This window comes from Hippoglossus hippoglossus, chromosome 14, assembly GCF_009819705.1.
Source record: "Hippoglossus hippoglossus isolate fHipHip1 chromosome 14, fHipHip1.pri, whole genome shotgun sequence".
In the NCBI taxonomy this organism is placed as follows: domain Eukaryota; kingdom Metazoa; phylum Chordata; class Actinopteri; order Pleuronectiformes; family Pleuronectidae; genus Hippoglossus; species Hippoglossus hippoglossus.
In genome coordinates, this window is record NC_047164.1 from 21,015,138 (window position 1) to 21,277,234 (window position 262,097).

General features: G+C 41.4%; 11 protein-coding genes across 28 annotated transcripts; 3 read left to right on the forward strand and 8 right to left on the reverse strand.

Moving 5' to 3' along the window:
• The first annotated feature begins 19,857 nt into the window (after positions 1 to 19,857).
• slc37a4b (solute carrier family 37 member 4b) lies at positions 19,858 to 42,374 on the forward strand. 3 transcript variants are annotated; one of them, XM_034606432.1, is made up of 10 exons: positions 19,858 to 19,932; positions 20,815 to 21,272; positions 21,836 to 22,068; positions 23,737 to 23,983; positions 25,433 to 25,585; positions 25,671 to 25,756; positions 25,846 to 25,959; positions 26,037 to 26,102; positions 26,177 to 26,315; positions 26,757 to 27,807. In XM_034606432.1, exons 2-10 carry the CDS (start codon positions 21,125 to 21,127, stop codon positions 26,921 to 26,923), a joined length of 1,353 nt encoding a protein of 450 aa, XP_034462323.1. In that variant the 5' UTR covers positions 19,858 to 19,932; positions 20,815 to 21,124; the 3' UTR covers positions 26,924 to 27,807. The 3 variants fall into 3 exon arrangements, 2 of the variants coding, with proteins under 2 accessions (XP_034462323.1, XP_034462325.1); XM_034606434.1 differs by lacking the exon at positions 19,858 to 19,932 and adding an exon at positions 20,044 to 20,111 and having other exon boundaries at positions 26,757 to 27,811; XR_004616032.1 differs by lacking the exon at positions 19,858 to 19,932 and adding an exon at positions 42,364 to 42,374 and having other exon boundaries at positions 21,125 to 21,272; positions 26,757 to 27,619.
• On the reverse strand, positions 31,187 to 34,457 carry si:ch73-1a9.3 (non-histone chromosomal protein HMG-14B). Of its 2 annotated transcripts, none has more exons than XM_034606435.1 (6): positions 34,077 to 34,457; positions 32,818 to 32,838; positions 32,613 to 32,642; positions 32,484 to 32,528; positions 32,284 to 32,391; positions 31,187 to 32,193 (listed from the first exon to the last, which is right to left on the reverse strand). In XM_034606435.1, exons 1-6 carry the CDS (start codon positions 34,092 to 34,094, stop codon positions 32,149 to 32,151), a joined length of 267 nt encoding a protein of 88 aa, XP_034462326.1. In that variant the 5' UTR covers positions 34,095 to 34,457; the 3' UTR covers positions 31,187 to 32,148. The 2 variants fall into 2 exon arrangements, with proteins under 2 accessions (XP_034462326.1, XP_034462327.1); XM_034606436.1 differs by having other exon boundaries at positions 32,484 to 32,525; positions 34,077 to 34,370.
• igsf5a (immunoglobulin superfamily, member 5a) lies at positions 42,246 to 56,172 on the forward strand. Its single transcript, XM_034606437.1, has 9 exons — positions 42,246 to 42,358; positions 43,452 to 43,530; positions 44,891 to 45,205; positions 50,958 to 51,248; positions 52,528 to 52,647; positions 53,002 to 53,026; positions 53,127 to 53,212; positions 53,365 to 53,429; positions 55,390 to 56,172. The coding sequence occupies exons 2-9, from the start codon at positions 43,464 to 43,466 to the stop codon at positions 55,495 to 55,497; spliced, it is 1,077 nt and encodes a 358-aa protein (XP_034462328.1). The 5' UTR covers positions 42,246 to 42,358; positions 43,452 to 43,463; the 3' UTR covers positions 55,498 to 56,172.
• A 10,337-nt stretch (positions 56,173 to 66,509) lies between these two features.
• Positions 66,510 to 94,293, forward strand: pcp4a (Purkinje cell protein 4a). Of its 2 annotated transcripts, XM_034607118.1 has the most exons (4): positions 66,510 to 66,683; positions 87,579 to 87,630; positions 91,222 to 91,254; positions 93,561 to 94,293. In XM_034607118.1, the coding sequence occupies exons 1-4, from the start codon at positions 66,675 to 66,677 to the stop codon at positions 93,689 to 93,691; spliced, it is 225 nt and encodes a 74-aa protein (XP_034463009.1). In that variant the 5' UTR covers positions 66,510 to 66,674; the 3' UTR covers positions 93,692 to 94,293. The 2 variants fall into 2 exon arrangements, with proteins under 2 accessions (XP_034463009.1, XP_034463010.1); XM_034607119.1 differs by lacking the exon at positions 91,222 to 91,254 and having other exon boundaries at positions 66,535 to 66,683.
• Positions 84,430 to 85,419, reverse strand: LOC117774586 (rab5 GDP/GTP exchange factor-like). Its single transcript, XM_034607117.1, has one exon. It carries the CDS (start codon positions 85,378 to 85,380, stop codon positions 84,430 to 84,432), a length of 951 nt encoding a protein of 316 aa, XP_034463008.1. The 5' UTR covers positions 85,381 to 85,419.
• A 3,309-nt stretch (positions 94,294 to 97,602) lies between the features above and the next one.
• Positions 97,603 to 184,242, reverse strand: dscama (Down syndrome cell adhesion molecule a). 7 transcript variants are annotated; one of them, XM_034606705.1, is made up of 34 exons: positions 183,202 to 184,242; positions 163,096 to 163,413; positions 162,827 to 162,976; positions 137,278 to 137,322; positions 131,786 to 131,932; positions 130,754 to 131,032; positions 130,275 to 130,550; positions 129,463 to 129,759; positions 127,501 to 127,776; positions 125,861 to 126,139; positions 125,463 to 125,582; positions 124,106 to 124,285; positions 113,740 to 113,936; positions 113,329 to 113,425; positions 113,074 to 113,202; positions 112,657 to 112,824; positions 112,112 to 112,182; positions 110,924 to 111,167; positions 110,433 to 110,579; positions 108,402 to 108,557; positions 107,843 to 107,976; positions 107,121 to 107,274; positions 106,446 to 106,563; positions 106,151 to 106,314; positions 105,401 to 105,499; positions 105,126 to 105,314; positions 104,543 to 104,833; positions 103,003 to 103,179; positions 102,858 to 102,888; positions 102,656 to 102,771; positions 102,382 to 102,540; positions 101,016 to 101,213; positions 100,546 to 100,848; positions 97,603 to 99,614 (listed from the first exon to the last, which is right to left on the reverse strand). In XM_034606705.1, exons 1-34 carry the CDS (start codon positions 183,242 to 183,244, stop codon positions 99,235 to 99,237), a joined length of 6,132 nt encoding a protein of 2,043 aa, XP_034462596.1. In that variant the 5' UTR covers positions 183,245 to 184,242; the 3' UTR covers positions 97,603 to 99,234. The 7 variants fall into 7 exon arrangements, with proteins under 7 accessions (XP_034462596.1, XP_034462600.1, XP_034462597.1 ...); XM_034606706.1 differs by having other exon boundaries at positions 99,175 to 99,614; positions 102,391 to 102,540; XM_034606709.1 differs by lacking the exon at positions 100,546 to 100,848.
• Positions 184,243 to 206,649: 22,407 nt separating this feature from the next.
• Positions 206,650 to 214,084, reverse strand: tmprss2 (transmembrane serine protease 2). 8 transcript variants are annotated; one of them, XM_034606747.1, is made up of 15 exons: positions 213,986 to 214,084; positions 213,201 to 213,354; positions 212,588 to 212,662; positions 212,246 to 212,441; positions 211,044 to 211,136; positions 210,819 to 210,935; positions 210,612 to 210,741; positions 209,612 to 209,728; positions 209,419 to 209,459; positions 208,684 to 208,852; positions 208,400 to 208,575; positions 208,216 to 208,311; positions 207,913 to 208,055; positions 207,654 to 207,806; positions 206,650 to 207,248 (listed from the first exon to the last, which is right to left on the reverse strand). In XM_034606747.1, exons 3-15 carry the CDS (start codon positions 212,618 to 212,620, stop codon positions 207,237 to 207,239), a joined length of 1,476 nt encoding a protein of 491 aa, XP_034462638.1. In that variant the 5' UTR covers positions 212,621 to 212,662; positions 213,201 to 213,354; positions 213,986 to 214,084; the 3' UTR covers positions 206,650 to 207,236. The 8 variants fall into 8 exon arrangements, with proteins under 8 accessions (XP_034462638.1, XP_034462639.1, XP_034462640.1 ...); XM_034606748.1 differs by having other exon boundaries at positions 213,201 to 213,324; positions 213,986 to 214,076; XM_034606749.1 differs by having other exon boundaries at positions 213,201 to 213,306; positions 213,986 to 214,063.
• A 2,351-nt stretch (positions 214,085 to 216,435) lies between these two features.
• acat1 (acetyl-CoA acetyltransferase 1) lies at positions 216,436 to 224,839 on the reverse strand. Its single transcript, XM_034606755.1, has 12 exons — positions 224,681 to 224,839; positions 224,074 to 224,121; positions 223,532 to 223,649; positions 223,164 to 223,259; positions 222,583 to 222,683; positions 220,835 to 220,978; positions 220,327 to 220,477; positions 220,142 to 220,237; positions 219,813 to 219,926; positions 218,808 to 218,872; positions 218,357 to 218,514; positions 216,436 to 216,817 (listed from the first exon to the last, which is right to left on the reverse strand). Exons 1-12 carry the CDS (start codon positions 224,729 to 224,731, stop codon positions 216,697 to 216,699), a joined length of 1,263 nt encoding a protein of 420 aa, XP_034462646.1. The 5' UTR covers positions 224,732 to 224,839; the 3' UTR covers positions 216,436 to 216,696.
• Positions 224,840 to 238,326: 13,487 nt separating this feature from the next.
• Positions 238,327 to 242,517, reverse strand: mmp30 (matrix metallopeptidase 30). The gene is made up of 10 exons (XM_034606625.1): positions 242,256 to 242,517; positions 240,606 to 240,853; positions 240,333 to 240,481; positions 240,136 to 240,261; positions 239,900 to 240,061; positions 239,652 to 239,823; positions 238,990 to 239,114; positions 238,714 to 238,873; positions 238,521 to 238,624; positions 238,327 to 238,432 (listed from the first exon to the last, which is right to left on the reverse strand). The coding sequence occupies exons 1-10, from the start codon at positions 242,361 to 242,363 to the stop codon at positions 238,329 to 238,331; spliced, it is 1,458 nt and encodes a 485-aa protein (XP_034462516.1). The 5' UTR covers positions 242,364 to 242,517; the 3' UTR covers positions 238,327 to 238,328.
• Positions 242,518 to 247,304: 4,787 nt separating this feature from the next.
• On the reverse strand, positions 247,305 to 250,933 carry LOC117774303 (collagenase 3-like). The gene is made up of 10 exons (XM_034606626.1): positions 250,820 to 250,933; positions 250,485 to 250,732; positions 250,257 to 250,405; positions 249,348 to 249,476; positions 249,080 to 249,241; positions 248,805 to 248,928; positions 248,587 to 248,720; positions 248,341 to 248,500; positions 248,143 to 248,243; positions 247,305 to 247,671 (listed from the first exon to the last, which is right to left on the reverse strand). The coding sequence occupies exons 1-10, from the start codon at positions 250,916 to 250,918 to the stop codon at positions 247,562 to 247,564; spliced, it is 1,416 nt and encodes a 471-aa protein (XP_034462517.1). The 5' UTR covers positions 250,919 to 250,933; the 3' UTR covers positions 247,305 to 247,561.
• Positions 250,934 to 260,431: 9,498 nt separating this feature from the next.
• LOC117774307 (matrix metalloproteinase-18-like) lies at positions 260,432 to 261,175 on the reverse strand. Its single transcript, XM_034606631.1, has 3 exons — positions 261,031 to 261,175; positions 260,751 to 260,910; positions 260,432 to 260,654 (listed from the first exon to the last, which is right to left on the reverse strand). The coding sequence occupies exons 1-3, from the start codon at positions 261,158 to 261,160 to the stop codon at positions 260,486 to 260,488; spliced, it is 459 nt and encodes a 152-aa protein (XP_034462522.1). The 5' UTR covers positions 261,161 to 261,175; the 3' UTR covers positions 260,432 to 260,485.
• Between the last annotated feature and the right edge of the window lie 922 nt (positions 261,176 to 262,097).

Consider the following 262,097-nt stretch of genomic DNA (forward strand, 5'->3'; position numbering starts at 1 on the left):
CATATCTCTCCTCATGTCTCTTCTCACGTGTCTCCTCATATCTCTCCTCATGTGTCTCTCTCCTCATATTGCTCCTCATGTGTCTCCTCATGTCTCCTCATGTCTCTCCTCAAGTGTCTCCTCATTTCTCTCCTCATGTCTCTCCTCATGTGTCTCCTTCTCTCTCTCTCCTCTGTGTCAGCTCTGTTGCTGCCTTTTGAATCCAGGGAGAGTTGATTGCCCTCTACTAGTCCCAGTTGTGCCAGTCAACACTCCCTGGTTCACCTGGAGGTTCTCTGAGTTTCCTCCACAAACCACATCACTCAGGTGATGTGGTTTGCCACAGGCCACTCTGGCACAGGACGTTGTCACCAGCTTCTCCCCACAACAGCCGAAGATGAACCAGCAGCTTTTCAGCATCTTTTTATTCTCAAACACAAGCGAAAAAACGTAAATTCAAACAACTCAGCTTACATTCTCCAGCAGTTTCTGCATCTTACTCTGATGGAGCTCTGGAGCATCAACACAGACTGAGTAACAGAACATTGTGAACAGGCACAGCACTAGTTTACTAAATGTCTAAATGTTGGAAAAATAATAATGAACAAATTCTGGTCTGAGCAACATCAATCCTCCTTTGTGGGTGGCTTCATATAGAATCCTGCCCTCATTTATATTTATGATACAATTGTTTGTTTTAAATATTCTGTACAATATATTAGGTATTTTTGTGACAGGTTACATAAAAGATTCTCGAGGTCATGTTGTGAGCTGCTCAACCAAAGCTCATATATTCAGGTTTCTGGGGCAATAGATTATTCGCAGGCCTCACACATGGGATCCATTCCTCTTCATCTGACAGTCGGCCGTGCCCACATGACAAATGACATTACAGCCCTGGGCTCCATGGAAACATGAAAAGCCATCTTACAAGACAAAGTAGTTAGGCACCAGGTCTGAGGGACTCCTTCTTACCTGACAGTGATACTGCCTCACTGTTAAAAAGAGTCATCCGTGTCCTGGCCGTGGTATAAATCACACCCAGGGTTTCACATGTTCCACAGGAAGTGGTTTCCGGCTGGTTAAGAAGATGCTGCATGAGGTGGAGATTCAGCAGCAGCAGCATATTATCCTGTTACTACCAGTGGCAATATGAAATGTGCACTCTATACAGTATGTGCACATCTGCACACAAGCATGTAAACCAGACACTTGCAGGATACAGATGACACTCCAGGCTCTGCCAGACAGTTTCTCTTGTCGTTTGTCATAACACGATTACTAGTCAGCGTCGAGTGTCAGTTACATAGTGTACTTTGACATGGCGCATAAAGAAACCTTGTAATGTGATGTAGGTAAGATTTAAGGTCAGGTCCTTTTTTTATTTTTCTGTCTGGATGACAATGAAAGATAGAAAAACAAACGTGGAAAATTGTATTTTTTTTTTATCTTATGAGTGTGGGCTGCGTACTTGTCGCACAGATGAAAAAAAAAAATGATGACTACTAAGTAAGTGGTCTGTGTACCAGGTGGATGCACTGTGTCTGATGTCCCCTCCACTTGCATCTTTCTGACATTTGGACATGGGGGAGCCACATGCAGCAATTTTTGATAGGGCACATTTAGATTGAGTTGGGTCCTGCATGTAAACCTCCAGCCCACTCATTCTCCAGTTATCAAAACAACAGCGACGTTAAGGCACTAAAAAAACGAAAGGGCATCAAGCAAAAAAGAACCAAGCCCAAACCTTGATCCTGTAAAACACAACTAAGTGCATATAGTAATACTAAAAGCCACATTTCTGCTGTTTATCACTGACATTGTTAAGCACAATTACATATTTTGTCACTTTACACAGTTGTATAAACTGATGCCAGACTTTGATTTATTCATGTATTCTTTTTTTTTATTAATGTTCTGCAGAACACAGGCTCAGAGACAGATGCAGCTTTAGGATGTTTATTGTAAAACAGTTCTACAGACTGGTTTTACAGAGGCTCTGGACTGGAGACTGGGAGAGGAGGAGAGGAGCTGGGCAGGCAGACAAAGTCTGAACTGAGGTTCAGAAACCAGGCAGATGGTGAGACCGACAGAGACTCCAAATGGGACTGGCGGGAAAAGATTGTGCTGGATTTGGCTGGTAACTGGTGGATAATGAACATGAGGTACAGGCGCCTGTTTGCGCAACCCAGTTCACATCAAAATGTCAAACCAAAGGTAGATGTGACTGAATGATCTGGCAAAGACGGAAGGAACAACCCGAACATCCCATTTCAGTACTGCAGCTGTTGAGAGGATGATTGAATCCACACTCAGGCAAATATAGGAGCAAGTTATGACAAGATGCCCTTTATCCTCATGAGATACAGATTGTGGATGTTCACCTTATCACAACACCAGGATGGCAACTCGGAATACAAAACATAAGATAACTAATCCAGGGTGTTCCAGCAGAGGCCTTCAGGCTGCTCAGGTAAACCCTCTGTGAAACATCATTTAGGTCAGGCATCATACACAATTTTAAAGGTATTAGAGTGTGTTTTACTAACATACTCCCTGAGAGCAACAATCAAAGTGGTGTGTGAGAAATCCCTGGGAGTGTAGAATGGACTGAGCCCCACAGCAAATGTCTGGAAACCATCTGAAAGCTATTATTTTTTTATTATATTATTTTTATTCTCAAAAGCACAAGAAATGCAATAATACAATGCACATGTAATTTTTCAATTCCAGGAGGCCAATGCACAGGACCGAAACAGAAGTCACATCAATACTATACAAAATCTCCTTATGTGTGGTTTCCTTTTTTACATTTCTTAAAGGAAACTGCTCAGTATGATTTGATACTGTACTGTGCCACCTGCTTTAAAGTGGTGCTTTAATGGAGGTAAGAGTTGAGGTTGTCATATGCAGTCTGTGGGTGGGAGCCCGTGTTCCAGTCTGAATCCGTCCAGCATTTGTATCACAGCAAGTTATTTCACCCGAGACCATAAAGAGACACAAAAGTTGTGATATTTTAATTTGAAAATGCACTTGACAACAAAACAGGTCCCTCCATGCTTCTATCACTGACAGGTGTCCAGGAAATAATCTAGTCCCGAGATTGTCTGGTGTTATTTCTCTCCCCCTGCTGTCATTCATGCAGGAGCAGGTTGTTTTCTGTACTTTTCCACTGGAACACTCTGTCCTTAATGGTGAATGAGGAAACACAGACATTAAACTCGGATTAAACTTTTCACTCATTGGTAATAACCAAAGGCCTTGCAGGGACACATTAGAGCTTTTGTTAGAGGAAGATTGTAAAAAAGAACGAGGAGACTCAGAGTGGGAGCAGAAAGGCCTCACACAATTAGAACACGTTATGGGCACAGTGTAATATTGGGTATGGTTTACGTGTTGTGTTGAATGTAATGGCTGCAGGGTTAATGGCAGGTCCTGGACTCGCAGACTACAGCCTGTGTGCGGCGGTGAGGTGGAATACAGATGGTTCAGAGATAAATAAATATTCTGCCAATCCCACCACTGGTCTCCCAGCTCTGATACAGCTGAGTGAATCACAGTGAAGCATGACAGCTCAACAACTGAATCAGACCCTCCACAAAATAATATCGCTGTCTGGATGTCGCAGACCGGAAATTATGTGAACACCAAAACATTTTTTCATCAACAAAGCTTTTTCAGTATTGATTGAGCTGATGCAATAAATTGTGACATCATACCATGAAAATGTGATAACCTGGAAAAAAACCCTCAAAGGTTCTTAGTTATTCTGGTATTTTTCAACCTGGATATTACATTATGAATGTGGTTGTGTAAATGTTCTTTACACTCCACAAAAGTAGGAAGCTCTTCGTTTCTATAATCCAGCTCAAACAAGTAGGAAGTGAAATGCTTCATCGACATTGTCCACATCAGACAAAGATTCCGCTGTAATTGTTTCTCTCAGTAAAATCCAAACTCCTCTCTGCGACTCTCTCTATCACTCATGTTTCCACCTCTGTCTTCCTGCAACAACCCAAGGGTCCCGAGACTTGACAATGAGTTTCACTCCAGGTCTCGTGAGACTTGGGTTTGATGAGGACAGAGGCGGCAATATGAGTGAGAGTTGGAGGCAACAAGCAGTGGCAGGCTTAGCATTGTTCAGCAGCTCGATGAAGGCCCGATTGGACTCGCAGTGCAGTGGAAAGGACATTTACACTTTATGCTGTCCTGAGACCACTGTTTCATTCACTTGAATGTGAATACCTCACTGCACGTGAATGGTTACAAGTGTTTATGAGAATTTACATTTCAGTGCTTTGTTTATAATCAAAGCCTAATGATGAAATGTGGTTCACGTCATTAGCTGCTGTGAACACCTGCACATCGCTACACCAACACTGTTAAAAGCACGCTCACATTTAAAAAAATCTACATACAGAATGTGAGGAGTGTCACTTTGGCTTCATCTTTTCACTGGTGGTATTTGAAGGAAAAGATTATATTTTTATTCAAATATGTAATATATGTAATATGTTTTTAATGTGAATTCCTGTTTGATTCTATTTTGTGAATTTCCATTAAAGGGGACATAGCATGCAAATTCCACTTTGTTAGTGCTTCTACAGGTTAATGTGGGTATCTGGCATGTCTACCAACCCAAAAACTCTGGGGAAAAAACACTCGCGCGTTTTGTTATAGTTCCTCTAAGTCAGAAACGTCATGCTTGAGCGACTCGATTGCGCTTCCTGGGTTTTGTGTCGTAACAAGGAACTGGAAGTCTCCCTACATGGTCTTGGCCCACCCCCCGTCCCCCCACACTCGCTACGCCGGGTTTACACCGGAGGCAGCGAGGCTGCGCGGCAGCGCAGCGCCGTTCCCAAGCACGCAGCCGGGCTGTTCACACGGGACGAGCATTTCTCCGCTGGTCAGCCCGCGATTCACTCACATGTGGCATTTGTCTGGATCGTTGGGACTGGGAGGCTGCAGCAGCTGCTCGGGAGCGACCGCTCGCTCTCCCAATGCGTGAGCTGGAATTTGTGTCAGCGCCACACAGCCAGCAGTGTGGAAGACTTCCGCAGTGTTCAGCGCTACTGTAACCCCCGAACCCCGACATTCAACGGGTACAACAACAAGCGGAGAAAGCAGAATCGCGGGCTGACCTTATATATACAGTCTATGGGGCTGACCAGCGGAGAAATGCTCGTCCCGTGTGAACAGCCAGGCGGCTGCGCGCTTGAGAACGGCGCTGCGCTGCCTCGCAGCGGTCTTCCACACTGCCAGCTGTGTGGAAGACTTCCGCAGTGTTCAGCTCTACTGTACGCCGGGTTACAGTAGTTACGCCGGGTTACAGTAGTTACGCCGGGGTACAGTAGTTACGCCGGGTTACAGTAGTTACGCCGGGGTACAGTAGTTACGCCGGGGTACAGTAGTTACGCCGGGTTACAGTAGTTACGCCGGGGTACACCGGACACGGAAGACCGCTGCGAGGCAGCGCAGCGCCGTTCTTCAGCGCGCAGCCGCCTGGCTGTTCACACGGGACGAGCATTTCTCCGCTGGTCAGCCCCATAGACTGTATATATAAGGTCAGCCCGCGATTCTGCTTTCTCCGCTTGTTGTTGTACCTGTTGAATGTCGGGGTTTGGGGGTAAATGATGGTCTTCATAGCCCCCCCCCCCCCCCCTCTCTTTCTCTCTCTGTCTGTCTGCTTGTGTGCTTGTAGTGGATGGGCAGAGGGGGACATTTAATTATGTGATTGGGAAAATTAAAACTCCAGGACAAAAGAAGGGGAATACAAAGTATGGGATGCATATTTGATAATTTATATCATATAAAATATGTAATTTATATCGTTTAAAATCATGGGGGGAGAGGGGGGAGGGGGGAGCTGGCTCATTAGCATTTAAAGGAACAGGCACTCAAAACAGGTCACTCTGTGGAGGGCTGTTTTATACAGGGTAAAAAGGGTGCTGTTTTATATGATCCTTGTGGTATTTTGACCAAAGTATGTTACAGACATTTCATTAAGACCCCAAGGAACCATATCAACTTGTGGTAAAATGGGCATGCTATGTCCCCTTTAAAACTTGCAGTTTGCTTTTTTAATGCATACTTTATAAACTGTACCCAATGTATCAAAAATAGAGGACGATATGTTGTTTCTTCCTTCATGGAGGACAAGATTAACTCTTTTCTGTCTGAACTTGAATGAACAAGCTGCTGACAACAAGCAGTTTCTGTTAAAGCTTAATGTTAAAGTTTTGATAGGACCTCTCTCAAGTACATTATTGGCATCCGCAAGCATTTAGCTTGTATTTACATTCAAACCTGTATGTATTCAGCTGATGCAGTTATTAATGTCCGTGTTTTCGCGACCACTAATATGTGTTGAGCTCATATGTTGAGCTGACACCTGTCACTAATGCTGTAAATGTCAATGGTAATTAATGTGTACTGCCCCTTCTAAATATACTTGTAAATGATACTGGTGAAGGTCTGGCAGTCCTTATCCAGGACTGGATAGAATGAAATGATCATAAGTTCCAGACAGTTGAGCTGAAGATTTCCAACGGTAATTGATCTTTTTTTTATAGTGAAAATTGTTACTCAGAAACTGAAAAATGTGAAGTATGTAAATTGTCAGTGTGATTAAAATGACCGTCTTTCGTGAACATTAAAAGATATATATATATTTGCATGGGCTTCCTACATATACACATATTAGAGAATATATACAGCGGGTAAAATAAGTATTGAACGCGTCACCATTTTTCTCAGTAAATATATTTCTAAAGGTGCTATTGACATGAAATGTTCACCAGATGTCGGTAACAACCCAAATAATCCATACATACAAAGAAAACCAAACAAATAAGTTCAGAAATTAAGTTATGTGTAATAAAATGGAATGACACAGGGAAAAAGTATTGAACACGCTTACTGAAATTTATTTAATACTTCGTACAAAAGCCTTTGTTGGTGATGACAGCTTCAAGACGCCTCCTGTATGGAGAAACTAGTCGCATGCATTGCTCAGGTGTGATTTTGGCCCATTCTTCCACACAAACAGTCTTCAAATCTTGAAGGTTCCGTGGGCCTCTTCTATGAACTCTGATCTTTAGTTCTTTCCATAGGTTTCCATCAGGAGCCATTCTAGCAGCTTTATTTTCTTTCTCTGAAACCAATTGAGAGTTTCCTTGGCTGTGTGTTTGGGGTCATTGTCTTGCTGAAATGTCCACCCTCGTTTCATCTTCATCATCCTGGTAGATGGCAGCAGATTTTTATCAAGAATGTCTCGGTACATTTTTCCATTCATCCTTCCTTCAATTAAATGAAGTTTGCCAGTGCCCTATGCTGAAACCCAGCCCCACACCATGATGTTCCCACCTCCACACTTCACTGTTGGTCTGGTGTTTTCCGGGTGATGTGCAGTGCCATTCAACCTCCAAACATGGTGTGTATTATGGCATCCAAAGAGTTCAATTTTGGTCTCATCTGACCAGACTATATTCTCCCAGTATTTCACAGGCTCGTCTAAATGTTGTGCAGCAAACTTTAAACGAGCTTCAACATGCTTTTTCTTCAGCAATGGAGTCTTGCGTGGTGAGCGTGCATACAGGTCACGGTGAAAAAACATCTCTTACTATAATTGTGTATTTGTCTTGGAAAATATGCTTCATTGGGAACCAGCCTCTTTAATTATGTGTTATTATATATTTTGTACATAATGGCACTGGAGAGCATAGACTGTGTAGGAGCAGAGCAGAAAATGCAAAAGAAGCTCTCACAATACACACACAGGGCCACAGTTACTGAATATGGTTCACTTTTGTTTGTGCCCATAGAAGAGAAGCATCTTATCACCTGAACAGTGAAGCAGAGCGAAGAGTGAGAGAGCAGAGTGAAGCAAACACACCACAGGGCAGTGATGTGTGTGTGGAAAACAACTGACCATCAGTCTGCTGGCCTGATATTACTCCTGATTCCTGCTGCCTGCGGACTGACTGCAGCAGTTTGGTTAAATTACACAACATTTGAAGAGATGACTGGGATTATGTGTGAATAGTTCAGCCAACAACAACAACAACATGGCTGTAAGTGAGAACTATAATCTGGTTTACTCACGATCAGAGGTAACACCTCCACCAGCTGGAGAGTGAATTCCAGGAAAAGGGAAAGTTGATCAATATCTGTTGGTCATCCCAGTCTGAGCATTTCATTTATATACAGGCATCCTTCACTATCTGCTAGTGCAAAATTACAGATCGCCTTAGCTTGTAAATAATTAAATAAGATGGAGATGTCTTTTACAGGATGTTCACCTCTTGTGATGTGAGTAAATACCGCAGCCTGAGTTCTTACAAAAACTCAAAAGTATGAACACATCACCACCATTCTCGCCTCATTGCACTGGCTACCTGTCACGCTCAGAATTGATTTTAAAATTGTATTGCTAGTTTTTAAATCTCTTATAACACTGACCTTCTAATCCTGTACACACCTGCTCGTAATCTCAGACCTGCAGATCAACTGTTGCTTTTGGCTCCCATGTAAGGCGAGAAACTGAGGGCAGTAGCTTTTCCACGACTATGGAATAACCTTCCACTGGAAATCAGACCAGCTACCTCATTGTCCTCTTTTAGATCTCCTTTAAAGATACATTTTTATAATATGGCTTTTACCTAGATTTCTTAAGTCTTTTTGTATGTCATTTTTCTGATTCTATGTTTGTGAAACACTTTTTAAACTTGTTTTTGAAAATACTATATAAAAAAGTTATATTAATTATTTTTAGTAGTTATTTTTTGCTGCCTGGATGAAATCTCACTCCAACCTGAGCACAAGAGTTGACAGTATGCTTTCTATTTTTAAGGCTGAGCCCAGACATCTGTCGAAGAAAACTGTAGTCTCATAAATCAGTCATACACACAGTAATATCCAACTTCCTTCTCGGCACATGTCTCTACAGTGTTCATACATGCTAAATAAGTCACGTGTCATTCAAAAAGTATTGCTGGCAAAAAGAAGTACGACAAAAGTGTTCCTGGAGGCGTCCATCTTGGTTTTCCAACTTGCTGAACTGGAATGCGATCGATTCGGGTGTGATGTCATGTGACTTCTAAGGTAAATGGAACTCATAGCTTCATCGAGCTGCTACATAATGGTACCCGTCTTGTTCAAAAAAGGCACGATGTTAGGTTTAAATACAGATTTCTAACCTGACCTACTTTTCAAAGTGTGACAGTGTTGGAGGGGAAAACTTTGCCTTTTGTATAAATATCAGCTCACAGCTGCTGGACAGAGAGCGGCAGGTTTAATATTTCAGTTTGACTAAAAAATGAGTTCATGTGACAGTCAGCCACTCACACTGGAGTCGGAACCTACTCCTGGCACGACCTGCCACGCTCTCCACTGACTTTATTGCTTGATCAGTGTAATGGGGATAAACTCTGACTTCACATGGTAATTATATGTCAATATAATTTCTCTCAGCACACAGTGATTCACTGCTGTATGATTATTAAACTGGGAACAAGCTCCTCTTGTATAGATTTGACTGAGACTGATTGTTTCATAAATGCTAAAGCACAGCATACAATAAAAAGAGCAGCCCAGAATTGAGAGATTGTGAGATAGTAGCTTAAGGGTCACCAAAGAAGGTAGGCAGGCAGATCAGCAGACTTCTTGTTGTTTCAAAGGTGAATAGTTTTATTTACAGTATTCTCCTAAACTCCAAATAACAATTAAACTATTCTCAACAAAAAATGCACACGCTGGCAACACAGCTTCTCCTGTCCTCTTCCTGGAACAACACTATTCAGCTTCTTAAACAGGGTTTTCGATTCAAAGCTTCAGCCTGACCAATAACCAGCAGATCACTAGACACAGTATTCTTCCTGTAAACACAAACGTTTAACCTTATTTTTCCACTATAGAAGCCCATTCACATCACTAAATGGCTCTTTAAAAGTAAATAGATAAATAGAGGTGCCCTCTTTAAGGCTGTCCTGTATTGTGGGCTCGAACCGTTTGAACAAAGGAACAAACACTGAAATAATATTTTAACCTGACACATAATAAAAGGTAACTAAAACTAACTTAGGGTTGTGTGTTTGCTTTAGTGAACTCACAGTTCAATGTGAACTGTAACGTGTTGCCCACACAAACAAACCTGAGTAAGTGATGCAATGTTGCAAAATGGTAAATGATAGTGTAATGAACTTATGGAGAAACCAATGAGTTCACTGTGTAAGGTGGTTAAAAGATGCCAGGGACAAATAGTGAGTAAAAAGGAGATCTCACCCACTTTGTCACAGAATATGTTATGAATTATGCTGTGTGAGTGTTTGGAAAAAGTCTTGAGTAAAATCTACTTTGAGAAATCTAGAAAGCTACAGCTCCACACCTCTTTCCATATTATTGTTCACAGTTCTCCAGTCCACCTGCAGTCATTTTCTCAATAATTGATTCTGTTGAAATGCATGATTAAACAATGGTAGCCTCATTTATGATGGTGCAAGTATGCAGTGATTAAGGTCTAATCATAATTGTTCTGCCTTCTGTTTATCATTGCACTCTTGCATATAGACAAGTAATTAATCGACTGTTCAGCACATGTCTAATCAGTCTTTGATTATAAGTGACAGGCCAACTCAGTGTGTTTCACACAATGTACATATAAGAGTATTACAAGCGAGTGCTGCACTGCTGTGACCCTCCGTCCCCATGTAATCAGTGCTTCTGCTGGTGTGTTCACAACCAACACACCAGGGTTTTAATAGCTCAGGAAGCTAATACTGAGACACTGTGCCTCAATAAACAATCACCTCAGCCTATCAGCGTGTTTATACCGTCCAATTATCCAAATGTTGCACTGCAGATTCTCATATTGCTTCTTAGAACTCTTGAGAGAAATTTACATTTTTATTAAATTTCCATCTCTTTTTTTTTTCACTACAGCACCTGTGATCTGCCTCCCTCACCTCTCATTGGTCTGTGCCCCGCAGCTTCAGGTGGTACAGAGTGCCGGAGAAACCTCACGCAGAGTCACTCAGTGGGTACATCTGCCTTTGATGTAGACGAGAGAGGCTGCACTTTAAATATTTGATAAAATACAGACAATCCGTGTTGTATTTGTTGCTATGAACCTTCAATGAGACACACATAAACCTACACAACAAACACTTTTCATGTAAGAGAGCATAATGCATATTTTTCACCTACTTCCTCTGTAGGCTACATATATTCTAATTTCAACTCGTAGGGGTTTCATTAACGTGCCTTACTCCCAAACACGATTCAGTTGAATTACCGCCTCTCAGCACGATTTCAGAAATACTGAACATGGATTTTCACTTTGCAGTGTACCAGCTCTTCCTCTTGCATCTCGATCCCCTTTTCTTTTTCTCTTACTCCCAGTCACCTCATCTGTTAACTCTCTCTTCGCAAATCCTTAGATTTTTGCTTGTGTTGGGCTACATCCGCACTAATACGTTCTAGTTTGAAAAGCGAATCACTTTTGCTACATTAACATCTCTGTGCCCCTAAAAATGGAGAACTATTGAAACGTTGTTGGCCCCGTTTTTACTTTTGAAACTCCGTAGCTGCTTTTAGTTTGGTTGTGTGCTTTGTTTGTTTTGTTTTTTTGCGTTGCTTCAGCTCATCCAGTCTAAAACTGTCCATCTATAAATCTTTCTACTGTATTAGTTTGTAAATTTGTTGAGAGAAACTACTGAACGAGGAGTTAAATTCCTTGTATGTGTTCACACTGAATGCAAAGTTTTAGCCATGGCAGTAGACGATGCTTCAAATATGGATGTTGCTGTGAAGAACCTAAAAATTGGTGAGCAGCCAACATTTGTTTCCGCCATTATCTATCTAAGAGTCCGGTCACACAGAATATTTCAGAGGTGAACTTTCTCCTTCCAACCTGTGAGAGCGAGGAGGCAAATCATACATTTGCCTCCTGTGACAAGGCAAATCGTGCTTCGTGGAGTTCAACTTAGGTGAACTTTAACCCACGATATTCGTTTTGTATTGGCGTGTCTGTGACTGGGCCCTAAATATGAACTATGGTCACAATCTCACCTCCGGTTCCTGAGCTATTGTGTTGAGTAATAGACATAAATGTGTTTTTGCAGAACATTATGATGTCTAAGGGAACATGACCTTTGACCTTTTGGATATGAAATGTCATCACTTCATAACTTTATCCTATTAGACATGAGTGGGAATTTCTGTCATAATTAGCATGTAATTTCTAGAGTTATGGCTAAAATGTGATTTGTGAGATCAGAGTGACCTTAACCTTTGACCTTCGTCCACTAAAATCAGCGGATTTCTGAGTGGACGTTTGTGCCAAGTTTGAAGAAATTCACTTGAATTCGAGACGTTCCTGAGATATTGTGTTCACGACAATGGGATGAATGGGCCAGAGGGATAAAAAAAAAAAAAAGAAGAGGTAAGCGCAAATGACATTTCCTTGACAGCATGACTGACACAGCTGCACGCAGGTGAAATTGGATGTGCAGGAAATAAATGTAACTGTGGGGAGCAGTTCGTCATCTTAAACAGGCAGACAGGAGGAGGGGGGGGGGGGTTGGGAGCTTTAATGGCTCTGCCAAGTCTCCAGCATCAGGGGATGAGTTCGATGCATTAATTGTGATGTGAAGCTGGTTCCTGCTCCGTGTCGCTCCTGCTGTGAAACTGAAATCACTGCTGGTAACAGTCAAATCAACAAAACTTTGTCTTTTCGTTGCTCATCTGGACAGATGTGACAATCCCAGTCCTATTATGTCTCTGCTTTTCTCCTGATGTGCTATTTGAAGTGTCAGTGCTGCGAAAGAGAGTGTATACACAGAACAGTCAGTCAACCAGTTAGTTGTTTAGTTGTGTATTTTTTTAATCAGGGAACCTCGATGTTATTAACGTGTGTTTAACAAGAGGAACAGATGAGAGCAAATGCTACATGTACATCACATACACATACAGGATTTCATTTGTGTGTGTGTTTTTGTGACTTAATTGTCATTGTGATGTGCTGTAGATTATGTATAAAGATGGACAACATCTAAACTATGCTGGATAGAGGTGCCATCCTCTTTGACTGTATTTGGAGCAGTCTGTCTTTTCAGTAGTGATCAGGGAGTTGAGCCGTGGTATCTAGGTCCCCCCGATAAACGCACTCGACCAATCGCATTCAGTCTTAGATGTCAATCATAACGTTTCACCCTGTTTGTATATCATCAAATAACTAATTAAAACCAAACTTGTCAGAAACTTGAACAGTTGGACGTACATCAGTGTGAGTAGAACTACCTGAAATGACAGAAAAATGAAAATGTACACAACACGTACTTTGACACTTTAGTTTGCTCCTTGTCCCAACTGCTAAGATGGAGGAGGTGGGATTTGTAGCCATCAGGGGCCGATCAAGATGATTGGGCTCTACTTTTGGGGAGCTGTCATGTCTTCCATCTTTACATTGTCTATGGTACAACACAACGAGAGTTCAATGACACATAATTTATAAATATTACAATATTAGTGAGTAGAGTCTCTCAGATGAATGAGTGTCTCTCATTTCAGTTTATCTTTTAAGGTGCAAACTGTAACCTAGTCCCAGTGTCCAGTGTATTGAGGGTTGTGTCAGCAGTGAGGCTTTACAGAATATACATAATTCTGTGTAGATAGATACAGTAGATAAATGGATAGATTTTATTTCAGAATGATGGCTCCTACGCCTACAGTAAAACACACAAACACATATAACATGCTTTGTTTGCCATTTGGGAATAAATTAATCTTTAATTCATCCACGCCAGTTATATAGAGACATTCTCTTCAATAATTTAAAAGCAGGTTGAGGTATGTGTTGCGTCCTTGCATTTGTGTTTGAACATGGTCTCCTCCCCAATGAGCAGCATATAAATAGTCAAAGAACCTTATTGTTATTTGATGCAGTGCAGTAAAGTCCCCCTCTCTCTCTCTCTCTCTCTCTCTCTCTCTGGGTCGCCTACTGCAGACTGTCTCTTATAATCAATAAGGCCGGTGTGCAGGTTACAGAGTAGAGAGGAAAGTGTAAAAGTGGTTTGCAAGCTAGTGTATAGCAGTGAATGAATACTGATAAAGACAATGTAGGTCAAAACATCTGTCATTAGGGGTGGCTGTGGCTCAGGAGGTGGAGCGGGTTGTCCACCAACCAGAGGGTCAGAGGTTCAGGCTCCCCCGTTGCGCGTGCCTGTGTTGGGCAGCATACTGAACTCCAAAGTGCCCCTGACAGCTGTGTGAGAGTATTAGAGAAACATAGTTCACATCACTGCACTGTATGGATGTGTGTGTGTGAATGAGTAAATGGCAAAACTGTACTGTAAAGTACTTTGAATGGTCATCAAGACAAGAAAAGCTCTATATAAATACAGCACATTTACCACTAACATTATGCTTCTTACCACAAAATGTCAAAGGATTTGTATTACCTCCACAGATTATGATTTCAATTAAGATTATGGTCCAAATGAAAACATTGTGCTTTGATAGACAAGCAAGACATTTATTAGTGAGTCCTTATTATTATTATTTTATTTATTGGGTACAAGAGCTACTGATGGACAATAGTTATTAACATTCTTTGTTTTTATTGTGAAAACTTAATCTACTCTATCAAAGAATGTGGGGATGTTTTAAAAATGAAGCACAAAGAGAAACGGCTTATATTCACTGACACCTCACAACAAACATGAGTGAATTACATGATGAGCTACTATATGTACAGTACATACACAGAGGTCATGTTCAGGTACAAAACAGCCCTGGTCGAATCCTTAACAACTGTCTAGAGGTTTGCTGTGATAAGGCTCTTGTTGTTATATGAGCTGTCAGTCTGTCATGGTCAGTAGATGCAAAGGTTACAAAATCACACGGTAACATATGTGCGTTTATGAGGGATTACAAACTATGCAACATTAATTAGAAGTTACTTAAAATTATCACTCAAAATTCTTTCAAGAAATATGAAATGCCCACAACTTGATCGTTTCGTTTGCATTTCTTTATTTTACCAGTCAGTTCTTTTGTGCCTCTCAGTTTCTCTCTCAGTGTGGTCATTAGGGTAAATGGAGAAACTCTCTGTGCTGCTCTTCTATTGGTTCAATAAACTGTCAGCCATCCTGCAACAAACTCTGGAAGGTGATCACAGACAAGCCCTTGGAACAGCTGTCCAATTACTGTGGTGATTGAACTCACACACACACACACACACACACACAATCTGTGCCTAGAAAAACCAACAAAATCCAAAACCCAGGCAGTAGTGAAAGCTTTAAAAATAATTTCTAATTCAATCAGACATCACATTGTATCTCTATTTTCATGATGAGGCAGATTCACAATCAAGCGTTTAGTTTAACGACACATAAAAAAGGATTTCAATGTATCTACACGTCACTGTGACTGTTGGGTCATCAGCTCCAGGTTACACAATAGCTCCATCTGTTGGCAGGAAGTGACACAAACAAGTGTAAAAGAAATGGTTAAGAGAGGAGAGGAAAATAATCATTAGCAGCACTCTAACCAGAGCTTATAGGGACATGATAAGACAACTGTGCCCACTCTATATTTATAATGTGGCTGTAATTCGTAGTAGCAGTAGCTCTAAGTGCTTTTGTGTTGCACTAATGATTGTGCTGGCCAAACTGTAGCATTTTACTCCTACGTGGATAATAACACATTTTACACAATGTTTCAAAAACATGCAGAGGCATCATTCACTAACCAGCAGGTCGGTGGTTCAATCCCTGGCTCCTCCAGTACGCATTCTGAATTGTCCTTGGGCAAGATACTGAACGTCAAATTGCCCCTGACAGCTTGACAGCTGTGTGATAGAAAAAGCACTACATATAGGAAAGCTGTATGAATGGGTGATTGTGACTTGTACTCTCAAGTACTTTGAGTGGTTGATAGGACTGGAAAAGTGCAAAAATAAATAAAGTCTATTGACCACCATTATCAAAAAAAGACAGAAAAAAGGAAAGAATATTCAGTGCAGATATCAGATATTTTGACATGTCACAGTGGGTGTGACTGATGACATTAAGTATGGCTCTGTGCTGTTCAAGTGTTCCAGTGAGACATGGACATGTGACAGAGGCTGCATGAACAACACCAGGCCCTGAAACTGAGCAGAATTCCACCACCTTGCATTTCAAACTTATTTTATTCAATTACTGCTGATTTTCTTCACACAAGCTTCATATTTAACTCACACAAGACTGTGAAATATAAAGCTCATATAAGTTGGGGTATGAGAGCAAAGGAGTGTGTTTCACAAAATGTCAAACTGTTTAATTATAGAGACATAAGCTGTTTTCCGACATGACCTCTGGAGGATTTCCGAAGAATTAGGTGATGGACTTTCTCTGTTTTTTGTCTTTTTTTACATAAGAACCACGCAGCAGGACAATCTCCGCTCAGACACGTTCACAACAACACAGAAATCTCCGGAGCGTTCAGGTGAGGGCTGGAGCAGCAGGCAGAGGGCTCCCGTTTGCTGTGGAAGTGTTTTTGTTCATAGCACATTGACATCAGCATCAGCTCTTATCACCAAAAGCTCTCTTGACTTGTTCGTTCATGTCTTCTACAGGTGTGGCCCCGCTGAGATATTTGTTTTCAACCCGACCACTCACTCGTGATGACTCCTGCAGAGGATCTCCTGCTGTGTTCTCACATCAGCTCCGCAGGACTCTCTGCAGACCTTATACTAGGGGGGGCTGCCCTGAGAAAGTCTGCAAAAAGTCTCACTTGGACATTTGCGTTCACACATATAGCCCCTTCGGAGAATGTCCGGAGTTCTGTGCATGTCTGAAAGCAGTGAGTAGATCTTCCAAGACAAAAGGACATTTTACAATATTAGCTTCCGTTTCCTCTGGATTAGCTTTTGCTGCCACCACTGTTTCACATTGGGTCAAATCTCCTGAGAATTTTTTTTTAAGCTCTATCGATTCAGCTGGATATTACTGCATTTAGAAATCCCTCAGCATTTGTATTTATTCAGTTCACAGTCATTTTGTTTTGAGCTTTGGGTTTGCCCTCAGCACCATGACCAATCTAAATTCATTAATCCTGCTTTGTGAGTCAAGCCCCAGATGTTATGTATGAGGACATCTCACTTTGAGACCTTACACACATACAGGAGACTTGGTTGGCTCCGAGTGACTTCAGCTTTGAATGTGACATTATGAGGCATCATTCCAGCTGGCAGTAATATGAGTAAAGTGACCCTTCATTCTGAAAGGTCCTTGGACAAGCAGCTGAACACCAAACTGTGTCTGGAAGCTGTATCGGCGGTTTATGAATGGTGTGTGATAGAAAAAGTTCTGTGTATAGTAGGGCTGTATGAATGTGTGTGAATGGGTGAAAGTGACTTGAGATGTAAAGCTCTGAGTGGTCGATAAGACTGGAAAGGTGCAAAATAAATATAGCCCATTGACCATTAAGCAAGATAAAATAATGAAATAGAATTCACCATATTAATATGGTGGCCATTTTCCTCTGACATCATCTTCAGGGTGTGAAGCACATATGCTGTCATCAACATCCTGTGATCCAGGTTACAAGTCATATAAACATAAGGACCCTGACAAAGTGTTTTCAGTTCACTGTCTGTTCTATTTACATTGTAGCAAATCACGATGCCACAGGGCTCTCCCACACACAGCCAGAGACGGCACGGTTTCTTTTCAGCATACTTTAATTAATACAAAACAAAACTCACCAGCACTTTCTGCTGGTGTCTGGCTTTGCAGCTCAGTGTCTCTCATTTATCTGTGATCCTCCAAGTGTCTCTGTTTTTGTCCCTGTTCCTCTGCGTCTCTGTCCAGAGTGTGTCTCTCTGTGCTGCCTTTTGTACCAGAGGATCAACCTGCTGACAGCTCTCACCTACGCTGATGGATCCTCTGTGAAGGTGCTCTCCCAGCCACCTCCACATACATCAGTTCAGATTCAACAACTTTCTCACAGGGAGAAGTCAGGTGAGTCTTTTTAGAGGAGCATCTTCTTCAGGACTGGATCGCTGACAGAAACATATGGTTTCCTTCCTGGGTGAAGTGAACTTTGTCAGGTAGATCAAGTTTTTTGTTAAAAAAGCTCAGGAGTGGATGTTGAATCACTCCACCTCCAAACTGGTGAACAGCCTTGGTCACCAGCACGTTTACAGTCTTCCTGTAACCATTAATGATCTTTGGGTGACCGTAGCGCCACGCTTGCGGCTCATTGATGCAGAAGAATATGATTTTCATTGAGGGGAACTCTTCGTGGAGCTGCATCAAGCCCCTCCTCATTGTAGCGGCAAGTTGGTTGGCGGGCGAATGTCCCAGATCGTTGCCACTGGTGGGGACAACCAAAATGTCTGGGGAACTCTGTGTAGACAGCTCTCTCTAAAAACAAGGAAGGACACCACTCCACCGGAGGCCTCCTTTGCCAAACTATTGCACTTTGGCATTGAGTCCAAAGTTCTCACCAAAACACCTCTCTCGCCACGGTGGATGTAGCTGGATCTGATGATCCAGATCTTTTTGAGGGAGACTTTTTCTGTCTCTGTGACCTCCTCCTCAATGATAGGGGATACTGGGAATTCAAAAGAAAGAAGACCTTTTGTTAGGCTAAATAAGTAGTAATCAATTCTTTCTGTAACAAGAAAATAAATTGCTGCAGTTAATTTACAACAAAAACATGTTTCATGGTGTTGACTGTTAATTCTTCAAAATTAACCTTTTTCTGACTTAAGAGGAGAAAATAACTAAATAAAAAGTTACCTTTAAATAGAACGGTTTCCATCTCCTCATCTTGACCCTGACTAAAGGTGGAGGATCCACTGCAGAAGTGTGAGGAGTCTCAAGGTTTTTCATCTTTTCATCAGTGGGTATCCTCATTCCCTTGGAGGGCCTTTTTATGCCTCTCCAGTGCAGCCTCGGTATGGGCTCACCACATGGCCTCTTCTCGAGTCGGATCCTCTTCCTCTCTCTTCCAAAGCTTTCTGACCTTTTCTTGTGATTGCCCAACTGCAAGACTTCAGAAAAGCTCCAAAGAGATTAAATGAAGATATTAAAGAGATTGATAAAAGGTTTAAAACAGTAAGTCAATTTCTGGAAGTATGGGAAGAATCAAGAGAAAGGTGGTTCCTTGGTGGACAGCTGAGTGTGGCCAAGACGTGAAAGAGAGGAGTAAAGCTCTTAGAAATTAAGTATAAACAAGCGAAAACAAGGGTTATGAAACTAGTAGAAAGGCAAACTTGGCAATCTTTTTATAATGAAATAGGAAGATTAACAACTGTTGGAGATGTTTGGGGACTGATTAGGAGCTTAGGGGGAATCAGAAGGGAATGGCAGTATCTAGTCCTGAAGATGCAGCGGTGTCTGAAGAAGAGAAGGCAGAGATGATAGATCATGCAACAGAAACATGACCAGGAACTGTTACACCTGAATGTCATGCAGCTGTTTCTAATGTTATCTTTCCCTGTTGCTACAACCCAAACTGCCTGCTGTGAAAAACGTGGGCTCAGTTACACTAAACATTCACACTTCTCAGTCAGTGCATTACATGTGTTGATACAATGGACACAGGGGGGCAACAGTGAGCTGAGTGAGATAATGTTAAGATTTCATTGCGCCGGGTTTGGCCGAATTAAACTCTGAACGGCACGTGGGTTAGATCCGGTAGTGAGAAGTTACACATGTAAAATAGCGGAAGTGTAAATGGAGTTTGGCGAGTTTGTGAGAGACGAGCGCTAATATTAGACGCACTCGTGCATGGGTGCAGGAAACTACTCCGCGGCAGCGTGCGTGTGCGTGTGATTGCCACGGCGTCTCAGTGTTGTGTCACGGTCACGCGCTCAAAGGGCTGCAGACTCGTGAACGCGCCTCGTCCTCTCTCATTGATAGGAGCAGCAGCAGCAGCAGCAGCGGGGACGCGAACGTAAAGGTAACAGCAGCTTTCCTCCTCTGTCCTCCACACCGGGGACACCGCGGCATCAGGCGGCGACGAGCCCCGGGCAGCGTCGCCCTTTGTCGGCGTGTTGTCTGAATGTAGGCCCGTGGGGACGTTCACGTCCACGGAGCTCGCTCCTCAAACCGGCTCGCTAACAAGTAACCGGGGGAGTAGTGAGTTTGTAGCGGCGTGTTTCAGTGAATCACTCAGTCTGCTGGGGTTCGGTGATGGAGACGCTTTGTCCAACCACAGGCCTCTGGTCAGTGTCTGAGCTGCAGTGCTTATGTCGCCTGTAATATTTCAGTGTCCAAGCTAAACAGCCCTCTGCAGAATCTCTCCTAGGACCAGTTTACTCTCCAGTTGTGCTTCCTTAAAGAAATGGCCACACTTGGAAAGTGGGTCTGCTGAGCTAAACTATTTTGAGGGCTGCTGAATGGACACCTCCAGACCTCAGGTCAGCTCCTGCAGCAGCTTCGGTATTTATACGACAAGTGGAGTTATAGAAGAAGCTGGGGTCACAGTGCAGGATATGTGAACCTGCTGATGTGTGAGGACTGGGTCAGCTGATCATCACACAACATCACAGCCACCAACACTTACTATATCCCTCTATAAACTTGTTGTTGTACGAACATGCATACTGTTAGGATATATATATATATATATATATATATATATATACACACACTATAAGTACACACTATAAGTACACGCTATAAGCACTTTTTTTGCCACTTCAGGAGCCTATCAGATTTCAGCTGGGGCCCCCAGAAGTTATTTGCATCTGACCTTTTGACCTTGCAAAAGTGAAAGCATATCTTGAATGACAATTTGCTTCTGTCTTAAGTCTCATTTATTTTTGTTTTTTATTTCCAGGCTGGTGTAACTTCATTTGTCCTCGGCCCTGCACGCAGCAGCCTCACAGATAGACAGAGCAACCAGCCTGCAAGAAGAGTGCTGCCAGGACCTCATGGAATATATTTAATCAGTGCCACCCAGCCAATGCTACGCCTTGTTTCCTATCTCCATTGTCCCAGTGCAAACACCTATTTGATAACGTCGTCCTGAGAACAGTCTTGAGAACAGTCTTGAAAACAGCGCTGCTCCACTCAGATGCTGCTGAAGAGAAGTCTGAGGACCTAATTATTGTTTTTCTTTGTTAGTTTGTGTCGGATCAAGTGCAATCATGGGGGCCACGGGCTACGGCTACTATCGTGTGGTCATCTTCTCGTGCATGTTCATGGGCTACTCGCTGTACTTCTTCAACAGGAAGACCTTCTCCTTCGTCATGCCCTCTGTGATGGAGGAGATTGAACTGGACAAAGATGACTTGGGTAAGGAGGTATAGCATTAACTGTGCTTTCTGAGCTTTCTGGCTCTATTTAGGCCCATAATGAGGCTATTGTGTGATTTTCAGCAGCACCTAAATTTGGGTAACGGTGGCAGCCAGATACACACAGTGCAAAAGTATTACTATGAGTGGCAAACTGAAAACTACAGGACACAGAGGTGACACTGCTTCCAGTCATAAACTCTATTATTCATAGCTACATTTTTCAGCTAGACCCTCCACCTTGGGACTGCACATAAAATGTATTAATGTCTTATCCAGCACCTTGCTATTGCAAGTGTTCTCATTACTTCATTTGACTTCAATGAAGAGTTATAACACTTTAAGAGAAATAAAAAAAACGTCAGGGGTATTGGATGGAATCCACTCATGAGTAACCAGCCATGCACCACTGTGAGGCTGTGCACGTTTGTTGCCAATGTCATCATATCTAATAGTGGAGCATGCAACTGCTTCCAATACTTCTGACGATTATAGATAAGATAAGGTTTTATATAGTATAGACTCTCTTTCTGCACAAAAGTAACCCTCATGGTGTGTCTGCAGGTCTGATCACCAGCAGCCAGACAATGGCCTACGCCATCAGTAAGTTTATCAGCGGCGTGCTGTCTGATCAGATCAGCGCCCGCTGGCTGTTCTCCATCGGCCTCTTCCTGGTGGGGGGCATCAACATCGCCTTCTCCTGGTCCTCCACTGTTTCCATGTTCTCACTGCTCTGGTTCATCAACGGCCTGGGACAGGGCTGTGGCTGGCCCCCCTGTGGGAAAGTGCTGCGCAAGGTAATACCATCCCGTCTGTCACCTGATGTAAATCAGCTTTAACTGTAACTATTGCAGTGCCCGTTAAGAACCTGCCTGTTTGGTAATGCTGGTTGCAGCTTTCTTTCTGAAACTGTAAAAGTGACATGGGAGGGAGATTTTTCTCTCCACAGTCGTCAAAGTGTTTGCTTGTTGTCGTAACTGTTGGGTTTCTCTATAATTTATAAGGCGTCCACCTTACTATGTAAAGTGCCTTGAGGTAATATATGTTATGATTTGGCCCTATGCAAATAAAATAAAATAAAATTGAACTTGCATTGAGCCGCGGCAAGTAAAGACCTGCTGCTGGACTCATTCCACAGAACCCTGAAGCACAAAGTTTACCGGTTTATACAAAGTTTGGTAAAGCTTGACTAAAGCTTGTCGTGGAAGCGCTGCTGTCGTCATCAACAAACTCACTTACTTTGATGAGTCTCAGCCACTGCTGCTACAGACCCCAGGTCGCCTGTTTGTCCAATGTTTATTAATATTGAACATATCACACCAAATCTGACACTGCACTTCTTCGGGCCCTAAACAACACACATGCCAAGTGTGAAGCTGAAATAGGAGGACCGGGTCTCGAGGTCAGATTTCCACATTCAGACAGATTTATGCAAGTCCCAGTATTGACATGCAGGGTGTAAACCCAGAGCGGAGGCCTCCTGCTGCCAGATATAGTGTATTTTTTGCAGCCTGAAGTCCGAGAGAGAAAGTGGACCTGTCTGCTAGCAGGTGGAAATAGTTTGCCAGGTCAGGCAGCACAGTCTGCTTTGAGAAGATGTCAGCTGTGAGAGACACTGATAGTTTAAAGTAACTTCAGCAGAGTTAATGTTGTGAAAAATGTAAAGATTTTGGGATTGCTTTTAGTATGTTCAACTTGAAACATTTTGGCATTGATTTCACATTGCAGTGGAATTTATGCATTATAGGCAGGACTGTAAAAGTACATGTTCTTTAAGCAAAGCCTGTTGTATTCTACCATCCAGCGCCTTGTGTCTCACAAGAAGCTGCCTTCACAGCAGCAGTGTTCAAAAGGTGGGTAATAAATAGGCTTTGGCATGTGCTCAGTGTGCAGTGGGGGATCAGATTACAGGATAATCTATTTTTAGTAGATCCTCAGTAGATCTTTCCAAAAGAAAAAAAAAAAAAAACTTTAACCAAAGGTGTTTTCCCTCTTCAGGGAGAGGAAACACCTTTTAATCTATGAGCTTTAAGCATGTTGCTGCAGCTCCTGTTCCCCAGCTGAGTTAACAGCTACACACTGTGGATCTAACTGGGCTCTCTGCCTGACTGGCTGCTTTAAGTGTTTGCCCAGTGGATTGTCAAGTTGTTGCTCTGTAGCTCTGTTGCGTGTGCTGACTGGGTGAGGAGTGTTTATGGTCGTCCGCAGCTGTGTGACATCATGACAGGCTGGGACAGTGATTCTAAATGTTTGTAATGTTTCAATTTTTTTCCCCTAAAATCTTATTTGTAAATAAATCAGGAAAGTGGAGCTGGAAATTAACCAATAATATGCACAACACATGATAGTGGTAAATATGCATATGAGGGAAACATAATTCTGCTTTCTTTGACTCAGCCTGTAGTCTATGTTTTTGGAAATGTTGACTATTCTGTGCTCTCTCCTTTGCGTCTCCCTTCCATCAGTGGTTTGACCCCTCCCAGTTTGGAACATGGTGGTCGGTGCTGTCCTGCAGTATGAACCTGGCCGGGAGTCTGGGTCCAATCCTGGTTACGGTGCTCCTGCAGTACTATGACTGGAGGATGATCCTGACCATGTCGGGCATTTTCTGTGCCTCCTTCTCCTTTGTTTGTCTGGTGTTTGTAAAGAATGAGCCAAAGGACGTGGGCCTTCCCAGCATCCAGCCCGCAGCCAAGAAGGGGGCGAAGGGAGGTAAGCAATGAAAAGTGGTGCTGGCTAAAAATTACTGCGAGGAGCTTCTTCCAGTGTAGCTGAAGATTGTTACCTCAATCCGACAGGAATTATTGATAATATGTGAATATGGGCTATACAAATACAATGTGATTGATTGATCAATTGATTGATGTAGCTCGACTCACACATAAGGAACACATACAGTACATATTATCAAGCCTGCAGCATCACAGCTACAGTCAGATAGTGGAGAAAAAAAACATATAGGAGCTGAGAGGTGTAGTTCACTCAATGATGCAGCTTCAAACATCATGGTTATATTGAATGGTTTCTGTCTGGTGAGTTTTAAGGGAAATAAAGCAGTTTAATTACACCTTAAATCATTAGTTGAGTACCCAATTTGTTGAGTAACAGAACATCTTGGGAGTATTCGCTGCTTTTCTTGATGGGAATACACATCTGACTTTCTTTTGGTTTTTGACTTTCTAAGTTTTTGGTTGCGGAAATTAGATTGCAAGTGTGAGCAGTGGGTCAGATGCAGCAGCATGTAGGATTATCCCTTTATCCCACTAGTGTGAGATACTTCTCATCTTATTGGAGAACCTGCTGGAGCTCTTTGTGCTATGAAGAAGATTTTATGCATCAGCTGCAAAAGCCAATATTCTAATCCGTCAGTCTGAAAGAATATAGAAGAACTGCAGACTAGAAGTCATATATACATATTATTTGCAGTATTATTTACACTTTGTTATTCCTCAAACAACCACAATGATCACTGCTTTAACCACCTCAGTGAGGAAAAGACACAGTCACAGAGGCAGCCCCAAACCAGTTGTCACCATGGATGTTATAATGATTACCCACATCAGACAGAGCTGCTCATCAGTAATGATCCTGAACCCACCATCCAACATGTCCTCGCACCTCCCACACACAGGCAGAGCAGTGCGTCACAGTCTCATCAATAACAATTGATCAGTAATGTTCTTTTTGTTCTGTCTGGATTCTTATTTAGAAACATCATCGCTAAAGAAAAGCATGGAGTGGTGACATAGATTCATATATCATGACCACAAACCATACTGCAAATGTATATTGCTGCATATCAAACATGTGCTTACAGTTGTTTTTGTTTTGTTGTTGCAAGTCTATGAGCGTTATATCCACTTCAGTGTTTCCCATCAATTATCTAGACTGTGGCAGCCCACCATATAGGACCTCTTAGGTCTTAAAATGTATATCTTTTCTGATGTAGCCTTTAATGACTGAGCTGATGTGCTATAACCAGTCGGATTCCTATATCACCAAATGACTACAGGACACACTTCATAGATATAGTACATATACTGCCTTGGGTGGGACTTGCCTACTCCATGTGACGGCAGTACAGTCTGCTGAATGTATATCGAACATTGGTCTCTTTTCAACATGTGGATGTACCACTTGTGTCTGTACTTTCTTCAACAGGCAACAGCGAGAGCACCCTGAGGGAATTCCTCCTCTCCCCCTTCCTGTGGGTGCTGTCTCTGGGCTACTTGGTGGTGTTTGGGGTGAAGACAGCTGCCACCGACTGGGGACAGCTATTCCTCATGCAGGAGAAAGGCCAGACCGCTCTTATGGGTACATGTCCAATTGGTTTGCTCACATTGGTTTTCATTTATTCTGACCGGTTAAGGGTATTGACCTTGTCCGTGCTGCTTTACAGGCAGCACCTACATGAGTGCCTTGGAGGTGGGAGGATTTATTGGCAGTCTCGCATCAGGCTTGATCTCAGACAGAGCCGTGGCTCGGGTGAGTAACGGACACAGATCGAATCAAAGATTTAATCGATCAATTCGTTATCATCGCTATAAATGTCCCTGCATTTGATTTTTCTCCAGAAAGGCTTGGGCACCCATGGAAACCCCCGACATGGCCTGCTCATTGTCATGATGGCTGGTATGTATGTGTCCATGTTCCTCTTCAGAGTCACCGTTACAACTGAAATCCCAAAGGTAATTCACCCTCCTATTCTCTATAATCATTGTGTACAATATTTCCATGATTACAAGAGTTTATTTTCCTTGCTCAGGAGGCTCCTCTTTGGGTTCAAGTCATTCATCCCCTGTCCGTCCTCATCGGGGTGACAGAAAAAGAGGTATGATAAATAATTCTTAAATTCAGGGAGTGAATGCAGAAAACAGCACAGTTTATTTATTTCTTCATTCACAGATCTGGATCCTCTTCCTTGGTGCTATTTTTGGATTTTCTTCCTACGGACCAATTGCCTTGTTTGGGGTGATAGCCAGTGAAAGTGCTCCTTCAAACTTCTGTGGAACCTCTCATGCTGTCGTGGCCCTGATGGCGAATGGTAAGCTGCCGGTTCACGTTACCTGCAGTATTATTTAACGGTGCCCTGTGTAGATTGTGCTGAACAAATGTAAAAACATATTTCTAGCTGTGTCCTTTATGACTAACAAACAACAGGGGGGCCACTTTTAAAACACTAGTGCAGTACCCGTTCTAGACACGCCTGTTTGGAATGGCCTGTGGTGATGCTGGTTGCAGCTTTCTTTCTGAAACACATGTTTAAATTATACCAAAGTCGACACTTGGGCCCTTAACAATCCACATACCAAGTGTGAAGCTGGTGTGAAGAATGTTTTTTGAGAAATGCGTTCCACATACAGACAGACAGAGATTTCTGGTAGCAGGAGATTGCCCCATAGCTCCATTGGTGGGCCAAAGTCCTCATAGTATCTTAAATTTGATGTTCCATCATTGCACATAATCCATTTTCCTTGTGTTGCAGTGGGCGCTTTTATGGCGGGGCTTCCCTTCAGCACTATTGCCAAACAGCACAGCTGGGACATGGCCTTCTGGGTAGCCGAGGTGACAATAGGAATCGCAACCATCGCTTTCTTCCTTGTACGTAACATGCGCACCAAAATGGGAAGGGTCGCGGAGAAAATGGACTAAAGTACCTGCCTGAAATGAGCCACATGTGCTTTGGTGTGAATATAGACGGACTGAGATTATGCACTGTTGAGTGCTCTGTATACAGAATACTGCACATTAATACATCTCCTATCTGACCAATAAATGTACATACTCAGGGTGGGTGGAGGTTGTCAAATCCCTTCTAATTCACAGCACTTTTCTTCACACACAACTACAGTAGATCCTAATTGTGAATCACATGCTTACATTTTAGTGCTTCCACATGATCTAGAAGCCATTTTCATGAACTGTACAGATATTTCAAAGTTGCTTTATGACATCTGTGTGCTAAAGAGAACAAGAACAAGTCTTTAAATGTTTGGGTGGATTCAGTGGAGATACAGTGAATGTGTGCCTCTCACTGCATACCCTGCCTTCAGTGGAGGTATTTAACTTATTGAATGTTTACTGATGGTTCTGTATATTATAGACTTGTATTTGCACAAATGTAGCATGTATCATGGTCATCGATCATTTTACTAATACCTCAAGTATTTGTAAAATGTAATAGGTTCATTATGTCACTGAAATTAGGTAACTGGAGAACATGGGATTTTTATATTTATTCTACAGAAAAAAACTGCAATATTCTGAGGCCATGTCAGATTTTTGATGCGATGTGTTTTTAAGGATCTCTATATATAAGACTACAGGTGTTTAGTCACTGCCATTGTAGTTGTGTACTGCAGTTACAACTTATAAACTGACAACTTTCTCTTGTCTTCAATCTGAGTCAACTGTCATCTCTAATGATAAATGTGGTCAAAAAACAGCCACTCGAACAAATCTATATCTTACAGAATTTGTACAATGGACTTGAAATGCCAAAAGAATTCTAATAATAAATTTGAAATTGAATTAAACTATATATTGTCAGTTGTTCATCTTTCCACTACTGTGAGGTTACTTCATTCCTTGTTGTACTACACTTTTTGTGTCACTTTCCCTCCACCTTTTGCAAGGAAATGCCGTTGAACACACTAAGATGGAGTCTATATAGTTGTATTAAAAAGAATGTAACTAGTAGACAATTTCTGAAAAAAATAGTAGGATGTGTTTAAGTGTGGGTGTCATTTGTAGAACATGGAAAACTTAATAAGGCTTTGTGTTTTTTCTTAGTTTGCTTCCTTGGTTGCTAAAACACTTGTCCACTTTGACATTCATTTTATTTCACACATAAACATTAAAAAAAAGAAGATCCAAAATGACACTTTTTTTGCAAAATAATCATTCGATCAATGAGCACAAAATACAGATATGAACCCCGTTAAGCATTATTGTGATTTGTGCTATGTGTCTGTACCATTTGTTACATCATTATATTATGTGGCAAACAAGCACATCACAACATGAATCCTATTATTTTGTCTGGATATGATTTCGATGTAAACTCTCTGCACCTGCACTTTTTACACTTCTTTGAGATGCTCTGTTGAAACACAGTTAAAAAAGATGTTTTGGACATTAAATATGGTACAGCAATCTGCATTATTCATATTTTTGTACTGGCCTTTGGCTTCATTTCACCATGCTGTCAAGAGAAGACTTCTGCTGTGCTAAGAATGATGTCGTCATTTACAGATTTTCTGGTTTGCTTAGGAATGCTTAATGAAACTGATCTTCGACTGGTGAGGAAGGTCAATTAGGAACTGTAGGCTCATGACAAATCCTATCAAAAATCCTTGTGGTTACAATCATGGGCTCCTCTCCTCACGTCCTCACTGTGGATAAGTAAATTCAAGTGATGCCTATGAAAACATTTAGAAACGTTATTAACAGACGTTAGTCAAGGGCTACTGTAAAAGTCCACACAAGATTTGACTCCAAGTAAACTTTTAGGTAAAACAATCAATCAAATTTGATTATAGGTCATATTCAGAAATCACAATTGTCCTCATAAGGCTTAACAAGGTGTGACATCCCCTAACGTTAACCCTCGACTAGAGTGAGGAGAAACTTCCCCAAAAAATTTTAACAGGGAAAAAAATGACGTTGAAATTTCAGGAGGCCTGCAGTGGGGTCGTGTCCTTCCTCGCTTTTACAGAGAGCTGTCCATGATGCTCCATGAAGAGTTCCCCTCAATGAACGGTCACCTAAAGATCATCAACGGTGATGGGAGGAGTGTCAACGTGCTGATGACCAAGGCTGTTAACTAGTTAAGAGGTGAAGTCATTCAACATTTTTTAACAAAAACCTCTGTCTACCTGACAAAGTTCACTTTCACCCAGGAAGGAAACCGTCTGTTTCTGTCAGCGATCCACAGATTCCTGAAGAAGATGCTCCTCTAAAAAGACTCACTTGACTTCTCCCTGTGAGAAAGTTGTCTAATGTAAATTGATGTAAATAGAACAAACTTCCTGATCAGTCAGGAAGCAGTGAACTGAAAACACTTTGTCAGGGTCCTTATGTTTATATGGCTTGTAACCTGGTTCACAGGATGTTAATGACAGCACATGTGCTTCACACCCTGAGGATGATGCCAGAGGAAAATGGCCACCATGTCAAAACGGTGAATTGTATTTAATTATTTAATCATGTTAAATGGTAATGGTAAATGCTAAATGGACTGTATTTATGGACTGCATCCATTAAGCACTTTTCCAGTCTTAAAAAAATGTACAGTACAAGTCACACTCACACATTCACACACACTCAAACATCTGTGCAGTGCTTTTTCAATCACACACCACTCTCGACACAGCCGTCAGGGGCAATTTGGGGTTCAGTATGCCCAAGGATACTTCAGAATGTAGGTTCACTTTACATAGACTAACAAAAACAAAAATAATGATGAGAAAAGACAGTGTCTTCCATAAAATGAGAGGTTTATCAATGTTTAAAGTATTTTCACCAAAGAAATGCAATGACAAGTGTTATGATAGCGGTTTTGCTTATAATGGAAGTATATGTGAGAAGACTCCGTATATCGGAACAATGTCTAAGATAGTACAGATCAGCTGGGTAGAGAGGTGGAGCAGAACCTGCATTTGATTCTATATCAGTAAATTGTATAGAACAAGGTTATGTCTTATTATAATTAATATTATGTGAATAATCAAAGCCCTAGCTGTAAATAAATGCAGTGGTGTAAAGATTGAGCTGGAATAAAGTAAGATAAAGCATAAATGGAAATGAAAAGCATCTTTAAATTACTCTAGAGTACAGTGGGCTGCTTGAATTGACTATTCGCATCACAGCACCGTACCTTCATTAGAGAACATGTGTATTTTACTTGGAATTGTCATTTGTCACATGAAACCAGCTCAGAGACAGAAGTGTACATGCCTCCATTATGGGCAAAGTCAATGCTCATAAACGGTTTAAAGTTCCCTGTAAAACACTGTATGTTTTAATATGTAACCATGGGGATTTAGGTTAGATTAGATTAGATTAGATTCAACTTTATTGTCACAGTTTATTGACACAGTGCGTAATGCGACAGAACTAGACAGGGATGTGTTTGTGCTGTGTACTCGGGAAAAGATTTGACCAAAGCTGCTCAGGTGAATCTCCCGTGTACCTTTCTCCTCGTTTGTCCTCTCGTCCAATCACAGCTCGTGTAGGTAGGACGTGGAGCGGCGAGTGCGGAAGAGAACGTGCTGCCGACCGGAAGTGCATCAAGGACGTACGACGTCATCAGTTTGTTTACTAACAAGAAGCAACATGCAATTTAGTGAGAAGGGATGAGAACGTGTCACGACGGGAAAAGACAACACAACACAAAAATAACAGCTTCTAAACCTGCGGATCTTTGTGAAGCTGTCCATGGTGCTGAAGAGAGCCTCGTCTGTTTTAATGGGACGTACAGACATTGGGATCACATCCTTTGAGAGTTGACTTCACAGATCTCTGACAACACTGTAATTACAACAGTAGGCTATATAACAGAGGTTTTACAATTTGCTTTTCTATTTTTATTATTTACAACATGCTCAATCACAGACTAGATTTAATCTAACCCGTCTTTAATTAGTGTGTAAAAATGAATTAAGGTTAGGGTTATATGTATGTTTTTGTTATATATATGGTTGTAGCACTGCATATTTGATGCATACGTCCTTAGTCTCATTGCACTACTTTACTGTGAGCTTTCATTGTGTACTAGTGTATCTGACTTGCTTTCAAAGCCTCATCAGCTAAATTTATTGTTATCCTTTTGAATTTAAAATGGAGCCTTCATTTTCTATTTAACTTTTAAGTTTCCAGTCTTGTATTAGAAACCCAATTCAGAGTGAAACAGCGTAACAACTACCAACCGAGTTTTATTGGTTTGTTGATAACAATCATTACACAGGTACATCTATAAACAGATAAAAAGAAACTGCACACTTGTACTTGATACAGATACCTAAAACCCACATGAATATTGCTACTGCTGGTATGCATTTGACATCTCAAATAAATGTACAGTTTGACTGTTGGCCTAAAAATCCAGTCTCAACAGTGTTTTTTTTTTATGGTTACACATCTCATTAGCTTGGCTAAGAAAACAAATTCCATTTTTACCATCCTTACAATGTACCATTACACACTGCATATAGAAAGATCGAAAACCCTTTTCACAGCAGCTATACAAATTTATTGCGATGCTATCACAGGACAGAGACACAACCAATACACGCGATGCACAGTTCTGATGAGGAGAGCTCCAGTACTAGGAATTTTAGGTTTATTGATCAGGTTCGTTAAGAAAAACTGCATGATTACAAGAGTTAACATATAGGAACAAAGCTTACAAACATTCTAAAACACTGTTCTTCATTATAAACAATAAAACAAGTTGCCCTGTGACTTTGTCCGTCCCCACCCCAGCACAGATTACATACGCTGTCCCTTATAAAGCATATGGAATGTAATCCACGCAGGCAAGCTCTTCTGGTTGTTGCCCCTGCTCCTGGTGAACGCCGTGCTTGCGTGTTGACATGGTAACCTGTCCCGCACCCTCCCTTCCTTCACATTTAAAACTGAAATGAAATCCACTGACAGCAACAACAATGACCGCAATATTCATGGCGATGCAAAATTGTGGGATGTGATGAAATTCCCGTCTCCAAATTGACTTTTTTTTCATTAAAAAAAAGTGTTCTCTACAATCAAACTACTAAAAAACCTGTATTTAGAAAATAGTTGATAAAAATATTCCCCTGAATTGTACAAGAAAAGAGGTACAGGGAGCACTGGTAAAAGACGTGATTTGAGAAATGTTATTCTGCCTCTTTTTTTTCTTCAGCTGCGTCTGTAGCTGGTGCCTGTAAGACAAAAGTTAACAGTGTCAAATTTACATCACAATAGATATTAACTTTATGATGCACAGTTATATTGGACAATATAGCTCTTGCCTCTTCCTCAGCTTTGGCTTCGCCATTCTCAGCAGGGGCTTCGGGTGCTTTCTCCTCAGGCTTGGCCTTCTCCACATCCTTGGCTTTCTTAGGCTTAACAGGTGCCTTCTGCAAACACATTTTTTTAAACGTTTATTAGAATGAGCAATCCAGAGTGAAAGAAATGAGTCCATTCAGAAGTAATCACAGCGAGGTCCCACCTTTGGCTTCGCTTTGGGCTCTGCCTTTGCAGATGAAGGTCTCTGCTGCAAAAGAATAACACGTAAGCACTTACAACACTCTGAAAACATGCATATTTTTTGAGAAAGTGTACTTTTATATGTACTTACATCACTCAACCTGAGCGATCTCCTTTTGGGCTGCAGAATGGGACAACAGATAACAGAGAGATTACTTCTAACATTCAGCATCAGCCAACAGCTGACTAATGAGGCGTTGCTGACCCCTGGTGGGCGCACAGACATTATATTGAGTGCGGGAAAAAAATACATCAATAATATAAAATAAATGTGTGTTATTGTGTGTATTACTTACCAATGAATCACCTGCAGCTGTCTGTTTGGAGAAAAAAATGAGAAAATTTAGGTTGGGGATTTAATTGGTTGGGGGTGGGTGGGGCATTGGCTTCAAGTGATCGTTATGTAATTCAAAAGTGGGCGTTCCCTTCCGAAAATAAGCCTATAAGCACATTCAGACATGTATGTTGTTAAATCTCATGCAAAGGAGCTTATCTGCATAAAAACTAGTGGATGTGTATGGAAGAGTCCATGATCCCTGTGCATCAACGTGTACAGCACGTGGACATTTTAGTACAACTCCAGTCTGACATACCAGTTTACTGTAGTTTGAACGGCAGCGTGTGGCTTGTGCTCCCCCTGCTCCTGTAAATCCCTACAGTTACACTCCGCTGGAGGAGGAGGAGGAGGGGGCGGACTCCGCCTCCTCACGACACATCCATTCATTGGTAATAAATGGGGAGAAAACCGAGCTGTGCAGCGAGCGTTCCCGCCATTAGTTTGAACCACAGTGTCGGTGTGGCGGCAGCAGAATCTACCAGAGCCCCCAGCAACAGGAGCTGCGCTGACGGAGGCCATTGCATAACCCGACAATACACACTGAGAGACAGGGGGCAGCTGACACGACGAAGACGGCACAGGCGACGGAAGCCGCGTAGTAACAAACAAAGCACATATGCACGATAGGTCAGCGAAACACAGTCGTTAATAGCGTCGTGTTAAATGTGGCTTAGCTGCACACGAAAGACATAAACAGGACTTGGCGCGCACACGAAACAACAACCGTTACACCGCCGCTCCAACTTTCGCCGAATAAACCCCCCCATTACTTCGTTTCCCTCCATTTTCGCGGCGAGAAACTTCAGCGCCCAGCGTGACGAGTCCCCCGGTGGAGACGATCGATACGCCGCCAACTTTCTCAGCGGAGAGGCGACCCCGCCGCCGCGAGAAGCGACCCGCGCTTTGTCCCGCACGCTGCGAGCAGACGTGTACACAAACACGCATGCAGCCGTGCACCTCGCCGAGGGAAAATCCCGACACGGGAAAATGTCAATCACTGCACACGAGATAAGACCGAGAATGAGTTTGCAGAGGAAATCAAACCAGATTCGCGCTAAACTGAGCCCGCGCCGCGCTCCACTGTTGATAAACACCAGCTACACAAAACCGACATATGTCTCCACATCTCAACAACTGTGGTCGCAACAAGAGCACTGCTGCACTTGTGTGCTATAAACGGTGTATCGCTGAATGCATGAAAGATATCGGTGTACTCACTCTGCTCCTTTTAGGCATGGTTGGTTAGTGTGAGGTGTGTTTAAAAGCTTACAGACTGGAACACACAGCGCTATATTCTGGATAAAGCTGTGCCAGTACAATCTAACACGGCGCTGAGACTTAATGTTCCATTGGAAGAGAAACTAGCTCAAACCGGATTGGATTCTCCCTCCCCATTCAAACCGTTATCCTTCCTCGGTGACTGACGGCGCTCTGCCCCGCCCCCGCCGCGCGCTGATTGGAGGGGGCGCTGGTCAGCGAGACGATTTCAAATCCAGCCCCCTGTCCGTGTGGCCGCGTCACACGTCACTCAACGGACGTGGCGAGCCATTTGTCTGTGCAGCCATCTGCTGCAACGAGGCGAGCTTGTCATGGAGTCATCCCGCTCACCTCGCTTGTTAATGCTTTTATTTCCCTTTTTATAACGTGTCGCGCCGTGACTGTAACAAGCGCTGCTTCGACTGTGCGTTAGAAACAAAGCCGCTGCGCGTCCTCAGCGCCGCAGAGAAAGGAAAATATGGCGTGTGTGTGTGTCCGGGGAGGATTGAGAGAGAGAGAGGGGTGTGTTCTTCAGCCCCGCTCTATTGTAGTTCAGCTTGGGAAAATGGCGACAGGATACTTGCGGTTGCAGCGCTTAGCTTGTGCCTGTGTCTTTCTTGTGCAACCTCGGCTCCGGTGTTGTGACCGACCGCTTTTGCGCCATTTGTGAGTGTGCAGCGCTGAACACGACTGCAATGGAGGGAGCTGCTGCAGCTTCGTGCTGACAGACATTTCGGCTCGGAGACATTTCAATCATTTCCCCTGACACAGCCAGTGGTCGACTTATCCCTCCTCTGTCGTTAGGCATGAGTTAAACTGAGCATTTTGTGTTGGTTTCAGAATCGATTTTCAACGGACTTTTCAACAACGTGCTGCACGACAACAAAACGACACCACAGTATATCCTGCACGTGGATGAAAACATGGCATATGCTGCATAATTTAAACATACGTGTAACTGACACACACCTATAGAGGAAACTGAGTTGATGACTGCAACACACTCTTGCGGCAACATACTGTTAATTTTGCAAGAAGACGCGAATGAAAGTTGTGAGCGTGTTTGTTATTTGGATGAAACCAGAGCAGTGAGCCAAGTCAACTCTGTTTGACTGTGTATGAAATGTAATCAACAAAAACAAGCTGAAGAAAACCCCTTTAAATCAGTATGCTTTGAACCATGTGTCATTATTTTACATTTGAATTTTTTGTTAAGTTGGGATGTTATAATAGAAATGATTAGTGGTGTTTTTAGGCATTAGACATTTTAGTAATGGAGATGATTTTTTTTCTCATTTTAGAAAATATTCCTGTAAAGAAACTGAACCGTAACAGGTCATATGACTTTGATTCACCACAGACTGGTCGATATTGTCATATCGTGTATTTTATGTTTATATATTTATATATATATTTTTTATTTTTTAAATAATTTATAATATTTGATAAATGAATGCAGCGTTTCCCTCTATATTGAGGCTTTAGGTCTGTTTCTTTGATGGCATCTGTGAGCCGCTCTGCTGCTGCTAGAACTTGCACCTCCTTTATCTGGTGTGAACAGCATTACACAAACAGACCTGACTTCACAGTGCAGTGGTATTTCCTGCAGGGTTGCATTCAACAGCCGTCTGCGAACACACCAAATTTGATCATGTTTGGAGAACTCTCCAAACCCATGTCGGACCCGTCTGTGACACATTGCTCCTAACAAATGTTGGAACACATGGCGATCTGATCTTTTGACTTCTGAGGCTGTTCTTCTTGACCGAGGAAGTAATCCAGGTACAAAGGTGTAAAAAGTACTGGGGTAGTTTTTTAGAAGATTGAGGTGGACATTGTATATTCTGCTGATTCATGTTTTCAAAGTAAATTGCAGCATATTTGTTGTTGTTGGAAACACACCATTACTATCATTTGATCCAAGTCCAAATTACAGTGACAGATCATAGAAGTGCTCATACATTGGTGATGTAATATTCATGCTCATGCCCATCTGAGTTTCTAATTTCCTTTTCTGTGTGGCCACAGCAGCAACATTTCACACTATTTCATGAGTATACCAAAAATCTCAGATGAAAATGAAGGTAAAACTATATGACCCAGACCGCACGTTACATTAGCCAATAAATACAGTATATAGATACTTATATTTCCTAAAAGTGGGCTGCAAGTTTATAGCAGAGACAATCAGTCTCTCCCCCCGTGTGACACCCTGTAGATTCACCCACTTTGTCCAAATAAAAGCTTTCTGCCTGATGCCTGTGGGCAGAGAGGTGTTAACAATTAGACCAAGTCTATGCTGATGCTTGCTCGTATTATTATGGTAATGACAACAGAACTTTACTTCACCCCACTGCCCCATTCATCAACAAAGGGACAGGGGGGTGCGATGCATAAATTAGGTACCTGTATCTCTTGTGGCCACTTAAAACAACCAGCTCTATAGAAGCGTCAACAGTTTGCAACTGAATCACACTCTTTAGTAAATGTAACCAGTTCGACAAGATTGTTGTATTTACTCCTCAGCTCAGAAGAGCATTTACATACATAGGTTCTAGTTAAGAGCTGCAGGGGAAATACAGTGCTGGAGTCCCGTCCTTCTCATTTTTACATGATCTAGACACATGTCCGAACTTCTATGAAATAACAGGACCTTTCTTTCACAGCACAAATGTGGTCGGTGATGCAGATTTAGATGCAGGCCCTGGTGTATTGTATATTGTATGACATGAGGGGCTGCTTTCTGATACATATTTGTTATAATCAAGACGGGCCTTCATATTCAATTCACAAGGCAGTATTACTGTATCTTATACTGTATATAAGTATTTTGTGAGTATCTTTTATGGTTTTTGCATGTGTTTTGTCAGTGCTGTGTCCAGCACAACAGATTTAAACATATGGTTAAAATAATAATCCAACAATAATATGTGTGGCACTAAAAATTAACTAAGAAGAATTAGTGAATACAAGTTAAATGGAAGTAGGACAACAGCTTTAATAAAACGAATATGCTCTCATCGGAGTTATTATAGTTAATAAACTCTTACAACGTCATTTTACTATTATTACTTACAAGGACATTACAATGTGTTGTAAACCATTGGCCCTTTTTCTATACTACTTATGAAAAAGTGTTTCCTTTTTATGTAGAAGAGCTTAAAACTGATACAATCTTATATATATTAAACTATTCAAAAGCATGTAAAGTACTTTTACTTATAAGTAAAGTAAGTCTGATTACTTCCTCCACCGCTGGTTATATAGTACTGTACAATGACCCATAGATTTTCTTTTATTAATAGAAGTTAATCTGGATTGTAACACAGTAGCAACATAGTGATCTGCTTTGTGCTCAGAACAACTCTGGAGATTGTTTATGGCATACTGTGTTTTTCCTATATGGATAGAATATTCCTAAATGAAAGCACACTGTGCAGGGAGGTTGCTTAGATAAACACATGATGTACTGCAGCAAGAACATCAAAAACCTGCTGTATTACATGATCATGATATAGACGCAACATGCTAAACTGTGGCGTGACTCTACATCTCGACGTATAGATGTATGTATATGACAGAGGAGGGCTAAAAACGAGGGAAGGGCAGGAGGAGGGTAACAGCCAATAAGTAGGTGTCAGATAACAATGCTGTTGTTGTGTTAAGCATGGAGGAGCCCTTCCATCCCAGCTGCTGCCTGTTGCTGCTGTTCCCTCCATTTTTCACTCGTCCTCCCGCATGAGTCGTCACAGTGCAGAGAGAGGACTGTTGCTCCACCTACTAATTCTGTGAGAAAAGACTGTTTCATCCCACATGAAGAGGTAGTAATGCAAAGTGGCCTCCTGTTTATTGTCGAATTATTTATTGTGGCAGAATTAATTGATTACTTAAAAGAAAGAATAAAAAGAGCACTGAGCTGTCTCAGAGGTAACTGGACATGGACACTGGCATAATCCCAAAGGGGAGGGTGACAGGATGAGGGTAAAGGTGACCTCATCTAAAGCCTCTTTGATGGACGGTTCATCTACAGTGTCTCCACACACACACACGCACACGCACACGCACACACGCACGCACACACACGCAATTGCCACTTGTCAGTAGCTGCTGGTTTTACGTCTTGTGGACCAGGAACAGGTGAGGCCGAGCAACTGTGGCGTGCAGAGTCACACTTGTATTTCACCACAGTGTCGCGCCTCCAGACAATCAGTTGTCGGAGAGGTCACAGAGATGACTGTGAATGGATCAGCTGCACGTAAGGATCTCTCTCTCTCTCTCTCTCTCTCTCTCTCTCTCTCACTAAGTGGATTTCTCCCGCGCAGCTTCCCATATGGAGCTGTATGGGTAAAACCAGATTACGCCAGTTTGTGTGAGAGGGGCTGCAGCACCACCAGATCGCACAGCATGAATCCACACAGACATTAAGGCCTGATACTATAGTTCTTCTGTTTTTCAGTGAAAGGAATGTGTTGCCTTCTCAGGAGGGGAGTGCCCGTTACCTGCCTTTACATGGGAGAGAGGGCGGAGACTTGCCTCAATGGCAACATGGCCTAATAAGCTCAGTAACAATAAACCTTAGTCGGCTTTAACCATTGATTGGCCAACTGCTGACCCCACGAAAACAAATCCCACAATGGTGATTAATGCATGCTCTGAAGGCGTGCCCTTTCCTCAGGGAGGTATGGTGGATTCATATCTTATTCATTCAAATAAAGGGGGCAATTGGATGGAACTAATCGGTCGTTGCAAACAATCACACATCCATAAAACAATGGGAGGGTTAAGTCAAGCGGCCAACAGGAGGACGAGCACGATGAGTTATGACGGATGATCCCTGACACAGTGTCTGTCCTGGCGGAGGAGGAGGCCTCTGAACCACTTCCATCGCAGGGCCACATGCAGGGCATCAGAGCGCTGACCCTCCCCCCACTATCTACTTCCTGTTTTTCATGGTTGTCTGCTTGCTTCTGCCTATACAATACCAGCTGTGTCTGGAGACATTCCAGCTCCTGCTATACTGCTGCCCTCCCCTTATGAGCAGAACAGTGGAGGGACGGATCACATTGGCAGCTTCTCTGCTGCATCATATGAGACCTGCTAATCAGGAGGCTGTTCCACTGAAGGCCGTCTTTGACACGCTTTGGCGGCCAATTAGCTCTCCCGCCTCAGCTCCAGCACATTGTTGTGGTTTTTGCCAGGTTTTTAAAACTGGAAAATTCTGTCTGCAAATGAATCAAGCAGTAACACAACAACGTAAAACCATGTGATGTAAAATCGTATTAGTATAGCTACACTGTAATTTATATAATAGAACATATTGGTCATTGTGTCTGATTATCCACATTTTAAATGTACAACATGTGCTCTTAGGATATGCATGTCAATGAATCTAGTAGTTTGGAAAAGTCTGTGTAACAAGTAACCAGTATTTGGACTCAGAATTAAATTATTTGTTTTTTACTTTAACCTTGCTAGATTTATTTTGCTTTATTCAAATATAACAGTGTTATGAACAAAATATATAATGTAGTTACAATTCGCTCTACTTTTGATACTCTAAGCATAATACTTATGTACGTTTACTCAAGTAAAATTTTGAATTCAATTTTCATCACTTAGTCTCCATACTATGTTTTCATAAATATGAGCAATTGTTAACAATGTATTATCCCGCTCCTGATGTAAATATAAAGTATTTAAATATAAAGGGCCCATTCTAGGGTCAAGAAAAAAACAATTCATACAATTTAGATGATAACACACTCGTGAAAACATCATTAGGATTATTTTAAATTAAATTTTTGCCAATAGATCCCTTTCACTTAAATCTTACACCCTGGACCTTTGAATCTTTGGCACCATATATACCAGATTTAATAAATAAACTTCAGCTTTAAATGATACAAACTATCACATGGTAAAGTTGCACAAACAGATTATGTGTTAATAGGCAAACAATTGAAATAAAATGTAAGAGCATTTCATATGAACTATAAAAAATGTGCATTTCTGTATGAACAGAACACTGCATTATGTATTAACTCAACATAGTCCTACAGTGACCTCTACTGGTCAAAAAGTAAAACATCACTCAGTTGTTATGGGTATTGGAGTTCAATGCAGGAGCAGAACAACTGCTCTGTACACACAGCAGCCTGTGTGAAACTCAACAGTGGAGACGACCTTGATGGTGAAGGTGTGGTTCCCTCTTTGTTCATCAACCAGCTGCAGGACAACTGGAGATGTGTGTTTCCAATGTGTGGGATACTGAAGATACAGGATGTTTCTGATCAGTGCTCAGAGAAGCAATGTAAATGAGAGGCTGAGTAAACTATGACTATTGGTGATCATGCACTTTAAATGTAATCGCATTGAAGCTGGAGGCACTTTCTTATTTTCTACTTCCAGTGGGATCAGAGGTCAGAACTCACTTTGACAAAGATGCTGTTATCATGACAATATCTTTAAAAAATAGACCGTTTAAACCAGGGGTGTCAAACATACGGCCCGCCAGGGGGTCCAGCTCGGCCCGCCGGATGACTTTGCTAAGTGTGAAAATTACAGAAAGACATAAATTGCATTTCTATAAAAGTAGCTGCTATTCCTAATCAGTCCACTGGGGGTCGCACTGTATCAGTAAGAGCATGCCACAGACTGTAAAACAAGTAGAGTAAGAGTAGCGATTTACACTGAGAACCAGAACTAAACAGCAGTGAACCAGAAGGTCTCTTAAGAATATGGAGGTTTATGAGTACAAACGTTTTGTAATTTTTTTAATCGATCCAGTAATTGCTTCAAAAACAGCGTAAATGCGATGTCTGCTCCGGAGGCAGAAGCGCTCGCTGCTCGCTTTGTGACGCGTTTGACGTCAAACGCGTCACAAAGTGAGGGAATCTGCAGAGGAGAGCCCAGGCAGATAAACAGTGGGCTGATGTCTGAGTTTTTGGTCTTTATGTTTCTAGTTTATTGTAGAAAGACCTTAAAATAGGGTTTATCATCCAAAAACCTTCACCAATGATTTAAACATAGAGAAATGTTGTCGTTATGTATGCGTTATTATGCTATGATTTTACTGGTCTGGCCCACTTGAGATCAAAGTGGGCAGTATGTGGCCCCTTAACTAAAATGAGTTTGACACCCCTGGTTTAAACTGTTTACACTGAAACTATAATTGAGAGCTTCCCAAAAGGGTTCGGAGAGAACAGTGAAATTGAACGAGTTCATCACAATGACTTTAATGGGTTGGAAGAAGCTTTCTGATGTGTTACTCTGAAAAGGTAAAGGTAACAATGCAGTTGTAAAAAAATACCCAGTTACAAGCTCCTTTTTTAAAACCAGGGTGGACACATGCAAGGTCTGTAATGGCTCAATTTATGAAAAAAAAATGCTATTTAGGTTTTTATCAATTACATATATTAATTTATTAACTATGTTGCCATGGTGTTTTCCCAAGGTATAAGTGACCTGAAGTAAATCTGGAGTTTCCTTGATAACCACAAATCCTGCTTTGTAGTACAGACCCCTGGTTTGAGTGCACAAACCAAACAAAAAAACAAAGAAACAGATGGAGGGAGACTTATAAAAACATTGCTCCATACTAATCCTGTGTGTAAAAAAACAGGGTTCCTTTAAGTCCTTTAATCTACATAATGAAATAAGCATCACATTAAGTACAAAACAGAGCAAGCCAAAGACATCTTAAGGTTTCATTTATTCATTCGTCACACTCATCTAAACTAAAACATCTTTATCATGTAAACATTTGTGAAGAAGGACTAATCACAACTGAGGTTGATGGGACTGTCACTGAAACACATTAATATCTAATGTTGAGTAGTAAATATCTACTCTTTCTTTCAGTATGATACAATCATTGAGAAAATATGTTTTCGTCAGCTTAAAGAAGAAATGTCTGCTTCATGCCAAATTTGGTGGTTGAAGAATAAATATGTGGAAAACAGTGTGGACTGTCAATCAAATTAAGCAATAATATGCATTCAGTTTTCAAGCAATAAAAACATACTGACTCACAAAGAATATACGTCATCCTCCCCCACACACTGGGACTCAGTATCACCATAACTCTCTGACAGGTAAGCTGTGCCTACAATGGGTTGGCTCTGGCGGCCAGACCTGAACCTTGCTCCCTGTCACAGCCACAGGTGGAGTCACGTCGCTCACCTGCTGTTCCAGGAAATGAGGCTTTGATCCAGTCCACACAGCTCAGCTGCCGCTACCACACAGTGAGTTTGTTTAACTTAAGATGCTGAAGAATTATTTTTCATATGAATACAGAGGTTTCATCATCCAATTAGAGTTATATGTTTTGATATCAGCACTATTAAAGGATGGAAAGACTGGATAAGCGTTGTATGTACAGACGCTATGCACCACCCTGACAGTGGTGAGGAAGTAACAGTAAATTCAGTATGGTAATAGAAGGGATAAAAGTGAATAACGTAGCTTTTCTATTTTTTTGATTGATTTTGTATGAATGAGGGACTGAATGATAATTATAAAAAACATTAGATGTGTTAAACTCTTTTTGCTGGCATACAGAGGTATGAGATAAACTTGAAGATTTCAATGAACCCTTTCAATGTTACGAATATTTCTTAGATCTTAGTAATTAATTGTCATTGTTTATTGACTGGAAATGTACCACATCCCCTGACTTTACCTTATTCAAGTTGTATTATCATTGTATCAGGAGGTCATGCTTAAATTTCTGTCACACATGTAGTGTTTTTCGTTTATAACTGAGATTTTATTTGTTTTTATGTATTCATTTTTACCTGCATTGTTTTTACTTGTGAATTACTTAGTAACTATGTTTAGAAACATGCTATGTATATATTACGATATTAGTACAAATAAATAAAGACATAGATTTGACATAATTTCACCATATAGTTCAGTGCATTTGCATCAATCTTTGCAGTGAGATCTCTGCAACTACAGCAGATTAAAACCATATGCTTACCATTGAAAACTTCACAATTTACCTGCCACTTGCCAATAATAACCCCCCCGTTGCTCATGTCCTGGAATGAACGAAACCACCCTGAAAAGCCTGGGATGTATTTGGGCCCAACACACTTCGGCCGAGTGCTAAAGGCGACACAGTCATATTTAGCTAAGAGTCGACTCATTTGACAACAAAACATTATATTTTAAAATGTGCTCGGCCAAAACTATTGACAAAAACCTCAAACTAAAAGTTTTCATTTAGTCTCCCACTTTTCATTTAAATTCGATTTTTCTTTTTTTCACGACATTTTGGACGAAAGTAGATTTGTTGCATATTCTATCAGCCGTCTCTCTTGTCATCAACAGGACAACACAAGCATGACCTTCTCCTGGGAATCACAGCCCATGCTCCTCCACATCTGCTTATTCCTGTGCACCACTGGAGGTCAGAATTTATTCTTCAAATAACAGTCTGCCTGATAAGGTCAACAGCGAAGGAGAGTAATGTTTGTCCAGCAATGTATTCATTAGTTGTCCAAACATTTACTGAGCAGTTTCCTTTTTGCTGTTCATGTCAATTAAATCTTTGTATTTAATACTACATTTTTAAACGGATTAATTTAATGATCACAATTTTAAAAGCCCTGGGAGATGAATGGTGTGAGGATTAAATTAGGTTCCCTGTAGGGAAATGACGTGAAAGGAAAGGTAATTCAAGTACAAGAGGTTCTTGTTCCCACTTTTTTATCAGCTGATCTTTATCTGACACGTGAAATGATTTTGAAATGCAATATTTGTATTAAATCAAGTCTGACCTGTGAGGTTACGCTCTTCATCATCAGGACGAAAACTTGAATTCAAACTTTCTTTCCACCGCACTAGGTCAGACAGATTTCTTTTCTTTCATGATCATTACTAATCATTAGTCCTAGATGCTGTTTTGAAGAAAAAAAGAGCTGAACAAACCAAACTGTACAATCAGTTGTTCTAATCTAAATGTAAGCACTCCTTTCATTCCAGACTGTTTTCATTCTGCTCGCTCTCACTCAGAAACAACAATAGTGAGAAAATCACACACAATCTCTACCTCAGGTTTAAACAGTCGACATGTGAGGGATGGATGTTGTGTTTGAGTTTCAGTCTTGTCAAAAACCAACAAACCAAAACCAATGCCCTTTGTGATATTGACGTACCTTGAGCAAATGTCTCAAGTTATGTGTTTCCACAACGTGTTGGTCATACCCAGTGCCCTGACTCAAGAGCTTTACTCTCCAATTGCATTCCAGTGCATGATTTACTGATGTTATTGCTTCACATCAGCAGTGACACCAACACCTCAAATGGGCTGCCTATCACTCACTGACGAGAGGACAGAGCATAAAAATAGATTATGTTATAAAACTAACAAAAATAGAAAAATAACAGATTACAGCAGACATTTTGTTTGTTGTTAGCCTACATGTAATACTCACCAGCAAACCTTTATAATATTCATTATATAACGTTGGCATTTTTGCAAATAAAATGAATAGAAATTAATGAATAGAAAATCTAGGCCAGCTCAAAAAACAATAATTAAACAGAATCAGACATAACAACACAGCTGAAAACAGCTCAATGTTCAGTCAAGCAAAATGTGCATCAAGTCTCAACTGTTGCACATCTCAAGAGGAAAACAAAGATGCACTAAACAGGAAGTATGGAGGTGTGTGCTGTCATGACAAGAACCAAGGAATGAATCAGTCTGTTTCTTCTGTCAATACATCATGGCTGTCATGCTTTACATTTCATCTCTGTATGTTCAGTGGTGTCCCGACAGTTCCAGCTGCAGCCTCTGAACCCAGCAGTGCTGCAGGGCTCGAATGTGCAGTTCCGCGCCACCGTGGAGGGAAACTGGCAGATCATGACCTGGGACGTCGGAGGGTTGTTGGTCCTCACTGTCCCTGTAGACAGCAACGTGACCTCATCCTCACGACAGTTCTCTGCCGGATTCTGCTCTGTAGGTAACTCCAGCTGTGTGGAGTTCACCATCCACAATGTCAGCCGCAGGGACGCTGGGCCGGTCATCTGCACCGTGCAGGGGGACTATGGAGACAAGACTGCACAGCTTAACGTTCAAGGTGAGGGTCACAAACATATATCAGGCTGCACATATATGTTAGTGCCTGCAGGGGCGGATACACAGGCGGGGTCAGAGGGGCACTGGCCCCTGCTGAAATGTGATAGGCCTCTCAATTGTCCCTGTCCTGTCAGTGGTCTTCTTTAAAAAAAAAGGCTAGTCACTTACTAACAATAAATATGACTGTAGGAGCCGCATTTAAGTTTATTACTATATACTATGTATGTAATATACAATTTTTTTCTCGATTTGTGTTTGCAATTAGTAGCAAGTACACAGCCCCACAGTTGAGGAGGGCGCCCCTATAAGTTGGTGGGCATGGTGCATGGTGGGAGAGAGAAAGCGGGTGACAGCACATACCGTCTTTGACCTCAGCCTTTGAAAGTGTCAGCTGGCGAATCGATTTTGAGTTGTCAGCAGTCTGCTCTCACTTAGACATTGAATTATAAAAATATCTGACAGTTTGAGGAAGGTGTAGTTACTAGGATGCACTGTGGGGGGCAGCAGTGTGCTCTTTTCAACTGTGCAACCTGCAACCTCTTGGAAGAACATAATCACATTTGAAGCGATGTAACATCCAACATTCAGCCTGAGCTTTCTGGTGCTTTGGACATTGTTGTTGTAGAAGAATCAAAGTGCTCATGCTGTATTTGGCTCAGCGGGGAGGGAATAGTGATTAAAAAACACCAAAGAAGCTTCAACAATGAAATAAAATTCCAGAAGGAAAAAATTACAATGAATATGCACATAATACTCACACACATACACACATGTTTGCCTGTGCTAGATGGCCTGTGTGGGGCTCATTATCTCCCCATCACATTTATTGGAAAGCGGTGTCAGAGAAACTGGGGGCTTCCTTGGGTCGGAGGGGGGGGGATCTATAACATAATAGCTTTTTGTTCAGGGAGACAGAGAGCAACTATAATTGCTTTTGTAATGGGGGATGTCGATTTAGTTAGAAGTTAACGGCCAGTATCAGAGAACTGGAATTCAAAGACATATACAAGTAAACAAATCAAATAACATAAGGAAAAAATCTTTGATGCATCTTTTTCAATATTATAAAGGCAGCAAAGGGAATTATTAGTGGAAATAAAACCAAAGAAAGCAGAAGCTGGTCCACTACTTCTAGTTCCCAGTGTGTCCATGTTTTACATCCTGGACCAAAATCTTTCATCAGGAAAAAAAACAAAGAATCTTTAAACAAGAAAATGGAGGCATTAATATCTTGAGGCATCAGACCATAGATATAAATGTAAACGCGCTGTAGATAGTGTCATTAATATATGACTGCAGTGATGAATATTCCTTTGCAAACATTGGTTTATGAATTACACAAAAAATAAAAACTTTATTTAATTAAATCACTCTCAAGTTATTTGATTTATTCACACTAACCCAATATGATAGATAATAATAAAATGTGACCCTTTAAATGTAACATATGTAATAAAGTTAGATAGACATATAAAATGTAATTGAAATACATAATAAATAATTATTTTTTCGATTTGATGTCAGATATTCAGAAATGGACATATGTGGCTTGAGAGAAAACCTCTGACTCCAATGTTTTGATCAGTTACTTTTGATCAGTTTTGATCAGTTACTAAACAAAACATTTTATTTCTCCAGAGGGAATGTTTCCACACATCTGCTCTTCTCAGCCTTTCCATTCATCAGTAGATCAGCCTCAACCTCTGGATTAGCCAGAGGGGTGATAGTGAGCACACCCCCAATAAATAATTGTCTCTCTAAGGCAGTTTTATCAACCAGCCTCAAACCAGTGCACTTTCACAGCAGTATAAAGCAAATCCAGCAAAACACCACACATTCCCGCTTCCCAGCGTGATAGTAATCTGAAGGTGATCTCACTGTGAAACATCTGGGCCCTGCTCCCCGGCTGTGAATGGATATTGATCGTGTAGGCGCTGGGGCTCTATCTCATGCTGCTGATTAGGACCTCCATGATTACAGACATATTCTCCTTGCATGGAGCTAATGCTAATAAATCCAGCTAATAGACCTGCCAGCTGAGCACATTGATTGCTTTTCTGCAAGACTAGTGTTAATGAGGGACACTGACAGTTCAATAGCAAAGAGAGTTTAACAGCAAACTACAGACAGGCTCATGTCATATTAAAGTCTCGTGTTAACTGTAAGATTGTTCCACTGGTTCCCCTGATGCCAAGGTGATCCCTTCATAGCCACACTAACAATACAATGAACGGCATTATCCAACGTGAGAAGACATCAGTGATCTTATTGTTCAACCTATAGAAAATCATTAGCCATGCAGCAGCAGCAGCCATGTGTTAATCTGCTGCACAGTTAGGTGGAGTTTTTATATGTTTTCCCATGTGATTGGGTATTGTGTTATTTCAGGCAGGGCACAGAGGTCACACTTATATAAACTGACTGTCATCAGCTGCTTTATTCATGCTTCACCATTACTGCCCCATTCATCAGCCGTGTGCCTTTATCCAGCCACAGTCATGCAGGTGCACACAGTGACCTGTATAACCTCATTTCTCACTGGATATACTGAGCTCAAACCTTCATGCCAACACATATCATTTGCCACCGCAGCTCCTTCCATACAATCTTTAACTTATGCACTGTTTATGCGAGTTTAAAAGGGGATTCGTTGTTTTAGAAGAATCCACTGCTCTAATATTTCTCACCAGTAATTCATGAATGTACTATGTTTATTTGAATATCAACAAACGGCATGTTCAAATCAGTTTGAACAATGTCTCTACAAAAGGTGCATGGCTAGCTAGAATGGAACTATGCAGACTGGATGTTCACAACTTGTACTCCACATGTAGCATGACAATATAGGCTACATAGTTTGATTATCCCCTGTTGTCCATCTTATCACACAAACAGAGACCAGACCCTGTCAAACACATCATACCCAGCAGTGACAGTAGCTACTGTTACGGCCACAAACAGAAAATGAAAACCTGGCTCAACTTTGTGGCCACAACATTAAATAAGAATGCCTACTGAGTACTTTGTTTTAACAAAAAGACGACGTTTATTTACAAAAATTGGAAACAATAATCTACCAAAACTATGGGAGTCTGGAGGTCTGGCCAAAAATAACAAAAGATGAGGAGGTCTGGGCCAGTCACAGGGACCGTAGGACCCAGAGCTTCTTCCCCTAAACTAATACACCCAGAGGTCAGCCTAAACTAGAAATAGAGCCCGAAAACTGGACTACCAGACCTCCAGCCTCAAACAGAAAGAAACCCAAAGAACCATCATCATAATCGTCATCAAGCTGCTGCTGCTGCTGCTGCTGCTGCTGCTGCTGGGAGAGAGAGCGAGCCTCTTCTGTCCTCCCTTAAATACCACACAATCAGCTGATCTGTCATACCTGAGGAGAGGAGAGCAGAGCAAAGAGTAAAGGGGGAGGGAAGGTTGGAGCGCGTAACACTACATTACCAGTAACCATAAAACCTAAAACTAGTCTGAACACAACGGGCCCGAGCACACGCATTTTGAAGCCTGTTGCGGTTAGTGGAGAGAGCGATCAATGACCAAGCGCACGTCTCCGCGTTGCATGCGTTTTGTGCACTGTGGCAAGGACAAACGCTTCACTTCCTGCGTCCGTCATGCGATGTCGATCCTTGCCTGCTAGTTGCTCATTACGGTCCACGCTATCAATTGCACATCACCCTGTGAAAATTTTATGTAAATCGAATGATAGTTGTAAAAAAAAGCTTACTTCCTGTTGCCAGACTAATAGATCTGTTCAAGTAGGGGCTCTGATGTAGCATGAGCAATTTTGTGTCAATTGGACAATGTTACAACAACATAATTATCACACTGATCAGTAGTATCAGTGTAACTAAAAGTAACTAAAAAGTAACTAAAAGTACGAAAGTAACTAAAAAGTAACTAAAAGTACAAAAGTAACTAAAAGTACAAAAGTAACTAAAAAGTAACTAAAAGTACAAAAGTAACTAAAAGTACAAAAGTAACTAAAAAGTACAAAAGTAACTAAAAAGTAACTAAAAGTACGAAAGTAACTAAAAAGTAACTAAAAGTACAAAAGTAACTAAAAGTACAAAAGTAACTAAAAAGTAACTAAAAGTACAAAAGTAACTAAAAAGTAACTAAAAGTACGAAAGTAACGAAAAGTAACGAAAAGTAACAAAGTAACCAAAAGTAACGAAAAGTAACAAAGTAATGAAAAGTAACGAAAAGTAACAAAGTAACTAAAAGTAACGAAAAGTTACAAAGTAACGACAAGTAAGAAAAGTAACTAACAGTAACGAAAAGTTACAAAGTAACGAAAAGTAACGAAAAGTAACAAAGTAACCAAAAGTAACGAAAAGTTACGTAAAGTAACGTAACGTAGGTGGTGCTATGACCCTGAACTAATATTAATATATGGATGTGTTCAGGTCAGGATTGTGATCATAGGTCAGTAGTTCGGAGCCGGTTGGATAATGCAGAGTGGATTTACAAAGTACTTCCTGTTTCATGGCGAATCAGTAGGTTGGCGCTATGACACTGAGGAAATATTGACACATAGAGCTGTTCAGGCTTGGTCTCTGATCATGAGACATCAGTTTGGCGGTGATAGGACAATGCACACTGGACTTATGACAACATCGTCTCCTTTGGCGAAGGATGAACCTTCGCCGCACCTCAATGTTTACACGGTTTGAGGAAATGTCACAATTCTGACCATGGTCCAATGACTTGACTGAGCTCTTTTGAGCTGTATATTGGAAAGCAGCCAGGAGCAGTTCATCAAAGTAAAAACATGTAACTTCCTGTAGCCACCAGGGGGCGCTGTGTTTTTAAGTCATGATTTCTGTGTAGATGTCATCAGGCCGGGACTTTTGTCTTACATGTCTAGTTTGGACTCGATTCGACCAAATATGTCCGAGATACAGAACCTCGTGTTTTGATGGCGTGTAATCAAACTTTGACGCCATGCCACGGTCACATCGTGTGATGAAAAATCAATCTTTGAGTTAGTTTTTATCTCCATCTTGTTTAAATGACACTCATCTCAATATGAAGTTGATCTGATGAAAGCCCTGGGACAAGTACATCAAAGTAAAAATGTGGAAAATGGCCAATATGGCCACTAAAGTCAAAATGGCGGGCTTCCTGTTGCTTTTTTCCCATTGCACCTCTGACCTTTTTTGTTTGTCTTGTCATGATACACCTGGGCTACGATTTTTGTGAAGATCGGTGAAAGCTAACTGAGGGGCTTTTCCTTAGATGGCGCTGTTGAGCCATTTTTCCACGCCCATTTCAAATTACTCCAGAATACAATTACTTTTTGGGGTTTTGAATTCCCTGCAAACTTTGGTAACAATTTGAGCATGTCTAGGCCCTGAAAAAGCCCCAAAAGGGAAATACAAAAAATACAATAGGGCCTCCCACCGGAGGTGCTCGGGCCCTAATAACATCTTAAACTAAGTCATAACATTAATGCATCAACACAATAATACTAAAACAGCTATATTTTAACTAGAACATTTAATAGTACCATGTGCCTTTGCGTGTGGGTGGCTGTGGCTCAGGAGGTAGAGCAGGTCGTCCACTAGTGTCAACGGTTTGATCTCAGTCTTCCCAATTCTGCTTGCTGAAGTGTCCTTGGGCAAGATACTGAGCAGGAACCCAATGGGGGCACTCCCTCAGACCACTGGGTCAGATGCTTAAAAAAAGCACTGATTCTCTGAACTAACCTCTTCATTGTCCCGGTCTCTGTCTCTCAGAGAGTGGCACAGTCAACATCCTGGGAGGGAACGTGACCGTGGACCAGGACCAGCAGGTGGAGTTCCAGTGTGTTACTACAGCTTGGTTCCCCATACCCACAGTAAGCTGGACCCAAGACAGTCACGCTATAAACAGCACCCTGTACAACACCAGCAGCATGGCGGATGGGGACTACTTTAACTCCACCAGTGTCCTCAAGTTCCAGGCAGTCAAAAACACCACGGTGGAGTGTTGGGCAACTGTGTCAGCACTAACAAACCCACAGTCCAGCTCCGTCTCCTTGGTGGTTGGTAAGAAAGTCAACTTGTCAGCCTCCTCCTACACTTTCTGCCTCTGTGCTACATTCAATGTTTGGAAAAAGTGAGCTAAATGTATTGTGATTTCATTCTTTGGTTCCCTGTGTTGGTAATATCAAAAACAGCACAAATTCATATAATACCTCCCACTACAATGGAAATCCAGCTTACCACTACACTACACATTCTCAAATCTACATCAAAATCCACAGTTGTGATTATAATGACTTCCTTGGGGAATGCTGCTAAATCAACATCATGGACAGGCTCCATGCTGCAAAACACCGAAAATATTGAAATAAAGTCACATCAATAACAGTTATAAGTGTGTATGACACTGGAGACCATTATGTAGTCCAAGGCCTAACTTGTAACCATCGTGCCAGAGAACACTTTTTACTACACCCATGAGATACTTTTTAGTTTTTTAGTAAGTTGATTAAGTTGATTACTAAATTGATTGATTAATAAGACGATTAATTTTGTCCAGTTGTGACATGGTGTTGTTGTGTTGTGGTTGTAGTCTCACAGCAAAAAGGTTCCCAGTTCAAGTCCTAGTTTGGCTGGGGTCTTACTTCAAGTTTTCTTGTTCACTCCGTGTCTTTGTGGGTTTACTCCCGTCACTCCGGCTGCCTCACACAGTCCAAAGACACATCATAGGTGTAAATGGTTGTGTGTCTCTGTATGTTGGTGATATGGTGGCGGCCTCGCCAGGGTGTATCCCACCTCTAGCTATGGCTGGGATCCTCAATGGATAAGCACTATAGATAATGGATGGATGGATTGTCTCGAAGTGGCCACAACAAACACCCATCAGAGATCCAGGTCATGGTATCTTAGACTTGAACAACTTCTGAAGCTTGAGTTGATATTCCAGATAGGAAGTAAGTGCTGCAGCAACAATGTTTAAGAGACATGTTTAGTTTATTGTAATGGGAGGTGTTATGGTGGGTCGGAGACACTCCTGTATTAACCCCATCATTCAGTTGTGTGACTGAAACCTCAGACTGGTTCAGTATGTGAGAGTGTGTGACATTAAACTGTCAGTAACATTTTCTGTTCAGGCAGTGATGGTGCAATGATCCACTTCCAGAAAACATACAAGAAAATAGAGAAAATGGAAATCGACATGCATCACAGGCATTAATGTGGACATTTAAATTGGTTCTTTGTGTCTTGTATTTTAATGTGACAGTTTGTTTTGACAATAATGAATACGTTTTTATCTCTTTGAGTGTTCGATTCTGAATTCCGGCCTTTCCTCTTGCTACAGTTCCCAAACCTACTGACTGGACTGTGCTGATAGCTGTGGTCGTGTCTTTTGGAGGTGCCGCTTTGCTGGTTTTACTCATCCTCGGAATCATCTTCTGCTACAAATGCAGAAAAGAAAAACGTGAGGCCGTCAATTCTAACACAAATCACACCACACACTATTTTTAAAATCAGATATGTCGTGGTACTAATTTGTTTGCGGGTAGCAAGTGCTGGAAAATATGAATGAGAATGGGGTCGCTAACAAACATATATTCTTACATACGTGGCAAAAATGCAAAAGAGTTGATGTTACTGATTCTTGATCAAACACGATACTGTAAATCAAAGTGAAACAGTGGGAAGACAGATTAAGAGCAGACTGAGTCACACTTGTTCTATAATCATTACAGTGTTTTTTGAGATGAACAGTTGTGTACGTCTTGTTTACATGTAAATATTTGTACATTCATTTGGTATCTCACGATCCCTCCAGAATCCAACTACCAAGATGAAATAAGGTGAGAACAAGAGAACATTTTGTAAATACTCCACCTCAACAGCTTTGGTGTGTTTCTACAACCAGTCGAATACTGTGTTGTGATTTATGTGTGTTTGTAGCAGGAGGGTGAGGACACAGAGCCAGATCAGTACTGTCAGTGCAGCTGGTCAAGCGAATGCAGGATTTGAGCCAGATGGTCAAACAAGTAAGAGCGACGGGTGAAATTACACTAACACATACACAAGTTCTAGATGAAAATCTGTACATTTCAATTCAAATTTAAAAGTTGAAAGGTGCACTCTATCACATGTTGCTGCTGTTACCAAGCCAGGTCCAAACTCTCGTCTCTGTCCACAGGTGTCGCTCCCAGTGAACTCACTGACAGTGGCTTTTACCAGGCAAATGGCCCCATTGCTCACGAGGTAGGTTGTGGGGTGCTTTTGTAATACACAATGACAATACACAATACAAAGTAGAAAATGATTGCATGCAGCAGTGTACAAAGAATAAATAAGTTCCTGTGGTAGAGACACAGCATCATTTGGAGGAAACAAAGCAAAGATCTGTCACAACTGTCTTCTTCTGTTCCCCTTTGGCTCAGGGCCTGTAGACAATTACTTACCAACGGTAACAAACGGTTACTAACGGTAACAAACGGTTACTAGCGGTTACTAACGGTTACTAACGGTAGAACAATTTTTACAGATTAAAAGGTAAAGTCAAAGGAATGTGGCATACTGTGGGGGGGGGATTTGGATTTTATAAAGATAACTTTTATTTGTATTCCCTTCACACAGTTACGGAATTGAATAATTTTGATATTCTCACTTTAGTTAAATGACGATATAACAGTAGTGACTAAGTGTTTACAGCCAGGTCAGCAGCTCTGTGAGGCTGTAATTAAGACAAAGCAGTGCTTTGAGCTAAATGCTAAATTCAACATGCTAACATGCAGACAATGATAGTGCTAACATGCTTAGATATAGTAGTGGTAAAGTGTTTTTTATGTTCACCAGCTTAGTTCTATGTATATTATATAAGCATTCTAATTCTACTGCAAATTTCATGTTATCCAATAAATAACTGTAATCAAATGGCACCAACTTCATGGTGCCAATTTGAGAAATAACCCTATGATCATCACAGTCACTAAAGTTCTACCTCTGATGACCATAAATGTCCGTACAAAATGTTTATGGCATTCCATCAAATTGTTGTCACGACAGTGGTCTCGGGTAGTAAGCCAACGAAAGACTGTATATAAATATGTACGACATAATGGCTCCCCAAAAGTGAAGCCAAATTGTCTTGATCGTCCCCTGGTGGCTGGCTACAGTATAGGTTGTAAAACACCTCCCCAAGCCAGAGGACATTAAGGGCCAAACTAAAAAGTACATGTCAAATAAATTGTAAATTTGGTTTTAGTTACCTATTTAATGCTGTAAAAACAGGGTGAAACATGATTGACAGCTGAGACTGACTCGCTATTAGTTGGGCGCGTGCATCGGCAGGACCTCGATTCCCTGTGGCTCCATCCCACAATCGTTACTGCACTTACTCTGGGTCCAAATGACGCCATCGGTGCAAGATGGCAGCATTGGATATTTCATTTCTAGATAGTGGGAGGAAGCGGAGACACGTCGTCCATCTTTATATTCAGTCTACTGCCCAACATGACAGACACTGCCATCCATAGTCCCCTAATTCACATGGCTATACAATCTCTACATAGTTATTTTAAACTGGCCCTTTTTTAAAAGACAAAAAGGTTGGGCAGCACGCCTCCAAATCATGTAACTGTATGCCAGTTCTTTACCATGCACTATGAAGGAGAACACTCCCTCACTTTGCACCCACACTGCCATCCACCACACACAAAGACGCCTCTCAGTTGGTGTAGTGTTCACCTTTGGAAAACGTTATCACAGCTCAGAGGTCATGCTGGATTGTGCCAGTAGAAAGCCTGAGAGATTATTTATATCGACCCCTTTTCATTGCTCCTGAAAATGAAATAAACTAAGTATCAGCCACGTGAATTGATCATGTTTAACTACGAAGCTGCTAATCATTTAATGTGTCATTTACACAGCATGAATAATTCAATGCTGATCATTGTTGATCATTCAACTCATTTAAGTACTGTGATGAACGAGGTAGCTCTGTACAAACATGTATTTAATTATGTACAGTAGTAACATATTTCATGTGTTATAAACACTGTTTGTGTGTGTGTGTGTGTGTGTGTGTGTGTGTGTGTGTGTGTGTGTGTGTGTGTGTGGGGGGGGGGGGTAATGTAAGTGTGCACTGTTTTAGCAGCACCCATATTGAGAGGCAAATCGGATGCATTATTGATGTGACATTTGTTTTGCCTTTGATTTGTAGATGCCTGACATCGTCAACAGTGACCAGACAGGAAATGGCTACAACAGTGCCCAGCACACTTTGGACGGAACAGGCTTTAGGAAACACAGACATGTCACCATTGTGTAAGGACAGACAGAAAACCACAAAGAACTTGAACAGCAGCCTGAAGCCAAACTGGGCTGTAAAGGTTGAAAAAAGGTGGACGAAGGCCCAGAGCAAAGACTGATGGAATAACATGGAGTAGATGGAGTCACAAGTTGAGGCTGATATTGCAAAACTACTGGGTATTATTTCTGTACTCAAGTTAAGTTGCAGTAGCAGCATCATGACAGATTAGCACTGACAAACATGACAAACAACTACAGCAGCCTTCTGATGCTCCAGCATAAAATGGTTAGTTTGTTCTCACAGCGGACGAACAGGACTGGGGCCATACTTCTTTTAGCCCTGTTAATCTAGTTCACGCTAAACCATATCTTTACATGGAGTTAAATTATTCAAAAGAGACCATGTTAGACTTCCTTTGTCCTCCTACATCTCTAAATGTCTTATAATGTAATACACTTAATTGCCTATTCTGTGACCGGCAGCTTATTTTTCCAATGTGATAAAATAATTATATATAAAACGTTGTTAACTTGTAATGTTTGAAACAGTCCCTATGAGGAATTACACATTTATGAACTGTATAATTTGGTATAAAAAAGCATTTTAATTTATATTTTATAATTGAGCCATATGTCTGCATACACTTGTATGAATATGTAAATAGAGGCCATTAAAGTTTAACTTTAATTTGTATTCCTCTTTTAGCAGATTCGTGTCATTGGTATATCATGTATGGTATTTTCTTGTCATCATGCTGCATTGGACACAGTAGTGAAGTCTACAAGAAAAACAGAGTAAGGTAGGGCCTAAATATCATGATAAAGATCATGCATGTTCTCTCTAATGTTATAGTTTCCCCATTCTCTGTGGAAACAGGAATGGATGGATGAATGGGTGACATATTTTACTGTGAAGAGCATAAAACTGAGATAGATTTTTTTTTTTTTTTTCGTCCTGTTCGGACCTCTGCTCCCCTTACGACCTTTTACGGCCCCTTTGAGATGAACTAGATATTGAATGTTTCCATCAAATCCAGTGAGATGAGTTGTTCACAGATTGATTCACAACTCAAACTTTATTTTTCAGACCTCTCTAATCTCTGTCCAAGTCTCTGGAGACAGAGAGTTTGAACTTTCTGAGACCAAGATATTGAAACAAACACACGTTCGACCTGATGGTGGCACTATTGAGCTAGTTCAATCATTGTATTTTTAATGGAAGTTCAGACTCAGATGTTTAACTTTTCAGATTTTCCTTCCATGATGTTTTTTTTTTCTGAATTACTGAAGTGTTTTAGTGTGGAAGAAGCTCAGAGAACCTCCATGTGAACCAGGGAGAGGGGATTGGCCCAGCTGAGAGCAGTTGGCCAATGAACTCTCCTTGAATTCAAAAGGCAGCAGGGGAGCTGCTAGAGAGAGAGAGATACAGAGACACACAAGAGGTGGAACACAGAAAGAGACACATGAGTGAAGCTCGTGAAGCAGAGACTGAACTGATTTAATAAAGTATGGCGCTGTGGGCCCAGGAACCGATGGACCCCACTGTGGCAATAGACGATGCCACCGGGGTCTCAACAAAACAGCCAGAGACAAACCAGTTGCTTTTCAGCATACTTTATTAAATCACGTGAACAAACATAAACTCAAAAAAACTTAACAAACTTGCCAGCTATTTCAGCTCAGCTTGGTTCAGTTCAGTCTCTGCCTCATGCGTTCACTCATGTGCGTCTCTTTCTGTGTGCCATCCCCTCTCCCTGGTTCACCTGGAGTTTCTCTGAGCTTCCTCCACATTTAGTCGATCAATATATTTACTATGGAAATACATGCAGTTCTCGAATGTACCTAACTGAGGTTCAGCGTGAGGGTTGGCTTGGTTTTCAATTCTGCTCAGTCAGCTGAATTCAGAAGACCTTTTCCTGGCTCGTAAACAAACTAAGCTGAACATTCGGGCTAAGATGCACCAGCAGGGCACCAGCTCACCCGGGCTGAGCTTTAGGATCAGATACAAACCAGTGATGGCATCACTCAGCATGGATCAATTAGCTGATAACATAATGTTTACTGTGCTGGGGCAGAGTTCATCATTATCTTTCTTTGCACATTAGTGGTTTAATTTAGTTTGTGATTGGATTGAATGTGATTTTTTTCCAATAGGCTCTGCACATCTGAGATGAGGTTCCGAGGGTCGGCCTCTCGGTTATAAGTTTGTGAATGATTCCTTCAGCCTTGAGGCTCATGTTTGACCAATCAGCAGATTCACAAGTTCCCTGGGTTCCTGGAAAGACCCATCCCACTAACTGCTGTTGAGTTCAACACACTGTTACTTGATAGGGGACAGTAACATGTCTTATATGGGCTTAATAGTGTTGATGTGTGTACTTTTACAGTAAATAAACAAATCTCCTACTCAACAATTAACATTAACAACAACCAACATGAAGGAGGCGGGATTTATGACCTGGACCCAATCACCTGGTGGCGATCAAGACACTGGCTTAATTTGTGGGAGCTGTCCTTTCATCCATTATTTAAAGACATCTATGATCTGAGCAGTGAGATCATACATCTGCGGAAAGCAGCGACAGACAGACCTGATTCATTTAGAGACTACCTGCACTACTCAAAGCAATGAGTTTGTAATACAATTCTAATGTTGTTACTATTTGCATTGCTGGCACTTTGGTACACAACACATTAAAAAGCCGAGAAAACAGGAGAAGGTGAAGGTTTTAGGCAGATGTGGAAAAAGATAATATGACCATGTACACCTGGTTGTGTTGGCAGAGACAAACAATAACCAACAACCAATTGCTATTTGCTTAACCCTTGCCTTTCCCGAATCTTTAAATGAAATTTAAAAACAGCAGGGAAACATAGTGTTGTTGGAAATGGTCTGTTTTAGTTTTAATGTAACAGGGAGCTGGGTGTAAATAGCCCCCACTAAGCTACTGTGTGACTATTCTCTCCCGGGTGCAGACCTTCACAGTCAGACTCAGAGTGTAAAGGCTAATCTCTTGCATGGAGGATGTACGTGCCGGTGTAAACTTGATTTGTATCAAACTCACTAAAACAGAAAGTATTTTTTGCCAGTCCTACAAATGGGACAGTGGATACAAACTCCAGTCTCTGGTGGGACAGTGGTGAGCATTCATCACCCACCATTTACCCAACGATGACCACAGCTTACACCACTGAGGGTAAAGCCCTGTAGCTACAGTGTGTAACCTTAAAATAGCCCCAACGGACATTACACCCTTGGGCTTTTAAATTGCAGCCTCAGCTTTTCTGCTGCACCTGGAAGCAGCACTGATGAGAGTGCTGGTTACTGAATCAAACAGTAAAGCTGTGGGATGCAAAACCGAAACAGTGACCGGAAAAACCCCATGAAGCTTTGAAGAGCTGAGGACAACAGCAGATTAGAGAGGTAATGTGACCCATTTCAACTACTAGTTACTTACTGGGCCCTGTTGTTGACATATCAGATTAAAGAGTACAGCATGATCTATCTTTGCTAAGTACAACAATGGACTTCAATACGTACCATGAAACATACACTAGTGTGTTGAGAACTATACCTAAAAAGGCAGAAACAATATTTAAGAATTTTTTATTTGACATTTTAGTTTGGTCCATGATTCCAGCCGCTAACATGGAGGAGGCAGGGTGTGTGACCTACTCTGTTCTGCAGCCCGCCAGTTGGTGGCAATTTGACTTCACTTTCATGTCGTCATGTCATCCATACAGTCTATGGTTTTTAACAGAAAAAGTGCATATTAAGAACAATCCTGAACATATATTAGTGATAACATACATGATTAATGTGTATGCAGTTCATCTTTTCAAGATTATTTAGGGCATGATTTGTTTTATACAAGGGATATTCTCCATCTTGTCCTTTGTTCTAAAATAAAATAACTTCTGTAAAAAAACTTCATATTAACAATTAAATTAAGTCATGCGTATCTAGAGGAAAAACGATCTACACATGATATCAGTGCATAGGTCACAGTATAAAAGTTAATTTAAGGAGCTAATTTAAGGAGAGTGAGACACAAAGTGGAGTGGAAGAGGAGAAAGTTTCAGAAGATGAGGATAATGTCTCCTCTCCTTGCTTGGCGGCTCCTTGTAGTGCATCCTCTGAGTCAAGCTCATTGTCAGATTCCCTTTGATGCAGTCGACAGCTGTGTCAGCCTGACATGCTGAGGATGTTTGTCCTGTGTCTTAACAGGGAGTGAGGTTCCTGCTGTAAGAACCCTTCAGGTCTGGGAAACCAAACACTAAATCTGATTACCTGCTCTGTTTATGTATCCACATAGGAAATCACATCAGTGTCAGTAACGTTGTCCTGCATTTAGCTTCTCTTATATGGGATAAACGGCATAAATATTTTCAAGAAGATCCTCTCTGTCCTACATTTTATTTTCTCTATATGACATGATACTGTTACATGTTACGCCTGTTTATGTAACGGCTGCATTTTGTAGCATTGTAATTAGATCATGTTTGTGGCAGAGGAACAGTGCTCTCCTGGCTCTCATAAATACTGTACAGATAATTACTTAAGCAGCAGGCTGGCAGCAGGCTGGCAGTGGCTGAATGAGTTAATGAATAGAACCAGTAAAATGAATAAATAGAGCTGTGGTAATTGCTATCGATAAGCCATATATATAATGTGGCTTGTCTAGCCATGCAGGCTTTCAGGGCCCTTCCCTAAGCTGATTTACCATTACATAAGGAATGCCTTGCAAATGAATTTCCCAAAGCAGACCTTGGTCATCAAATGGGCCCTGCAGGGAGCTGGGATGGCACAGCTGCCTCCTGCTGGCAAGACACAGGCCTGCAAAACATAATGGAAAGTAAATGGCTCCAAGTTGAAAAGACAGGCTTCAATAGTGTAATACCGGCTACAGCTGATGCTTTTTCTGTAAACAAAGGCAACAATGTCACCTTCAAAATCAGGTTTGTTTTCTGAGTGAATTCTTTCTATTCTTCCTCCTTCATGCAGGTTAGATTTTGAATCTAGATTTTAAAATTGTTAAAGCTATATTTCAGTGTGTCAATTTCTATTTTGAACTATTATAGATTTTATTTTATGCTCTTCTCTCATAAATGGCAGTGTGATGCACTGATTTGCAGGGAACGTTATTGTGCAACACATAAAGGTTGGTTAGATTAAAGTTGCCATGGAGATGATTCAAGTGTCTTAAGCTGCACGAGGATTTATCAAAGGGAGCAAATTTGCAGTGCTGCATTTACAATAGTCATGTATCACTGCATAATGTACTGTAAAACGTTATCCTTATTATTATTACTATCATTAATATTATTATCATTATCATTATTATTAGTGTATATGTGTCAGCAGTTCTGTTTTTTATTTTTATTATTTTTAGATAGAATTTACAACATCATGGTGCAAGTTTATGCTGACTCATCTCATTAGAGAGGCAAACACAACTGATTTAGATGTTACCTCGTGTATTACGGTGCACTGAGCAAGTCAATATTTGTCCTCTTTTTTTTAAAAAGACAATGCTTCAGAAGACTAACACTAAAAATAGCAGGTCTAGAGGTAGCAGATATTATGCTATAAATGCCTCAGTAATATTATAAGTCAGACTGAAGCAGCATGACTGTTGGACTGAGGGAGAGAGGGTGCACTTGGCATGTATCTAGTAATGGATAACCCTCCAACTAATCTTGCAGAGAGCGAACACAGCGGTGCTCCTCACTCTGTCAGATTGTCAATATGTCTTCAGGACACGGGGGCAGAGCAAGTTTGGAAAAGATTTGCAGGTTTGATCCCTGCAAAAGCCAATATGTTCCCCAAGTGCTGAGCAGTGGTTGTAATCTCACTCACTTATATGCACACTCTGTAAATACCTGTGTATGAAAATACAATCCAATGTGGTAGACACATGAATTCCCATAATGCCTGCTACCAGATTCCAGAGAAGAGCCAGTACTAAAAACTATGTGTTGACATTTACTATAGAAGATGACGGAGCCCTTGGATTTACAGTTGTTACTTTGATGATGAATGGGTTAAATATAGACTTTAAAAAGAAGATGTTATGGCATGCTAGAGCAGGACATACACAGATGTGAAATAAAAATAGTATTCCAGTCTGAGCTAGGTGGAGGGTCTGGTATTGTGCATGCTGTCACACTGACATTGCTTCATGGGGAAACTCACAACTGAGCCATTGTTTATAAAACGGACCTGTGCTAGGACAAGTCCAAATGTCACCTCTTTTGAAGTCGAGCATGATCTTTGTTTTAAATACTAAAGATTTTGGTTATTCAAGAAGACTTAAAGTCTACCTCAGGTCCTCTAGCACCCCCTGGCTCGCATTATTACATATTTCACCTATGATTCTTTTCCTAAAGTAAATATACAGTGTAGATTGTATTCTAAAGGGAACATGTCAACAGAAAAAAATTAATTGAATTATTTGAATCTGTCCCAAAACCTTAAAAACCTATAGTCAGTGATTTTGTGTCCACATGGTGGCAGTGTACATGAGCAGTGAGCAAAATATGGACACATTGACTGCAGTGGAGTTGGGGCAGCTGAGCAGCAGAGATGAGATGAGGCAGATACAGAGTGGTGGTGATGACAGTGCCTGCCATCAAACACCATCTCAGGTGAACCCATGAGAGAGAAGTGTCTGTGGTGGGTTCAGACGTTTGTAATAACAGCAGGAAAGAGAGGATTGAACTACAGAACAGTGGCGGTTAAGACTAGTCAACTGACAAAAAGTACTTTGGATGAAACTGGGTTAAAATGCTGCAAGCTACATCATTGTTATGCGCTCACACTGATCCCTATTTGACCATTTATCCCTATTTAATTTAACAAATTACAGAGGTTTTCTTGGTGTAGTGGATGGTGATTTGTCTTAGACTAAACTACAGGAAGATGCTACATGGTTTCAGAGACTGACTAAAGAAATGCCTGATAACAGATTGTTTGCACATAGCACATAATTAATGGAGCACATGGTTAGTGGAGCACATGGTTAGTGGTGAACATGGTTAGTTGAGCACATGTTCCTGGACATGCATGATGTCATGACTTTGGCTTACTGTTTGGTGTCGAAGGTAAATATTGCTTGGTGGGTTTTTACAGCTTTGAAACAAATGTTCTGCAGGGAAGCTGGAGACTCGGGGGATAGTTTTCTCTCTGTCTGTCGCTGTGGGGGATATCTTTGACATATTAGCCACATATAGTCTTTTAATCCATTGTTCATATAAAAACATGGATTATAGCTGCTTTAAATATCAAGGTAACACATTTCTAAGTGATAAACTGTGAGTCACAAAAAGTCATTTGCTTCCATTATCCCTCTGCAACACAACACGCTGGGATTTAAGAATACAGTACAATCCTGTACGACAGCCAAACATTTTCAGTATATGCATATTGTATATTTATAGGGCAACAAAAAACGAGGAACTTATTAAAGGTATAGAAACATTACAAAAGGTCTGTTTATGATAATGTGTCCTGTCATTTCTGAAGCCTTTCCCTTCTTTGAAACATTCATCAAAAAGACTTTGAGCAGCTTTAAATAGAAAACATCAGCCGGTTTATGTACTTTTGACAAGCGCCGCGTTCAAAGACTTACAACCACAATGAACCAAAATAATCTTACGCTTACTTTTTTAGCAGTGACTGATGCTTTGAATCCATTCCCTACTTTTCTTTCTCTTGGCACCGTGCTGCAGCCTCCACTGCAAACGGAGACATTGATTAAGTTTACACTGGTGAAAGAGTTAAGAGCTTTTAAAAGAAAATCACTGCTCTTGTTACACATGTGAATTGAATACTAATTAGAGAATAATCGAGTGGCTTTGCAGCGAAAACATAAAGCTATGACAAATGGGAACAACTTTGATGATGATAATGATGTGAGCTCCCGAGTACACTGCCACTGCACACCGTGCAAGAGAGATAAGCTTTAGTTCAATTCGTTGGTGAGATGCTGTGTCTATAGGCAGTCCAGATAAATCAATGCTCAGACTGGCTGGTGATCAATTAGTCCCAAAACGAGGATCCCGAGGGACCCTGGCTCCACGGGATCTCTGAGCAGCTGAGTGCTCTGATTAAAAAGTGACTGATTTATGACAGTCAGCCTGATTAATGACACACACACACACACACACACACACACACACACACACACACACACACACACACACACACACACACACACACACACACACACACACACACACACACACACACACAGAAGGATATGGGTGTCCTCAGCTAAATCAATACAAGCAATTTTCCCACAGGATTTTTCTGTTGCTGCTTTGGGATGCGGAACATGTGAAAACAGGAGGAGTTTTATACATTTTGCGTGAACAAATTATTGTGTCATAGCTTTGAATTAATAAACACTACTTAGTTAAACCCCTTCCGTTGAATAACTGATGTGGGCTCTCACCATGAAGTCATTATAGCAGCATTAACTGAAATGACAGATTGTTGTGTCTAGTCATACGGAGGAGCATCCAGAGTTTCAGCGACAGTTAAAGTGCGGAGATGCAAACCAATCACTGATTGTACTGAACATCTTTCTCATCCAGTTTCCACAGATGTTTGCAATGAAAAATAAAGTAAAATAGTGTAAATTGAGAAGTTGATCCCAAGCAGGCCATTCTGTTATAGTTTGTTTTCATTGTGTTTAGTTAAAAAGATGTACTTTAGGCTTTAGGTGTTCAGCACAACATTAATTTTTTTTATCCCTCTTCTACAAAGCTGTTGACTTAAAACTAAAAGCATATAAAAGAGCCACACTGCTGCCCTGGGTGACAAATTCTTTCATTACAATCCATATGGTTTGTGTTGTTTCCTCCACCGAGGAGGTTATGTTTTCACCCGTGTGTTGGTTTAATTCATGGTTTGTCAGCAGGATTACGCAAAACTCCATATCAGATTTTTTTATGAAACTTGGTGGAAGGTCTGGACATAAACCAAGAAACAAGGCGTTACATTTTGGCTCAGATCCAGACAAGGGAGTGGATGCAGGATTTTTTTACTCCCACTTTCTTTAACATTGCAAGACACAGGATTTTTTTTTTACATTTTCACCTTTTTCCAGGTAATAATTCATGTATGTTCATGAAAAAAATCTGACATATTTAAGGAACTAATATCTATAAGTGTGTGTAATGTGGTGCGGCTTGATTTAATTTAAGGGGGCTGATGGGCCTTGGGCACAGCTCAGCACTTTCTCAGAGCAGAGTGGCCTGGAGCGGATAATAAAAAACAATGTAGCACCAGGTTTATGTTTTAATGTTAAAGTGAAAAACCGTCTCTTCAAATCCAACCAAATGAGCCCAGATTTAAAGTGTGAAATAGCAGGAGATGGGAGGGGCTGTGCATAACAACGAGTGGCATGAATGCTGTTTCTCTTACACACTGGACCCCCTGCACTGTGAAGACTCAAGTTTTACTGTTCCAGTGCCTCAAACATGTTCAATTCTCATTAACTCAAATACTGTACAATTGATATAGTTACCTGTACTTTGCATGCATCGTTTCTCAACATTTCAGGGAAGAATATTGCACTTTTCACTCAACTTCAGTTTCTGAAGCCTATTTGTCAGTTGTGGTTATTACTTTGAAACTCATGCAGGTGCATGTTTTCAGCTGCTCTGGTTAGTTAGACCGGAGAAGAAATCTAATTGGACTCTAAGTTGACTTTAGGTGTGAATGTGTGTTTGACAAAGACACACATCTGGAGGTTTAGTTCCACACCTTCACCCACATCACCGAACTGCATGTTCAGTTACTTTCATTTGCAGTCACTAAAGATCACAGTTCAGGTTTGGAATATGTTCATTAGCACCTTCTTAAATTAATTGCTTTCTACATTAGTCAATATTATTTTTTAAAGCTGGTTTAAATTGTATTAACTTATTTATCTTTGCTTTGCAAAGGACCAAACCAAAAACTCTGATATTAAGGGGGGCCTTGAGATTTAGTTACTGTTTCTGTTGTTCTCCCCTGTGTTTGTTTATTGGTTTGGTCAGCTAGTATGTTTATGACAAATCTTGTTAGGTCTGTTGATTGAGTTGACATCTTGTTTTGTTAGCTTAACTTCCAGGAGAGTTATGTTTTGGCGACCTGTCCAGGTTGTGCCTCTTGCCCAATGTGGCTGAGCTCCAGCTACTCCCATGACCCTCAAAAGGATAAGAGGTATAGATAATGGATGGAAGAATCCTAATGGAGCAACATTAGTGAAAATGCATGTGTGCAGAATATGTTTGTGCTCTAAGATTTTACAATCAAAATATATGATCACTATAATCACTATATACATGACACGTTATCAATCAAACTACAGTGTGATAAATGTTTAAAACAACACTTCAAAATGCTGCTTAAATGCATCATCCTAAAATGTATAATATTTATCAAATACAAACTTTCCTTTAGGCCTACATATGACTATATGTTTTTCTCAAGTCATAATTTGAGAGCAGGTCTTTGACAATTTTAAACTATATTTTTATTTGACTGAATATAGGCTACCTCCATCCTACATGTCCAAATCTGAACAAATCTTTCAAATATTTGGAATGTCCAGAATCCACAGGAAATGATTCACGTTGAATTCACTTTAGTCACCACGCACCAACAGAGTGATTATTTGAATAGCCCATATTCACAAATCACATTTGCCTCATAGGGCTAAACGTGATGTGACATCCTCTGCCCTTAACCCTTAATTAAAATAAATTAAAATTGAAAGTACCCATTAGTCAAAAGAGGATTTCTCTCCAAATGATGAAGCCAATGGCTGTGGTGATACTCTAATAACCTATGTGTAGGGTGTACACCGTATAATTCACACTCATTTTTTTCAGATGAATTTATCTAACAGGGGGTGTATTTGATGATTTCGCTCACATCTTTATCATCCCGTTATATCTCACGCTGAACAGAAAGTGGCTGCAAACCAAACACGAGGCAGCTGAGTGGACAAAGGAGGCTGCTGTTCAGAGCAGAGCTGGAGGCGAGCAGAGCCTGAGCCCATTGGTTTCTACGGAGGCTGTGCGCGCTATAAAAGCAGCCTGCGCGTGTGCGAGCGCAGCGTCTTGGAGAGGACTGTGCCTTCAGCCGGAGAGGAAGCGCACCACACATCACCGGACCCACACGAAGACACACGCGGCGCAGCCATGAGTGAGGTAGGTGCCTGATGGGTGATTGAATAAAAAAAAAAGTTCACAGGACAGGAACAGAAGAAGACATGTGGCGACGCACAGGTATAATATCAGGTTGATCCGCTCTTAAGCGTTTGGGCACTTTGTCCAAACACGCGCAGAATTAAAGCTCGGGTGTGAAATGCAACAATGTTTGATCAAGAATGGGCTGTGGGTGGATGTTCAGAGGAGGAGATTACATATAAATCCTTCTCTGGATACCAGCATTTCCCGTATCCACCGTGTGTCAGGAGTTAGCCCAGAGAATAAGTCTAATACACACAGTTTATTTTCATCATTTTCCTGTATATGGCTACTGGACCATAACATCAAACCTGTCAGTCACCTGCTGTGTCCCAATCAGTGATTCCTTCTGTGATGTGCTGACACATTAAGGACTGTGGTATTTTTAAGAGAGGGTGTAACAGACCATAAGTGACAAATCTCCCAAACTTCCAATGGCAAATGACAATGACAATGTGAGTGAGTCCATGAGACTTTACTACATCTCTTGTTGGTAAGTATGTTTTAATTCCAGCATGAATTACTTTGGGATGAAGCAGAGGCAGTTTTGAGCTGTGCATCATTTCACGAGGCTGAGCCATTACAACTCCAATGTGGACGACAGAGGGGATGAGTCAATACCAGAGTGGAGATTAGAAAAGACCCTGCAAGAATCTTCCCTTAAAGACGATCCACTGGCAAAGAGCACATAGTCACTGAATTATTCAAGGCTTGCTGTTAAGCCAGAAAAATAACACGAGGGCGCGCGGGCTCCACTAGGACCTTATCATGAGTTTGTTCACCCAGAGGAAGTGAGCTGACTAATATACTGTATAATCCTGCTTTTATTTTGTGTCCTGTTATACATGTCGTGCTGCCTGTGGTGGATGGTGTCCAGCTCCACACAGCTGAGCGTGGGGTCAACTCCTGGAGCTTATAATATAGTTGCAGAAGATGTTCCAGATTAAAATGAATATTATTTATTTGAAGAACGAGATTTTGTTCCCTGATCAGAGCTGCCTCAACATCTAAACTGCTGTGAACCCCCTCTGCCTCGTCGGTCATTATGAATCTTTTATTGCAGACTGTCTTTTTGTTCAGTGTCACACGGCGCAGTCGTAGCTGATCTTCTTCTCTACCCTCTACAGCGGAGCTGGAGTCTTATAAATAAGACATTGCACAGAGAAAAACCCAGGAAATGAACTTGCATCTCATGTCAGCTATGGATTCATGAACCTATAAAGAGTTGTTGCTCTGAATGAATAATTTAATAATAATAATTTAAAAAAATCAACAACAGGCTCAATCTACTCCAGTGCTCTTCATTGACTGTTCATATCCACACGGTTGTTTTAATGGTACCCTGGTGCTCATCAGGATTATTGGCACTCCAGTGCAATCTTTCTACGCCAAAGAGAGAAATCCTGCTTAATTATATTTCATTTCCTGCTGTCAAACCCCATCTTAGGGTCTCCATCATATGAAAATACAGTCTTAATTCTCTAGAGACACTTAAATATTGATAATATCATCGCAGGTAAAGTACCGGCAGTATATAATTGTAACTGCACTAACAGCTGTCCACTAAATCCAAACTGCTTGACTGACATATATAGCCCTGCTATGATTTACTAACATATTTAAAATAAAATCCCACAAATTAGCCAACATTGTAGTTGCATGGATTGGGAGCATTTTGAAAATCGATATAATTAATTACACTGTGCTTTGATTAATGTGAAGAAGTGAGGCCATAACTGGTAAGACATGCCGCTGAGTCATCTCTGGTAGGATCCATAAACGTCAGGCAGTTTGAGGCTCCTGCTGTGAAAGTAGCTTAAATGGGTTGCCTGTCTCCATAGTAATGAACAATGCAGCGTTTCCAGGCTGCACTACCCGGCCAATCATGCACCTAGAAATAACAGTACCAGTATGTCACTATTTATTCTACATGTTTTGAATCACCTTAAATGATTTGTCAAATCTGCTCATTCCTATTTATTCCTATCTGATTTTCAGATACTGCATCTGTACAACCTTACAGTTCAGTGACACCTTCTTGTGCTACTTCTAATCAATCCAAATCGTGTAATCCAGTAGTCATCGATGTAATGAAGGCGTTTGAGTCATTGTGTTCTTTTGATATTTTTGGGGCTTTTATATGTTAAAAAAAAGCATATTTTTCTATCCAGCTGGTGTAAAGAGTTGTGTGTCGCCCCCTGTGATTAGTGGCTGCTATAATGATATGTTGTTTGTCTCACATGATGATCTGGAGACTTATTCCTCCTCGATTTTGAGCCTCAGGTTGTTCAACAAAACTTTAATTAGATGGCACTCAGTGGAGAGACTGCAGCCAACTGTGTGCAGCTGCCAAGATATGTCAGTTCCACTGCAGTGGTTTTCAGTAAAAGAGTGATTTTTTTTCTGTACCCAATTACCAGTTAGTTTCTCACCAGGAGATGCACCTACATAGCACCCTGGTGGATCTGGGGGGGTAAAGGTACTCATCATGGGACTGTTGTTTGTCATGCATCATCTCTTTACTGTCGGCCTGTGTTCTAGTAAAACTGTCCAATGGATTCAGTGTCACACGTAGAAGCTACAGTTTACAGAGTATGTTGAAAGGAGGCAAGTGGAGGAAAGGGGCTTGGTCAAGTTAAATAATGCTCATGGTCAAAACAAGAATCATATCTGCCTCAACGACCTCAGACGAAGTGTGCGATTTCTGAATTCAATTTAGAGTTTAAACTTTAATCAGCTTCTTTGCTCTGCCGGGCGGCGAAGATGTCACTGTCGGTCAGTTGTGCTCAGATCACTTTGGTCACATGGAGTGTGAGCAGCAGCAGCAGCAGTGCAGCCTGTGGGAGCCACTGGCAGGGCTTTTAGACTCACACTGTATTTAGACTGCATGTTTTTTAAAGTCTATCTGCTGACTAATTCAAGAGATCAGAGGCTAGTTTACATGAACGCAGAGCTTCAATAGCAAGTGTTAGGTCAGGTTAAATCGATCTTGTTCGGAAAGGCTGAGTTTAGAGAGTAACAGAGAATATGTTACAGTATAATTGTGAATTATCACTGCTTGGGTCTCATGTTCGTTGGTTTGACCATAAAGTTATTGTATCTCCCTCTGAGATTCGAGAACACGGCGACATCTTCAGGCCATCACACAGACTTTAAACAAGTCGACAGTTTAACCAGATTTATTCAACCAGTCTGTTTGGAGGGAGGGGGGTGAAAATGTCACAAATAATTACCTCCGCCAAAGGAGGTTGTGTTTTCGCTTTGTTTGTTAGTTTGCAGCAATAAAAACTACCGGACAGATTACAATAAAACGTAACTAAACTGTGTGTGACAGGTACGCAGACTGAAGAGTGAAAGACAAGTTCTCATGTGAGAGAGAGAACTGCATTGCATGCCCCTTCATGTACACACACGACTGCAGCTGTAACAGAGGTGAAAACTGCGGATGCTAGCGTCAGCGTGCGGGCGAGCACATGGCAAACAGCGCTGCACACAGCTATATAATGCAGCGACCAAACAAAACACACAGTTCTCTTATGATATTTTGAAAAGTGTAAAAAAGGTTAAGGACAAATTAGGATATGGGTGCCGCCACCGTCAAGGTATTTATGGGAAACACTGCTTTGACGTGGCGAGATAGGACATTATCCGTGGGGGAGGTATTGCTCTCAGAGTTACCTTCTAGTTCCTTATTGTACAGGGAACCGTGTGCACAACTACTGTATTACATGTAGAGAGTCAGTCGACTGTGATGGATGTTAAAGAAACACAGTGACAGCTCACGTTTCATACATTTCCACAAATCATCACTTGATTCAGTGTTGTGATGTAAAATCCTAAACAACAGGAAGATGTCCACAAATCCAAAAATAAGACCAAGTTGTCAAAAACTGACATCTCTTAATTTTCTCACATCTGACATAGATTTTGTCATTCCCTTTGTCGTTCCATTAGTGTAACTGAGGAGTATTGATGAAAGCTGCCAAAAGCTGATGCACACAACACTTAGGACATGAGTGGAAATATGAATTTCTTGTGCGATCGCTGTAGTTCTGCAGGCTAACTGTAGCACATTGTGCTTCAAGTGCTGATTTTACATTAGAGTTTGCAGAATTCCACTGGCCTTCAGGATGGTGGTTGTGGTGGGAATAAGCATTTAATCCCCTGGTGAGGAAATAAACAATTACACTGAATGATCGAATCAATGCTCAATGGAGTTTCAAGGCATATTGAACACAAACAAAGTTACAGTGTTTCTATTTGGCCAAATAGGGACAGAGCTCTTATAGCCACGGCAGGCTCAAGAGTCTGACAAATGTCTTTGATGACAAGCTGGCTTTTATACACAAAGTTTGGAACACACAGCTGTCCTCAGTCACGTTGCTATTGATTCGTGATCACGCGTCCTGCAACCTGCTGCATAGTGATATTGATCTCTCTTTCCTAAGTGCACAGACACTGCGTATTTGATCCAACAGTTCACCGGTTCATCCAGTTCATAGTACACAAACATTTCCTTGGTAGTACACTTACGCAAGCATTCCTAGTAGAGCATAATGCTGATTCAACTACTTCAACTGAAATCGGGAGCATATTCAGGTCGAACAGTTAGATCTAAACATTTTCATTGCAGTGGTTTTTATGGTGATGTATTGATTGCCTTTTTTTGGTGGGGGGGGGGGGGGGTATGAATAATTAAATGGCAATTCCTCACTCATCTGTATAAAATCTGTTTGAGAGTGTAATTATTGAAAGACTGCCATAAGCAGTATTAAAGGAGATGTCATAGACGACCTGCCCTTCAATCAATGCATCAACATGTAAGTGGTCTCTGGCTGTGTTCACCTACCTCGTATTTTAATTACAGTGAGAGTGGTGGCTACTTGGCAAAGCCATTTGTTTCATCATCCAAAGTGGACCAGAGCCCTTTTTATCAAATTAATGAGATAAGAGTGTTAAAAGTTGCTGATCGATGTAAAAAGGAGCTGACATGGGAGAAAAGTGGTTGGAGAAGGATTTTCTTTAAAACTCCATTTTGCTGACTTCCAACTGATAAAGTGATTGAGACTGAACTAAAGTGGTGATTTGAAACAAAAAGCTTGCAAATTTGGAGGAAAACCTTCCAGGACAATTTGAAATGTGTTGATATAATATGAAGTATGATTTTTTTCTCCTACCTTTTGACCTGAAATATAAACCCATTTTAATCTGCGACTCTCTGTGATTTGTCATGAGACATGTTGACTGACCTTAATCCCACTTTAAACAATGAGCAGAGATTACACTGAAATAATCTGTAATCCATCTAAACTGACAACAGGCTTTGGTGGAGCCTTCACTCGCCATAACCCGGCCTCCGGGGGTAATCCTGGTTTTTGCAGAGGGAAAATGACAAACATCAGTGAGAGAAGAGTGGGGATGCGAATGGTCGACGCAGGAGAAAAAAATAGAGCAGATTACGATAAAACTGCCCAGAACCTCACCCCAAGGCTCTTGTACATCATTTCTGAGGAATTGCATATACGTGTAATCCCACAGACAGAAAGCTGTTGACATTAAACACTTGAGACCACCACCTGTTTCCAGTCTGCAATGTTAATTTAGCCTAAAAGTGATAGAAACCCACAACATCATCCCTGTGTGCCTTGTTAACCATTCACCTTTGCTTTTCTCTCTGGTTTACATTGAGGATTAGAACAATAAATCCCAAACTTTTTTAAAATCGACTGTATTAAATAAAATCTTCCAGTCACAGCCTCGGATGTCCCGGGATTTACCCCACCACCTCCCCTGTCTCCAGCTGCTGTGGTCGCCTGGAACTGACACAAACAATGAAGTCACAGCGAGACAGATAATTAAAGCAGAGATCCAACAGTAGCAACACATGACGCTGAGGATGTGACTAAAAATATCTCCTCATCAATTATTCATATATTTATTTAGCTTGAGACACAATGAAGTTTTTGTTTTTGTCACTGACATTTTTCACCACACCACTCAGTCAGTCAGTGATAGCGCTCTCTTCAATCAGAACACTCTCTGTGGTTGGTGTCTTTTTGTACCTGAAGAACAGGATGGAACCTGAACTCAAATTCTGCAGACAGTTAACAAAGCCGTAAAAGTGTTGCTTATTCCCCTTTTTAATTATCCCTTCAGCGATGTGTTTACAGTTGCTTTTAGAAAGAGAGAGGACTTTACAGTTAATGTATTCTGCTGCTGTGGCCCATACTCTGCCTAATGCATGCTAATGTACTTTGCTAACTCCATGCTGCTATGCCATTAGTTTTAGTTGAACGACTCCAGCTGGACGACAAAATGTACCCACCTCATTCTGTAATGATGCTGTTCAACAGCCAAGAACTTGCCACCGGGTGTATATGGAATAGTCTGATGAGATTTAAAAGGGCGTATTGCTCAAATTGCCAAAAGAACAACAGTGCCAATGACAAAACAACATCAAATCTCACTTAGTGGTATCTATACATGCAGATGGTTGTGGTTTTATATATCTCATAGATTACTACCTCCAGTGTGAGGATGAATGGAACTAACAACCGAGCATCTCTTTTCTGAAACAGTGCTTCTGGATACCAGAGCTCACTGGTTCATTGTGATTCCAGAAGTTTTCTGGTCCAATGACCCTTTCCGCAGGGAGACATCCTTTGTCTGTAACCAGCTTTCGCACATGCACTGGGCCTGAAATTATCCAGAGGGGCTGTGTGTGTGAACGCAAAATGGTTTTCCTGCCAGCCCCTAAGTAAAAACATAGGTTCTCTGGAGGATTCAGGGGGAGTAAGTGTGCCTGGTGATGACAAATGCAAAAAACCCACAACAAAGAGAATACAAATATCTTCAGGAGCCATAAGAGTAGAAGACGATGACAATTTGGAAAGACAAAAAGAGATTCGGGAGTGTCTGGTGATAAGTTGTGCTGTAAACAAAGACACGTGATCTCTGGGGCAGAATAAATACTTTGGTCAACCTGACCCAGAGAATCTCCTGCTGTGTTTTTCATATGTGAAAGGCAAACTCTGGAGAAAGGATCACATAACCAACCATCCTCTAACTTTATTAATATTATTACTTCTAAAGTATGGTGAAAGTTCTCCAAATATTTTCCTGAAGAGCAAGTAATTAATCTGAGTTTGTTGTCATTGTTTCTTGTATTATTGACAGAAGTAGTATGTGACAGACGTGTTTTTCTCTTTGCTGTGGACAGCTAATGAGCTGGAAACTGAAGAGGGTCTTAGAAATGCAGAACAATGGAAAGAAGCTAAACTCAAAGTCTTCACTAATTAATCATCAGACACACTGCGGAGCTAGTTGCCAGTGAGGTGGTACAATGTGCTCACTGACAGCTGATACTGTGCTGGAGAAAGTAGAGATGCACTGACGACACTTTTTGCAAAACCCAAGTTGAATCGTCGTCTTTTCAACTAGTTTTACTTCAGAAAGTTACGACAGCAGCTTTATCTTTTGTCACATCAATTTCAGGATAAACAGGAACCAGAAATACCATGTTCATGGTAGACAGTAATCTACCAGAGGGATGACACTGCATGCATGTGATTGCACCACCGTCAGATGATATAATGTTTTGTTGTGGCAAAGGCTTGGCCTGGATCAATTTTGTGCAAAAAAGCGGCCAACAGTTTGCTCTGCTGTTCGGTCGTCTGACCTGCTCCAATTTACCTACTAATTCCACAAACGTCTGTCTGCCTGTTTGTCGAACACATATCTTGCAAACCATTCATCTTATTGACTTCATACTTGGCATGTGCATTCTTAGTGTTCCAGGGAGGTGCAATGTTGGATTTGGTGCGATCTGGACACATGATGCTCTGCGACATTCTTGCGTAAACAACAGCAGTGGTCTGCAACTGGTAGCCTGAGGCCAATGATATCTGTCCCACCAAATCATTTAAAAAAAATCTGATTATTAGATTTTTATTTTGGACTGACACAGACAGACATTCAGGGTTGCTGCGAGTGCTGATCTCCATCATGGCAGCAACATTCATTCCTCATTAGCAAGTTGTCTTCAAAGGAAAAGCATGACGTTCATTTTATTACATTTAAAGTGTCTTAAAACCCCAGCGCAGAGACAGAACACAGAGCATGGGTTGATGACCACATCCTCCTCCTGAGAAGGAAACAAAGGTGGTTGGAAACCATACATTATTGTGAACAGTGAACGGTGTGATACATGTGGCGGAGCTGGAGAGTTATGGGCACATTCCACCCAAGCCAAGTAGGAACTCCAGGATGAGGAATGTCGGGCAAAGACACAGCGTAAAGCTGCTTCCAGGTCTTGGTTGGGCCGAATGGTCTACCTGTTGGTCTGAGGGTGATAGCCGGAGGATAAGCTAACAGATGCTCCCAGTACTAGGTAGAAAGCCCTCCTACCTGGAAGGTGAACTGGGGCCCTCGGTCAGAGACAATATCCAGGGGAAAAACCATGCAGCCGAAAAACATACTGTGTAAGCAGTTCGGCAGTCTCCAGGGCTGAGGGGTGTTTGGGAAGAAGGATAAAGTGTACCCCCTTAGAGAACCTGTCAACAATGGTTAGTATGGTTGTGTTACCTGCCGATGGGGGGAGACCAGTGACGAAATCCACAGCGATATGGGACCATGGACCACTGGGGATTGTTGATGGTCGAAGGAGTCCAGAGGGAGGTCGGTGGGAGACCTTTCCGCGGGCGCAGACCGAGCAGGCGGGGACGGAGGACTGAGTGTCCTGGGCGATGCTAGGCCACCAGAAGTGTCGTCTGGTGAATTCCAGGATGCGTTAGCATGTTAGCTTGGAAGCATGCCCCCAAAGGAGCACTTAGGATCGGAGGGGGACAGGGACATAGAGGCGGTTAGGAGGACTGTTACCTGGGCCGGTATCTTTCTACTGTGCCTCCTTAACCTGGAACTCCACCTCCCAGAAGGCAGCTGTCACAATGCACAAAGGAGGGAGGATGGACTCTGGAGGTTTGCTGGAGTTCTCAGGGGCTGAGAGGGCATCAGGTTTCTGGTTGCGGGAACCGGGTCTGTAGGTTAGAGAAAAATTAAACCTCCACAAGAAAAGAGCCCACCTAGCTAGGGTTTAATCTTTTAGCTGACTGAAGATAAGCCAGGTTCTTGTGGTCAGTCCACACAATGAAAGGATGCTCTGCCCCCTCCAACCAGTTCCGCCACTCCTCCAGAGCCAGCACCACCGCAACTAGCTCCCAGTTACCCACATCATAATTGTTGTTCAGCTTGAGATAGGCGTTGAGAAAAAAAAGCACAGTGGTATAACATGCTATCCCCCGGAGAGCGTTGGGAGAGGATGGCCCCCACCCCAGTGTCCGAGGCATCAACCTCCACCATGGACTGTTGAGAAGGGTCTGGGTGAACAAGAACTGGAGCGGTGGAGAACAGAGTTTTAAGTCTCTTGAAAGCTTTGTCAGCATCAGGAGACCAGGTGAAAGGAACTGTAGATGAGATGAGTCTTGTAAGGGGTGTGGCTACCTTACTGTACTCCATGAAGTCTGCAATTCCCAGTAAGCATTGTAGATGTTTCCGGGTCTCGGGAATGGGCCACTCCATCACCACCTGCAAAACGGCAGGGGAATTGGTGAGGCCGAACGGCATCACCCGTTACTCAAAGTGTCCCGGGGGGGTGTTGAGAGCCGTTTTCCACTCATTGCCCTCTTTAATCCGGACCAGGTGATAAGCGTTGTGGAGGTCTAATTTGGTGAAGATGGAGGCTTCGTGAAGGGCTCCAAAACCTGAATCACTCAGGGGAAGTGGATAATTGTTTTTTTAACTTGTTTGATACTGTTTAGGGCTCGAAAGTCAATACAGGGTCGCAGAGAGCCATCCTTCTTTTTAACAAAAAATAATTCTGCTCCTACTTCCTTTTCAGGTTAAGTCATGGAGGAAAGTGGTGGATGATCTTAGCCAGGTGTCTGCCATCTAAGGCATTAACCTCTATGGGTTCAGGAAGTGGGGCGAGAGGGATGTTGCTCTGTGATACCAGATTTGAGTCCATGAAGTTTTCAATGGCACCTGAATCAACCAGGGCCTTGAGGGTAAGAGAGAGAATTAGTTATTAGCTTGGCGTCTAGCAGAGTTCGGGATGGGGCTCTGCTGGTGGAGGATTGTGTCTGGCTCAACAGGGTGCCTCCTCTGCCTGATGAGCCTAATCTTTGGGCCGATTAGAGCACTGGACGAGGGTGTGGCCAGGCTGGCCGTAGAAGAGCCAAAGCCTCTCTCTAAATCTCCGTTGATGTTCTGCTGCAGTGAGCCGAGTCTAAAGAATAAATCTATATAAGGATTCTGTATTATCTTGACCGCTAATTCATCCTTACGCTCTGTCAAGCAAGCACATCCCAGCTGCTCTCAGCGGCCAGAATGCGGAACTGGACTGCATAATTGGCGACTGAACTTGTACCCTGTCGGAGCGAAAGCAAGCAACTGCCTCCTTGCCTCTAACTGGGTGGTCAAAAACCTTCTTCATATCAGCTTGAAATTGATTGAAGGATAAATTGAAACACGAATCTCGGAGTTGTGTTAACAAGTCTCCGACTCAGTTCACAGAGTCCCCTAATCCTTTAAGGGTCGGTCATGTTGTCCCAACAGGTTTCCCTGCACCTTGATGGCATGGCGGAGTACGTCTGACTCTGCGGGGTCCATAGCTGGCCAGTTCATTCTGTTACGTTTAAAGTGTCTTTAAACCTCAGTGCAGAGACAGAACACAGAGCACGAGGCAGTATGGAAATTTAAGGGTGTCTATTAATCCAATAAAGCTGGATCGTGGATGCGGTTTAGATGATGGAGGGCGAAGGATATTTCTCCGTGATGTCGCCAGCGAGGAGGGAAAGCAGGAGGGCCGGAGGGTAGAGTTCTGGGGGAACAAGGAGAAGCACAGTAAGTACAAGATAAAGCTACACGAGAGAATTATGATTTGATTACACAAAACAGAGCGGCCGAGAACATGAGACTACCACTGTAGTGACTTGGACGAACTGGCGATGACTGAGAGAACAACCAGGGTAGATATCCTGCCGATGATCAGCGAATGAGCTGCAGGTGAGGTGGTGAGCTGTCCCTGGCCACGCCTCCGCAGAGTCATCAGAGGGAGACGGTACACACCTGCGGAGGGGAGACAAAACAAGGGAAGGGGAAAAACAATAGGGGGCACAGTGGATTAAAGAGGAGCTGTGACACTTTATATTGAGCTGAATTAGACATCTTTTATTTTGTCGATTGCTTAACAGACCTCATTCAGTAAATAATTATTAACTTAAATAAGCCACACATGTGAACAGTAATAAACAGCCCAAAAAAGCGAATTCTGCTTAATCTTATGAAAAACTTTGACTATAAAATCATTGCAGATAAACCAGGTAGGACAAGCACAAAGTTTTCTAACTGCACTTTGCACCATAGACTGTTTAGAAAAAGCTCCAGCACACTAATGACAAGGTATAATTCTGAAGTAACTCTGGAGCATTAACACAGGCCAAGAGAACAGCCCATTCCAAACAGGCACTGCACTAGTTCAAATAAACGAGAGGGTAAGAATTTGAACCAGTTCTTATTTTAACCAGTGTTTTATCACTTATTGAGAAAAACTTCTGTTTAAACTTGGTTGTACCTGCACTTCCTCCACAGAACATTACACCAGCCAAGAAACTCAAGCTGTAGTTTATATTGACAAGCTGTAAACCTTCTTTTAAATAAGCCAATTAGCTTTATAAGAAAGAGAGAGTCGTTTTAATTACAATGTACAGTGTGGACCGCGGTGACTGCCTGCAGCGCTGCAGAACGCTGCTCGTTCGGTCAATCATCCCTCAGCGGTGTCACTCTTCCACGCTGTCATCCCTGTTTCCAGTCTGGTGGTGGGGAAGCTGCTGAGGAATTGTAATGGTGCTGGGATGAGCTGTCTCTGACCTAGTTTTGCTGTCTCCTCGTTAAATTGTTAATAGATCCCGAGTGCAGCATGGAGCCTCTCTGTGGAGCCTGAGCTGCCATAAGTACCAAAAATAGCCCACCACACACTGGGAAGGTAATTTATTTATTTTACCAATTCCCTCCACGCCGACCACTATCATACCAGTGTTGTGTTTTACCAACTCATGTTGGAGCATCACACAGATTTTAAAGGTTCAGTGTGTAATATTTAGCTGATAGGGACCTATTGGCAGATATTGAACATAAAATAATAATCGTAGTGATATTTTCACTAGTGTGTAATCATCTAAATTGAATGAATTGTTGTTTTCTTTAAACTAGAATCAACCCTTTATATTCAAATACTTTATATTTAAATCAGGAGTGGGTCCTCTCTTCGGAGGCCACCATGTTTTTTACAGTAGACTGTTCATACTGGACAAACTGAACACCTTTGAGTTTTTATGACAACTGAAGTCTACCACAGGTTCTCTTTCATGTTTGGAACGGGAGGGTGAGGTGAGAGTTGTTCAGCTGCAACATGCAACTTCACCACTTGATGTTTCTAAATTCTACACACTGAACCTTTAAGAAACCAGTAGTACAACTCATTCTGCCTGTTAGAGCCTTTGTAAAAATCTATCTGCTACAGTGACAGCTGTATATCATTTATTTGTATGGATACACTCTGCACCAGTAGCACTCCAAGTAGCCCTGACTCTGCTCTGATTAAATCAGAAACAGGAAAGTTACAAATCTAATGAGACGGACACGAGTATTTAAATTAAATATTCACACCAAAAAGGTTTTGTCTATTTCAACTTACCTCAGTGCAAAACATCACTGAAGATCGCACTGTATGTTTTTTTTCCTTATCTTTATTCTAGAGGCTGGTCTTTCAGTTCACGAGCAAAACGTATTAACTTCACGTCCAGATTTTGTAATGCTCTCACTCAAAATGTTCATGCCGCGTGAAGCGTCGGCTCTCGGTGGGACAGTTGTACTTGTCAACACTACAACTGGCATTATGTTGGTAAGGGAATTTGTTGCACAAAGAAATCCAAGTGCACAGGAAATTCTGAGAGCAGAGGAGAAATCTGAGATTAGACGTTTTACGTGCAGAAAGAAGCAGCGTGAGCGTGAGGAGAAGAGCTGAAGCTGGAGTGCTGGAAAATAAAACACAACCAGTGTTTATTTGAGTGCGAGCGCAGGGTTTTGAGTGAAATCACTTTCAGCACTGAGGTTCAAATGCAGCAAAAACAATTAAACAGCATTTTAAGACTGAATCACCTTTTTTCTGTTAGAGTATAACCTTTGAATCTGGATAATGATAAAGGTTGTGTCATTAGTTATTGTGTTCTGAATCAGGGTCATGTCACATGGAATTTAAGGAGTGATAATGATATTTTGGACAAATGGCTGTTTATGACAGTTAATAAATATATATATATGAGTATGGTACACTGGTACACTGTGGCTGATACTGAAATCAGTGGATTCTGATCCAGAACAAAAAAACAAATTCTATGTTTTGTACATTGTCAGTCAACCAGAGCACACAGACCCATGTGGCACACACACTTGTACAGAAGGTCGTCATCATTAGCGACATAATTATCAACATTGCTATCCATTTGTTAAGCTCCCTCTGTCTTCAGCATATGGTAGTAGAAGCCGGCTCCTCCTCTGGGAGAGTGACAACGCGGCATCTCTGCCCAAGCTGCACACAACACGTTCAAACACCAGCCAGCGACACTGTGCTGGTTCACTTTAGCTCGCCATGTTGTTGGCACTGAAGGCGTGGGAGACTCGTGATCTCCTCTCAGCTTCCCAATGAGGAGCTGTCCTGTTTGGCAGGACTGAGGGAGTGTCTGTCCACGTTTGTGTGTGTTTGTCCATCAGCCTGGAGTAAATCAACGAGTATAGTCACTATTAGAGTGAGTGCAGATAGTAAAGTGATCTACTCAGTGAGCTCGGCTCAGGAGAAGGGAAAAATTCAAAGCATAATAAAGCAGGATTAAGGCTGTTGTCGCGACTGACATATACGTTTAAACATATAGAACCAGCAGCAACAATTTAAATATCTCAGCAAATATTTGATGCAGAGGATGAAGGAGAATGATTCTGATTATCTTTAATGTAGCACCAATTCAGGTCAAAGTCTTTTTCTACTTATATTTAAGGCCTTAAGATGCCCTGACCTTTTGTATCATGGCACCAATAGTTGTGGTTTTCTGTGAAATGTCTGAATAACTATTGAATGTAAAACCATGAAATGTGATACCGATTTTGACTCCTTGACTTTTCATTTACCGTCATGATCAATTCAGATTTTAATTTTTTCCAACTAGTGTTGTGCCTTTTCTCAACCTGCCTGTTTAGAATGGGCTGTTTGCTTCGCCTGTGATGATGATGGTGGCAGTTTTCTTTCTGAAACTGTAAAAGTGACCTGCAGTAATTAAGCTGCTGCAAATAAAGACTTGATTAGATAGATAGATAGATAGATAGATGGATAGATGATGAATGGATGGATAGATAGATAGATAGATAGATAGATAGATAGATAGATGGATGGATGGATGGATGGATAGATGATGGATGGATCGATCGATGGATCGATAGATGGATAGATATTTGCTAACATATGTAACTAAGATGAGCTGCTGCTGTATAGACTCTTAAGATGATTTCAGACAGCGAGTGGTTCCTGCCATGGCGGCTGCCTGGCAACTGGCAACATCACCACAGACACCGTTAAACACAGAGGATTGTTTCTTAATATCAGTAAAAAGGAAATAATCACTGATATGACATCATTAATAAATGGCAACTTCCGTTTGCTGTTTATGGTCCCATACCAAATAATCAGACTGATGTTTGGGCTGATGTTGCTGCAAAACCGTTTCTCTTCACTGATGTGTATTTTCTGTTTCGTCCTTCAGAGAACTCAGATAGACTAAAATCAGCTTCTTGTTTCCCTCACTGGTTTCTGTTGTTGCCATGGTCACATGGCGAGCTGCAGTGGCGAAGCTGAAAAAGTTGTATCATTATAAACCCCTAAGAGACGTTCAAATTCATAGGAGCGGAGACTGCCCTCCCTATAATTGCTGCTCCCACCGACCTTGGCTGTGTCTGAAAGAGGCTTTTTCTCTTTGAATGTCTTGTTTTATTCAGAATAGCTTCACCGAGCATGTTCAGCTCTTTAGTTGTGATATATACTGTGGCTTTGATGCTGGAGAGAATCTTATACTGGTAATACGAAGACGGTAATATCACAGAAGCAGGATTTTAATTTGAAACCTCACAGGAAAAGCTGGTATAGAGAGGAAAGGAATATTCACAAAACAAGTACACACTGTGGTGACCTCAGATGACAAGAGGTTAATCCTTTTGGGGAGGAGCTCCGCCATTGTTGGGACTGTTTGTCTGCAGTGGCACCCATTGGTCTAAGAGGGGGGAAATGTGAGATGGTCAATGTGTGTACGTACTAACTGACAACACTAAATCACCTCCTCATTAATACCCATTCAATTACTGAGAAAGTCATGGAGTTCAGCATTCACAATCTGATAACTGGATTGTAAACAATAGGCTTCTAATAACCATACCTGCATGTGTAGTTTTGCACTTATCCCTACAAACAGATTGTGCATCTGCAATTCTATTTTGACCAATCACGTTTGATCAGGGATTGTTTGTCCCCAGGTAAACAGAATAGGGTTTGTATTTATATTACATTTTTCTAATCTTGATGACCACTCAAAGTGCTTTACAGTACAGTTTTGCCATTCAGCCATTCACACACATATTCAAACTCACACACTGCTGCAGAGCTGTCAGGGGCAATTTGTACGGCAATGTATGCCGAACGGAAGGTGGAGTCTTGGCTCCGATATCCACTGCTGACACTGGAAGACCCAAAATATTGGCTGCTGCCCCCAGAGGCTAATTCGTCATGAGACTGAGAACAAAGTATGAACGCTGTTGTGTGACATCATGCTGTTGTTTGTACCTGAACTGCCTCTAAACAACATCAGTCTTTTAACTGACCTAAACAAAATGAGCCATATGAGCCATGACTCCACCACAATACAGGCCCATGTTTTAAGAGTTCACCTCAGGAAACACAGCTGATTGTCAGACACAGCTGGTTCGTTGAGTAACTCCTCCTCAACAACTGTGGCCCACTCAATAAGCTGATACAGTGTTGGTCATTTTAATAAAATGCAGCTTTAAGACGTGGATATTTCTGGAAAGTCATTACATCACACTTCTTTTTGCTGTGTGTGAGCCCAGCAGGTTTCTACCAGCTCTTCCAAAGCCTAGATTAACAGTATAAGATCCCAGTTGGCTGCTCCCAAATGTAGATTAGAAAGAGTCCTCTGTCACCAGAGTTACACAGCGACCTGCCTGAGACTTAGCCATGGCTTATATCATCTTTTATATCACATGTGTAAAGGCTTGGTTTGTGTTCAGATTGTATCTAGATAAGATTTTAACATGATTCCATTTACACCTTGACTCCAGTGTCCACATTAAAATCTGATAAAGATCTGATCATCGTCCAACTCTTATTACATCCCTCTCTTGTTTGTCCATCTCCAAAAAAGACAATAAAATAATAATCCAGGAAGAATAAGGACGATGGTAGCCATTAATGACACTTTGTTATTGTGTTTTTTTGCTTTGCGATTGGTCTCATCTTCACTCCTTCCAATGTGTCCTGAAAAACAGTCCTCTCCTCAGTCCTAAGCGGGGGTGGATCCAGGGCCGGGGCCACAGGGCCCTGGCCCCAGCTGAAATCCCCTACCCGCCACTGGTCCTGAGGACCGAGTAAAGGACGGCCTCCTGTGTTACCGGCTGCCTGGCTGCTGTTACCTTGCTGGTTTGGAGCAGTTGTGTGTGATTATTATTTCCCCCCATGTAGTTGTTGTATTCTGATTGACAACGTATTTGCATTTACACTGTTCATTGTGTCCCTGACCATATCTGGAGGTAGTGTGGCTGATCAGACTGTAATCTGTCCTCAGTCTTGGGTGCAATTACACCTGTACTTTCAAATTCCATCATATATACATATATATATATATAAAACTGCCAGTGATGTTATTATGCTTCTTGTGTAAAACATTCTGGGATTTCGAAAAAGTGCTATAAACTTTCTTCCTCTTCTCCTTCTTCTTTTCTTCTGCCTTTCTAATCATATCTCACCAAAGCGCCAGTGGCACCTGCCCATGTTAATCATCATGATAGCAGGCTCCACAGCATGTTGTCCCTCGCCAGCGTCTGTCTGTGTTTCCTCACAATGAGACGGAGATGGCTTGATGTCAAGGTCACAGCTGACAGGTGTGCAGGTTAATGAAAAGTGGACAGCCACACACTAGAGAAAGGAATTCAGTTCTTTAACCTGATCTCACTTAGGGAAAGACGCCTGTGCCAAATCATCCATACTGAGTCTGTGCAGGCAGCAGACCAGAGACAATATCCTCCAGTAATCTGCAAATTTAGATCGGTAACACAGAGTTCGTTTAGTATAGTTGACATCATTTTGTTTGGGTTTTCTTGTGTTTGCAGCTCACCCCTTGAAGGTTACAGTGAAACAGCAGTTAGGGCATTTTAAGCTCCAAGTATCTCCAAGAAGAAAGATTTGATCAAAGCCTTTAATTGGATTATTGACAATGGGAGCGTTACTATTTGGCTCAATGTATAATTGATGTTACATAGACAAATGTCTAGGAACAGGGCGAGGGTGGAGTAAAGCCTCTACACGTCAACCAAGCACCTACGGCTGCAGTGGCGGAGGCAGGAGCTCATTCTCAATGATATCAGAGTCAATTGCTGACTGTGCTGCAGACCCGATCGCTGTGGCTGAAGAGAGGTTTTGCATCTCCAGTTCATCTGTCCAGTCGATAAGGTCGCTCTTCAGTTGGCCAGCGTTCTCCGTCACACACCCCTGCCTTTCCTTAAGCCCCTTTAGCTGGACTAGCCGTGTGTGGACCTGACTGAGAGCTGCGCTGCCTGAGGAGGACGAGGAGGAGGAAGCTCCGTTGGTCTTTGGCCAGTGGGGGGGCGCCTGGCCTGACATGTAGAGCTCAAACTGCTCAGAGCTCAGGTTCAGAGACTGAGCATCCAGTTTCTCAATGAAGGCCACCACACAGCATAGTGTAGTGAAGTAGTAATCATCCTCTCCGGACATGAGCTTCCTGGAGTTGCCGAAGCGGATGATGTATTGGATGTTGGACATGAGTCGTGGAGGGTTTGTTTTTAGCACGATGTAGATGAGCGTCGGGAGGAAGTCGTCCGCAGACACAGTCTTATTCGTTTTGGCTTTGATGGCATTAAAGACGTGCTTGCTGCAGCTAGTCCTGCACCGCAGTTTGTCTTTGGGCACTTGCTTCAACTCCATTTCACTCAAATCTATGATGGCTTTGGATACGTAGTCAGAAACCTCAGGGATCTCCTCATCCAGTGGAGAGCACAGCATCTCAGTGGTGACCCAGTGCAAGTCTTTGATTCTCTTCTGAATGGCCAGATCCTTTTTCTCATCGTCTGTGGTTTCAGGACAGAACACATACCTGTAGAGACGAGTCATCACGTACTTCTCTACATCATCCATAACGTCCCGTGCATGATCTGACGAACAATTGACCTCGAGGTGCTCTGACAGGTGCTGGTAGAAGTCTTGCACACACTCTGACATCTCATCAGCACCCATGTTCCACTTACCGACCATGCTCTCAGTGAAAGCCTGGCAGTGTTTGAAGATCTTCCTGCCAGACCTCGGATATTATTAGATGACACAACCTCAACCTCAACGACAATTTGAGTACAATCATTGTAAAATGTAACAACTTATTAAACATCTTCAAACCAATGCAATCATAAGAATTACTATTGTTATTGATAGAAAAAGCTTCAAAGGAAGACAATTTATATCTTAGATAGGTGTATTCCTTTGACGTTTTGTCTATTTTGAAGTTGGAAGGTGTATACATTTTCTGGGATTATAACTCCAAAACCAGCTTCAAAATTCTGACCCAGAACAAGAAGTTTTACTGACTTTTCCACCTGTGAACACTGTAATAATTGTGTGGTTTGCAGGGCAGGGAATTCATACAGTGCATATTGTAATACAATCTTACACACAGACATTTCTTAATGCAGCACACACATGCAGCTTGTGATGGAAGTTTTTCTGGAAGCTGGTGAAAGGAGAACTCAGAAAGCAGCTGGTGTCTTATGCAGAGCTCTACGACCTCTACCAGTGCCTCACAGCAGACGTTTTAGCCTAAACAGAATTTTGTATGATTAATGTGCGCACATTTAGAATATTCATACTATTTTCTATACTTGATTGTGCATTAATTCTGGATAAAAACAGTTAAGTTAAAAGTTACAAAATGAAGTTCCTTCCTTGTGACTTTTTCTTTTTTTTTCTTGTCACAGTCAGAGACAAAAATACTCACACTTAGGATACCTTTATCACAACACAGCCACTCACACAGACACAAATAGCACCAAGAGGAGGTGTGATCGGGGAGATCTTTTTCTAGTCCCTTCTGAATTCCACGAATGTTTTATAGCTGGAGGAAGTGTACATCTTTGAACTTGGGATTAGTTTCTCATATCTGTTGTTGGGTCTAAAGCCATGATCCATCTTCTTAAGGTGCATGAGTGCCGGGCGAAGCTAAAGGCTTTAAGAGGAGAGACAAAGATGATAGGAGAGTAGAGAATGGAGTGAAGATGAAAAGAAAGAAAATGGAGTCAAACAGCAGAAGGAGACACCAGAAAGTTCTGCCCTGCAGCAGCTTTTTAATATCAACTTTGTGCATTTGTCTTGATTTCTCAAAATTGCATTGCGTCTTCCAGCTGCACCAGAGACAATCGCTCACACGTTATTGTCCGTGGACGCTGGCTGCCACTGAATGCTCGCACATGTTCTGGTGGGTGGAGGTGCGACGTCTGGCACTGTCGCTGTCGCACTGAAGCGGACGAGAGTCTGCTGGGAATCCCAGTGGTGTTCGCTCACTTCGATTTGTGCGTGTAAACAGAAAAGCAGATGGCGGCCACACTGTAAAGCCACTTTCACTTCCTCTGACTCTCTCTCTCATGACGGCACATGGGACCCGAGGAGGAGGATGTCGAGTGTCTTGAGTCGCTTTGCTCACACTTGACTCAAACACATCAACACTGCTTTGGCATTTGAAATTCATTGAACACACGGGATTAATAATTCAGGCTGAGGGCCAAGATGGAAGGACGGTCTCTGCTGTGAAATACAATGTGCTCTAAATCAAATCACACCCACATGGCTCAGCTGTATGAGTGATGCTCTCGTACTAGAAACACATTGATTTTTGCAGGAGCAGAATGTTAAGTTAAAAAATGTTTTTTAATGCACGAAAGCTCGACGTGATGCAAAATGATCTTTCTCGGGAAAACACGCTGAGGACATGAGTGATGCCACCGATGCAGACAGGTCTCCTCCTGTGCGCGCGGCGGTGTGGAGCAGCCGTCTTATTTTTGGGAGCTGAGTGCTTCTTGTAATGTTGCAGAGCAGCACCAGTCTGTCAGGGGAGAACAGTTGGGAGCTGTTAGAGCAGAGAGAGCGTGCCTCCGCTGCAGAAACATGGATTATAGATCACCACAGCTCATCCTGTCTGCCCTCACACAGAGCAGAGGCTGTCCTCCAACATGTTCACCGAGACGCACTGTAGTTCAGTGTGAGCATGACTTCCCATCATGCTTTTCCTGTTGGGAAAACAAGCCAGACTGTGTGTTAAAACTTGTTTCGTGATCTCCACTGTAAATGTGCATTTTGTGGAATAAATGAAAACACATTCCACATTTTTTTCATCACTTATCCACATGTGATGTTGCTTCATATTCAGAAACAAATGATGATGATGTTTTTCTCTGTTGTCTTTGCAGAGACAAGCATCTGGAGCAACAACTGGAAACAGCAAACCATCTGCTGGCCAAGGTATTTTTGACCACCAGTCTGAACTCACCCCCCAAATCATTTAAATACAATGCAAATACAATATATTATACAATATTCTTAATGTGCTGCTTTAACCAACATTTTATAAAGCTCCAGATATTGTTTTACCTCTTGTGCTCCAATGCAACAGCACAATGCCATTATCATGATTGTTTCACATTTATTACTGATATTATAATTTTTGTTCTTCTTCTTCTTCTTCTTCTTCTTCTTCTTCTTCTTCTTCTTCTTCTTCTTCTTCTTCTTCTTCTTCTTATTAATACTGAACTGGTTTTACTGATCCGTTGATTTCACATCTTATCAATACACTGATACTAAATCAAGAGAATGAAAACCGCCCAACCCCCAGAGTGAATGCAACAAAAACTTTAAATACATTATTTATATTGTACAACAATAACTAGTCCTATATTCCTTCTGATTATACGTTTAATACTATGGTTAATGGCATTGGTGGAAGACGTATTATCAATTTTTACTCAAATTAGCAATAGCACAATTTACAAGTAAAACTCCTGCATTCAAAAGCCCCCAAATCACAGCATTTTTGCTGCCAACCAGTCGCAGCAAAAGTTTAAAAGTTCCGATTATTTAATAAACATGCAGTAGCATACTAAAATGTGGGGAAAGCATCTGTGCTGGTGGCAATATTCTTATGCTTGGAGTTGGTAGAAGAGGAGGAAACAGTCACTGCAAAATTACAGAGTAAATGTAACTGGAGGTGACGCCGATCCTGTGACCCTGCGTCTCTGAGCTCAGTGGAAAAGTGGAAATGTGACCTGGTGTTTGATTCCCGATGTTATTGTCTTTAAGCTAAGGAGCAGAGATGTAAGAGCATTGGGTATCACAACGCTGTCTGTCTCTTATCTCTTAATCACACACTGAGTAAAATATCAGTGTATTAAAGATCACACAATCATTGAGAAAATCTGACAGAAGAATAGATTTGAACACGCCTCTCTCCTGTTCTCCTATGAGGACCAGCACACCTCAGTGGTTATGGTTTCCTCCACCATGGTAGCAATTTACAGGGAGACCTACTTTGAAAACTAGGCCATGGTATTTTTGGCATAATAATGTAATTCAAATCCCTTGAGTTAGAAACGGTAAAATTGGACTCACTGTACTTGGCAGGACCCTTTGAAATTCATAAATGGTGTTAAGTGCAGAACTGTCATCTTGGCAAAACTGAGAAGAAACAGGAACAAAGGGCTGTTTCTAATGAACCTCAGAGCAGTGAACTGCTTTGTTTTCACGGCCTCAGCTCGGGAGAGACGCTCGAGAATCACTCTGACATTCTCCTCCCCGCGTCACACAATGAACAGATGCTGACGAGGCTTGGAGAAAAGCTGATATATTTATCATAAATATACATTCATCATGATGTGTTTGTGGGTTTCTCTACTAGATGCTTTTAAATCCTTTGAGCACTTCCTGCAGTTTGCGCCTTTAAAAATTAGGTTTCATGGCAGCGTGCGATACAACACACAGAGGAGTCCGAGTAATCTCCTCCTCACACAGTGGCTGCAGCAGGTTAATAGGAGCCTGTTCACTGTTAAATGGCTCCACACACCCATTCAGCACATAAAGCAGCAGCTCCTGTGCACCTGGAGACCACGTGTCACCTCTCGTCTCTCTGGGGCCGCTGATAACACTGTTAGGAGCCAAACTGAAATGGATTCCTGTCCCGACTTCGGGGATGATGAAGTGTAGTGCGGCTCCGGCTCAGTCCGCAGGGAAACACCCCGGCAGAGATCGGGAGAGATTTTAGGCAGCTTCATTGAATTTGACCGAGGCGTGAATTGCATTCATTTGACATGTGCCCTCTGTTCTTTCTATCTCTTTTCATTTCTTTCCACTTTCTGTTGTTTTGAATTTTTACTCAACTTTAACTCAGTCTAATAAATGCACGGTATAGAAAATTTTCTTTTATAAAAAAATCATTTTATTGCATCATACGGTAACATTTTTCAATATAATCTAATATTATTAGATATAAGAGAGAGGGGGGAGTGGGTGGTACGACAAGTGACCACACACATCAAAGATATTAAAACAGACACATCTTACACACATCTACACACTATCCCTCAATTACTATTGGGTACTGCAGGCAAATCCAGTTGACATATGTATTATATAGAAAAGAAGAGACGTTTGTCGAGCAGTAAATCTTCATCAATTTCCCTTTGGCAGCTGCAGTAAAATCCAGCCCAGATCTATTGTGCGTTTATATTGTACAGTGGCACTTTGGATCACAGCCTGCAGATTATAGTGCAAATATTTAGAAAACGTACAATGGATTAACTGGAGGATAAGAGAAGGTCAGAGAACAAATTAAAGGTGGGACATAGAAATAAATCACACTGCAGAAACTTCTTCTTTTTGTTTGGAGCCCTATCACCAGGTGTAAGAAATCTGATGTTTATATTAGATTCTGGTCTTTGTGAGAACTATGTAAAGATGGTTGTTTGAGGAGTCACACAGGGTCATCCAGGTCTTTACCTTTTTCTGAGTAGATTTCCGTAAACCTCTCTATACATGTATTAGTCGGGCTTCCCTCCATTGCCTTTAATTGGTCCAAAATGCTGCTGCTTGGAGAAAAAAAAAAACTTTAATCTCTGTGTGAATTTTGATTTAGTCTTATTGTATTTTTATCCTTTCGTGAAGCACTGTTAAGAGAAGTGCTATAAATCATGATTATTATTATTATCATCTATATAGAATACATTTTAAGATTAGAATTAAAATGTTAAAATATACAAATTATAATTCCATTCATTTCATTGTTAAATCCACATGTTGCCTCATTTCCCTATTTTCCTTAACTTGATCCTTCTTATTTCTTAACATTCCCCATTGTTTTTTGTCTGGAGCTAAAATGATCCAAAATCAATGCACACAAGTTCAAGGTTTCAAATGAAAAATCTTCAGTCAAAAATGTTTAATGGAAAAGGAAAATTTGTGGACTGAAATTTTTGTATAAAATAATGACAGTCTGAAAGGCAGTTATCTGCCGTCTGCCTGCCAACTAGCTCACAGGCTAACTCTGTTAAGGGAGCTATAACAAGAGGAATCACCTGAAGAGCATCATGTCTGTATAAAAAAAACACCAACTTACACAACCACACACCATGAGGGATCAAAGTGTTCCCACTTAGAGTCACACTTGCGGTTCAGTGTTCATTGATTGGCTTCACAGGTCGTGTCTTTGTGGTTTGTTCCAGCCTTCATCAATCATTGTCCACATACTCTCAGGTTTCCTTAAATCTCACAGGAACCAATTTAAACATGACCTTTCACAAACCTCTTATGGAAATAATCCCATCATCCATTGTGGCAATGTGATTCATTCGCGCTGCAGCACAGCACATTACTGAGCGTGTGATGTTCCTGGCCCATGAAGTCGCTCTCTGTGGTGTAAAGGGTATCGACCCTGTGGGGCAGGTTAGAGTGTTGAAAAGTGTGTGTGTGTGTGTGTGTGTGTGTGTAGAGGAGAGACAGAGGTTTGTGTGGCTTCTGCAATCATGAAATATGAATTTGTTTTCACTGTCACGTGTTTCATCCAAGGACCTCAAGGTCAACCAAAGGTTCCATCTAAACGTAAGTAGGTCACTTGGAAAAATCGCTGTTTATGCTGGAGCGCACACCTTGCACGGCAGGTCAGCCCCACCATGCACGGAGCACTGTACTGCATGACAACTGCTGCTTGAATAAACGACTGACCTTTTGGCAGCAGTGAGTGAATAGCTGTGTCTCAAATCAGGGGCTGCATCTTTCGTTGGGTTTCATTTGAAGACCGATTGTCTCACAGTGGCGCGACCAGACTGTCCCATTTCGATGTGGCCGACGAATGCGTCCTTTCGTCCAAGAGAAACGAACGCTCCAACGGGTGGATCCCTCCCAGAATGGCGCTGTCAGGTCACGAGACGTCCGAGGCTTCAGGGAACATGTTAAAAAAACCAACTGCAGCTCTGTTGCTAGGAGACAGCAGTGAGGGCGGGGCGAGCCGAGCCGGTGACACAGATCGCAGAAATCCCCTGTAGACCAGACCTTCTCAGTTCAGGTGCATGGTCCACGCGGGCCCAAGAAGGCCGTCTCTTTCATGAGCTGCATAGACCACATCCTCTGAAGGACACAGCCCCTGAATTTGGACACAGCTAACGCGTTGCAATTTTGTCTTCCTGTAAATCCTTCTTCTACAGTAAGAATTTTCAGCCACATCTTTTAAAAATAAAACACAACCTTTCCACTTGTGTCAGCTCCACAGCGCACGTGTCCGAGCCGTTCCACACTGGCTTGACTTCAGGCTTGTACTCACCATTTTGCCACTTGAGCACTGACATTGTGGTTTTGCCGTAAATGATAATGTCCCACTCTGTTCATTAGTGGACAGTGTGAGGATTAATAAAAGTGGTCTGACAATATGAACTGATCTGCTGCGTGTATGAAGATGATGACAGTTTATTTATAAATGCAGGATTACAGGAGTTTGTCTTGTGTAATTAAACACTGACATCTCATCTGTGGAGAGCAGTTCTCTTGATTTCTCTACTGTCCTGAACAAATTCCCTCTTTAATTCTCCAACCGAATAAACTGTCTGTAAATCCTGCAAAGACGTTTTAGTTTCTTTGCACACAATGACTTCAATCATTTGTTGAGTTTTTGTTTGGTTAAATAATTGTTGGATTATAGGCCAGAGTTTATTTAGCCTCTGTTTGAACAGGTTATGCTTTTCCTCTCTGACAAGAATCAAAAACGTAGGAGAAATAGAATAAATTATTTTGGGTGAAAATAGAAGATCAGCATAATTGATTGTTATATGTAATTAAACCCAAATATAATGTGCACGGTGTCTTATTATCAGTGCAAACACGATTTCCCATTTCAACGTAGATTTGATTTTAAGATTCATTTAAAGCTCAGCGTGGTCTGGCCCCCAGTGATAGGACAGAGCTACTAACTCCATACGCTCCAAGCTGGAATCTATGATCCTCCAACCAACACTGTAGTTCCTCAGTTTAGTGACCAGCCATCAGGGCCCAGGGCTCTGGAATTCATTGCCTGAAAAGATTAGACTTGCTAGCCCTGTTTTTAAATCATTGCTTAAAACATATATATGCAATCACAGTGACAATGCTGACATTGATGCAGTTGTTTAGCAGGTGTTTTGTCATTGTGTTCTCCATCTTAAACCAAGTAGACGTTAATGTTTGGGTCTGAGATCAGGAGAAGAATGAAGGGAGGAGGGTTCACGAAATGAAGTAAATATGAACATGTTCACCTCTACAGCTTTTACATATATGACACAATAACAAACTGTACGAAACCAGGTGAAGTGCACTCTCTATCTCCTGATTGGCCTCTAGTCTTTGAGCTGGTCCAACTCTAAACCGTGAATGAGATGCTACAAGTCAGATGGATGAATGATGCAGTGCAGATGACGTCTTCTTTCAGAAAGACAAGAGCTTCTAATGTAATCGTCTCTAAATATGAATCCTCATGTTATCCCAAAGAAGGTAGAAAAATGCATGCACTACGCATTTCCTCAGTTGGAAACTGGTATGTTAATTAATCCGAGCATGACATATACTTTCCAGTATCTCCACTTTCAAACTTTTCAGCACTCATCTCTGAACAGCGAAAACAGCATGATCCGTCAATAGTTGAATCATTGAGCTGACACTTATAAACAAAGGTTCTTGTTAATAAATGAGGTCTAATTAATACAAATATATGGTTCTCTATGGCTGTGTAAACACACATACATCCATAATCTTGCCTGAGACATATAATCATCTATATTTGAACGTGAAACAGCCCTGGCCTGCAGTAATTATCGCTAAAGGTGCAATTGAGACATGTCAGTCGTGACCTTTTCTCACCACGGTCCCTGTCCTCTCTGTAGATGAGAAGAAGAACAACGTGCCGGAGGACTTCGACATCGACATGAAGGACCCCGAGACGGAGAAGGCTGCCGTCGCCATCCAGTCGCAGTTTAGGAAATTCCAGAAAAAGAAGCAGGATGTGAATTCGTAGAGCGAGCGCTGTCCCCTGCGTCCTCACATAATTCGGGCCTGGTCTTGCATGTCAACCAAAACTGCACTGTCATGAACTGAGATGGAAGGGTGGTGGGTGGGATTCCTGAAGGGGGGGTGGGGTGGGGGTGGGGGGGGTGTAAACAGTATCTTTGTGAAAGTCTGTGCATAATTTATAACTTAGAATGACTATTATATACAACACTGATACATGATCTAATTCTGGGTGTATGTATTTAAATCTTTCCTATAATTTCTGTATCATTTTCCAGTTTTTTACTTGGGTCACACTTAATATTGGGGTTTCCTATGGCACATTCAGTGTAATTTAACCATGGAACAGAACAAACTGAAATGTCATAAATAGTCAGTTATTCTCTTAAATTCAGGGGTAATTTAAAGCCACGTGCATTTCTGTGATTGACACTTCAACTCAGCTCCTGATTTCATCTTGGTAAAACATCATAATCAAAACATGTTGGGCTTCACTGGAGGTTTCCCTCTGGCTGGTTAAATCCTCTTGTTTCCACACTGTATGATTGATGCTTTTAAAATCTGTCTCTGGTCCGTCGACGTGGGTGAGCTCCTCTCCATCAGGTTCACCTGACGACATTAACGTCACCGACGTGTGTGACTCTAGATGTTTGTGCTCGTGGTTTCAATCCTATTGTGTTTCTGTCCTTGTTTGTGTTCCAGTGTGATTTAATCAATATCATTGTTCAACTGGCTCACACGTGTACTGTATACTGTACAAGCACACACACACACGTATGCATGCAAGCTTGCACACACACACACACACACACACACATACACATACAGAGAAACGAATAAAGAATTGTAAACGAGTGCAAGTTGATTTACTCTCTCATTTCACTTTGTTGAGTCTGCAGTGAGTCAGACATAAATTTCATTATGAAATTAAAGCGTAGAAAAAAATTGAAGCAACTGAACTTTAGTGATGAGAATCAATATCAATCTCATCGATGTGAAGCACCTTCATGAAATATAGAGACCCAAACTAAGCACCTGCTTAGGGCCCCTAAGCCAGACGGCCCTGCACGCTCACTACACAAGTTTGTAGGGCCCTGATAAATATGCAAGGTCCTCGCCTCCCCCCCTGGTCTAGGTAGGTGACAAAAATGTATACAACTTCAATTAGGTCATAAAGTGAAGCAAGATTCTTGTTACAAAGACGCTACTTGAGCTGTTCTGTGACTTTGTGCATAGTAAGAATCCACAGCAGCTCATCCCTTCTGCAAAAGTGAAACACAAGTAATGATTACATTGGATGAGCACAAACAGGCTTTTGTGTTTCTAAACTGTAGCTCAGGAAAGATTTTTGCTCTGTGGATAAAAATGAAACAGTACAACATATGGGCACAATGACACTCTTCACATAAACACACCATTTTAAAATAAAACCATGATTATCTAGTTTCTCCGTCAATGTTTAGTTACAACACTGCATTATTGTAAGATAGAAAGAAATGGACTGACATATGAATATTCTAAATATCTATTAGCTGGTCAAACTGAGCACCATGTTAACAATAACCATTATGTTTTCAGCCAATCCATAAAAGCATTTTATATTTGAAAATGCATTACATGGTTAATGGGTTGAGGGGCCCCATGAGGTCAGGACCGGCTCAGCAGCGGGTGGTTGATTAAAACCTTTCCACATGTGTCCCTGGACATCATACAGGTCAAAGTGGTGATGGGGAGGTCAGCTGTGCAATTGTCTGTTTGTCAGATAGACGGGCAGAATAGAAATGATATTTCAGGATGGAATTCAGACAGTGATTGGTTCAGGACAGACCATAAGTCAGATATGGTGACATCAGGACTGTCAATGAGTGCATGTGACAGTGTGGTAAAGACCAACGGTAACTCATAGAGAAAGATAACTCCCGTGTCACTTACTAGCTTACATACAATGTAATCATCGTATTTATTCATATGAGTACTCAGCAGTCACTGATCAGACCAAACCGATCTTCAAGCCTTCATTTTGGTCTCTGCTAACATCTGTGAAGTTTCATTACTGCATCTTGTTATTACTGGGACAAAATCTGTCCACAGACAAACACACATACAGAGCAAGGCAGGACATGAAGGACATTTTATAAATAATAATAATATTAATGATGATGATGATGATGATGATGATGATGATAATAATAATAATAATAATAATAATAATAATAATAATAATAAAAGGCTTCATAAGATTAGAGTAGTCTATGTGCAGCGGGTGCAGTTGATCATATTTGAAAGGATTCACTATTTGTACAAACATGTCTATTAATAAGTATCTCAAACAAGAGGCTGTATACTTAAATTAGATTATTGAACTGATATTTTAGATTTGGTGGACAATCTTTCATGACCCTATGATCCCTGTGATGCCCTAGAGACCATTATAATCAGTGCAGTTAGATCCTAATAGAAGACAATAATGTCTCCTCATGCAGTTTTTGCAGAGGACTACATGTGTATTGCACATTTGCAGATTTTGATTGATTTGAGGACATTCAAAGTGTTCAATGCCCACAGGAAATTTGTAACCCCATATACCCCCCAGCAGGGAATGTGTTTAGGTTATTACAGCTCTGACTGTGGTACATAGAGTCCATCTTGGCCTGTCCACATCCTGTGAGCTCATCCACTCTCTTACATTTAGCTGCATTATGAGTTTTCAGCCTCAAAGTCTCAGGTTTCAGAGAATGCCACACAGACCTGGGACCAGTTTACTCACTCCACACACTGTGATCAAGGAACAGATGATGAGCCATGTTTTCCTCTTTTTTCCTCATTTGGAGTCCCTGATTGTTACCATGGAAACATAGCTCTTAGAGGATGGGGGTAGGGTGGCTAAATCTGTAGGCTTAAAACAAATCCAAGATCAGATTTAGAAGTGGCCAGACACCAGCCACATGTTTTTAGAAGATTCACACACACATTCATACAGTGCATCTATGTGCAACACTCACTCTGCCATCACAGCCGTCAGGACCCATTTAAGGCTCAGTGTCTTGCCCGAGGACACTTCGGCACACGGAATGGAGGAGCAGGGATTGAACCGCCGGCCTTGTGCATAGTGGATGACCTGCTCCTTATTGATCCACAAAGAAGTGTCTCCACTATGTCAACTGTGGACAAACATGACACTACAACAGAGTAGTGCTTTCATAATCTAAATTAAACAGGTATCAGGAAACCCATACAGCATAGGTTGTGTATGTGACAGTGCATTGATGAGTGGACTGAATTTGTCTTTTGAATTGAAAAATGATGATGAATGGAAGCTTTTCTGTGCCAGATTTTAAAAATAATTTATAGGTAAATAAATATGCGAGGAAAAAACTAATACCCAAAATCCAGTAAATGAAAACAGAAACAATAGCAGCCGTCAAACTGCTCAGGAAGCCACGCTGCTCATTGAGACATGGATCCATGTTTAGTACTGTCGATTTTCAGAATGAATTCCCCCAGTAAAGAGTAAATCTCTGTCACCATGTTTAATTTGCTGTGGACTTCAGAGGGAGATGGCAGATACAGTCGTCATGCTGAGTAAAAGCAATTTAGCAGGACATGTGGTTTGAGATGAAAGTTAAAGGCAGACGATGGATTAGTGAGCAACACAACTCCGGACAACACTGCCACCTGCAGGCACGACAGCCACACGGTCACAGAGGATGAACAGCCTGTATCGGGCGACGCTGGAAAGACCATCATCTCTGAGGCCTTCAAGACGATGAGGCTGTCGGGGTAACACTGAAATACTCAGGGTCTCCCGTTGACACTCACGACCCAGCGAACAGCCGGAGAGCGAAGCCTGGACCCGCTCTCCGTGCGTCCGCCTCACCTCCACACATCAGTCACTCATGTCAAAGCCGTGGAGGACACTTTGGGGAACAGCCATTTTATTAATCAAATTTGAACTTTTGTGTTAGTTACTCTTTATTCCAGTGCCACCATGGTGAACACCCATGTTAAAAATAAAAAGTGACATTGTTTTTTTTTTCCTTGTTAAAATGTATAATCATAATGAAGACAGTTAATCATAGAAACTAATCATAGAAATTGACAGAATGACCTCACAGCATTTTGGATCAAACTCTTCTCCCTTCAGGCTAACTCAAAGAAACAGAAAGAACAGAAATGGGCCAGGGCAGACAGGAACAAAAAAACAGCTTCTTACGTATATCCACATTTTTTTTTTAGATATTTCCCATAGACATTATAGGTTTGGTTTGAAGGGGGGATTCTGCTGGATTGTCTCACGTTTTTTTTTTTTTTCCCTGTAGAGGAGCATCACTGCAATGCAGCAACAGTAAATCTACTGAGGACAGTGAGAGCCTTGGAGACTCTACCTAGTGCACTGAGAGCAGGGGGATCTATCTGGACACACTTGAGTCGGGGTGTTGTGAAGTGCAAACCATTAGTTCTCTAAACCCTCCCTGTTCTAGCTAACATCATTTACCACCCTGGCAAACAAGCAGTGGTAAACTACACCTGAATACATAGCTGGAGTGTGTCCGGCCCTGTAAGTATACTCACAACATAGTTATTTTTCATCATTACAGTACAGTATAGAGCAATTCTTTTCATATACTTTTCATATCTTTTTTCATATTGCACCATCAGAGAATGGGACACAGAGAAAGATCAACAGAGACTCCATTTCCTAATTAAAACAAGATATGTGCAAACATGACTAAGGACTTTATTAACCAAATCAATTCTTCCCTGTAATATCCACAAATAAAAGTGATTTCTCTTTTTATATATATATTTATAGTAATAAGAATAATAAATCTTCACATTGGATCATTTCATAGTGTGACAAAATGCTCGACTGGGCTGTCCAGCCACGATCGTAATCCTCATTGTCTTTTAATTGGTCAGTCCCCATGCATCCATAGGAAATAGATTTTTTTTTCTTCAAAAAAAGTAACAATTGGAGAGCAGCTGAAAAGTTTGGACTGGTGTTAATTGCTTTCATTCCAAGATTTCTCCCAAGTTTCATTCAGTGTTTGAGAAGGATATTCCATAGGAAAAAACATGACTCCAAATCGTCATCTTCCACTCCAGAAACAAAAGATGTCCGGCTTCTTATGAAAACATCGTAGCAATGATGAGAACAGATCATTTGGTAATCAATAATTAATGATCATTAATAGCTGACAACTAACAATTAATAATCACTGATTAATTATAAAGAATTAACAAGAATGAAGAATAAATAACGCTCCCTCGTTACTCAATTAGTTTGGCAAAGCTCCGTTTGGAGTCGTTTCCGATGAGTGAATTTTTTCTGTGAAAGTGAAACAAAAAAATCTTAACAAAAAAGAAAAAAGAATTACAAACGAGATAATAAAGTTCTAAAATAAATAAAAGGAGATTAGTAAAAGTGACCCCGCCCTTGGAGGGAGGGGACATATATACAGAACTGCGTGGTGAAAGTCAGTTTACTGCACTTGAGTGTTAAGTCCAGTGTAAGAGTGAGTTCCAGTCCCGCCCCAGGTGCCCCTGCTGTTATACCAGCGTGTAGGACTTTGCGTAGGGGTTGCTGGTCTGTTTGAGATGTCCTCGCGAGTCCAGCAGGGACTCCTGGGAGGTGCTGAGCTTGGCGGCCTGGGCCAGCTCCGAGCCCTCTCTGTGGGGGAGCGTGGCTGCGGAGCCAGGCTGCCACTGGGCCACTGGGTCCCTGCTGGCCTGAGGGGCCTCTGTGGGCGTTGGGGGCGCCATGCGAGAAGGCCGCTTCAGCGAACGACTCTTCTGGGGCTCCAGACACGCCTGACCCATGGCAGCTCTCTCCCCACTTGCTGTGCCCCTGGACGACCCCGAGCACGACATGCCTCGGTTCAACAGGAAGTCCATGCGCAGGTACGGAGGAAGGTGAACCAACTCGCCCCCTGTGGGTCGACACAGACCACAGAGTTAAACATAAGAGAAAACACATGGAGACATTCAAGTCCAACGTCACATCATCTCCAACATTTATGGCTAAAGAAAAGTAAAGTAAAGTTAAATAACATCTTGTTAAATAAAACTTCAGCAGCTTATATAAGTATTAAACCAACAGAGTCTATTCAGTATGATCTTCTTGTGTCCTCTCTGACCTCCATCCTCTGACACTTCCCCTCACAGTATTAAACTCTTTTCGTAAAAATGAGTAATTTCACTGCACAGCAGGAAGTTAATATTAATCCTGTCAAGCTCGACTTTCAACAGTTAAGCATGTTACATTCACACAAACCAGGACTGACATTTGTTAACTGCAGATTCTGCACATTTGTCACATTTTTAAAAGTCAAAGAACATGAATCCCTCCAGCATTCATTAGTTTCTGAATGAACATTATCTTTTCATTACCACAGTGTAAATGGTGTTTGCTTCACAATGGATGAAGTTTTTAATATGAACTATCTCCCACATCCACAGTGGAAACAGTTGGATGCTGTATTTAAGGTCATTCTCTGTCTCAGTCATACATGTAGCACAAAAAATACAACTTTAGCGTTTAGAGCAGCCATAGCTTCCTACATTAGACTTCTACTTACCGATACTTTTCCTCATCAATTTTGTATCTGTGGTTTGAAATAATAATTTCTAATGTTTAACTCAGATTGTGTTTTTTCATTTTATGGCTCCACATTTTCTCTGTAAAAGAACTTAACTGAGACAGTCATCATCTTGTTAATGGTTGGATGTAACTTAAACTAACAAAAAGATTGAGTTTAGTGATTAGTGTTGTCAGCATCATAATGAGGCCAGTTGTAGGTAAAGTTAGCCGCTGGGGTTTCAGGCAGACAGATCTACGGTCTTTGGACAGCGTGGCCTCACCCGGTCTGTGGGCCTTGGGCACGGCCATGTTCATGACCCGGCTGACGTCCTGAGGCTTGGGCGGGGAAGCAGTGAAACGGCAGATGCCTGATTCGGACGGCGTGCTGGAGGTCAGGCTGTCGGTGTAGTCGTTGGTTCCTGCCGTCATCTGCTCTGAGGAAGTGTCAGAGATGAAGCATTCGGTGATGGTGAATTTGGCGTGACGCAGCTGCTCCTCCATCTTGGCGTGCTCGTAAGCTCGGGCAAGCTCCTCGTAGGTGGAGGAGGCGCTTTCTGTCGACACCATGCTGCTCCTCGCTCGGTCTGGATGTGGGCCGGAGTTAGTGGAGGGATTAGTGACAAGTGTTAGCAACAGAATTATTGGAATGTGACTTTGTTAAAGTTGTACGACAGCTGATATTGGTTTGTTGTTAGAGGTGAAGAGAAGTGTTGCAGCGTTATAACAAACATTTAAAGATACTGCTGTTTACCTGTGTCCTGAGATGGGCTGACGCTGTAGCTGTCACTCTCCTTGTCGACTGAGCCTGCGACTCTGGGTGTGGGCAGCCTCCAGTCAGTGCTGAGGGTGTGGGAGGAGACAGGGGGGTGTGGTCGGTTCAGCGTCCACTGGCTGGCGTAGCGGTTGCGAGCAGCTGGGCCGGCTTTGGCTGTGCGGCGGGCCGTAGGGTCTGAAAATTAAACACAAAGAGGACGGAAAGTTCAGTAAAGATAATGAAGTGGGCATCAAAGCCCCTGCAGCCACTGTCATCACCAACTGATCCAAACCAGCAACTTCACTTCTGGACACAAATAGAAATTTAATAATAACCAACTCACAGCTGACAGACATTTCAGGAGTGATATAAACAGACATAATGTGGTTCTGTGGAACATCTCTAGAATATCCCACTATGCTTTCTTACCTATTTATTTAAAATTATAGATATTCTATCTATTAATTCCAAAAAGATCTGTCGATCTGTATGTGGAATGTTTATCTCGTGAACCGTTCATCATATCGGCTTCACAATTGGCATGTGTTCAATATTAATAACATTCGACTAAACAGGGGACCAGCGTTCTGTAGCTGCAGCGGCTGGGAACTAATCAACATATGACGATCGATCCTGAAACTATCATGTTCACAACAGCTGATTCTCCAGTTCAGGGCTCTGCAAACTTTGAGTTGAGCTTCACTCAACTTTGAATAGACAGGTGAACAGCTCTTTGTGCAGCTTCAGGGTTCTGTGGACTGAGTCCAGCAGCTTAGCTTCTCTTTATTTGCCACGGCTCAATTACTATGGGTCACTATTACAGTTTCAGAGAGAAAGTTGCAACCAGCATTAACACAGCCCAAACAAACGGGCAGGTTTAGAACAGGGACTGCACTAATCTACACTAAGGGAAGGAGGCTGAAGGCCATTCTAAAGTCAGTCAACTCATGTGGAAATAGTTCTTATTTGAAAGTAGAATCCTCTGATCTTGTTAGATAAGAAAACCCTAAGCTCAACACAGCAGGTGAAGATGAGGCTCCTCCTGAAGTGGAATGTGGACTGCAGCTACAGGCAGATGCAGTAGAGGCGGAGCTAATGAAATGCTACATGAAGAGCAGCAGCAGTAATCAACAGCAGAGGTTTCAGGGGAGCGATGAGGCAACATACGTGCAGCAGCTTAAGCCTGAACTAGCTCACTCATCAACACATGCAGCATGCACCAGCAATAAAAGAGGCACACCAGAGAAAAGTAACAAAATCAAAAGGTACTGGGAAAAGGTGCATGACTGGAAACCAATAGAAACAAAACAAAACCGTATGTACAACTTCTGTGTGATGAAGTTTTTAAAAAAGGTGTCCGTACTGGACTTACTGGTTCCTGGTCTGGCATCGGACACATCTACCAGCGGCCCGGTGGCCTGGGACAGCGACTGGTAGTGGACAGTGTGAGTGACTGTGGACGACTTCTGCTTCTGGGTCTCCCCGAAGTCGTTATCGGTCAGTAACACAGTGGACCTGTCGTCTGTGGGACAGCAACAAAAACAACCTCAGGATTTCCATAACCAAGTTCATTTCCTGTATGACAAAAAAAAGCTGCTTGTTGTTTGTCAGAGGCAGAAAACTCTCAGTGTGCGTACCAACAGTCTCCATGGTGTCTCTCTCCTCTATCAGGAGCTGGGCTCTGGGGATGTCGATGTGCATGCGGAGCGTCTGTTGCTGTTTGTTAATGGGCTCAGCTGGGCGTGTGTTTTTACTGTGGAGGACAAAACAAAAACGTGTGAAAAACGTGTTCATTCTGAGACACTAAAGCAAAACAGTCCAATTGGTCAACAGTTTTACCTCATGAGCATCTCCGCCAAACTTTTAGCATCTGGAAAACAAAGAGAAAACGTCATCTCACTTGTTAAACGTTCAACAACAGCAGCTAAAATATGTCATGTAAGCGACCAGAGGCAAACATCGTCACACGTCAGCCTCGTCTCACCTCGGAGCCTCTTGAGCCTCTGCTCCCTCCTCCTCCTCCTCAGCACCAGCAGCCCGATGAAGATTACAACGATGCCCACCAGCACGCAGGAAATGGTGACCATCATCTTCAAACCTTCACCCCCGCCTGAGTTTTCCTCACTCACATTGGGTGCCTTCACCAGAGGTGCGATGGTACCTGTGCAGGAGTCGTATGTTATTATGTTATAACAGATGCTGGCACTTCTGAATGACAGGAACTGTTCTTTTCAGGAGCTTTACACCTAAGTATTCAATAAATGAGCGTCCATCACTATCGGGGGACTGAACAACGCTCATGTTTTACAGTGCCATAAAATGAAAGATTTTATTTTATTTCACCTCATACAAAGTTTTACACGTAATATCCCTTGTAGCCCAAAACCTCTAGTAAACCATGGCACAACATCTGAACATTATCTGTGCCACATTTTATTGTAAAACAGAGAAGCAGAATTAAAGAGTTTAGGACTAAAACCACTGGAATCTGTGGAGTCTGGGCTTGTGAGTGTGGAGGGGGCTCAGTGAGAACCTCCAGGTGAACCAGGGAGAGGGGATTGGCCTAGTTGGCCAATCAACTCTCCCTGGATTCAAAAGACAGTAGCGGAGCTGCCAGAGAGAGAGAGACACACACACGAGAGACACGAAGGAGACACAGAGACACGGAGAGACGCACATGGGAGGAACACGAACAGAGACTGAAAGAGACTGCATAGAGCTGAGCTGAAAAGCCTGCTGGCGTGTTTAAGTTGACTCTCGAATTTATGTTTGCACCTGTGAAAGTAATAATGAAATGCTGAAAAGCCACATGTTTGTATTGACGTGCGAATTTAGTTGCTTGGTGTTTGGTTTGGGTGAACATGGTTGTTATGGGCTTTTAGACAAGGTATAGTATGTCTGAAATGACAAAACTTTGTTTCATATAAATGAACTTTTCAATGTCTGTAATATCAACAGACCTGGTGTGCTTCAAGAGGTTAAAAAAATGATGATTACCGTGAACTGATTTATTTTTGAAACTTCGAACTTAGTTCAAAATTCTAAATTGTGAACTTTGAATTTAAACTAGTTCACTTTAATGTTTACGAACTGAACTTCGAGCTTGTTCTTTTTAAGTGTGAACTTGCAAAACACTGGTCATGTGCACGGTTCCACCACAAGAAGCTGCAATCTGCTAATATCGCTCGACCTTTTGCTGAACTTGCAGAAATACCTGGCTCCTATTCTACCCAGCTGCACCCGAGACTGAACCCATCCTTCAAAGTGACGTGCTGAGCCGGATTTTTCTCTTCAGCAGCTGCAGCGCGTCAGTGAGGGTGGGAACAAAGTGGCAGGTCTTCAGTTCAGAAGTGGTGGTGGCAGAATACCACTGATCTCCCAGGGTTGCAATTATCCTTTATCTCAACAGAGATCATTAAAATGATCTGATGTGGTTGCATACAGTGGGATTGAGCGTGGTGTCATAGGCAGCGGCACACAATCTAAGCAACAGCCACTAAAGTCAGCATGAAATATGAACTTACTGCCATCGTAGCTGAGCGTTGCAAACTTGACTCTCTTCTCTGCGTAGCCGGCGCTGTTGTAGACCTTCATCTGCAGCTCGTACCAGGTGGCCTCCTGCAGGTCGTACAGGACGTAGCTCTTTGTGATGGAGGTGCGCTGTGCTGTGGTCCACGTGGGCGCTTCTACAGACCGATACTCCAGGGTGAACGAGGTGATGGGGCATCCACCGTTATTCCAGCCATTCAGGTTTATCTTGACCCGGGTGGCGTTGATGCTTGTGAAGAGCTCCTGTTCTTTAGAGTACTGAGGTTCTGTAGAGGGAAACAAAGCCTCAGAATGTGAATTTAAGAGGAGTGCGTCCTTGAGAAATTAAAAAACTGCAAAGCATGGACATTAGTTTCAGTAAATCCAAGGATTGACACTAATAATGTGTGTCAGGGTCTATATGTTGCTAAAAGTTATGCACAAAATACTACAACAGAAAAAAATCCTCTGAGAAGAGAGATGATTTTGCACATCATTGGGAAAAACCTCTTTCACACACTCAAATTTCAGATGCACAAGTTCTCTACTGTGCAATTTCTTAAAAAAATAAAATAATACCTTTCCCATGAGTCTTTGCTTCAATGATCTCACTGATGCGTCCTGGCCCCACTGCATTCTGGGCAGTGAGGGTAAACTTGTACCAGGTGCCACACTTGAGGTTCTCTAGCCGATAAGAGCGCTCACTGGGACTGATGGCAAAGTTACCCCACTGCTCACTGTTATCCTCCGAGTACTGCAGAATGTAGCCTGAAGAAGAGTACAGGATGGGGGATGACAAAAAGAACAAAAACTAGGAAAAAGGTGAAGAATATACATAGTGGTGAGAGTCTGACCTCGTATGGAGCTGCCTCCGTTGTCCCCTGGGATCCAGGAGAGCGTTATAGAGGTGGTGGTTGTCTTGGTCACAGTGAGACGAGGCTGGTCAGGTGGAACTAAAGGAAGAAAACATGCAAAGCTCTAAAATTACTTTGATTATGGTTACTAAGATTAGTCTTGGGACAAAAACAATCTGAACAGACACAAAGTTTTGTTTGCCTCCAAAAAAGGTTGACAAGATTCTTAAATCTCCAGCTATAGGTAAATACCACAGACTGGATACAAAGATGGACAACGGAACTCCACTTCCTCCCACTATCCAGAAATTAGGGGAAAATATCCCAGGTAAGAAGGCTGCCACCTTGAGGCAAGGACTTCGTAGCCAGAGACTGCACAGTAGCAATCGGGTTGGGCAAGCTCCCATCAATACATGCGGTTGACCAATCACCAGTCAGTTTCAGCTGTCGATCATGACAATTCACCCGAATTTTATAGCATAAAATAAGTAATCAAGACCACACTTATTGAAACACTTAACATTGGGCACACAGCATGACCAGAACTACCTAAAATGTATTTGACGTTAAATTTGACTTTTTAGTTAGGTCCATGTCCCATCTGCTAACATGGAGGAGGCAGAGTTTATGACCAATACTCCAGCCAGCCACCAGGTGGTGGTCGAGACACTTCAATTTCAGGGAGCTGTCATGTGGTCCATCTTTATACAGTCTTAGATGTGCCGCTTGTCCACACGTTGTGTTTCTTACCTTGAACCTGCAGGTTGAGGACGATCTTGTCAGACCCAAAGCTGTTACTGGCCACGCAAGTGTAGTTCCCAGAATCCTCTGCTTTCACTGTGCGAATAACGAGGCTGCCGTTACCGTGGACGCTGCGTCGGCTGTCAATCACAACAGGTGCTGGGGTACCATTGCTGAAAAATAGATGTGTTTAGAATAAGCTGCACGTTTTTGAAGAGAGACAAATTGAAATGACTCAGAAGATGTATGCATGTATTTATTAATCATCTGTTACTTCATAGCTTTAAGGCTGACAGAAACTCACATCTCCTTTAGCCACTTGATGGTTGGGGATGGATCACCTACTGCTTTACAAGGCAGCACGATGTCCCTCATCCAGGGGGTCGTCACTGTCCTGTTGAAGGTCAGAATCCGAGCCGGAGCTACAAAAGCACACACATGCTTCATCAGGCCACTCAGGAGATGCGTCAGCAAAAAAAGATGTTGTAGTTTTTCTAAATGATTACAGACTGAGTTTTTCAGCTTTTCACATTTGTTGTCCTCTCTAAGCCCCTAACGTCACAGACTCTGGGGACAGAGTGTGATGGTGTTTCCCTCTCTCTCTCAGAGCCGTGCAGCAGAGAGGAGGGAGCATCCATCACCCAGACCTCAGACAGGGTGTGCATGTCCCAGGAACTGTGGGTCCTCACTCCAGACACTATGGGACCTATCAGCATATGCAATCAGCTTATCCGCTCTCACCAAGCATGATAATGCTGACAGGGCCAAACAACGAGTTATTTACACTCAGCTCATGCTCCCCTGCCAGTCTACTTTTTCAGCAATGCAGAGTTGAGGAGAATGGGGTCACACAGGGTAATCACTATCAAGAGATGCTGTTAGCATTCAAACTTCTGCACTGTGCATTTGTGTCCTGGTAAAACCTTGAACAATGTAAACTCTCACACAAACTTGGTAGAGTCCATAAGACTTCACCTACCCTCAGCCATGGGTTTGACGGTGATGATTTCACTGGCGTTTCCACGGCCTGCAGCGGTGACGGCCACCACCCAGATGCTGTACTGTCGGTTCCTGCTCAGGTTGGGGATGCGGTAGAAGAAAACATCTGGGGCAGCCTCGAACTCACTGCTCACCTGGGTGAGGAAAAACATCCACGACTGTCTCACATGCGGCTGCAGATAAAACAATTATTTCCCATGTTCATTTACTTTTGAACAGTAAACAGACTGTGGCGGTCCGCCATTTTCTCATTTGTCCCACCACAGTTTAATAATGAACCAAATTTCTTTTTACACCTCTCAAGATAAGAGATCTCCAACTTGGTGTTTTGCTCCATTGCTGCATTGTATTGATGTGTGCAGCACTATTTGCCATGTGCTTGCTCACATTATGGTAAACAGTCTGTATTTATATAGAGCTTTTCTGAGAGTAATGACCACTCAAAGTGCTTTTCAAAGTGGTGTTAAACCTGTCATACTAATTTTAGGGGGCGGTGGAAAACACTGATAAGATGTGTCATGTCTCCTTAGCTTTCATTTGGAGTCATGCTTCAGGCTACTTGGTGAATCTGAAATCTCCAATATTCACTCTTCTTTTTACCTCTGTTTTTCTTAGCATGTATCCTTGTATATGTAATACAAAATATTTAATTCAATTCAAAATACTGAACATCTGGTTTCATATATTTTTTAAAGGTGTTACCGTGGGGTGTGGGTTGGAGCAGAAGACGGTGTATTTCCTGATGATGCCATTCACTTTGAGAGGAGGAAGCCAGGACACAAACACCACTGAGTTGGATGCAGCTGCTGCCTTCACACCTGCCGGAGGACCAGGAACTAAAAGGAAAAGATGATGACAACATAAAGACAGATGTAATATTCTACAGGACTTACTGCTTCATGGACAGTACAGGTTCGGTCGTTACAATAGTTTCAAATGAAATTTCCACATTTTAAAGACATACTGCACTTAAATGTTCTCTTTGATGAAACACATGTTGGTTTTATTGTCACATTTATTACCAAATCTATAATCTATAGTGTGTGTGCTGCTACTGGAGTCCTAGACTAAATAACTTAGCTTTAACAAAGGTATGTCATATGTGTGTTTGTTTACGACGTCTGTGTATGTGGAGGCTGAGGGGTAGGAGGTGGAGGTTCTCAAGACATTGTGACCCCAGAGCAGCGAGTCAAACTCCCACTGTAGTAAGTAAGTTGGAGGATTGCACCCTTTCTTTGTAGAGGGAACCTAAATGTCCTACCGTCCTCCTTGGTGCGGGTGTAAATCTGCTCGCTGCGAACACCATCTCCTGCTCTGGTGAAGGTCAACACCTGGATGCTGTAGTTGGTGTACTTCTCCAGTCCGTCCAGCTCCAGAGAGGGCTTGGAGGTTGTCACGTTCCTGATTTCTCCAAGCTCTGATGAGCAGAAAGCAGCAGAGGAGAGAATGGAGGGATACAATTAAATTCTGTGATGACACCTCCAGTCAAAGGCCTTATCCAATACAAGTCTCTTATCGTAAATAATCCAGTGATATGAGAAGATGACAGAGGCCCAAACACGTGACTCATATATCATAGGGCCGATCACATATATAAATAGATGTCAGGGCCCGGGCTGTCATAGAACAGCCTTGGATATAATTTCATATTCAATAACAAAGTTTAAACAACCCTACATCCAAGGTCTGCTGTGGTGTCAGGCCTTGACTGGCAACCTGCTACCTCAGCTGTGAGGGTTTGAATTATTGATGTGTCACTGCTCTCAGTCCATATCTCTTCTTCAAACCGTTTACTTCTCCCTCTCTTTTTTCTCCTCTCCAGAGACCTATGAGACCAGCTGCAGCTCTTCTTCTCTGGCTTTTAATGAGCAATTAAAACAACTGGAATACCATCTCACCTGCAGGACTGCAGACGTTTTAAAACACAATAAAAGCATTTTACACAAATGTGTGTGTGTGTGCGTGTGTGTGTTGCATATGTGTGTTGAACTATTGTCATGATATGAAGTAATGTTACCAAGACAATCAATTCAAGGAAAACAAGGTTCTTACATGTTGTTTGCAAAACAAAACAAGGAATATAAATATGAGACTTTTAAACTAACGTGATACACATGACACTGTTTTGTGGACGTGATACAGACAATGACAACAGCAGTAACAGTGTATGCAGCCAAGCTGATTCACATATCACTGGTATAGTGATGGAGCCTGCACCAGTGTGTTAGAAAGGGCTTATATCCCCCTCTGCTGGACAATGAGAATATATATTCTGTCAATATATAATTTCATAATGATGAATTGCTCTTATCTGTGATTGTGTAGTATACCCACCCCCACACATTCACACACATGTATAACAGCATGTAAGTTATGATTTGACCAATCGCTCACTGAGTTACAGACTGTTACCATGCAAACTAGTCCTAGCTGTCAGGCCCAGAGAGTCTGTATAGGCAGGCCAACATGATGTGACAGGGCAGGGGTCAAAGGTAATCACGCTGTCACAACCAATCCTACTGACACAAACCTGGCATGTGACAATGGCATGCCATGCTGCCTCACTTCCACAGGACCACACAGACGTTGGGCCGACAGTAGAGGTCACTCAAGTACCCACAATCCACTGTAAGTTAGTAGTTTATGCTTCCTTTGAAGTACTTACTTCACAGTAAGCACAATTTATTCTTATGTTAGGAAATGACGTATTAATGTTTCAGTTGGAGACAACTGATGCACCAAGGTCAGTCGCTCTCTCTAGTCTCTTCTGTTTGGGAACCTTTTTGTTTTCTACATTTACCAGTCAAAACGATTGGCATGCTGCTCAGAAAACCAATGCCATTTAAACCCTTTCGGGAAAGCAATATATTTGTTAATAATACTTCATTTAAATGTTTTCATAATAAGACTCATGTATACCCTTTTTATTGAGTTTATGTGATGAGTGAATGGTGTTTTTTCATTTGGATCAGACACATGGTGTGTATCAGACAGTCTGATTGGTCCTGTCTGAGAGCAGATGCAGACCAAGACTGTCAGAGTGATGAATGTGCTTGTGTCTGTATACTGTTTGTTCTGCTTGGTTTTTTCCTGAATACTTTGGTCACATTTGTGGATTCCTGGCAATGTAAGTATTCATATCTGCTAATGTAAAAAGCTGGTGTAATTGTTAATGAAAACGCAATGCAATTTATTTCTCTATGCCACAGAGAGCATGTATGACACAGACAAAGTGACGGTTATGCCTTTGATATGCCTTGTTATTTAGAAACATGCAGGTGTTACTGTGTACCTCCATCAGGCAGGTTGGCCCAGTAGATGACCCTAAATCCCAGCAGGTTGCCGTTCAGAGCGTCCTTGGGAGGGGTCAGCCAGGACAGGGAGATGATCTCTGGAGACGTGGCTGTGGCCTGGACGTTCTCTGGAGGACGACTGGGCACTGAAGAGTTAAACCAGAGAACAAGCAATGAAATCAGGGGATTTTGAGTAAGACACCACTGGACTGACAGCAACGTTTTAGGTGGCAGTACCCACTGATCTCCACTAGGTTGTAATATATCCTCACAAATCTCCCTGAGATTAAACCACACTGTGTCAGTCACACAGGGGTAAAGACAACATGAAATAAATACATCAAGTGTTTGGTGCAGTGAACATTTCAAGCATATTTCTTTTATTATCATTTAAGTTTTATTGTCAGACTTTCACTTCCATATTCTGCTGATTATTTTTTTGTACACAATATTCCACTTTAAAGTCTGTCTCCACATCCTCTTGTCTTACCGTCCTCTAGTGTGGTAGCGGCCACCTCTGTGGAAGAAGGCCCAGTCCCAGCGCTGTTGCTGGCCTGCACCACGACTCCATACTGGGTGAACTTCTTCAGGTTGTCCAGCACCAGGCTCTCTGAATTGTCCCCTGTGGTTTCCACGCTGATCACACTGAACTGGTAGTTTCCACCTGAGCTGTACTCTCTGTAGCCCACTTGGTAGCCTCGGATGGCCCCATTCTGGAGGTGCTTCTTCGGAGGCTGAGAGAGGAATGACAAAGAGTATTTGACACAGTGGGGATGAATCTCCCAGTTGTTTGGTACTTGGGTACAAAAGTACTACATTTTGTTCGACAACAAACTTACAGATTCTTTGCACTCACTGCCGACATTAGTTTTATCACTTTTTGACAGTTAAATATTACAATAACTCTATTCATGGTGGTTGTGCTCTCCCTTGAGTACTTTGTCTTGCCTATACCTTACAAGGTCCAGGGAGGTACACTCAGTTGTTTTCCCTGTTCTCCCCTGACACTGAAATGCATCCTGGGTTATCCAATTACATGTGGGGACCTCAACACACCTGAATACACCCAGAATGATGCATTCAAATCTGACTGTTCAATGTGAAAAGACAGAGATGGTCAGGGATGCTTGGAACCACATAATGTATTGTAGATACACTCTGGTGCCACATGTGAAATTAATATTCATTACATATTTTTATTAACTCAGCATGACACGATCTACGGTTTAAAAACTGCACACAATTGAAAATGAATCAAAACTTAGCATAAATGTGTTACCTCACCTAAACTACAAGAGAAGAAGACTGATAATTCCTCAAATACAGTAGCTACTCAACACACGCACACAACCACACAGTATTTATACAGGAACAACCAACTGTGCACACATGCTGTTTGCCTGATTTACATTCATACAGTAACATAGAGTCTGGGGGCTTCAGTCTTCTACAGTTTGCCGCTGAGCAGCTCCTCTGGAGCAGCACTAGGTTAAATTACTAAATGATGTCCAGGAGTTAAACAGCACTGATTTATTTTGCAGATTGAAAATAGTAATTCTTGGCCAATAAGGAAAGATCAGCGCTGTCCTCTCTAATTTTACTTATTTGGACTCAGCTACATTCTCACTTCATAGAAACACACACACGTTTTGAACCCACAGCGTTTGGATGAACTCACCCTCCAAGCGACGCGGATGCTCTGAGAGGAGAGGGCTTCGAGCTGCACGTCCTGAGGGGGTCCATCAGGAGCTGCGATCAGATCACCAACACATGAACGTCATAAATCTGTACACATCCAACAGCTGTCTCAAAGATTACAACGAGTGAGTGTGGCTCTGTGAGGAGGGGGCAGAGGGGGGAGATGAAGGCGTAGAGGGCTTCAGCCTCAGTCTATTGACTGTAGTGTGACATTTACTACTGAGGCCGCTAATTGAAAAGTTCTGCTTTTAGTGCGGGGTTAGCGTGTGTTCAATAATGCAAAAGGAGCCAATGGAGCTGATGTCACCGGGCTCTTAATGAATTGGCTCTGTTGGCCTTTTACCTCTTTTTGCCTCTTGTCTTTTACTCACCACCTGCTCTCCCATCTCACTGCTCTTTTCTCTTTGTTATGATTGTCATTACAAACAAAATGTTCTGCCATCCCTGTATCTGCAAATCATTTGTGCTCTTCAAAATCAGACTGTTAATATGGTTGAGGGTGAAATACTCTTGGTTCCATCTCACCTGCTTCATCAGTGGTGATGGTGAGCTCGTTGCTGGCCTCGCTCTTGCCGATCAGGTTCTTTGCAAACATGCGGATGTTGTAGGTGGAGGAGGGGTGCAGGTCGATGATGGTGGCCTGGTTGAGCTGAGGTGAGACATCTTTGGTCTTCTGAGCGGTATCCCAGGAGGCTGTGGAGGGGAGAGGGCGGGGTTTATTGGGGTTGCCGAAGTCAGGGGGAGAGGTCAGATCCCGCTAAGTGCATTGGGACAGGATAATTTAAGTGATGGTGCTGAGACAAAGGGAATGCAGAGATAATTTATCAACCAAAACCCAGGAAAACACCATAAGCTTAAGTATTTCAACTGGTTCTATGTGAAATAAATATGTGTGCATTATGGTAAACTATCAACTAATCACAGAATCATGTTTTCTTGTACCTGATTTGTTCTTGCTCTCAATATCAAAGCCTGTGATTGGGCTGTTGCCATCAAAACCCATAGTCCAACGCAAGGCGATGGTCCTGTCCTTCACCTCTCTGATCTCCACCTCTGGGGGGTCCGGGGGCTCTTCAAGTCACACAGATGACAAGCAGATTGTTATTTTACTCAGACTTCCACCATCTGTGATTTGTAAAAGGGTTGACATGCGCTGTTTCTCTTTTCTTCGGGCAGTATAGATAGGTGTATTCATACCTTGCACTGTGAGCTGGATGATTCCTCTGTCTTCACCGAAGGAGTTGATGGCGTGGCAGGAGAAGAAGCCAGAGTCCTCCCTCACTGTGGGCATGATCTGATGGATGCACAGATGTGAGAGGAGATTGGAAATGTGATATTGATGTAAAGAAAATTTGCCAATATTTGATATCTTCACATTTTGCGAGGTTATACTTGGCAGGGTTAGAAAACCCTCTGAAATGTAATTTAGACAAGTAAGCGCGGGCGTCCTGACCATCAGGGGACCACTGATTTAGACCCACATAGAACTCAAATGAAATTATTTTGCTCACGCTATGGCTTCATTTCCTGTATGTAATGGATAGTAGCAATCCAATAAATGTCCCCAACTCAAATGTCACACATGCACTGAGTTGCCCATTCTCCTACCTGCAGGGTCGAGATGACTTCATCGCCCACCTCCTTGACAGAAACCACGTAGCGGCTGGTCTCGGGGTTGATGATGCGTTCCTCCTTCTCCCATCGCACCATGATGGGTTTCTCACCGTGAGCTGTGCAGCTCATCTTCTTCTCCTCACCCTGCGTGGCCAGCGTGGTGTTGGGGTAGGATGTGATCATGGCCGGGACTGGTGTGAAAATAAGGTGGAGAGAAAGAGAAGGCGATTTAATGTTTGATTTGTTTCGCACGGAAAACATACAGACGTGATGATCAAAGAAACATAGTGTAAGTTAGTGTTCAATATTGTATAAAACATTAAGAGTCAATATATACAAATAGCTATAAACTGTGAAACAATTTTTAATTTATTAAAACTCAACCTTTTCTTATGAAAAATAATAATACTTTTTTCACAGTTATGTAAAACTCTTCACACAGTCATTGACATAAGCTGCAAGTACATGTGGACTAAACTGTAAATCATTTTTCATTTGTTCACAGAACAGCTGATTGCAATTTCAGCTGAGTGCCTCCAGGTTTGCTGTTCTCAGTGTCGTTAGCAAACAGACCGAAGGGGGCGGCTGCAGAATGATTGTGTTTAGAAACATGGATGAAGGAAGAAGGAAGAAGGAAGACTGGGGAACACTAAGCACTTCTCTCTCTCTGCAATCATTGCTGCGGACAAATCTAAAAATACAAACAAGTTTAGACTTATAGATACAAAAGAATGAAATAGATACAAAATAATAAAATAAAATACAAATATGTCACATTAGAAAAACCCCACTCAAGGATGGATAAGGTTAAAATGCAATTGCATCCATCAAGGTAAATGGACCATACCTTGCACTGTTACTGTTTATCAGTCTGCTGACTTCTTTTCATTATGATAGAGCATACAAACACCTCGCCTCCTCCTCCCTCTCCTCCTCTCTACATAACCAGTCGAGCCAAACATCCATTGATTGTTTTATGTTTTACAGTCGGATGCAAAGGTTTCTTCCCAAAGGAGTGAGAGATGCACAGGATATTGTCATTGTTGACATGGTGACGAGCAATAATACTACTTTTACTACCACAACACCACTTTAGGAATTGTGAATATGGTAAGCACAGAGGAAATTGCCTATAATTGAGTACTACAGAAAGATTAAATAATAAGGATGAAGCCTTTGTACTCTTCACATGGTGAACATGTGACAGAACTCAACTATTAAGCTGTTCTGCTAAGTAATGTAACAGGGAAGATACTCAGCTATGAATAAGAATGAGAATACGATACTATAAAACAGTGGATCATTGTATGTAATGGTGATGGCAGAAAAGCAAACTGCACATACATTCGTCTTTGTGAATGAAACTTTGTGGATCAACATGATAAAAGCACGCTGCAGAGGAAGAAATGTGATTGAATAGCATGTTCAAGGCCGGAGAGAAGTTAACATCACAATGTGTGCAGCTCGGTCCAATGATGGTTTGTTGTTACACAATAGACTCACTAGCTCCTACAACACAGAGTCTCATTTCTTTGGATGACCTGCATAATCGGCTTGTGTCAGCGGAGGAGAGAAGTCGAGGGGCAAGAAACTCCCTGACCCTTGCGGTTGTGTGGGTTAATGTTGCATCACCGCTCTGCTACAGTCACAGAGCAGGTCAGTACTATTCTTGCCTCCATACTCCTGAACCCCACAGTAAGAGTGTTTCTCTGCATGGAGGTGAAACGTCTTTGACCACCATGCAAATGATCAGATATCCTGACTGGATGTCACGAATGCAAGGTGAGGACACACTGTTACTGGTGACTGCCAGAATTGAATTAGACATTGTCCAAGGTGCAAAGACTAATCTCCTGACAGTGTTGTCAGCAGCAGCTGGTGTTAGCTGGTTAAGTCCTGGATAATAACATTGGTATGTTTAAGGTATTCATAATATTCCTCAGAGAAAAATTCACACCTCTGTGAAAACAAATTTGTGTTACTCTTTGGGTCGTTATCCAGTTAGTGGTTGAAGTAACTGAGGAAGGCAGGAAGGATATGAAGGTGAAGGGAAGTGATAGATGACTACTCCTCCAGCATGAAAAATGTCATTATGAAGTAAAAATAATCTCCGGAAATCAAATATTTCTAAATAACCAGAGTAAAACCCTTGTGGTTGTGAGGAGCTTTATGAGAATACAAGTTTAATGACTTTTGATTCATGAATTTATATATTTTATATTGAACCCTTTGAGGCCTTAGTATTCTTGTTTCAATGATTTTGTGGCATTTTAATGTAATACCCAGCAAAGGGGAAACTACTCATCAAACCACTATGCAAAATCCTAATAATTAGTTACTTGTTAAATTTAAATGTAAACACATCATGGAATAAAACCCAATTAGAGTAGACAACAAACATATTGTGAGCTTTGTTAATAAACTGTGACGAACGCAACATTGCCCTTCAATGCTGTGTATCTTGTATCTAAGGGTCCTAAATGGTACAGTGAGGATCTAACAACACTCTGAAGACACCACACTAAACACACACTAACTATATACATGCCTCATTACACCCCAGCCGAGTGTATAACAACCCTCTGCTCCCAGATGCTCACACACGCTCAGACACACAAACACAAACACGCAAGCTTGTGCATGCTCTCGTTTTCTGTCTTTTGTGAGCACACACACTCTCTCTCTCACACTCTCTCACACACACACACACACACACACACACACACACACACACACACACACACACACACACACACACACACACACACACAAAGAGTGACTCCAGTGATGTGATGGGAAGTGTCAGGCAAGAGGTTGCAAACATTTAAGCCTCATCTCTTATTCACTCTGCAGCCATTTGGGTCTCGGCTGTGGAAAAGAACGCTGATTTATTTTGCATGACAAGTATGAATTTTTTGTGAGACACATTTGGATAAGTGAGGGGAAAAAAAGAACTGCTGAGGCTTTATGTAAACGTTATCGTATTAGAGCACAGTTACTTTCATTTTGCCGTGTAAGTGGCTTGGAGGTAGCACAGGGCAGTGTTGTTGACACTCACACTGGCACATCGGGATACTGTGCTAGGTGACAAAAAGGAGGTCAGTGAAAAGAGGTGTGTCGAGGGTGTCTGTGCTGTAAACATTAAAAGCATTTCAACATCCAGGATCTGGAGGGGAAACACATGAAAGCTACAGATAACATTAATACTGTAGTTCCCATGACTTAGATAGCTCAACAGACAATGTTTATTGATGTGCCGGTACAATGGTTTGATCGCGCTGCACCAAGGGAATAATCACAAAATTATTACTGGAAATATTCTTGGTGATTCAATTTTAAGAAAAATATATACGTCATAAATGTTCACTATGTGTAATCCAATTTATACATTTTTATTTGGGGAAAGAAATCTCAAAGGAGCAAGTCTGAGCTTTGTTAGATTGAATTGTGGACTAACTGCAATCGATCAATCATCTCAGGTTTGGTGTATGTGTGTGTGGTGGGAGGTTCTTTTGATCTTTTGATCTCTCAGCCAATCAGAGCAGTGGCTTTTCAGTTGTAAGAACTGCAGAAAATAAATCAACATTAATTTATTGACTGAAACTTAACACGTCTATTGGATGTTTCTACACTCAACAGAAAATAAAACATGAACGCAACTTGTGTCTGGGTATATGCATATGTGAACAAGAATATTTATGTGCGCGAGTAGCCCAGCTGAGCCAGCCCTGAGGCACAATTTGTGGCGCTGTAATTGTTGTGTTGATGTATTTCTTTAATACTGAGTGGAATTATGGGAATAATGTGTGAATATAATAAAGTCAAGAAACAAGGGTAAGAGACAAAAGGAAACATATGAGACAACACACAAAGGGTTTAATCCTAAACATCGTTCTCAGTCACTAAAATATGTTTCCTTGTCCAGTTGGATCTCTGTAAAGATTTAAAGAGTAAACCAAGCGACAACGATGATGAGCTCAAATGAAGCGTAAATAGATGACTAAATAGAGATCACTACCCTTCACACATGCAGACACACAGAGGACAAGCATGCATGCACTGATTCTGTATGGAAACCAATTCAATGTGATGTGTTTATGAGAGGAGGATGGATGCCAGTCGTGTGTGTTACAGTCCCACACGTGTCTATTTTCACCCTAGGATTATTCCTAGAAATCTGCTGCTGTATCTGGAGCTCACTTTAGTATAAAAGGAAAAACAAAAAAGAAAACATCACCACTGCAGCTTTTGGGAAAACCAAAGAACAGCAGCGGAGTGCACAGTGTGTGTTTTCTGCACGGCACAATGTGTCTTTTATGTGGAGGTGAGGAGAGCCCTGTTCCTCCACAGCAACCCAGAGGGCAGTGATGATACATTTAAGCCTGCAGGGGATTGTGGGGGATAGGCTGGCTGCTGATAGGCTACTCCCGTGAGACAAAAGCAACCCCCCTCCCCGCCACCCCCCCTTCTCCCAGGCTCCCTTTCACCTGGCCAGGTTACCATGCCAACCAGCATCGGACAGTCTCTCCTCTTCTCTCCCCACCTCACCTCCCTCCCTCCTCCCTCTCCTCCTTCCTCTCTAGCTCTCTCTATCTCCAGGCTCCACTCTTCGAAAAAAGGGCCATTTCTAGTAGCCAGGAATAGAACATGGACCTGCCATTGATTTTCACAGGAGTATGATGATGATTACACAATCACGCCTTGAATGTCGCAATGCAGGGCCAAAAAAAAAGACACAAATAGAAAATGTTTCTAAGTCTTTGTGATGTGGGAAACAGAATTAGTCCAACAGAGGAGTCAGGAGAATGATGTTAACACATAATTGAATTATAACAGAATTGCTTCTTCAGTGTGGGACTATTCATCAGAGATCAAAGAATGAACCACAGCAGAGGTTCAGTGAGATGTGACAGGTGATGAAAAGCATTACGGTTACTTCAGCAAAATTGTTATTAGCAAGACAGAAGGCTGAAAGGTCAAGATTAATTTTGGAAGTTGCATTTTTTGCAAAAGGAAAATCATGTTATCATTCAGTCTATAAAAGTTGTAAGTTATTGCTTTTAGGGAAATCTGAGGTTTGATTGATTGAATTGCTTTGGATTTCTCAATAGGGGGATTATGTTCATTCTGTCCGTATGTGATTCTGACATTTTCTTTAAATTATGAAAATCAGTAAGTCAGCTTTTCTTTCCCTCTGTCTACATTAACTGGCCTCATCCTCAGTAATATAGCATATGTAGAGAACACGGGGATGCTCGTCTACATTTCACCCCACACTATGTCACTGGCTGCCTGGAAGGCTAGTCTATAAGCCACGGGGCACGCCCAGCTCAATGGGGCCACGAGGGCCAGACATCAGAAGAGGAGCCGGGTTGTGTATAGCTCCCTTGCCCTGGAGGCACAATGTAAGTGGGCGCTGGGGGAAGAGACGGGCTGGATGGGTGTGGGGGGAGGGTGGGCTGTGGTGAACGCACAAAGATGACTGGTTCACTGGCAGCCTGCAATGTACTGAAATAATTCTCTTAGCTGCACAATTGGCTTGGACGTGGAGCATGATACCAAATGGATGCCTGCAGACTGGGTGGACTTCTGTACAGAGGAGCGAGGGAGGGGGATGGATTGCAGATGAGTAAATAAGATAAAAGAAATAGAGACTAGTCTGCTGGAGACTGTACAGTGACCACAAGACCATTTACCACTTCTCTTCAGTGAGGCCTCATTATGTGCTCCGTCCTCATCACTGTCTGCTGACATTATGATGCCTAATAGGCCTGATTGGTCTTAATTGGCCCTGATAAACATTGAGTGGCTGTTGACTGACTCTGATAGCATCCACCATGGATTGCTAATGAATGGACTGAATTGCATGTGTTTTGGAGGTAGGGATGCTTGACTGGAAATTGCCAAAAAGTGATTTGTTTAAGCCGCACATAAAATCATAAACTAAACTTGACATCAAAGCTGCAAGCAGCCTTGAACGGGCAAACACTGTATGAATGAGTAAGATCATGGACTAACCATGCATTTTGTTGCTCTGTATAGCATGTAGACCAGCCCAAGAAACGTTCATGTGAGTGGAATGATGATTGTGACATGAGACATACTTTTTGTGGCTCTATGACTCAATATTGGCAAGTAGATAACTTCAGGGAGGGACTCTTATCAAACATATGATAGGGCAACACTGTTTCGTCAAAATTCACAATTTTCACAACATAGCATCATAATGATCTTGAGGCTTTTCCGACCGACTAAGAGCCGGATATTTAACTTATTGACATTTACATGTCAACAGTATGTGGATATGGTTGTGTAATGTAACACGAGGGCTGCACAATTATAAGCACATCCATGCACATGCACTTTCAGCCATGTACGACTTAGTCCCGGTGCACAGAATGCAAGCAATTTTTCCTGGCTGTTAGTGCAGTGGCCACGTTCACACAGGATGATACATGGTGTATTATGACGAGACATTAGCCTATGCACAGACACTCATAACAATGGAAGTGCAGAGCTACGACATCACAATAGCAACAATTCATTTCCTGCGGAGTCTACACAATAGCCCGGCAGAGTGGGATCTATCTAAACCACTGCATTAGCAGCCTGGCCCATCAGTCTTTTGTAATGGCTGCACTGTGCTGCACTATATCTGTGCCTTTACATGATGTCTTTGCATTGATGTGTGCAGCCCTTTGTGTGCTAATGTCTGTCCTTGTGTGTGCTTATGAGCATGTTTGCTCATCTGTGTCACCTATGTAACCTGATACCATTATCACCATGCATGTGTTTACACAGTACAGCTCAGTTTCAATTTGATCTAATGATTTCCTGTATATTGATACATGAGTCTCGCATAGCCAGACCTCTCTTCACAGTGCTCACTCCCTCTTCTTCTAAAAACAAAAAATAAAATGTTTCGGCATGTTTGTATTTCTATAATCCAATCACAATTGACTTGGGTGGACGATGCAGTAACATCGCGCGTGCCAAATAGTGTTTAGGTGGAATAATTTGCAGATGGGGAGTCGACTGCTGTCATTAAAATATAAAATTCCCCGATGCAAGACGGGGATGCATGCAGATAGTGGAAGGGGAGAAAAGTGTTGCGTGAGAAACACGGCCAATGGCAGGCTTATACCTGCAGTCTACATCCGGTGAGTCACATTGATACATCAAGCTTCACTTGGACAGCTAATAATACACAGTGGAGATCATGCTATCTATCACATGAGCACTTCAGCATGCGTCAGCTTGTGTGCTCCCTAATTGGCTCCTAAGCCTCTTAAGTAGCTGCCACTGCTCAAGTGGTGTAGGCTGGCCAGGATAAACAACATGAAAACACCACAGAGTGTACAGAACATCACAGTGTCCGACATTACCGAGCATTACAGCCTCAAACGCTGTACTTTTATGCACATGGAGAGGCTTTAAGGGTTAACAAGCTCCTTGCCTGCACATTAGGACACGCACACACACACTTTTCAATGACACAAGGATAATCATTGATATAATGCATTCCTCGTGTCTCTTACACTAACCTTAACCTCACCGTGAACCTTAAAACCAATTCCTAACCCTAAAACCGCCCTTTGAAATTGGTAGGATCTGCCAAAATATCATTGTTTTCCCAAAATGTCCTCAGTCCATATTTTTACAACTCAAACTGGTCCTTGCTAAGACAGAAGTACATGTGCACACATACACACAGCCTTAAAGATCATTAATAATATGTTACAGAAGAAATCCAAGTACTTAAATTCTTTGAGACGATTATCCCACAACTAAAATCCAGAAGCAGCTGCTTCCACTGAGTGACAACTTCACCTACAGCACCGGTGTTTGTCAGACTGTGAAAACTTTGTCTGTACCAAATAGTTTTGTAAAAGTCTTATAAACAACACAAAGCGCGTTGTTTCCATATTTCTAGTCTATTTTTAGTAATCAGCATCGGAAAAGACAGATGGCAAAATTACGTTAAAAAATTCAGGGTCACAGTACATAATTCTTTATGCTGTCTCTCAAAAATGTGCACAAAACAAGCTGACATGAAATATAAAATAATGCAGTAATGCTGCAACTAACAATTATTATTTTTAACAATAAATCTGCTGACCTTTTTTAGATTGATCGATTTACAAATTGGTCTATAAAACTCACCCCAGGTGACAACTTCAAATTGCTTTGTCTGATCAAAAGTCCAAAGTCCAAAGATATTCAATGTATTATGACATATAGCAAATCCTCACATAGGGAAAACCGCAAACCAAGAATGCTTCAAAAGGACAGAAATGCTTAAAAATGCACTATATGATGAAGTCATTATCAAATTGATTACAAACTTATTGTTTCAGATCCAATAAGCAATATGATAATCTAAACTGTAAATTAAGATAAGTTTACGTGAGAAATCAACGCATTTAATTGACTTGTGGCTCAATACATGCAATTTATTTATAAGCAGCATGTAAACATATTTGCCATAAAGACAAATCAACAGTAAAATGCTGTCTCAGTGTTCAGTTGCCAAATTGTCATATTGCCCATATGTGTCAGTAATCCTATCCTGCAATATGGTAATGTTACTCTGATTGGCCAGAAGACAGTGTGATATATAGTATATATCATATAGGATGTTGTCATTAAGTGTTGTAAAATAAAAAAGTGTGGAGGATTCAATCTACACTTCTATGTAAGGACTTTAAGAAGTGAAACCTCTTGATCTGGATATGTATACATTATTTTAGCAATTACCAGATAATTACAAATACACTTCAAATGTATGTTTTTCAAAGACATGTGAACTGTGACTAACATTTGAATGACATAAAGGGCTAAACAGAGTTGGTTTGAGAGTTGGTGCATGCATGTTTGTGAGGGAGCATGTTGGGCTGGAGTCAGACAAGAGGGGTCATGTTGACTATTTGGCTGCGGCTGGCAGACAGTGAGACACTCAGCAGGGAGTACTCTGCTCGGGCTTGATAAGAGCCACAAGGCCAAAAGCCTCATCTTGCAGTGACAGATCAAACTGAGCACCCAGCCACAGTAGACACACACACACACACACACACACACACACACACACACACACACACACACACACACACACACACACACACACACACACACACACACACACACACGTAAATCCACGATCATAAGCCCATACAGAACCATGAAGAACTGTATCTTCATGGAATTGAGAAATACATTATTTGTGACACTGTCTGTGCTATAGAGGAAGTCCTGGTGTATGTAGACTGTCAGATCCATGCTTTTAGCAGTTCTGTTTTTGAGAAGATATAGTGAATAATCATGTATTAGACACTCATTATTTATGAAGTGTTCTTTCAACCTGAAGAGGGCAGTCTTCCTGTTTAAAAAATGAAATATTACTAGATAAATAATTCTGATTGAAATTCATGAATTTAAATGCCTTGGTAAAATAAACTGCTTAATTTATGTTATCATATGTAATAATGGGTTTGTACAAGACATATCTCAACAATTACAACTAAAGTTACCGTAAAACTATTTTTGGTGATCTATGATTGGTTAGAAGCTGAAAAAGGTGGTTGCATAACTGTATTTCATGCATATGTGGTAATGTGAGCATGACGGGTGTTAGGTCCAATCCTTTGATTTTGTGATGTAGCAGCCCAAAATTTACATTTCACATCGGATAGACATGATGGGAGGGACATGAATGTACTTAGAGGAAGAGAGAGTTAATAATATAAAATAAAAATGGCTGTATCTCATGCACAGGAAAGGGAGGATGACAGAAAACAGAAAGAAAGGCACAGGGAGATGGGGAACATTTGTGGATAAGGCATTTCTCTTTCAACCCCCTTTTTCTCCATCCCTCAGCCCCTCTTTTCCACATGGCAGCTCCTGTCTGCATGCAGAATTCAAGGCTTAATGGAGGGGAGCTAAGTCCTTAGCCACACAGCGGATAAATGCTGTACTTTCTTCCAAGAGATGTGGTGGGGATGGCTGTGTGCGTTGCTTTCGTGGGATTCAGTCAGGCAGAAAGCACAGAGCAAGCACCATGATGGCATCTTGCTGGTGGCCTGACTGTCACAGACAAAGCCCACTCCAGATCAACTCACTTGACCTCTGTGCTTCAGTGACAATGTTTTACTTTAATGTTACCAGCACCTGAGCCCACAACAGAGGAGTGGACTAGATGCAGTCAGGTGTAATCATTTTGTGACAGCACATATGGGACATTACCATAAATACTAAGATAATCGAAGGCAGACATGACCATCTATAGCACGGACCAACACTGAATACATGTTTTTGAATTTACGCTCCTCAGTGTAGAAAGGTGCTGTTTTCCCACGAGACTTACTTTTGACATTGAGATACATGGACTTGCTGACATCAGCTCCGACATCGTTGCTGACTCTACACAGGTAGAAGCCACTGTCTTCTTCCAGCACATGCTTAATGAGCAGAGAGCCGTTGACCAGCACCTCGATCCGAAAGCCTGAGTTGAGGGCGATGGGTTTGAATTGAGGGACCCCGGCACCTGTCACAGAGCAGAGAGCGAGTGTTAACAGAGTTTTAGACGGACACTTACACTGGCTTACAATTTTGTTTTCTCCATTCTCATAGAAATGCTTAGAGCAAAGTCATTCACCACGAATATGATCGCTTTATAAAGGGTTATGTCCCTATTTATATCAGTGTGTGAAAGAGACACTGTAAGAGTGACTAATGAACAATAATGGAAGGAGGCTATATAATTTTGTCATTGCATTTCAATTGTAAATGTTTGTACTTCAGTGTATGCCAACATGTAATGGAACTAGCATTTAAAACAAACCCTGAGGATCTTGACATCATGAAAGTGGACTTTATTGAACAGTATTTGTCCTGGATTGCATTATCGTACCAGTGTACCTAATATTGTTGACATTCAGCGTAAAAACAGGACATTCTTAGTTTTACTTATGGTTAAACTTAGTGTCCAGATGAATTCATATAAATATTACCTCTGGCATGTTTTCATCTGCGTTTATTTGTATATTAGCAGGATTACACCAAAATTACTGTTTTTCATGAAATTTTATGGAGGGGTGGAGCATGACAAAAGAAACAACCACTTAAATTTTGCCCTCACACTTTAGAATTGAATTTAACATTAATCTTTGTTTCAAATTCATCAAAGGCAGCATGATTCCCAGATCCTCGTACACCACTGAATGGAATGAGACAAGTTGCTGGCAGGGTTAAATGTATTTTGCCTTCTGTGTGTTTGATAATACTTTTTTTTGAATGAACAACACATAAACCATGTCACCATATGAGCCTCAGTTACATATTATAAAGAGTAACCAAATCAAAACTGACAAAAGTAAAAGCAGTGGTCACTCATTACAGGGGAAATCCTTGTTTTCAGAATCACTGCTATTGGTAAAGGCTGAATTAAAACGTGTAGAATAAAACCCTTGCTGTCTCTCATTTCATAGTGCTTGTTTGAACTGAAAGTGAGTATTTGTATGCATACAACCTTAAGGCTGTGGACATTATATTGGTTGTGTTGGCATTCAGAAATAAGTCATCTACCTCAAAAAATAAGTTTTGCCGTAGGACAATAAATCGAAACATACACAAATTCAGCACGACTGTCAACACTTTCACCAAACCTGGGGCGGTGAGAGGTGTGTTTATACAGAATGTAAAGTGTATGTGCCATATGTTACCTTTAGAGTACTCCCACTGGATGGTAGGGACAGGATAACCTTCTGCCGAGCAGTTTAGTATCACCGCTTTTCCATAGATGCCATCCTGGTCCTTAGGTTGTACCACAAATTTGGGAGGGACTGAAAGACAAGTGACCATATGATTCATAGGTTGCTTTATTATAACCAGGGATAAAAATAAGGGGAAAATCTGATATAATTATTGGCTGTCATACTCAAATTAAAACTAAATTTGACACAAACAGACATCAAATGTCAACAACAATTCGACAGATAATCTGTGAAAGTTGTATATTTGGTGGCAAACGGCACAAGATGCAAGAAAAGACTAAAAGAGATTGTTTTCTTTTTCCTCTTCACCTCTGTCCCTCCTTCCTAATTCATGTCCCCTTCCTCACCTCGGACAATGAGCTGGCTCTGGTGTTCCACGGCGGCTGCCTGGTTGCGTGCGATGCAGGTGTAGTTGCCGTTGTGCATCAGTGTGAGATTGGAGACGCGCAGGGAGCTGGTAAAGTCGATGTTGTCTATGGTGACACCAAGGCTGACTGGGATCGGCCGGCCGTCCTTCTGCCAGGTGATGAAGACGGGCTGGTCGCCAGACATGACCACGCAGGGGATGAAGACTCGTTGGCCAATGGAAAACCGGGGGAACTCAAAGGGGTGGATGGTGGGCGGGACTGTGGGGGAGACATGCAGATTAATTTCCCCTATTGGAGTGTACCTTAAGCCTGTGGGTTACATGTCTAAAATTTAGGTTTAATTTGATCAACAGACAACAGGTTTAGGACTCCAGCCTCAGAAGTACCTCAGCTGAGATTCTGTCATGGCTGAGCTACTTTATAAAGCACTCCCATGGCAACTCAGTAGTTGATTAAATAATTCTCTCTTCATCACCCTCTTCTCCATATAACATTATGCTATGATTTTGCACGAATGAGAGAAATATTTTATTACCCTTCTCCATGTAGAGCAGCTGAATTCTCTCTCAAACAACATGCATGTAACATTCTCCCTCGCTCTCTTTTCGCTCTCTGGGGACACCGTAGCCATCGTGAGAACCAGATGCTTTGGAAAATTAATGATTTAAAATAACATTGGAATAAGCGGCACTTCAGCGCTTATTTAATTCACAACAAAATAGGGATAATAGGCTCCTGGGGATTCCCTCTCGGCAGCGGTGGAATGCTAAGCAGCTGAGAGGCAAATTAGCTGAGTCGGAATGGCGCCGTAGCTTTGTCTACGGTGTGTGATTTCCCCCTCGCACACTCGTTAGCACGTCAAGACCCGCCAGAGAGAGAGTGTGAGAGAGAGATCCAAGGGGGGGGGGGGGGGGGGGGGGGGGGGACATTTCAAATTATGCATCGTCACTGAAGAAAGAAGAGCCATCTGAGGTTATCATCATCTGGCTCAGCTCGGTCCCACTGCATATTCAGATGAGCTCCAGATAAACTGGCTGGATGATGGAGATGGGGCATTGCTATCAGTGATGTGTGTGTGTGTGTGTGTGTGTGTGTGTGTGTGTGTGTGTGTGTGTGTGTGTGTGTGTGTGTGTGTGTGTGTGTGTGTGTGTGTGTGTGTGTGTGTGTGTGTGTGTGTGTGTTTTTATGGGCTGTGATACACATGTATCCCATTGCATATCTGTGTTTTCTACAAGGAAAGGTAGATACCAAGGTGATGCTTTAATGTATCTCTTATTGTGACGTACAGCACGTGTGCCAGATGGAAAAACACACCAGGGTCAGGATGCAGACTGATGAAGTGATTCTGTTTTAGTAACCGCAGACTGAGAGATTAATGATGGACTACCCTGAATGTACTCAAGAAATACTCGGGTATATTATAGAGTGTCATTGCCCATCTCAAATAAATGCCCTCCGCTGCTTACTTGACACTTGAGATTGGTAATAATCATGATGGAGTAGCTGTGATTACACGCAGCTACAGCAACTAAATCTTATTTAATTTTTCTGAATGTTAGTCCCAGGTTTATTATGCAGAGTTCCAGGTGACTGAAGACAGATCAGACTGAGGTCCATACCTTTCACAGTAACGTAGACGCTCTGGTGAGTGGAGAGCTGAGGCTGCACCAGCACATTACACGTATATTCTCCTTCGTCCACATCCTTCTGCACGTCAAACAGCTTCAGGGTGCCGTTGTTCTCGAAGGCCCGCTGCCGGTGATTGTACGGCAGCAAGTTGGAGTCCTTGTACCACTTGATGGAGTAGTACGGGTAGCCAATGACACGGCAGTGGATGTACATATCCCGCCCAGCGATGGCAGTGAGGTTTTTCATTGGTCTGATGCTGGCAGGCCCTTGAAGGACACATTGGAGAGACAACTCTCTTAAAATGATTTTGAGGCAGGGGGGTGGGATAAAAGATAGCTGTGCTGTGGTGTGTGTGTTTTCAAGACAACACAAAGTTTACATGCCTTAATTCATTCAAATAGTAACAAATAGAAATATTACCAGATAGGAGTTTCAGACTGCCTGATTAAGTATCAACATGGAAAAGTGTTCAGTCAACTCTTAAATAAAATTGGACTCAGTTTACACTTTCTGCTCTGTTTTCTTTTCAGGTTGGTCAAAGAACTAGGAATCCACAGACAAGCCCTGCACCAGAAAATGAAAGAAACATCAGGGACTGCAGAACGCTGCAGCCAATGGCTGTGGATCAGGAGGAAAGATCCAAGATGGTAGGGACACACACCCAGGTCTCCTCAGCCTACGGTGGGACTGCCTTAGCAGAGGGTGTCTTGTGATTAAATGGCTGAAACACCAGATGACACTTAAGTATGCAACTGATGATATATATCCCTAATATCTGCTTGTGATCCCTGCTGGTGGTAAGCAACTAAACATCGAACTGGTGCGAAATACCTTCGAACATACAAGGGATATTCACCATCTTGTCCTGTGTTCTAAAATTCAAATTAGCTTTTTGCCTTCTCAGAACCAGGGTCTCATGTACCCTCCTGTCTGAGCTTATGGTGAATACTACTTTTTTCCCCACCTAGTCTGTTCTGGCTGTGATAGCCTCTGACAAGCATTAGAGTGGAATGTTCCCTTTCTCCACTCATGGAGCGTTTATCAAACCCATTACTTATGTTGCTGGCTTTCACGCACACTTAACACACGTGAAAAACCAGCAGAATAACCAACAGGCTTCCATAGCTCAATGCCTATCAGGGAAATGGACTATTAGGCTTCTCTTTAAAGCACTGCAGAAGACAGTTTAACTAGGCTCTGTAGTGTACTCTGAGCACAAGCATATACTGGGTTGCTACCCTCTTTAGCACGATTAAGGAGCCAACGATGTGAGAAACAGTCATTACACTTTCTCCGCAATGGCACCTGTGGAGATTTATCTTCATTGCTTGACTGCATTTGCCATCCATGGACCCTCGCTAAAGGGCTAGAGGATCACCCTATTTAGCCTCACAACATGCAAGAATGAACACAATCAAATTAAACCAATCAGTGTACAGACCGTACCCCTCCCTCTCTGCAACAGAGCAATGCTAATGGCAGTGCACTATGCACAGAAAGCTTGAGTGCCCCAGTATTACTGCTACATGACAACAGCAATCCAGCCAACCACGTCCCTGTACAGAGCAGACTGCACTGCACGAGCTGACAGTGAGTCACCTTAATGGTGTCCCAATATAAAGCTATCAGCAGGTGTAGGGAGCGGGGCATTAGAAGTTAATGCTGACACCAGTGACTAATGGCGGGAAGAGCTACTACAGGAGCCTGTGGACGTCCCTGTCCTAGTCCCATCAAGTGGACACAGACCAAGGCTGCACCATCAGGTTTTAAGCGTAACAGAGAAACAAGCAATCCCTCGGACTAAAAATCTAAATATCTTGACAGACTTAGTCAGGCATTCTTTAAACATCTGTACATCAAAACCAATTAAAAATGCGTCAAGTCCGAAACAAATCAAGACATGTTGATGTGTATATGTGATGGTGTGCTGGAAGAGTTGATCTGACAAGCACCTCTTACGTTTATTCGCGCCTGGTAGGAAACTGTCCCGGCCGAGTTGTTGCAGATGCAGCGATACACCCCTCCGTTGGGCACCTGGGTCTGGCTGATGTTGAGGTGGCTGACTACGTGACCTTCGGCGTTGGTGTAGTGTGAGATGCGGTGGCGGCTGTCCCGTACGACAGGTTCGTCATCCAGAGTCCATGTTATCCGTGGCTCCGGCGTGCCCTTCACAGTGCACGACAGCGACACAAACTCATTGATGTTGTAGACCTTCTCGCTGAATGAAGCCAGAATCTTGGGGGTGCCATCTGGTCAGTGGAAGGAGAGTCACATGACAATGGACATTTTATTATTATATAAATAAATTATACAAATGCATAACTGAAGCCTTAAAAAAAATCTAAATCCTTTCAAATATCCAGTTTGATTTGCCTTTTCACTGCAGTGCTTGTCTGTGGTATAAAAAGCAGAATCAGAGTATAAAGCAGATAAATACAGCTCCTTTCTCTGGCTCCACAACATCATTGATTATCAATATTCTCCTTATCATGGTGTGGTCATGGGAGGCAGACACTGCAGCACCCCCAGCCCCTTTAACAGTATGCAAGCTTCTTTCACAAAATCGAATCAAATAGGCTGGGCCTCTGCTGTACTGCAGCACTCAAAACAACATGTCTACCCTAGAGGAGTGCAGGGACATGCAGACACACAGTTTGCATTTACACAAATTAAGGAGAAAATACATGCTAATTTTGTTACTTATCCATATTAAAACACTTGCACCACCCACATATCTTCTCTCAGAGACACTGTGAATTCTGACCTTCAAGTATGACTTGGACAAAGTCCTGGGCTGACATCTTGCCATGTCTGGCGAAACACTGATAGGCTCCTCCATCACTCTTGGCCATACCAGCCATAACCAGGTTCTCCCTGTTCTCGCCTGTCATGCGGACGCTGTTACTGGGGTAGATGAGCTCTCCATTACGGTACCAGGAGAGCTGGTATTCCTCGGAGCCGGTTACACCGCAGGTCAGTGAAACTTGGCTTCCCACACTGCCCTTCACCTTCCGTGGACTCACCACCACCTTCAGGGGCTCTGTGGGATACAAAGTTCATGACTGATGATTTTGTCTCACTTGTTTTACTAGTATTATTACAAGTACATGGTATTATAATTAGTGAAATGTGCTAAATATGCTACCTTAAGAACCTTAAAGATCTCAAGCACTTGCTTTTCCCTGTTTGGCATAGAAATAGAAATCATCCCCAATACCTTACCAACAACCCAATGGTACTGACCTTTTACCAGCAGCCTGCCAACCACCTCAGCATTGCCGTAGCCATTCCACACCTCACACACATACGTCCCTGTGTCACTGGGATGGGCTCTCTCTATCAGCAGGCCTGTCACACTCTGTCTGAAGCGTGTGTCAGGCTCCAGAGGCCGGTTGTCCTTTAGCCAGCGGTACTTGGGTGCGGGGTGACCAGAGGCCTTGCAGGGCAACTCCACTCGATGAGATGCCATCACCTCACGACGCTCGAAGCTGTCCAGGATGTGGGGCGCTGAGTTGGTGGGGTCTGTAAGGTAGGGAATAAAGAATAGTTAAAAGAGGTTTGATTTTTTTTTTTTGCTGATTAATTCTGACCAATTTCGAAACTCAAATTTTGATGCATATCATAAAAACACAGGGAGTTTCAAATTGGATGATTGAAGATTAGCGTATCCACTTTGTGGCTAAAGACTAGTATCTATTTTGGGCCTCTAATTTTGCTGAACTGTCTTGACTTGTGGTGCTGTGCATGGCTAAAGCACAAGATCCTATATTTCCAGTAGCAAGCTATGCCTTGTAAATTCCTTTCAAACGCCACACTCTAAGTCCAGGGTGACAAATGACAGTGCACAGCTGTTTTCACAGTTTAAGAAATATTCTTTATGACAAGTAAACTGAGCTTCATGTGTAAATTTGGTGGCGTGTCCCTTTAAATGGTTTAAGGTAAGAGGGGGCATTCTCTGTGCTGGCACAATTCTGATGACCTTTATCACATGTCAGCCTCTCTTTAATTCATGTGTTTCTTCCTGTCACTCTCTATTCTACTCACATTATCTGGATCTTTTTTTACAAGCATGACTTTATTTCAATATGTTCCTCTGTTATGTTGCACAGACAGTTGGAAACCAACCAAAACCAACAGCTAAACAAAAAAAGCCAGAGATCAATGACTACATTTTCCATGTCTATATCAACTTGTTTACTTGTGTTGAGCCGTAGTATATTGTAAATAACCACCATAAACTACTATATAATGCAGATATTTTGGCGTCGCTCTTACCTGAGACAATGAGGCGGGCACTATTGCTCTGTCGGGTCTCTCCTGTGTATCGATGGCGTGTCATACACCTGTAGTTGTACAGCCCATCTTCCATTTGCACATCCAGGATATACAGGGCTCCCGTGGACGTGATGAGAAACCGAGACACTGAAATAAATAGTAACTGATTTAAAATGACAACTTTTGGCCAATGAGTACCTGAAGTGTCACCTTGCAGTGACCTGTAAGTACTGTATATTGTCTCTGGTTAATCAGTACATAATTGAATATTGTAGAGGAGGTATTTGTAGCTTGCAGACTGACAACAAAACACAAACCCAGCAGACCCCCTTCTTAACGGAGTGCTGAATCCATCACCTCCTCATCTTTCATTGATCCCCACTGACTCCCCACCCAGCTTTACTGTCTAGGCTTTTATACAAAATAAATAATAAAGAATAGTGTGAATATTCACAGCAGAATTGCAATGACAACAAACATCCTGAACACAAAAAAACAGATGAGAATATGTTTGTGAAACATTGTGTGTGACACGTGACAAGAACAAACAAAGACTATCGTCTGATTTCATCACGGGACTTCACACAAGCATTTTACAACAAATACTATTCAACAGTAACATGCTGCTGAGAATAAAACGTAGTGCGAGTGTGTGCATGTGTGTGTGTGCTCATTTTTATGCACTGGAATCACTACCTTACACATTCTAAAAGAAGAAAATACAGAAAATCCAATATTGAAGTCTCTTAGCAAATATTTGCAAGTCAAGTGAGGTACGCAGCGCTGTGTGATTGTAGTCACCAAACATCTGCTGCAGCCCATTTAGCTCAGCACAGCTCTGAGGCGCTGTGACAAGGCGGTGTGTTGTGTAGCAGTGTAACACAGCTCGTTATCATGTAGCTCATCGCTCTCTTCTCTCTCGCTCCCTCTCTCTCTCTCTCTCTCTAGGGGGAACTCTCGCTCTCTCTCTCCTCCCTCTCTCAGCTCCAGACTAAAGCACAGGCAGCCAGGGATCACAGAGCACTTTGATAAGGCATGGCTGCGCAGGTCGGCTGTGCTAATATCATGCTAATGTTATGCTAATTTGTGTGAACACATGGAAGCGGAGAGAGGTAGTCAGTGTTTATGAGGAGTGATGTGTGCTGTAGCTGGTGGCTGCCGGGGAATTTTCATGTCCCCTGATGATGGAGGAGCCAATCTGAGGTGGGGATCAAATGGGGCCACTGCAGGGTGGGGGATTCTGGCAATATTGGTAGATATCATAATGTGGACTTTATGGGCTGTTGAATTACTCTCATTTAGTCCTGTCACGACAGTTTAACACTGATTAAGACTGCTTGTACAGGCCTGTGCACATTGAACGTTGAAATAATGGGAAGAGGCCTAAAAGTGAAGCCTATAAATCTCCCATACATACAAAAAATATATATATTTTAGCAGAAAATGAGCTGAATCTTTAACATGTTTTGGAGGAAAAATAAACTTTGAGCTTCCTACAGACAGTCCACAGACAGTGGATGGAGAGAATTACAGATGACTTCCAATATATTTACAGATTACATTAATGGTGCAATGAGAAAGGGGTGACTGAGAGGACAGAGGGAAATAAGGAGGAGGAGGAGAGGGAGGAATACACAGAGGAACGTGTCGAGGATGCTATTGTGAGCAAGTGTTGACCTAGTTAGAAATGAGAGACCATGGATTTGATATCCTGAAGGGCTTTTTTCAGCTTGTGGTCGAGATGCTCTCATGTGTGACAGACAACCGGTGGTAAAGGAGGGGGACAGGGGAGGTAGTAGACACCCATACTGTACGTGTAAGACTGAATCAGAGAGAAAGGACACGAAATGTAATCAAATCTGAATCGTACTGGTTTTGATTTACTTTCATGGAAAGGAACAGTTCCACGAAAGCAGATATCAAAGGAAAGAGAAATGCAGGCTGTCTCTCCTGTCTTTCCTTTCTCCTCTGTCTGTCTTCTTCCCCTTCTTTCCCTCTGAAAGTTGCCTGGCAGGAAAGGTTGACAAGGCAGGCTTATGAATGAGCAGAGCTTTCATTAGAGCAGACTGGCTGTCACTGCAACAAAGGGCCGGGGCTGGGAGAGGGGAGTACGCCTGTGTTTTAAATGAGCGCTAAAACAGACACATACTCACACGTGTTTACATGTGGGAGTGTGTGGTTGTCTCATGTCTCCCAGTGAAATAAACTGGCTCAGGATCATTATTAATTTTCTTACTTAAGCATATGTTTGATACATGAAGATATAACAAATAACATGTTATTTGACACCACATCACAAATCATGTGATGTGGTGTCAAACATCTACCTCTTTTTATCACAAGCCCTTCTCCTTACAATGGAGTTTGACTCCTCAACTTTTGGTATCTTCCCCTAAAAGTAAATTAGCACCTGGGTGCTATTTCTTATTCAGTACAAAACTTGGCGTCATCATTAAGTGTTTGAACATCTGTGTCTTTACTACTGCTACTGCCTGGCCTCGAGAAAATGTGTGCAGCTGCGAGGGAAATTCCTGTAAAGTCTAGAATGTTGAGCTTTGTTTTACCTTTGAGGAACAGGGGAGTACAGTAATGAGTTCTGATTTTAGTAGATTCTGCACCTTACAGTTTGCAAACGCAGCAGGAGCTACATCAACAGGCCTACAGTGCAGATGAGTAAAATGTTCAGGTTCAGTGTATTTTATTATATTCCTGATTCCTCAATGAACACATTGCACATAACTGTACGTGCACTGTAATAACTGTACGTGTACTGAACTGTGTGCATGTCCTTGTAGCTGAGGGCAATTTCTGTGTGTGCTCGTACCTCTGCAGTTCTCTCGAATCCCATTGGCTTATGTGTCCATATATTAAAGTCTTGTGAACATAATATGTGTTTCGATGCATGTGTGTATGCAGCACACAGCTGCATGCATGGTCGATAATAACGATCGAAGGCGCTCCACTACCCTTTTCCCTGCTCCTCTGTGCTCCACCTACTGCATACTAACACCGCCTGAGAGACAGCCTCCACTGTTGTTGCAGTGTGCGTGTGTGTGAGAGAGAGAGAGAGAGAGAGAGAGAGAGAGAGAGAGAGAGCGCATACTAGGCATATGAACATGTGTTTGTGTCCACACCTGGGTGAATTGTGTAAATTTCGGAAACTATGGCTTCACTTCACTCCAGGTGGCCTGCAGGCCTATCAGTCCTCTCCTCTTCCCTTCCTCTGTCCACCCAGCTGCTCTGGCACCAACGATGCCACAAACACAAGTCCCTTTCTGTGGATCCTCTCTCAATAGGTTCAATTAATCCCCATATAAGCCACACTGAGCCTGCAACTGGACTCTTTGTTCATTCAAACTGGGAGGCTTTGCAGCTTTCCAGTGAAACCTAAATTACTAATAGAAATATTGCTGTAGTTACATCTTTCATCAAGGACAGTTTGCACTGGTGTCATCACTGGACACACATGCAGGTTAACATGTGATAAGGACTGAGAGGGAAGGCTGTCCGATAAGGTGGGATATAATGACACATGGTGACAAAGCTGAGCACGTTGGACTGTGCTTGCTGGGCGGCCATCTGCCCATCATGTTCAGCTGAAAGAGTTACCTCGGCTCCCTGAGTCATTCCAGTGTTTGATAATTGAGACGTGAGCACAGGAAATATGAAAATGGGAGGAGGGAGGGAGGGAGGGAGGGGGAGGGAGAGAGGGAGAGAGAGAGAGAGAGAGAGAGAGAGAGAAAAAAAGATCAAGAGGGAAAGAGCACTTCTGGGATACAACCACTCTCTGTCATCTAAAATGACTTACAAATTAGCTTACAGCGGTGTGCTCCCAGTGAAGGGGAAAAAAAGACACAACTTTCATATGCTAATTCAGATCATGCAGAGCAATTATCAAAAAAATGTCAGCTCGGTCTGACAGATCTGAACAGGAACCCAGCGCCTCTGTCTCTGCTCCTTGTCTGTTTTCCTCAGATTCAAGAAGCTTTAATAATTAATTATTCTGTATAGAGATAATCCATTGTACATACTGCAGGTGTGCATATACATGGCACAATCTATGTTATTCTATGATTTTGAACATCCTAACCTACACTCTGCAACTTCCTCTGAAGAACGACTCCAACAGTCTGGATGCCACTTATGGGAAAACCCATGGTGTCAGCTAAACAATATCAATAAAAAAAATGCTTCCTCATCACTCTGCTCGCTGTGTCCCTATTGTATAACTGTCTTGGAGTGTATTAGTGAGTAGAGTGTGGTCCCTGGAGACAGCAGGGGCCCACAGTGTCAACGTAACCTTGGCCACTAAAGTCATGCAGCTTGACAAAACAAATAAATAAATAAAATAAGAAAATTTATAATCCAGGCCACGGCTGCACACTAACAAAACCATTAGCAATCTGCATCTAAAAATGTTCTCATGTGTGCGTGCGGCAGTTAGATGAGTGTGCATGTGGTTTTCACTGAGTAGCTTTTGAAAATGTGGCTTAAGATGGTTTTTAACTTCAACCAAAAAAATGGTTATATGAGTGAAAAATGTGTTGACATATTGTGTGTATAAATACTGAGAGTAGATTTTGGCAAAGGTGATAGGTACAACAACACTAATGGAGTTTCTTAAATACAGTTAGTATGCAAAACATAATTTAACACAGCAACATTCAATGCTACACTTTACACAGGAGAACAAATACTGAACATAAACACAAATCCACGAGACTGGTGGATGATGGATTGAGATGATTTGTTCATGCAATAGTAACAAAATGAATTATTGCATCTTTCCATCCATGAAAAAACCCTGTCAATTTAATTCCTATGTCGTAAAATGAAAATTTAGCGAGCACCGTCTTTTTAATAATCTAAAACTGCCACTATCTTACTGCCATATGCGACGCCATACTGTTTCTCACTATGAGAATGTCACACACTGTCTGGCGCCAGAATTGCCGGTGCAGTCTGTGAGTAATAATGAGTGTATGATGAGCCCAGGAGGGCCCGTGTTGTAATTAGGCCCGGTTAGAGTTATTGGCAGAGTGACTCCAGTTTGATCAGGCTAGGATAAGCATCTCTATAGAGAGGGAGATCCCACCAATTTAGAGCCCCTTTAATAAAAATCATTTGTCATTCTTACAGGAGGCACACTGACAGCTGCTGGGGGGTTGCCATGGCAACGTACTGGCCACCATTCGCTTAGCAAGCAATCCTCCCAGTGCTGTAAATGGCGGTGAGGTGTAAAGACAAACATGCACGTACACTGTCCAGTTAAGACATATGCAAGAATATACAATAGTGCAGACATTCTTCAGCTAAAATCTAAATAATCTTATAGTGAAATACTGATTGCAAAGTACCTGCCAAATAATTGTCATTTAAAATCTCCATATTTTAAATGTACTGTTGTTATTTTCCCTTTCAAATGCTGGAGTGAGCATCTTAACTGTCTGTACATGCAGAGGTTGTTCTATGGAATGGTCTTGGTTTATTACCTGAATGTTTGTGTCTCCCATCAACAACCTCATCCAACACCCAGCCTGCCATAAATGACAAATACTGTCTTTAATAATACATTCAACATAACATGTACATGTAAAATAGAACATACACATTTGCATGTTAACATAAACAGTGACAATTGTTTGTCAGTGACAACTAAATCATTAAACAGCCACAATTTTGACATTAAATAATCATTGTATGCATTTATTTTGCGAAATTGCCACATATCATCAGGGTCTAGCTTTTCACTTGTAAGGAACCACTGCATCTCTTTGACTTCAGTGAATATCTTGGCATCATTAAAAACTAAGACATTTGAAGATGTCAAGTCAGACCTTTAGGCATTTAAAGGTAGATCTCTACCCTTCAGAAAAGCTGCTACTGATCTAATCAAAGAGACGAGGTAAGTCAAATGATGCTAAACATATTGTACCTAATTAACCATAAAACTGCACATGGACACGTAAAAATGTTCTTATGACTCAATTAGGAAAAAGCTTAGATATCTCATCAATGTTCTTCATAAGCACAAAAATACAGGAGTACAGGGAGTCACACACAAACTGAGCACCTGCCCTAATTTCTCATCACACCTGGACGACAGAGTTGAAGCAGCGTCTCGTGGGCTACCTACAGTATCTGAGAGCCGAGTCAGAGTAGGAGACTGTGCTTTTTATTTTTTTATTGCCGCTCCTAATCAGCAGCAGCATCCCTCTGCTCATTAACTAGACACATGCTAGCCTGAGGCTAACGGCCTCATATGTCAACCACAGATAAAGATGTCATCTTCTGCTTGACTGACTAAACCACTATTAAAACTAGATGCAAATAGACGTTGAACGATATTCAAATCAGGAGGCAACAGGGAGACTTAAACCCTGAGGCGCTTGGCCTCACGGTTGCCCCACATTCCTCTGTCATGTTAGAAGAGATTTTAGATACTGTCTGTGTTCAGAGTGATGTTCCACAAGACATCTGAGATCTCCAACACAATGATTTGATCGTCGGCATGGCAGCCGTTCGTTTTGTAGTAATCTTGGGCAGTATTAGAAATGTGTTGGTTAATTATTTGGGTGCTGACATGAATATATTGAGTGTGAGAGTTTTTTTTATATTTTAACTGAAAAACACCTGTCATCTATGTACCCAGTAAGAGAGCAACAGTGATGGCTATTGTCAGCATCATAAACTGCAGGCACACTAGCTGTGTGGACAGACCAATGAAACTATCTCATCAAACAGAAACTGAATCAAATAATGGACAGAGTGTGAATGGACTATATTTGTACACAGGATTCATCTGGCAGACAATATGTGTCTATTCTCCACCAGTCTGTTGTGAGGAAGCACTTCCTCAATCAGACAAATGTTTGTACTAAGGAGAGAAATCACACATTGATCACACTAGCTTTCAATGCTTTGCCTGTGTGTTTCAATCAGTGGGTGTGTGTATGCGTGTGGCGTAATTAGCCAGTACTGGAGTTGAGCTATTAAACCCCTCGTGCTTGTGTGTTTACAATGCTATCATTGGCCCCTCTCTGGCCAACACTAAATGAGCCACTGTTGAGCCTCAGCTGTATAATCATGAATATTCATCTCTGTCAGTGAGAACCTCTCTGTGTGTGTGTGTGTGTGTGTGTGTGTGTGTGTGTGTGTGTGTGTGTGTGTGTGTGTGTGTGTGTGTGTGTGTGTGTGTGTGTGTGTGTGTGTGTGTGTGTGTGTGTGTGTACTGGCAGGCATTAAGGAAGCTATTACTATCTACTCAATCACAGTCCTTCACTTTATCTGGATAATAAGTTATGCTGACAACAATTCTACTCATCACCAAACCAAAAACAAAACAGGCTTTGTTTTGGAATTGAGAAAGAGTTGAGCCTGTTTCCCTGCACCAGGTCAGGGTTATCCATCCAGTGTTTTCTCACTGTTTTGTTTCCCCGTTCATTTACGCTTGATGAAAGCTTAGGATTGAAAGAAAAACAAGGAACGGCTTGATTAACCCTACAGCACTTGGGGAAGAGAAACATCACAAACAGTCTCTTCAACACCACAGACACTCACTTTTAAATACTATCTGTGCACCCACAAGAGCTATTTCTGAATCAAAGTAATGTGGTTTTCATGTAAATGTGCACATCGCAACATGATTATTAATTACATTTCCTAAGTGAGAACGAGATGAGCCTTCAAGCCCTCCACTAAACTGTGATAACCTGAGTGTAAAAGAGTTACTCCCACAGTGCAATTCCCCTGAGTCTCCATGGCACTGCATTCCTGCTTATGGACAAGGACTTAAACACAGTGCTCATTGGTGTTTCATGGTAATTTGCAGTGGCAAGTGAAGCAGGCGATGCTGCTGTGTGAGTAAAGCAGAGGGGGCAAGAGGAGGATTAGATAATCAAACAGTGTGCCACTTTAAATAATCTCTGGCTCCTCTGGGGGAGGTGAGACTTAAAGCTGGAGCCCTTCTGCTTTAATTGTCTGATTTTCCCGTCATTACTGTTGAGGGCCTCAGTAATTCAGGCTTATTAAATATTCAGGAGCCACACTGGGGAGGGGAGGGAAGGAGGGAGTGGTGAGAGAACTATGATGGTATAGAGAGGAGTGAGAGAAGGAGAATGGGAGGAAGTAGTGGCAGGAGGAGGCGCATGTGGTCACTGCTGGAAGACTGAAACAGAAATATATTTTGAACTTTAAAACTGTGAACAAGCCCTATAGACAAATACAAACTGAACAAAATAACTGCTTTGTAGAATACCATTTTGTGAGCATGTGCTCACATATTGGCAAATTCACTTTTACACAATGTATATATTGATTTGCCTGCCAAAGTTAAAATCAACCCTTCACACTTATTTCCTCACATCAAACATAACTAATAGGTGGTGAAATTAAATCCCCCAGTAACTGTTATAGAACACACACAGAAAATCATAAAAAAAGAATCTTGCATGTTTATGATCTTTCACTTTTTGTTACTTTCAAGAGTTAGAATATCATGTCAAGTGATAGTAAAACTGAGCCTAAGGAGCACTAAGACGTATTGATCTAAAACAGAACTATTTTATTCAAGTAGCATCATTTGGGAGAACGAAAGAAAGAAAGAAAAAAAGAACTGCACTTCCTAGCCGTGCTGACTGGAGCTCTCCATGGTGCTGAACTGCGCCAAAGACATTAAAGAGAACAAAACCACTGGTTTTAGTGCAGCTACATCATAAAACAAATGTATTAATGGAATACATTTACACTTAATGAAAGGGACTATAAAGATAGAGATTTACTGTAGACTGTTAAAATGAAGTTGTTTAAAGAAAACATCTTCTTCTGCTCTGTATTAGACTGGTGATGATGACCTAGTGATGAAGCAAACGGTTCTTTCTCCAACTTAAACATGAAGAAATCCCAACAGGTTAAAACCGCTGCAACATGCTGTGTGAATGATAGTCTATAAATGATAAGACTGAAAACCACATTACAGTGATTATGTTGAAGGAACTGAAGAGACAAAGTGCTGCTCTCTAATGAGTCACCCTGTCTGATCATGGCCCCGAGCTCCAGCCTTCATCTACAACACTGCATAAACTACATGTTGACATGACATTTAATCTGGTCTTCAGTCTGTAAAACCATATTTTCTATAAAAAGATGCTGAGAGTCTGCCAGTGGAGCGAGATGATTTTACTTATCTACTGATAAAATCTGCCATTAGCCTGATCTGCTAATGCAATGCTTTATTTCAAGGAAAATAGTCTATATTATAAACAAATGAAATTATAAAATGTTAACTGAACAGTAAAGATTAACCCTGTGTTCAAACTTTTTTATTTTGATTTGACACATACACAGGTTTACTGAGTAATGGAAGAAGTAACCCAGATCTGTGAAAATAGTTATACTACAGTGTAAGAAATACAACATTCAAATGTTTCCATAGGTTTAGGTAGATGCAAATTATGTTCATCATTATGAGATGGACTTGAATTATTTTATTAATATTTGTTATGTTGGCAAAATGTCTCTGACAGTTCCTGTATTATATTAAATTGTATTGTATTTTTATCCTTACTGATGGATACATGTGAAAGCAGCATTTTAATGTTTCAGCTTTCCAAGGTTGAGCAAATAAGTTATTTAAGTGTGGTTAGTTCTTTTTTTTTAAGTACAATCTGAAAATGTAGTGGAGGAGAAATACAATGTAAAATAAAATAAAAATACTAAATTAAAATAAAAGAACTTCAAAATATAAATAATTACAGGACTTGAGTAAACACTTAATTACCTTCCAGCAATAGTGAATCTTGATAAATACAAACCCAACTGACTCATGAACAGACACAGAGTAAAATAGAAATTGTTTTATTTTACACGGTGTTATAATTATAAAGATAATAATAATAATACAATGTCTCCCAGGAAAACCTGCAATTATACTTTATATAGGTGAAACATCAATATCTATTGATTTACCTGCTAATCAAGATTAAAAACCTGTCCCTGCAAAAACAACCAATAAATATGAGGATGTGTTGAAGGCTCATAAATGTGTATACATGTTGGGGTAATTATGGGTGCTGATGTAAACTGATAAACACGTGTTCTCCATCGGCACATAGGAAATACTGAGGCCTCGCTCTTCTCTCACCAGCACTGGCTTTGGACCAACTTCCATGTGAAGGTTTCAGAATCAATCAAAACAATCTCCTTTCACTAAGACCTACAATCATTTATAAGTCCAGCTTTATATTAAGGGTCGAGCTACACACATTTAAAGGACCTGCACACTGACACACATGTGCATTTTTACATGAACACTAAGACATGATGCATATTAGCTAAATAATATACTTTTTAAGAATGGATCAAAGACCAATAGGTTTTAGCTGAAACCTTTGAGTATACGTTCTGTGTTGGTTTCAATTAATAAATATTTGTATAATTCAAAATGTATAATTGTTGTATGGAAACTGATTGTAAAAAGAACCTTGGAATAAATTTAGGAAAATATAAAACCAGTGCTAACCACATTCAAACAATGATGAAGTTTGTGACATGTTTAATCATCAACCAACACTGAGCTCATGTCGGTGGGAAGTCTTGACACTCTGACCCTCTTATCCCAGTTACATCTCCAGTGGTTAGAATGTCGACGCTTGTTTACTGGATGACTCCACCACCATGTAATCAAATCCTCACTGAAGCCTCCACTTTTCCTACAATGCCTCAAAAATCACAATGAGAAGATCTCTCTCCTTTTCCTTTATATCATTGCTTTTCCATTCCATCTCCCTCCCCTCCCCTTCTCCCTCTTTGTTGCTGTCCATTCTGTCTCCTTGCTTTTCATCTCTTGCTTTTTTCCTTGGTGATTCCCTTCCCTTCCCCTCCTCTCCCCATCCCCCTCTCCCCGCAGAGCATTAGCTTGCAGTGGTCAGGCCGCTTGACAGCTGCTCCACCTGAAGAATATCAATCAATGTTGCTGTGGAGACAGAAACAGGCTCTCCTCCTTTATTTTCTAGCCCTTCTTTCCCTTCCATCGTCTCGCATGTGGCTGCTCGTGTGCTGAACACAATCCACTGTTTGTTTGTTTTTTTCATATATTTATATATTTAACAACTTGAACTGAGCTGATTCAGGAGCATGCTATGGCATCTTTTGCCGCTAATTTCTCTGAGGTGTGACTAATTGAGTTGCGGATGCGAGAACCCAAGATGTCTCAGACTATCACTCGAGACGAGCCAGGCAGACAGGCGTGGGACGGAAGTGTCTATCACTGCGAGCACATGACAGAGGAGTGAGCACTGTACAAATCAAGCTGCTCAATATAGAACAACACTCAATATACTATAATTGCCATGAAGCCCTGCTCATCCATGCAGAAAAAAGTCAGTGTTGAAATGCTTTTGGTATGTAGTTTATTTATGCTTTCTTGTATATATTTAGCATTTAACCCAGTAGCCTTCAATAAATAAACCCTATAAAGATAATTCCTTTTGTTCTGAAAACAGGTTGTGATTATATCACCTAGCAACAATTCCACCTGGAAACCCAAATTATCAGGAGACCAATCAAGTTCCTCTGTCTAATTGCTACAATCTACCTTCACATACAGCTCCCTCTCCCATTACATGGCTCCAGCCCTGCTGCTGCACATAACAGCGAGCAGTGAAATGGCTCCCCACAGACGCATCGTCAGTGGCACCGATGCCAGGCCCGCCAGCGGAGGGTTAAGTAAATATTGGGCGAAGCATCTGCTCTCAAAGTGCCATTGTCTGCCTGTGCTCCTGCCTGGTCCCAGCCTGGTATAAATCACACACAGCAATTAGTGCCATGCCGTCCCCCTGCCCTCGTTAAACAACCCTGCCTGCTGAGGAGGCCCATAAACACCAGACACCAGCCTGCATGGGTGGAGGAGAGAGGGGTGGGATGGATGGATGGATGGATGGGTGGATGTGACCAGTGGACAAGTGTTCCCTCTGCCTTTTTACCGCTAACACTTAAATAGGAGTAAGTTAACCATAAGCCATGCCATAATTGACAGCTAACATGCTCACATTGACAGTGGTAAAATGCTGATGTTTAGCATAATGTTTACCATGCTCCCCATGTTAGTTTAGTTTGTTATTAGTGTACCAAGTGTAGATAAGGCTGATGGGAATACCTTTAGGTGCAGGTATTGGCTCATAAAATTGAAGCATTCGACAAATTCAAAGTTGGACCATGAGGATGTAACTGAGGTCCATGAGACCAGTGATTGACCTTGAAACACAGCAGTAACATCCACATGACTAAATGGTCAGTGTCTATATTTTGATTTCCTACACAATGCAGCACTTAAGAGACCTGGGTTTCTTAACAGTACAGAAAAAGCGGAAACCAAAAGGAGAAAAGGAAGGAGATCCAGCTCCAGGTGATTCCTCCATGTATTTTTTCCATGGCTATTTTCTTTTAACCCGTAAAAAGTGTGCAGTCTTCATCAAAGAGGAGAGTAGTGTCTGGCAAAAGATCAACTGTGTAATTAAAGCCTTGATGTGTGGGCTGAGTGGCTGCACTTTGTTTGGTAAAAACCTTTCAAATAAGCAAATTGAGAAACGGGAACAGATCAGGGACATCTTCTGAGTCAACAGGGACATACAGTAAGGGAGTCAAAAGAAGAGACATGCAGCAGCTGTGACACCATATAGATTGTCATTTTTAATGGTATTGTGTGTTTCCTTACTCTTGTCGCGGGTTAAGGGCCGAGAGTGTAGCACCTTTTTAAGACCTATGAGGCCAATAGTGATTTGTGAGTATGGGCTACACAATTAAAATTTGATTGATTAATTGATTGGTTGAATAAAAAATACCAAAAGACCAATAATCCCAATACAAAATTTCATTAAATGTGGTGGGCTTTTAGCTAACCACAAAAGTTTCCTGTTTGGGCAGACACGTAGAGGAGTCACGCTGACATCTCTATTCAGTATGCTTTTAATATTATTTTATTTGATGTCACCATGGTAAAAAATTTGTATTCAGATTACAGCTAACATGTCTTATTTAGAATTGAAAAAGCCTTTCTAAATAATCCATAACAAAGATCATAATTAAAATATCTTGGCTGCGTGTACAACTGTTCTACACAAACCATTAACACAATTAGAAAAGAAAAGACTTGTTAGTCAGCTTGCCAGTTCACATGTCTTTAAAAACAAGGGAGGCCTTCTATTCTTATTTAACTTACACGAGTGTAACAGCCTGCGCCAATGATCTAGTTTATGGTCTAGTTTATGATGAAAGCCCTAAAAAGTCATAACCAATGATCACTGGGCTGATTTTTATCATTCATCAGCCAGTGATCTGAAATACCTAATTAAACCTTCAATGTAATTTAGCTGACAACAGCTGATGAAAGGACAAAAACAGCGGCTGGTGAGAAGAGAAATAGCCATCAGCACCCCTATTACCATATTGCTCTAAATTACCACAATCACAGGGGGAGCATTTAACATGCCACCACCCAGTGGAAAAAAAGGGTCCCACAAATAATCAGAATGAATGTAAGTGATTTACATTCTGCTCTCTTTGTGATTGTGCTACCAGTTGCTGTTGTGTCCAGGGTAATTAGGAGATAATGAGAGTGTTATTGGGCAGTGGGCACATTTAGAGCAGGAGAGAGGGAGACAGACAGGGAGGGCGCTCGGGTGCTCAATGACTTGTCAAAGGGACGATGCTGCATGGGCTGACTCCACCACCATGACCACCTGACTGCCACTGACTCATGAGAAGGCAGAGGAGAGGGGGATGAAGGGGATGGGGGAACTGACATGGAGGAGGGGGATGTGGAAGTATGGCTCCAGCAGGATGGGAGTGCTGGTTAGCAGTGGTGCTCCTGGAGCAGAAAATATACGAGGAAAAAAATGTCATTGAGGGAGCACTTGCTTAGATTTCTTTTTTTTTTATGTCTTTGTACCCTCCTGCTATTCCTCATTTCTTTTCTTACGCCTTGCCTCGTCTGCTCTGTGCCTGTGCAGAAAAGACTCTTAGACAGGACGACAATTGTGCAGCAGCAATCCTTCTGAAATACGCCTCCCTCCGATTCCCCTTCTCTCCTTCTCTCCCAGACTGATTCTCCTGTTAAGGTGCATTGTGAGAGACAGATAGAAAGACAGGGGGGGAGAGGTGAGCTGGTTACTGTGGCAACCAGGAGAGTGACTCTTAGGCAATGGCATATGCATAGGGAGGGAGGGAGGGAGAGAGAGAGAGAGAGAGAGAGAGAGAGAGAGAGAGATGGAGTGTGCTGATGAAGGGATGTAAAGGGAGGGTGTAGTAGAGGTGGTGTTGGGGGGCTGGAGGAGGTAGAGTGCAGGAGGCAGATCAGAGGGAGGTGTCAGTGGGTTACTGCGCACACAGAGATTCACCCTCTATTTCTACCCTGGCAGAAGAAAGGGAGGCAGAAACAAAAGGAGCTGTCTTTTGAATGGTCGCTGTGCTGGATTGGACTGTCAGCGCTTCCTCCTAACAACCTCACTTAGCTGGTTGCTGCTCCCACTCCCAGACACTTCCTTACTCACTCTCTCTCTCTTCCTCTCTGACTCTCTTTCAGAACGTGCTTGAGTCATTCTCAGATTAAATATTACCACTATTAGATGTTCAACTGCTGGATTGGAGCGTTTTCTTTTCCACATTTTCCTCGAATCCAAGGTGGCATCAATACATCTCTAATTGTATCCAACCAGCAGTCCAAAACCCAAAGATAATCAGATTTCTACAAACATACATATAACTAAAAGGACTGTGAAAAACACGACATATTGTTTCACTCGGACTAAACAAAGTGATTGGCTGGTGTTCTTGTCTTTCACTAACCAACCTGCCAGCCTACACCGTGATGAGCCACGGAAAAGTCGGCTTCTAGCAGTTGTCAGGCACTGTCGTGTTATCTTTGACAAGAGGAACGATGAGAGCGGGTGGGATGTATTGATTGCAAGTGTAGCCTTGCTAACTTTTCCAGGATAAGCTTTTCTCCACTTGCTACATTACATTGAAGCAGTATGTATTTGGTAAAGTTCTATTGTGGACACAGTGGCTGCAGTTCAACTCAAGTTTAATTTATGAAACTATGCAATATTTTTACTTAACAGCAGCCACTTTAGCCACAATTGCCAAATGAGGGATAATAATTATTATTAAAACATGGTGTTACAATAGCACAAGTAAATGACCTAACATTAGCTAATTGGTGAGAACAGAATGTGTAAGACTGCAGCAGCATGACCCATATGCACGTTCAAGAGTGCATGTTATTGCTAATGAATTCAACTATTGATTTTTATTCGAAATAATTGATTTTCAAAGTAGTTGCTGATTCATTCTCTGTAACTGACTAACAGTTGCAGCTACTTTAAACGATCTGTCTGAATCTTGCCATGCCTGCATGTTAGACAACTAGATTATTACAGATTACAGCTATCACAGATTATTACATTTGTCCCATTTCTCAATACAAACTTGGTACTTTGTTTATAAGAGGCCAATTGACCTTTAAACTCTTTCCAGAGGCGTTGTGACTTTCCCAGCCGGTTGTGAAGACAAGAGGAGGATGATAGTGAATAGCCTCTGACCTTATGACAGGAGCCCACAGAGAAACAGACTGCCAGAGACAAACAGAGCCATGGGGTGGGTGTAATGAATATGCTGCCCCCTATGGTGGGGATGACCTTATAAACAACAACAAACTGTCACTATGGCCAGGCCTGCTGGGAGCTGCCCTATGTGCAAGGGCAAATGGCCTGGAATCCACTGGACAGGATTGCTAAAGCTCACAGAAAAGACTCTTATTAGACATTATAACACAGGACAGGCTCTTAGACTGCTGGGGTTTTAACAATCAGTCAGCCTCAGTCAGGAATGAAATATTTAAATCCATTCATCAACCAGCTGACATGACCGCATCAGTAATTTTTGCACCCGACGTGAAAGGTATTTGTTGTATTTACCCAGAAGGATCATCAAAAGTCTCATCGATGCTGCGGTGGTAAACGTGCTCCCGCTATGTCATGTAACGCTAAGTGACTGCTTTTATTATACAAGACAAGCTACACCTGCGATCGCTGTGATCTCAGCAAGGCGTTCGGAATCAAACAGCAGAGGAGAGACATCCTCATGTTTCAAGGGGGACTTTTATGTCACTATAAGGGAGACGGGGAAGAGCAGCGGTGGAGGGTTAGAAGTCGGAGCGAAGACATATGGCATCTTGAATTTTGGGCAATGAGATCTGACAGGTTAACTGAACATTTGGCGAGGGGGTAGCGAGTGGTAGGGGTGCGTGGGGAAGAAAAAGGGTAGAGGGGAGGTGGGGAAGGAGAGGTGGAGGAGTTGCGTGTGGGTGTTGGCATGTGCGTGTGTGTGTGTTTTGGGTGAGAGGGGTAGGTGGGTAAGGTTGCTAAACACTCCCATCTGTTCATATCCCGAGGCGCTACTGGGGCAGTTAGCTACAGTCTTATGCAGATGAGGTGTTGCTGTGCCAGCTCCTTCCACTTACTGCGGATATATTATTCAAATATATTTGAATAATAGGAATGACTGGATGGGGAAACAAGCAGGGTCAAGCTGTTTTCTGGGGACTGTTTGCTTTTTACCATTAAATGATCACAGCTTCTTCAGGCTGTGTGAGTGCCCTAACTATGTCCTCATTATGGTTTGCCTTCCTCTGGGCCCCAAGCACCGTCCCAAGAGAGAGATCTGCCAAACAGGGGTCCTCTACGCGCACTGACATGCATTATTTGAGCTATTAGGATATTGTGAGATACTAAGCTATACTCATAATTTCACTGTGTACGTTTGTACAGTAATAGAAGGGAATGGTAGCTTACAACGGGCAATTTAAATGTGGTTAATATACAGTATATAAAACCTGCCCATAAAACCCTACATTATAATAAACCTGCAATAAAACAATTTACATTTATCATTCTAAACACTCTGCTCCAAGACAATTAACAGAATTAGATAATAAAGTCCTTGAAAGATTTCTTAGCATCATAAACTCCGACTCCAACCCACACCGCTGACTGAAAAGGGGGTTTTAAGGGGTAATTGAGCGAGATCTTTGCATCCCCCACATCCTTGTTCTTAGACACAGTCATGTCATGTGGGTGCTCCCCCTACGTGATCACATAGTCAAATGAGGATAAGGAGCTTTTGATGGAATGAGGGGGATAGGAGGGGAGGGAGAAAAAAACGGCTGAAGAAGTGGAAGGAAAGCAAAGCCCGGACTGATTTGAATCTGGTAAACTGTCAGAGAGAGGGATTAACCCCACCAAATCCCTGGCGAAAATAGAGGCCCAAGTTATTTACTAGCCTTACAACCAGCTGCAAACCATCTGTACTTAATTGTAAGACACAAACTTTATGAAGATCAACTGGGGATTTGACCACAAAGCCTCTTACGCCACTGAATTGGTGTCCCTGCTTCGAGGGAGAGTATGGGAGGGTGCTCGAGACATGTCACATGTGCTTTGGAGGACATGGACTCCACTGCTCTCTCTCTAGTCTCGCCACATCCCGACAAATACATAGACAAACCTTGTGTATTAGAGTAGGGGGTGGAGAACAAGGGCAGAGAATTAAGACGCGATTAACTAAGCATGTGTTCCTACAGTTCTGTATGCAAAGACACAAAGCTATACAAGGTACAACACACACAAATCTACACACACGCGACTGGCCATTAAGGTTCAAAACATTTAATTGGCTCGAGCGTAGAAGCCTTTTAACATGAGGCCGGTCATTGGTTCCCAATTAGGCATGTAAGTGGCCGGGTGACCTACACTTAGCCATGGAAATCAGCATAAGGGAGACAATACCTACACTGACCAGGAGATTTAAGCCCAGTACAAAACCTGCATGTGGCATTGTTTAATGTAGGTCGTTGTGCATTATGTTGTTCTTGGCAGCCATCTGAAGACAGGAGATAAGAGGTCCTGTCCAAGCCATTGAATGGCAGGTAGCCAGCGTAATCCTATTTAACGAGATCTGGGCTGAATCTGGGATGGGGCGTGTTGCTGGGGTCACACAAGGAGCCCGGCGGGGTCAGGCTGTGGCTTTGTGGGTGGTTTGGTCCTAAATATTGTCTGTCTTAAAAACAATGTGCACTTCACTGCCTGTGTTTGTCCTGAAACTGATACATAAATTAATGTTAAGTGCCTGTGAGCAGTATAATCACAGCAAAGTGTGCATTAATATGAAAAAAGGGGTTTTACATGTTTCTGAAGGGAAAGAATGATCAAATAAGGATTCAAGGCTTTTCTCCACGGTGGCCTCACTTCTAGGAAACTCACAGACGAGTTACCCAAGAATATTGTGTGATCTAAGCTGCTGGCCGCTTTAACTCATTTATTTTCTTCCACTGCGCTAATTCCTCCCATCTCCATATGTTAAGGGGCGAAGAGGGAGGGGGGAGTGCGTGTGGGCAAGTGTGTACGGGCAGGGGTGAAGGGGAGGGGGTGTCAGGGATTAGACCATCCTGTCTGGACATACGCCTTGTGTAATCACGCTGGGGCGGCTGGTCATTGTGCATCTCCATCCAGTATGGTACTGTTGTGCTCAGGATTCTGTGTCGTAACCTCAATAACAAACAAAGAGTAAAAAAGCATTAAAGCCTTCTGCCCTGCACCTACACACTGACAATTGAATATAGTGAGCACCAACCACAGAACCAGTGATGTGAACTGTGTAAAAAGTCTCACGATTAATTAAATTACATTGCATGTAACTTCTTGTGTATCACACAAAATGTCTTATTTCTTGAGCATGGCCATAGCTTTAAACTATACCATCAACATCATGTTAATCACAAATGAAATCAGATAGACTCAGTAAGACATACACCAAAATTCATAAACTGTCTACTTAAAAACAATTCCAGTCCCATGAGAAGCTGAATGCATGGAGAGCCTGTAGCGTTGCCAGGGGCCCTGTCCTCCACTCCGCATCGTCACATCATAACTTGTAATAACCCCCCCCACCTCACTCCCCCCACCCTATACTCTTCCACCTCTCTTCATTAGCAGGTATAATCCCCGATGGCCCATCTGCCAAAGCCACAAAACACACACAGAGCAAACAAGGCACGGGAGAAGCTGGCCATTACGGGGCCTATTTGAATGGGCCGACCTATCACTTACATGGACAGTGTGTTTGCTCAGGCCCCTACAATGGCACCGGTATTTTCACACAGATAAGGAACTATTTGAACTCCGGGAGAATGAGGCTGATGAGCAGTGCACCTGCTTGTGTGTCTGTGTGTGTGTGTGTGAGCAGTTGGGAGGGCTTCCTGAGATAGATGCTCTCACCTCCTTTAGAAAAAAAAAAATACAGACTTGACACCAACAAGAATGAAATTTCAGCTTAAACTTTAAATTGGATCACAGCTCTTTCCATTTATCGAGTTTCCCCCAAACAAACTGACTGATCAACCCAAACATCACTGTGTCCTGTTACTCTGTCTGAAGAGCTTCACCACATTAATAATGCATCACTTCACTGAATGTTCTTAATCTGAAAAGGGCCTTGGTTAGGAATCCAAAATAATACTGTTTTCAGACCAGCTCGGCTTTTCAGTGTGTACTGAGAACCAGCACTGTTCCAACAACTCAGAGTGGCTGACACAAAATGGCTGCCTTGGACTGAAAGAGGCAGTAAGAGAGAGCAGCAGCAGCAGCAGCAGCAGCAGCAGCAGCCCAGACGGAGCAAATCTTTTACTGGTCTCCCTCTGCTTCTTCACGCTTACTGAGAAAAGATTAGCAAATCACCAGCAAACCACCACTTGATTGCAGCCCCCCCCCATAAGACTTCCACAATATCACCATCACAGCAAGACATTTGGGGGGGTTGCAGTGCGACCCCCAGGCCGCCCAACCAGGATTACATTGTGGAAATGTAATCCTGGTTTGGGGGGGCTGAAGGGATCAAGGCACTAGAAGACACAATGTAATCAGAAAGAACGTCTACACCCCAAGAGTCAGACCACGAGATAAATCCACATAGAGATTTATCCACGATATCAATTAGAACATATGCTCGGACACATTAAATGGCAAATGACACACTGACTGACTGTTGGTCACTGAGGGCAACACACATTTAACATTTACAAAATGTTCTAGAAAAATTCATACACTTTTATTGCAGCAGGTTTTTTATTTATTTTTTTGTAAATAGGAAAATGAAGGAGTTATTTTTAGAGTTACTTCATGGTTGCAAAAATGTCAAAGGCAATTTGATTTCATAATGTATTCAGTACTGACACACAGTACATGCTTATAATAAATTTATGCTCACAAGTGTAGGAGGGTGCTAAACTCAACAAAGCTGATGAAGTGAGGACATGTGTGTGTGTGTGTGTGTGTGTGTGTGTGTGTGTGTGTGTGTGTGTATGTGTGTCTGTGTGTGTGTGACTAAATAGCTGCACAAGGTCACATGATCGCATCTCCATTTTGGGACCTTGGACACACGAACATAAACGCACTATAACTTTAAACATGGCCATCGCGGACACTGAGCGCACAGAGGTGACATCTTCAAAAAAAGAAAACACATCAAGCTGAAGTGGAAAAAAAGAAAAACTGGCAAACATACAGTGAGCTTAATAGCTGCTGAGAGAGCGGAGCTTATCTTCCCACCACAGCTAATATGAGCTTCTCAATTAGATGAAAGGCTCTCTCTCTCTTTCTCTAATTTTTTGTTCTATTTCTCCAGGCAATTTATTTAGGGTGGGGAAGAAAAAAAAGAAAAAGGAGCAGAGCCTGAGCAAACCGTATTGGCCAAACGCATGACGAGTCATAGCAAGATCCAGCCAATCAGGTGGAGCTGACGGCGTAAACTCAGGCCCTCAGCAACAACATGACTATTTACTGTATGCAAGAGAAGAATGTCTTTGCGATTCATCACTGCTCGTCCAAAAATTCCCACCCGCCAGAACATTACATTTAAATATAAATTCACATGAATGCATTAGATTTGTTTCATTTTAATATAATATTTGTCACTCTTATTATTAATAAGTTTGGGACAAAGCAATGTAAAAACAAAAGGTCTAAAATTAATATGAAAGAACAGCAGGACCTAACATGTTAATTGAACATGTTTCCTTTTACTTTCAGCAGGCGGGGATATTTCTATACAGTTTATTGTGTATCGTGCTTCATAGATTAACCTGATTATGCAAAGGACCCTTCATGCATTCATCAATTTCATTTCTTTGTCCCTCAGTATTGTATCTCTCTATATCTGTCAAGTGGAACTAAAGGATTAAGCAAGCATTTCTTTAAAAAAAAATAAAAAAGATTTCCTCACTTTAAACAAAATGGTTCTATAAATATTTTTTTATGACTGAGAGTTTAATTCTTTTAAGCAATTCAGTTCAAATGAATAAACATATCTTCAACGGAATCCTGAATAATCATTTTATTTATAAATTCTTGCATTTAAATACCAGAACAAATAGTCCTAAAATAATTGTGAATCCAACTGTTGTAGATTTCACATTATTAAATGATAAAGATTAAGATTTTACAAATTGCAAAACACTGTCAACATTGTTTTTTGTCACATTAAATATAAATCAATGAGATTAATCCTCCATCTAAGAAAAAAAAGGCATTGGTACAAAAACATTTTTTTGCCTTAAAAATGCAAGAATCTGCTGTTAATAATTGTAAAATATTTCAGTAAAATAATTGTATTTTTTAACATCTAATTGTAATTAAACTTTCAGTTACAGTCAGTGAAAAAAGAGTTAAATAACAATGGTGGGGGTGGGGGAGGAAATCACCTTGAATAAACACATGAAGTGTCTTGCTCCAGTCTTCTCAGACCTTCTGTACCAACCTGACTCTTAATCATCCTTCCTCACCATCTGCTCCTCCACTCTTCGATCAAGAGTCAAGGTTACACATCACAGCTTGAAAAAACACGGCTGCAGGAGCGAGGCGAAACATGACAGGGCACCTGGACCAAAAATGGCTGAGGTGTGAGGGGGGTGGGGGTGGTTACAAATCCCAGAGTACCCTCTGCGTGCAGCGTGCATTATATGCAGTACTCGAGGATATCACTGCCTCATAGCTGCCTGAGACGTCCATCTATCAAGGTGATTTCCCATGGTGGCTCATCTTAGACATACCTTTCCACAGGTCACCTTTATACAGGCACCAGCTCCCAACTGAATGAATTCACTTCATTATTCGTAGTTTTGATTAGCATCATAGGAGGAGAGAGGGGGAGCTTGTTGGTATAATCTTCTAACTGACTTGTGGGACAGCTAAGGTTGATAGCTCTGTCTTTGCGTCTTCATTTCTCTATGCTTTATAAAAATAATTCCTGTATTGTATTTGAATTCTTCCCACCCTTTTTGCAATTACTGTAAGGTGATTTTGTGACCAGAAAACAATCAGATTCACATGAATATTTACACATTTACTCGAAACAAAGAAATTAAAATTTAAAGTGATTAAACTCTGAACAATGCGACACCAGCACAAGCCACATTTTAGGCCTGTCCACCTTATGCACTTTAACAGCCATGAATTATTGAATTATTGAAACGTTCAAATGCCTGTGCGGAGAAAAGGAGATGCTGGAAACAATCACACGTCAGTTAGTCGGGGCGATGTGGTGATGTCCAGTGACGTTTAATTTCTCGCTTGTCCCTTATTATAAGAATCATCACGAGGATGTGAAACTGAAGGCCTGTACTTCATGAGTCTGCATCAAAGCTCAAATCTTTATTTCTTTCTTTTTCTTTTGCTCACTTCCTAGCTGTAAATCGTGGTGCAGACAGGGACAGAAAGACAGAGAGAGAGAGAGAGAGAGAGAGAGAGAGAGAGAGAGAGAGAGAGAGAGAGAGAGAGAGAGGGTTACAGAGAAGGAGGGAGGCTGTGAGTGGCATGCATGGACAGCCCCTCTGTCTCTCAAAGACACTGCAGCAGCTGCATGCACGCGATAAGAGCAACCATTCACAGCCAGCCCCCTTTTTCCTCCTCCTACACACCAGCACACACTAATACACTTTTCTCCTCTCGCTCTCTGTCTCTCACACCACACGCGCACACACACAAACATCATTTATATGCACATCAACATTTCTCCAGGTTCCTCCAAAGACCCATTTCAAACAGCCTTTGTCAAAAGTAATTCCTGCAAATCATTTTGTTTCCGTTGCTTTAGTTTTTTTTTCCTCTGACGTCAAAATTCAGCAGGGTTAGCCGTGGATGAGACGAAGAGGTTTGTTGGGGGGGGGTCGTCACCTTTCTTTTTTTTATTGCAGACACTGACTGACCCTCCTCTAGCTGTCCAACGCTCAGACTTTTTTTTCATCCAGCTCCCTATGATAATCTTATATACGAATGACGATTGGTTAAATACCTGAAAATCGCTGCCCCTTAACGACAAATTACTGTCACTGTGCTGCACACACGGCTCTGTCATCCCTGTGTAATGTGCTGTGGAATTGGCTCCGATGTTCATCATCTCTGCACCAAAATTGCAACTTGCATTATGTCACCTTGCGTTCAAAGGAATTTTAGGCCTGAATGCATCACCCGTGTCATGTTGCCTCCTCCAACCCCAGACGGGGAGAACATCTCTGCGTATAAATATCCTCTGAACAAACACACCAGCCCAAATAGACATAACCTGCCCCAGTGCAGCCCTCTTAGTAGTTCAATATACAGCTCTCAGCTTTACATACAGCTGCAGCTTCAGCCTCTTTATCATAAGATGCATTCAACATGCATCCACCTACACAATTTATCTTTCTTTTTATGTGACATGTGAAAACATGGGCCTGTCAGTGTCACCTATGCCAATCACTGTGATCCACTGATAACATCCAGCCTCAAATCTATACAGTCCATAGAATGTCTAAGTGCTAATTAATTGGTGGCTCCTTCCACGATTAGCTCATGTTGCGCTTATAGCTAATCTGTATTTTGGCAGGGAGCCAGGCATGACCTGGCTTCTGTCCAGGTCTGGGTGTCACGGAGGCAGTAGCCATGAGCTAGCACAGCACAGCACAGCACAGCACAGCACAGCACAGCACTGGATAAGATGTGTCAAACTGCAGCGGCACAAAGAAGACCTCACTGTTTATCAAAGATTAAGCAGCGTTTAGTATCTCTCCCCCAACCCTCTCCACCTCCCCCCTCCACCTCCTGCCTGCACTCAAATATACACACATGCACACACACACACACACCACCACCTCCAGCTCCCACCCTAATTGTTCCCAGCCCCGAGAGTTTAATAAAGAACAAATTGCGGTTATTGGTGAGCAAACAGCACAGTACGGAGGAGGGAGTGCGATCATTGCAGCGTCGGTGCAGTAAAGGGAGAGAAAGGGCATCACCCAATTTAATTAATATCTCTGTCAGTCTCAGGCTAAGACTGGAGCGAGCTGTGTGGAGAGGGATGTAGTAAGCACACGCACACTATAATCTATAGGTGAGGTTTCACTGTACTGGACAGTTGTAACATCTTTGTAACATATTGAAAAGTGTGATATATAGCTGCGTCATGTTTTTTACCTGTTATGCTGTAATAAATCACTCATAACATTGCTAAACTGCAGAACACAACTGAAACCGAAATTACTACAGCTGTTTGGATTTGATGTTTCCATATTTTGTGTTATGTACAGGTGAATTTAATAACAGTAATATTACAGCCGGCTATATAATCTTACATTATAATTTCTTTAATCTTTGATATATATATTTTCTAGATTTATTTTTACTTTTATCACATTTCCTAACTTATCCATCTATCCATCTATCCATCTATCTATCTATCTATCTATCCATCACATTGGTGATCAGCAATTTTCTGTTTCTCTTTCTTTCTGTTTATTTGACCCTTAAAGCTTATCATGTAGCCTGCATGCTGCCCAGCCCAAGTGTATCTACCCATCATGTTCCCATAATTCTTTGTAGCAGCTGCAGCCAGATTCATGCACACAGGTATTGATTTTCTTCCCAGTTTTTTTTCTCCTTCAGCACAACCCTTTATTTATCTTGCTAAGCCCCTGCCACAGGGTGTGAGGAGGGAACCAGCTCGTAGCTTGTGAGAGGACGCAGTGAATTCAACATGTGAGACGCTTACCACGTAACCTGGATTTATTTTTGTTTATCTGTTATTTATCTGCCAGCGCTGCTCTGTATAGTATAATCCTGCTCTGTGTGGGATGCATGTAGAGATATGCATGTGTATGTATGCGTGTGTGTGATTGTCAGTGTGTGTAAGCCTGCGCGTGTGTGTGTGTGTTTGCGATGTCCATCCATCCATCCGTCCATACAAACACTCCATTCTCCACAGGCCACCTGACCCATTTTTCTGTGTGAATAACAATACTCCAGCCAATCATGGGCAGACAGAATGACGAATGCTGGAAAAAGACTCTACATCCAGCCTGTCACACGTCAGAGTCCCAACCCTGCCTGTCGACAGAGCGAGGCAGGGATGGAGAGGGAAAAAAAGAGAGAGAGAGAGAGAGAGAGCTAGTTATCCTCTCCTCTCTCTCTCTCTCTCCCCATTCTTCCTTCCCCTCCCTCTATCTCCACCACACAGGGACCAGTAAAACCATTACACACCCACCCCAGCCCCCAGCTCAAGGTTGTGCTGCACCAATGGCTGTGCTTCCTACGTAGCATTCTAAGAAAAGCGAAAAACTGACAGCGAGCGAGCTGCAAGGCTGCTCCCAACAAAAGACATTCATTATTACATGCTACCTGTAGGCTACAACAACACACAGTATATGGCATACGATCAACTCTCTACCCTGGAGACACTTGTTTACATTAGGGCAACACTGATACAGAAACGTCACAAACTATCAAAAAATACACTCGCTTTCATACCCTCCTTTAATTTTCATTTATGCTGTTATGTTATTCATCTTTAACTGTTACTATACTGCCTCCATGGACCTATCACGGTTGACTCTGTGTATAGTGGCGAGGATGAGTTGAAAATGCAAAGGTCAGCTCAGTTTTGCCGTCATCATCTGTGCAACCCTTAACTCACATACATTTGCATGGCTTCATACCGGTGCGTCTTTTTTAGCTTCCTTGAAATGAAGGAGGACTGGAGGAGAAACAGTGGGCGCTGTGGAAACACACGATAACGTCCAGCAGCCTTTTGATAGCAGCTCTTGATATTTACTTCAAAGGCCTATTATACACAGCCAATTAAACTGGCATAGAGCGGCTGGCTCGTCTTCCTCTCGGCAGTGGCTGCAGGGATGAGGACTGGCTGCAGAAATAACTCCAACACATCCCAAATGTCAACAAACATGAAAGAACCCGTGAAACATACAAGATGGCTCAGCACTTGGCCAGACCCAAAGTGTTAATTTGCAATATTCTGAAACAACTATCACCACATGCAACTGAACCCGGCAGCACTGAGTGATGGGTAATTGGAGGCATTGACCATTAATGAATTAATTTGATTTCGTGGTTGATATAATAAATAAAAAGAAATAAGATATTAAAGGTCTGTCAACCGATGTAATCATTCATGCATGTGTGAATGAGGTAGCAACAGAAACAAAGTGAAATAAGGAGAATGACTTAAAGAGGAAAAGATTGAAGCGAAGGAGGGATGAGGGCGGACTGAGCAGAGCAAAGAGAATCTGTGGTGTGATGGCCGACGGCCCTCGTGCTTAGCTCGTGTTCTGAATGAAAAGAAGCCCCTGTGTGTGTGTGTGTATGTGTATGTGTGTGTGTGTGTGTGTGTGTGTGTGTGTGTGGGTGTGTGTGTGTGTGTGTGTGTGTGTGTGTGTGTGTGTGTGTGTGTGTGTGTGTGTCTGCAGTATAGTGCTGGGGGTTTGGCCCCCTCTCGGCCCTGCTGGTGCTGAATGCAGAGCAGGCAGCATCAGGCCAAGGCAAATGACTACAAGGCCTCCTCAGTGACTGCAGCACGGGCTGCACCTGGGGAATGGCCCTGCACAGCAACACAGCCGCAGCCACACACAGTCCCTCACAACGCATCCCTAAGAGCAGCCCTACAGGAGGCGCACACGTGTCCAGGTTTATTTAACATCTACTATTTTCTTATAAATCAAAATATAATCACAATGATCTGGGCCTTCGTATCTTTTTTTTTTTTTTTTACCACCTCATTTGATGCTACAGTATCTTAAAATACAGCCCAACTGATACACAATCTTTGATGCCCATACTGATACTGGTATTTGAGGGTTTAAATCACAATGACATTTCTTAATTTGATTTCTTTTAATTCAAAAAACAATAAGAAAAATATTTAGGTTCCCTTAATCTTGTTTTCCTGCAATACCTTTTATGGTTAAAAAATGTACTTGCCACTACTGTGCACATTATAGAACGGCTTCATTGTTTAAAACAAAATCACTTAGGCTCTATTTTAAAGGGGATTCCAGCTTTTATGGATTCACAACACCTGCACAACCATAAGCACACTGCTCCACTGCACCAGTACCAGCAGCAGCCATCTCAAAGGAGCTTTTTCATACTGGACAGAACAGTTTCCCTGCACTGTTTCCACACAAATCCAGTGTTACATGTCAATTCTGTGCTTGTATATCTTGTAAAAGATCAAGATGCATAAAATGTAGTAGCTAATGTTTTTATCTGTGACATTAAACAATAAGGAAAAAAACAGTGCTATTTCTAAAGCATGCAGCTTCCAAATGTACGTTATGTTATTCCTGACATCATCGTTTGTCTGACAGGTTCCATTTTTCAACAGTCAATCCCATCATTCACCCCCCTGCTGTGACGTTTTTGATGTTAGAGTTTGTTGCAACCAAAAACTATGACAAACAGGATGTCCACTGTTACTGTAGAAACATCTGAGTCACAAAACAACCACCTTCATTTTCTGCTGACCTCTTACATCCTTATCTTTTGGGCCTGACTCCTGCTGATGGTCATTTTGACAAAGATGAACATGGCTGGTCAAGCAGGAGACACCGCTCTGATGTACAGTGTAGTAAAATGAATGTGTTTGTGGTGCTTGTGTTCGGGCTTTAACATCTTACTCATTTGGTGGATGCATTTATCTAAAACAACAGAGGGACAACTGTAACGATTCAGTACTAAGCAGCAGTATTAAGTGCTAAATCTGTTCAATAAGACAAAGTGCAGAGATCAGGTAAAGATGTGAAATACAGTAAGTACTGGTTAGACATTTGATTCATTGTAAAAACAACAGTTCGAATTTAATAATAATATACTCTATGTAAATATAATAGTGGAGGACTGGACGTCATAATTAGTCACATTTTATTATGTAAATATAAATATTGTACATCAATGAAATAACTGAATAATTATAGATATAAAGGTGGGTGCTGATCGTTGACGACTTGGGCTATGGCAGGGCTTCGGTTTAACTATTCCATTTTCATAAATCCTTAGAATGGGCGTTCTTTAAAAGCTTCATCATACAACAACAGATTTCCCTCTATTGTGTCCATAAATCATAGTAGGCCATCACAATCAGACATGCTCCTGATTGGCTCCCCTTTCTAAACAATAACTCAAATCCTCTTAGTCTGGACAGTTTGCAGCCTTTAAACCAATGAATTACCCAAATTTCTTTGTTGCACACACTGTTTGTGAGCATTTTATATCATAAAAACAAGGGCAAATGATACACAACTACCTCTACCCAGCTGATTTAGTCAGCCCAACCCCTGGTTTCCACACGTGGTTCAGTTACTGCAGGTGGATTAAGACAATGCATCCTGCTCAGTGGAATAATTAAACTTGTTTCCAAAGCAAATCAACGTGTCAAAAAGAGTAAAAGAGAAAATACATTAGAAACATTAAACAGTAACATTTAGAGTCCAGATTGGAGCACAGTGGAGTTCATATTTTCTGCAGTGCTTCTGTTAAAACCCCAGCCTACTATAAAACCACTGTATCAGACAGCTTTACTGACCTGTTACTTTTATTGGACGTCCTGACTAAATGCATTTTTCAACATTATTTTCTATTCTATTCTAATGGACGCCAGGGTTCTTTAAGTGGTGCTTTGTTAGTCTACCCTGCAACAGCTCAAAAAGCTCTGCGTCCAGTGAGACTTCCAGAGGGCCTGTCTGACAGGCGCTCCACATCAAGCTGCACCTTCCAAACTGAAGAGCCAATTCAATTATTCATGTCAGAGACAGAGAAGCTATATTTCACAAAGTTTTTTGTTGCAAGTCCAAGTGTTGATATTATTTTTTTTCGTTAAAAATTAAAATGTTGAAGCTTGGTCATCGAGACGAGGGTTTGAGCCATCTTGCGTTGAGCTGCCAGTTAGTGTGCGTATAGACGGGGGTACACATGCACTCAAAGTGTACTTAAATGTGTGTACTATGGAGGATGAGGGGAGTGGACGGTGCGTCAGAAGGATGCGTGCACTGAGACGTGAATAAAGACCATTTGCTCATGGATTCATAGGCTTCCGTCATCCATTATTTATCATGGAGAAGAGCAGTGGATTGGTGGCTGGGTGATTTTTCTGACAGCGTTTACATGGCTGACGGCTACAGATGTGACGATTTTTACGGCTCAAGATAAACACTTTGTTTTGACAGTGCAGAACTTTTTCTATGAAGATTGGGTGAAAAGTGAAAAGGCTGAAGGTTTTTGGATGACCTGATATGGTATATTCCTGAATGGTAAGGGCCCACATGACCAGAAAATACCCAGTGCAGCGGGGTCCAGGTTCGATTCCTGGCCTCCTTACTGTGTCTCAATACTCTTCCTTCCACCTGGTTTCCTCTCTCATTCTCTGTCTATATACTGAAGGTATAAAAGGCCCAAAAATATGGTAAAAAACAAGCTTTCTACTTCTGAAATATTTGGTTTCCTTCAAACTATAAAACTTGGTTATACCATATAGATGTATTCAAGATGAGAAAACCTACAGTATATATGCCAGTAAGGACATAATCATTGTATATACCCATATAACATGCTTGCGGCAAATCCATTTGTGGACAATTAAGAGATTGCTATAGATTTCACCATGGCTGATTTCACCTCAGTGGACAAATGTGAAACGTCAACAAAAAAAGCAGTCGCTAGCCAGCATTTGCCCTCCATCCAAAAGCAAAATGACATTAGCTCTTGTCTATTGAGTTTGCTAAATGCCCCACATAAAGTGAATTTGCCCCCCAGGGCTGGGAAACAATCACGCAGGCGAGCATTCCATTTAAGTGATTTGAATGATCGGGGCACTGCAGTGCTTCCTATCAGCCAGAGAAATGGGTCAATACACTGAGACTAAGTGACACGGCTGGCAGCCTGCGCTCTCATGGAAGACCGGGCAGAGGAAGAGGAGCGGGACCTCACTGTCATTGGGTCAGACAGACGTAGATACACAGACACACACACACTCGGTGACCGAGGGTGCCCCTCCAGCTGGTACAAGGTAGGCCATTGTGTGGTCTAACCCAGACCAAACACACCTCTGATGTCACAATGCTCATCACCTCACAAACAGCAACTGTCGTTGGCCAGAAAAACTTTGGAACATTCACTTTCATACCACTTTAAAATTTTGATAAAAGAAACTGGGAACATCTAACTTTGGATGAAGACCATAATAGTTTCCCTGATGTTAAAGAAGATGAAGCTGTGTCACATCTTTCTACTTAATGTCTTTTACATTTGTTTCATCGACTTTTCAGTACTTCCATTGTAATTATGGCAAGAAAGCTTAATATATGAACCCATTCAGCAGCAATAAGAAATCTCCTTCCACAAATGAACAGATGGCACACACTGATTTGATCTGATTGGTTGGTAAACCATGTGTTGTAAATATAGTCTGAGTTGTTTCCCTATTACATGAAGTCAGTCCTCCAGACTGCGTTTATTAGTGTAATTTCTCATAAAAATGAGACATGAGAAAAAATCTTACAAGAAAAATTCAGCAAAGAAGTAAACAAGATCCTTAGAAATATGATCTCAAATATCAAACTACCAAATAGTGTAAGTTCTTTTGGATAAAAGAAAGAAAGATGCTGTGACTTACTTTCAGCGTTGATTGACATTGTGTCTTTCTCCCAGGACACAACAGTGATGTAGGCCTCCACTGAGGAAGGGATAATGCACTTGAAGACCGCCACATTGCCTCTCATGGCTTTCTGGTCCTCCACCCGGACAGTGTAGGGCTCTCGAAGGACTGGGAGGAGGGGACAGAGAGGTGTGTTGGGCATAAGTTGACAAACTACTATTGCTGAGCTAAGGCAAGTTATCCCTCATTATTGAACATGATTGTTGAGTGAAGACATTAAAACTGACCAGCCTTAATATGGACATCTTGGCTCCTGATTCTCCCTGAGGGGTTCTCCGCTGTGCAATAGTAGGTGCTGTCGTGGATGAGTTTGCTGAAGCTGGAAGGGGGGATGTGGAAGATCTGAAGGGTGCCATTGGGGTGCACATGGCGGATCCCTGGCACGTCGTAGATCTCCTCGCCTGTGGCCAGGTACCAGCGCAGTGAGACAGGGGGCAGGCCTGCGGCGGGACAGGGCACCGATGTCCCTGTGGTGCTGGCGAACACTACCTCTTGCACAGATGCATTGACAAAATATAAGCTGGAACGTAGATCTTCACAGAAAACTGCAGGGAGAGAAGGAAGATCACAAATAAAACCATTAGATAATTGTAATTTTTTATTTCCTACAATATTTGGTTTATTATTGCAGATGTTTTTACATGATCAAACTGTGCCCCAACCACTGGTAACCCTCCTCACATCACAGAGCCGCTACTACATTTGACAGAATTGTGCTATCCTGCTCCTCTGTTTTACCCTGAGTGTTTTTTCCCTGGCTGCCCGTTGTGTTTGTGCACACTGCAGTGGAGGATGGTTGCAGGAGTGTATCTCTTGTTGTCTATGAAGAGTCATTGCAGCAAAGCTCTGGGAGAGCAGCAGTGGGTGGGAAACAGCCAGCAGAGCACCAGAACAAGCTGGCCTACAGAACATGTATACCTGTAGCCACACCCTTTCTCTACAACAAACACATGAGTGTATACATCACTCACACACATCGAGATAAACAAAACAACACAATCCTTTCTCAACCGACTATATGTCTCCGAAATCCAGTGAGTGATTTTCCAAGAATAGGGGCATGTCTTGGTAAAGGTATGGAAAAGAAAAAGGCTATCAACTAAAACAGTGCATTCATGAAAGGTCACTCAGAGCGTGCAAACTTCCGCCAAGGCTGATTGGCCACTATATCTTCATTTTGGATAAACTACAGGTAAAAAGATTAGATACATCTGAATAATTATCCAGATCCACGCCGCATTTCACCTGTATATGTTATCAGCACTGTCTTCATGAGATCTCTGCATTATTTCTTGATAAACTCACCTAAAATGTCAAAAAACATCCCATCTCTCAATGGAATTCAAGTTCCTTGGCCCTTAACCCATCCTTCCCTCAAGTTGCAATATTATCAGTTCAGTTGTTTTTACGTAATCCTGCTGCTGACAGACAAACAGCAATACAAACTTCACCTCCTTGGTGGAGGTGTAACAGAAAGTGGTTACATCATATCTTTCGAGTAAGAATGCCAAAGATCATATTGGTGTTTTCAAGGTTCTTATTTATTTGTTTTTGTGTGTGTGTGTGTTATTCTCACACAACCAAGCAAACATTCTTTCTTGATATTTAGATTTTGGAAGAAAAAGTCAGTTTAATGTGATGCACTTCCACTGTAGCAGGTTATTGTGCAGGCAATGCAACTCTTTGCTGTTATGGACAACCTACACTGTCGGCACAAAGCCAGGATATGTGAACTGCTGGATCTCAAGCAAGAGTGGATGACTTGTTTTATACTTCTAGTGCCTTTTAAATATTTTTTTTATATTTAAGTTGTCCAGAAAATCATAATGAGGGATAACTGCAGCATAGATCTGCAGCTCTGCATATCTGTATACTCTGCACACACTTCTGCAAATAAAGAACCTTCAGACCACACATACGTGGCTCAGAAGATAGAGCGGGTCGTCCACTAATCACCAGGTCGGCGGTTCGATCCCCGTCTCCCCTACTCTGCTTCCCCAAGTGTCCATGGCCAAGATACCGAACCCCAAATTGCCCCTGATGGCTGTGCCGGCAGTGTGTAAATGATGTGTGATAGAGAAGGTGCAGCACATAATACGCTAAATGAATGTGTGCGTGAATGGGTGAGTGGAAAAACTGTTCTGTAAAGAGCTTTGAGTGGTCGTCAAGACTAGAAAAGCCATTTAAATACAGAGCATTTACAATTTAAACGCACACAATACCATGACTTGTTTCTTTTCTGAGGGACAGGTAACTTCATAAAATACTTTCCTAAACTAGATAAGTATATAAATGTAATTAATGCAATAACAAACTAAAGGAGTTAATATTGATTAATCATTAAACTGTGTAACTACAATCAAAAACAGTATTGTATCAATTTATTTTTTTTATTATTTGCCTTAACAGAATTCATGGCATAAATGCTCAAAGTTATTGCTGCTTGTTTCACCTTTGTATATTAAAAATGCCTCAATTTACGTTCTATGCTGCTATGCTATGCTAAGTCTGCACAAAATATATATAGAAACAGTATTTAGTGTTGTTTTTGTATTGTTTCCCTTCAGTCTCATTAGTTCTAATAAGCTGGAATTTATATATTAAATGGGTCATTTTGAACCAAATCTAAACTTGACTTGAATACAGAGGGGAACAAAATCAACATGTCAATTACACTGCGCTGCTGTTTGCTACAGTGGGTAAAAGAAGAAGGAACACAAGGACACTCTCCGCAAATGTAAACCAGGCATGACAATGAGTTTAATGTTTCCCCCTGTTTTATATTTTTAAGTTGTGCCACCTTCTACAGTTTATGAACATCACCTGTGTTACCTGTCCTAAAACACGATAGCGAGTTTAATGCACTACTAATAAAGAAAATATGAAAGAGAGAAAAATCCGATGAAGTAAACATCTTCACCTGTTTGACAATGCAGCATAACAAAACACAAAAAACAAGCAAATACAGAAAGGCTGAGAGTTGCACAGAACAAAAAGTAACTAAGAAACAAAATTTAAAAAAAATGCCATACTCAAGTTGTTGTCATGGTTTGTGCTGCATGGCATTATGCTCGGAAAACCACATTTTAAAACAAGCTAATTTGCAAATAATAAGTCCACAACAAACACTGATGTCAAAAAAAGGTACAGTATAGCCCTTTAAAGCTAGTCCTTTGAGTCGTCTGTGTGAACAAGCTCTGTCAGTCGCTGAAGGTAAATATTTCAGGGAATCTCTACAGTATCTCTCTGCTAATGTAGGCTCTCCCCTCCTGTCGCCAGCTTGCCTGCCTGTGCGACAGCTGCCAATCCCCCCTCCCCGGAGACCAAACATTTTAGCGCTCCATAAATTCCTAATGAGCGTGCTCAAATCACCGGCCACTTCCACCCACCGGTCGTTCAACCTGTTAGGACAAACAAACATCATGGCGTACACATGTTTCCGCACATTACTGGCAGCACTCACTTCACACGCGCGGTACTCAGAGGGCCAGGCCTGGAGGTGTTGAAAAGTAAAGGGTTGTAGTTGTCGACAGCTACAAGGCTGTGGCATCTTATCCCAGAGCAGGCGAGAGGAGGCAGAGGAGCCACGACACGGGACAGTTCAAGGCGACTTTTATTGATTGTACCTTTATTTTACCTTCAAAACGGACTAATTTGGAGTCAAACATTGAGGAGTCACATTACCAATGTAGAAGTAACCTGTCCACAGTGAAGACCTTAAAAAAAAGTCAATAGATAAACTAATGCTCTTTTTTTATCTGAAGTGTGCATGTACAGTTTGAGGTTGTATTTTCTGTCATTACGACTCTTCTCTCTTTTCTCTGCATTTGTAAAAATAAACCGATCAATCATTTGTTTGGAAGCTTCATTTTTAAACGTATTGCAATGATTAAGCATGGGTGCATTTTAATAACTAGTGCAGTGCTCATGAGCCCTCCTCGAACAGTTCTACAATATACTGTCACTTCTATATTGTTTGTGTGCTGGACATTGTTTGCAGAGCTTTTTATAAACAGTCTGTGGTGCAGAGTGGAGTTAGACAACTTTGTGTTCATCCTACCTGGTTTATCTGCAGTAAAGATTTTATGGTTAATGTAATTACTTAATTATTGTTCACGTGTGAGGCTCATACATCAGTATGATTGATTTACTGAACTTTTTTTATACACTGCATATTGGCTATTCCAGAGGTCTACAAAGCAATCAATACAATCTTTAGAACCAAACTGAAAACTCAAAAAAAAAGCTCTGTAATTCAACATTACAGCAACAAATTTGAGAAAGTGATTCTAAATGTTGTTGCCTTGACAGAGATCAGCACCACTGACCCCAGTGAATGTCTGTGTCAGTCCGATATGGTGAAATAAAAATGATCAAATTATCAAAATGACCTGCCGTCGGTTTTAATCCGCTGTTTGACCGAATTGCCAACCACTGCTGTAGTTTAGTAGAAGACATATTCAACTCGGCCTGCAAACTGAAGGCCCACTGCCCCGCCCCCACTGATTGAACGTCTTGCACGTCCTAATCCCACCAAACTCTGCACTGCACTTTCTCAGGTGAACATAGCAAGTGTGAAGCCAATACGATGAACAGTTTGTGAGCTACGCGTTCCACATACCGACAGACAGACAGATGTTTGTGGAATTAGAATGTAAAGTATTATTTACTACTTATATTAACACGTCTTAGCTGCTCAAAATAACAAGTTGTTCTAAGCATAGCAAGAGCTCTAATATAGCTCCATTGCTAAACTAAATCTACAAAAAAGCATCAAAATATCCTGTTAAGAATTTCCTCTCTATACCATTGATGATGCATGGAGAACTTCTCAGGGGTTAATTTACTGCCATGTAATCACACTGAGTAACAGCTTGTCAGTGGTTTTCTCAAGTAGGAAAATCTGCCGTCAAGATGGTCATAAAATCTCAGCATCTGTTATGAAGAGCGGGGAGCCGCTGTGGCTGTGTGAATTATCAGCAGAGTAAATATTTCAGCACAGTTTAGTTAATTTGGCTCCTGAACAGCAGCTCATCATCTGAGTGATGATCTCAATTTTCTGCTAGTGCGATATCCCTTGTAGTTATCATTTAAAATGCACTGATTTATCAACAGTTTCTTTTTATTTAATTTCTTAAGGGACAGCGCAGCCTAATTTATATCTCCGCTGTTGCTAACCATATATTTCGCATTTTAGATGGACTGAGAGTAGGGTTTGGCATGCATGAATGTGTACCAGTTAGTGTTCACGTGTTTCACATTAGATACTGTAGCTCATGATATCGTAACTCCCAAAATGTATTAAATAGTAAAGCAAAAACGTTCAGAGTTGCATTGAGAGGTGGAGTTTAAGGAGTAGATTACTTATATTTGAAATATGACTTTGTGGCAGGCTCTTGTGAATAAAATAAGAAGATGTTGTGATGAATGTACAGTATGAATGTGAAGTGTCAGGTCAGAGGTTGTGTTCGAGTGAGGCCCAGGTGACACTTAAGTTAGTTTGAAGTATCTTTAAAAAAAGGTTTCAGTCTAGTTTACCCAAGGACTCAGACTAATAGTCAGACTAAGAACTTTACACAATTTACGCATTGTGTTTTAAAATTAGATCAAAGCAAAACTACTGGCTACTAACAGTTCCTGTTAACACTGTACCAACAATCACCTTCATTACTTTGATACTTAGGAAACAGTCTCAGTCTGATGAATATGAGCCAGTATATGAAATTATAAGGCACATAGTTTTAATTAAAAAAATTCTCAACTGATGTTTGATAATGTTTCCTCTATAGACATCAGTGATCCTGCCAACACTGTTCTTACGGTATGACACAGGGAAGATGTGCTGTGACAAATCATGTTACTGTGTTTACGTCTCTAGAACAGTGCTGCCTGTTGTATAAAAAGTTGGGAGCAATGATTTTGCACGAGAGGATCCCATATTTGACTGTAATCATTGATCAGAGACTCCCGTGCAGAGAGTGTGACGGCTGCTGTATTGGCTGACACTGTCTAAATAAGAACAAACTGCCATCATGCAGTCTGAGTGCATTTGAAAGGTGACGAGCGAAGAAGAGCGGCTGCCTTAAAACTGCTTTTGTCTCAATCTGCTTTGCACCAACTCATAAAAAATTGACACCTCCACCACCACCACCACCTACTTCTGGGTGGCTGATTCCTTAGGAAGTGAAAGCCTGATGGACACAAAACCCTGACAGATCCCAGTAGTTCAGATAGATACAGTGGGAGTGCATTTATTTTTCAGTGCAGTGCCAAGGAAAACAGTGCGGGTGGGGGTTGAGTGGGGAGGCGGGAAAGCACTCAGACAGCAACACACAGGCCACTATTAACAGAGAGAAAGAAAGAGGATGTAAAGAAAAAAAGAAGGATGGGAGAAGGTACCATGACAGAGGTCAAAGGTATGCTCCATCTCAGCAGTGTTCCACAACTTTCCGATGTATATATTTTGTCCTTTTCTTATTCCTCCTCTCTACGCTCTCCTTTCTCCTCATTTCCATGCTCTGCTCTGTATATGTTTATGCTCCTCTCTAACCTTGATCTCTCCTTCACGCTTCTCTTTACACGGGAATACAGGTGCAAAACAAAAACGGTAAATGTGCAGGGACGGTGCCAGAGAGGAAGTCTGTGTATCGCACAGAACGCATGCTGTCCACTAACTCTCCTCATCTGTGTTTATCATCCACTGGACCTTCACAGGTTGTGGCAGCTTGACGCATTGGAGTCCAAAATCAAAGTGCTGTAGGAAATATATAGAAAACAACCAGCAACACATAGACTCTGCTGTCTGCTCTACTGTTATTGGTCGGTGTATTGATTAAAAAAAAATCCCCTGCTTGGACAACTTGTCCAATAATGCATCTGAATCAGGTTAGTTCACAACACCCCTTAATGTATATTCCCTGTGACTGCACACTGACAGTTATCTAATAGAAATTAAATGAACATAATTTGTATTTTAGGGGATTTTGTTAGAATATTCAGTTGTAAATTAATAGCTCAAGACAAACTGTCCCAATTAATCATGATGCTAGTTTGCAAGCAAAGGAGACAGTGCGTGGGTAGCTGTTGGCTGTCATCAAGTGTGTTTGTGTTCAGCACCGTTAAATAATAATCTAATTAACGGCTGTCATAAAACAGTAAGATGTAACACATACAAATGTGCATCTCTAAGATATGTAACAAACTGGTTGTGCATACAGCCGAGGATATATTGATAACACTGGGAACATGGGAGTGAGATCAAAACAAGAGCTGACTGAATCTTGAAACGGGAGATAAAAGATTTATGCGTACTCTATCGATAACCGGTCAGCCGTCGGTCGGGCTGGCAGATTAAGGCTGCAAAGATCTGCAACACTTTGGTCCACATCTCAAAGGATTGTTCTCTCAGTTGATAGTGCGTTTTTTCTGAAATTTACTTTTAAATAAATAATCTTCTTTAGATTTTGAAGCTGCCCTGAAAAAACAGTTTGGGCTGTTTTTTTTTTTGGGGGGGGGGGGGGGGGGGGGGTGTCTTTCCCATGTCGCACATGGAGCCAGAAAACAAAATTTGAAATAATATAAGCTGTTTAAATTTTTATTTTTTAATAATTAATTTCTCAATTGTACAAACAGTTTCCTTGATATAGCTTTGACATCGCAAACATAATATTACAAGATCATGCTGTAGGAACACCAACCCACTCGGTTGCATATCATGCCCACACACGCAAGCTCTCACTAACATTCAACATATGGCAGCCTGAACCTGTCATATGGCAGCCTGAACCTGTCTTAATCAGTTTTCGATGAGCCAAAACCACAAAGAGGAAAAAGTGATATCGTTCAATTATAAATCTCACTCATCTATAATAGATGGCCTCTCTCTGAAAAGCTGAGAGGAAAGGCAGGAGGTGGGGGGTCCTTTTGGCTTTAGTGAAGTGGGGTCCCGTCTTTTTTGCTGTGTGAAATAATGCCTGGCAAAGTCTAAGATGTCAGCACCTATTGGCGGCAGGCCCTGTTGAAGCCCCTAACCATAGATTGCAGGTGACTCCTGATGCAGTCGTCATACTGTGGAGCCTCTGCTGCTGCGTTTGTAGCTCAAGGGCACCAGACACGCTTCGGTCAAGGAGAGTGCACGCGGGCGTGTCACAGAGATGTGGGGGGATGAGCGCTAATGTATGAGAGCCCACAGACATAAGGGTTTGGTTGACAGGTAAGACAAAGACGAGTCAGCTCAGCCATTTTAGAATATTGTATGTACTGTATGTTGAAACTGGACAAGAAGACACGGTAGGAAGGACATATCTCCATTTGAAGATGCACCTTGATCCTCAGTGAAATTTCTCCTTCAAAAGAATAAACAGACAAGTCTTTCATGTTTCCTATAATGCATCTTAAGTAAGACCCATGGACTTCCATTCTGACAATGTCCATCAGTGGTTGCTTCCCAATCACCCAGGCAATTTATTTAAGTAAATGTCCGATCAATACAGGTCCCACTAACACACAACATAAATAGGCCTATGCATTAGCCTGTGCATTAGCCCACTGATGTGTCAGGGGCTTTTTGCTCAGCCTGTGTTTACCTCAACCAAACACCATTAATCAACCCAAGCTGAAAGCGCTTTGGAGCTTCTTGTTTTATTGTTCAAGTGACAAAAAGCTCATTGATGCATATTATCCTGGTTGACTGTTTGGCGTTATATTCACTCTCCCCCTCTAAAGGTTTTATCACTCTGAATTAGCTATTAACCACAACATGTCTGCCCTACCCAAGCCTGCTAATGTATTTAAACATTAGAGAGCACACAGGCTCTCAGCCACAGTGTGGCCCTCACCAGGTCAGAGATCTGTGTGGGGCTACAGTGGGCACCGGGGCATCAAGACATTAGGGCAGTTCCACTGGGGCAAACAAGCACTGAGCCACACTGACAGCTCATGGCAGGCGATGCAGGTAATTAAGGCAGAGCTCTGCAGAGGCTGCCTAGGGAGGGGTGAGTGGGGGCTGGGGGGTTAGAAAAGGGGGAGGGATGGAGAGAGGAGGACAGGATGGCCTCATGATGACAGTGAGTAAGCATCCACCCCGCCCAACCACGGCACCCCACCCCCACAACCTCTCCACCCTCCTCTCTTGCCCTAGGGGTTTACACAATAAGCGTAAAGCAAAGTGCTGCGCTGAGCCGAGATGCACAGATCAGAGAACAGGGTCCCCTCACTCTCCCAAATCATCGGCTCCCAATTTGCCCTCATGAATAATGTTGAGCGGTGCACTCTGTGCCATGCAGCCGCTATGTAAAACCAATGATACCCTCCTCTGATGTCAACTCTCTGGAGGGCGAGAGGGGAGTCACTGTGGAGAGGGTTAGTTGATGCATATGAATGCTCATTTGCATATGAGCTCCTACAGGAGAGGAGGGAGTTCCCACGTACTGGGTACTTTGAATACCTTAATCAATTACATCACCAAGGTGGAAATGGACAAATACTGCAAATCAACTGCGGCAGAGGGAGAGAGAGAAACAAAAGCGAGTGAGAGGAGCAGAAACTCCTGTGAGTGGGTAAACAAGCTCTAGCTGCTGCCACTGAAGTTAATATGCAAAGGAACAACAAGAGAAAGGAAGAGAAAATGATAGAAAAAAAGAGATGTTCCATAATGCTCCATTATCCCTCGGAAATGACAAAGCACTGAGGTGACAGCATGTACCTGATGCAGCAGCTTCCAGTATTACTCAACATGAATATTAAAGTATGAATCATATCTTGATGTAGATGCTTCTCAAACCTCTAGAGCCACAGAGGTTAGTACATGTACTGCTTAACAAAGCCATATTAAAAGCCTTTACATACAGCAGCTATGCATGACTGTCCCCTGACACATGACACTGAATCAGATGTTTAGATGATGGAATCATCAAATGTTCTCAAATTCCTCTGGGCCACAAACAAATGTAGAAATTTACTATGGTAGATTTCTAGCCATGCTGGCAGCAATATCAACTGGTCGGTCCACTGCAGCTCAAACTTGTCTTTGTTATTGATCTGTTATTGTTGTTATTCACCCCTGTCCTTCTTTTACACTTTTGATTTTGAGTTTGCAGTTATGCTACACTGCTCACCAGCTTGGTTGTAGCATCATATTTAAAGAAAATATCTGACAGTGGTGAATTCTCATCTTGGGAAGAACGTGAACAAGCTTATCTCCCAAAATTCTGATGTATTCTTTTTAACTTGAGCATTCCCCAGTGTTTATTTCTTCTTTTCATATAACTAGAAGTTATACTAAAGGTATTAAGTCTCTCAACGTAAACACGAGCAAAGTCTAGACTTTCAAGGTGGTGCGGAAATTCTGTGATATAAAACTTCACGTCTTCATTCAAAACAGTGCTTCGCGGAGATAATATATATTTTTGTTAAAGCTGTTAGTTATTGACTTTCTTGTCTGAACAGTTCGACAGTACTTGACTCAAGTCTCCATGTAATATACTGCAGCATAATATACACTGTGCTTGCTTTCAGAGGGAGGAAGAGTGGCATTATTTCACTTTCAGTCAAATTTCAGCCACCTCTGCCTGCTGCTTCTGTCAAGTGTGACTGTGAATGAGCTGACAGGGAGAGAGAGGAGGTGGATCTCAGGTGAGCTGAGCGGGACAACATTCAACCCAGCAGGGAAGGATGAACAGGGAGATTAACTAAAGGAGGAAGGCTAACAGCTTGAAGATCATCTTTGTACAGCATTGCATAGCACAACTCAGGAGCCTATATCCATACACATCACATCCACCTGAACATGAGTGGAAACTCTGTAAAGTACTTAATGACTAACCTGTTTTTCCTTTAGTTTTATCATTTTAAAATGTTTTTTAAAAAAAAATATTTGATGTATTTTGTCATATCACTGAGGGAACATGAAACTTGAATGACTGAGAGCTGAAATGCAACATGGTGAGTAAACCATAGGCCAAAACTGGGACTGGAAAATGTTTCAGCAGCACTGATGTGTTCAGCTTGTCTGTTTAACAGATGACACAGGTGATGTGTTCATGTCTGCCAGAAACAGACAAACAGTTAATTAGATAGTAGATGTTACTCAGGGCTCGGCGATATTGCCAAAAACATTATGGTAAAAAAAAAAAAAATCATTTGAAATGAATAATTCAAATCATTATTTGACTTGAGGATGTTTGCTCTATCGGACAGTTGATTTTGTATTTAAACTCTTCTTTATTGGCAACACTTTTCCCATATCTGATCAGTAAAATATTCAAAACAGTTTGAGTGGAAAATTGAATTTTGTCTTCCTTAATTTGGATCACTGGTTATAAAACCTCAAATGATATATATATGATTTATATGAGCAGAGTTTTTTTAAATGTTTCTTTTATTTGATGCAAAGAATTATAGGCCTGGGCCATAAAATGATAATAATTATCACTATATACTGTATATAATGCAATAATATGGTCATTTATGGCCCCATCTCAATTCTTTCATCAAGGAATAAATGAAAACTCTGCAGAAAAAACAAACATATTTCTTAGGGCCTGCCCTCATATGAGGTTTTGAACCAGTGATCCACACTGAGAAAGCAGTGTATTGGTTATAAAGGGCCTATATGGATGAAAACCTTTATTTTTTTACATTGTTAATTGCTACAAAAAGATAAGTTTGAAAAGATGGGTAACTAAATTATTTCAGTGGTTCAGAAATAGATGGACAAAGATAAAATGGAGAATTGTGCAGTATTCTGCATTTAGCATCTGAACCCGATCTAATGTCCTTGCAAACCTTGGCAGTGTTTCACAAACTTGGGATGATATACATTCTGTATGCAAGTGTTGCCCTTAAAGTTGCATGAATTACTTACATTGATTTAGCTTATAGCCTTATAAATAAGGTTACAAAATAGACTTCCTTACAGATCAATCATGGTGTTTAGTATGCAGTGCATTAGCAAGTAATTACAAAAACAATCCAGATGATTGCATCAAATTGGATGAACAAAATAAAGCAATAAATAAAAGATATGAGAAATGAAGAAAATAAGATGATAAGATGAAATAAAAGGTTAGCGAGATCTCTATATGAAAAAATTTGCTTCGTTGCTATGATGTTTTTGTATTTTTGGATCATGGAAAAACGAAAGCCATTTGCGGGAGGGAAACAAAGAGGCAAAATGAGCTGGCAGTCGACAGTGGAGGGCAAATCAAAGTCCCGGGGTTAAATGGGATTGTGGGTCAGATGACTAGACATCGCTGCCCTTCCGCTCACAGCCATCCTCAGCCTCAGAAAAATATCACCCCCCCGCCTTCCTCTCAACAGCCCTCCATTTGCCTCAAAGGCGGTCGTTTTACATCTTCCGTAAGCCCACTGCAGGAGAGTCCTCCCTTACTGCGCCTATATGCAAACACATACAGCGAATACATGCATGCAAATCTGTGTCGCATTTTGTGCATCCTAACTTCAACTCTTCAATTTACCTTGAATCAAGAAGCATAACAAGACTGAAAAGAGACAGAGCACCATGTGACACACTGAATCCCATAGTGGACATACAATATAGGGTCTGCTCATTTAGTTCTATGGAGGCGGTCTATACTGCACTATTATAAATCACCCTGATAGATACAAAGTCAATTGAGAGTAGCGGAGACAGGCGATGGCTGGGAAAATGGCAGCTATCTGCATTAGTGCTATACTCAATCTACACACAGACAAGAGTCATGCTTTATTAACCATCATGTTTTCTGTGATTACTGGACCACGCTACATCAAAAGCAGCATTTCATTTATGTTCGTAACCACTTCCCAATGCAGCCTAACATTTATCTCTCCTTGTCCTATACCTGGATCGTATGTAGCAGACCGCCTGCCTGGTGACAGGGGGGCTTCTGCAAACACTGCCAGGCTGCAAAACACACATCAATGTATTCAGAGCGTTTACTGCCCGGGATTAATCAAATTATAATTTAATCATCTGATCAAACAGCAATTAGCATAATCACTTCTGGGAAAGGCCTGATAGCGTGGAGACTAGAGCGGAATGGAGCTGGGGGCTAGCAACACTTTAATGGAACATTTGCCAGAATGTTTGAAAATGTTACACATTTCAGGCAACAGGAACAGAGCTGGATCTCGAATGCTAATCAGCACAGTTTGGTTATGCCCAATGAATACATCCAGTGGGCAGCCGCCGGGGAAGGAATTGCCAGCGAGGTCCTGATTTGATTCATTTTTTTGTTGATAGTGTTTGATTTACTCCCCAGCTATTCTTCCCTACAATTCATCAAAAAGGGCAAGATCATTTTATTTCTGGAACAATCATTTTTTACTATAATTCAGTTTAGCTCTTCACATTTGATTTGGTGGATGTTAATAATATTTTTCTTACTCTTTTCATTTTTCATTTTTTTTTGTAATTCCATATAATTGTATTCCACCTGATGAAGCCACACCCTGTGTTGTGTGTTTGAAATATCCTCTTACTGTTTTGTTGTGAAGACTGCAGCACAGGGACATGACCACTTGAGAGTCTCAGGTTCAACGTGTTCTGTTCTTTCATTAACAACATGCCTTAATTAGGCCTTATGTCCTCATTTACTATCCACAGAACTCAAGTTGTTTTATTGTGTTGATATTATAACACTGTAAGCCCAATTCACCAGTCTACATCTGTGTGGAGACAGCAAAGCAGCTACAGACTCATATAGTCTGGGATATTCACACTTTGCATTTTACAAATAACATTCAACTGTACAGCCTGAAGCAGGGTTGATCTGTTCTGAATGGAAAATACAGAGCATAAATATGTGGGCTGCTCCAAATGTCATTTACAATATGAAACATATCACTGAAACTAACTGGGCTGTTTCAGACTCTAAATAATTTAAGACACTAAATGATGTGGACCAATCATTGCAGTGTACAGAGCAGCCTTTTGTAAATCTAAATATGTAGTTATGTAGTTTTGTAGGAAATTATTTAAAATGCCGAAATTTTATTGAGGGTTTTACAACGTTTTTAACTTCAGTAAGAGTTTGGGTCTCGGGGCCTCAACAATCAACACTGCACAAAGGTAGAGCACTCTAACACTTGTAGGTGATATAACACTGTAAATTATAACTAAAAATGGTAAGAATGTTTACAATATGATATATGAATGAGCTTCAAGTGTTGTTATTGTACATTATTGTTATTTTTACTCTAGTGTTTACATGCTCACACAGATATTTCTCCAGCACCATCCTACTGTACCTACAGTTTGCTGCTGATTGAAGGCAGGCGGAGGGTGTCTCTGTGTCAGCATGCTTCACTCATTCTCTTCTTTTTAGGGATATACATAAATAACGTTAAATCAGGCCCATGCTGTAATAAGCTGATCTCTCTGTGCATGCAGACAGGTGTTTACATCCAACAACATGAAGAAACCCCACCAGGCAGAGTCTCTGTGGGGTTACTCCCATGAGTAACTATAAAGCACATAATGCAACTGCAATATTTGGCTTTAGAAATACACAATATGGTGGTGAAGGGAATGTCACCTATTGAACAAGTATAGACTAAAATATTCTAAACGTGAGTAGTGGAGATGTATTTTTCAGAAACTGTACGTTCCAAGTTAAAAACACTTGATTTCCAGACTAATCTCTGGAGTAAGATCAGGCAGTGTGTTTGCACTTTCTGAATGCCAATGTGCATCTATAAACATAAGTGTTTGACAATACATAATGTACAAATGACACTAGAGAAAGTCTCCTCATTCTTCTTACATCTTCATACCTGGCAACAGAGGCTGAGCATATCTGTCTCCATGTCTCTCCTTAAAATGACTGCATGTATCACGACCCCAGAAGAGGCTGAGGTTCCTGTGCTATTGAGCCGTCGCAGTGGGTCACCTGAGCGGAGCTGCACCTGCCAACCAGACTCTCATTGTATCAGTCTGAATGCAGAATAACAAGCAGCCATCTGTGCTTTAGTTTCTCTAAATCAAACACAGTCTGCTGGTACGTCTTTATCTGTCATATTAGATATCCAGTATTCTCACCACAAAACATTTCAATAGAGCAATACAGGTTTAAGTGTGAAACTCATGGCAAAGAGAAAACAGTGCTGGTCAGAGCCTTTATTTAAAGAATTACCTGAGCTCCACTCGGCTTATGTCCTGCTGTACCTTCGTGGCCACAGCATTAACCTACTGCCCTATTTTATAATGAAAGCCTTCAGACACAAACAACACAACTAATTGTTATCTTGTTAAGTCCGATCAACACACACAAAAACCATGGTCCACCAAGACTCTAGCAATGTCCTTTCATACATTCAAGCGATGCCATTCAAAATACTTTGGAAATACATGTCACACAAAATCTCAAAGGGAACCTCAGATAGTAACAACTGATAAACTGTAAAACAAATGCTGTGATTGTCTAAGTCTAAGTGGAATGACAGATCGTGGTCAGCATCTGTGACACTGTTCTTCTGTGAAACATTGCATCTAGTGATTGCAGTGTTCTTCTACCCCATTTGCCTTAACCTTATTAATTCCAACTGTGTGTGACACTGTGATGCACAAAACTTTGAACCGACTGGACAAAACGATAAAGTAAATGCTTTGTATGTGTCCTGTTGGATACACAATAAAGACTGTTGTGCCTTCATCAGTGTCCGGCAGTGTTACTGTCTGCCTATGAAATGGGCCTGTTTCTGAATGGAGAATCACACTGATTTGATATGATTCTTCGAGCTGTAGATACAAACTGCCTCTGTGTGTCCTTCCTCCCCCTCTCTTCCTCCTTCCTCCTCTTTTTCTGCCTCACTACACCCTACCATCTCCTTAAGCATTCTGGTCTGGGTTAAATGAAACCTTTAACAGTTCAATGTGCATCCATTAACATATGCTTGAGTCTACTCTTGTCTGAGCATCCACGCTCAGGTTCAAGCGCGCACACACACAGTGGAGCGACACAAAAATCTTGACCCCATGGTACTGACAAATCCTGGAGTGATTAGTGAGTCTACGAAAACAGCATGTCACTAATACCTTCTGGTATTAAGTCTTGTGAATAATTAAACTAAATAATAGGGAAAAAATCTCTTTGAACCTGAATTTAACATGTTTAAGTGATCAAAAACATGAAACCATCACTACCGTGACCTGTTAAATGTGTTAATAAATGAGATGACACTGCAGATATTTCATAGAATAAGTATATTTTGAAAACTGTTTCATTTTAAATTCTCAGCTTTATGAGGGTAGAGTCTGGGTTTAGTCAGGTTCTAAAAAATGTACCACACTATAATATGGCAAAGAAATAGTTAATATAATAAACAAAGTTAAAAATGTGGGTTAACTATTCTACCATGTAGCATGGCTAAATACAGCAGCTCTGTTCACTAGAACACATCGAGATGATACAAAGAATAATCACAGCACAAACACACTGGCCTACATTGTGCTGATATTAATGTGCGACTGAGGACTGAACTTGATTGTACTTGGCTGATGTGTGTTGCTGTGACTCTGTCAACCCGTCGTGGCGCTATGTGAAGTGACAGATGTATACCAGAAGACACTAGACTGCACATGCCTAGTTCCCACTGGCCTTAATGTGACCTCTATGCTATGCTGTTTTGACTGGTAATTGGTCAAAACAAGGCACTGGCACCAAACTCGGTGAACAGACATTAAATCAAGGTGCTCCACTAACGGACAGGATAGATATTTCACTTTGGCACAAAGAAAGATAAAAACAACACAGGTTTGTAGATAGAAACACAATGTTGTATCTTGAGGAAATTGCTATGAAGGCAAAAGAGGCTCTCTCAGTGGTGTAACCTCAATCCTGCCTGTGTCTTCTTATTTTTTGGATAAATGCATTTTTTTGTGGGGAATATAATCACTGCCAGGATTATGTTCAGTGTCTGAAGGTTTTACTTGAGCGGTACATTCATTAAAAACGTTTTCTTCCTAATAGAAATATAACCTATATTAGTATCGGTTTCCAAGGTATATGGGGATGTAACCTATGTTTTGAAACTTACACAACACATTAAACCACAGATTTGTCCCCCTGGATGAGTCAGTAAATCAAGGTATTCTTAATTGGTAAAATGAGATGGAAGCGTACCACTGAACGGTGTTCATATATTTGATACTCTCTGTCCTTCTCAAAGTAAATATCGTGCATGGTTTTCTCTTGTTAAAAATTAGCAGTGTAACAGCTGATGACAGGCACTCAGATGCTCGGGTGTTTTGTATCTTTAATCCTTGCAAAATCAGCACGGAGGAAATATGACAAGTGATGATCCAAACTGGAAAGAAAATGTTGAGGGAAACTAAATTCTGCATAATCATTAATCATGTTTGATGTCTGGATTAAGTCATACTGAAAATGCTTACTGCATGTTTTAATAAGTGGAGGTACCATTTCTCCAGCAGCCCCTCGCCATCCGAAGCTGAAAGCTAAAAATACACATGCACAGAGTGATACTAAGAGCCAATTGAGGAGCTTTGCTGTATATTTACACAGCTTATTAGTGTCCAATTGAGCATGTGTCAGATTCCCCCCCCTGGCGTAGCTGTGCAAAAACAACATTATGCCATTTCCCCAATTTTATCTCTTCACAACTGGAATATGTTGTTCCTGTTCCATTTAGGTTTTAATAGACACTTTTGCAAGAGTACTTTAAAAGCTCAAGCACCAATGAAGTGAACTCTTCAGCATATTTTACTCTCCACAGCAGTGAATTGTTTATATCTACTGTAGATGAGATTGAAAATGTGTCCACGAACAGAGAGTCAGAGCAAAATGGAGTTTGTACAGTAGGTACTATACATAAATGACCACTACGCATGCCAACTAGAGCTGCAGTGCAGTAAGGTGGATAGGAGTTGTAATCTTTATCATCTGTTTTCCACTGACAGGCGATGCAATTATCAATGTCTATATAAAGAGATAAAGGATAACATAAATTAACAATTAAACATTTCAATCTGTGTTGAAAGCGTGTTGAAATAAAATGTGATTCCCATATCATGAGTAGAAACTTACAGGCTGAATGTATCAGGAAGCATTGCCAGGGTCACCTGACGAGTGCAAAGCAAGCCTAAAGCCCACACTGCAACAACACTCATTACCCAGGTCTCCATAGAGACTACCTCAGCAGCATGTACAGGACCAGAGCCCTAAAAGCCTTTATTTCAGGAAGCTACATCTCTGTGTCCAGAAGAAGTGCAGAATGTACGATTCTGATGGAAGCTGCTCATTAAGAATAATCTTTGCTGGACCGTCCAGGGAGAGCAAATATGCAGTAGCAGAAAGAATACGGTCTTAAGATCAACAATGACGGCCCTTTTATTTTCCTATACAGTCGACTTAGCGTAGCGCAGACAGAAGCACAACACAAAGAGAGGTTTGTCATAATGCACTCTGGATTATTCTAGTTTACGCCACACAACCAACATTTAAATCTTCAAATCAATAGAAAAGGTCAGCGTCAAATGAACCAAGTCCGTTGATATGAATGGCACTGCAACCGCAGTGAGCACAAACGTAGCATTCATCACAATTACAAGTGCTATTGCTGCCATTCAAAGTTTCCATGTAGATGTGTCTAGCAGCAGCCATTTTGCAACGCTGTTGCCTGGACCAAAGAGACTGAAAAAGCCATTCACAAGCAAAGCGATAGATCGTGCTCAGCAAACAGACAGTTCAGCACAGCACTGAGGGAGATTTGAAATGGACATCGCAGTCCTCTCGGTCTCGTGAAATTGTCTTGCCTCAGTCAAAGAAAGGACTGTTTTGCTCCGCCATTGTCACTGCTTTTACTCTATTCTCCCCTATAAATAACCGCTGCCTTCATTGAACCCTTCAGCATGGCCACAAAATGGTTTTCCTGTCATCTTTGCTTGACGCATCACCCTCTACTCTCAGTTCACAGCATTGTGTCCACTTTTGATTTTATTTAAACCCCTTTCCCTCCGTACGCCTTTCAAAAGATTTCCTTAATACCCCAATTTTCTTTTGAGCTGATTTCTGCCCCCCAACACGCGCACATCCCACCCCTTACCCCACAGCCCCTTGTCCTCCTCATACCCCCCCTTTTTTACACACCCTTCGTGTATTTGCTGTAAAAATCAGTCAACCTCAATCCAAAGCAAAGAAATAAAATACATTGAGGAATTAACCCTGCAAAATAAACAGTTTCTGCAGGATTTGCACTTGGGCAAGGGTGATAGGGCTCGTCTCGTTTTTTTTTCCAATCCAAAATGACTCCATGTCTTTGCTTCTAATATGGCGGGTGCAATGCCAGAAAAAGCACAGCCAACCTATTTAATCCTTTTTTTTTAAAGAGTAACTTAAATTTATCTAACAAGATGTATATGAACATAAAATTATACATGTAAAAGTCACTTAATTTATTACTTAATTTTTTATTGAAAATATTATGACATGCCAATAAATACTGTACATTTTTATCAATATACTTTTTGGCTAAGGAGGTGGTTTTTGAATAAAATATGTACTTAATGTGAAAACAAAAAATATTGCAGTTTTTTTAATTGACTAAGTGTTTGAATGAAAATCATAAACAAACTGATGGTGAACCCATCAGTTAAACACACAAATCTGTTACATATAATTTATTTACTCTGAGATCATTTTTCTCATAAGCCATATTCAAGAGAATGTGTTAGAGAACTGTTAAAATGCTCACTGAGCACATACAAATAATGCAGGCAAATGCACCCAGACTGAGGCCCAGTGCAGTTTGACTGGAGAGAATAAATAGTCATTTCAGTATCAAGAGAGGATGAAACAAAATAATTGTGAGGTTTTATTTGAGGCCTAGAAATGTATCATGCAAAAACTAAACTAAAAATGCATTAAAATATCTTGTTCCTGTGCAGTACAGGCTGCACCTATATCCTCAACCTACATTTCTCCTCTCTCTCTCTCTCTCTCCCCCTCTCTCGCTCTAACTCCCTCTCTCTCCCCCTATCTCTCTCTCTCTCCCTGTATATCAATAGCCTACATATTTGAGGAAAAGGTCAAACCTAAATCTTGAAAATGCATGAGTGGTTAACCATTCTTAGTCTTAGTCCCAATCAATGTTATGTGGATGTATCGAACCCTAAAAAGCCATACATGCTGCATGTGTCAGGACATAGCAACAGCCTGTTCCTCCGTTCAATTTTCCAGCACAAAAAAAATCAAAGAATCATTATCTTGAATGTGGAAATGTTTAAGGACAATTTCTAAAAGCATGTGTACACTCAGTCCTCTGGGATAATTAGCATAAAGTTGAAGTTGAATGTGCACAAATGCATCACCTACCATTCAAGATGCACTGGGAAAAGATGAGAGCCAATATCCACATGCCCCGCTCCGTTCAATATCCAAGCTTATGCTTTTTCTTCTTATCTCCCCGCACTCTTTCTTCTTGTTATTTCTTTCTTTTATTTCTTCAACAAGTCAACCGCAATGAAAGAAGAGGGAGCACGCAAATCTCTCCTTCTCTCCCTCTCTCTTTCTCTCCTTCTCTCTCTCTCTCTCTCTCTCTCTCTCTCTCTCTCTCTCTCTCTCTCTCTCTCTCTCTCTCGCTCTCTTTCTCTCTCTCTCTCGCTCTCTCTCTCTCTTTCTTTCTCTCTCTCTCTCTCTCCCTCAATCCTTCACGTTGGGAGGAAGATGAAGAGGAGGAGGTTTGAGCTTCTTCCTGCTGCTGATTGTCTCCGGGTGCAGCGGGGGGATAGTATATGATCCACAACTGTGCGTCCCCCTCAACCTTTTGTCGGACTGACCGAACCGCACCGCACCGCCGGGCCTTAGTGCAGCCGTCCCCCCGTGTCGGAGCGCAGGTCTGCGTGGAACATGAGGGAGCTGGGCTCGGTGCGCTCCGGTCCAGGTGAGCTGTGCCGCTGCTGCTGCTGCTGCTGCTGCTGAGTCAGAGGCTGGAGACGCATAGGACAAGCAGCCAATGCGCACACCCAACTCCACGGTTAAACAATAAAAAAACAACAAAACAAAAATCAAAAAGCCTCCAAAATCGGAATAAAGAAAGGAATCAATAAATAATGAATAAATAAATTAGGAGTCTATGCGCGGAAAAGAGCCAAACGTTTCATCTCATGCGTAACGAAAAATGCGTAAAAGTTGGATTTTTTCCCCCTCAAGATTAAAAAAAAGCGCATGGAGTTGATTGTTAGCTGCGCTGGGAACTCATTCTCTCTTCGCCGCCTCTCTCCGTCCGGCGAGCAACAAGCACACGCATCTTCCCCCCGCAGCCGCACACACAAACTGCGCACACTGGTCCCTGCGCTTTAGAACCTGCCGTGCCTCAGAGCACTGTGGAATAAACCCTCGCCTCCTTCTCCGCAGCCGCTTCTCTCCCTCTCCATTGCCTTAAAGGTGCAGGGGTGGGGAGACGGGGGGCTGGGGGGAGGGGGGGGGGGGGGGGGGGGGGGGGGGGGGGGGGGGGGGGGGGGCGCACAGCTGAGCCTCTGAAGGAGGGCTAGAAAAAAACCAAACCCTTTCTTTTGTTTTATCACTGGGAAGACGGGTCAAAGTGTCCCACTCTGAGAGGGAGAACTGTGCATTTACATAAGCGAGAGAGTATTAGTCCATGCAGGACATCCTTCCTTCTATGGTTTGCTGGCACTGCTGTGGTGTAGTGTGCAGGCTGGAGGATGGATGCTGAGGAGGGAGGAAGGGAGGGAGGGAGGCAGGGAGAGGGAGTGATGTAGGCTACACCTGACTGGATGCTATGTAGGCATTTGGTGGGAGGAAAAAAATCTAAATTATCTTAATTGGAGAAGATCAAGTCCTGTCTTTTAATGTGTTTTCTGTGGATAATTTATGAGCCCTGGGGGTGTTTTGGGGATCCTGCCATCCTTACCCTTGCATTCATTAATTGACCTTGACAAATATAAGCAGCGACCACCCCCAATGCACCAAGGGGCATCAAACGGCAGCCATGTCAAACATCCACAGCCCCCTGCATGTGTTCACCTCCAATCAAACCACAGAGGAGGCAGTGGATTAATAAACCAAAGCTTGCACTGATAAAGGAGGAAGACTTGTGAACATATTCTATTTGAACGGATTAGGTGTGACCTCCATATTAACAATGTAAATAACAATTTAACAATGTGCATTTTTTTAGGTTTTGAAATGGTTATTTTGTATATGGAGAGATGACGGGAAGACATGTAAATGTTTCCTTTTTTCTTCAGCAGCCAAACATCCATGTTACGTACTTCAGGCACAGTGTTGTGATAAGAAAGTCACATTTGCATTATAGGTTGAATGTGAAATGATTTTGCAGCCAGTGACACAACAGTAACTGCTGTGACATCCACTGCAATGTGACTGTTTGAATTTAGCGTGGCCCATTTATGGTGGAATAGCAGGCGAGCCAGGCTTTAGTCCTCCTCCCAGATACAGTGTCTGTCTCTTAGACTTAGCGTCCACATCAGACCCACACATGAACATGCTCTGCACCAGGAATGCAGGACCTGTCACCGCCTGTCTGGCCCCTGCATGGGCTTCCAGCCAGGCATCCCCAAAATAAAACAGATCATTATCGCCGACTCCAGGCACCCAAACATGCTGTTCCTCACACGTTGTATACAAAGTATGTTTTTGTTTGTGTTGATTTTGCCAAATCCCCCTCCCTGTCAGTCTCCTTGGCTCCCAGCAGTGACGGGGGTTTGTTGCTCATCCAGTTATGGTGCCGTGTTCGTTGTGATGTGCACGCCTCCTTTTCCTCTACTTGCCTCTGTGCAGTGCTGATCTGCAGCGTGGCACTCTAAATGCCCCACTACCCTATTTCAAGAAGATGACTATTAGAAATTATACAGCTGCTCTATTGCAGACATGCAGCTACCTAGACTACCTGCAATTACAACGGGGTCCAAAAGTCTAGGACCAGGTTTCAGACTCACTACTGTTAAAGGTAATATTTATGCTTACTTACATTACATTAATTCTTAATTTTTTCTCAATTTTACTTTTATGCAATGAGAGTAGTGTAACCTACTTGTTTTTCCCTAAAACAAGTAAAATGCTATGCTCACTTCAGTTGACTGGACTTGTGTTCCTGGAGGGAATGAGAGCTCAGTCACTTTAGAGGAGTATGACACCATCCAGCATTGGTATTCATTCATTTCTAAGTTTGAACAACTTGGCAAAATTAATTAAACACAACAAAATTTTAAGCTAAGGTAAATAATATTATTTACTCACCTTTTTCAGGGTAAACACATCCCTAGATTTTTTGGGGGGGAGTATAAGATTGAAATTTTACAAATGTTACAGTGATTGTGGCAACTAATTAGATCAACACAACACAATTTTATGTTTATGAGTAATGTGTGTGCCATTGTGACCAGAATTCATCCCAATATTTTTTGTCAAAATGCAACTCAAGGAAGATTGCTTTAATATCCACAAAATCTAACGGAGACAGAATTAGGGCTTTGTGTTGTTGACAAAACACACAGGTATATGAATTAACTTTGAACTTTGAGTTATTCCTGATTGCCTTTTTTGTCTTGTTATGTCCAATCATTCTGCCATATGGTGCTGTTTGGGTACAGAGATTAAAATCTGACAATATGGTCATAAAGAGCTTAATCCGTATTTCTGTAATCCCTGGTTTAACTCCATGATATGTTGTGAGGTTATGATCAAATCAAAGGTATTATCCTCTTCAAACCCTTCTGTAATTTAAATGCTCAACCTCCGCAGCTGTAAACACAGTTTCTTAGGGTAAACACAGCAGCCCTTGTTTTGTTTCGTGGTAGTGTTTTCATATGTATTATTTTTGTTTTGTTTTTCTAGCAGGGTTAGGCAAAGACTACAGGATGGATTAGGAACACGACACAGCACAAACACTTGTTGGAAGGTTGTAGTCTGGGTCAGGGAGCAGCACATCAAATGTTGGTGCAGATTCAGATCAGGGGAATAAGGGACTGATATTCATAAGTGTGTAATCCAGTGCAGCTTGTTTGAATTTAAGGGCCTTGGCGCAGTGCAATTATAGTAGAACATTCATCAGACATTTAAACAACATGCTAAGAGTCTACAACCGATTTTCTTGAAGCTTAGTGAAAGGGTGTAGTGAGGGCTGAAAAAGAACCCCTTAACCTTTGGAGCATATTTGATCAAAGGGTTGGACCCAGGATGTACTTTTCCCTTGTTTTAACATTGTGAGATAAGGTGTTAGAGATGGGTTCTCTGAGTGCCCTTCTAGTTTAAAGAATTGTGTTGTTCGCAGCTTTTTGAACAGTGCAACAACAGACTGTTATCAGTTGATTTTACAGATCCTACGCCACACTGCCTATGAACTGTTGGTAATAAAACGCAGCTGCATTTAACAAATCAAGTGTATGAGATATCCAACAAATATTACAGAGTTTTAGAATAGTGGTTGCAAAAAGCAGAGACAGAAAGTTTACCAAGGGTGTAAAAACCATAAGTGAAATGTGAGTACACTTGTACTCATTATACGTTTAACACAAAGACATATAAATTAGAGTATTTATCCAAGATTAACTACAGACACAAAAGGGGTTGGAAAGCAATTTAATATTCTTTATATCAAGCTTTATATTCTAGATTTTCAAAATGACATTTAACTATGCTACTTGTTTATCGGTGTTTACTGTTTACTTTCATTTATGTGGTTGAAGTTTGTAGCTGCTAATAATGTATATATATATATATATATATATATATATATATATATATATATGAGTATATAGTTCAAAACCAAGCCAATGTACAGTGGGGAATAGTAGTTTCCATTAATCGTGCTGACAAAGAGTTGGATTCCCAGAAGAAAACCTTTATGTCTCTTATTAGGAATTCTCCCAAGTACTTTGGTTAAATTAGAAGAGCCCAATAAAATAGATATCTCATGATGTCTTAAAGATGACCAATGATGGCAGGTTCATCATAATCTATGGCTTATAAGGAATATAAGGGATTTGCTGCCTGGGTCAGACTCCTGAATAATTCAAACCACCTTATATGATAGCAATGCAGGAACAGTCGTCTTAACGTACATCCTGAGACCCTCCTTTTATTAGATCATCTTTGAATCCTCCTCTCTGACCATTAATTCTGAGCAGAATGTGAGACAAAGTCACAATTCAAGTTTAATGAGTCGACATGTCTGCAGAATGAAGAAATGGAGAAACCGTGTTCCCTCTGAGAGTAATTCCTCGCCATTAGAGGGTGGAAAGTGCTGTGTCTGCTTGAAAATAAGCTATGTGCCATAAGCTTCCCACTGCAGGTACTTGCACGAGAAGTGATACTATGCTCTAAAAGCCAGATCGACAAAGAAAGTAAAGGACGAATCCACCCTTCAGGCCCTTAGAGGCTGTTCATAAACTGTACAGTAGCAATCATTCAGTCTGCTGATGTCACCCATGCACCTTCTACCTAAACATTTGTGGATGTTGTGCCCAGCTCTTATTGGTTTGGTGCTGTTTAGCCATTCACAAATACTTCCATAAGACTCAAGTTTCTACGACTGCTGCGCTGCCTATTAGCTAGGTTGCTAGGTTTGTTGAGGATTTATGTTTATGTGACAAAGCTTTCATTTTGAAAAGTAGCAAACTTGGGTCTGAAGATTGTGTAGGTTGCTTATCAGACCTCTGAAATAACCAACGTGAATTGTATGAAAAAAGCATTTGAGTCAATCTTTAGAGCTAATATATAAATCACATGCGTGAAAAGTAATTCAGTTTCATTTTATGAAATCCGTTGACTATAAAATCCTTGTTAAACCAGGTAGGATGAACACAACGTTTCTAGTCACTAATAATAAGGAATAATTCTGAAGTCGCTCCGGAGCATTACCACAGACATGTTAAGAACGGGTATTGCACTAGTACTAAAATCTTTGATTATATGTCAAAAATGTTAAAGTAGAGAAAAAGGTCAGATTCCGGAAGATGAATAAACAAACAGAAAGCAGTTATCAAACAATACATTTCCCTACATGGTGGTAAACATCTTTTGTTGAAAGCTAATCCATATATGCAGCATTACAGCTATTGCAGCCCTTTTAAAATAGCCTTGACTACTATTGGTGGCTTATAAGAAACTTAGTAAGAAATGGCTAAAGACAGACATACCTGGTGTTCAGTACAATGGAGAGACGTACTGTTAACTCTATAGAACCCAGAAAGACACACTTGTTGAGAACTGGCAGAAGCAGATTGTTTTAAATCTCAACTTTCAGACTGGACTTTGTGTTAATATGAACCAGTGACATTCAGTGTTTGCCTTTGGCTCCATGTATCTATGTATGCATTTATTGTTTTCCTCTTGATGGTAACAAGGTCTTAATGTTGTTAATGGGTAGTTTTTGTTCATTGTTTTAAGTAAATAAAGAGAACTGCAGAAAAAAGGTTGTGAACCATTTTACAATAAAATGCTGAGTCCAGTCAGTGGCATTAATAGTATTTAAACTAAACCTGAAATTTTTTGCTCTTTCTCTTTAGATGTGTAAAATACGTTTCCTTGTATGTTAGTCGCGGTGGTTCTAATATATATGGTTCCTTTCTGGAAATGAGAACTAACTTAATGTCTGGTAGAAACCTAGTTAACAAGCCTGAAAAACACTGTTTCCTCTATTGCTTCCCCTAATCATTGTGCCTCATAAGGCAGTGACCAATCGACTGGACAGGTCCTTGATTCTCAACCTTAACAGATCTACTTATTGATTCCTTCTATTGACTGCTTTACATCTCACAGGTCGATGCACTCCTGTCCACACCTGACTGAGAGCACAGCAGGGTCATCCACAGGTTTTTGGATTTAAGGAATAATTTTATATTATCAGTGATTATTGAAACAGTGCTTCATGAAGACACATTTTATTTTGGAGATCCAGGGCATTGTCACTTTTCAACAGTGTCATTTGACAAAGTCTGGAACTAACGAAATCTCCGTGGTTGATTAAGTCATCCACAAATGACTTAATACTAGTTTAAGTGATATTATCTGAGAAGTTTAAGGTTTTGATCATTCAGATAATTAAACTAAAATGCAGAACAAGCTAAATATATAAACTTAATACAAACTACAGTAACAAAACATTTCTGTTGAGAATAGATTAAAGGGATAGTTCACATAAAATTCACTCATTATCTACTCACCACTATGCCGATGGATGGGTGGGTGAAGTGTTTGATTCCACAAAACACTTTTGGAGTTTTAGGGGTGAACAGTGTTGCAGCCAAATTCAATACAATTGAAGTCAATGGTGAGTCATTCTTCAAATGTAAAAAACGAAATAAAATGCCTCCATACTGCTCGTGTGGTGTCATCCAAGCGTCCGAAACACCCGACATTCAAATTTGACTTGAAACGGCGTCATTTACACCAAGTTTTAAGCCTAAAAGTCCACCCCTGGAAGTGGCGATGCTGGCGGGTGTAGCGATGTTAACGCGCACCCCGCGCACGCCCTTGGGCGGAACTTGGTGTAAATGACGCTGTTTCAACTTAACTTTGAATGTTAAGGCTTACATCCAAGTGGATGACACCACACAAGCAGTATGGAGGCATTTTATGTTTTTTTCTGTTGTTTTATTACATCGGAAAAAGTGGACAACAGTTACTTCAATTCTATTGGATTCGGCTGCAACGCTGTTTACCCCCTGAGACTCCGAAAGTGTTTTGTGGACTCAAACACTTCACCCAACCCTCTATCGGCATAGTGGTGAGTAGATAATGAGGGAATTTTTCCCTTTAATATGAAGACAAATGTGAGTTAATCATTCATTTATAATATAATGTCTTTTACAGATTATCCAATCATAACGCATTTTCCGGATGATATGACCTTTATATATGCCTGAAAGTGATATCTTTACATAGCCTATACTGTGCAAAACTTCATTAGGCCGATAATAAAGATTTAGGCATCAGTCCCAATTTCCTGAGGTCTCTTTTTTTTTACATCTGCTCTTGGAACAGCCAGTATTGTTAACATCTTTCTTGGGGGATAAAAAAGTGGATCGATTACTTCACCAGCAGCAACTTGCTTAATCAAAAAAACATTAATACTGAAGATGAAAGAGGATCCTCGACTTTCTTTAAAGCCTCAGAAACATTGACCACTGATACTATATATAAATGGAATTATCAAGCAAATACAAAACTCTCCATCAATGTCACTAAGTGGTAATTTAATAGTCACTGTTTTCATTAAAATGTGCATATTTTCACAATATACTGGAAAAAGATGTGGCAGTCTAATTATATGTTAAACTATGTACTTTAAAAGGCATGTTCTGCCTTAAAGCTTAATAAACTTGTTAATGACTTTTCATAACAAAATCACTGAATCACCTCAAGACATTAAGCTGTAGCAGCTTTTCATAATTTGATGCATACTTTCATCTCATGGTGACTGTGATGTTGCAATGACCAGAGATCTAGGCAACAAAAGGCTGCTCGACTGTCATTCATACAGCAATGGCAGGCCTAACCTCTGAGAGTTTGACTCTTCTGGTCCGTAACTGTCCAACATGGGGTGGCAGCGTTGCTTAGTAACCACAGCACATGACTGACCTTATCGGTGCGGTCATAAAAATGTATGAAGTCCTTTTATTCATTTTCTCTTCTCTGCTGTGCTCTCTCTCTCTCTTTCTCTCTCTCGCTCACACACAAACACAACGATCCACACACAGTTCTGATGAACACATCCTAAATGTATTGTTCTTGTGTGTATGTGTGTGTGTGTGTGTGTGTGTGTGTGTGAGAGAGAGAACAGCAGGGAGGTAATGAAAGGCTATACCTGACACATGCCACACACTACATCAAGCAGCATGAAGAGGGAGAGGTGGGGGGGTGCATGCAGTAACAGGAAAATCAGCACTCACAACCCACACAGGAAATGTGCACAGGATGCAAGTGTGAGAACTGCTTCACTTTCACTAGAAATATTTCTATTATGCCCCTGAAGAAAAAAATTAATTCAGCGGATGCAGATTTAAGAAATATAATGACATTTGGATTATATGTTGTGTAACCTATAATCAGAGGTGCTTTCAGTATCGCATCACTGTGATCTACTTAGTTGATGTAAATGTGTCTAGTTTACAGTGTCTTAATCTGGGTTTGAGCCTCTGCACATATTTATGGAACTGTCAAAGTATTGTGCTGTAGTGGCACTGTGTGCGACAGTGTGGGGTTTTCCAAGGCTTCTACAAACCAGGAGCAGCGCTGATGATCCCCACACAGGACGTTAAGCAATATGTCTGTCAGCTCTTTGACACAGTATCACAGAGACGGGCTTCCTCGCAAAGTGCTGCTCTGTTGTTTCCACGGGGAGCACAGATGTTAGCCTTGCTGTCGCCCTGACAACATCTGCACAGCTGTGCTGTCGTCTGCCACGCACAGGCAGGAACGCCACAACCAGCTCTTCCACTGGTGACAGCCGGGGGCAGGTCGGCGCAGATGGTGGGAAGGGGTGTCAGGAAACTGACACGGGGTGGAGCGGGTCGCAGGTAGAGAGTGGGGCTCCCATCTGGCCTCAGTGCTGGCACTCTGCCCTGGGGCATCTTCGGCGTTTACGCGACAGAAAAGCTGTCAGGAGTTGGAAGTCACCTTGTGCAAAACATTGTAATCTCTGGGCAGTTTCACTGGAGTTGAGGAGGGTGTGTGGGGGGGTTGAAAATCAAACATTGCAGTCTGCATTAATTTGAACAGACAGTTAAAAAAATGAGCGGTTACTAACTAATTAATCCCAAGGCAATGGCTTGTCCAACTTTTTTGCCTGATTCTGGTAAGTATATATGTTGCAATCAGCAACCACAAGGTTAATTAACTGTGTTTGGTCAAACAGTCGGGTGGAAGCAAAAGATGTTTGAAATGTGGTTTATAATGTGAGGTGGACCTGGCATTGCTAAGATTTAAGGAGCAATTATAATTATATTTAGTTGGTGAAAGTGGCTTTTATTATTCTTATTAAAGCATGAAGGGAATGTGCAAGACAACTTGTGCAGGGCAATGATTGTTCTTTCTCTCATGTTTCTCCTAATATCTCTTTTTTACTTTAAAATGCTCATGCTTTTTACTCTAAAAAAGATCCTTGGGACACAACTTGGGAATTTTCCTGTTCAACAAACAAACTGTTTTGTAGCACTTGTGTAGCATGATGACAGAGCCGATGACTGCACTGATATAATACTGCTTTTTGGATTTTTCATTAATTTGAAGCCCATTTCAGGGAAAAATTAAGTTAACTGAACTGAAAAGCATTATATCACTGCAAAGTTATATAATTATTTCTTTGACCTGCAAGTAACGTTTTCTTTTCTTGCAGGTGAAAAATAAAATAAAGTATCTATGTAGAGGCATTTATTATTATTAGAGGAAGTAGATATTGTGTCTGAAATGTATTCAGGAAATGTATCAACATCAATGAAGTGCTTTAAGGTATTAGACACTGATCAGTGGCCATGACATTATCCTTTTGGGGCTGTAATATTTACATGAGTCAAACCTTAAAGTAACTCTTGTGTACGGTGGCCCTGAAGTGCAAATCATAATGGCATATCACAAAACACAACAGCAAATAACAAAACACAACAGCAATTAGGGAGAACACAATCACAAAATGTGTCCCTCCAATCAGCGACGAGCCATGTTGATAGCCATTTCCTAACTTTTCCATTTGAAGTTGATGCTGTAGTGTTTCCTATTTGTGTTTTATTAGTTGCTGTTGTGTTTTATTATTTTTCCGTTACTTGTGGCCTTAGCTATACTCTTCCCAATGCTGTAGAGCTGCAGCAATCGGTCATTTAATCAATTAGTTGAAAGAGGGAAAGAGAACTACTTTATTCACTTCGAAAAATCACTTTATCAAAACTAAATTTGATACTTTTGTCATTTTTCATGTAAAAAGGCCCAAAAATGAAATGTAAGGATTAACTATTGATATCTCTCATTTTAATTATCTAACCGCCTTAAAGGATTAAAATATTTCACTACTTTCAGACAATTTATATGAAATGAAGGAGAGGAAATAATAAGCAGATAAATCAACAATGAAATGTATCATTAAGGCCATCGCTCTTTGTGTACAAATAATAGCAATAATAGTGAAATGAAAAGGTATTTTACAGACAAAAATGCACAGTATTCAACCAGCTAGCTAACTCCCTGTTAAACCTCTTAAAATGTGGCAGTGCCACTTAAAGTAAAGTAAGAGGAAACAAATACTTTCACCAAGTCCATTGAATTTAACCCTTTTACAGCTAAAGTTAACTTAGGGAATGTGACATTTTCCTGTGGTAAACTTGTCAAAACATGTCAAAAACACGTTTTAAGAAATAAAGCTCATGAAATTTCAAACTAAAAAACATATAATAATTATGGTGAAGAGGCCATATAAAGCCTCAACAGAAAGTCAATGTTATTAGTGACACATTCAAAGAAGGAGATTCATATCATCATTAAAACCAGGTTTTGGGGGTTGTTTTTCAACTCTCGTGCTTTCCAGGTCTTCGACAATACACTGTTCAGTGCTGAGTAAAGAATCAAGGTGCAGACCTCCACAGACCCTCCCCAAAATGAAGCCTGAGACCAGGAGCGTCTGAGCAAACCTGCAGATCACAATGACTGTTGACTGCAGCCTGGGAAGTCGCTCAGAGGGGGCTCTGGGTATGACCTGGACTGGCTGTCCCGGGCACAGAGCCAGCGCAGAAGAAAAGCGCTTTACGGATGGAGCATGTGGTCAGGTCATCTCTTCTCCTTTTCTCCTCCCCTTCTTCACAGCTCCCCCCTTTAATCCCAGCCTGATGCTCCCACCCACCCTCCCTCTCCCTTCTTTCCTCCCTCCGCCTCCTCACCTCACCCCCCCCTCCCCTGTATCCCGCATATCGCTCGGAAATACCAACAGATGCCCTGTGTCTAAGACAGGCATTATGTTCTTAGAGGATGTCCTGGTAATTCTGGTTTTTGCCAGGCTGCTGATTATTAACGTGTTGTTTAGAAATGGTACGAATGGGAGGCAGAGCTGAGGACAACAGGTAGCCATATCTGCTGGCTGCGTCACGTGGTGCTGCAGTCTATGCAAAACAAGACCTTCAACACCCAGAGGGGACGTAGGTCTGTTTGTAGTATATAACAAAGTGATGGGTTTAACATTCACAGAATAAACTGATAGATGCGATACACAGACATACAAATATCCTGTCATCGTAGTTAATAGTAATGGTGTGAGTGTTATCCAGGGGATAACTAAATGGTATTCAGGGATATCTAAATGAGAGTGTGCCAACAGCAGCATTTAGTGCTGTATTTTATAACATGTTACTCATCAAGAATTTAAAACCGGAGGAGCAGGACTTCGTTTGCTATAAGAAAACGTGTCAATCACGGGGACTCTGGGAGAAAGTGGTTTGTCAGACCCTGAGGGGGCCACACTGACCTAAATACAAAATTGTCAACAGAAATCCTACACTGACCAACCAAAAGAGAACACGGGGGGGAAACAAACGTTCAACTCTGCAAAAACAGTCAGTTAAAACACCTCATCTGGGAACCAGCATCTCCAAGGGCTGTTTTAATGTTTCATAGGACAAATTCATGACTGTGACCGGTGAGACATGGCCATGAACAACAGCAGTAAACAAACTAATGCTGATGCTTTCTGTGCGTAAAATATCTATGTTCATCCTCAGTGACTAGCTGGCTCACTGCTGTAAATCCCTCTGTTATTCCTATTGTTTACTGGAGGGGTTTAGACAGATGTTTTTGCCCGATGGTTTCTTTCCGTATGTTTTTTTTACATGAAGGGTGAAAAGAGATTGTTAAGATTAGAGTTTAACCCTCCCAGTAAAGAGGATTTCTCTACATTCAGCTCATCAGTGGGGCTGTATTCATGGGACTGAGTCCCTGCATGAGGACTGATGCCACCTTGTGGTCAGGAGTGGTGGAGTCCAATGGAAATCCTGCAGTTTTATGTGTTTGTTGTTGTTACAGTTTTAATAATCTTCCATAATCTTTGGAAGGCTTATCCTAAGAACAACTTCTTTTCTTTGTTATGATGTTATGCCATTACACTGTAACAATATGTCATTTTGATGATAACACTATTTTTAATTCTTAAATCTTGACAGGGTCATGGTTGAGGGTAAAACCACAAACCGTTTACCCATCATTGTCAGCTAAAATAAACATTACAAGGTTATGATGCTGTGATTAGAGTTAAACAAAAAATATGCAACATGAGTATATTAATAAATACACGGGACCATCATGCAATGGGACCACACCTTCCACATTATGTTGATGTTCCAACCAATGAGTAGTCAGTAGTTATTACTAAATTATACATGAGCACTACAGTTGCAACGCTATCACTGCGACAAACTCACAGACAGACATATATCCGCTGAAGTGTTCAAAATCGGAGACACGCACACACACACACACACACACACACACACTCACACACACACACACACACACACACACACAGAGAGAGAGAAGGTAATAACAATACCAGCAATAGTGCCATAAAGTAGCCTTGTAATAGAAACAAAATGTTCAATGCTGCATGTGTTAGAGTTAGAGATGTAACATTGTGTGTTGGACGTATTAATCTAACTGTGTCAGACAAAATCTTCAGAGAAGTTGAAAAGAAAGAAGTTGATTCTTGAACAATTGTCAAAATAACTGGTCAATCATTTTAACTAATCTTTACAAATCATAAGATCAGCTCATAAAATATCTTAACTTATAGAAATTAAATCACACAGCAATCTAAAAAGTCATTCAAATAAGCTTTTGGACTTAAATGCATTATCAAATCATTAGTATAAGAATATGTTGCTCTTAGTATTTAATTTTACTTGAAAGATTTCAATACATCTTCTATCACTGGTAATGAAGTCAATATGTTTGAATTCACAATGATTTGTAAATTCAGTAATGGTGAATACAAATGTTGATGAATATGAAAGATTTCTTTTAAAAGTACAGTAATAAAGATTATGAAATACACCAATCAGCCCAGATGTTAAACACGGGAACTGATTGTAATGATTTTATAGTTCAATATTGGAGTATTTCTTTACTTAATCAGATCCTGAGAAACAGCCGGGATACATATTGATTACAACTAGTAACCAGTTTTAATGTTATGGCAGATCTGTGTATGATGTTATGTCATCCCTCAAAGGTGAGCAAACTGTACCACAAGTAAAAGTCATGATTTCATCTATTTAGATGTGAGATTTGCAGATTTTTGTTCCAAAACATGGAGAATTTCCTTCACCTACTTCAGGCAACAATGTGGATGTTTGTAAAAATAAATGTTTTAATGACCTTTGCTCCATGTATAAAAGCAGTGGACACAAGCACATGTGTTGTGAGCTGGCCTGCAACCGTAGCTCAATACTGGTTGACCTACAAAACCAGTGAGAGTGCTGACGTTCATCACAACCGCAGGACCCTGGTGTGTCGTAAAGACTCATGCTGATCTGAGAGTCTATGAGGCCTGACGCATGACATCGACCTCGCGAAAGAATTGGGAAGGAGGGGGGGTAAACACATAGCTGCCCAGTAACAAGGGCTCTCTCCTCATTGGCTGCGGCTGAATGTTGCATTGATCACACTCTCTGTGCAAAATGACACATGGGTTTGATCCACGCACAGGCAGGATTACAGTAACATGCTCACACTCGCAGCAGCGTGTGTATGCACGTCCACAGTCTGAGGCTTAGAAATGCACAAACTCATGTACCCGCTATCACCCTCGCGCACGAACAGACAATTACACACATACACACATGTGATATTTACACACGGACCAAGTGTTGGTGAGAACTAGGGCAGAATCACACATGTAAGCCTCTGTTGTCTTTAAATATCCTCTGAGAATTCATTTTTCCCAACCACCCAAGATTAGCACTTAGCCCCTAGTAACAGCGCTGTCATCGTGTTGTTACACTTCACTCACCATGGTTCATACTTTGTATCAACACCGTTTTCTTTCCTCTGTTTCATTAATTGGCTGCTTTTTACATAAAGAGCATGACTAAGAACTGAAATGTCATTTTTCCAATCTCACTTTTGAACTAAAATAGGATTTGAAGTTATGTTGACCCCATGAGTCACTGAGAAATGGGCTGAAACAGGTTTTCAAATGAGTTCACAGTTAAGTTCCAAGATCTGACTTTTTATAAACCATTGTCTGATATTAGTATAGAAAATTCCACTTATATCATTTTATACTGAATCATTTTTAGACCAGTTCCAGTATTTTTGTCCACATCAGCTAACAAAGACCTTATTAATGTCATTCATTTTTAAGCCACCACTGTCGTTGTTCACCTGTGCAGCGATTGGCAAATCAGAAAAGAAACGTGACAGCAAACTGACAGTCATGATTTTCATGAGTAGCGAATGGGAATGTTTTCTTGACGTGCGAACTAATGAATTAATACTGAGGAATCCACAAAAACTTTGAAAATTGCCACAATGTTCAAGAAATTCTGAATCCAACCCCTGATCAAGATCTGTACCAAAATTAAACGGTTTCTTCCCTGACCCATACGACATCCTTCCTCTAAGATCCGTGGTGATCTGTCCCGTAGTTTTTGCGTAATCCTGCTAACCAACAGACCAACAGACCAACAGGCAAACAAACAGATGAAAACATAACCTCCTTGGCAGAGGTAAAACTGATGAAGATCATACTGATTTAAAAAAGATTTATGTAGCAAAGCATCAGCTGCAAACAGTTAGCTGGGTCAAAAAGGTTTCTAAGATCAATACACAGAACACACAGAATGTCCCGAATGTGTGTACGTGCAAGAGCGTCCCCATGCCATGCCTTTTGCCATGCAACTCTGCGGCTTCCCCTTACTGTAACAGTGAGTTTGGAGATCTCGTGAAAAGACTGTTTGCTCAACACTCTGGTGTTATCTGGTCTTCCTATGCCTCATTTGAGAGGCAACAAGAAAATAGGCAAATAGATGAAAGGTGGTCCCCACAGTGGGAGATGATGCAACAAGGGTCCTCACGCTAAGCAGGCAGCCATTCAAATGAGTGGCTAATTGTGGCATCTGTTAACCCATTGAAGAGGTGTCAGTGCAGTATCACGGGTCTGTTAATTGGTACAAACAGGTAGCAGATGCAGGCTCTGGGATTGAGCATCTGCCAATTAGTGAGCCAACCTCCATGAGCAGTGATTAAACAGCCAAGATGATGGAGGGAGATCACAGAGGAGGAGAGGAGAGGAGAGGAGAGGAGAGGAGAGGAGAGAGGAGAAGAGAAGAGAAGAGAGGAGGGGAGAGGAGAGGAGATGCTGAATAAGATTATGGCTGACTGTTCTCCGTCAGACCTCCTGGTGGCGTCTAAGCAATGAGTCCGTGCCAAAGAGTTGAGGCAACCATGATTTGCAACCACAACTCTTCCACTTTATGAAAAACCATAGCTCCATCCCAGTTTTTATTTGAAAACCTTCAGTGCTCGAAAATAGACCCATATTCATAAATCTCACGTACTGTTTAAACGTTCTAAATAGCAATTTAGTAAGGGTGCAGCCTCTGGGTGATTGTTGGTGATTGTTGTTGCAAAAATGCTAAGCTAATGACCACCAAGACAGTGAAAAGAGGATAGTTATCTCCAACAACTTAATCTGACTATTACCTGACGATGTCAGAGCTGATGCTGCCTCACTTGATGTTTTGTTGTCCGTGTAGGATTTAACCTCTTCAGAACTGGCTACAGCGTGCTAACCTTGACTGAAGTTGCTGCAGGGGATTTGGTATTTCACGCTCATCAGCATGAAGATACTTTGTGTTTGTGTCCTCAGGTTACACGTGTTGCCCTGGTGAGCTTTGCCTGTCGCATCACTGTCTTCACTCGTCAGACAAGTCGTTGTCCACATCGACTTTTAGAAAGTGTTTTGGCCATTTCCCTGAAGATCTCCGCAGTCGCATTAGTTTCTTCACCTTCTACTTATTCTTCACTTTCTTCACACAGTTTCACTTAAAGGGCCAGTGTGTAGGATTTCGTGGCATCTATAGCTGTGAGGGTTTATTTTTGTATGTTGTAATGCAATCTATCAACTAAATACCCCCTTGCCTTAACATGAGATTGATTGAAATTTTATTTTAGACTAAACCAGGTTAGTCAGCTGTCAATAAAAAACAGAAAAGGTGCCATAGATAGATTTGTTTATCCTTCAATGACTATTTGAAACTTTAAAAACCATGAAAAATCCCTACATTTTATAATTATCCATCATCTACCAGCCACAACTCATTTTATGCCGCAGATACCCAGATATATCTGTCTGTTAATCTATCAGACCTGTCCTCAACCGCTTCACTCACAGCTTGTCTTGCAGACATAAGGTCCTGGATGTCCTGCAACTACCTAATGCTGAAGGATGATAAAACCGAAGTTTTGGTGTTTGGATCTAAATCACACATGGATGCTGTAAATGAGTCCTTAGCGTCCCAGGGTTTACAGTGCACTCATGAGGCCAGAAAACCTCAGTGTGGTCTATGATTCAGACCTGATTTCTCAAAACATTTTAGCAATATCATCAAATGATCATTTCTCACATTCAGTGATGCACAAACTGTTATTCATGCTTTTGTCTACAGCCATCTGGATAACTGTAACTCATTATTTGCAGGACTGCCCCAGAAATTCACCAACCGTCTCTAACTTGTTCAGAATACCGCAGCCAGAGTTCGTACAAAAACTCAAAAGTATGAACACATCACCCCAATTCTCGCCTCATTGCACTGGCTACCTGTCACACTCAGAATTTATTTAAAAATTGTATTACTAGTTTTTAAATCTCTTACAACATTGACCTTCTGATCGCATACATGCCAGCTTGTGTTCTCAGATCTGCAGATCAACTGTTGCTTTTGTTTTCCAGGGTGAGGCGAGAAACTGAGTGCAGTGGAGCGTTTTTTGTAAGGGCTCCACGACTATGGAATAACATAGAGACTCATAAAGACTCATTCTTATAATATGGCTTTTAACTAGTAATTTTTCTGTTTCTATGTTTGTAAACGTGTTTTTGAAAAGTACTATATAAATAAAGTTTTATTATTGTTATTAAACTCAAAAGTGTTTTGGGGAGTCAAACACCTCACCCACCCTTCCATCGGCACACTGTAGTGGTGAGTAAAAAGTGAGTGAATTTTGGGGTGAACTAAGATTTGTCCAGAGCTTATATGAGGACAACAAAACAATATTTACTACAACAACAGAGTTTCTACAGATTTAAACAATTAAAATTGTAAACTTTTTAAGACCTTTTTAAGACCATCAGGACTGAAATTTAAGATCAATGTGTGTATGGAACAGAAATGAAGGAATATCCCAGAATTACATTCCCCTATAATTAAAGAAAAGGTGAATAAGCCTAGGAGAGAATAGCCCTAGAAATGCCACGTTATCTCACAAACTACAGACAGAGTATGTCTGTAGGTGTATCCATAATCTTAGCCGAGTCGAGGGAATCGGTTTGTAGTTATCAGTTATCAGGTCCACATTGGTCTTGTTTGTAGTTTTATTACAGAGTGCTAATATCTGTATCGTTGAGAAAGGATATCACCATCTCTGCATGCCACCCAAAATCTCTTTAAAAGACTCATTTTAAAGTACAAAGGAAGTAGTGTTAAATTAATGTTAACGCAATTAAGACCTACCGAAATGTATTTTTATAATATTTCAACAGATTTAGGACTTCTTAAAGCCTGAAATTATAAATAATGTATTTTTGGAACCCCGAGAAAACCCACAGGTACAGACCTACTCCTTACCTCATCCTCTCACTGCTCTAAGATTTCCTTCTCCCAGAGATGCTGATGTTGTTCATCTCTTCTGGATGGAGCACTGCTTGGATCTTTGTCCTGGCTGTTTCACTAAAGCAGGTTTTTCATGCACAGAATACATTGTTCTTCTGCAAAATGGAAAATCAAGTCAGTCTGATTGTCATTTCATAGGCAGATCATAAAGACCCTACTCATCCACGGTCCAAGGTGTTTTCACAATAGAGGCATGTGCAAATTTGTCATTGACTGACCTCCCCCCACTCTCTTTGATATGGTGGGATAACTAACACACCAACCGTTTGCACTGTAGCTATTTTAAGTTGTCGTTGGGGATATATTTTACTGAAGACACCAACAATAGCTCCGTACCATTTAGGTGTCCATACGCACAGCCAGTAAGCCTAATGCTCGATAACAGGACCTCGAAACAACTAAATGGAACAGAGCTAAAAAATAATGTTGGCAGTTAGTAGAGCAGCAAAAAACAACAACAGTGCACTAACTTGCCTGTGTTAGGATGCTCTGCCAACTCACATGTTGACACTTGAGACTTTGAGTATGACCAAATCAGAACTGGCATATTGAAACATTTGTCTAATAAAGTCTAATAATCAGGTTGAAATAATAGAAAAAGACTGCAAATACAACTGTTTGTTTACAATATGTTTACCTAAGGCTACCAGACGTAGTGTACTCACTGTAATGTTGTCAATTCAGTTCATCTAGAGATGGTATTCTTTGTACTGAGTAGCCCATGATTTGAGTCAAACAGGAGTCTCTTTGGTTGACTATAGTCGTGCTTATTCTACTGTGAGGATTCAATCCGGTTTTCAAAGTGGGAGGCAGGCCAAGTGAATAGAAGTTCAAACAAATCATTTGATCATGTGGAACAGCCTAAATATGTGTGATGGGATTGAAGAGATAGTTCAGATACAGTAGAAGCAGCAGAGTCAGACAATAATAAATGTCTTGGAACAGATCTTTTTCATGTATTTACTGCAGTCAGTAATATTAGACTGACTTGGCTCAATTGGTGAGTATCTATGGGATTGAATAACAAGTGAACTAATCTGTGGGGTGAGGGAAGCTGTGAAGGTGTGTGTGTGTGTGTGTGTGCTCTTGTACAGATATCTTTGTGAGGACCATTTTGAGCCTACAACCTATGGAGTTTGGACATTTTGTCGGTCCTCACTTTCTGACCCACCTTTAATGGACTGTTTGGGGGTTAAGACCTGGTTTTAGGGTTAAGGTTAGAATTAGGTTAGGATTAGGGTTAGACATGTAGTTGTGATGATTAAGGTAAGGTTAAGGGGCTAGGGAATGCATTACGCCTTAGTGGCCTCGCTAAGATAGAAGTACAAACGTGTGTGTGTGTGTGTGTGTGTGTGTGTGTGTGTGTGTGTGTGTGTGTGTGTGTGTGTGTGTGTGTGTGTGTGCGTGCGTGCGTGCGTGCGTGGGTGTGTCCGTGCGCGTGCATTAGGACAAATAAATACACAACACACGAGCCAACACCCAGGATATGATACAGACACTTGTCTCAGTGTGACACCGTGTAAGTGAATGTGAAGGCACACAGCAGCTGGGGGCTGTTTCCCTGTTGGTTTGCTAGCTTGCTAACTTTCAAACTTTACCTTAACTTGAATGAAAGAAAACGCACACAGCAGTGAAACCAACACAGAAGAGCAGCGGTGGAGGGTCGTCGTGTGCTTTACTCAAACTAATGTCAGCAGCTCACCTGTTGATTCTGAGGAGTTCGACTTGGGTCATTTTCAGTTTCCTCACGAACAGCCTCACTGTCTGACGCACAGGGCGACACTGACACCTGCAGGAGGTTCACTGGTACTACCGCTGAGAGAGCCACTGAAACATACAGTCTGCGCCTAAAAACTGATAGACGAACACATTTGTTTATTTCTTAATTCAGTCTGCCTGTTTATCTGTTTTTATAAATATGTTCAGTTTTGCATCTTCTGTCGTATTTTTATCGGATCTGTTTGGACAGATCCGCCTTGTTTGTTTATATTATTGTTAAAGTTTCCAAAGATTGATGAATGAACACTCTTCAAGCATGGAAAACACATAGAAAACTCTAATTTTGTTCAATCATAATTATGTTTTCGTGTGCATTTAAATATGAACAAGTTATAAAGTATGTTTGAAAGTTATCCTAATTGGTTCATTTAATTTTTTTACTTGTAATTGTGCATCCATCATATGTCGTCATTATTCTATATATTTGTTTATGTTAATGTCGGGTTTTTTTCCGTGCTGCCACTTTTTTTTGTTTTTATTCTTTTTATTTACACTCTAACACTTCTATGTCTATCTTTGACTGGAGAGGGATGCCTCTTACATTTCCACCTGACAATAAAAACATGTCTGATATTTATTCAACTGAGGTTGTCTTTTTCAAGTACTGCATCAAAGTATTAACATATTAGCATTAGACAATACACTGCCAGGTCACTTTGAGTTTCCCTCTGCAGGTTGATGATTTCATCCAAACCTATAATACATCATCCTTTATTTGTTGACGATATTATTTTTCTAAATCTGCCAAAGGACTAGTAAATCATAAGAATAATAAAAGAAGTTAAATATGGCCCTCTGATTGTGATAAAGAAGAAATGCTTTGCATATTTAACATAAAATGGACTAAAATACAGTCGCTTCTGTACTATTCTACAGCCCTGATTGGTCAGGTGTTGAATTCAGTAAAGGATCAGATATCTTAAATTTGACTGTGTTCTGTGAGAAATGTTATCTTTAGTTTCATATGGGTTCATTTAAAACTTCAAACTGATAATGTTAACAAAGCCTAATTTAAGCAGGTCCCACAGACGGGTGGCTCAAACCCAAATATATATGCAGAGACCCATCAAGGTTAATGATAAATGTATAAATCAAACTTGCAGGGTGTAATAACACAGCTATTCAAGTAATGTTTGATGCGTTGCAGCTACAGGGTGGCACAGAGCAGAGCGATGAGATAGGCTCCTCTAAGCACACAATTTATGGACTCACTGTTTTTCTGTTCCCTCCTCAGTGTCCCAGCAGCAGTGTTTTTCGGTATAAAATAAAACAGTAGTAGTCTTACATGGATAATGGCTGTAAATGAAAAATAATAAACTATAATTTAACTTTGTTCGTACAGTCTAAACCACACCCACTTCTAACTCTTACCCTGCAGGTGGGAACACTTGCTTCAGAAACCTATGGGTGGTGTCGCAGAGGCTACGTCCATTTTTATATGCAGCCTATAGAGAAGCCTATGTAAATTAATGAGACCAGATCAATGAGAAAGAAAAACTGAAATTTGGAGTGAAAAATACAATTCACAGAAAAAGGATGCAGTGGCTCATGGTTGAAAGTTGTTAACAAGAAAAACTTGTCCCTAGAAATGATGTAATGTTGACACTGGATTTACATAAATGTAAATCATACAGGGAGACGTCTATCTAAAATAGATTAGTCATTTTAAAATGAGTCCTTACAGCCCTCCTCTCTCCTTTGCACCCGGCTGAGAAAAACACGTGCAGTTATCACATATGAACAAATACATACACATGCACAGAAGCATACACTGTGTGAGTAATACTCTATTTTTACTGAAAGTAAAAAGCACATTAAAAACGCCAAAAAATCACTGAGAGAAGCTCTCCTCGCTATATGCTTCAATCCTTGTAAAAGAAACCTCACCACAGGCCAGGATGTTAGTAACATTTATTTCAATCTGACTTTTCCTGAACAGAGTCCACTTTTATTACTCCTTCAGGATGATCCATTCAGGCCGGTGAGAACAAAACACTTGAGAATAAGGTGTACGGCAAAACAAATATGCTGATAACACTAAATTCTGTGCCGACCATCTGCACCCTCAGCAGAAATCCACATCCATCAGACCAGACTACGTTTTTCAGTCTTCAAATGTCAAATGTTGGTGAGTCTGTGTCACTGCAGCTTTAGGTTTCGGTTCTTTCTCTGACAGATGTGAACCTGACGTGGTTTCTGCTGTTGTAGAACCATCCACCTCAAGGTTCAACATTACCTTCGCCACATGTTTTCATTGCTGTTTGTCTAAATATCTTTGTCAGCAGGATGGCACAACTACTACTGAACTGATTTCCTTCAAACTTGGTGGAAGAGTGTGGGCCAAAGAGAAACCATTAACTTCTGGAGGGGTTATTGGAATATCTTTTACATTCTTTACAATTGTGAGATTATGTATTTGAGTATTTTTGTAATTTTTGTGAATTGCTCTATGAACAGGTGACATTTGGTGTAGATCTGGATAACGATTTTTCAATCAAAACAAGTAATTTTAAGGCAGTGACATTAAGGTTCCATACGGTAACAAATACTCCTTTCAACTATATCAGAGTATGAATATTTGCCTGAGTTGGATATTAACAGTTTGCAGAAAAGTGCTGTGTACATGGCATATGTATCTGATCGCAATACAAGTATGAGCAATATGGTGATAAAGTGGCCAATCAGCTTTTATTTTCTGCTCACCACAGCTGTAAAGAGAGGTCATCTGAGTTACCATAGATTTCCTGTCCAACCAGTGGGACCATTCCCCTCTGACCTCTTGAATGATTGAATCAGTGCAATCTGCAATTCTAACCTTACTGTTCTTCTTCTCACATACTGTACTACACTGTACAGCAGTACACTGTACTTTCTGCTAAGAATGTCTCCAGATCTCGCTAGATACGAATTTTAGTCGCTAGGGAAGGTGAAAAGTTGCTAATTTGTCAACACTGCTCGTGTCCCTCCTCTGTGGCAGCTCAGTTTCTGCCTTTTGAATCCACTACTATACTATGCTATATTATACCATACTTTTCTGGGCTGAACTATACTATACTAAACTATAATATGCTATGCTATGCTATACCATACTGGGCTGAGCTATACTATACTTTTCTGGGCTGAACTATACTATACCTTTCTGGGTTAACCTATCCTGTACTGTAGTGCACTACGCTGTATTATACTACATATACTATATTGTTGTAATTTTATTATTGCACTGTACTGCACTGTACCTTTTTATCTCTGCCTTGTAAGGTGACCTTGAGTGCTGTGAAAGGTGCCTATAAATAAAATGTATTATTATTATTAGGTACTGTAGTGTACAGTACTGGACTGTGTTCTACTGTTCTGAGGTGAGAGCCAACAGGTGGATTTAATGCAGTAGTGTGGAGCCCTGGGATCTGCTCTAATAGTCACATTAACAGCAGCAGCATTGCTTCACAGTTACTTGACTGAGCAGGTGACAGCAGGCACATGTCTTCTCTGACACAATGTCAAACAGACATTTAGAATTTTGTGTGAAATTTGTTTTATTAATACAAAATAGCTTGATTTGGTTCTAATACAAAGATTAAATCTGGAGTCATAACTGCTATAGAAAAATAATTGAATGATCAGGTTTTTTTGTGTGTAAACCTTTCTTCCTTTGGATTGAAAGTGCAAAGTGTGTGAGTACCACCGATTAATCAAAGAGGTATTTCTTCATGTTTGTTGATGTTTCCATCAGTTTTTCTGTTGGAATAAAAGGAAACATTAGAATTAGATGTCAGGTGTGAGAAAATCATTTATCTTATTCTTATCCACTACATGTCACTCATGTAAATTAGACTGAGCTGTGACTTACCCTTTGCTAAACTATTAACCCATTTGCCAAACCTGACTCAAATTCAAGCAATAGCAAGCACAAAGACTCCATTGTCATATTGTTAACTTCCAATTGCTGCTTGCAGACATAAAAAAGCAATAAGTAGGGTCACTGCTGTTAATTGAGCTTGAATCGCGTCTAACGACAGACGACCTACAGTGTCTGTTAAAACCTCAAACACTGTAATAACTGTCAAGAGAACAACAATGAATATGTAAAAGTTCAAAGCTCACAATATCAGAAGGACAAATCTCTACAGAATGAACAAACTGTACCTGCATTTCTCCATGTACCCAGTCAGTGAAGTAGGTTACGTTGCCGTAGACTCCTGGCTTGTTCTTCCAAGCACATCCAAACCCCCAGCTAGTGTCCCCTGCCAGCCACCATACATTTCCCTCTTTTACCACCAGAGGCCCTCCACTGTCACCCTGCATTGTGCAAGAGAAATCATATCTCAGGTTTAAGGGTGTGTGTGTGTGTGTGTGTGTGTGTGTGTGTGTGTGTGTGTGTGTGTGTGTGTGTGTGAGTGCTCACCTGACACGAGTCGACTCCTCCCTGCAGTTTCCCAGCACAGATCATGGTCTGACTCACTTGTCCATCTAACACCTGAGGAATGTTACACGTCTCTCTGCTGTAAATGGTGATCTGGGCCTGGTTTAGTATATTAGGGGAGGGTCCTGAGAAAGATTGAACACCCACAGGTAACTAATAAGCCGAGCATTCTGAAGCACTTTTGACTTGTACTTTAAGCCTTAAAAAACAGGTGACTCTTGAAGCATTTGAATCTAAGCATGCAGAAACAAACACTGTTAGCTGGCTTCTACACTCTGGGCTCACCAGACGAGCGCAATGCTCCCCATCCTGTGATCCAGGCTTGACGTCCAGGGGAGATATTCAGTCCAAAGGTGGGGAGACACACTGGCTTCACTGTGCCTGAGATAAATAACCAAGTACTTAAGAGTTGTCATTATCAAGCATTAGTCCATGTAATGAAATCAGATTTTTACTGGCCAGCACTTACTTGTAAAAGTCAGAGGTGTGTTGAGCTTTAGTAGGGCGATGTCATTGTCATTAGTTTCTGCGTTGTAATTTTCATGATTAATGATTTTGTGGACAGCTATCCCAGAGCCAAAGCTCATTTTAATCAGGTTCACGTCACCAGAGTAAACCCTCCAGTTGCCAGGATTGGAGTACCTGCCATGGGAAACAGAATGATGTGAAATATGGATTCTCTTCCTGAATATCTACCAAAAGTACATTCTAAAAACAGTGGGATCATTAATGGTGTAAAGCGTAGACGCTCACTCTTGGAAGCAGTGTGCAGCAGACACAATCCAGTAAGGGCTGATGATGGAACCTCCACAGAGGTGCTGACCATGAATCTGGAGACTGACCTGCCACGGCCACGCTCCATTCACAGCCTCCGTACCACCTACGATACGAGTACTGGGGGCTGCTGAGCTCACTCCACATGCTGAAGACACAGGTAATACAACACTTAAATGTGACTCATATATTTCATGGGTCAAACACCCCCAAAAAAATGAATTCACGTAAAACTAAACTGAGAGTCCCTTCAGTCCCCTTGAATTCAATCAAGCTTCCCCAAATTTCCCACATATCAGATATCAGTTCCCCAAGTACGTCTGATTATATTCATTGAGATCCATTAATTATTCTCTGGAAAGGATAGGGAAAGGGGGAAAAAAACAGGATCTGGATCCAGATACGCACCAAATTTGAATGAGTTCTCCCCTGACCCATAACACATCCTCCCACCAAGTTATATGGAAATCTATTACGTTTTTTGTTTTTTTTGTGTAATCTCGCTCATAAACAAACAAAGAAAGGGACAGGGTTAGAAAACAGAAGCTCCTCAGCGGAGGTTTTTAAAGTTCTGTTCTGTTTGGTGCCCTTATCCACAGGAGGTCCCAGTGTCTGTCGGGCTAAATCAATCTGTCTGAACATCTTTGCACATGATTCCATGCATATTTCAGCACTGCAGTTACTGTGTGTCCCAGTTAAAACAGTGAAGCTTACCTATACAATTAAGTTTGATCGCTCTGGTGTAGCACCTTTGGCTGGAAAGAAAAGCACATAACATAAAACTGATATTTGAGACAAGAAATGCAAAAACTAAATATTTAACATTTATATAGAAGCTCCACATTAGACAGAGATAAATAACAATGACTGAGCTCACTGTGGAAATTGATCTCATCAATAAAATTACCTGTAAATGAGCTGTGATTGTATTTTTGATTTATGGGTACTCTCAGGCTTCAGCTTCATGTATCCTTCAGAGGCCAAAGAACCTGCACTGGTTTGGCTTGAGTCCACATAATCCTTCCTGTGGAAGAGACACAAGGACAAACATGTGATCAGTGAAATAAGACAAACGCACTACACTCAGCTGGAATTGGACCTTTAAATAGGTTTGGATGTCAGCCAGTCATGTCATCCAGTGTTATATGACATTATGGAGGTCCCTCCCATGTTACAATTGTGAAGAATAGGTTGATACATTTTTATTGCACCTGAAAAATGTATTACTTCTCTCTTGAATCAATTCTTAAAACTAAATGTTGAATGTCTCCTTACGTTGCTTTAAAAGGCTGCAAACCTGGTTTTCAATGTCAAGTTTAGCACAACATGATAATCTGAGTATTGTTTCAGATGCTTTTCCTGTCTGACAAGGAATCATTATGAGGAAAACACAGAATTCTTGTAATCTACTAATTCCACATCTGTCTGTCTGTCTGTTTAACTGTCTGTCTGTGGAATATATCTCAATAACTGTTCACCTTCACACTTGATATGTGTAATCTTAACGGCCCAGGGAGGTGCAGTGTCAAATTTGGTGCGATTTGGACACATTCATTGTTAAAACTTGAATAAACAGGCAAACAGCGCCTGTCAGTCAGTGAAGCAGGGCAGTGTGTCCTCAGTCTGCAGATATGTTCGGATAAACAAGAGCATTGTTCGGCTGCAGGCTCAAACTGCAGGTTAGAATCACCGCCAGATCATTTTGATATTTTGATCATTTTTCATTCAGGGGTGCCGAAGAATCACTTCCTATTTAGCAATTTGTCAACAAATTAAAAGCACAACGTTTGTTTGGTTGCAACAATGCTCTATATCGAGCTGTATTAGCAATATAAACTCTTTGAGAAACTCATAGGTGATGTGGCATGTGTTGATTTTCATACAGCGGTGAAGAAAACAGTCAGCACCTCATGTAGCCCATCTGCTCGCACACAGTCTTCCCATAGTCGTTGTTCCACTTCTCAGCGCACACGGGCATCCACCTCTGGTTGCCTGATGAGTAACTCTCCAGTATGGAGTTGGTCCCATGAAGACGAACTGTGATGCAGAGAGAACCAGGCTGCTCACCCATGTAATGCTAATACAGTATTTGCTTTGTGAGTGGCAGATCTTACAGCACTGAGATTCATCCTCTCCGTTTGGACAGTCACTGACACCATCACACCACTGCGACGAGCTCAGACACTTCCCACCGCTTCTGCATGACATCCCCAGCAAACACTGGTAGTATACTGCAAGCACACACACACACACACAGTACAGTGTAAAGCACTGATACAAGAGCACACAGGAATGTCCGGAGATGATCGTTTCACATAAAGATCTTCAGCTGAACTCACAGAAGTACCAGAGCAAGATGCCGACCACTGCCATGACGAGAACCACACACAGAGACACACACAGGATGAGTTTGCTGTTGCATCTCTTTCTCCCTGTGAAGGTGGACACAAAATAAAGTCACTGACATGGCTGATAAACGGGTCACAGCATGTCCTGCAAGATGTGCAGAGTATAACACGACAGGTTCAGAAGACACTGCACTGCAGATATGACAGACATAAACCTAAACATACTGTTTGATACAGAACTAAGAGTAAAGTTTCTTTCCTCCTGCATTATCTTTATGGCCATTTGATCATATGTACTTATATTACAATTCATGGTATTATGAACAATTAAAATCCTGTAAATAGACAGTATGTATATAATGATTGTAATGTAGAAGTCACTGTCTGCAGGGGGAACTTTGGGGCTCAATATCTTGCCCAAGGACACTTCAAAAATTCAGACAGAGCCAATTAAGGATCGAGCCATTAACCTTGGAAGACTCTCTCTACCTCCAGTGACATCAGGGAGGAGAGTTTATCATTTTGACTCAGTTTGGCGTCATAAGGAAACTTGTCATATCCTAATCTATTCTCCAAGAATTGTCAAAAATGTTGTTTCTGCTTCATGACTGCAACTTATATCACTGTTACAGTTCATTATTTTGACGTACTGTGGAGGTGGGTGTTAAACATTTATTTTCCAAGTCACGGAGAGGGTCCGTGACGTTATTTAATGTTCTTCCCAGTTACGTCCCTGTTTACTCTCCTTTAGTTCAAACAAGAGTCTTTGTACGGTAAATGCCTGATAACAATGGTAACTGTGAGCACAGGTGATAATCATGTTGAACTGGAAATGACAGCAACCGTTGCAGAGTGTAACAACTTAACTGGACTCGTCATACAGCGTGTTATATTTCAAATGTTTTCTTACATTAGGTATTTTTCAGCTTAGTCATACCAGACCAAGTAAGACTTTACATGGAGGGTGTGTTTTATAGCTTACACATTCAACTTCTTTAAATCATTTCCATACTCTTGCTTTGAGTAAATGAACCTGTCAAAGTCAAAATTAATGACCGATTCAGTGAAGCTGCAGTATTTGTTTCTGTTCTTATGAGTGTGTGTTTTTATCTTGTGACTGACTGGAAGTCATTGTGAACATATCTTCTTCTTCCACCTCGCAAGGTCTCACGATAACTCAGATATTACTGTACCTTTCCTTTGTCCTGTGTTATGAGGCATTTCAGGTGGGGTAGTGTGGTGGGTGTTGATGGAGGGTCCAAAAGTTGTGGCGACATAGGTGGGGGTCTCTTGTGGGAGGGCAGGGTACATCGCATTCTGTGGGCTGAATGGAGGGGGTCTTGTTTCGCCATGCTGGAACCCTCTGTTGTCGTAGACGGGAGCGCTTCCCTACATTTGAAGAGAAAAGAACGAGGACAGAATGAGAATTACAAAAATTCATGATGTTAGAATTATGTGGTGTTAAAACAGAGAGATCCTAGAAAGAGTTCACTGTTAATGAAAAGTGAAAAGACATTTAGAAATGTTGCTTGTACCTGTGAAACTGAGCGTACCTGATTATTACTCATACTGAAACTGTTCACTCAGCCTGGGCTGGGATACTGTCACGCCTGGAAAACATGAAACAGGTTTTTAAGTTAAATATTAAAAACGTTTTGCTCACAAAGCAAATACATGATGCACCGCATGACTAAATGACAGTGTTCATTGAAGCAATGATGATGACTTGAAATGCAACACAACATAGACTAAAATATATAGAAAAGCACAAAGGAGATGTAAATATCAACAACATATGTCTAACACAAAATCAACAACTCCAATGTCTCCAAAGTAGGGATTGGTAGGGCTAAACCTAATATTTCATAACCCCAAGATGATTTTATTTGTAGTCATTGAGCTGGCAAATAAATGTATATTTATATTTTTTTATTGATAAAACAGAAATTTGACTGAGCAGTTTTTCTATTAGAATTTGAGGTCACAAGAGGAAATGTAAAAGCTACGTAAATAAATTCATACTTAATATACATTTCTTTCATTTCTAAATACAACACCCAAAAAAACTCACACATTACCAGAGCAGGTTGACTTACCCTGAGTTTTCAAACAGTTTTATACATATATTTCCTCATGGTTACTACTTACCTTGAGATTCCTGCTGACTCCTTCAGCGCTCTGTCCCTCCACTCCCTGTTTCCCTGCCTGTCTCATTCCTCCAAGTAATCAACAGGTGTGACCACACCTTTTCCCGCTGTGTGCACAAGCCGGCCTGTTGTACGCCACTTAGCGATATGTAACACTTTACAATGACAGGGGCAAACAGCAAGGTACTGAGAAGGGCCAGCACTGATACTCATTAATGTCTGTCTTTCGGATAAGGGGATTGAAGTGGAATTAATGATCGCAGGGCTGTGTTCATGTTTCCTTTGATTTGACATCTGATCTCATGAGGAAAAGCTCATTTAGAAGCTCAGCAGAGTGATGCTCGTCTATAGTGATTTGCATGCATGACACTCTTGTGTATCTAAGTTTATAGGTTTATTTTGTAGGTTTGCATACCAGTGACTTTCCCTGGCAAATCATCAGCTCTGTCTTGTTGAATTAGCAGTTTGCGCTGTTGTTGTTCAGCGTTTTAAAACTATAAAAAAGACTCTCAGTCTTCTTCTTCAACTTGTAGACTTTCAAGGCCAAGCACACCCTGATTTCTGCTCGCTGCAACAAAATCTGCTTTTCCTACCTGAAACCATAAAAATCAAAAGGCACCTATAAAAAGAAGCGTCACTTTCTTAAAAATCGGAAAATGGTAACAAGTTCTACATGTTTTCCAGTCACCAATGTGCTAATTCAACTGGTGGCTAGAGGTTACTGCTCGCTCAGGATAAAATAAAGATATTAATCAGATATAAAGCTGTAAAAGATTAGATTCTTACGTTTCACATGCTATCGTCCATCATCCAAAAGAGAAGCTCACCCTCCTGTGTTTAATCAGTAACATCCAAACAAATGGCAAACACTGATGTCCCAACGACTTTCAGACCCTGTTAATACTTAACTCAGTGTTTCAGCTGGCAGGAAAGAAATGTCATTCCAGTAATAGACTGTGTCATAACAGATTAACCTTATTCTTTTTACATGGGGGGGTGCTCTTAGATTGTACCCAACAAACACACAACTCTGATCGATCAACATGAAATAACGTTTGCACAACTGAAGTTATGGTTTAGAGACTGAATTGTATCATAAAGACAGGTGACTGTTATTTACCCTACCTGTATTGATAAGTGGGGCAGTCAAATTTATAAAATCAGCCATCGCTATAAAGCAATAACATTTGACAGCATCACAAACTGCCTCCAAAGCGTGAATGGAAAATAAAGGGTATAGTGAATAGAACCTTTTTCTAATTATAACTAAGGTTAAAAATATACTTTTGTCATTATGACCTTTATTTATAGAGGGAGGTTCATTGAGAACAGTCACCCTTTTACGAGGAGGCAGTGCATTACAACAATGTATAAAACAATATAAAATGATAAGCACAGGAACATTTCCATATGCATCACCATGTTATAAAAACAAATAGGTCACAGACATGAAAATGCAGGACAACATCCATTCAAAGGCAACGTATGAGGTCACGCTGATCTATGACAAAAGGGAGCCACACAACTTTCTCATATAGTTAAATAAAAATGGTAAAGTTCTGCAAAGGCCAAACATTTTCTTCTACAGGAGCCCGACTATTATCCCTTATTTGCACCAAATTGTACAAATTCCTAGATCTCACCATAGATTTTTTACATCAAGATTAATACATTATTTCTCCCGAACTTTGATGGCTTCTTCCCCAGCTCATGTCCAATCCCTTCACCTAGTTTGGTGCAAATCAGTTTGGTACTTTTTGCATAATCCTGCTGACAAAGACACAAACAAAATAAACACACACAGGTGGAAACTCAACTTCCTTGTTGTAGGTCGAAAACAGTGATGTGATATAAACTCATCCCTGGGTATAAAGCTTAAGATTCAAGATTCAAGAGTTTATTGTCGTATGCAGGATATAAGGATGAGTGACAGGATGGTTAAGATGGTGAATATCTCTTAGGTCTTCTGCACTAGTTTGATGATAAGGTACAAACCCCCAGATGTCAGGGATCACCAGCAGATGTCAGGGACATGTCCTCAGTTGTGTAACTTTGTCAGAGTGTTTCAAGCTTTTAATCACAACACACCCTCTGTAGGCCCACCACAGGCTGATCAGACCTGGTGTGTGTGTCCCTAACATCTTTGGGCCCAGTTGGGGTCATTCCTCCTGATCCAGAGTCATTGGCGTCAGCGTTCTGCAGTCCCTGATATTTCTTTTATGGTCTGGTGCACTGCTTGTCCGTGGTCTCCTGGTTCTTTGATCAAACTAAGGGGGTGATGTTGAAAATATAGCCCCTGCAGTCAACCTCCCTTTTAGCCTCATTGTTCTGCCTCAGATGCCATGTCTGCATACTACAACTACTACTTCATACTTCATCAACAGCATCCTTCCAGGGTTCTGTCAATTCTACGAAGCAGACTGCGACACACAGGGTGTTGTGTTTTTGTTGTGATGGGACTACAAGCCACATCCACCAGCATTTCCCAGTCTCTGGCTTGCTCCAACTGACCACTCTAGTGAAGAAGGCCCCTATTTATTTCAGTTTTAACTTTCCGTAGATGTTCCTGATTGAGTAGACACGTGTCAGTGAAACAGAAAACGCCAAGCACTGTTTTTTCTTTGATTTAAGGTTAGGTCAAAAAAATTTGCTGTATGGCAAAGAAATCAACATAGACGTTTTAAACTTCCTAAGCAAGAGGGAGTTGTTGCATTTAAAATAACATTGTACAATTATAGATAAATTGTAGCATTTTAAACCATTATACTTAATAATTATTTAACTGTATTAAACAATGTGATTGAAAGTGATCCTTTAATAAAGCCCTGTGCTTCACCTTTATTAAAGTTCATAGAGATGGATTGATAACATCAGCATAACATCTTGAGATAATCTTCAAAACAGTTAAGTGAATTCTCATTACATATAATAGACTGTAGGTGTGTAATTTGATACATGCAACAACAAATTTAAATGTGTAAAGATATTATGGACACCATTACAATTCTACTGACACGTTAATGTCTACCACAAGACTTATTACAATGAAAATGGCCACATCTAGTGGCCAAATTGAAAATTACAGTACCACATCTACATAACTGTACTTCAAATTCTAGATTAAGCATTCAAAAATAAAACCAAAACAATAAAGCTGGCTGTCAACTTTAAATAACTGATGGTCAAACCTTTCCATCAACATCATAATGAGTCAATAAGGATCAATAACACAAAAGTGGTTTCATAAAAACTACAGTATTTATTCAACCATTTCAACAGAGTTAAATAGTTATCCATTTTTTTTTCACAAGTGGTTTTGACAAACAAGGGAGTGTTCAATGCTGGAGTCATGATGTCATGTTGGACTAAGGCCACAGTTGTAACAGATGCTTTCCTTACAGTGAAAAGGGAGTTTACAGGTGTCTAACTATCAGAATCAAACGTTTGTCAACAAGTACTTCAACGAGTGTATCAGGGAGAGAAAAGTTTCAAGTTTCCTACAACTTCTGGATGAGAATAGATGAAGCTCCACCGCCTCCGTTGCAGATGCCTGCCAGCCCGTACTGACCTGATTTCAGATTGTGCACCATGTGACCCACAATTCTCGCCCCAGACATCCTGCCAAATGGAAAGGCAAATAAAGCATTAGTAATAAACCACAACATATTTTGTTATGCTTTTACACCCCAGTTGATGACCTGATGTGTTTATCTTTAACCTTGTCACCGGAGATCAATTGCTTGTGCAGCAAAACATGGACAATAAAAAACATGACATAACAGAGAAGGGGAGGTAGGCACAGAACGTCACATATGGGAGAACAATAGTCGTCCCAAGTTGACCATAAAATTGTTGAATAAATACAATATTAATGAATAAATACAATAGAAACTAGAATAATAAATACTTTACAACCAACAAGAAGGCCATCTGCCTGAGTTCAGAAGTGAAATGGCAGTGGGAATGAATGTGTCTGAATCTGTTGCTTGTTAAAGGGGGAATCTGAGCCAGGATCCAGAAGGTACAAACTGGAACAGCTCAGCTTGCTGGACCCCCAAGAGTTTACAGCAGATTTATGCTCACAGCCAGTTCTTTAAAAAGTGTCTTTTCTAAAAGGCTGTTGTTAAATACTAAGTGCAAAATAAAGAATTTAGAAAAGAATAACATTCATTTTGATAGATTTCAATAGATATGAATGGTGTGATTAGGTGCCATCAAACAGTTGGTAACCTCCGTATGGCGAAGACGTAAAATGCTGTGAAAACTCGAATAGGATGTTATATTGAAATTTAGAAATAAACATGTCTGCATAATGCAACATGTCTACAGAATACTCCACATGTCTTAAAAAAGGTCCAGGGTGTAAGATTTAGGTGAAAGGGATCTATTGACAGAAATTTAACCTAAAATAATCCTGAGTGTGTTTCATCTAAATTATACAAATTGTTGTTTTATTTACCCCAGATTGGGCCCTTTATATTTAAAAACTCTATATTTACATCAGGGGGGGTTCCTCTCTATGGAGGCCGCCATGTTTCTTGTAGTAGCCCAGACTGGACAAACTTAACACCCTCTGAGTTTTTATGAAAACCGAAGGCTACCACAGGTTCTCTTTCATGTTTGGAAGGGGAGGGTGAGGTGAGGGGTATTTAGCTGAAACATTCAACTTCTCCACTAGATTTCACTAAATTCTACAAACTGCAACTTTAATTTGATTATTGCTTATTGATTATTTGATTATAGTATGACCTTATTCAGGTTAAGCAAAAATACTGTTTGTCTAAATCTGGTTAATAACGTAACAATTCATTTCCATGTAAACATGTGTCAGTGTCTTGTAAATTATTTGATGTCCATGTTATGGGCCAACTTTTAATATAGGCCTTAAGTTTTAAATATATATTCAAGCGTTTGTTTAACTGAACCACCTCATCGATAAAGTATCAAGACAAGATGTCTTGATCACAAAGCAAAGGAAGAAGGATGAAACAGGAAAAGAAAAAACAGGACACACCTTGTTCCTCACCTTGACTAAGTAACTCCTGGAAAAGCTAATGTTTAAAAGCTTGTACATTTGTGCTTTTCTCTTAATTCCAGGTCAGATCCTTGATATAAAAACGAACAAACAGCCAGACTGCATCAGTCTCAGCTCCTTACCCAATTGGATGTCCCAGGGACACAGCTCCACCGTTGACGTTGACTTTCTCTGGGTCAATGTCCAACATCTTGATGTTGGCCAGGACGACTACGCTGAAGGCCTCATTGATCTCCCACATGGCGATATCATCCTTCTTCAACCCTGCTGCATCCAGCACCTGACACGGATTCACACATGGAAGTCTTAGGATGTTCTAATGTATTGCATCCAAGGACAAATATAAGTAGAGGGCAAATGGAGTCTTTATGTTTTTATCATTTTAGTAAGATAACTCACGCCTTTGGACTTACACAATAAAATTATTATAATATAAAACACTGTATTAACAGTGAAGTGCACTTCCAGCTTCACAGTTCTGCCACAATTTCCATGTTTCCAAATTTAAAAAAGTATCATGCACAGAAACCTGAGGTCATCTCACAATGCACCAGATAAAATACTTGGACTCACCTTAGGTACAGCATATGCAGGAGCAATGGGGAAATCAATGGGTGCGACCGCAGCATCAGCAAAGGCTGTGTGGAAAAATCATCAACATATTCTGTTACTTCACAATGTAACAGAATAAACTGAAAAACAACCTATCTCAAAATGCACCGTTTAACTATGAACGGACAGGAAATAACTAAACCACTGGCAGTTTTATTAGAACTTGACCAATACAGACAAGTATCTGAACAAAACAAAGTATGTAAACATAAAGTTACTGTCTTGTGCTTTTATGCCTCCGCTATCCAGTAAAATTGCAGTTTACACACATGTATATAAATATGTAGTGAAGACTCAAGATAGTTAATAAAAAATGCATTAAGCTTTTTTGGCATAATGAGAATATAAATTTGCTTTGCGTTGAGTTTTGAACAACAACACGAGTTGTGATGTCACAGTGACCTTGACTTGTGACCTTTTACCAACAATTTCTAATCAGTTCCTTCTCGGGTCCAAGTGAATGTTTGTGGAAAATTTGAAGAATCCCCTGCAGTAATCTAGATATATCATGTTCAAGATGTTTTGTGAAATCAGAGACCGTTGCACATCAAAATCATATCAGTTCCTTTTCATGTCCGAGTTAACCTTTGTACCAAGTTAGAAGACATTTCCTCAGAGGGGTTTTGAGATACTTTAATCATTTGATTAAAAAACATCTCCAGCTCAGACAGTTCTGTGGAAGCATATATTTCTTTGAACTAGTTTATGCATTTATCTTTAATCCGTCTTTTTATTTGATTAGTTGTCTTGCTAATTGTGGAGCACTTTGTAACTGTATGTTTTGAAAAGTGCTATTTAAATATACTTTATTATAATTTTATTATTATGCTCATTGTATTACCTGTAGAATAAATGCAACCCAACAGTCCAGTGTTTCATCTGAAGACCTACAATATGTTCCAGCCTGAGTTTCAGTTAAACCTTGCCTACTCTGTGTCTGTGTGTGTCTGTGTGTGTAAAACTTACAGACAACCCTTGCCAATGGAGTGACATTGAGTCTCTGTGCAGCGTCTGCTGTCATTAAAACAAGAGCAGCAGCTCCATCGTTCAGCGTGCTGGCATTGGCTGCCGTCACCGTGCCTATAAGAAAAAACGTAAACCAGTTAAGAGAAAATTCTGAAAGACTCAGCAAAATACATTACTAAATTATTCTTTCTGTATATATATATATATATATATATATATAGTAACTAGTATCTCTGTAAAACTGGAGACAACTGGAGCGTATGTGTATGATGACGCTCCACAGGTGAATCAATCAATAAAATAAAAATTCATGACAACTAAATATTTACCATTCTCTCTCTGGAACACTGCCTTCAGTTTGGAGACTTTGCTGAAGTCGACCCTCCTCCACTCTTCGTCCTCGCACACGACCACATCAGGTTTGCCTACAAAATCCAATCATCAGACATGCTTTGCTTGTCAACATGTCCCCATGCTGCCCAACAGAAACGTATCTTTTGCCAACTTGCTGTACCTCTCTGGGGAATGCTGACTGGTACAATCTCCTTGGCCAGCACTCCAGATTCGTACGCCACTTTGCTGCGGCTGTAGGAGCTGATGGCGTAGGCGTCCTGTTCCTCCCTGGTGATGTTGGAGTTTTTGGCTGTGTTCTCTGCACAGTTTCCCTGTTGAATAGAACAAGACAGAAGCAATAGAAAATTAATATATACAAATCAAACAAAATTATAAATTCACCTTATTCAGCATAACAAATGATTGGGATATGGGGAAAGTCATGTTTTAAAGATGGTAAACCCTATGTTCACTTTCTGAAAAAGGCTCAGTCACTTCCCACCCAAACATCATCAGAAACACTTAACATTCAATTACTGAAGCAAGATGGAATCATATGTCTGAATCATTTTTCAAAAGTATAACTAGGAAGTATAAAAGAAATTCTCTCCAGGATTATGTTGCTGTAAAACTACATTAATGCTTAAGATTTTCAGTAAGGCAACAATCAACATAAAGTTGACAGTTACCATGTGGAATTTGTTGTAGACATCAGTGAGTCCATCCTTCACAATGAGGTCTTCAACCCTCACTCCTCCATACGCTGGAGTTTCTCTGGTCATTACATAAGGTACGTTGGACATGCTCTCCATTCCTCCTGCCACCATCACATCCTGAAAAATAATAAATAAATAAATGCTTTACATTACAGGTTTACTTTATCTGCCTGGCCCCCTAGTACAAAGTCTTTAGAAATCCAGGAGAAGTTAATGTTTGAACACAGAAGGGGATTATTATCGCGATCTACAGGTCGATCTCTAAAACCTTCACTGTCGATCCCCGTAACTTTCTGGACTCACAGGCTGCGGTTGCGCCGCAGATCAGCTGTGAGTTGGTTGTGTGTTGTTCACTTGGCTTTGTGTCCACTACTGGCGGCGGAGCTGCTGGTTTATCTACTGCATTTCCCTCAATACAAGTCAGATTATGTACAGGACTCTACGGTATGAAGACACGCATCTTCCGGTCTGTCGATAACAATCAAAGCCTCGTTGGATCAAATTAATGGATTCAGAAAGTGAAACGCTGGAGTGCTTTTACTTTGAAACAGGTTCGGTGAGTGTTTGTGTCATAGACAGATAAACATTGTGGTTCACAGCAGAATAAACAGAGGAAATGATCTTTAACCGGAGTTATAATGTTTATCTGATGAATTCATGTCACAACAATAAATGGCTGCAACACTTTCTGTATGCGTTTTAAAATAAAAGCACTCCAGCGTTTCTGTTGACGGATTCCCTTCTTTTGTTTAAAAAAAGGGTTTTATTGTGAAATATTTGCAGGAGCGGAAGGTGCACGGCTTCAAACTGTATAGTACTTGTATTTATTTGAGGACTAATTTTATACAAGGAAATAGTCATATTTATGGCCATATTCAAGACAAAGCCTATGTAAAAACATTGTGCTGCAGTAGCAGCTCCTCTGCAGAACATATTGTTGAACTGAAGCTAAATATTGTGCTTTGAACAGATGCTGTAAATATAAATTGATATTAATGTGAATATTGTGCATTGAATAGATAAAGTTGCACAACTGCCTTTCTTTGTGTATCTTTATGCTTGTACATTCAGTCCTTAACAGAAATTGCAAAAAAAATAATAAAGATGACCCTCCTAAGTGTTTTTTTTTGGAAGATATGTGGTGGTAGATCTCAGTTTACGTTTGGAATTAAAAAGTGATCTTGGGCTCGAAAAGGTTGGTGACCACTGCTTAACATCGTAGTACCATGAGTCACCAGGCATTTATTGCAGTGACAGGCCTCAGAATGATAACTACAGAGTCGGACACAGACTGCGAACCAGAAGTTTAAGACCCATCTCGCAGTGTGAAACATTGTAAATGTTTTGCTGTTGCTGTTCTCTAAAGCCATTGTTAGCCGCCATGACAGCCAGAGTATCCTGTCAATAGAGCTGTATGTCTTACATCACCACTCTAATTCCTGTCATCTGTTTACCTCAGCAAGGGAAAGTCTGTGATGACCTATTTTATTCTAAGATTGTGTGGTAAACAAAGTTTGTTTTTGGTCATAATAAAGTCCTCTATTATCTTACCTGGCATCAGATTTGTGTTTTTAACACAGAAAAACATATTTCATGGCAAGCGATGAAATATGTGAGAACAATCTATGATTTTTTTCAACTTTATTCACTATGCACATTGCATTAGCTGCAAGCAGCTTCTATCAAGCTGCAAAGCTGCAGTGTTTTAGTGCGAGTGCTACCTGGTGTCCACACATAAGACTCTGGGCTGCCATCATGATGGACTTCATCCCAGAGGCGCAGACCTTGTTGATGGTAGTTGCTGGAGTGCTGAGGGACAAGCCTGGAGATGAAATCAGAGACGTTTTCGAATTTGCAAAAAATTAAACTACTACTTGTGCCTTTGTGTGTTTGTGTGCATCATTCTATCACAATAGATCTGTATATTCGACACTAGCTGTGTGTACATTCTGAAACTAGTTTCAATCTTTCAGTGAAATTAATATCAATCATTATATAAAATTGTTTCTTGGGGGTTTACTTATCAAACCCTGAAAGAGGCCTCACAAAGCTGCTGGAGATGAACCACGCTTGTGTCAACCTACAGGTAAGCGCTTGTTTTTCAAAATTTGATGCCCTGGACATGTTCTGTGACTTTCAGATTAGAAATTTTAACAGAAACAGCATCAATTGGCTGTGAACAATCTTATAGTGGAGAGAGCTGACAGTGCTGGTTTTGTGCCCACCAAGACCACACATGTGCAGCTGATTTCTGGACATCTATATTTTGTGGTTACAAAAAATTAAGAAATTAGGTCCACACCTGCGCCAAGCAAGGCTTGTCTAGTGGGGGCCTGTCCTTCTCCTGCCTGAAGCACATTGCCCATATAGACCTCCTTCACCTCCTCAGGAGAGATTCCTAAACACAAGAAGCAATAAGTCAACTCAGCAAATATACACAGCCACCCATCCACTCATTCATAATCTACTTATAATATTTTACATCAGGTGTATTAGCTCAGTCATAATTTGACATATTTGCTGATGATGATTAACCAAGCCCTTCAGAAAATGATCATGCCCAATTTTAGAGAGAGCCCAGTCCATGAGGAAGTCGAGTTATACATGTAGTCACAACTTATATAATGACTGGATGAATAAATCTACTCCAAACGACCCACGTGAACATACCTGCTTTGTCTATGGCTCCTTTGATGGCGATGGAGCCCAGTTTAGTGGCTGGTACTGCTGCCAGGCTGCCTCTGAAGGAGCCCATTGGAGTGCGGACTGCGCTGACGATGACGACTTCCTGAAACCAGCCACGACAAGTTTGCATTAAAGGTTCAGTGTGTAATATTAAGTGAAATCTAGTGGTAAAGTTGCATGTTGCAGCTGAATACCCCTCATATCATCCTCCCCTTCCAAACATGAAAGAGAACCTGTGGTAACCTTCAGTTTTCATAAAAACTCAAAAAGGTGTTTAGTTTGTCCAGTTTGGACGACTGTAAAAAACATGGCAGCTCTGTAGAGAGGACCCCCTCAAGATGTAAATATAAAGTATTTAAATATAAAGGGCCCATTCTAAGGTAAAGAAAACAACAATTCTTACAGTTTAGATGAAACACACTTGTGAAAACATCACTACGATTGGCTTATATTCAATTTCTGCCAATAGATCCGTTTCACCTAAATCTTACACACTGGACCTTTATGAGTGCGTGACATTGACTTACATTGAGCGAGGGCCGAGAAGTGTAGGTTCTTGACAGGTACTTGTGAGCCTGCAATGTGAAGACAAAGAGTTCATGTTCCATTCATGAAAGACAGTGAGGTCTAACCTGAAGCTCCCCCACATCAGTGCTGGGTCACAGGCTAGACAGCTGTTAGCATAACAAATGGGGTATTAGCAATACTAAACATATATATCACATATAACATAACATATCAAATAGCAATGGTAAGATTAAGAGTAAGCAGAAGGAGTGGACATCAGCTTATGATGTTGACAGTGGCTGGCAGGTGCAGAAAAGAGTCTCTTCTAGCTTTCTATGTTTTCAGTTAGCTTAGCTGCATAGCTGTTGTTATAACTGCTAGCTTCTTGAGAAATACGACAATACAGTTACACCAGTGACTTGGTTTAGCTTCACTACATCACTGTGGGACACCTGCTGCAGTCACTGGCTGTTTCCAGGCTGTTTCCAGGCGGTTTCATTGTTGTGGTCAAGGACAAACTCAAACAGCTTAAACGAGCAGCCAGGGCCTCGTGTTTACTCGCAGTCAAACAGATGCTACAGCTAGCATGCTACAGAGCATCGGGTTCTTTCACACACCCACACTTACCAGGCGTCTGCAGCCGTGAGCGTGCATGTTTAAAAGTCCACCGGAGGACATGTTGGACCGAGAACAGGACTGTGACTCGCACGCTTGTACCCACTTCAACCTTCAGACATGCAGCGGAGGGACGACACGCAGCAGCCAATCACAGTGAGAGGTGTGTTCCCTCTGACGTCACAGCTGACCGGGCATCATGGTCGTTGTAGTTTTACAGTAGAATCCAGGCGTTCATCTTTAAAATAGAGCTTTATGAAGTCTTTACTCTTCACTTGACTTTCACATCAAATGGATAATAGGATTTAATGTGTAACGAAGCGCAACACATTCCTGAAATCTAAACGATTAGCCTCAGCTTCATGATCAGCATTGATTAGTACTTGATCATTATGCAGCTGAATGACAGACGAGCTGATATTTCTGATTATATAAATTATATCATGTACATTTTTTTAAACTAATGCATGGCCTATTTGTGCTATATTATCTGTTATCTTTGGCTTGGTTGGAAACCTGTTCCTACAGAGGTTTATTGTTGTTTTTGTTGCGATGACACACAAAACAATAAATCTCAGTCAAAGAAGTCAAATTAATTATTCACGCCATAACATCAATACCCTATTAATATTAAAATGCCTCATAAAATGAGTATTGTGTTAATATATTTATTTATATCGTATGTATTTATTTGATTTCACTTATACAGAATGGGGTTAGGAAAAATAATTCAGGTTGCATGTGTACGTCAATGTGTGACGCTGATGTTGTGATATGATCCACAGGCAACCACATCACTGGTGTAAGTTTCAGTGAGAGTCCATCACAGTCAAATCAGGAAAGGCTGCATGTGTGTGTGCAAATGGTCAAATACCACTTCACTCACTAAAGTAACCATTTCCTACGGACACTTTGTACGGACGCCCCACTTTGTTGAGACTCCTCCCAACCGACTTACAAAACTTCACTACCTGCTGCAGACCACAGCTGGTTTAAGAAAAGAAAGGAGACGCTGCAGAAGAGAAAAATCGGCAACAACATTAATCTCATTGAAATGGCAGTAGATACAGTTTCAGACGGCTGTTTGACAGCAGATCAATCTGGTAAGTATATCTCAACACGCAGTGACAGGGAGTCATCCAGTACATGTACTCAAATAACCGGCTGGTAACAAGGAAATGCACTTTTTCTTCTTGTGTGCGTCAGGTAAATAATTATCCAATCACCGTTGTGTCCGCGTCTCACACCGGTGTTAAATAGATTTGAAGTAGGATCCCCTCCCCCCTTGCCGCTGCCGTTTCCGGTTCAGGTATGTGGCGTGCTCCGCAGCGCAAGGTGTGGCTTGTTGCAGGCTGGTAAATATCACTGTATTTCAGGCCCACGTTACGATTCCGGCAGGTCCAGGGTGTGCGCGTCACTGGTGGGATGCGCCAGACCCGGAGAGCGCAGAGCTGTTCGATGCTACCTTAGGGGCCGTGGGAATTTACGGACAGCCGAGGTTAACCCTTTATGTTTGTTTATTAAATTACCTGATGTCATGCCTAAATTAAAGTGTATTAACCCCATGTATTCTTTCTGTTGTAGATGAACTGCTGCCACTCTTGTCTTGCCTTATAGTTGGTTATTAGTTCACTTTTTGTTTGCCCTAAGTTGCAGTATTTTCTATATTTTGTTTTGCATTAAATTGCCTCAAATTAAGGTTTGCCTTGCCTTTTGTTTGAAATACAGTAGCTTGTGCTGCTCTGCTCAGTAAAACCTGGTGATTATTTGTGTGTTTTAGGATGTAAAGTTGCTATTTATGTAATGTTAACAGATGGATTAAAAGCACAGAGTTGTTGAGTCCTGGTAGTGATGGTGGCATAGGATATTGCCACAGTGTGTCTTTAACCCTCAGGCATTTGTTTCTTTAGTGTGATTTACGTTTCTTTAGGTTTTTTTACTCCTTTTCTTTTCCGTTTGCAGTGTGTATTTTGCAGTGAGGTTGCGACCACTTGCCCTGCAATAGCCCTTGTTGTTTTGACCTACCTCAACTTAATAATACGTAGTGTATGCTTCTCTAGAAGGTTTCTATTTTTCCAACTGTGTATATCTGGTATTGAAATGGGAATATAAAGAAATCAACATCCTGTCGTTCGTGACCAAAAGAGCAAAGAAATTCTCAGAGGCTGACAATTTATCGCTTTTAAAACATCAATTTGAAACCTCAAAGTCGAATAAATGTTATGTTTGGATAATTCTAACAAACACTTAACAAAATAATTACAGAACATGAGACAAGACTTCAACTTATCAATAATAAACAGTTGAAGACTGCTGGTAGGAGGAGATTCATAATCTGACAATCTGGCCTGAAAAAAGCAAAGGCATTGTAAAGACAAAGGTGATAGTCTCAATAACGCATGCCATGGAACATGATAAACTTCAAATAACAAATTTCAATTGTTTTTATATTGACAGCATTGGTGTGGATAAGGGAACTACAAGAATGAAATCTTCAATCTTCTTATCGCACTGTTGTCAATGGTAAATTCATAAAGTCACCTCCCCATAACTTTCTTTCACTTCCCCTTTTCCAAGCAACTATAGGTAGCTGTTGTACAATTGACAATGAGCACAGACCTTATCAAAATGTGGTGGTATGACATCTTTGCTCCTTGGTTTTACTAGTCACTGTAGTTATTTCTCAAATGCAGCTATAGGATAAGACAGTGCACACAGGCTCTGGCATATCAGAAGACTCTGGGGATTTAGGGAGGACAGAGAATGAACTGAGGGGCTGCATAAAGGTTAAATACAGTGGCGGATTTAGCAATTTGGGGCCCAAGGCGAACACAGGCATGGGGCCCTCTGCATCCGTTGTTCTCCACCTTTTTTTAATCCTTATTTATCTAAGAAAGTCCTACTTGTTACTTCTCCCAAAACCAACAAAACATTAATAGTTTAACAAATACAATCACAGTAAAATCTTATTTTCATAAACAAAGTGATCTCTGTACAATAAGAATGTACCTTATTGTCCATTCACATGGAAGATCCGTCTTCTATTACCTTGGTTTTCAGCAGGATATCTGATTAATGTTGATGATGGGCCTCTGTCTTATATCTTGTTTTAATTAAGTGAGAAGATAACACTCAAGACAATAGGTCAATTATGGAGTTTCATAAATAACCAAATATACTTAAAAAAATTCTTCCATACTGCTCGTGTGGTGTCATCTGTGGTCTCCGCAAGCAGAACAGACAGAACCTCATGTTTTGATGGCGTGTAATCAAACTTTGACGCCATGCCACAGTCACACCGTGTGATGAAAAATCGATCTTTGAGTTAATTTTTATCTCCATCTTGTTGTGATGACACTCATCTCAATTTGAAGTTGATCAGATGAAAGCCCTGGGACAAGTTCGTCAAAGTAAAAATGCATTTACAAAGCAGAAGTTTTGTAGATTAGAAGTAGAATCCATTGTTTCACCTACATGTGCTGATCTATCCAAGGAGCGAGGGCCCTTTAATACTCCTCGCACCTTTAACTTTACATTGAAGTTCTTAAACCATCATCAGAAATACAACTTTTCATCACTGTGTTGGGATAGAGTCGTGATTGCCATTTTGTCTGTGATTCAAAGTTTGAAAATGGTCTGTTCGTGTTTGTTTACACCCTCCATGTCTTTTTCTCGTGTGTTTTTTTTTTTTTTGTGCCTTTTACCGAATAGAATTTTCCTTAATCTTGTTGATAATTTGCAACAAGAATTTGATCAAGTGCCTTTCTGAAAAAGATCTAAAACTTATAAAAAGTTATGTTTCCATGTAAATAAATGATGTATTTCATTGGCTCTTTTTGTGAATGTAAATCAACGAAATAACCAGTGTCTGCCTGTGGAATTACAGGATTTAATCTGAATTTGTTTGTTCTCTAAAGCTAATGTCCGATGTTTCCTCTTCACATTTGCAGTATGTTGTCCAACATCAGAGTTTAAAGGTTAACACTGCATCAAATGATAACATGAAGTCAGCTTAGAATCATGTTGAAAACTAAAGAATGTTAAAAGTTAAATTTGTTCAGTTTGATATCTTTTATTTCAGACTGTCAATTGTTGTATGGTCTACGGTTGTAAAATAATCAGATCATTTAAGTCAGATCAGTTTCACTCGAGTCATTTTGTGTCATGAATGGATTCATATAGAGACAACTAACTAACATTATTACGCTAGGGTCAGGCACATCCTCACTGGTTGTAAAATAAGTATCTCCTAAGGTAGGTATACGTTGATACACAACCAGATAATGCCTTGCAGCAACACTAGAAACTAAGTGAACTGCTACCAATGCCTTGCCATCCAAAACATCGAATGCAGTGTAAAGGACAACATTTATCCGCGAGAGGGAACAGGGAAAGAGAGGGCCTCCTCCACTGGCCAGTAGTGGTCAGTTGGAGCAAGTCCGAGACTGGGAGATGCTGGTGGACGTGGGCCAGCGACTTACAGTCCCATCACATATTGTCACTACCACCCTAAGATCTGACCTGATAATCTGGTCTAATACCATGTGCATCGTCTACTTTTTAGAATTGACAGTACCCTAGGTGGATAATGTTGATGAAGCAAATGAGAGGAAAAGGCTGTGGTATGCAGACCTTGCATTTGAGGCACAGCAATGTGGCTGGAAAGCAATAGCTTGCCCTGTGGAGGTTGGCTGCACCATTAGGTTGCACAAAGATCTGGAGATCCATCGACAAGCTCTGCGCCGGACCATAAAAGAAACATCACACACTGCAGAACGCTGCAGCCAATGGCTCTGGATCAGGAGGAAAGATCCCAACTGGGCCCCAAGATGCTAGGGACATGCACCCAGGTCTGATCAACCTGTGGTGGGCCTGCCTTAACAGAGGATGTCTTGTGATTAAAAGACCTAAACACCTGATGACGCTAAGGTACACAACTGAAGATATGTCCCTGACATCCGCTGGTGATAGATTACGGTGATAGTCAGCAGCAACTGTGTCTTATTCTGAAAATATCTGACAGTTAGATGCTTACTATCGCTATTTGATCACCAGCCATAATGAGGTCACTCTACTCTGCCTTATACAGCTTGTTGGAGCTAAGTTCAGGTGAAGGTGCTGATGGCTGATGAATTAAAGGAAGAAACTAAACTTGCACCTGTGAAACAGTGACTTTTCAGCTTGTAAAACAGCAAAACTTTAGTCTCAGTGGAATAAATCCTGAGAACAAATTATTCGATTTTGAATCTTTTAATAATTGTTTTAAATATGGGAGGGAACCGGAGCACCTGGAGAAAAGCCACAACAAGACTTAAAGGGGACATAGCATGCAAATTCCACTTTGTTAGTGATTCTACACGTTAATGTGGGTATCTGGCATGTCTACCAACCCAAAAACTCTGGGAAAAAAACACTCGCGCGTTTTGTTATGGTTCCTCTAAGTCAGAAACGTCATGCTTGAGCGACTCGATTGAGCTTCCTGGGTTTTGTGTCGTAACAAGGCACTGGAAGTCTCCCTACATGGTCTCCCCCCCCCACACACACACACACACACACTCGTTACGCCGGGTTTACACCGGACGCAGCGAGGCAGCGCAGCGCCGTTTCCAAGCACGCAGCCGGGCTGTTCACACGGGACGAGCATTCCTCCGCTGGTCAGCCCGCGATTCACTCACATGTGGCATTTGTCTGGATCGTTGGGACTGGGAGGCTGCAGCAGTTGCTCGGGCGCGACCGCTCGCTCTCCCGTGCGTGAGCTGGAATTTGTGTCAGCGCCACACAGCCAGCAGTGTGGAAGACTTCCGCAGTGTTCAGCACTACTGTAACACCGGTCAAACACACAGTTACGCCGGGTTACACCGGACACGGAAGACCGCTGCGAGGCAGCGCAGCGCCGTTCTCCAGCACGCAGCCGCCTGGCTGTTCACACGGGACGAGCATTTCTCCGCTGGTCAGCCCCATAGACTGTATATATAAGGTCAGCCCGCGATTCTGCTTTCTCCGCTTGTTGTTGTACCCGTTGAATGTCGGGGTTCGGGGGTAAATGATGGTCTTCATAGCCCCCCCCCCCCCCCAGCCCTCTCTTTCTCTCTCTGTCTGTCTGCTTGTGTGCTTGTAGTGGATGGGCAGAGGGGGACATTTAATTATGTGATTGGGAAAATTAAAACTCCAGGACAACAAGGGGAATACAAAGTATGGGATGCATATTTGATAATTTATATCATATAAAATATGTAATTTATATCGTTTAAAATCATGGGGGGAGAGGGGGGAGGGGGGAGCTGGCTCATTAGCATTTAAAGGAACAGGCACTCAAAACAGGTCACTCTGTGGAGGGCTGTTTTATACAGGGTAAAAAGGGTGCTGTTTTATATGATCCTTGTGGTATTTTGACCAAAGTATGTTACAGACATTTCATTAAGACCCCAAGGAACCATATCAACTTGTGGTAAAATGGGCATGCTATGTCCCCTTTAAGTCTGAGTGGAATAAATACTGAGAGCAAATAATTCCATTTTATACATTTTATTCATTCTTATAAATGTGGGGATAACAGGAGCACATGGAGAAAACATATTTAAATTTGAAAGTGAAGCTATCGGAATAACATCATCCACCTTTTATCTCCGGAAGAAGGAAGAGAAGCCTGCTCTGAAAGAGGAGAAGAAGCCAGGCTTTTTGCACAGGCGTCTTTTCAAAGAGGAGCTAATTGATATCTCAAGTTCTGGATCTCTTAAAAGAAAGGAAACCAATAGCATCTCTGGACAAGGCCACTTCTTACACAACTCCTTGAAAATGACCTCATCAAGGATTGTGTTGGGGTTGAAAGTTGAGTCAATGTCTTTGACCTCGGCCCAAATTCTCTCCAGCAGATGATGACTTGTGTCTGTTATGTCGACATCAGTCCAGGTCACCTTTGCCTTATTATAGCTTTGTGTGATGAGCTGGTCCAAGAGAACACTGACATACATTTTACATCTGTCTGCTGCCAGCATCTTTGCAATCTTCTCCCTGGAGTTGCTGTCTGATGATGCTGAGTTCTCCTTTTCTTTGCTGACCTCTGATGATGTTGTCTGCTTCGATCTTTTCTCCTCAATGCTGCTGACCACTGATGATGTTGACTGCTTCGATCTTTTCTCCTCAATGCTGCTGACCACTGCTGGTGTTGACTGCTTCGATCTTTTATTCCCACTGCTGCTGACCTCTGATGATGACGTCTGCTTCGATCCTTTCTCCTCAATGCTGCTGACCACTGCTGGTGTTGACCGCTTCGATCTTTTCTTCCCACTGCTGCTGACCTCTGATGATGTTGACTGCTTCGATCCTTTCTCCTCAATTCTGTTGAACACTGCTGGTGTTGACTTCTTCGGTCTTTCATTCCCTCCGCTGCTGACCTCTGATGATGTTGACTGCTTCGATGTTTTCTCCTCAATGCTGCTGACCTCTGATGATGATGACTGCTTGTTTGTTTCCAGTGAGTCGATGGCCATAAAAGCCTCTGACACCCTTTTTGTGTGGCAGTTAACTTGGTTGTTCAGCCACCAGCTTATCAAGGACAGAAAACAAAACACCCTGGTCTGAATGTCTGCATATATGCCCCTGTGTGCCTTAGGAACAGCCACCTTTTTCACTGGACCTGAACTAATGTCTGAATTCCTTCCAGGTGCGATGTGCGCATAGATGAGATCTGAAAGCTGTTCTGTGAATACAAGAACCTTTTCAGATGTAGGCTTTTTCAGTGTTTGGAATGCAGAACTTTCATTTCCACCTCCCGGCTTCTCCTTCTCCAGAAGCACAGCGTCAATACTAGCCATCAATGACTGTATCGTCAGCCTCCTATTGACTTTGGTCTCCTCCTTGAATTTTTTCGCGACCCCTGTCAGTATTTGAAGTGTCCCTGCTGTGGCAAAAGTCTTTATGAAAAGACTATTGATCGTCCTCATTCCTTTACTGATTGAGAGGTTTGGCTGTGGAGATTCCTTTCCATTTTTGCTTTCCTTATTGATTGACTCAATAATTTCATCTAAAGCCATATCAATCTCTGGAGAAAACGATGAATTGAGAAAGAGGCTGTCATTGAACTCATTAAAGAAGTCTGTGATGTCAGTCAAACTATTGTTGATTGTTTCCTGGACAACCATCTTCCCACTGTCCATACTGCTTGTTGTTGAACCTCCCTCTGAGGAACTACCTGACTTGGAGCTGACTCCTGAAGAGTGGGAGCTTGAAGAGGTCCTACACATCCGAATGGGATCATCTGAAGCGTCCTGTTCCTCTGAGGAAATGGCCTGACTTCGCCTGCGCGATTGACACTCGAGCAAGAGTTGGATTTTTGCATCTGCCTTTAACGTCTCGCAGGCATAACAGATCATCTTCTGGACTTTAGCGGGGTTAATGAGGCGGGTTGGTATAGGCTTCTCAGAGCTCACACAGGTGGAGCTTGCAGACAAGGTGGAGTTGACAGTCTTCGTCACCTCCTCTACAACCAAGTCTGTGAGCTTATCCAAACTCTTAGTCTTTGTTGTGCCTGGTGAAAGACTGTCGTTGAGAGTGTCGCCCAGAATGGACCGAACTTCTTCCTCAGACAAGGGTGCATCGGGACATCGCTTTGCAATTGCATTTGAAACGGTCGTCATTAACTTCAGCAGAAGATCTGCCAACATAAATGTTGTAGCTTCATCCGGTTTGCATGACTTCAACAGCTCCCACTGCTCTGCAGTGATCTTCGTAAAAAAGGACTCGAAGTACGGGCGGACAGTCTCTACCTTTATATCCATTTGTTTCACTCTCCGAGTGATCTCCATTGCGACTGTTGTTTGTTTCAATGTGTGTTACGAATTGTTATTTTTGCTGTTCAAGATGTGTTTTCCAAATTCTCATGAAAAATCTCTTATCTTCTTTGTTCTACCAATTTGCTGGTTAGTGCAGACTGATTCTTCACTTCTTATTTTTCTGAGATAAAGAGCATCTTTAAAGAATAGAAAGGGAATTGAAGCAAAGGAGTTTAAAGGAATTGAAGCAAAGGGGGTTAAAGGAATTGAAGCAAAGGAGGTTTAAGAAATTCAAACAAAGGGGGTTAAAGGACTATGATGTGACTAATAGATCAAAGGAAACCATAAACTGTTTTGCCGCAGCATCCGGGCCCGCACCACCAGGCTCAGACACAGTTTCATCCCCCAGGCCATAAGACTTTTAAACTCCTCCAATCTGCAATAACTCCACTAAACCAGCACCTTAGCATATTTGCACTATTGCACATAATTGCACTATTGTTTTTTTCTTTAGGTGTATATATATATATTTAGATATATATATTTTATTTTCTATTTTAAATTTTTGATATTCTATTTTATATTTATATTTTACACCAAAGTTGGGATCTGCGATTTTGTTTTATGGTTTGTATTAAGCATATATTTAACAAAGCACTTTGTCAACTCCAAATACAAATGACTTCTGAGTCCTGTTTTCTGTTGCTTTTTTCAAAATGTCAGTTTTTACTATGTATGACTGATCTGTGGAGAAAGGCATTTTCTTCTTCATCATTCCTGTGTATGCTGATTGAATATTATAGAAGTGACACTAAATCTGATTCTGATTGTGTTGCAAGTTGATTTAGCGCAGCATCGCACAAGCCAAGAAGTTAAAACCTGAACAATACGAGCTCTTCACAGAAATATCAGTAGTGGCATATGTACCAACCAGTAACTAACTAAAAGCTGAAGAGCAGGTTCACACTGAACACATGGGGAACATTATGCTGCCTGTACATTCTACACACTAAACCTTTAAGGTTTCTACATTCTATTGGTCAGGTATTCAGTATCCTAAGCATCCACATTTAGATTTAAAGATGGAAAAATAATTACATTACCAGAGTTTAAATTGATAAAAAATAAGAGTCGGGTTCACAACTACTGAGACAACCTATTTGAGAAAATAGGTTTAAGAATAGAGAGGATGACTGTGGTTTTTCCGAGCATGGGAAGTCTGAGTTTAAATCAGTTATAGCAACTCAAAACTAAACTGCAATGTGCTGGATTGGGGAGCGTATGAATGTTGTTTAACTGAAGTGAATATCAGGGACTGAACTAATCTCCAAGTCTCAGTGTCTCCGACTACACCCTGATCTGGACTCAGCTCCACCAAGAGAACAACCACAGCCAGCAGTGGTGCAGCCTGATGACCAGTCGGACACTCAGCTGCTACCGCTGCAGAGGGCGCAGGCAGCAGCTCCAGCCGTCCCTAACCTCTATCCAGACTCCGACCTTGTTGCAGCGGAGGATGTGGACAGGCTTCCAGCATACACCACTCCATATGTGGCAGCCCATATTCCACGGCAAAATGGAAAAAGGACAATTCATGGCCTAAATGCAACCTCGCAAGCACCGAGGGGGTGCTAGTCAGTTATTTTGCCACGCCCATTCCTTAAAACCATCTGAATGTCTGCAGGGGGGGGCTGTTGCTACACAAATGTAGTTTGAGGGAGGTTGAACCTCCAACACCGAAGTTATAGTAATTTCGTGTGTCACGGCGAGTTGATGAAATTTGACGCCACGCCACTATTATGGCGTTTGACGAAAAGTCACAGTAATGTTATGCCTACATTATCAATGTCTTGAGACCCATTTGATACAGTTTGACATGGCTGCGAGCAGTGGGTGAGGAGGAATACCTCCAAGTGTAAGACGTTCCAAAAACAAGACATTTCTTGTTTCCACCAGGGGGCGCTGTGATTTTAAGTCAAGATTTCTGTGTAGATGTCATCAGGCCGGGACTTTTGTTTTACATGTCTAGTTTGGAGTCGATTGGACCTTGTATGTCCGAGATACAGAACCTCAGTTTCAGTGTTGTTTGGTAACGCACAATGCACAAAGTTGTTGTCGTGCTCATGTCCGTCCGTCCATCCGTCCGTCCAAAAAAAAATACGGACAGACAGACAGATGTCCGTCTGTCCGTCCCAAAAAAAATACAGACAGACAGACAATCAATGACCAAGCGCACGTCTCCGCGTTGCATGTGTTTTGCGGACTGCGGCAAGGACAAACGCTTCACTTCCTGCGTCCGTCACGCGATGTCGATCCTTGCCTACTAATTGCTCATTACGGTCCACGCTATCAATTGCACATCACACTTTGAAAATTTTATGTAAATCGAATGATAGTTGTAAAACAAAGCTTACTTCCTGTTGCCAGTAGGTGGCGCCATCACTATTATTACATACAGACATATAGATCAGTTCAAGTAGGGGCTCTGATGTAGCGTGAGCAATTTTGTGTCAATTGGACAATGTTACCACAACTTAATTTTCACGCTGATCAGTAGGTGGTGGTATGACCCTGAACTAATATTAATATATGGAGCTGTTCAGGTCAGGATTGTGATCTTAGGTCAGTAGTTCGGAGCCGGTTGGATAATGCAGAGTGGATTTACAAAGTACTTCCTGTTTCATGGCGAATCAGTAGGTGGCGCTATGACACTGAGGAAATATTGACACATAGAGCTGTTCAGGCTTGGACTCTGATCATGAGACATCAGTTTGGCGGTGATAGGACAATGCACACTGGAGTTATGACAACATCGTGTCCTTTGGCGAAGGATGAACCTTCGCTGCACCTCAATGTTTACACGGTTTGAGGAAATGTCACAATTCTGACCATGGTCCAATGACTTGACTGAGCTCTTTTGAGCTGTATATTGTAAAGCAGCCAGGAGCAGTTCATCAAAGTAAAAACATGTCACTTCCTGTAGCCAGCAGGGGGCGCTGTGATTTTAAGTCATGATTTCTGTGTAGATGTCATCAGGCCGGGACTCTTGTCTTACATGTCTAGTTTGGACTCGATTGGACCATGTTTGTCCGAGATACAGAACCTCGTGTTTTGATGGCGTGTAATCAAACTTTGACGCCATGCCACGGTCACACCGTGTGACGAAAAATCGATCTTTGGGTTATTTTTTATCTCCATCTTGTTGTGATGACACTCATCTCAATTTGAAGTTGATCTGATGAAAGCCCTGGGACAAGTTCGTCAAAGTAAAAATGTGAAAAATGGCCAAAATGGCCACTAAAGTCAAAATGGCGGGCTTCCTGTTGCTTTTTTCCAATTGCACCTCTGACCTTTTTTGTTTGTCTGGTCATGATACACCTGGGCTACGATTTTTGTGAAGATCGGTGAAAGCTAACTGAGGGGCTTTTCCTTAGATGGCGCTGTTGAGCAATTTTTCCACGCCCATTTCAAATTACTCCAGAATACAATTACTTTTTGGGTTTAGAATTCCCTGCAAACTTTGGTAACAATTTGAGCATGTCTAGGCCCTGAAAAAGCCCCAAAAGGGAAATACAAATCCTTCGAAATACAATAGGGCCTCCCACCGGAGGTGCTCGGGCCCTAATTAGGTCATTTACACCATGTTTTTAAGTGAAGCGGCGATGCTAGTAGACGTAGCGATGCGAACACGCATGAGTGTGTGCAGTTTTCAGGTGTGTACGTGAACGCACCCCGAACACGCCTCCGAGGAAGATATCAGAGGACTTTTAGGCTAAAAACATGGTGTAAATGAGGCCGTTGCGAGTCGAATATGAATGTCTGAACTTAAGGAATCCTTTTGAATTCAGTAGTCTAAAGAAATGTCAACAAAAAAAGACAACTTATCATGAATAAGTTCTTCAAAGCACCAAAAGGGCTGTAAGGTGTGTTTTGAAGAACTCTTCTTTTGACTTCAGTTCCCAATAAAACATAAACAGGAAAAAAAGTTTCTTAAGTGAGAAAAGAGCACTCAAAGTTCTCCATAGCACTTGTGAAGAACCAGTTTTTCTTAGCGTGTACTATGCATGTCTGATAAATGCATTACATGTTACTCTCTGTTGAGGATTGTTTCAAGAAGTCCTGTCCTTTGACTCAATTACATTCCACTGTAGAAATAAGTTTACAGGTTGTGTTCATAGACTGTATATAGAGATGGATGTAGTGTCCGTGACGTCACCCGTTGGTTTCTGAAGAGTGAAAATCATAGACTGTATATAAAGATGTTGTGTTAAGGTTGGACCAGAGTTTGTATCATCAATTGCATATGTTTCTATTTTCCAGGCTGATGTGTGCATTCACATGCATACACAAGGCATTTGAAGTCATTCTTTATTGTTCACATTTAAAACTTGATTACAGTAAATGTTTAGATGAGTAAATGGATGAATGTCCAAGAAAAAAATAACAATGATTATCATACTTTATGCATTTGTTGTTGAAAGCTACAATAACTCACGATGAGTTAAGGGAAAAGGCCGTTGCTTTGTTGCACGCTAGCGCTGCATGTGTGTGTGTGTGTGTGTGTGTGTGTGTGTGTGTGTGTGTGTGTGTGTGTGTGTGTGTGTGTGTTTTATTACAAAAACTGCCACCACCGCTGCAGCAGCCTGTTGAGCTCTGTTATTCTATTAATGTAAGAACATTTATATTTCATTTCACAATCAACACTTACATTTTTTTTTTATTCTGTTCTAAATCACTATTCTATTAAAAGGTAGGGACCCACATCCAAAATATAAAAAAAGGTATCTATTGATCCATTGTCTAAGAAATCAAGATCTTAAGAAAACTGATTTGTAGAATTGTTTCCGTTTCCATGTGTGTTTGTGTGTTTATGTGGAAGGATTTTTGTTGTTTTAGTCACAATCCATCCATGCGTTGTTTAATAAGGTGCGGATCACTCTTCTTCGTTGGTAGTGGTACTCTGTCTGTCTGGATCCACTTGAAAAGTACAGGGAACCTGAAGAGAGGGTTGCATCATTGAAATCAAGCCAAACAGGAGCATCATGTTGCAGCAGAGGGAATGTCCCGCTGTCACTGTTGCCTACCTCTGTTCTCAAAAACAGCATCCACTCGATTGCCAATCCCAGGGAGCTCTGTCTTGATGAGTTTTGGGTATCCCCGATCCATTCTGCGCCTCCTTTCATTGTAGCTATGAGTAAAATGAGGAAGGGTTTTCATCAATACATCAGTCTATATAGGGATTCAGCCTATATGTACATGGCTTTTCACATTACCCACCTCCAGTATTTGTTCTGCACAAAGAAGAGGGTTCTGCCTGTAAACATCACATGGACGGCAGCATCGACTTTGGTGATGTGGAGAGGGAAGCCTAATTCACTGAGAGGTTTGGGATAACCAGGTAGGACAGTGTTTCCCCTGATCCCCCAGTAATGATCCCCTATGGCATGAAAAGATAGACAATTACTAATGTGGTATATCCCTGAGCACAGGTATTTGTTAATAGCTTTTATTTTCTCATAACGAAAACAAAACAAAAAGGCTTCAATTTTGTACCTTCAAAGAAAATGACAGTCTTTTTAAACTCATAAGCAGCATCAACTTGACTGATTCCAGGCCAGGCAGACTGAATACTCTTCATAGTGATGCCATCCCAGGAGCTGCTCCTCTTCCAGAAATGTCTGACCAAAAAAACACAAAATACCATGATATGCTGACTCGCACTGAAGATCACAGCTCTGAGGAGCAACATGTTAAAGGGGGGGTTGGTAGGTTTAAAACACTTTTTATTTGTTGAAATCCTACTCAGGCCCAGATAGCCATCAATAAATAAAGTTGTCTGCAAAAAAGAAAAAAGCCCGTGTCTATGCCCCTTATAGAACCGTAATTTATTCGGACTGAATAAAATGATGGGCTGTCATACCTCTTTGTCACTTACTGACTGTGCTCTCACTGCATATGACCGGAGGCTTCAGCCTCGTAGGCATACACGAGTGAAGCAGCAACAATAGCCAGAAGTTAGTGGGCGAGTCATGGAAAAGTCAGCTTGTCAGTCAGAGCACGTTCATGTTTTTTGGGGGCGTAGCTTTGAAGAGAGGGCCGATGTCATTGGTTGCACATTGTAGCCAGCTCTTCTAACATTTCCAGGCTCACCGGCCCTCGCTTTAACGTCAAACCTAAATGATAACATAACAAAATAATTGGCAGAAATGTCTCACCCATCTTTAAAGAAGTAAAGGTTTCTGTGGATGGAGGTTGCAGCATCAAAAATCATGTCCCTGCTGCACCGGTCTGGTATGGGTTCAGGATCTGGCTCGGGTCTAGGTTGTGGTCTCGGCAAAGGTTTTACAGTAGGTTCAGCCGCTGGTTGAACTGATGTTTCTCTGATTCCTTAAAAGGCAAAAAAACAGATTCTGTCAGGGCATTCATGAAAAGTGCTTTAATGTAATAACACCATGCATCTCACCGTAGATAGCTTGTACTCCCTGTATGTCGTCATCTGGCAGCTTGTACCCCTCTGTGTTCACATAATTGTAGGTGGGATACATCAGTGCTGTCCGGACCTGAGAGTGGGCCAGTCCAAGTGCATGGCCAAACTCATGGGCTGCTACCAAGAACAGGTTGGCTCCTGCACATACACATATACAGTTACTGGAGGTACTTAATTAGCTATGGAATCATATCATCTCAATGGTGCTGCACCTCCTGAGGTCAGAGTCCAGGTTTCATCTTCATCAAAGTGGGTGTCACCTCCATGACCTTCTCCAGGGGAGAATGCATGGGCCAACACTCCACTTTGCCCGTCAAATGGAGCAAAGTCTCCATGGTCTGGTAAGAAACGGAACAAAGTTACCCCTGGATCAAACATTTTCTCAAAGGCACCGAAAGTACTGAGTTACCTCGTCTCTTGAAAACGATCATGATGTCAGCGGTGCCGCTGTAAATCTGCTTGAAATCCAGAGGAATGACGTCGCTGTAGAGTTGTAGAGCCTTGGCTATGGTGGCATCCACATCGCCTTGACTCAGGTCCGGTGTGTAGTTAATTATCCTACAGGCAGTGTGAGAGTGAAAAGGCTTTAAGTATTTAAGAGCTTTGTTTTGTTCTGTGTTTGTGTGAACTGCAGGCAGGGACTTGTTGCCTTTTGTTCTGGCATGGAGATCTTGCTCAGTACCTGTATGTGACCACAGTCTTCTCCCACTTTGGTCGATTGTCGAAGTGGGCGTATTGGCTGACGTCTGTGAAGCCACAGCGGGGGCGATTCATCACGTCCATAGTGTTGGTGTCTAACTGTCCTGTCACCTCCAGGTCGTAGAAGTCCTGCATTTTTCTCAGAGTTTCTTCAAAGGAGTCTAGAGAGCTGCGCCAGACAGTGTTGGGTGCACTGACGCCCACTTTGGAGAAAAACTGAGACAGATAGTCCTGGTCGAAGACAAAAGAAACAAATAAAACATTCTTATATGCAGATAAAACGCAGCATATGATATAAGGATTTGTAATATAACTATTTGAATATTTACAGAATTTTTTTTGAAAAGATAAGTGAAAAGTTAAAAGAAATAAGTTCAGGTTTTCATGAAATCAAACCTTGTAGAAATATATAGCTTAATTTCAAACTAACTTAATTCATTTGTGTGTATCGTAATTTAAGTATTTTTTTTTTTAAGTGGGCTCAAAACATTTTTTTTCTGCAATAGCAATTCACTGTATTTACATCCAGTTACTTTCCTTTTCACTGTTTCCCTGATGGAGTTCATCATTCCTGCACAACACTCAGAGTGTAATAAGGCATTAACACTAGATTAAATACGGTTCATGCATTTGATCTCACTGCTACCAGCCCCTGCAGTCTACTGTTCACTCCGTGTCAGAGCTGTATGAAGAAGGTGAAGCTGAACATGTCCTATTTCCTGCTGCTGCTTCACAACTGGCAAAACATGGGTTACAGATCATTGTCTTATCATCTTAATTCTCAGCGGAGCAATCTCTAATATTGCAGGGAGTATTGGCGGCTTCTTCTTACAGTTTGCAGTTCCAACTATTTTCTGAGTTCTGCTGTTATGCTCAACATGAAATCAGATTGTTGTTGCTCATGGAAAAAGGCTGATTAGTGACTACCAGCTGCTCTCCTGTTGTATTTATGAACAAGTAGCGGCCTCAGAACTCCCTAACATGCAGGATAGCACCTCACTCACTCTTAACCACCAGTGACCGTAGGTGGCACTAAATCCTAAATCCCTAAAGAAACTTTAGTCAAGTTTAATTTCCCTTTGATTTTTTCTGACTCACTTGTTTAAGTTGTGGGACTTACTAATTTAGGCCACAAACATTCTCATATCTGAAACTTTACCTGGCAACACCAACTACAACATATTCAATGAACATGCCTTTTCTGAAAATCTGTATCACCGTATGATGAGTCCTCATCAGGTAAAAAAAATCTGTTTCCAGCGTGATGTGTGACAGAGGCTTTGTTTCTCCTGTTATATTTTTTTAAACTATACCTGATTGAAAAAACACGGTACATGTTATTGTCTTGAAACCTCAACTTCAAAGTCTTAAAACCAGTTGTAATACAGAAGAGCTGACTTTTAATGCATACAGGCTTTAGTAAGAAATTCATATTACTGAAATTGGAAAGTAAATTATTCATTTAATGTTAACATTAAAACATGTGAAACTTTAATGTTTAACAAGGTTGAAATCAATAGTTCTTACAGAATCGCAAACAAAAAAACTAAACGCTCTTCTCCCCCAAATCAGCAGATTAAATAACCTCAACAAACAGTGCAATATTTGAACTGTGAGAACACCTCATGTTTACCTGGGCTTTAGAGAGCTCTTCTTGGCTGGGTGAAGTGGTGGGCACTGCTCCGCAGAGGGCTACAACCACCACTACCATCACTGTTTTAACAGCCAATGCACCCTCCATGACTCCTTTCTTCTCTTCTTTATTCTCCGTCTCTGCTCGGCTCTGCTCAGATACTGAGACTTGTTATTTCCTGAAACGGTCCATTTCAGTGTTTTGGATGCGAGAGCAGAGAGGGATGCATGATGGGGCAATAAAACATTCCTGCAAGTGTCTGAACAGGCCCATTAGAGGAACAGGGGAGAGATAATAGCTGCAGTGATGTTCGGGGGAGTTGGAGGGTAGAAGAGTTGAGATTTGGAGCTAGAGAGAGTTGGAGAAACGTGGGCCTGTGTGGACACGACGTTGAGCAGAAACTGTACTGAATGAACCATCAACAGGAGACAAGAGAGGACAAGAGTTAACATCTGGTGTTTCTTGGTGAAGTAATGTTGCTCTTTGCTCTGCCACCCCACCTCACATAGTTCTTTTCTTACATTCAGTCATACCAACATACACAATGTATCCCTTTAAATTGCTGTTACGTTGTGTTAAATTACCTGATGAAGAACCTGATAAGGATTGAGGAGCTAGATTAAACTTGTAGACACTTTTATATATCAGATATTCAGAGCAGTAAGAATTGTCTGTATTGAGAATTGGATGACTGAAGCACACATATTCCCTCTGTACACACATTTTTCTTAATCACTGTTTGTTTTCATAATAGACAAAGTCCAGACACCAGTGGCTAACAGGCACAGCACCTCTGATTATCAGCTTTGATTATGTAGCTCAGGGGTATTCAACTAAAATTTAAAGAGGTCCAGTTAGAGAAAATTTCTTGAAGCAAAGGTCCGGAAGATCATAATGTCTAACTCTTTAGTGTGATATATATTTAAGTAGCCTAGTAGTTGTATCAACATCTAAAATGTGAAAATTGTGCATGTTCAAATAAAGGGCTTAACTTCAGAAAAATAAAATAAAGGGAGCAAAAGCTTGAATTTCCCTTTTTCTGTTTCACATCTTGACTCAAAAGTCTCAACCAATTTTACAGATAATAAATCTCAACACATCTTAACAATTGAACAGTTTTAGAATCACTTTCTTCCCCTCTTATATCCCACTCCCCCACTTTTTTCGTCTTTTTCTCTCCCTTTCTCTGTCTCACTCCTGTTTCTCTCCCTTTCTCCGTCTCACTCCTCTGTTTCTCTCCCTTTCTCCCTCTCACTCCTCCGTTTCTCTCCCTTTCTCCGTCTCACTCCTCCGTTTCTCTCCCTTTCTCCGTCTCACTCCTCTGTTTCTCTCCCTTTCTCCGTCTCACTCCTCCGTTTCTCTCCCTTTCTCCGTCTCACTCCTCTGTTTCTCTCCCTTTCTCCATCTCACTCCTCCGTTTCTCTCCCTTTCTCCGTCTCACTCCTCTGTTTCTCTCCCTTTCTCCATCTCACTCCTAGGTTTCTCTCCCTTTCTGTCTCACTCCTCTGTTTCTCTCCCTTTCTCCGTCTCACTCCTCTGTTTCTCTCCCTTTCTCCGTCTCACTCCTCTGTTTCTCTCCCTTTCTCCGTCTCACTCCTCGGTTTCTCTCCCTTTCTGTCTCACTCCTCTGTTTCTCTCCCTTTCTCCGGCTCACTCCTCTGTTTCTCTCCCTTTCTCCGGCTCACTCCTCCGTTTCTCTCCCTTTCTGTCTCACTCCTCTGTTTCTCTCCCTTTCTCCGGCTCACTCCTCTGTTTCTCTCCCTTTCTCCGTCTCACTCCTCTGTTTCTCTCCCTTTCTCCGTCTCACTCCTCGGTTTCTCTCCCTTTCTGTCTCACTCCTCTGTTTCTCTCCCTTTCTCCGGCTCACTCCTCTGTTTCTCTCCCTTTCTCCGTCTCACTCCTCGGTTTCTCTCCCTTTCTGTCTCACTCCTCTGTTTCTCTCCCTTTCTCCGGCTCACTCCTCTGTTTCTCTCCCTTTCTCCGTCTCACTCCTCTGTTTCTCTCCCTTTCTGTCTCACTCCTCTGTTTCTCTCCCTTTCTCCGGCTCACTCCTCTGTTTCTCTCCCTTTCTCCGTCTCACTCCTCTGTTTCTCTCCCTTTCTCCGTCTCAGTCCTCGGTTTCTCTCCCTTTCTGTCTCACTCCTCTGTTTCTCTCCCTTTCTCCGGCTCACTCCTCTGTTTCTCTCCCTTTCTCCGTCTCACTCCTCGGTTTCTCTCCCTTTCTGTCTCACTCCTCTGTTTCTCTCCCTTTCTCCGGCTCACTCCTCTGTTTCTCTCCCTTTCTCCGTCTCACTCCTCTGTTTCTCTCCCTTTCTGTCTCACTCCTCTGTTTCTCTCCCTTTCTCCGGCTCACTCCTCTGTTTCTCTCCCTTTCTCCGGCTCACTCCTCCGTTTCTCTCCCTTTCTCCATCTCACTCCTCTGTTTCTCTCCCTTTCTCTGTCTCACTCCTCTGTTTCTCTCCCTTTCTCCGTCTCACTCCTCTGTTTCTCTCCCTTTCTCTCTCTCACTCCTCCGTTTCTCTCCCTTTCTCCCTCTCACTCCTCTGTTTCTCTCCCTTTCTCCCTCTCACTCCTCTGTTTCTCTCCCTTTCTCTGTCTCACTCCTCTGTTTCTCTCCCTTTCTCTGTCTCACTCCTCTGTTTCTCTCCCTTTCTCTGTCTCACTCCTCTGTTTCTCTCCCTTTCTCTCTCTCACTCCTCCGTTTCTCTCCCTTTCTCTGTCTCACTCCTCTGTTTCTCTCCCTTTCTCTGTCTCACTCCTCCGTTTCTCTCCCTTTCTCCCTCTCACTCCTCTGTTTCTCTCCCTTTCTCCCTCTCACTCCTCCGTTTCTCTCCCTTTCTCTGTCTCACTCCTCTGTTTCTCTCCCTTTCTCTGTCTCACTCCTCTGTTTCTCTCCCTTTCTCCGGCTCACTCCTCTGTTTCTCTCCCTTTCTCCGGCTCACTCCTCCGTTTCTCTCCCTTTCTCTGTCTCACTCCTCTGTTTCTCTCCCTTTCTCCGTCTCACTCCTCTGTTTCTCTCCCTTTCTCCGTCTCACTCCTCTGTTTCTCTCCCTTTCTCCGTCTCACTCCTGTTTCTCTCCCTTTCTCCGTCTCACTCCTCTGTTTCTCTCCCTTTCTCTCTCTCACTCCTCCGTTTCTCTCCCTTTCTCCGTCTCACTCCTCTGTTTCTCTCCCTTTGTTTTCTCTACCTGTATCTCTATCTGTCTTTTTCTTTCTACCGTCTTTTCATGTGTAACTTGCCTCTAACTCTTTCATCTGTCTGCACTGTAGAGTCGCAATGTTTACCGCCTGGAATGCACAGACTTGATTGGCTGAGTAGTATCACGTGGGATGGATTAACTCGCATGCAATTGGTCTGTGCGTTTCCCCATCCGCTAAACCACTACCGTAAAGACTACAAAAGCTGCGCCGGTTACAAATAGAAGCGCCCCGTCAGGTTTTAAATCATAACCTTCTGTTTTGGCTGTAGGTCCGGGTCCGTACGGGACGGCTTCTGGGTCCGGACCCGGACCACGGTCCGCCTGTTAGTGACCTCTGATGTAGCTTATCAAACTTGACTTGCACATATTTCTACAGCATCTAAATGAACACATTTTGGATTTTCACTTATAAAAAAAGACCAACAAACAACTGATGGTCACTTCAAGGAAACTTTTCATTGCAACAGACTTGCTGTCGGAGATGCTCTTGCTGTTCTGTATGTCTATAAATTCTGAAGCTCAATTTGTGTAGTTTTTCTTTTCTGAGAAGGCACGGTGTTGTCATTGATCAATGTGAACCTATTAAAGACAAACAATGTATTTATTGTTGGATTGGTATGTAGCAGAAAATGTATCAGTGGGTGTAATAAGCAAATAGGTAGGGAACTGTGAGAGTAAAGAATAGTAGCACAATATATATATTTTTTATATCCTCAAAATAGCATCTTTAATTGGGAGAATGGCACCTCTGCCCACTGCCACAGGGTACCTAACATTTTTTAGGTTGTTTTGATGAGCCAGCGTCATATGTCCTGGTGCTGCCGATGATGAGTGTGAGACGGAGACATAGAAAGCGATGGTGAAGTGTGAAAAAGTTTTGTATCATTATGAAACACTGGCAGGACAAATATAATATACGTAGTGTATATATCTTAGCCTGTACAATGTGCACACATATGCATCGCTCCTTTGATGATTTTAATTATTTTTGTTATGTTGGATTTTATCTCTGATGTCACAACAAATACAGTTGTGCATTATTTTTGTGTAAAATCCTGTAACATTACTTTGAATACTGGCTGCAACCCAGAGTCATCTTGTTTCGACCACGTCTCCAGTTTTCTTTACTAAACTAAACTAAAACTCCTAAAGATTTCTAATTAAAAAACACTATGAATGGCTACATAGACACAGAATTATTTTTGTATATTTACATAAAAATTCCTCAACAAGTCTGAGTCCACTGTTTTCTTTTTTATGTAATAATTTTAATGTTCTTAACACGTTAAAGGACTCCTGACCAAGAGTAAAATATTAGCATTGAGAAAAATAAGCTCTAAAGAAAATATATGGCAATACTGCCTTCTGCTGAATTACCTCTTTTTGCTATTCAGTCAACTAAAAATAAACAAATGACATGAAATTAACTCAATATCCTCCTTTGTTCTTTGTTTGTACTTTTATTTGCAGAATACAAGTTTGTATTTTTAGTCTTACGCGCTTTATGAAGAGTACAGTACATAACAAGTTCTCTCTATAAGTTTTTTACATCTCCCAATAAATGTACATTCACAAAATGAAAACAATTCAATGTATTTTGTATTTGTAAATTAGTGATGCTACACTGTTTATTTATGTCACCTTTTACAATTTTAACATGCACATAAAACGAAAATCCAAACCCAAATTAAATAAAAAATACATTTTATAGGAATTCTTATTTTGTAATGTAGCTAATATGTGAATTTAGCATCTTATTGTTTTCTTAAATAAGTGTCAAATTCATTGTTGTATTAACTATGTATTGATAAACTATTATATTTTAAAATGTCCTGTTAATCATTTTTTGAAGTGCATGAAAGTTGGATTTATTTAATTTGTGGATTGTTCTATAACTGAATGAAGTACCAGTCTCCAAAGCGTCATATTTACATTTACAATCACTGATATAGAAGCCATTTCATTCCACAGTTCTTACAAATACTTCCTGTTCAGCTTCTGGCAGTGATATCGTAAGAATCGAAAAGGAAATAGGTTAACACTGGTAGTTGTACATTCACTCTCATTCACACGAATGGCTATAAACAACTCAGATGGTAAACTGTGCTAGAAGTTAGTGCAGCGCAAGAAGTAGCTGTTCCTCAATACACGGTACAACCTCCCGGTCCTCAGGTCATACTCAAACATGTAGGGTCCACTGTAGATGTATGTAAAACCTGCAGAACAGAGGCTCAATGTTAATGTCTGTGATGGGAATAGTTTAGTTAAATGCATGCATGGCTTCAATAGTGAGAGAAAATTGATGCCAAACTGATAACTGGAGACTATGGGTCAGACTATTACTTGGCTGAGGGGGTTTCCTTGAGTCATTGTAATGAGATTACCAGGCAACTGATGGAAACCCTATTTTGCTATGGCACTTTGTAAAACCACAACTTGTAATTTTTCACACTTTTGATTAAAAAAACAAAAACAAAAACATATGACATCATCAAGAGGGAGCTTTAGAGGTAGTAATAGACGTCTCAAGGTAGATAAAATAACTTGTTGCTCAATGCACAGATGTGTGAGTGGTATTGGTCTTCTCATCAACATTGAGCTGGTGCATGAACCAAGAAAACATCAAACATTTTGAGGATTGCTGTTTGTCTGGCAAACTGGGAACATCTTGTCATTTCTCTACTCACCTCTGTACTGGAAAGCTGCAGTCACCTTTTTCAGTCCAGAGAAGGTCTGATCAACACGTTTGGGGAATCCTCGGTCCATAGTCTTCCTGACCTCATCATAACTGCAGAAACAGGCAATAATTAGATGCATTCAATAAGGGTAAGGGGTAAAGAATTAATTATTGTTAAATCAGGAAATTATTTATACTCTGTACACACCTGTAGTAATATTCGCCTGAAAAGAACAGAGTTTTGCCAGATTGTACGTCATAGAGGGCTGCATCGATTTTCTTCACCCATCTTGGCAGACCAATACTGGTAAGTCTTTTGGGATAGCCCCGCACTGGATTATAGCCACTAAAGGCCCACACTTTGCGACCTGTAGGAACGAAAAAGTTAAAAACGTTGGTATCTTTGAAATAAAATAGAATCAGATTTGTGTCGTCTGACACAGAGGACACGTACCTTTAAAGAAAAAGATTCTGTCTGACTGCCGGCTCTCATAAGCAGCGTCGATGTTGTTGGGGGCACTGGACCAGAAGTTTGTGATGAGGCTTTGCTGAGGTGTCCTGCTCTGAGGGTAGCTACGCCAGAAGAAGCTGTAAACACAAGTGTTCTGTTAAGAAACAATCAAAATAGAGATTTGGATGTTGTATCATTCTGGTGGACAAAATGTTTGATACCTGTCTTTGAAGAAGAACATCTCTCCTCTCAGGGTGGTGACAGAATCCAATACCATAGTAGAATCACAGGCGTCAGGGGTGGTTGGGGCAGTAGGTTCAGAAGGATCCTTTTTAGGATTTGGACCTGGAATTGAAACAAGATGAGCTGCTGAGTATTTAGAAAGCCCTGCATCACATTGCATAAAACATTAAATGCATCACAACGGATTGTGCAAGAGATCTGCAGAGTGCTGGTTGTGCAAACAGGAAGCAATTATCCAGCAATCAGTACTAACCATAGAGAGACTGGATGCCTTTGACATCATCACGGGGCAGAACGAAGGTGTCAGGGTTTCTGTATGTGTATGTAGGGTACATGAGGGCACCAGGATCATCAGAGTGAGACAAGCCCAGGGAGTGGCCGAATTCATGGGCAGCTACCATGAAGAGGACATAGCCTACAGCAGGAAACACAGATTTACAGGCAAGTTACAGCATGTCAACTTACATCCTGACAGATGCTGTCAAATATCTCACTATGCAAATCGCAAATAACAAACTCACCTGCGTTGGAACGGAAGGTGAAGGTCTCATCATCATCAAAATGAGCATCCCCTCCGATGCCAGGAGACGGGGCGAAGGCGTGAGCGAGAGTGCCATCACGGCCATCAAAGGGGTAATAATCTCCATGAGCTGTTGAGTGAGAGCAGATTCAGGTCAGATTTTCAACACAATAAAGATCTGTAGTGCGATTAAAAGTACTTTGTGATCTTATTTTCTACTGCACTTGTTGCATTTCTGTTTCAGAAAGAAAGCTTGGAACGTATCCCATTGCTCACTGTTGGATCATCTCTAAGTTTGTGCACTTCACAACACAAAAATATGCCTTAATATATCTTTAACACAAACATGAGCTGAGGAAAGAGAGCATTTTCAACAACTCATAGACCAATAATAACAGTGGAAAAAAAAAATAGCTTGGAGCACTGACATGTCACTGTGGAATGACTGCTGTCTCTTTGTTGTGTTGAGTGATGTGCACTATAAATCTACGCTGTCATAGTACAAAAAGATCTTCTGCCAGTCATTGAGTGATACCCTTTAGTATCTATAGATACTTTACACTTCCAATCCACCACATTTCAGAGGGAAAGATAAGCTTTTTACTCTGATACATTTAAATGACAGGGTGAGATACAAAATTTGAGCTTATCAAGTATACTGCAGTGCTATTTTCTGTATCATACTTGTATTCATAGAAGTATGTTATCAATATTGTCTCCATGTGAAAAGACTATGACATTTAGGCAGTGCTTATATGCATTAATTTAGTAATAATAACTAATGTCCTACAAATAAAAAAGATAATCTGAAAGGAACCATCTGCATGATGAATACTTTGGGTAGCATTTTGCGGATAATACTTTTTTCTGGTGTTGTACTTTTACACAAGTAAAGTTCTTTTGCACTCACATCGGCGGCCGAAAGAGATCATGATGTCCGCGGTGCCACTGTAGATTCTCGTAAATCTCAGGGGAGTGACTTTGGCCCAAACCTGCAGCGCTTTCTCCATGGAGTTGTCCACCTCTGACCTGGACATGTCAGGTGTGTAGTTCTCAATCCTGTAGGACAGCAACAGTATTATTAAATGGACTTACTACTATTACTCTTCCTTTCAAACTCTCTCTTCAGCCCATTCACCTGTAGGTAAGGCTGTTTTTCTCCCACTTGAGGTTGCTTCCAAACGTGGAGAAACGGGCGATGTTGCCATCTGGAACGCCACAGCGGGGCTTCTTCATCATGGAGATGGTGTCTGTGTCCAGCGTCCCGGTGATCTGGAGACCAAAGAATCTCTGCATTTCAGACAGCTTCTTGGTCACCGGACTGATCCCCCGCCTGGATACTGGACCTTGTTCCTCTGTTAGGTTGAAGAATGTCTTCAAATAGCTCTGTAAAAGAGGATGAGAATTCAAAAACATATCTGAAATGCAAAATATCGAGAATGCATGCAGACGAGGCAAAGTAAGCACACTTACCTCTGCCAAGCTTTCATCCTGCACAGTAATTTCTGCTACTGGCACACAGTAAACTGCCACTGCCAGGCTCAGTAAAAGACACACAGTAGAAGACCTCATCCTTTCTTTGTTGTGTGTCCGCACTGGAGACCAGCTGTTATATAGGCTGAGGAAATGTTGACGAGTGGGCGTGTTGGGCAACTACTTCTTTGAGTCACTGACACAGGGAGTATGGAGTATTCCATTTATGGATTGGTTATGATTTGCTCAACATGACGATGATGACATGACACTTGACATTTGATATTTCCTTACTGGAATAACAGATTTTGAAATAGTTTTAACCGCAAACTGTATAAATAGAATAAGTCATGTGGAAGTTTAGATGCCAAGAATCCTATGTGAAAAATGCAACCATTAAACTCAGATGCTGGCAATATAGAGAATGTAGACACTCTACTTTATCAGACTACCTTCAGTACTTACACTCATACACTGTTGTTTCTGAGCAGTTTAATGTGAATATTTGAATACAATACCTTGTCATTTTGTATTAAACATGTTCGCTGATGTCTTTGTTTCTTAAAATCAAAATATGAGTAATATGCTTTTGTTCTACACTGATTCTTAAAGCTGAATGAAGTAAATTTTAGGGTCCTTGCCCTCTCTACCCCTCGGGCTACTGTTTCTGCTGGTAACATAGCGATGTCCTTTCTGAGTAAACGCCGGCAAGCTGGGTCATGTTTTCAACAGAATCCATCTAATCTCTAAACCAACCAGACTATAGCCATAACAAAGTCCTGACGGATATTTGTAGCTACCACTGGGGATCAATCAACATGCCAAGCAACTTATCTCATCATGTAACAATTAGGTTTGTGGTTATGACTCACTATTAATTAGCTAAACATGGTTTCATTATATCCATGATAAGTGTCAGTCAGGTTATGATGACCTGAGTCAATGAATAAACTGAGGGGAATTCTTATTCATCCTTATGTGAATCATATCTATTAATGTAACATTGTGTAGATACATTATTGCTGACGGAATAGATTGTGGTTGGACACTGGGATGCAGTTCATGTCTTCACCTTTAAACATTCTGGGAAAATTAATATGTAGTGAGAAAAAAGCAAAACTCTAATTAATTCCAAATACAATCTTTTTATACAACCACAACATTTGAAATGTTTTTGTTAAAATCTGTGACCAATTTGACATGAGGTCTGTGATGTATATCAAAAAAAGACCTTATTGTACTTCTTCTTTTTACAAATGGAGGATTAAATAGCACTTTGAGAAAACTAATTTAAATTTCTCACACAATTTGAAACAAGCATTGACAGTTAACACAAAAACCTGTAATTTAATACACGCAAACAATTATATCTGTTGTGTCTCCAGGGGAATCTAAAATATGGATATATTTTTATTATACACACAAAAACAACTGAACAGATTACCACACAACTTGGGAGAGAACACAATAAACTTTGGTGTGGATACGAATCTGGATTTTTTATCACTTTCTTAAACATTGCAAGGTATGTCTTTTTAAACATTTGTATTCATTTCTCTGAGAATAATTAATGGATCTTGATGATTTTTTTTACATGTTTAGAGGACTGATATATATATGTGTGTGTGCAATTTGGTGCAGATCAAAATAAAAATCCAGATCTGTGGTTTCATAAGGGGACTGCTGGGCCTTTGCGGAGGTATGAGTGCCATTAGTTCAAGTGTTGTGGTTGGTTTGATGTACAATATTTATGGAACTCTTCCATTTTCAGCTGTTATTTAAATTCACAGAGTGAAATGTTTCAGAGTTTCTGGAATTAAGACACTGAACAAATGAAAAAAACAAACCGCTGTTTGATAAAGTTTTTAAAACAAGCGATCATGGAATCTTCTTGTTGAACCAAACTTCATCTGAATTTGTACATAGAGTCCAAACACTGCTGCCGAGGTTTCCAATAATATCTTCAGGAGCTGTACACGTGTTCAAGGGCAACTGGATTTGCTTGTGTTTCTTGAAGATGTTTCACATCTCATCAAAGAAACAAAACTGACAGAGAAGAGAACAAAAGGAGTCTCGGAAAAACTCTGAATTTTCTTCACACACAACATACCTGTACATTTCAAGCCCAGCAACAACCTTAGGCAGAATCTCATCCTCCCAAACTCCCAGACAAAAACAGAACAATGTGATTTATTTAGTCCAATGCAACGAGGATTTATCAGATATATACATTGGGGAAACAAAACCACTATTACACAAACGGATGGCACAGCGTAGAAGATCCAATTTAACATTCTGCATGTTTAACACAATGTCTCCTAAGAAAGGTAAAGACCCATAGAGGTTAAAGACCTGAAACCTCCCACTAGTCAGTCAGAACTGAAGAAGCCTCTTGGATTAGCAGTGAAAAGTCCTCTAGAAACACCAGATGAACATGTTGAACCCCTGAAGATGACCTGGGTGACTGAGAATCTTTACAGATGTGTTCCTACCGTGTTGCCCTTTCCTGCTGTCCTGTTTATGAATGGTAATAAATTACGTATGACAAAAGGTCTTGCACATGAATTCACAAAGGCTACAAGGTTAAATCAGCATAATGGAAAGTGTGATGTACTGCTAAATGTGAGCTGTTGTTGTTGTTGTTTTATATATATATATATATATGCAGATTGTACCTCCAACACAAACAAGTGCAGCACTGATGATATCCTGAGTGAATACAGATTGAATACATGTGCATGAATCACCATTGCTGTTTCCTGGATTACGATTTCAGGTGTTGGTTGTAGCCAACTTCTCCTACAGGATACTGAGCTAACATTGTTGGAAATCCCCCCCACACCTCAGAGAACTCCCTCCTCTAGAATCTGTCTGTAGAGGTATTTTTATTTTTTCAAAGGTGCTCTAATCAATATGTTATAGGAACAATCAAATGACAAACCTACAGACAATGTTTAGCTACAGCTCCCCTAAAAAATATTCCAGACTTTAGTTAGACTTTTAGATATACTTTGTTTTCACAGTCATTTCAGTACAGTCAACACAAAAGGACACATTTCAGCAGAGGCAACGCACCAAACAGAGGCAACCATCATCAGGCAAGACTTAATATAGTAATAAAGCCATTTCATATAGTGACATCATGATGATGTCATTCCTACCATATGATCATAAATTATTTCTTGGTCTAAGCCCGGCGTGTCAATGTGATGCAGAGATATCATAAGATTTATTTTTAAACTATGCATGACATCATTTCCTGACTTGATTGTGACTTTTTAATGATGTCACTAATCATATGATATCATATGCTGGGGGAATATATACTTTAGATTGACTCTCCAGCCCTGTTATCTGACATATATTTGACAATTTGTTTTCCGGACCATATTTTTTGTTGACCTTGACCTTAATCATCTGGAGATACCCACCAAGTTTGGTGAAATGTTCTCCATGAATTGTTGAGTTTTTATGTACAGACACACACACACACACACACACACACACACACACACACACACACAGTCAATGTTAACATTCAGACATTTACCCCAAGACAATGTGTTCTACAAACAACTGTCCTGGGAGCGGGATCCCTCACATGTGGCTCTCTGAGGTTTTTTGGTAGTTTTTCGGACCGAGGACTGAGGATGTTGCACCTTGTTAGGCCCTAAAGTCTCTAAAAGTAGAGGAGGAGCCAGCTCTCTCAAGCTCGTTTCCTGTGGAATCATACCCCAGTTTCAGTTCGCCTACTCTGTACGTTTAAGTGTAGGCTTAAAACCTTTCTATATGATAAAGCTCATAGTTAGAGCTGGTTCAGGCTTGTCTTGGACCTGCTCTTAGTTATCCTGCTATAGGTCTAGAATGTTGGGGGACACATGACACATGGAGCTTCTCTTTCCTCTTCTCCCTCTTTATCCACATTATAGACATTGATGTCTCATCATCCATATTACTGACTTGACTTCTTTCCTGGAGTCCTTGTGCTTTATTGTTTGCAGATCCCGGACCGCAGCTGCGGCCACATCGTGGATCATGATGGTGTTTCGCAAATCAGAGATCGTGATCGTATTGGAGTTAGAGAGAAAAGAGGGACATTGTATGTCAAAGTGACAGGTTGAACTTTTGACCCCATGCCCCTCGACCAATCAGGTGCTGCATGTCATCAAAGTCCGCCCCTAGGCCCACCCCTCCCCCTCCCTATGAGGGTGTGTCGGTTTCCTGACCCCTGCCATTTGGTCCCATGAACATACAAATAAAGTATATTTTTATATATATTGGAGATGAGTTTCTCTGAAGATTAAAGGGCATTTATTCTTTGAAATGGGTAGTGGCTCCTACTCTGCTCCTTGCATGTTCTGCCTGTGGTCACACACACACACACAGAGAGAGAGAGAGAGAGAGAGAGAGAGAGAGAGAGAGAGAGAGAGAGCGAGAGAGAGAGAGAGAGAGAGAGAGAGAGAGAGAGAGAGAGAGAGAGCGCAGGGTGGTAATCACATGTTCGATTCGACACCAAGAAGTGTAAAATGTAACCGCACATCACCCTACCCTCCAACGCCAGCAAGGATGTGTTTCAAAACACCAGTTGGGCTTACACAGTGGATCTGGCTAAAGGCATAGAGCTGAGCAATGGATGGTGGGTGTTTGCGAGATAGTATACCCCCACACCTGGTATAATCTACCCCCGATCTTGTCTTATTTTGAACTCAACAACGTTAATAAAGACGATCAGCAGCCTCTGGTGAGCATAGGATACTTTACCCGCCCCAAAGAACTCATTGAGCAACTAGTCCCGGCGCTCAGAAAGTATGATAGGAGCGCCGACATTAATTACAACAATGTGACCAGACGCTTTGACTTGACGGGCGATGGTCAGCACAGAATCCGCGTCTATCCCCCCTTGTCCTACATGCTGGATCTGTCAGAAAGTGTGCGGCAGATGGACACAGGATGCAGAGTTTAACAAAAAGTGTCTTTTAATGGAAAAAAAAAGTCTTATGCAACCAACAAACAAAAGCACACAGGGTGAAAACACTGGAGGCTTACACAAGGAGATGCAGAGGACGGGAGCTCAGGAAACAAAAAGCACAGGAGATCACGACAGGACATAACGACAGGTATTTAGACAACGAACCGACAAGGGGAAGCACAGAGACTTATATCCACACACAGGGAAGGCAGGGGCAATTGGACATAGGTGGAACACATGAGGACTGGTGCAGACAATCACAAACAGGAAGTGAAGAAAGAAAACACACTAGGAACAGAGACTACAAAATAAAACAGGAAACAGAACACAGGGACACCGAAACAACTCAGACAAACAGGCAAAGGTAATAACAGAAAACACTCTTAATAAAGAGGCGGACAAAATAAACACACTCAGAATACAAAACCCTTACAGGATCTGAAGGCGGGGGAATGGTGGACCATCTCCTGCACCTACCCCAGCGATTTGAAAACGGGTATATATAACCTGTTTATCTACACCGACATCAGTCAGTATCAAGCGGTCGGTGACCGTTACTCACCTCTTCTGTGTGTGGTGAACGTCAAAGGTGATTTTGGAGACTCTGTGCATATCAGGCATCATACTATACACTACGTACCGGTGTCAAAGAGCTACATCAAAAGTATTCGCATCGAGGTTAAAAATGGATGCCGACAGGAACGTGAATTTTCTATTTGGTAAAACTATCGTAAAACTCCACTTTAAACCCGCCCAGTAAAATAAAATAAAAAACAAATGGTGCATCTGAGAGAAGACCCTCACGGTATGGTGCATTACTACGAAAGCCAGGTAGGAGAGGCTGTATACGTTTTGTACGGGGCACCTGTCATGTACGGACGAGGCATAGGATCCATTTTCTCCAGATTGTTTTGCTTTGTTTCCCTTCTGATTAAAAAAGGTTTCGCCATTGCTAAACCTCATCTCAAAAACGTTGCAGGTAACATAGTCTCCAACGTGATGACTCGGCTGACAATCATGAGGGATCTGGGGGATTGATGGTGTTATCGCGCAGATTGAGAAGGAGACCGCCTGGTGAATGCGTTTCATCCGCTTATAAAAAGCACAAAGCACGCAAGAAGAAGTCGTCAGTCGCCAGAAGCGGATCTGAAAGGAGGAGGTCTGCGAGCGAGGATATCTTTTTTAATGAACTATGGCTCTTTTACATCAGAAATCATCAGAGTTGGATTTATTCTTGTACCCATGACAGATAAGATATCGAAGATAAGATCATAGCCTTAATATTTCGCCTGTCCGCCATCACGGGCGGGGGACCCATAGAGTTTTTCATTCCCGGAGACGGTGAAAAGTATTTGGACCTGAAACATAGACTGTATATATAGATGGATGTAGTGTCCGTGACATCACCCGTTGGTTTCTGAAGAGGGCAAATGAGGCTCGCAGTAGGCGTTCACCCGGCGCCATCTTGTCGGTGCTGACTCCTCCTAGTTCCTGGCTAACCAATAAATGGGCAAAGAGGAGGAGCGCGAGTGAAGACTGACAGCTGAGCCACGCCCGCAGAGCTCAACATTACCTGGTTAGCTCAGGCTAAGGAGCTAGGCTACATGCTACCCACCGCTGCAAACCGGTTAGCGCTGCGGTGTTGTTGTTTCGGGATGGTCGCGGTCTTTACAACAAACTCACTAGAGGTAAGTAAGTGACCTGTTTTTGTTTTGTTTTGTCTAATACCTGAAAGGCAGAGTGGTGCCGTCAACAAAGAGAAGTCTTTTGTCGTACACCACCCTAAACTTTTTGACAAATGCAGAGTTTTTTAACACAAATCCCCTTTTATCACGCTTGATGTTGTGCCGTGGGGGTCTGTGACTTCTTCGGACCCCCGAAGATAGCCCGTCACCAGCTCGAGGAGGCTGTCAAAATGTACCTTTTAACAGCACTCCAGAGTCTGCGTGGTGCCCTTGGCACAACTTTCTTGTTTTTTGTTTTGTAACCATAACTCTTGGGACTGGCGCTCACAAATTCCTCAATAATGTCACCCCCTAGCTCGTCCGTCTGATCCCCCATGTAATGACCTAATTCCAGGGGGGTCTCGATGTCTTTTTACATGTATATCACACTGTCTGTATCGGTATAGAGGATGTTCACTTGCATCCGTTCCAAATAACAGTTTAAGACGCACGTAGGCCGTGGTGAATCCTGCTAAAAGACAAGTAGCTAAACTCTGTCTCAACAGCTTCTGCGGTTCCTCAGCACTTGAATAACCAGCTGTAAGTTAGCGTCTGTCATCAGAGCCTGATTTGATTGCACTATACGTTCTAACAACCCCGTAAAAGCCGCTGAAAGATCAACGTTCACGATGTTAAAAACGTGACTTTGGACGTGATCGCCGACCAGCTCTAGCTGTACCACAACATTGCGTCTTACCCCCGAGAGGGCTATTCCCAACAACTGATCAGCACTACCTACCACGTCTGAAAAATAGTTTGCATAATCGGCCGTGTTGCTGGGATGAGGGAGATTCAACATCACTCTAACCTCTTGATGATTAAAACAGACATGCGATATCGCGACAGGTTCTGGGGGAATATTTCAAGGCGAACCGGGGGAATCTGCTTCGCCATTATTTTGAGGTGAACCTCAACCAGAGGATTTCCTCTGCCAAAATCTGCGTTATTTTGATCGGTAGAATCATTGTATTCAAGAATCAATTGATTAATTAAAAAAAGATTATCTGCCTAGTTGTACGGTTGGCGATTTAATTCAGCTACAGCGGATATAATTTCATCGGGAATAATACCGTACTCCATGTTACACCATGTCACACCATACTCTACAGAGTTGTTTCAAAGAGGAGTGACATCAGTTTGGAAAGATTATTACACAAATGACAAGTGTGTGTGTGTGTGTGTGTCGCAGGCAGAGCCGATGAGGAGCATACATCGTAAATACCCCAGGCAGAACATGCAAGGAGCAGAGTAGGAGCCACTACCCTTTTCAAAGAATAAATGCCCTTTAATCTTCAGAGAAACTCATCTCCAATATATATGTATATACTGCATGTAAAAAAAATATGTAAAAAACTTTATTTGTATGTTCTTGCGACCAAACGGCAGGGGTCAGGAGAGACCGGAAACCGGAAACCGATACACCCTCACAGGGAGGGGGAGGGGTTAGGGATGTACCTAGGGATGTGGGGGCGTCCACATCCCTAGGTACGTCCCTCTATTCTCTCTGCCGTATCCTGTATCGTGTTGGCTGATCGTGATTGTATTGGCAGATCCTGTATCGTTTTTTGCAGCTGATCGTGGTGGTGGACCCTGATCGAGGTGGCAGTTGATGGTGGATCCTGATGGCGGCAGTGGATCATGTTGATGGATTGTGGACTATGGTGGCATCTGATTGTAGTGGTGGATCCTGATTGTGGCAGCAGCTGATCTTGGACTATTATTTTCAACAAGACTGCTTGATATACAATATGTCTACTCAGATACTCCACCATTTCTGACAATAACTCCTCAATTCATTTAATTTCCATTATGCAACTGTTTCTTCTAATCAATGTTGTAAATACATGTGGCTCTCTCTGAGGTTTCCTCGTCTTTTTACCCTATTAAAAGTTTTTTTTAAAAAAGGTTTAACCCTAACCCTAACCCTTACTCTTGTTGAGGGTTATGGTCAAATGATGTCAAACCCATGGTCAAACCTTGTTAAAGCCCTATGAGACAAATTGTGATTTGTGAATATGGGCTATACGAATAATATTTGATTGGATTTGAATTATCACTGGAGTTTCTGTTCCTCATCCTCTTCTTTGTTCTAATGTTTGAGGATCAGAAAGGGAGGCAGCTCTTGATGAGCATCAGCACCTGTGTCTCTACTGGACTATGACCTGGGCCTGCAGCTGATCCAGGTGCTGGAGGGTCTCATGAAGAACAAACTCCATATATTACTGTATATTTTATAAACTTCTTTTGATGAAAAATATGTCTAATAAATTGTGCCCAGCCCTTATAATGTATTTGACTGACTAATTGTAAAGTAAAACAATATACAGTATATATATAGATCTATATACATAGATCTATATATAAAGGAAGCTCATGGCAAATATTGATGTACATTCTAAATAACAACAAAACACAATCAAAATATATGTAAACAATTTTTATTTGCTAACCCCTAACCCTAACCCTAACCCTAATACATTTTGACTGTGTCACAGTTTTGTAAACATCAATAACAAACAATAATACTAAAACAGTGATTATTACTTCAATAAAATAAAATAATATGATGTTAAACCAACAAAAAAAACATGTAACTGAAATCACAAACTGATAATTTAAAAAAGTTTAAAAAAAAACATACGGTGCTTTTCTGGGAAAAGGCATAAACCTAGTTTACCCATCAATGTGTAACAATATAATTATATATTATAAAATATATAAATTCCATATCATGGAAGTTTTTTTTTCATCTTTAGTGCCTTCATTTTCGTGCAGAGGAGCTACATTAACAGCATAGGTAAAGGGGTCTAGTAGTTAGTGCATTGTAAGAAGTAGTTGTTACTGAGCACGCGGAACAATCTGCCGTTTATCATGCTGTACTCAAACATGTAGGGTCGACTGTAGATGTAATTATAATCTGCAGAGCACAGATGAGAGATGTTAGTTCCTGTTTCAGGCAAAGTCTGGAAAGACTCAGGAACTCTCAACATTTTCATCTTGTCTTGGAAAAGTATGAATGAGCTTGAATTGCCACTCACCTCTGTACTGGAAAGCTGCAGTGACCTTGCTGGTCAGTCCAGAGAAGACATGATCAACATGTTTGGGGAATCCCTGGTCCATAGTCTTCTTGGCCTCATCATAACTGAAGGAACATAGACGGGTATTAGAATGATTCACTCTTTAAAGATTTGCATCAACATCCTACCTAAGGCAGTCACCGAAATTACTGTGAACACACCTGTAGTAATTGCTGCCGACAAAGAACAGAGTCTTGCCAGAGTGCACATCGTAGAGAGCAGCGTCAACTTTCTTCAGGGTTTTGGGCAGACCGAAACTGGAGATTGACTTTGGATAGCCTTGTACGAGGTCATAGCCGCTGAACGCCCAAACTTTGGGACCTGCGGAAGTGAAAAATCAAAAGAAAATATTTTTCAGTGAACATAAGTAAAGATAAATGATCTTGACTTGAAAACAGTGCGACATAATAGTAGCTCTAGGTGGACACAGAGAACACATACCTTTAAAGAAGAACACCCTGTCTAAGTGATGGCTCTCATAAGCAGCATCGATACTGTCTGGGGCATCGGGCCAGAAGTTTGCGATGAGAAACTGCTGAGGTGTGGGGCTCTGGGGGTGGCTACGCCACATGAAGCTAAGAATGCACATTCAAATCAGAAATCAGCTCACAGGCCAGATCTTCAGTGGGGAAAAAAATATTGTAGCATTCAGATATTTGAGCATTCAGCTACCTGTCCTTGAAGAATATCATATCTCCTCTCACGGTGACAACAGCATCCAAGACCATGGTTGAATCACAGGCATCGGGGGTGGTGGGGGATGTGGGGTATGTCGGTCCAGGGTTAGGATCCTTTTCAGGGTTTGGACCTGGAGGTAAAATAAAACCAATGTCATATTGCATGTGAACTCAGTGACTTTTGTCTGCAAGTCCTTCATCAGGGATTTTGGCAAAGTATTTGTGATCCAGCTAATACTAACCATAGAGAGACTGGATGCCTTTGACATCATCACGGGGCAGAGCAAAGGTTTCAGGGTTTCTGTATGTGTACACAGGGTACATGAGTGCACCAGGATCCTTAGAGTGAGACAAGCCCAGGGAGTGGCCGAACTCATGGGCAGCTACCATGAAGAGGACGTAGCCTACAGCAGAATACACAGATTTACAGGTGAGTTACAGCTTCAAGTCAAACACACTGATAGAGTAGGTAGTAAGCATTAAAAACTGTGGCATTAAGGATATAATTAATAAGTACTGTACATGAACCTTTATAGATTTATTATTGACCTACAGTAACACAAACCATCCAATGCAGATACAATTATCAAGGAAGGGTAAGACTGAGTACAGCTGACTGCTCTGCTTGACTTGACAAAGTACACTGTCTTAACGTTCTTATATTAGTCTAATGTTATAAGGCAAACTGCAGTGATAGTGTCAGATCATCCCACCATGTAACAACTACAGGGGAGTACCACAGGGTTCTGTCCTTTAATATTCCCTATCTAAATAATCAATAGTACAAATCCAACACAGAACTACATATCTGTTTATATGCAGATGATACAA

Bases quoted from the DNA above. Each gene is read 5' to 3' on its own strand.
- slc37a4b (XM_034606432.1), top strand. From the start codon at position 21,125: ATGGGGGCCACGGGCTACGGCTACTATCGTGTGGTCATCTTCTCGTGC. The intron at 25,757-25,845 runs GTGAGTAACGGA...ATTTTTCTCCAG, and splicing joins CAGACAGAGCCGTGGCTCGG to AAAGGCTTGGGCACCCATGG. The intron at 25,960-26,036 runs GTAATTCACCCT...TTCCTTGCTCAG, and splicing joins TTACAACTGAAATCCCAAAG to GAGGCTCCTCTTTGGGTTCA.
- si:ch73-1a9.3 (XM_034606435.1), bottom strand. The intron at 32,529-32,612 runs GTAAGTACATAT...ATTCTTTTGCAG, and splicing joins GATCGCTCAGGTTGAGTGAT to CAGAGACCTTCATCTGCAAA. The intron at 32,392-32,483 runs GTGGGACCTCGC...ATGTGTTTGCAG, and splicing joins AGCCCAAAGCGAAGCCAAAG to AAGGCACCTGTTAAGCCTAA.
- igsf5a (XM_034606437.1), top strand. From the start codon at position 43,464: ATGACCTTCTCCTGGGAATCACAGCCCATGCTCCTCCACATCTGCTTA. The intron at 53,027-53,126 runs GTGAGAACAAGA...GTGTGTTTGTAG, and splicing joins AACTACCAAGATGAAATAAG to CAGGAGGGTGAGGACACAGA. The intron at 53,213-53,364 runs GTAAGAGCGACG...CTCTGTCCACAG, and splicing joins TGAGCCAGATGGTCAAACAA to GTGTCGCTCCCAGTGAACTC.
- pcp4a (XM_034607118.1), top strand. The intron at 87,631-91,221 runs GTATTTTTGACC...GTTTCATCCAAG, and splicing joins CAAACCATCTGCTGGCCAAG to GACCTCAAGGTCAACCAAAG. The intron at 91,255-93,560 runs GTAAGTAGGTCA...TCCTCTCTGTAG, and splicing joins ACCAAAGGTTCCATCTAAAC to ATGAGAAGAAGAACAACGTG.
- LOC117774586 (XM_034607117.1), bottom strand. From the start codon at position 85,380: ATGGTCGGTAAGTGGAACATGGGTGCTGATGAGATGTCAGAGTGTGTG.
- dscama (XM_034606705.1), bottom strand. From the start codon at position 183,244: ATGTGGATATTGGCTCTCATCTTTTCCCAGTGCATCTTGAATG. The intron at 163,414-183,201 runs GTAGGTGATGCA...CTCTCCCTGCAG, and splicing joins TTCCCAGTGCATCTTGAATG to TTTTCTGTGAAGATCTACGT. The intron at 102,772-102,857 runs GTAAAACTGTTG...TGTCCTCCACAG, and splicing joins TTGGCGGAGATGCTCATGAG to TAAAAACACACGCCCAGCTG.
- tmprss2 (XM_034606747.1), bottom strand. From the start codon at position 212,620: ATGAGTAATAATCAGGTACGCTCAGTTTCACAG. The intron at 210,936-211,043 runs GTGAGTTCAGCT...GTGTGCTTGCAG, and splicing joins CATCTTGCTCTGGTACTTCT to TATACTACCAGTGTTTGCTG. The intron at 208,853-209,418 runs GTAAGCTTCACT...CTGTGTCTTCAG, and splicing joins GATCAAACTTAATTGTATAG to CATGTGGAGTGAGCTCAGCA.
- acat1 (XM_034606755.1), bottom strand. From the start codon at position 224,731: ATGTCCTCCGGTGGACTTTTAAACATGCACGCTCACGGCTGCAGACGC. The intron at 222,684-223,163 runs GTGTGGACCTAA...TTTCATCTCCAG, and splicing joins ACAAGCCTTGCTTGGCGCAG to GCTTGTCCCTCAGCACTCCA. The intron at 219,927-220,141 runs GTAAATATTTAG...TTTTTCTTATAG, and splicing joins AGTGTTCCAGAGAGAGAATG to GCACGGTGACGGCAGCCAAT.
- mmp30 (XM_034606625.1), bottom strand. From the start codon at position 242,363: ATGGAGGGTGCATTGGCTGTTAAAACAGTGATGGTAGTGGTGGTTGTA. The intron at 240,062-240,135 runs GTGCAGCACCAT...GTGTATGTGCAG, and splicing joins CTGGACTCTGACCTCAGGAG to GAGCCAACCTGTTCTTGGTA. The intron at 239,115-239,651 runs GTGAGACATTTC...TTTTTTGGTCAG, and splicing joins CTTTACTTCTTTAAAGATGG to ACATTTCTGGAAGAGGAGCA.
- LOC117774303 (XM_034606626.1), bottom strand. From the start codon at position 250,918: ATGAGGTCTTCTACTGTGTGTCTTTTACTGAGCCTGGCAGTGGCAGTT. The intron at 249,242-249,347 runs GTGAGTTTGTTA...TTCCTGCTGTAG, and splicing joins CACCTTCCGTTCCAACGCAG to GCTATGTCCTCTTCATGGTA. The intron at 248,501-248,586 runs GTACGTGTCCTC...TCGTTCCTACAG, and splicing joins CAGAATCTTTTTCTTTAAAG to GTCGCAAAGTGTGGGCCTTT.
- LOC117774307 (XM_034606631.1), bottom strand. From the start codon at position 261,160: ATGTGGCGTAGCCACCCCCAGAGCCCCACACCTCAGCAGTTTCTCATC. The intron at 260,911-261,030 runs GTATGTGTTCTC...TCACTTCCGCAG, and splicing joins CAGGGTGTTCTTCTTTAAAG to GTCCCAAAGTTTGGGCGTTC. The intron at 260,655-260,750 runs GTGTGTTCACAG...ATGTTCCTTCAG, and splicing joins GTCGGCAGCAATTACTACAG to TTATGATGAGGCCAAGAAGA.